The following is a 232,076-nucleotide window of genomic DNA, read 5'->3' on the forward strand; positions in this document are numbered from 1 at the left end:
AAAAATGATAATGTAGCAATATGAAGACTTGAGTATTTACATTACAACTGTTGTTACTTTATAACAAAACATTATAAAGCTGTACTGTTAGTTGTTAGTTGTTACTTGTTACTAAGAAATCACTACTCATGGCTGATATATTAAAAGGGTGATTACATAAAATAATGATTTTAGATTCCGACAGTTTACACTTTTATTTCATAATTTCATAATATACTCTCAATTCACTATTAATTCATCATAATTTCCTCGTTGAAGTCATTATAATTAATAAACAAATATTATATGAATAATACATTTTAAACCGTCTGTGTTGTTATATAATTATACTTTAATTTATAAACTATAATCAAGGTTATTACCAAAAGTAGTTTTATAACAACATGTGTGTTTATTTTAAACAAGTGAAAAGGTACCACGAATAATTGTTTATAAAAAAAAAAATGTAATATATTTTTATTTAAAGTAATAGCCCATAGGATAAAACTATATATAAAAAAATAGATAAATTAACCATTACTTGACCTGATATAATATACTCTCACTTACACATACTAAAATTTCATCAGAAAGGAAACAGTACCTGCATGCTATACTTGTAATGGGATCATAACACAGTCATCAACTGAAGCCCGCAAGATCCTCAATAACCCTCTCACACTTCCCGTCTTCACCAATCCCTCAATAAAGGGAATACCGTTGCAATCAGTACATATTTTTTCTATATATAAACCCAAGCCAAAAATTATAAATAACATGTCAATATTTGTTTTAAGACATAATGACTTATAATATTAAAATTTTTTTTTTAAAAATAAAATAAGTTAATGTAGGCTAAAAACTTCTATAGTTAAAGCCTAAAAAATAAATACCGATTTTATAAAAGTATCAAGTACCTAAATATGTTAATATAGTGGTAGACATTAATTGTCTAACAGTATAGAGCGATGTAGGTAAATCTTTATACTCGAAATGCCCCTCATAAATCTACATTGATAATCAATAAATCGATATATTTTATCTTACTATCAATTATTTTATTCCATCTTTTTTATCGTATTATAGATTATAATGAATGATTATCATATCAAAGTTTGAAAAATATTATTTTTAATTTTGTTTATCCTTCGATCACTGTCTAATAGCTTATAGGTAATCGTAATCTGGTAAATTTTTTTATTATTAGGAGAAACATGGGTCATTAGTGTACAGTAAGGGATCTTTTTTGTTTATATTTTTTTTTGTAGGTTATTTGTTGGTAGGGTTGTAACACGTAGTACTGTATATGTGAGTCATGTTTCGTCGCTAAAAACCCTGGTGGTCACCCATCCGGGAGCTAGAGACACGTTGCTCCTACAATCTTAGATGATTGCGGTCAGCCTCCGCGCTATACTATGGAACTCTGTTACCTTTGAATATTTGTTATAGACTAACGGTATCACATTTGTTCGTCATAAAATTATAAAATTAACATAATTAGCAAATGAGGTAAAAATAATTCTAATTTAATGCAGATTTAAATTTGGTTTTCAAAAATATTTTGCAAAAAAATATAAAACAAAGAATGTATTTCTTAATTGGCAAGGTTGATCAAAAACAGTCAAATTGATTTTTCAGTTTTTCACTAAACAATTGTATGGTTATTATATCCCGTAGGTACAACATAAAATATGTCTCAATGTCATACCTTCCAAAAAAAAAAATTAACTCAATATTAACAAATATTTTTAATAACTATATGAATAATAAGTATAATAAGTAATAACTAAGAACCTATTATAGTCAATATATCTTTATTACAACTTCCTAGGTAAACATAAAAATCAAAAACTATTTTAATTCGTTGTATTTATGTTTACTTGAAAAAGTAGTAAAATTATAATATTTCTAAGGTAACTGGGTAGGTACAACAATATTTAGAGAATTTATAATGTTTATAACTTGTTATACGTAATAAAATTATTTTAATTTAAAACCTATATGAATATTGCTGGAATAAAAATGAACAGTGGTTCCTATTTGTATTCTTCTTATATTTCAATTATTATATTGTACAACACAGGTACATTACCTATTTGGTATACACCAATCTCTTGTAAATATGTCCGTTTTTATTTTGACCTTGAACAACTTGCCAATATTGTAATGTCAGTATGATAGATGTGACAAGAATACTGATGATATTATGACAAATTCTGTAAAATGTATGTTGAAACATTATTTATTACTATAATATTTATATAGAAGATTATACATATACCTATTTATAATTTTGAAAAACACATATTATGTACATCATGAGGAACTGAGTATACTCACTTTCAAACAATGAATTTGAATCTTTAAAGTTAAGTCCCTTATATTATATCAATTATAAGTATCGTAATACTATTAATTTTTTTTTTATTATTTAAAAAAAAATATTCAATCTGTAGAAAAAATGTACGTACCATTTATAAGCATAATATTATTCTGTAATAAGGAAAAAGATGATTTCTAAATTTTTTACAATAAAGTTTGAATTAAATTATTGACACATCATGTTGGTTGAATTCAATAAATAAGTTTTAATTTAATATAAAGCAAAAGCATAAATAGTAATTAGTAAAATATATTAAGGTAAAAATAATTTATAATGCAAGAATACGTACCTAAGTACTTTAGGCTTAGGATTTATTTTAGTAAAATATGTAGTTAAAGGTATTAAGATTTGACATTTTAGTACAAAGTTATTAAATATATATATATAATATATTTTATTAATATTATTACTAAAGTCTATATTTCGTATTGTATCTAAAAAGGTACTTATTCAATATATTATGAAAATATTTACTCATAAACCATTTTTATGAGCACTTAACATTTTGAAAACGTCCTATAAACTATACTTAACAGAGCTCTGTTTATAATTGTTTTTCCAGTGTGGAGATTTATCGTTAATTTTAAATTGATTGTAATAAACAATAATTTAACACAGACTTACGTTGAGCTGAGTTAAGCGATACAAATACCGATGGCCAACATCTAGACTGAGTAATAAACCTTAATTTACCTTTTACAGTATTATATACATAAATAATATGAATAATTATTTTTTCAAATACTTAATAAACTAGAAAAATAACAAATAACAAATAAGTTAATAATTGTCCTTTTATTAATTCTATCGGAACTCACATTTTTTTATAAATTGTACGTATTATACTTAATCAAACAGAAATTAATTTTAAATGTCGAATTTCGGATTAAAATCAAATACATGTTATATCTACTTGATGATAATATATCATTGAAATATGTTTTGCTATAATCATCAAGACAATTTGTTAATTTTGGAATATATATGATATTTTGCAAAGGCGTGGAGTGAGTAGGTGTTGTGGTTTTGAAATCAGTGCTCTAAAAGCTAAGCCCTCAAGTAAGCGGTCCTTATTTTATCTATTGTACTTAAATAAAATATTTTTTTTCTAAAATATGAAGAAGGAGAGGGAAAGGAAATATACAATTTACCAGGGTTATTGAACAATGCAACGTACAGTTATAACTTATAAGTATTTTTACCATAACAGCATAACGTTTAGGTAGGTATTCTTCTACTTATTTACAGTTATGCAGGCTTAAAATATTGAATTAGATTTAGTGACACACTAATTCAATTATTTAAGCACTTAATATTTAGGCATCTATTTTTATATTTTACATTTATACTATTGTTATCATCCCATTATTATACGCATTGAATACAATTGAACAAAAATTAGATAACCTATATACCTATTCAATATTTGTACATGATCAAATAAATAAGGGGGCAAAAAAATATGATATGAGCACCTACATTCATGATTCATACATTACATAATCATACAATAATAATACATGAAGCAGAGAAAGTAAGAGTTTTTGAGGAGATTCAACTATAATATTATCGACATAGTTTAGTGATGGTCGTGATGTGTGAAAATGTTCTTGAACTTGAACTATCTAGCTCGTATTAAATTCAAACGAATACGAACTGTACCTTCGTATTTAATAACATTTTTTTTTTCACTAGGTACTAATAAAATAATGATAGAAGTCGACCAGTCGTTTGAGCAATAAAAGTTTTAGCTGAGCATTAGTAGTTAAAGTTATTAATTTAATTGCACACAGATTAAATAGATTTTATGATTTCGTAAGATTTTTAAGGATTTATATAGATACGAATCTGGTAGTCATAAATTCAAATCTAGCCTTCGCAGATTCCAGATTCAAATTTGGCATTCACATTTATTTGTATCTGGCATTCGTAGATACACATCTTAATCCTCGTAGATCTGAAGTGCATTTTCATTCTCAAATAATGACTGGTTGTAGTTCGTAAAAAAATGAAAAAAAAACTTGTATATGTCTTTATGAATAAAAAAACTGAACGGGATTCAAAATATTATATCATTATCTAGCACTAGCATATTATTTAGTAGTAGATTGTACTAAGATAGTAAATAGTAGATAGTAATATAATATTCTAAATCTCATTCAGTATTTTATTTTGAAAGGCATATATTCACTAATTCACAAATCAATATATTATATTTATTATAATTTTTTTTTTTTATTGAACTTAAGCCCGGCAACTAAGGCCATTAGCTGTTGTAGGGGTTATGAACTGTGGTGGGGGTAAGGTTGGTACTGTAGGTTGTTTTTACGATTGTTTTGGGTTGTTGCGGTAGGTAGCAAACACGTGTATGCGTGGCAAGGTTTTTAACTACTATGAACCCGGGTGGTCACCCATCCGGGAGCTATTAGCTGTGGCCGTTACTTACTCTCAGTCGCATTCCGCGACTGGCAGCAGCCAACGCGCCACGCCAAGCCACTTATTATAAATATTTTGATATATTTATAACATATTCTTCCAGATTGAACGTTTCATTATTTTTCATAGTATTATGGGCAAATTAAAAACATCAAAACCATTAGGTACATATTATAAATCTCAATTTTTTTTATTTTTAAAAATAGCGAATATTTGCAAATTATTTAAAAAAACCATACAATTTTTAGCTTTAGAACTTCAGGCTCAACAATTTTAAACGAAATTGCCCATAAGTTTTTCTGAATACTGCAATTAAAAAAAAAACACTTAGCACTAAGTCACATGTTATTTTTGATTATTTATTAATGTTCAAATATTGTATCAACATAGATAAATCAAAGAACAGCCAAAATATTTTGCGAGATTGATAATATTCAGAAAATTCAAATAAATTTATTATTTTGGTAAAAATATATCTGATTTAAATAAAAAAAAAAAAAACTCCAGGAAGTCACTTTGTAGTTGAATAGGTGTCTAGCGCACTTCGTCATTAGGTTAGGTACTGTCACTGTATTAGGGCACTGTATAATGGTTGTATTGCACGTTATTGAAAAACCAATACATTCATCACAACATGCCTTCAGAATCTAAAATGCATATTGTGCTGTATGGATAATTTCTCTTCCAGCTAACTATAAATTGTTAACTAACTTTAATAACTACAAATCGTAAAAATGATAAAAAAAAAAACCTAATTAAACAAAAATAATATTCATCACCGTGGTAGGTATTTAGGTAGGTACTTCATTTCTTAATTTTTGTTAATTTACACAAAACAATGTAGGGAACAATTGGACCCCGCTCAGTTTTATTTACACGAGACAAAAATAAAGTAATGTACTATTTTCAACTAGAACTTGAGTAGATATATAGTACACCAGTACTCGTGTTGACTACTGGAACACTATTACTCTATTTATAAACAGCCCGAGTGAAAGTGTAACTATCACGTCATTGATGGGAGAAGCAGTCCGCTATCGGGAATCATAATGTAAACAATATATTTCCGCTTTTATGTGTCAACGAACAGTTTGAATTGAATTTAATAAAAACAAAATTGTTTTTTTAATATCAACCTTAAAGTTTTTGTTTTTTGTTTTATTAACGACTAGCTGGAGGCGTGAGATGAGCAATGTGTCCCTATGTTTCAAAGCTATCAAAACGTAATAAAAATACAACGATATCAGTGCTGCCAAAAAATGTTTACAAAAATATACGGTTATGAAATAAAAATGATTTCATTATTTATTTAGTAACAATACCAGTTAAGTCAATGGTATTGTTAACTTACAATCTGCAGGACTTACACCATCCACCTATCACCCAATGATAGAGTATGAAATATTAATATACAGTGTAATATAAAAACGTTGATGAAATCGCTCAGCGCCAATAATTTGTCTTTACAGAAATTACCAAAATTGTTGTCATGTACGCCTAATTGATGTTTTTAAGTGGGTAAAGTTTAAAGGAAGCTTATAATATACGGTACATTAAAACTCCACAGTTTTGTCACAGTGTATTTGGTGTAACCAGCTTTTTGAATAGGATTAACTGAGATTAATTGCAATTAAATGGTGAAAGAATAGTTGAACAACAACCAAATATTTTCGCTTTAAAATGCGTTATACGGTTTTAGTTTTGTTTTAGAGCAGTGGTTTTCAAACTGGGTGCCACAGTTGTTCCATAAATTACCAATTGCATTGAGTTGTGAGATAAGAAAACACTTTTTTTTGTAAATAAATGTAATATCTAATGACTAATGCAATATAATGTTAATAATACATATTTCTTATATAAAATAACATTATATTATATTATATATTATAATATAAATACATCTAATTAAATGTATACATAATTATAATCAATTTAAAAAGTTTTGTTCACCTAAAAAAAACAGTGTGCAGTGAAATTTTTTTGAACTGTACGGTGTGCCGTGTATAATAAAAGTTTGAAAACCACTGTTTAAGAGCATCGAAGTAACATTTTACGCCTTACAAAATATAATATATATCTAATTGTTCAATAAATCATTAAGAAATGATTTTAATCACATAATTTTAACCTGACCACTTTAAAATAAAAACATGTTGCTGGAATCGAAGCAATTAATGTTTGGCGACGAATTATTAGCGTAACGAACGTCAGGTGCAGTTCACCGGTAGGCAAGTCCTAGGAAATATACTCACAATAATAATTACCTATATATACCTACAACAGTGGAGCGGCTTCACGACTCGTGACGTACAACAATAATGTCTTGGAAATACTTTAAGTTATCGGTTCATTATCCTGGTATTGACGTGCACCTAATTAACTAGCGAAATCGTAACGATGGGCGAGAGGAACCACAAGTCGCCAAAAACGTACCATATCCTGGGGCCGATGGCGTTCGGTAAACTTACAGCACATGTAGCTAAAGGCTCAGGCGAATAAATACGATTTACGTGTCTTGCAATCCGCTGCAGTGAGTGCTTAACCGAGTACAACACAAAGCGCCATCCGTATCAAAACGTATGTATTTACACTATTTTGAAATTTTATTTCCCCACCGACCGCATAATATTATCAACGTATTTCGTCTGGCTTGCGTAAATTTTGGAACAAAATAATAGGTGTATACTGTATAATAATAATAATAATAATAATAATAATAATAATAATATGCTGTTCAGCGTATGTAACATCCTCGAGGCTCATGTTGCCCTAATCAAACGCTACTCTCTCCCGTCGCCCGTCCGCCTACCGTCGCTATCGACTCTTCGCGTTTCGATGAATCACGAGTACACAATATGTATAATATAATGATAATGATGATGATGATGATAATAATAATAACAGGTGGTAGTTGGTATAGTGGATGGTATGCGGAACGGTAGCTGTGTAGTAGTTGCGGCGTAAAAGTCGTAACCGTCCAAGTCTTACGACCGTACTTGGCCATGAATAAGGGTAGGTGGTAGGGTAGGTATATAATATTATATTGTACCTACAAAACGGGAATTCATTCATCCTGGCATAACGCACGAGTCCGGTCCGACCGCACCCAAACTACAAAGGTTTTCGAGTATAATATAATAATATATTATATTATTATGTCGCTGCAAAACAACAATAATACGCACATCTCTCGTGATTATAATGTGCGTTTGTCAAAACCTATAGTGCCTTATAATATTATATAATCATACTCGCGGTGGGTCGTTTTATTATTGTGAACGGATCGGACGAACAATTCCCAAAAATGTGTACGGAAACGTTCAGATAACCGCAGGTATATCATTTAAAATAATTTTATGTTTTATATAGTTTTGCTTCCGTATTGAATATAATATAACAAACGAGGGATAAAAAAAAATAGACAGTTCAACTTGGCGATTCGAGGATGAAAAGACCAGAGAAGAAATTCGAGTTATCCAGGAAGTATAATATTGTTAGGTGCCTATAAACAAATTATTTTCATTTTCATTTTAATTAGTATGTATAAACTATGTAACAATTGAAAACATTACTATATAACATTATTTTTATCGGCGTTCACTGACATAAAATGTTCGCCCCAAGTAGTTTGAACATTTTCATTCGCGTACAGGTTTAGGGAACCCAGAACGGGATTCATACACCACTCATCTGTACAATATATTTTATATATTTATGACTGAATTTGAGTGCATCCAAATATCATTCATAATTCCATAATATGATTTATCTGTAGTGGTTGTAGGTGGCGCAAATTGCCATAGGCGGTAGTACACATACTCAGATGCAGTTGCTATACAACAGTAATTAGATAGATACTTTACAATATTACAATTCATTGTTGTTTTTATTATTACTTGTAAGTACTATTTAAATTGTACAGCCAACCATAAAACTATAAAAGGTAGGTACTTAGTTAAATCTCGATTATTAAAATTATAATCATATTAAGATTAGCATTTCGTAGGTATTATCAGCAGACGCCATTATCCGAACGAGAGATTATGAGAAATAAGGAATATCTTTCCTATGTGGGGTATTACTATGTATGACATTGAAAAAATTGCTTTTTTTACAAATATCACCACGGAAAACAAAAACCAATCAACGAATACAACGGTTGGTGTCCAGTTGATCAATTTTACTGAAGCTAACATAATATTATGTTATTATACTCCTCTATTAAACTCCTATAGTTCTGTTGCTATTTCCTATTACCTACAACAGTTTGATAATAATAAATAACAATATATTTATAATTTAAACATAATGTCATTTACGGACAGGCCGTGAATACGCAGACATGAAACCGGTTTATTATGAAAGTTAACTCCGAGCCTAGCCGACTCTGTACAATTTATACACAGAAATGCACGTAATAAAATTTAATAATAACCTTTGGAGGGCAAGAAAACATGCAATCCTTCCACAGAAAACTTGTTTTTTTAAATAATAATATATACATTTAGAAGGGCTAATAATAAGTGTATCGTGTTAATCCGCAGTACGGTGATATTTTGTTTATTTATTAAATTGTAGTGAAACGAAAAATTTGATTTTAGAAAAAGCAAAGCAAATATTTGTTTTTGGATGAAATGTATTTTTTTTTTTGTCAAATACACGTTTGTATAACATTCCAGTACCTCGATAAACTTTTTTAAAGGATAACAATTGCATTATATACCTTGTGTTTATTATGGGAATTTATTTGTATTTTGGTACACAAGTACACAATGAAATACATAAAAAAAGCACGAGTACAACGGCATTGTTATTGGAATACTGCAATTTTTTTTATCATAATAATTATTAAATACTTTTAAGATCAATATTTAAATAAAAACAATATTTTTCCCTGAACTAAAATTTGTGAAAAAATAAATTCAGGTATCAGGTAACATATTTTATTATTTTAAAAGAACAATATTAAAAAGCAAACAATTACATTGGCATTCCTATTTCCTATACATAACGTCACTATGCTTAACAAAAAAAAATATTTTTATTTATTTAGTTTAAAATATAATAATATTTCAATGATATATTAACAATTTACAAGGTTGTGTAGACAAAATATATCTGAGTTCGTTAAAACAAGTCTTTCTAATATAATTACCACTAAACAGACAAGTCACAACGTATCAAGGATTAATGATTTAATGATGATGCATTTATTTCACACTCTGCAAACCTCAATTTCATTTAAATATTTTCACTAAAATATGTATTACATATATATTTTAATAAGCAGGCATTAAGTATCACTGCTGTACAATAGCATAATATGTCGAGTGAATTGAGTAGGGCACTGTAATGGACGTAATAAATTTAAATTCAATAATAAATCATAACATACGAAAAACGGAAATGTTCCGTGAACCAATATTATTAAGTATATTTTGCTATCTGTTTATATAGGCATTATATAATATTAGTATAGTAACAAATATAGCTAAGATCGTTATTATTCGTTCAAATACACAATTTCGTCAACGTTTTAACTTTAAATGTCTATGAGAAAATTATAAAGTAAATAAATATCTAATTGAACAAAAAAATATCGAAGTACTGCAGCCCTGCAACCAAGCAGTAGCAACACAAAAAGTATTGCAATATTCTGGAATATATTGCGTTGAACAACTAATATGAAATTCATATATCTGCAAGACACGGATGGTTGTGTAAAACAAAGGAACGGTCAAAACACTCAAAACATAAAAAAAAATTATCCGTTTAAAAAACGGATAAAGAAAAGGCAAATATAATGATGCAAAAAAATGATTATTATACTAACCCACAAATTGCTAATAGCCTACAATTGTAGTCTGACGTAATAAAAATACCAAGTTTAATGAAATCAAAAGGACGTATCTTTATGATTGACAAAACCCAATTAATTTCCCGAAGAAAGATAAAAAAAATCATTAAGACTAAAAGTCTTGAAGAAAAGACCGCAATAGACAGATTCATGGCCACTTTATTGTAATTAAAGACTAAATACTATTATGTGTTAACTGTTGTGAAATATATATATACATGCCTACATTACACAGGTATGTACTATATGTGTCTATGGAAAACACTATCGTAATAAGATGTCGCCATAATAATGAAACAATGACATTCCTAAATAACACCTGAAAAGAAATCTTGGACCAAACGTGGATATTTAAAAATATAATATATATTAATTGAATAAACATGTTCATAGTTTATGATGGATTCAATGAATAAGGACATTCTAAAGTTGTGTGTTCTTATGCGTTGTAATTTATACGAACTAATTATTATATGATAATTATGATAAAAATAAAAATAATGTCGAATTATTGTTAATCTAATCATTCAATACGAAAAGCAATTTGAATACAAAATACATTATATTAGTACCTATCCCTACTTATTGTGCTATATTTTTTGTACATGTATACTTAATCGAAGTAAGTATTTTTATTTTAACTATTACCATTTTGCTCATATATTTGTTTGTCAGGTTTAGACATTTTCGAGAAGAATTTCTTCAAAAATAAAACCAAATTGTGTTTGAAGTTGTGTTACTTTGAACTTGAGTACTTAACTTAACCATTTATATTAATGCGTGTACTAATTCAGTGAATTCATTCAAATTCTGATTTTTGGAATTTTTAAATATAGATAGATACTCAAATTTTTAAAATGTCTTGTATTTTTTTGTTTTACTCAATGCGTGTTGTGCATTGATACAAATTTCTGCTTTTCAATTAGAACCCTCCTTCCCCAACCCTCCCTTTTTATTATACATTTTTAGTAGATACTTGTTTTGAAACAGTTGATGAACTTAATTAGAAATTCGGATTAGTTCCTTAGTTATTAAAATGTTTGTATTAAGTAGTCCTTAAAAATGGTTTAATAAAAATATAAAATAGACGCAATAAAAGAACTGCTATTTAATATACTTGGAACATTTTTACAAATTATTAATGTTTATGGATTAATATGATTGACTAAAATTTTCAAATCACCTTAGCCCCCATATCTTATAAACCCATTACCATGGGCATTTTATCGTTAGAACTCAAAGTTAAGTAACTCCAAAACTACTCCACAAATTTTGATTCTGATACTTCAAATTTTTCAATTAAGTTAATCACTGAATAATGTACAGTTGAAAAGAGTGGTTCTCATTTGAAATATACAAGTTTGTATCTCCACAGGACAATCTTAGTACAAAAAATGTACGAATATAGATTTGATTTCTACCTACTAGCCATAGGTACTTAAAGGGATCGTCGTTCCATACGCTTCATTACAAACAGCTCTGAAATGGGCTTAAGAAAGTGTAATTGTAGTTATTACCTGTCGATGAACTATTGTAGTTTGTTGGTCATTTATTAAATTGTATAAAATATGATCTTTTTGGATATTCTACATACAAATTATAAGACTATTATTATTTTGATATTGATAACTAATTTTAATTTTTCAATATAAATTTCTAGTATCATTCCAAACAATTTCAATTTTGATCGATAAATTGATTTCAAGCTCTGGGATTTATCAATTATTATCTTCTTCTTTCTCTGATACTACTCTCTAAAAGTTTTTCCTTTTTTAGTAACAGTATACATTTTTATTTCATATTTCTGTTAAAAATATTTTTTAGAGATTTTCGATTTAATGTATTAATCAAACTTTGAACAAGTAGACTAGGTACTTAGATGATTTAATAATATTTGTATGTTATGATGAGATGATAATGTGGATATGTCGGGATACGCTAGCTTGCAAGGCCACTTTACTAGGTACCCTTATTGAAATTGTAAAATATGCTTTACTTTAACTATAACTATTTAACTACTGATTCAAAATTAAATTTTTATTTATTGAAATTCTCATGAATATGATATTCAAACGTTAACTCTCTCAGTCAAAAAGTAATACAAGTAATAAAACAAACCGATAAAGCATAGAAGAAAAAGGAATTTTTTGAAATTATTATTTTGTTATGACAAAATTGAATAAAAAAAAATGTTATAAAACATTTAAACTAATGGAGATAACGATTATTTACTGTTAAAATAATCACTCTGTATTATACAATACCTAGATAATGTGTTCTTTAAACCCGTTTTAAGCATTACAATTTATTTCATCAATTTTAACCATTAGATTTGTTCAGTCATCTGAAACCAATAAGATATTATTTTATCAATTAATGCGGTCAGATATACTGCAGTGAAATAATAAGATTGTGTTATTAAGAAAACAATTTTAGTGTAATATCATATAAATGAAAAAACTTATATTTTTAATGATCGAAAAACCAATGAAGCGTCTTATACCTTTAAATGGCTTTTATAACACTCCCTATTTACCAATAACCTACGTGGTCAAGTGTATCTAGCTTAATATTAAACATTTCCTAAAAGTTTATAAATATACACTAAATATTTAAACTATGCATTTTATGCATCAATTCAATGATTAAATATAAACAAGTCCCCGTCGTAAGATAGATGATTTGATAGATACAGTTTTTTGATTCACTACTAAGTTCTTTTAATTGTAACATTTATTTTATCATGAGTTTTTTTTTTTTGTATCAAACAGTTATAAATGTGTTTCATAAACAGTTTTATACAGTTTTATTATACATGAGCAATAACTGACATTTTTTGGTTATTATGACTAATATTTTATGTTTTTCCTGCGTCTAACTAATAAGTGAATTGATCCAAAAGGAAGATGCTCAATCTATATTATTACTAAGTATATTATAATTCATGATATTTTTTTGATACTTATACGCACACACACACACACACACACACACACACACACACACACACACACACACACACACACACACATTTTTTCGATATCTGAATCTTCACTTTAAAAAAATGGTATTAAATTTGTAAATACATAATTGTTTCATGACCGCGTCCTACAAATCTATTTTTAATATCTCATATTAAATAATCCAAAAATGGTAAGTATAAGGTCAAACGAAAATAATCAATATATTTTCTCGATGAATTTGTCTTGAACACGTTAGGGGTTTTTTAACTTCCATCTCATGCTAATCGACTAATGTCAATGATTTGGTATAAATCAAATTAAAACTTTGAATATCGTTCTTTCTTTTATTTTCAAACTCTTCTACAATAGTTTTAATGATTGAAAATATTCCAAATTTTGGTTTTGCAGTGGCTTAGAAAGAGGCAAAGTAATTGAAAGTAATTCTGTCAAAACTTGAAGTGTGATTAAAAATTCAAATTTCAACATACTATTTAGTAAATTATTAGCTTTACTAATAATGAGAGTAGTTTCCTCATTTGAATTTACAAGTTCATCCAAGCAATTTATAATAATATCGTATAATTCAATAAATTGAAGAATTGCACCGTGTCGTTCGATCCAGCGTGTTTCACATACAGATTGAAGTCTACATGATTTGGAATTTGGTAACACTTTCATCAATTTAGTCTTTAGAAGTAACAATCGTTTTGGTGACGAGCGGAAAAAAGTTATAATCTCTTGTATGTTACCAACAACGTTCCGGATCAAAAATAAAGAACAAGCTTTTGATATACTTAAATTTAAACAATGAGTAGCAAAATGGGTACACAAAGCAAGATGTTGAATTTTTAGTATTTGAGGTAGTACGCCTTGATATTTTCCGGACATATTAGCCCCTCCGTCATAGCCTTGACTACACAAATATTTTATATTAAGACCTAACTCATCTAATTGGTGTAGTATTACTTTGGAAAGATTATAACCAGATGTATTTTCAACAACAACTAATTTTAAAAAATCATCTTGCACTTTATTATGAAAAACATAGCGAATGCACAAAATTAATTGTTCACTTGTACTTATATCGGTTGTTTCATCAACAGGTATTGAGAAATATTTTGATTCTTTAATGGCATTTAAAATTTTTCCGAGAATTACATTAGCACAACAATCTAGCAAATCGTTCTGTAAAGTTTTACTAATACAACTGGCATTTTTTGGACAATTTTGAAGATGGTTTTTCAAAATATCATCACCCGAATTTATAAGAAATTTCAAAAGCTCTCTAAAATTACCTTCGTTGTTTACTCTATTTTGAATCAAATCTCCATCTCCACGCTGATGACTGATGACGGGTTGACAGACACACAAAACCAAAAACACATCATTGAAAATTCATGATCGCTCTGGATCAAGCAGTCAGATATAATAATTTTAAAATGTAAGCCTAAAATTAATACAGGGGTAATAATAATTGAGCATACAATAAGACAATAAATAAATACAATTAAATATAATAAATTGTTTTAATATAACAAGCCATTATTTTAAGACTTATTAAGTATAATAAACAAATACTAAAATAACTATATATAAAAAATATATATAGAATATATAAATTAATATAAATTACCTGTAAGTATATTCAAACTAAAAAATCTTAAACGATCGCGGACTTGTTTTTAAGGAGTATTGTATAGGCAACTCATTATCAGGATTTTGCTAATACTGTACGAATGCTGCGTTAGTTTTGTAGATTACTACTAATCATTAATCACGAAACAATTAATTTATTACAATAAGACTTATTCATATATATAATTACTAACCTTCTTATACAAGCATGCCATCAACAGAATTGTTTAAAAAAGTTTTTTTAATGTATTTTTTTGAAAGTAAAGTGTTTTATATATTATATTTTCAAATAACTATTTAAATTCAAATATAAAACATTTTAAAAATGTTTAAGATAATTTTAAATACTTATATAAAGTCTATGAAAAAGATTTAGGATGTTTGGTCAAAAATATTTCATCAAAAGATAGCATATAAAAATTCAAAAACAATCTGTCAATAAATTTTCTTGTCAAGTACTTTTTAATTTTTATCATTAACAAAAAAATGTTATACACTAATTTAAAATAAGTATATTTTGTTTTTTTACACTATATCTATACATCTAATTAAGTTATATTAAGTTATGCCATAAAAAATAAATAGTTTTATCAATTTAAATATTCATAGATAATAATAATTTCTATATAAATGTATACATTTTATATTAATATAGTGTGATTAACAATCTATTATAATTAATTTATAACAAGCCTGTATTACTTTTCTTTTTTTTTTTGATACAAGACTTGTGATAAAAGAAGCCACACAATAGTGACACTTTATAAAGAAATTTGTTTAATTTTACTGAATTTTTAATAGCGGTTTAGATTACGGCGCTTGAAATCTTCACTTTAGCCTAAGAGGTGGATTGTCAGAATTTAGTGCTGATATTAAAGGATTGGGGTGGTTGCAGGTTTAAAAGTGAGCAGAAGCGTTTGTATAGAATTGTTTTAGTTTCAGTATTATTTCTTAAAAGTTGGTATGAAGTGTATGATTTGAAATATAGAATGGAGCGTGTGTAATTATGCGAAGAATCATGGATTGGAAGGTTTGAATTTTGTGTTTATTTGATTTTTTGGCTGCCCCCATAGTTGGATTCCACGTGTCCAAATAGTCATCAATAGAGTTTTGTGTAAGAGTAGCTTAGTTTTTATGTTGTGGTTGGAATGTTTACCGAGTAAGTACGAACTAAGAGAGGGATTTTCGTCTAGGCTTTAAAAGTATTCGTTTACTTTTTATGTAGTCTTCCCGGGTTAGACGATGGTCTAGTATTAAGTCTAAGTAGCTAGAGCTGGTCGATTTTGGGATGTTATGGTTTCCTAAGGTCGTAGGTGGTATTATTCCTCGTTGTAAAGGAGCAAACCACAATAAAACGGCTTTTCTTAAAGCCAACAAACGAGTAGGTACCAACAAACGAGTAAACCAAAATATTTCATTATGGCAATTGAAAACCACACCGTTTGATCCACACGCCCCAAAGAAGCATGCACAAATGCCGTGTCAAACGCGACATCGACCGGCCGATCAGAAGATAGATCATATCGTCAAACAGGTATACAGCTCAGAAGAAAACGAAGCCGAAGAAACCGACCAGCAGCGATCCGGCATTCAAGTTCCGACAAAACGAAGAACGCCATAACGAACCGCGAAGATGAACTTCAGAAGCGAGTCGAATCCAGTGCCGTCGTCGACCATGTCAGTACCGCAGACGAATAACCAGCCGTCGACACGCTGCCTTTACTGACAACATATTTTTTATACGGGTTGCCTACCTCACCGACTGGCGGCAACTAGCTCGACGAACACTTCTCAGGGTTAATCGGCTATCGGCTACGATCTATCCAGACGTCCGACGAACGCCCTCAACGTGTCCCCGATTGTGCCAGTCGTTTGGAGTCGAGGAGCCCGTGGTGCATCAGGCGTGTCGGCTGTGAAACATCTTAGTTGCGAACATCAAAGGTCACCACGACCTCAGCGACGCCGATCATATTCCCTCCGTACAGTGACAACGGGAAACCATAAAATAGCTCTTTTCGGGGCTTACAAAACTTAGTTCTTCCCTGCAGTGCTTGGGTCAAGCACCCGGTTGGACCCTGTTACCAAACGTCACTTGTTTAAGCGGACCTGACAGTGTTACGTGCCCCACCCCGAACTGTAAAAAATAACCATTCCCTAACTGTCAACGAGGACCTCGCCCGCCGACTGTGTCAGATTATCGGGCATGCAATTTCCGTTCCCTATATTTGTCATACATGATTTCGATAGAAATAAACTTAAGTTGCAGCTTATTCCATAATCTACACAAAAGACTAAATTTTTACGGGACGCCAACTCGCCAACGGTGAGCACCGTCTCATCGCCTTAGAGTAAAGGTCAAATGTGACGATTTCTCGTGATTCAAATAGTATGATAATTTCTGTAAATATTATGTATTACATTGTTTTCTGTAATCGTAGTTCATATAATTGTATGTCAAGCCAATTTTTTATTTTAAAAAAATATCAGGGGTTTGATATGGTGCATATATCAACAAAAATGACTTCATAGGAAATTTTGATAATTTTTTTTTATTATATAGTTAAAAACTTTTGCTGATCGGATAGAAGTTTGAATTTTCATTTTACTTTTGAGTACTTATTAGAAAAATATCAAATATTTTGCATTATTAAAATATGCATATTTTGCATTATTAAAATATGCATATTTTAGCTTTTATAATAATAATTTTGAAAATCTACCTTTAATCATACCTGCAAAATGTCGTTTCTATAAAAAAAATTAAAAAATAAGAAAATTCAACTAGGTATATATTTTATAGAATGTGAGTGATTTTTTTATTAAAAACGCTCCAGCTCAGACACCCTCGATTACAGTAGGCACTAAGTATATAAATAATTTAATGTTCAAATTTTAAACATACAATGTGATTGAACTTATATTATCTAATATTTTACTCGCTGTCATTAATTGAATCCATAAATTAGTTAATTTCATTTTTGGACTCTTGAATTTAATAGTACAGACACTATTGAGTATGACATGTTCATCACCTGAAAAATCATCAGTTTGTGATTTAATATCATTTTTAAATTGTAACAGAATGTTCATGATTATCTGTGGGTACAATAAAATAAACATAAATAATGAGAAAATGTTATTTTACTTTGTATAAAATACATATAAATGGCAATTTATTAAAATAATAGTAATCAGCTAATATAAATGCTTACATTTGAGAACATTTCTAGATTAATGATAGACTTTGGAGTCACTTTCATCACTCGTCTGTGAGCTGAATTATTGTTCATGGCAAACAACAATGTCTTTTTAAATTTTAAATCCATCGCAGTCCAATTACAACTATACATTCCAAAATTCATCTTACATTTCTGTCAATAGAAATTGTCAACATGTCAATCAGATATTTGAAACAAAATGAGTTGTGAGTATCTAGTTTCTATAATTTTTTTTTGTTTGTTTACCTCTGTTTCTATGTGGTTGAATACGTAACAATACATAAATAGTTCAAAAGTCACCGATAAAAAACCAAAAAATACTTTTAAAACTGGTATGGATATAATTGAAAAACCCATAAGATACGTCTTGATAAAGATAAAAATGAAAATTAGATTTTAAAATTTGTTAATGAAACATATAATTACGGTAAAAAATTAAATGCTTACCAGTAAAGTGAGAAATATTAATGTTATTACGGAATACGAACCACCGATTATTTGGAATAAAATTGCAGGTTTAATAATTTCAAAAAAATCATCACATTTCCTATATTATATATACGGTTGAAAAAAAAAAGATATTAGTCATAGTTCTTACTTCTTATGATAAGAATAATACATTCGCTAAATGTTAATTCAAAACCACCATTTAGTGCTCTATGTGCCATAGTAAAATGTATTTTAAAGCAATGTCTATTTTAGGTAAATGTACATTGTAACGGTGTCACACATATGTGATCCGCTACATTTTAAGCATAACATTTTTCATTAAATTATAATAAATCGTACTCGTGCTAAATTTGGATAATACATTATTTTACATTTGTACTCACTTTATTATACTTTGGTTATCCTTTATGTGGTTGATTAGTTCGTCATAACAGTTTAATATATTATTATCATCACGTATGATGTTATGAGTACCTAGAACAGTTATCAATAAATAATGTATAGAACACTGAACAATACTTTGTGGCTTGTTGCAAAACTTCGTTTTTATAGTAGGTACTGTGAAAATTTTAGTAAATTTATATAAATTTATAACCATCTTTAACGACATTTTTAATATTCTTAACTCCATCCTAACATTGTTTTGATCAATATTGATCAGCTCTCCTTTGTCCTTTCTCCCATCTCTATTAAATCACCTAGAACAACTTATTGTTGTCTGCATACATTTGGAAATACATTATTCGATGATACTGTAGCTCTGAACATTATAGAGATGATAGACACAAATTTAAAATTGCAAACAATAAAAATATATCAGCCAAGAAATAATTTTTACCGAATTCAAGGTATTTTATTAAATATTTAGTCAATTATAAATCTATTCACGAACCAATTTACAACATTATACGTCAGCAAATAGTTTTAACTTTTAAAATTCAAAGTTAATAAAACAGTTAATTTAATGATCCACCACAGTCCACAATTATAATTACGAGTATTATATGGTAATGTATTTTCAGTAAGAATGTATGACAGTGAATGTAACACTATCACTTCAATATTTAGTCATTTTTTTTTGTGAAGAAGAGCATTCCTTATTGTTTACAATAATTGGCCGTATTAATTATTATGCTCTTTAGATTTCCGATTTGCTAATGGTACATAACATACATATATAACTCCTCCAAAAATATAGATACGCAATTAAACCGCTCAAAATTATGTGTAATTTATTAATCATCATACATCTTTCGTACTTAACTGCACTTAACAAAATTTTTAGTTTTGTTATTTCAGCATTTACTAGTAATGGCCAATATTAAATTAGTGGTTTGCTCAATGTAAAAATATCATTTGGTTTGTTTTTACAGTGAACATTTCTTTTGAAATATAATGGGTCATCGCTAAAAACTAAAAAACTAAAAATTGCGACTCAAATGATAAAGAATTGAGCTCGATGAATTTAAAATTGTTTAACATTTAACTGGGAAAGTAATGATTAGTCAAAAATGGTGAGTACATAAATATTTAAAAAATGGTTACGAATAATATAGTAACAAATCAAAAAAGAATGTTACAACTTAAAAATACTTTAAAAGTAATCTTTTGTGGTGGTTAGGGCAACTTCCCACACTTATATTCAAAAGAGAATTTACTTCAAAAGTATTTACTTATTAAGTTCAACTAGATAAGGATACGTTTAAAATCCGGGAAATCCACTCTGCAGTATTAGTACCTTTCAAGTGTATCTAATAAGTCAAAAAATGTAATAAAAATGTAATAAAAATAAAATAAATTTAGCTACAACTTTTCAATTAATAAATAATAATGGACTTAAACTGACTTTGCCAGCCATTTAAAATTTAAAAAAAATAAATGTATAATAATAATATTGTAAACACAACATTGTCTATACAAGAATAATATAAAAAAAATAATCTGCCTCATCGTACGCTTTGAGTACCTAATCGAACTGTTGTAGATCTTTAAATAATTGTAATAACATTTTTCTCGATTTTCAAAAGTTTGTATTTCTTAAAGTGAGTAATCCATCCCTAAATGAATACAAACTATGATGATTCGATGTAAAACCAGATACGAACCCGTGGCGTGCGGTGACGGCGATCCGGAGCAATCGCCGTGGCCGATGGTCGCACAACTGGCCGACACAGTGCGAAACTGGGCGTTGAACGTGAAACACATTGTCACCACGTAGCTGTCAAACAGCAACCAACTAAACACGTTGACGAAACACACTATCACCTCGGCTGAGTAGACGAGCGCCCAGACGGCCGTCGCGTTGTACACGGTTGCCGGCACCGGTAACCACACGTTGTAGATGGTAACCCGGTAACGGGTGAAGGTACCGTCGGCATTAGTCACTTGAAGGTATTCGTCCATCCCGAACAGTGGCGTCAAAGCCCAGATGAAACACGTGACCCAACTGAGCACGATAAACGTGCGGAGAACCGTGGACAACACGTTCCGTGACCGGCGCACTATGCGCTGGTCTCGGGCGCCGCACGACGTGAAATCATAGCGAGCCGTCTCCAGGCTGGCCCTCAGCCTGTCCGCGTGCGTCATTATTATGTATCCTTTGGACAGGCACTGAAAGGCGTTAGTCACCGTCGTGGTAGTGAACGCGAACCGCTGCAGGTCGTTGACCGCAAAGTAAAGGCCGACCAACTGCGTTATCTGCATGCTCAACGACAACCACATGACCGCCAGGAGCGCTGACCTGTAATATCGGTTACGACCTTTGGTCGGATCAAGTATTTGATGTAAACATATAGCCTTAAACAGCTTATTATCTACGATGGTTAGGTCTTCTGATGCCGGTGCAAATGTAGTCGCCCCCGTCGTCGTCATTATGAAGACGATCAGTTTCGAAAACGGTTTCTGCAAAAGTATATAATATAACGATTTTATTTTGTCTTTCTTGCACTGCAGAGAGGTTAATTTTTGGACCTTTTCTCACCCATCGGACAGTAACGTTAGAATGCAAATGTTACTTTGCAAATCAGATTAATATACATAAAGTCATGAACATATATCGATACGTATTATCTATTATATAAAATACCAAATGGTAGGTTACACCCATGCTGTTGTATATGAAATATTTTGGTGCATTTAGATACCAAAAACAGCAAGAATAGTATCATTATGAATTACCATACAATCAAATCGATAAAGCCGTTTTTGTAGGGGGCAGATATAGAAAATAGTATGTGTAGGTAGTATTTCAGTCTTGGGCGAATTACAGCAGTCACCTGTGGTTCGTATGCTGTAAATTTTAATTTCTAGTCTGAAACAACTCAGGGGTGCCTCCAAAGGCCGTGCCCCCCTCTCAAGTCCATATTTGTAAAAATTGTATACTGTTAAAAACAAAAATTCTATAAAACCTTTACAATATCGAAAATTTTCTGAAAATTATGACTTAGCCTCCCCCAACCATTTCTCTGGAGCGACCCCTGAAATAACTCATTTCCTATCCTTGAACTCCCTACTGGTGGGATAGTAGAAATCCCGCTACGTAGCTAGTGGGTGATGGAATTATGGAAAAGTTACTGTACAAATTAGATTAATATACAAGAACATATAGATACGTTTTGTTTAATATAACAATAACAAATATTAGCTGCTAGGTGGGTTGTGCAATAAACTTTACCTGCAACTGTAACAGCTCACTTTCCAGAGGCCACCATTGTCACACAATTTATTACTATTTCGATAAATATTTGAAAACAAATATAAGTTCTGTGATAAAAGCACGAGTTACAATTTAATAAATAAAAATAGACACACGTGGATCAAAATTAATTAAGTATTATATAAATGCGATAATCCTTTTTAATACTATAATATTAATTTGAATTAACAATTTACACATACATTTTTTGGCTAATATCAAAAATACGACGGTATTGGAAATTTGGAAATTGAAATAGTAATACATAGTAAGCTAAACAATTGTATTTTACTGTATTATATGCATATTTTTTGAATTGGTTTGCCTAAAAATGTTATTTTATTTGTTATTAACTATATACTGGATCAGTGTCGCAGTGAGCAATATAAATTATAAATCATTCAGAATTGAAAAGGTTCTTCAAAAAATGTTGAGATTTAAGAATATTATTTTAATTATTAAGCAACTTTTACGATAACTTAATATAACTACTAGTGACGACTGACTAGAGAGTACTAACAAATGAGAAGTCCTTTTAAATCTGGATTTCTACTAAGTATTTTTTTTTTTAATAAAGCCAGACTATTGTGTAGTAATTCGTGTTTATAAAATGTATAGTTGTATTATAAATAATGTAGTAACTAAAAGAATTATTACTGTCACATAGTATAACCACATTTTGTGTTATGAAAAACTGATTTTTGAAATTTATAACAGTTATCACTGATAATTTAGGTATCATTATGTAAATAAGCAATATTATGTGAGTTAATTTAAATCTATTGTTTAAAACTTGAAAGACAGTGAAACAACTCCCTACTGTAGAACTGAGAACATTGTATTATCTTTAATTTTTTTTTGTGTCAATCGAAATGATCATAAAATAAATGAAAAATAAAATTGCAATTGTAAAAAATTGTTAAAAAAATTTAAGACATGTAGTTATATGTAAGCAACTTATAATAATATTATACATATTAGTATACAGGAAAATAACTCATATTAATTTTTATTTCCTAATATTCTTAATTATGTACTAATAGTGTAGTCTAAGTAATAATAAAATAATAATAGTAATTATAATCAGTCAAATAAACGTCAAAAGTCCATGTTTACTATTTTCTTCAAAATATTAACTATACTTCACAATTTTCTAGTATTTAAAATTTAAAAAAAAAACCCAACAATTTACATTTAAATACAACCATAAAACCATTAATAACTCTGTTGTGTGCAAAGTCTTAAATTTGAATTAAAATATATTCTAATTTATCATTTGACTAATTTAATATATACATTTTAATTTGATTTTACAACTTCTCAAAAATATTAGGTACTTACCGGTTATTATCTTCAATTCGAATTTCGTGTTTATAATATTAACTAATATTTCTATCATCCATTAAAAAAAAATATGATATATTTGTTACAAATGTAATTTTAAATGTTAAAATTCTACTTTGTATTATGTACCTAGTCTCTCTTGGTCTTTCCCTATAATTATTTGGTTAAAAAAAATATAATTTATACTTAAGTGATCACATAATTTAATACAACAGTGATATTAGAGGTCCATCAGCCTGGCATCCCGAATTCAAAATTCTGATATCGATGACTTGAGTAAAATATAAACGATATATAACCAAACACTACATATATAATTGTGCTGAGTAAACTTATGCTTATAACTAACAATTATGTATTATGAATTATTCAATATGCTTAGTAAATATAGAAAAAATTATTCGGTTTTAGTGGCAAGGAAAAAACTTACATTATATTAGCATGCACTTTGTCTCAGTCCAGTCCTCAACACACAACAATCTGCTCTCAAGACTCTGTGAGAAATGATAATAACGTATTTAGCCGTAGTCTCTGCTCCACATGGGTAACTATAATTTAAGTATATACTTGGAGTTCAAATTATTATTTTAAATGCTTATAATAGCAGTCAGAAAGTAAAGTTATTGGTTTTTCGATGGTGTGTTTACTTATTTATTGGCGCCGTGTTTAAGCTATAAGGAACATATTATAAACGATGGCTTCTGAACACAGTAAATGTTGTTTGAGGAGCTGGTCTTCATAATAGTTATGTGGCTAAAACTATCATCATAATTACTTATTATTAATTAACTATAGTCTATAGTTGACCATCAATATTGTCATGTTTAGTTAGTAAATAGTACCAGGCCCGGGTAGTTTTCAGGTCGAGACTCTATGTAATATCCATGCAATATATAATTTGGCATTCAGACGCTACGGTTTATTTACAATGAAATAATATTAATGTAGACATATTGTGCTTTTTAGTTAAACATGATAGAGCAGTGCACGTTTCTTAATACGGGTCGCTTGATACATTTTAATGGTCAGTAATTTCGCTCAACACGCGATAGGTCTTTGTTTGTTTGATATAAAATTATTACAATAGCTATATTCTAGTAGGTAATTACTAATAAATTAAATGTCCTTTTGTTAAAATCAAGAATTTCTACTGACCACTTTTTTAAATAATTTGTTCTTTCACGAAATTCAAGACGACAAAATACACTTTTTCGTTAAGGGGCCTAATTACTAGTGTATTCTAAGGAAAATGTTATAGGCAACTTCTTATTCATTCAGCAATTAGCATTGCCGTTATAATAGTCGTAAATGATCGTTAGTAGTAGAAACCTGCATAGTAGTAGCACGGAGAGATCTCGCACGCACTCACGCGCACATGCCAAAAACAATCTTGTGATCCAGAAAAAATATTTATTTTTCACTCGAACAGACAACTCAAATTCTAACAATATCGATTGCATCAATTTGCATTTTGAAAATATATTTTAATTTTCAACAATATGTTCGAGCGATCAATCGAGGCACATATGTATGATTTTAGTTAGTTGATCAAATATTTAAGTTTGAAATTTCGTCAGTTTTTAAAAATTATGTACAACATTCATTGCAATCTAAATTACAATAGTTAAAAATTTGGCGCGATCGTTCCCTTGTATATAATATTATAGGGAATCCGAATATTTTTTCTGAAAAAAAATCGGTAATAATCGATACTTATCGTTGAAATTATGAACAGTAGTTTTTGACAAAAGCATTCATTAAGCCTCTTAAGACTGTATACATTTTCAAATTAATAAATCAGCGTAATGGCACAATATTTTAACAATCGCCCGTCGACGTATCTCGCAAAAGTTGCCTTCGAGTTCATAAGACAACTAACTTACCACTCTCGATAGTCTAAGACATCCGTCGGCGTTCCTGTTTACAACATTAAGGTCAGACTATTACATTCTACTGGCCACTGGGTAATAGTATTTACTATTTATTATTGTTTGAATTTAATCACATTTATGTTATTTGTTATTGACACATGGCGATGACATAAACACATTTTTTTTTATAAAATACAATGCTGAATTCACAAATTTAGAACAATAATCACATCGTAAGTGATAATAAATAAACAATATGATGTGAATTACTTTTCATCTTGTATTAAAATTGCAAGTATTTATATTATTATATAAGACATGTAAGTAACACATGATAGTATACGAAGTACTTACATATTGCAACTCATATTATTTTTAGATTCTAAGCTGAGAGATGCATGCATTTGATTCAATGATGTATCATGTGTGTTTCTTTTATTTTACTTCTTACACCATTAGTAGATAGAACAATGCGTTAATTTTAAACTTTGAGGATGGCGTATAATATCAAATTGGATCTATTTCGTAGTTAGAAAGGTCAACATTGAAAATTCTCAGTCTATTTCAAACGCCCAGGGTAACTAAATCAAAAAATAAATTTTATAGCTGTGGATTGAAAGTTTAATACAAGGTTTCTCATAACTAGTCCATATTATAGCCAAAAGGTATAAAAATGATATGCGCACAGATACATATTTGAACAAAATTAGATATTAAACAAAGAATAACGATTTAAACCATTTTGTTGTAATCAGTATTCGTAAGTACTTGAAACATTTTAAAAGTAATATTATGTTTTAAGCACACAAGAAAAATTATTCAACGTACTGAATTACCTATTAATAGTAAATTAAATCATTCTTATAGCAATAATACCATAAAATATACTTACCTCGGTACAAAGGATGATAGACCATCATAGTTGAAAATCAATTTTCGCACTCAATGGTTTACATTGAATTCAAATTTAACACATCCATTACTGCGACATTCTGTACAACATAGTGGTGCCCATTTTCCCGCCCGTTTTTCTTACGATTTGTACTTATTTACTCTAATATTCTAGACTAAATAATAATAAAATAATAACGGTACTAATTGCAATCAATAAAATATACGTCACAACTAGATGTTAATGCTTTTCTGAACTATGTCCAAACAACTCAAATATATTATGTTAGTGATAATATTAACTTTAGCTTAATTTTCTGGACATTTTAGAAAAAAAATCAAAACTAAAAAATACAATCATTGAACCATTATTGACTCTGCTTGGCATAAAATCGGAAATTTGATTTTGTACAACTCAACATTTGTGCTATCTACATTTTTGGGTTTATAATATCAACTAATATTAAATATTATATTATTTTATACTTAAAAAAAAAAACAATTTTAAATTTATATAAAATGTAATTTCAAATGTTAAAATACCAATTTGTACCGATGTATTTACTGTACCTATGTACTTCTCCAATTTGGACTGGACTTCCCTACATATTTTATTTGATATTTCGGGTGTGAAACTAGGTGTAGTTTAGGAACATAAAAGGTAGTATAAATATATATACATATTTACTTATGAAGTGAGAGTTACGGTCGGTACGGTTTGAACTTCTATTTACATAAGGGGCAAGGATTTGTCGCAAAGAACCAGAGTGGTCACTCATCCGGGAGCCTGCGATATGATCGTAGTAATTGCAATAATAATATTCCTGAAGTAAATAAAGTTGCTTTATATAACCGAAGAAATTGGTTAGGTATTCATTTAATGTTTGCTCTGTTAATAAATTAGACATATTTACACTTTTAAACATTAAATAATAAATAAGTAAAACATTGATACTCTAAACCAGAGACGTATTCAAATGAATGTTCACCCCACAGTGTTAACTGTATTTTCTACTTAATAATGAGGGGAGTGGTTCATCCTAATATATGTTTATTTTTTCGATGAAAATGAATAAATAATTAAATAGGAAAAAAACCAACAAAGAAACATAAACATTTTATTCTTGAGGAATATAACAACAGTCCTCAGAACAGTGATTTGTGTCATTCGTTATATATTTTCACGGTTGGTGCATAACAACAGATTAGTAAAAAATTATTGTAATAAGATTACAATGCTTGTTGGGAAAAATTATAAACACAAATATGTGCCTTCATATAAAATAGTACTTACCTAAGTGTAATACTTAATAAGTATCGGATATATTTATAGATTATAATAAACAAAATAGTTTCGAATACAACCCTGGCTAATATTTTTCTGAACATTTTGTTTTATAGATATTTGAGAATTCAACCTTTTATGTTTTTAAATTTTACTAATGACTAAAGCATAGCAGTTAGTTTTTATCTGTATGTTTATTTGTTATTAGTTATTACTTATAAGTTATAATATTAGTCTGTATTTCAATTTCAATATACTATAACATAGTATATAATAGACAGATATAATATTTTTGAGTATATGCTGAATATTTAATACAGCTTGCTATAATATGTAGTATTTTAATTTTTTATTATTTAGGAATATAATATTATCTCATTTAATTTATATGAACAAAAATATCAATGCATGTCGAAAAAACATTTAAAAAAAACATAAATTACAAATTTATCACAATTCACTATTGTATGTACCAACAGGGAATTCGGATTCTTTAATATATGAAAATGAGAAAACCAATGGTGTTCATTTCAAGGCAGCAGTATTTTCCACAACAACTCTTACATATGTCATTGGGAAAAAATGAGCATGCATGGATTATACATACATTATACATGTATAACATAATTTACAAATAACAAAATTTAAATACCAATTTAATATATTAACAGCTAATTAAATAATATGAACCAAATATTATGTTCTCTTCAAACGCAATCTTCTCATGTATTTTACAGAAACTTATCTATACAAATTAATATAAAACGTAAAATACCATACATTTTTTAAATAATTGAACACGTATAATGTATTATATTATATTATATAACCTTTTAGTATTTCTCGGTAACTATTATCAGGCGTCAGCCAATCACTATGAACATCTCAATAACAAATACAATAAATATTTGTTTAAGTTCAAAGCTCTTATTTATGTATAACCCACATGTCCTTTTTTATTTTACTCAGGCCAATTAAAATTAATAATAATAATATAGCATGCCCAAACGTCGCTGTGGTACCCATTATAACGGATGGATGGTCCAATGTCCAACCTTTCAATGTTATGTCATTCATCGTCTTCCCCGCTAATCGCATAGGAAGTAACTCAGATACTGATCTTAATAACTTCGCCTGTCCATCAATTGGCCATACGCCACCTACACATGATAAGAATAATATTATTAACATATTTTTTTTATTAATTTACAATGACAACAAGATTTGCTTCATTACCCGATAATAACATCTGAGATAGAGCCCAGCCATTCATAATATGAACACCACCAGATTTAGTTGGTGTTATTCCAGCAGCAAGTAAACCTATTACCAATAAAAATCAAAAACAATAATTAAATATCTTGCATATAGATTGTTTAACATGAAATTATAAAAATATTAACTAATAGAATTAAAAAACTAGAACTGTAGGCGTGTACTGTGCGTATTGTATAATGTATGATACACTAATATGTAAATTATATTAAAAAAAATATGTGTTGGGTATTTTAATTTTAGTTGTTTGCTTATTGTATTCTAGTCTTAAGTAATCGAGTAAGATTACTGTAAAAAAAAAGGTAGCTCGCTTCTTTATATGTTCTCTGTTGCACGAAATCATAGACATGTTTTTGAAGTTATGATTGAAACAAGTTAGAAAACCCTACTCTGCGTGCTTGCTAAGTTTCTGATTTCAAAACGCATTTTAATACAAATCAAACAATTAAATTTCCATATACAATTTAAAAATAATTTAATACCTAGCCTTTTTATTTTGGTACCTATTGTTTGATAATTGCTAGCATAAATTTACTTTGAATAGAACCATGGTTATACAATCTAATACAGATAACAGTTAACAATCATAACTATGTGCTGTTAACTAATGGAAGGGTAGACACGACGGGGATTTAAGGTGTTCTAAATTTCAATTTTTATAAACCTAAAAATGTACTAATGAGGTCGCTATAGTAATTTACTCGTATTAAAGGAAAATGTATTTATAAAGGGAACCTAGCAACTGTAATACGAAATTATAAAGTTTTGACGTTATTTTGAAATACCTATCGATAACAAAAAAAAGTTGTATCCAGCCCAATAGCAATATAATATGTGTGTTAATATACTTTTAAACACATTTTAAAATTGTTTAGAAATTTAGAATAAAAGGTGTTATTTAGCCAAGAAATGTCATCTAAGAAACATTTATTTTATCTATCATTTGAATTTTTTGATTTGTACTGCTGTAAATGATTCTTCATAGTTTGTATGTTATGCTTTATGTTTATAATAAATATCTAAATAAAAAATTTTAGTTACGAATAGATATTTTTATTTCATTTTATTAAATAACAATCAATTTTAGATGGATGTTAATAGGTTCAAAAAATTGTTGTATTTAGTTTTAAATAGTTAAACTTTAACTAAAATTCAAAAAGAAAATTTCAAATGCTAAAATGTTTTAGAAATTGTGACTGAAGTTACCTAGGCTTTCTGTAACTGCAAATGCAGTACCTACTATCGTTTCTAAATATGTATTTCTCAGTGAAGTGAATAATAACGAATAGCTTTTAATTAAACTTATCAACATTCATCATAATATCATATATTAATACATATTTATTTTACTTAATACACACCAAAGAGAAATCCTATCCATGACATAATTATTATCAATATGACATATACGAATAGACCATTGGATATGACAATGGGGTTCGAAAATAATACATAGGTGATAATAATAGAAATAGATGAATGCCCGATAATTAAAGCATTTGAAATACAAAACATAGAAATGAGCAATTCCAATATCGTAACACCTGAAACAAAATTAATTTAAGATTTTAATAATTTCCGGTGCTCAAATATTATTGAATTACCTGCAAACATTGATCGACTTAGGATTCCATCCATTCTTTCTGATAGCATAATACTCACTGAATAAATACTACTAAAATAAAATGCTCCCCTAAAATAAAAAAAAAAAAATAGTAACTAGGATATAATTTGTTTTTTTAAGCTTTAAATGAATGAAAAATTATAATATACAAACAATACAAAAGTATACATATAATACAATAATATATTCATATATATATATACATCGATGACCATTTTTGAATTTTCAAATGGAACTTATGTGTGACAACTAACAAGTATGATGTACAATTGCAATTTTTAATTCACTTAAAAGCATTAATTTGTGTTAAGTTTTTACATCAGTACATGAAAATGCACTTCATTTCATTTGAAAACATAGATTTTGTTAATTCAATTAAGTAATTGTATGTTAAATAGGTACCAAAAAAATTAAATACAGAACTATTTAGCTCAATCATTCTTAACTGCCTATTTAGATATGCAGAAACAATAGTATTGAGTACCACTATCATACATTTTCAATCGTAATGCTTTTTGTATATTTCATCATCAGTGGTGCAATTTCAATGAAAAAACTGGGGATGCTAGAGCCCCTTATTTCTTTTAGTAAGTCTACGAATTGCATAAGTAGTGAGGGTACTAATTTATAAACTAGGCGGGGAGAATCACCCCCAAGCAAATCCACCAAATTCCAACTACGTGAATCATATAAAACGTTTCTGATTCATTCATAATCTATTTAAATGTCAATAATTGATAGTTTCAATAGCATTTCTAAAAAAACGCCCGGTTTTGAATTAATCACTGGTAAAATAACTAGGCACCTTCTTAAGAGAACTATCGTCCAACTCAGTGATCAGAATATGCTACTTCCCTATGTTTTGAAAAGATTCAAGCATCATATTCTTACTCTAAAACATAAGAAACCACTAACCTCCCCTTCCACATACAGATCAATAGGTCTTATATGAACCTTCTCCCAATTCTATCAAAAAGGTTTTAAACACTTCTTCTTCAACTTATATTCTACCCATAGTCAATGATGCGAATATTTTACCTAACTTCCAATTTGGAATTCGTAATAGTCATTCTACTATTCTTCAACAAGTACAGAGGCAAAATCTCATTCACCTTGGTAAAGAAATTTTACTGTACTGGTACCTTTATTTATATTTCTCAAGCGGTTGACAGAGTGTGGCATGCAGATTTACTTTGCAAGCTAAAATGTATACTACCCAGAAACAACAATTTAATTCTAAAAAACTTACTTAGAAGACCAAATTTTTCAATGCGGGTAGGCCTCGCTATTTTACTCCCGACAAAAATTAATACTGGTGTTCCACAAAGCACAGTGACCACCAACTACTTTTCAACATATTCATATCATCCAAACTAGAATCAAACTTTGTCGACAACAAATCTATCATAGCCACTAGTAAAGGATCCCTATCAAGAACCCTTCTACGTCCAAAATCATTTCAACTTTCTTGAAATCTGGTATAGAAAATGGGGAGTTAAAATGAACGAAAGTAAGTCCATCCATTGCACCTCACTCTATGCCATATATGTATGAATATGCCAGAAAAATGCTCTCAATAATCTTAAATAATAGTTCAATATGCACGTCAACTTGGTATTGACATAAACCGTCGTCTTACCTGGCTCTCTCACATTAAAACAAAGTTCAATCACTAAATAATCGCCTACGCCTAATTCGTTCATACTAACCTCCAAAAATATAAAACGACCAAACAAATGATTGATCAATAAACTATATATTACTTTATATTTACTACTTAGACCCATATTATACATAATGCACGTCTGCGGAGCAGTACAAATTTCCAATACAAACTGTATCTAAAAAATTCAGTCAAAAACCTCAGTATCGTTTTACGTCTCAAATAAATCCCATTACTTTGATTTCAAAATATCAACACGAAATTATCCAAAATACCTTACAAAAGCTTCATCTCAATCCACTTATTTCTCAACTAGCATTTATATCCATACCTAGTAATCTCCAAAAGAGATTAAAAATACAATTTTGTAGTGACCTGCTCACATGAGTATATAATTCATTAGCTATTATGTAAAATTATGTAATAAAAAAAAAAATGAAAATGGAAGTGCATGTAAGTTAGCTATTGACGAAGTACCTACACTGAGAGGTCTTTTCACTCTGTGTTTCCTGTGTATACTAATATTATTATCATTTAAACTTATTGTTCTACTTTTGTAGCATATTGATTAATGATAAAAAACAATATAATATAACTGACTTTTAATATAAACAATGTTTAAGTTAATTAAAAATAATAGTAATAGTCACATTGCTAGGAAAATGGCCGCTGTACTGTTACGGTGATATTTCACATCTTTTCCATATAATATATTTAACTCCTAAAAACAAAAACACAAGCATATTATGTATACATTTCAACAAATTTGAATCAAAATGAAATATAACTAGGTTATATCACACTTGATTTTCATAGAAACAAACCGTTTGAAATAAAAATATTAATGTAATTGTACTATAGTAGGTATCATTATTTTTTTATGAAATATATTAATGGAGTATATTATAATGATAAATCTTACCATGGGTAAACCAGCTATTTTTGGATTATTGGAGCAACTATTTAAAGTTGTCTTCATTAGATAACGTATTGCATTTGTTACATCCAATAATATTTGATTTTTAAACAACATATCTAAAATTACAAATTATTTTAACGTTGGTTACAGGCATAATTTGAAATACAATTGGATTTACATACTATGTTTGGAAAAATGCATGTAAGGCAGCGATTTCATATCATAATCATCGGGACTGTCAATAAATATGGTCAAGCCTTTAGTATAGTTCTTTGGAAAATGTATAAATGCTAAAAAATTGTTTTTGTCCACAAGCATTTCACCAGAATAACGATCTTTTACTTCAACCTAAATAATTAATTAGTAGGTAGATAAGTATGCAATGGGCACCTTAAGATACCTGCCCAATTATTTGAGACAAAGTTATGATCATACTTAATCGTCTGAAAAAGAACCTATTTATTCAAACACCAGAACCTTATTGGCTTATTATGGAAGTAACTGAAAATATTTATCTCATAAAACTCGTATTTTCTACTTACTAATTTATAATCATGTGATGTGAGATAGTTTATAGCAACGCAACTCATTGATTGACTTGTAATATTATCAAAAATGCATCCACTGGGGTTAAAATATTTGCAATTATTTAGATTAATTTCATCATTTTGTATTGCTACTTCCATTCGTTTAAAATCTGATCCGATACTAGTACAAAAATTACTAGTTTGTATGATGGGAAGAATAACCAAGGTAAACATTAACCTATAAAATATATATTAATATATAAGTGTACTACAGCATTTATATTAAAATACAATTGTACTTGAATTATGGTTACCAGTAATCACGACATAATATATGAAAATTCTTTTTAAGCAATGCTTTAATTCTTATAAAATCTACTTTTTTACCAACTTCCATTAATTTTTTTGATTTTATTTTATCCGTTTTTTGAACTGCTGTAGGAAGATTCTAAACAATACAAAAAGTTTTGAAACAGTTTGATTTTAATTAAATTTTAAAATCAAAATATGGAATTGGCAACCATGGACATTAGTATTTGTGGAGAAGGTGGAGGGTACTATTTTTTCTTGGTGAGGTTTTGTTGCTAAAAGCCTGAGTGGTCAACCATCCGGGAGCCAGCGACACCCGACGATATCTGATTGCATTTTTCCAAGAGTATATCAATACTAAATTAATGAATCTGTTCATTTATTTTACGTCAAAAGTTCCAATTTATAATATTAAATAATTTATAATTAATCTATCGTAGCAAGTTAGACATCTAAATATCTAATAGACTGATCAAAAATCAAAATTACAAACACATATTGGATTTGTGAACATATTTTCATCGACTTTATCCTTACTTTAAATTTCTCTCTACTTTTTTCTCAATAGCATTATTGGAAATTACAAAATAATAAATATATTTTTGCCAGATGTTGAGGTATTGAAGTAAAAACTTGAAAACGACGATGTAAAGTAAGGTTGCTAACAAATCAAAATCAGTTATTAGAAATATTTTCTGATAAATTGTTCAACCAATATGAATGTAGGTATTATTATAGATAAAAGTACATAAGTTATGCATAAAACTTATATTTCATGTGACTGAGCTGTTGTGACATAATATCCATAATACATGTGCATACGGAAATTACACGTTTGAAATGCTTGCACGCACATCACAACCACATTACAGCTCGCGCGCGGATACGCACAGTTCATATTAGCTCACATCCAAAAACAGACCATTATGGTAACCCCCTTTACACAATACCTCTTCACAGAAATATCAATTTCACCACGTACTTACAAAAAGTTGTTAAGTTTAAAAAAATGTATTAATTATATTTGTATCAAAATATACCGTTGGTAATTCATTTGTATCTTGATAAGCACAAAGGGTTAAAAAAGCTGATTCCAATGAATCTGCTTCATGTTTGGAAATAATATCTTGAGGCGCTCCTTCTTCTACCAGTATTCCATTTCTCATTAAACCAATCTACAACAGTAATTAAAAAATTAAATAACAGGCACGTTAAGTTTTTTTTCAAATAATTTTATACATTTCTATACTTAATATTTTGGGGTAGGGATTAATCAAATTATTATAAAGACGTTATTAAACAGCGTTGAATTTCCTACTTCTAAATGGTTTGCGGAAATGTATTTCGTAATTTTAAACAGTTCTGATCACGCTACGCTACATATAATAATAGACTGTTAATATTAAATGCCCAACACATTCATTATTTGTCAGTTATTGGTTTGGTGATAACATAATTTGGGATTCTTTTGTCATTATTAATTAATTATTCAATTCTATTTGAAATTGTGTATGATAGTATTATTTTTATTTAATGTTTGATAATTGTTATCTATTGTACGTAAAATTTTGACTGATAAAGTATAGTACACGATTGTATCTAGTTAAGAGAACGCCATACCTGCATTGTGTTGTCTCTGCTTAGATATGTACAAAATAGCAAAAACTGTTTTAGAAACACTTATTGAAACACTCAATCTGTAGTTCTAGTAAAGACACCAAAAGTTAACATATTATAAAAGATAATATGTGTTATGTCGTAGCGATTTTATTTGTTTGACATTAATAATTAATTAATTGATAAGAAAAAAGTTATAATACTTTTAAAAATCTGTTATTTTTAAGTTTTCCAAACTTAAATAACTTTTGATTATATTTGTTTTATCGAAATAATAAAGAACCTAAGACACAGTTAAAATTCTAATCTATTCGTTGTGGAAATTTGATTCCTTAGTTATAACTGTAGTATTTTAGGTTCTTTGCCACGTGAAACCGTTTTTGCTATCTGTTACATTTGTAAGGCAGACACAACGCATGCAAGTGTAGAGTCCTCTTAATAATTTTCTCAAATATATCTAAATAACTGAGTATCACCTAATAGCTGAGAGTTGTTTCGTTATTAAATAGGTACAATATAATTAAATATGATTATCTTTATAATAAGTTAAGTACGAATACAAACTGCAATTTTAAATTGCATTGTATAAATTCATAAATAAATAAGAGGCCCCACACGCACACGTTGTCGCAACTTTACAAGCATACAACATAACAATTTTTAGTTCAGAGTAAACAACTCTTGTGTTGTTAGCTCGAATATTATAGATGATATTGGAGTGAATTGATCTATAATCAATCTGAATAATTTGGACATTATATTCTGTATTTGTTGCTTTAATTTTCAAGCTATTTGTGAATAATAATATAATGTATTATGTAACATGAATTATAACAATACAAAAATGATCATAACTCGCTCAAAAATTAATTTACAATGAACAGTCAATGTACGAACACATGTAGGTTATATTCTTACTTTTAAATTTATAATAGCCAATAGGTGATTGTGCTAACTAACTCGTATTAAATAAAACAACGCATAGATAATTGGTTCTGCTGAACTCAAATTTGTTAAGTTGAAAGATTGTTAAACGAAGAAAACACACCATGAAGATACACGGGTGCATTCTCCTGAACAAATTAGATTATATAATTTAAATATTTTATGTTATTTAAAGTTGTGGAATGATTTGTCAGAGTAGTAAACAAAGCGTGTCAAATTATTAGGTGAAATCTAAGAATCTTAAAATGTTCATATTAGATTAATATGATGTTAAAACCCATGCTAACAGGAAACATAGCTACTTCAACCAAACGAACTTTTGTGATATTTTTGTATTGAAGTAAGATTGTATTGTTGTACACTGTACCTAGTCTGATTTAATAGGCTTTAATTTAAATTTTAAGTAAAATACGTGATATTAGTCTTATTTCTATATAAATATATAAATAAAAAAAAAACAATATAGAGACTTACACAGCTGGCTAGATTTGCTTCTTCGATATAATGAGTAGTTATTATGATTGTTTTTTGTTGTTCTTTAACCATTGTCATAAGACCATTCCAAATCCTAGAAAATATTTATAAAAATTAGTATTGAATTTAAATTATTTTTTATTCAATGAGTTACTCTTGTCTTAGTAAAGGATCAATTCCAACTGTAGGTTCGTCCAATATAATAAGTTTAGGATTATGCAATAAACAAACACCAAGTGATACCCTTCTACTTTGGCCACCACTAAAAGGAAATAATGTAAAAATAAAATAAATTACAGTAGTAGATCAACAATTATTAAAAAGTATATGATTCGTATAACTATACACCATATCTCATCTTACCAAATTTATTATGAGACAAGATGGGAAGATATAAAATGTTTAGAAAAATCAAACAACATTTTTAAAAATTTAAAAATTTAAATATTGTATATAAGTTTAAAAAGTAGTTGATGGATTTGTAAACACCCATATGCGCTCTCCGTAAAAAATATATGGCTGTAGTAATTTCGTGTAAATGAACGAAAACACGTCATCTTAAAGTTGCTAACTTCTAATATGAGATTTTAAGTGTCTTATACCTGTGGGTTCTAGTGGCTACAACTTCATGGCTAACTCAATTTTTCTATCACAAATCATTAAAAAATACTGAGACGCTACTGTAACTATAAGAATTTTCATAGCAATTCAAATAATGAGTTAATTAATAATGATCCAAATTCTAAATAATTATTTCTTAGATTGTACTTGATTCAATATGATATAATTTTTAAAATATTTTTATTTTCTATATTTTATCTGGAGTAGATTGTCATAAAATAATATAATTAATATTTAACATATTATTTAACATGAAAATTGGAAACACATTTTAAACAATTATGATTATTTTATATGCTGGTAAAGTATTTTTTGAACAATTTATAATGAATTATATGTGTCATGTATTACATTAAAAGATTACTAAATATAGAGTAATGTGTACCTTATATCTCGAATCAAACTATTTAAATTTGGTAACTGTAAGAATGCAACAAGCTCATCTATTTTTATGTCGATTTCTTTTTTGCTCATGTTGTAAAGTGATCCATAGTATTCAAAAGTTTCTTTTATGGTAAGTGTGCTTTCCAAACATAAACTCTTCAAAATAACTAAGTGTTAAAATCAATATAAAACAAACGTTCAAATTCTATATTTACTTGAGGCATATATCCCACGTCTTTTAAATTTATTGCTTTCAAGTCTATACATCCTGAATCCAATTCCATTGATCCCATTATGCATTGAAGAAGTGTCGATTTACCACAACCACTTGGTCCCAAAAGGCCATATCTGCAATAATCGTAATATAAACATTTAGTAAAAATGTCAAGTACCTACAGTTATTTGTTTTTGAATTAAAGCAAAATAAGAAAATCTTAGCACCTATTTTACCAATTTATTAGAATCCGAATGGTGGTTTACCCCAAAATATAATAAACATAGAGAAATGAAAAATATACCACAACTTCATTCATTCAATCGCAAATATAAGTAATTATAAACAGATTAAATATGTATAATATTATATGTTTTAAGGTCATATTATACCTAGAGAAGAACCAACATTGTTCCAAACCAACGAAGAACCTCTTACAGTCAATCACTTCATAGTGTATTGTCAAAACTACATGCCAACTAGAAAAAACCATCTCATTTATCAAACATATTTATATGTACAATTTAATCTAGAAAAACCAAATTATATTCAACCATATGTAGCATTAATATTTATTATTGTGTCAAACTAATAATCACCTAAGTTGTTGAAGGTGTACCAAGTATAAAAAAAAAATAATTATGTCAAAAACTTGTTTTGCGTAAAAATTCCAGTGTAACCTTAATTTTTTTTTTGTCACAATTCTGTCAAAATATAAATTATATATTAATTTTGACCTCTCAAAAGTAATAACGAGATTCACTTCCTTACGAGAAAAGATACTTAGATTGAAAATTAAAACATGAACTATAAAACATGCACACAAACAAACAAAATCCGCACACACGTAATTGTAAATTCAATATATTCATTGCTCAGCTCTGAGCTTAAAATTAGTTTGTATTATGATTATTTATTTACATCAACAAACCAACAAGACGTGTATAAATATCACAATTTTTAAACGTATAAATATATTTAACATTTAATGAATTCAAAATTAATCTACCACTTTTATACTCAGTTAATGACTTAATATTTGTAACACAACCAAGGCGCTTGAAATATATTTCAAAAGTTCAATTCAACATCAATGGTTGATGCATTAAACTATTAGTAGAATATTATATTTAAAAATAGTATATTTCCGTTGTTATTACAAAAAGATTACAAGCTATCTAATATAAACAATTCAATATTTCGAGGTTACCTCAAGTAGATAACCATAATTATTATAAAATTCCAAATGTAATAATGTTCAAGAACAACTGTGCCCCAAAGGAAATGGGTACGCTGAGACCCTCCTCCCGCTATTATCATCAATGAACATAATATTATTATATATTTATTAAAAAGAGAATACTTCATTCATAATACTATTAGTGCAGTACTTGGCTATGTGTAGATTCTAGCTATTATAATAGACCTTATACCAATAGATAGAAGATACAAATCCGAAACATGGTGGGGAACTTACTTTAATTTGTTTTGTTCCCCTCCTGTTTATATTTGTACACTTGGTCACATAACTCAATTTGATACTGTGGTCCTTTTCATAAAATCTTAATGTTCACGGACTTACCTCACTTCTAAAATACAATAAATTGAATAAAATTTGACTAAATTGTTTTCAAGAAACCTCTTACTTCGTTCTTCATTTAATTTTAATGTACTGTACACACGTGATATGTACGACCAGTTTCATCAATCGTAATTTCATAATTTCACACCAATACACAGTAAATAATTAAATGCAAATCATATTAATTAGACAACTATTTTAAAACTATTAATAAGTGCGAGGGAATAGATGTCAGTAAAGGTTTAACTAATTCAGGAGGATTATCCAAATTCTTATAATTCCTTCAGCAATACACCCTTGAAATGGATTATTGAGTATAGTCTTAACTCCTAATTGAGTATATTAGTATCACTATGAGGTCAAAATGTATTTAGGAAATCATGATTTGAAGCTCTGAGGTATAACGTTTTTCCAAATAATATAAAAAATTTAATTTAATTCTTATTTGTAGTTTTTAGTAAAGTCAAAATAAATTTTCACTTAAAACATTGATTAAAAAATTTAAAAAAAGTTACCTTTCTAGTAGAATTATTACTGAACTAAAATATCTTTAAGGGCAATGATGATTGATTAGTATGTATTTGTTGTTAGTTCGTAGTTCTATTTTTAGATTTAATGTAAGGTATTTATCTATTTAATGTATGGTCAATACAGTTGATATTTGTATCTAGGTGTTACGTTTATGTGGCAACGATTTAATTACAAGACAACTCCATCATTGCAAAATCGATTTTTCTAGACTTAAACTAAACGCATTAAATGTATAAATCGTGTCTTATTCTAACAACCTCATTCATTTAATTTGAATGAAATATTACTTGTTTTGTTATACTAAACGATGCATTCATTAGAACCGAATAATTACTATAGCTGTTTATCTGAGTTTACACTTCGTTAAAATATCATTCTAGTATACCGATCAAGCTAAGAGGCTTTAAATAAATCACTAGTCTAAAGTTGGCAAGGCGATTTTACTGACATTTATCGATTAGGTATTTTATTTTGTGCAATATTATGGACACGTAAATATTAAAGTATAAACATATAGTAATAACGACATAATGTTACTTTGCTACATTTATAAAAATACCAATTTTATTTTTAATGATTTATATTCATTAAATACAAATGTAAAGCTTAATTTCCTGACAATAGTTTTGTATACGACTTAATAACATATAATATATTATTGTTTACAAAATACGAAGATCATAATAATGTTATACATTTATCTGAGATATGCTAAGTCATTACCCGACTGCAAAAATTTAGAGATAACGTTAGACAGATCACAATAATTTACAAGAAACCATTATAACAATTACATAAACGAAGATTTTAAATTTTCATTAAGAAATGTGTAGGATGCGTTATTTTGGATGATTATATATTAAGGTATTACAAACCTAGACCTGAGACAGAATTACAGAATATGAACATTTTGTCATATTTAAATTAATTATCTTAAAATTCAAAATCATGGTATCAAAATAAATATAAAATAATGTAAGTATGTGATTTTTTTTAATACGTCTTATAAAACTTGTATTTTAAACTGATATATTTATTCAAGTCAAATTTTCCCCGGATTTTTCTGTAATAATAAAATATATTTTTTTTAAGTATACAACAATATCAATAAGATTTTAAATTAAAATATACTGTACTTTATTTGAAGTATACGAGAAACGCAACAAGTTATAATATCAAATATATTGCTATTCCATACTATAAATAAATTTGATTAAATGTATCCTTTCACTTCAGTATCTTAAGCATTCAATTCCTTATTATTTTATCCTTAGGTATTATATCATATTTCACTCAATATAGCTAAATGATTATTTTCATTCCAAATAAATTGTGTGCATTTATTCAATACTTAAAATTTTTAGTTCCATATACAGTATGTTCCAAAAGTCCCGTATCACCCTTAATATCTCCATATAAAATCACTATATTTAAACGCGGTATTTTTTACAGTACTAAGTATGACAATTCTGATTGAATGGCATAAAATTCATTTTTTTTTTTTTAAAATTCAAAAATTTTCAAAAAATTTTTTTACGCATTTAAGAATTTAAAATTTTTAAGATAGCCATTTTGTTGAACATATTTTTTAAAACAGTTCAAAAAAAAACAATACTAAAATTCAATAAAAATTGACCAAGTTAGAGCAAGTTATGTTTTTGAATAATTGTAGTAAAAAAATCAATTATTGTTTCACATTTCAATAATGAAATATCTAATTTCAACACACGACAATACTTTTGCATTCCTTATTAAAGTTTTGATTTGAATAGAAATAAAAATAGCCGTGTTATATCGTTTACTGAACAGTAAAACTAGTTACCTATTTTTAAGTATTTTAATTATCATGAAGTGAACCTAAAGTTACGGTATTGGACATAATCTTACAGTTATAATTAATGCGATTTATAATAAAGATAGAGCTAGTTGAGTAGAGTATGTTTATAAATAATATAATTGTAATAATAGTTATGTAGGTATGCTGTTTTTAATGGTAATCTGTAAACATCTAATTATTAGTGAAGCTTTTAGGAAAGATTAAAATTAAAATTCAGATAATATTTTTAAACTTGATTGCTAAAAGAAAAAAAAGATTTTATTACATAAAAATGAAAATAATTCATTACATTTATATTTTTATAAATGTTCGAAATGACCTCCATTATTTGCAACACAGAGTTGAAGTTTTTCGACCCAAGCGTTCTTAACATTTCCTAATGTCTCGGGTAAGATATTTTGAATATTTTGTTCAATTTTATGACGAAGATCAGGCAATGAACACGACGGATACACAAAATTTTTTAAATAACCCCATAAAAAAAAATCCATCGGTGTTAAATCGGGGGACCTAGGTGGCCAAAGCACTGGACCCCTTGTTCCCATCCATCTTCCCGGGAAGTGCTCATCCAGCCAACCTCTCACAATATTTGAATTATGTGCTGGTGCACCGTCTTGCTTAAAAATTGGCTCTATTCTGTTTGTATTAATTAACTGAGAAATTATTGGCCACACACTTTCTTCTAATAAATCTCGATACTTTTCTCCGTTTAAATTACCTTCTATAAAAAAGGGTCCAATGATCTGCTTATTTTTAGCACTTCCCGGGAAGATGGATGGGAACAAGGGGTCCAGTGCTTTGGCCACCTAGGTCCCCCGATTTAACACCGATGGATTTTTTTTTATGGGGTTATTTGAAAAATCTTGTGTATCCGTCGTGTTCATTGCCTGATCTTCGTCATAAAATTGAACAAAATATTCAAAATATCTTACCCGAGACATTAGGAAATGTTAAGAACGCTTGGGTCGAAAAACTTCAACTCTGTGTTGCAAATAATGGAGGTCATTTCGAACATTTATAAAAATAAAAATGTAATGTATTATTTTCGTTTTTATGTAATAAAATCTTTTTTTCTATTTTAGCCAATCAAGTTTAAAAATATTATCTGAATTTTAATTTTAATCTTTCCTAAAAGCTTCACTAATAATTAGATGTTTACAGATTACCATTAAAAACAGCATACCTACATAACTATTATTACAATTATTTATAAACATACTCTACTCAACTAGCTCTATCTTTATTATAAATCGCATTAATTGTAACTGTAAGATTATGTCCAATACCGTAACTTTAGGTTCACTTCATGATAATTAAAATACTTAAAAATAGGTAACAAGTTTAACTGTTCAGAAAACGATATAACACGGCTATTTTTATTTCTATTCAAATCAAAACTTTAAAAAGGAATACAAAAGTATTGTCGAGTGTTGAAATTAGATATTTCATTATTGAAATGTGAAACAATAATTGATTTTTTTACAGTGAAACTTCCTCTAACGGACACCTCCCAATAGCGGACGTTTTTTTTTGAAAACGAGGACATTTTCTCTACTTTTTAATAGGAAACCCTCAGAATAAGAATCCTATTTTTACCTTAATTAAAAAAAAAACCAAAATGTTGGTACCAAAACGCATTTGCATTAGTATGTAGGTACTCTCGTAATAATGTAATAATGTTATAACAAACTTGATAAGAAAAAGCTTTAAGTTAAACAATAAGTTAACTTGTCATTGAACGATAAGATAACAATCCGACGAGTAACGACGAAAATTAAACATTGACTGCCAATGTTTCGTTTGTTTTGTCGATCAGTGATTTTCTATTCGACAAGCGACTAAAGAATACGATTTTAAAATGAGTGGCCTAAAGCGAAAGAGGTTGTAGCTTCGAGAAAAAATTGAAATTATCGACTTCCGTCTAAGACAATTGCAGCGTAGGAATTTGTTTTCTGGGAGAAAAGTTTGAAAAAGAAAACACTTCAGTTTTCTCTTTTACTGTAACTATGCAAATGAACTTACTCCTGAGACTTTCCGGAGACGGCAAAATTTTAAACAGATCAAGGTTACTAAGTTTTTCTATCCTTGAATACAATTTATATAAAATATATTATTTAATTTATTACCCAATGCCTAGGTATATGGCTGTATATCATGTATATATTTTATTATTTTTTTTCAATTATAAAATCATTAAATCTACATAACTCGTAGGATGCTTTTATACATTTTATGAATTTCAAAAATGTACTCTGAATAACGGAAACCTCCAAATAACGGACAAATATTCAGTGATCGAGGGTATGCGCTAGTTAGGGGTTTCGTTGTATTGTAATGAATTTTAAAAATAAAATGTAGATTTTGGTAGTAACTGGTGCCTACAAACAAGAAGACGAGATCACAATTCAGTCCCACACTTTCAGACAATCCATGACCATTGAAATAATTGTCGAATATTATCTACAAACTATAACACAACTTTATATTATTTATTTATAATTTATATTTATACATGCTATGTATAAATGCTATGCTAAGCTCATTATAAAATCTAATAATCTCAGAAGCCGAATTATTGAATTTATTTCTTTAACTCTATTTTCTTATACATTATCATCATTTCATATTTACGTAGGTATTTAAAATTTAATACCTACCAAGTCAGTCTTAAATTTCAGTATTCCTGCCTATTTTAATTGTATATCCCATATTATATATTTTTAAGTGACTGCTACATCATTAATAATCAAAATCAATAATAACCGAACATTAATATTATTACACCTTTAATGAAAATTTAAATGAGTCAAAAATAAATAAATAACCATTATTCAAATATAATAACTTACATGGAACCCGACGCCACATTCATGTTCAATCCATTAAATACGTTATTTCCTCCATAACTCTTAAATGCATTTATCACTTTTACACCATATTGAATTTCGTCGTCAATCATATTGGGTTTTTTTATTATTGAGATGATATTTTATCATAAATAAATGCACACAAATAATTATGGTTGGCTAAATTACGTAGTCGTATATATTTACTAAAGAACAAAAAGATTAGAAAATTAAATCACGAAAGCGTGGATATTGATATCTTATACCGGTCACAGACTGTATATAAATAAACGAAATTTAAAACATGAGTGGTTCATTAAATCGTACGCATTATCGGGGTAAAATATGGAGAATGTAAAAAAAGTAGAATCTTTGCATCTGGAAGATACTGAATCTTGGTGTCCTTGAACAATGGTAGTTACTTTATAGACAGTCGGATTTTTTTATTCTGCTGTTGTGTTCAAGATCGAAAAAAATGGGTGAATAAAAAAAATGGCTCGAAAAAAAACTATAAACATCCTACTATAGTTTTTAAATTGGTTGTACAATATTATGGAGTAACCGAAAACAATTAAATTAAATAATAATATTGTTTTCTTATTCAACAATTTTGTCCAGTTATAAGTGAAATAAGTAAATATTTAAATTTTAAATCTGTGTTGGTACAATATTGTTAATCAGAGTAGTCAATACGATTATACCTGTGTTCGTAGAATTATTTTATAATTCGTTCTTTAATATTTCTGCAACATTATTAATAAAATTATTTTTTAAGAGTTTTACCTTCAACATTTTGATGTCTAAACACTAAATATTATTGAGCCCATAGTAAATGATTCATAATTTACAGAACATTGTGGCAGGGAATACAATACACAATGTTGGTAACCACTCCTGCGTACAATTCACTTCAATATTATTTTTTTTAAGAAAACAATGTTATATCTCGGATTTCAATTAACATAAAATCATTGGTCTAGACATAAAAAATAAACGTTGAGACAATGGATACCGATTAGCTGTACTTTAGGTGTCGTGTTGGTCATTGTAATAGGGATGATGTTCAATTTGAATTACAAGATGATTACAACAAAATAATAGCAATAAAGATTAAACATTTTATAAATATTTAATTTGTGTGGATTAACGATAAACTTTTTTTTTAATTTCGTCTAAAAACAACTTAGGTACAGGAAACCTTGTATTATTTTTTCAAGTATTTTTTGACCAAACAAGTTTTTTTTTATTGACATTTATTTTTAAAAAAACTAATAATAATCAAACATTTCATATACCTATAAATAGCTCAACATATGAGTTAAAATATTTTGAGAACCTCATGATGTATAGAAAATTCTAATATAAACATTGACCAAAAATTCCATGTATCTACATCTACGGTCATTTTTTTTAGAGTAACACCAAAAACCAAAATTAATTTTTCCCAAAACTTCCTGTTTGTCCTTAATTTGTTTTTTGTTTTTCCCGGTACGCTAAGAAATTATTCGGAATTTTAAACTTTGACCTCTTGAATACACAAACTAGATTCACATTCCTATTGAAAAAAATACAGAAGTTGAAAATCGAAGCATAATTATTAATTTTAACTACTTAGAGTAAAAAAAATTACACATCATTGCAAAATCAATACATTCTTGCTCAGCTCAGAATCTAAGTCAGCTAAGTCATGATTATATAATATTATATTATATTAAATTAACTAGGTGTTAATCAAACAATTTCCTCGAAGTATTAACTTTTGAAGAAAGTGAATTTTTTAATTAGCCTCAAATATATAACTTGTAAACAAATATTTAAGGTAATAATACTTAAAGTCTTAAAAAGAAGTAACTTTTACATTCACCTACATTTTCTAATATTTATATACCTACTATTTGCATCATAATATATAAATGATTCGACAGAGATATTTGCCTAACACATAATATTATGGTCAAAAACACTATTAGGTTTAAAATAGTAATTGTATTTATCATCTCATGCACAGGGTGATTTACCAAATATGAACACTTACCTTCCTTCTTTTCCTATTTATTTAAATTCTGATTTTTAAAATTCTTAAGTAATTACCTATAAAAAATCATATTTCAAAATAAACAAATTCTCAGATGTTGGCCATTTAAAGAGTAATCTGTAGTGGTACAAATTTTTTTCAAGTGAAAACCACCCTTTCTTCTCCTTAAATTATTAATCTGGTTTCTTTTTTTGAAAATTTTGATTCATTTTAATCAAAATTTGAATGTTTAGCGTTATTAAACCTAGGGTAATCCTGAATATTCGTAAAAAAAAAAATTAAAATATGTGTAATATTAACTAATTAATACCTATAATATGTATATTATGTTTAGAAAATGAGTAAAAATTATAAAAATGTTGTATACGTGTTCATACACGAATATTTTCAGTGGGACATATTATTATCTTCTCAAATAATAAATTAAAATTAAAATAAGAAATACAAACATTAAATATCATTTTCAGTTTATCATAACCATTAGGAATATTCTAAAACAATATTTTAGACAATAGTCCTTAATATTTACTTAAAGTTAATAACTCAGAAACTACTTATTTGAATCTCGACTTATACACATCAAAATGTTCAAATAAGGTATTTAATTTAAAATGTACAATAATAAAGGTTGATGTTGATCTGAAAATAATAAGTTTGTATTACTACAGAAAACTCCTTAAATGTCATAAAAATCACAGTATATGTTTCTAAAAATTAATTTTTAAAAGACAAAATAGGGAGAGCATGATTAGTGACGAATACCGTTTACATACTAAATTATTTTTTTTAACAAATGATGATGTTTTTACACTTTATCTTATGTTTGGTATCATAATATGTTTAATTATAACTAGGTAAGTCTAGAATTTATACGCATTGGTGTGACTTTATTTTTTGCAGCTTCATTCTTCAATTGGGTTAGTAATGTCAATGACTCGCCTGATACTAATGGTCTATTTTAGATTTTACGTATTATTAGCTACTAGTTATTACTTATTACACATGTCAAGTATAAACATTAATAACGCATGGTTTTTAAGTATATTAATAGAAGTAATATAACAAATATTGTAAAACAAAGTGTTTTTGAATGCTACTATAATTGTGTTTTGAACCTTCAAAACCTATATACTTATGAATTACGATACAATGGATGTGTAGTATGGTACTTATTACTTACTTACTAACCTACTAAATAGATGACGTGTAATATGATGTCAATAATTTAAATTCAATAATACAAGTAATTTTTTTGTTAAGAAAAACAAATTTTAAGATCTGTTAAAAATGCTATGTTCTTTTATTAGAGTTCAAATATCAAAAATAATTTGACCTAGGTACTAATAAGTAACCCTGGTTTTCTCACTCAACCTGTTTTAAATGTATTTGATAAATAAATAATTAAAAAAACAGTTTTCAAGTTTTGTACCAGACGTGATAAAAATTGTGTCCGGTAAGGAATTATTTTAATATATTTTTTTAGGTATAGATGCAATAGGTATATTGAGATATTGAGGTATATAGATCCTTGTCAATGTAAACAAAAAAAAAACAGTTTATTGCGTTATTATACGTGATCATATTATTACTAATGTACTAAAAAAAATAATCCCTCAAAAAAGTAAGACATTTCCAGTATAATCACAATTACATCCGAACCATAAATCGTGGCTACTAATTGACCGACTGTATAATGGGACTCATGCAATGTAATGATATATTTCAATGTAATTACGAGATAATTCGAACAACAAAACAATACACATTAGCTTAGAAAAAAATAAAAACTTGTTGAAATAGAATAATGTAATACAATTTAATATGCATACGCATTAATTTAATAAAAAAAAACAAAAGTTATCATATAAAAATTAATAAGTAAATGATTTTAATATTTTGTAGGTTTATGTTTAGATTAGCATTGTATTTGTAGAATGGCTATACAATTCAGCCTTGTACATGTTGGGAGCGTCTGAACATGTGAAAACAAGTATCTATTACCTGTTCGAATATTATTCGCAATATAAAAAACAATAATAAACCACGTTTGATTTGCTATAACTAATCTAATGCGTTATAATAAAACGATGATAAAAGTAACCTTGTAAATTGTAATATCCAAAACTATAAATTAAAAAAACTTTAGAATTATCCATTTGCAAAAAAAAAAAAACAATAATCTTTTAATCCAGTACCTACAGTGTATACGTACATTCCAAGATGAATATGGCATACGCAATATTATGATGAATTGATAAATATAATTGCAGTCGTAAAACAATTAGTATACAAATATTTTTTTGAGAATTTGTAATTGTAGCCGTAATGATGAAATTTGGCAATTTTCCATACTTGAAAATAACCTGTGAAATAAACGTCATCTTCATTGTTAATATATGGCGATACAGGATATATACGCACTTAAGCTCCCCAAAAACGGTAGGTAGTACTCAATGTCGAAAATCTGTTTATTAAAACTGCATTCTTAATATATTTTTAAATATATGCATGTATACACGGAACACATGTTTTTCAAAAAAATAAAGTTAACTTAATAGACATTTAATTCAATAGGTACGTTGAATGCGGAGTATACTACAACATCGGTATTAATCACAACCTGCCCGAATCACTAAAAGAAATACTCCACAACACCCTCAATCCATAGCCAACATCATTTAATACATCACAGCAGCCAATCTTCAAACCAAAATTAAAAATTAATATTTAGAATAAGTACACATAAATATGTTATTGATTTAAATTATTTGTAGACCCAATGGCACATGTTTCCCAGGGTATTAAATCAATAAGAAAAAAAAATAGTTACGTATGAAAATCGCCTTAAGACAAAACCAATTGATTATAAAATAGCTGATTTTTATGTAAGCAAAATAATTTAATACAATATTCATATTATTAGATGTTTGAACTTTATCAAAAAAGGCATAGAATTAAAAATAATTTTGTTTTGTCTTAATCATTAACTATAATAGTAATAGTTAACATCACCAGACATTAATTGCATAGGTTGTGAATTTGTGATTCCTCAAATATAAATTTAAGGTATTGAAGTTGACGCCGATATTAACTATTTGTTGAAGACTTGGAAAGCAATTTCCTTATTTTAATTTGAAATTCAAATAATTTAACTAAAATATAAACTTTTCCAAAATTAATTTTATCTTTACGTATTTACTATGCAAAGTCATATTATATAGAAACATTTAATTTGGTTTTAAAATATTGGTAATATGTTATATTTATTTTCCATTATTATTTTCTATTCATGCTGGTATAAAACAAAAAATAACATGACAGCAAAACTATCATAATATGTGGCTTGGCGTGACGCATCGGCTGCTGCCAGTCACGGAATGCGACTGGGAGTAAGTAACGGCCACAGCTACTAGCTCCCGGATGGGTGACCACCTGGGTTCATAGTAGTTAAAAACCTTGACACACATACACGTGTTTGCTACATACCGCAACAATTGTAAAAAACAACCTACCTCACCAACCTTACCCCTATCACAGTTCATAACCCCTACAACAGCTAACGGCCTTAGTCACCGGGCTTAAGTTCAATAAAAAAAAAACTATCATAAAACCTGTATTATATTTAATTATACAGACCGAAATCATGTAAATTAAAACAATTTATTGTGACATTTAACAACCGAATTGTATTATATAATCAGAATCATTATTTCGACTAAAAAATATATATATAATATATAAATTGCTGTTATCTAAGCAAAACTATGGTTGCTCGTACTCGATCCACAATTAAATTATATGCAAAAGTAACCAGACGCAACAAAATCAATACCTAACCTTCACATACCTATTACCAATATTTTATCTAGTTTCGTATTTAACATAAATTCTATTATTTGTGAAGATTCATGAATGGGTGGTTTTTTTACTTAAAATTCCTGACTAGGTACTCAAGTCTTAAGCTAATTCATCACTTGCGCTAAAATCCAGGAAACCAACTTGGAAACTGGCAAGGAAACTTATCACAGAAAAATTCGACCTTATGTCTAAATGGACTGAAGATTGGAGGTCTAACAATATCGACTCGAACCATCTCTTCGACCAACCTATGATGCAACCCCCTGGATCTAACCTCACAAGGAGGCAATGGGTAGTCCTAAACAGACTTAGAACTGGGCATGGACGCACTGGACTCATGTTGCATCGATGGGGATTAAAGCCCACTCCACAATGTGACTGTGGACACCATACCCAATCCGCAAGACACATAGTGGAGGAATGCCCAATCAGAGCATTCCCAGGGGGATTAGCAGAGCTGAACAAAGTTACCAGGGATGGTATTAATTGGCTTGAAAAATTAGATATCAATATTTAACCGCCTAGTCTAATATATGTTACCCACCTATAGTTATTTTAGTGTTTATGTTACTGTATTGTATTATTATTGCCTAATCTATTACTTTAATATCATCATTTATAATTTTCATGTTCATTGTTCATAGATTATTTTATTGTTAATGTGTGTTAATAGCGTCATACGAATATATATATCACTTGCGCTTATTCATAACAAAAAAAAATGTTTACATGTTGGGTGATACATCATGAAAAATAAAGAAAACAAATATTAAAAATTCTAATAACAGCCCATTATTTCACTCCTTACCTGCACCGGACTGTACAGTTCTAAATTAACTTCTTGTTAGGTTGTGTATAACATAATTCAGTCTTAAATACAAGTTATTATTTATTACTTTTATCAGGCATGTTTTTTTTTATTTTGAAATATTTATAGAATACATGTGATAAGTCAATGTAGTATTATAGCCATAATGGTTTCACAATTTATTTACTAATTTACAGATTGGGTATTTTTTTTCGTGGACCCTGACCACACTAGAATGAACGATAAATTTTTTCAAAGATAAAAATGTTTCAAAATATACTGTTTTGAGGTTACGCTGAGTTATAAACAAATCACGATTGAAAATGTATTAATCAATGTTATAACGTATAAGTAGGTACCCCGTAACTAACAAGTTATTTATCATTTAATGGCAATTTATTGATTATTTACACCTAACTTGAATCTGATTGAGGTGTAAATAACCACATGTTACGTATCACCGTTATAAATATTGGGAATTCAAGTAAACACTGGAGGTCAATATTATTAGACATAAGTACATTTCAAACGTAACATATCCTATATTATCTTTACATTTAGGTAGTCGTAGATCAGCAATAGTGGTCAAGGTCATAGACAATTATTTATCATAATCAGTACCATACGGACGTATTTAGTTTACAATACTATTATAATACCTACGTCCTGCACTATTTAATTGGGTCTAAACTAGTATGTAATTTATGTAGGAGAGTAACAGTTACTCAACTAGGTATGCTGAAAAACCATATTCATTTACTTCCATAATAAATAATACTTTTTTATGCTGGCCTCAAATGTCGTACAAAAGTAATTTGTTCATAAAAATAAACTCGAGGATTTGTACCTTGATTACTATGGTAAGAAGTGTATAATATCCTAGAAATAGATTAAAGACACCTATAATTATAATAACAACTTAAGAGTACAATATTCTAGAAAAAAACAAATGTACTGATATTATTTTTAGTTACTAGGTACATACCTATAAATATTATATAAATGCATACATAAAAACTTGAACATTTATGGAAAACGACATTTCTAAAAACTGTTGATTTATATAAACTAATATTTAACATATTATACATTATTAGTTATTTGTATGCACAACACTTTGAACTAAATACTTCGATTACTTATATTCATGGTATCGTGGTGAATATAATGTATTAACAAAAAAGAATTAATTAATTTAAACACACATTCCCACTGATTTATCGCCGTTTTAAACACCCACATTTCTATAGTATGTAGAATATTTTATTTTTATAAGAAATACTTATATACCATGTGGACCATTTAAATTTACAATTCAAATTGTAGGTACAGATAATTTATTTGACAACCCTAATTAATTGAATAAGAACTGAACATAATAATAAAGGTGTGAATTATATTAATGCTACCTAAGTGACAAACGAAGATAGGTCCGTAATGTGACTATGGTAGTCGTGTATAAACCATATATCGGATCTAACAATTTTCCTAATTAGAGGTTTCCATTAGGCACAAAAGGTGTTTTAAATTTGTAAAGTAGTTTAGATGGATTAGGTATAAATGGGTTAAAATAAATAAAAATATTTTGAAAATGTCATTGTGTATAGTAAAATGTATAATATATCTACGTAAAAGTTTTAAGTCTCCGTGATTAATGTTTTTGAATTACAACAAAATAACTTATGTCGTTTTTTTTTTAATATGTAATTTCATTCAAATATTATACCAAATATCTTAAAAAATTGTGCCTATATTTTTTTTTAAATCTGAGTTTCAGTATTATAACTACTTATAAGGAACCTTATATTACATTAAACATTACATATAAATATCAGATGAAATTGTCAAGTATTTACGGCTGTTCGTTTTTGAATTGAAATGAAATATTAAAAACCATTCGGTGGGAGGGGGGAAGTTACTCTACGATTGAATAGTTAATGTCGTGAAAATTTGAATTCAAAATGTTAACAAAATGATTGTGTGTATACTATATACCTACACTTAACTTTTTTTTATTCGCTAATAACCTAACAACAACTTATGATGAATATTGTATTAAAATTTTTAGTTTTTTTATAGAGCAAAAATTATTTGGTAGTGAGAGAAAGAAACCACTCATAATTTACTGATACAAAAAGATGAAAATAATAGATATGTATATTAATAAGAATATTTAATATTTTTCCTAAATTTTTTGGCAAGAAAATTAGTTTTGATATAAAATTTGGCAAAATAATACATGAACAAAAATGATTTGAATTATACAACATTTAGATTTGTTTGTTTAATTTTTAAATCAACTAAATTATTTTTATAATAGCAGTTGATTCTATTTCATTTTATGGAGAATTATTATATTAAGATACACGGATAATACCTAAATAACATTAATATTTTAAAATTATCTATGGCACTCAATTATTTAGTTTTGAATCCATAATTTGATTATAATCGTTCAAATTTATAATAGCAATATAAATCTTCATCGTTTTTTTTGCCTTAGAATATAATCACTTTCAAATGTAATTAAATAACGAATCTATTAGGTACTCACCCAAAATAGTTTCTTACATGGAGCCCGAAGTATAATTGTTTTTATTTATTTTAATTATAATTATGATATTTAACCATATTAATATTTAATGATTCATATTCGGGTATATTTCGAAACCAGTACAAAAAAAAAAAAAAACAAACAAACAACATTTTACAAAAAAGTTTTATACTTACACAATTAAAATTTAATGATAAACATTCATAATAAATATATTTTTTTATTTTACAATATAAACCCGTAATGTTCATGACCTGAGTTCAAAATAAGTTTATTGATGCATTACGAGAATAAGATGTTGAAATTTTTAATGTATCGTGTTTTTTTTGTATTTTAAAGAATATATACAATCTGTGATACAAGGCAAAATTAACAAATTTGAACGTATAATCAATAATTTTACAACATGAAACACGTGAGGAAGGAAGACATCCAATGATAGAGCCCAACGTTAATATTTTAAATTAAATTAAATAATTTGTTAGAATTTGTTGTTTAAATCGTATAGTAAATCACAACACCAATTTCTCTTAAGGTGGAGTGAAGGATTATTAGGAAGCAAGTTCAACGATTAGAGAGTCAAAATGAGACTTTTTGTCTCAAATATATGAGAGGTATCAAACGGTATGCATTTTATAACAATATACCAGCAATACATATGCAGTTATTACTTATTACGTTCGACCACAGGATGACCATATTTGATTTATGCAAGGATTTACAAATGTTATACACAATAATACTGTGTTCATTTTAATTTTAATGTTTTATTCAGAGATTTATTAGTAAAAAAGGTTATGATTTTATTTTATCACAAGACATACAACAAAACGAATTTGGGGGAGGGGAGAAATAGAATTCAAAAGTAACTAATCACACAAGCAATTAAAACAGAGACAAATGGGGCTTCGTCCAAAACAATTCCCCCGGCCCTCATCCATATATATAACACAAATCCTAAATTTATTATACAATTATAATAACATATAATAAAAAAAATTGTTTTGTGTCTGTGTACAGAATAAGGTGAAAATAATCCTTCAATTTCCAACTTCAGTATCTTTTATAGTGGAATTATGAATCGTATTGATACTTCAGGAAATCAAAATTGAAAATGCTTAGTAGTTTTTAAAAACGTTGGGAAAAACCAAAAAAAATCAATTTTGTCCAAAATTGATTTTGTTTTTTGGTGTAAATCTAAAAACATAACTGTGTATACATATATATTCCCCGAATGTTTATATTAGCATTTCCTTTTCATCGTAAATTTTCAAAATATTTAAACTCTTTTTGAGTTAGTTGGGCATAAGACATAATCATTTTTTTTTTTACTTTTTCTTCTGAATTATTGTCAAAACATAATTTTATGTTGAATAAAAAACTAAAAAAATGAATTCAACTTACTATATTACCGAACAGGCATCTTGCTTCTGTGAACTACTTACTGCATCTACAATAATTATTAAACTCAGCCGATGTGCCTAGACCACCAAACATACATAGCACATGGATTGTTTTCTTTGACTATTGCCTCTATCCCCTTTCAACACTGAGTGACTGACTCGATAATACTTGTGTATCTTTTCACGTTTGTGCTAGAAATATTTTCTACAAACATATACATATAGTATTCATATAATATTATAACGATTAAATAGAAAAATCTACATCCGTGTCTAGCGACTAGCGAGTTGAGAAATTATGCTCATGGACGGCCATAGATCTCTGGTAATTGGAAATGTACGATGACAATTTTATTTATTCATATTTTGTACACTACTACGCAAATGTCAGCTAAAATTATAGTGCTTTGAAATTTGAAAAGGAATATTTTGTGTTGCTGTTTACAATTTTTTGCAGCATATAACTAATATTTATAGTCTTATAGAATTACTGATGAACAATTTTATTGCTAAATCTCAATACTCAGATTTACCTACCATCCCAACACCCACCCACCCTTGATACATGAGTCCGGTACCAATGATTATGTATTTGAACTTATAGTTTTAAAATCAAGTGTAATACTTATATTCATATTATATAATTTCAATCACTAAAATTAATGAAAAATAATTATTGGCGTGAGAAATTCATTGTGTATTATTCAATTAGTATAGAAAAGCGTAAACTTTGTACTAAAACCGATTTTGTTAAAAACCAATAAACCGTAAATTACCCAATTTTTTCATACTTCTTCGTATTAAGGAAAAAATCTTATGTGAAAATCAAATAAAAAAATATTTTGAAATATTAACTAAGTAGTCAACATTTTCAATCGATGATTGTATAATGTATGTACAGCAATCAAATTAAACTAATTGTATCTATTAGGTAGGAAACAAATAACAATAAAAGCAAAAATTAAACAATATCCTACTTAGGACACTTACTTTAGACTCTACAATTTTGGGATCAACTTGTGGATAATATATATTATTTTTATACAGCAATTATAACTTTTCAAATTCGTCATAAAAATATACTAAATAGTACATATTTCATCGTGCGTTTAGGTATTTTCCGCATGTATTTAAACCACTATGATAAATATGTGCCTATATGGTTCAATATATCTGTCTACATATTATACTATATAGCGTTTGGAAATACAATTTACAATACAATATTATCTTCCATTCCAAGCCACAGTAAAAATATGCAATAAAGTGATAGAAAACTTGTATAAATAAATAAAAGTTTAAACAATATATTAAATCAAATTGAGTGACCAATTGGTATCTAAATAATATAGATAAAATAAAAAGAAATATATTAAATTAACCCAATAATACAAAATATATACATTCATTTTAATATTAAAAATATTGTTTATTTTTCAATATTATATATACATTTACAATATGTACAGTTATGTTTTGTTGTTCAAATAAATATTCAATCAAATAACATCATAGTTTATAATATACATTGTACCTAAATAAAAATGCCTAACTGCCTTTATTGAAAATTGAAATATTATACACCTAATTTTAATAAATTAGTTCTTCCAGTCATACAAAAACTTCAATGCAACTTCAATACATTTTAATACACAAATTTAATCTATAAATTGAAAGTTTATCAATTTGCATTCACATTCATATAATTTAGTTAAAAATAATCCGCATGGAAAATAGTTTTCATTACCACAATTTCAAACAGTCATTTGTTCACCAACGTTTATAAAATTAGACAAAATATAATATAGGTTATAGGTACTTATTAGTGCATAAAAACATATTACATTTAGTATGTCAGATAATTGAAATTACAATAATAATATTTAAAATTCATAATTATGTTTCATAAAACAAATAATGTGTTCACTTAGTCATTATTATATTTGAAATAATTTCATAACTCATGAGTATCACTTATACAATTATCTAGAAAATATAATTCATGATATAATAATGGCATAATAATTTTAAATTTTTAAGAATTTTTTTATATAATAATACTATAAATCGTAATACTTACTAATTTAATTAAACTATTTGAAAATAAAATGTAATTAAAAGTATAATGCAGATAGTTATACATCGTATTAAAAAATTACCTTTGTGATTAAAAAAGCTGTTAACTATATTACCATACAAAACATTGTTTTTTTATTACCGAAGTATTGTTTATGTATAGTGCCATAACTGTCTATTTTTGTATAACCCATAAGTCTTTTTTTATCTTTCCTAATAAGATTAATACAAGTATTAATAATATGTTATACAAAACCGTCAATGAAGTTCCTGTTAAGATTGATGGATGATCCAATGTCCACCCTTTTATTACTATGTCGTTCATCATATTTCCTACTAGCCTTATAGGAATTAGCTTGGATACTTGTCTTAATAATGGGGGCTGTCCTTCCAAAGGCCATATTCCACCTAAGTATAACATAACATAACATACTTTTTTCATATCACCATACAAATAATAAACGTCTTAAATAACTATAACTTATGAGTAGGTATGCACTAAGCGTTATTCATGAACTTAAGAACTTGCTTAGGTCCCTAAATTTCAAAAATAAAAATGTCTATATATTTTTATCCATGCAGTTTGTTTGATTTTACATGAGTAGTTTTTTTACCTGATAATATGAACTGAGTCAAAGATGATCCGGTTATAATGTACACACCGAATAATTTTGTAGTTGATATTACAGCAGTAAGTAAACCTAAAAAACAAAATATTATAATTATCATAACATTATTTGTGTTACAGTAAATTATAATAATTGGTTCGAATTGCATTATGAAAACACAACAATTAACTTCATTCATTTACTACAGTATATAACAGGGACGGCAAATCCATGGCACGCGAAAATTTTTACTATTATATATTGTATAGGTAATATATAATATTATAAATTATAGAATATAGGTATGGGTAAAAATATTTTGAGCATACGGCTTTTATCGGTCATTATTATGTACCTAAGCTAACCTTTTTATACATTAATTATATAATCGAATTAAAGGTATTATAACATAATATAATTTTTTTCGCGGCACGCTCTAAAAAAAAAAAGCTAATTTTGGGCACGCAGGTGTCAAAAGGTTTGCCATCCCTGGTATATAATATGAAAAAATAAGATATATCTATAATTAAATACTTACCATATAAAAATCCTATCCATCCCAATAGTAGTAATAATAACACATACACAAACAATCCATTGGTGATTTGTATTGGATTTGAAAATAAAACATGTGAAATAAAATAGGAGAAACTCGTTTGTAACAAAAGTAACACTGTTGTGATACAAAACATAGAAATTAACAATTCCAATATTTTGACACCTGAAACCAATATAACACTATTGCTTGTATTTAAAAAAATATAAAATTATAGGTGTACAATTATTTGTGTTCAGATACCTGCAAACATTGATCGGCTAAGGAGTCCGTCCATTTTTTCCGACATCATTATGCTTACAGCAAATACGCTTGGACAGTAAAATGCCACCCTAAAAATAAAATAACAATAATTATTTCAAACAAATTATTCATTATTCCACATTTTTTATGATATTTTTTTCATTACAAAGTATAAAGTAAATTACACGTCTATAAATAATAAGTTAATTCAATCTTTATTCAAATCTATGATCCAATTAATATACTCATGAAATTGCATAAATTGTATTAAACATAAAATTACGAGTATGTGACGTTATATTTACTAATGAGTAAACATGTTGTACAACAATGTATTATAGTTGAATTAAGTATGATATATTTTTAACGATAATAATGATTACCTTATGGCTTATAGTATAGGCCACAGTGGATTGGGAATTTAGTACCTACCTCTCATTGATTGAATCATATTTAAAGATTCAAAACATATCTTAATAATTCTTAATTTAATTATAAACTTTATATTTTGTAATTTAAAAAAATGAATATTGTTAGTTAAGTATAAAATAAAACAATTACATGGCTATAAAGAGAGAAACGGTACTATTGGCAAATGATTTAACTTCTTTTCCAAGCAAAATATTGAACTCCTACAACAAAAATAAATTCACCTTATTAAACACAAAACTAAAACTAAACAACACAATAGGTGCACACTCAACAATATAATTTTTGGAATAAAATATGTAGAAAAAATTGATTGGTCTAAAGAAACTACACTGTGTGTTAGATATTAAAATTTAAAACATTTAAACGACAATTATAAAACAAATCTTAACTATATTGTACGTATATATGTTTTTGTGAGTTAAAACTCATACTCTTAGTTTAATTAATAGTATTCTATACAACTTTTAACTTCCAAATAAATCAACATAAACATGAAAAACACGTAGGTATTAATCTATAAAGAAAAATTAAAAGCTAATCATTGGTAAATTATTGAGAAGCTGATCAAGAGCTACTTGACCGATTTTTCACATTTTTTTTTATGTTTGTAATATTCTAAATTATGTTTTTACGGGAAGAAAAATGGAAAAAGTCGTTTGGGAAATGGAACATTTTGGTAAAACAGAAAATTAATATATTTCCATGAGATTTTTTTATATAAATGGTTAAGATTAGTTGCATATTATAATATAGCAATACTGAAATAATATGTCCTCAGAAATATAATATAGATAGTATATCTAATAACTAATCGATATCCAGAATGTATGACTTAAGGATATTACCTCTAATGACTTAAGGATATTACCTCTAAGTTCTATTTAGCAAATAATATTTATTGCGTGCAATAAATAATAACCATATACATGCTGAAGTATGAATGTATGATAAGAATAGATTATTTCCATGAACATATAATATTTAAATTTTAAACTTATTTGTTAGGTATATCATACCAAGGGTACACTGATTGATATTGGATTGTTAGAGCAACTATTTAATGCTTCCATAACTAGATAATTGATTGACTCTAACACATCTCCCGTAATTTGATTTCTAAACAAAATATCTGAAATTATAAATTGTTTATACATTAAAGAAACGATAAAATGATATGTATTAATTTACCTACTGATAAGCATTTGAACTATACTTACTTTCATTTGATAAATGAGCAAAAACTCTAGATTCTAAATCAAAATATTGACGGTCATTAATATATTTTGTCAATCCACTTGTAAAGTTTTTAGGAAAATATAGAAAAGCAATATACTTTGTATGATTTATCCCAGCTTCGGCAACTTCCCGATCTTGTACTTCGACCTATAATTTAAATGGATAAATTAGATATAAAATCCCTTGAAGTTAAACCCACATTGAAAAATCTCTTCTTACTCAATGCTCTATAACCTCCTCAAATTATAATGATTTAAGTTAGATACATTAACGTAATTTTTATATTTTACTCACTAATTCATAATCATGTGATGAGAGGTAGTTCATAATAACACAACTCATTGTTTGATTGCTATTTTCGTCCAAAATACATCGATTAACATTTAAATATTGACAATCTAAATTATTAATCTCATCATTTTTAAAAGCTATTTTCATGTCTTTGAATGGTACTCCAATCGAAAAACAAAAATTGAATGATTGTATTATGGGAAGTAAGACCAAAGTAAATAACAACCTATATTATACCATACTAATTAGTATCATCTAGTAATCCATTGTATCAGAATAATATCTAAGTTAAACTTACATATAATCTCGTGAACATACACGATAATTTTTTTTTAACAATGCTTTAATTCTATACGGGTTGACATTTACCGATTCCAATATTTTTTTTTGTACAATTTGTTCTTTTACTTGGACAGTGTTGTTGACTTTCTAAATAGATAAAAGTATGGAAATAACTGGTAGGTACAACAACAAGGCAGTCTTATAATTAATAATAGTTTGAAACCAATTATAAATCATTGCACGAAAGACACGATCATTGAAAATAAATATAGCAAAGCATATGATAGTATTATATTATCGTCATACAGCTAAGTGTTGGAATTTGTATTAATTTGTTGAGCTTTATTTTATTTTGGGACATATTATAACCATGTTTCTTTGTTCAAAATATCTATGAACTGTGAAAGAATTTTGTGCATTAAATAAACTCGCAAGTACTAATGTATGGAATGTAACGTATTCCGCAGTTTCTTACACAATGTGTTAAATTAATAGTGAAAAAATGTCATTGTATTCGATCCTAGCCTAAGTGTACAAACATTTAATGTACAACTACATTTTATACAGACATCACTACATAGAAAGTTTGACCTTCGACTCAATGCTCTGGTCATTTACTACTACTATAGTAGTGAACTAGTGTAGCATATATTTTGTGGAGCAACGATATAACATGCGACATCGTAGCCATACCAATATAAATTATTTTGTTATCCTTGTTTACAGTGTTCCTATGGTAATAGTTGTATTTATATACATCATATGTATAGTATATAAAATAAGATATCTTAATGAGTCAGTTTACGTATAGCCAAAACTGTGATCGTTTGAAATGTGCATATGGTACTGTTTTACCACAATGTGGGAGTTTATCAGGAAACACACTAATTTCGGCACACAAAAATCAAAAATTGTTTTGTTTATATATACAAGGGTTGTCATTGGTTAAGTAAAAAAAATAGTTATTATGATTCGATATAGGTAATTTGTTTTGTTATTATTTCATGGAAACTTAATATAAGTATAGGTTATTTAGAAAAACATTGCTTTTCTCACGGTAAATTATTTCTCGCGTATTCTGAGGTAAGCATGCATATAAATGTATATGTGAATAGACTATTAACATGACAAAAAACATCGTTTACCGCACAGTTTTGAAAAATTGACTCTTGAATTATTTAAGATTTTATTTTTATTATTTATGTTTTATTAATTCATCTTATGTATCACAAATGCAAAGTATTCAAATTTCAAATTGTATACTCTATAATGTTTAAACGTACACAATTAATTGTAATATTGCACGAAACACACACAGATACATTAAACCGTATTTCCTAGGTATACTTCGAAAGGGATTCACCGAATTTTACTTTTTTTCGTAGGTATTGGAATATATAACGGAAACGAAATATGATAATAAAGAGATAAATTCATTTTCACAGAGACAGATAATACAGCTAGTTGCTATTTAATTATATAAATAGAGAAGAATTAAATATTGAATAATATTAAATATTATTAGGTTATAGTTATAATAAGGTTTCCACAACAAATATTTAAATTGTGCCAATAATTATTAAAAAACATAGGTGTTTATATAGGAATAATGTAGATTATTTTATAGAGGAAATAATATAAAAAAAAAGAAAAGAACGAAAAGCGATTGAGACAGAGCCAGGAGAAACTGGATCGACGTCTGAGGTGCCACAGACCACGACTCTTCACTATATATCCTAGGGCATCGAGGGGGGCAGGTAATCACGGTAGTCATGGCAACGGCTGAATTCCTCTATTTGTTGTATTATTGTTTTTTATGTTGAACTGTGTACTGTAATTTGAATTTTTTTTGTTCAATAAACGATGTTACATGAGGGTAAGTATTGTACAAACGATTCACCCCCATGTGCTGACCCACGAGAAAAAATAGCGATAGTGTTTCATCATCCTTTAAATCATTGATGTAAGTTTTCAAATTTTACATAGGTATGTGATGATAACACTAAACTACCTACCCTTACAAAATACAATATTAAGGTGCATGAATGTACCTATTGTATTGTAACTTCCTATGCAATATGAACACATAAATAATATATATTTATACTTAAATATGTCAAGGTACAGTACTTCAGTAATTGCTCTTTGATTACAGCAAAGCGTTAAAAAAGCTGATTCCAATGTATCTGTACCATATTTCACAAGAATATCTTGAGGTGGCCCTTCTTCAATTATTAATCCATTTCTCATAAAGCCGACCTAAAAACATATTTTATTAAAATTCGATAAAAAAATTCTAGAATATTATATTTATTCATTAATTGGTTTTATTATTTTCCCATTGATAGAAAAAATATTTCAGAAGTTCGTAGTATACTAGTATAGGATTTTAAATTACAAAAAGCTATAAATTATACACTTTTTCAAAATTAAAAAATAATGTAAAATTAGGTAAATGTATTTAATATGTGCCATATGAGTTATGTTAAATATCATAAATATTTGTTACATATTATGATTCGTTCAAATGTAATGAACTAATCACCAGATAATTGATAAATGCATAATTTAAAATCCATTTAACATAAATAAACGTTTGTGTATCCAACTTCATATAGATTTTATAATATGTATGTATGCATAGTATAATATACTATATATTATAAATCACTTTATAAGTATATTGACTTACGCAATCAGATTTATTTGCTTCTTCGATATAATGAGTAGTTATTATGATTGTTTTTTTTTGTTCTTTGACCATTTTTATAAACTCAGCCCAAATTCTAAATTATTTTTCATATTATTAAAAAATAAATTTAATTTAATCGTAATAATTTGTATTACCCTTCTCTCAGTAAAGGGTCAATTCCAACTGTAGGTTCATCCAAAACCATAACTTTGGGGTCATGTAATAAGCTAATGGCAAGAGATACTCTTCTACTCTGGCCACCACTAATGTAAATAAAAATAAATAATGATTATTAATTTATTACAAATTATTATTTACCTAGTAATTAATTTAATTAATACTATTAAGTTGATATTATTGATGATAATTCTTCCTACATACCCTAAACATCAATATTAAAATAGCTTCAGTAATTTAGTAGTCATTATTTAAATATATGAAAAAAAATGTAGTTATAATTTGATTTATTCAAATCCAAGACTTCCTGTAAACAGGGTCTTATCAAACTCTAAATCAATCCTATCCTTCAACTACCACTACCGATCCTTGATCTATATCCAATGAGTTTTGAATAGTACAACATTGAAGTAATTCAATTTATAAGTTATAGAAAGTAATTTTAATTTTAACTTTTCTATATAATTTTGCAATTTCAATATTCGAGGTATTTGACTATTAATTGAATTGGATAATCAGTTAAGCATTACCTATTTACATAATTTTGTATTTTATATTACTTAATATGAAATACCTACATTAAAATATGGTTAACATAACACATTTATTTGCAAAAGTAAATACTTCAAAAACATTGTATAATATTTCTAACATATTATTTAATACAAACACAAATAAATGTGAAAAGGCTTGATGTAAAATAATGAATTTATGAATTAATATTGCAGTATTAATTTAAAGTCTGAGGACTGATTTTTCCAATACATACTATATGATCTGTAGTTTTATTAATTTTTTATTCGAAAATATTTTACCTTATTTCATTAAGATGACTATTTAAACTTGGTAACTGCAGAAATTCATTAAGCTCATCGAATTTTTTTTTTATATTTCTCTTGCTCATTCTATAAAGTGATCCATAGTAGTCAAACGTTTCCTGTATGGTCAGCGTGACTTCCAGACATAAATCCTTTAAAAAATAAAAGTGTTGATAAATCAGTTAAATATGTAGAAAAGAGTTAAAATCTATACTTGAGGCATATATCCAACGTCTTTTACACTTTTTGCTTGAAAATCTATACAACCAGAGTCTAATGGCAATGCTCCTAAAATACATTGAAGAAGTGTCGATTTACCACAGCCACTTGGTCCTAAAAGACCATATCTATAAAAAAAATAAAACATTTCAATGCAAAACACCACAGTTTAAGTGTATAAAAAAAATCATATTGTCTGTTAAGAACCAGCTGCGACTATGACTAGTAGAATTAAAATATGATTGTAATTATATTTAATAAATAAAATAAATAAAATTAATGATGTTTGTCATTTGCAATTAGTACAAAAATACTACGCAATTGGTAAGTAAATACTATGCACTTGCATTTGCTTATTGATTATTATATTATTGATATAAATAATATATATATGTTATTTTTAGATTTATCTATTAATAGTATTCATAGTATCGGATACTAAAACACACCATTTTATGCAAGGTCAATCTTTTCATTTTCATTATTGTATTTCATGAATGGTATAAATCTTTAACATTATTAATTATTTATATGAATAACTTTAAATATTCAAAATTGTTGCACAACAAGCCTAATAGTAAACTTCAATATCTTGATTTAGAGTGGCCGTATGAAATTAGCCGATAGTCCAGAAAAATTATTTAGAGAAAGTTATTAAAAAAACAACATTGTAAATTCAATAAAGGTACGTTGTTCATTTCGTTCAGTACCTTTATAATAACTACCTACCTAATAGTTCATAATAAATTATTAGTAAATTATGCTCAAGTGTTAAGAATGCGATACGTGTGAGCTACAGTCCATAGTATACGTGAATCATCTTTACATTTTTAATTCGGCATTGTATGGGTATAACTGGTATATAGTTTGGTAAATTGTTTAGTTTTATTCAAGTTTTTAGTGTTATGAAATCGAGGATACGAGATTTTTTCATGTTTGTTGTTACTTATTATATTTTATCGAGTTGACATTAAAGACGAATATATTATTAACTAACCCTTGGAAAATTTTCTCTTTTAAACAAAAATTAAAATAATTTTTTATTTACAAATAACAATTATCATATTTTACTATACGTTTATAAATCCTATCATATGTATATTTCATATATTAATAACACTGAGCATGTTTTAGTAATAATATATTTCGTTTTAAATGTAATTATTTATTTTATATTTTTTTAAATATTGTTTAAAAAAGTATATTTTCAATTGTTATAATAATAAAAGTACTTACATAGAACCGGATTTCACAGTCATGTTCAAACCGTTAAATACATTATTTTTTCCATACTTCTTAAAGGCATTTGTCACTGTTATGTCGTACTTTGGGTTTTCTTCTTCCATATTTTGTTCCATTTTATTCATACTACTTATTGAGTATTAATAAAAGTATTGATTTTCGGCTAGATAATATTCATTAACATTTTCACTGAACAATAATTCTAAAACTAAATAAGTAACGAATTAGAATTTAAAAAACTTATATTAACTAGTAACTACGAACTATTAAAAAAATAAACAAAACCTATTTGAAATACCAACAGTTCAAATATTAACGAACCGCTAAGTAAAAGTAAACCCTTTTTTAAGAATACGTAGTACACATTAAAAAAAAAAGAAAGAGTATATTTGTTAAATCGTGATTTGAGTGACGGTGCCTGGAGTAGGTTTCTTGATGTCCTTGATGGCTTACCTAGAGAGCCACTGTGATGGGTAATGAGTGGGGGTCGGGTTAATGCATAATAAAGTTTTTTTTTTTAATTTTTACCGGGGCCCAAAATGTTTTTACTTTATCATCGTTCATGAACCCATCGAGTTCAATCAATTTTTACCTATAGTGGGATGGGCTTGCTTATCGACCTAGACCTTATAGACTTTACTTATTAGTACCTATTTATTAAATTTGGTAATTATAATATTATAATTGTATTATAAATCAAGGCTTCATTATTTTAATAAAATTAAGGAATATCAAATAAGAACGTAATTTTACTATACATAATTATGTTAAAAATTCTGAATTTAAATACAGTAAGATTAACTTTTAATTACTTTTGATTTAAACACGTAAGATATGATGATTTGTGCAGAAAAATTCTATTTTTAAATGAATTTATCTTTTTTTCAATGTATTAATGATATTCATGATGTATAACAAAAAAATCATAAGTATGACCAAAAAGCAATTTATGTACAAACGTATTTTAGGATAGCCACTAAAACATGAGGTCTTAGATCCAGAGCCTTAGCAAGGGAAGAGAGGGTTGAGAGGTGCCTACGCTCCTGGCACAATTCCTGGGAGGATCCAAAAATGAAAAATTTGCATTTTATGTTAAAAATGACAAAGGTCGATGTTGTTTATTTTGTTTATAAAAACTTCAACATCCTTTATTTAAATGGAAGAAATTAAATATAATAATTAAAATATCTTTACATAAAAGTAGAGACTAAACCAATAATAGTTAGGTAGTAAGTACGATGGATTTATGTACAGAAAGTCCTTAGTTCTTACACTTAAGAAATAATTATTTTATAGCCTTATATATTGTGTCCATTGTTCATATAGTCAATACGGCATTGCTATATTATGTTTAAACGTATTATTATAATACGATATACTGTCTCACAATCTTAGTGTTCTGCTGTGTACTTTAACGGAATAAAATAAAAATATAATCATATACATAATATATAATATATATTGAGGTTAATTAAAGATAAAGTTCATTACAATTATAAATTCTGTATTTTTACAACAAAATTATTAAAAATGAAAAATATAGATCATAATATATATCATGTTTACCGAGTATTATAAACGAGTAGTTGATCATTATCTACTGAAAATTGATTTTTACTCATCATTAGCAATTTGCAGCAACTCCATTTGGCGACACTTATCATTTAATTATATTTGAAATACCTACCTATATTATCTAATATTTGGTTTTTCGGTCGTATTTAATCATAGTACCATTAATTACAGTTATTTATACTACTTAAATCAGATTCAGTATAATTATCTTTAATACTAGTTATAATCAATGATAGTAATATAAACGCATACTTAATATTTAATATCCACCTGTATATATAAAAAACTTTAATAAATAATAATATAGTTAATGAACCCTATAATTTTAATAATTCTTTCTCGTCTCCTAGCGGCATTGTTTATTCATTTATTACTATTATTAATAACACAATATTTACATTTATGAATGACGAAAATCAAAATATAATGATTGTGTTATAATACAATAATATAAGATGAATTATAAATTCAAATAAAATGAAATTAATACAATTAAAATATAAACGTTGTATAATAAAAAAAGTATAACATTAACTATAAATTCAAATAATATGAAAATAAACAACGCAAAAAGTAATTTATTGTTCTGATCACTAGTAATGACATTATTTAAAAGTAATTGTGTTTGTTTCAAATATGTCTTGTACAGAGACTTTTAAATTTTAAGCACGCCACCTTAAAATTATGTTTCTAAGTAACTCTATGTCCTTCAATATCTACCGGTATCGTGGATTTGTGTATTTATTTTGTTTTGATGGTCTTATTTCAACCATGTACAATTGAATACAATGCTTTTCAGCATAGTTATTAATCAATTATAAATTACAATATTCATAATTACAAAAAAATCTAAAGTACCTTATGTATTATTATTTTATACAATATGAAGGTTTACCATGCTATTACCATGCATACCTAAGCTTTAAGGCAACATGTTAAATTATTGACTTCTGTTTACTATAAGCACATTTGTTTAAAATATATCCGACTAATTAATTGCTCTCAATAATTTGTAACATCAAAGATATACAGATAAGAATAGTTTAATCAAAATGAAATGGTTTAAACATTAAAATATGAATAAAAACTGGTTCAAGTGCAACACTTACATTTTTAGTTTGTAACTTTAGGCAAGACAAGTAGGTGGTGAGCTCGTAGTTTTGTTCACAAAGTATCAATAATATTAGTTGTATTTGAATTTGATACCTGATAAATATAATTAATTTGAATTGTACGTAGCTTATTCAAAAGCAAAGTACACAAAAACAATTTGAGAACTCCTAAGTTGACGCTGGGTATGGATTGATGTGACGAGTTTAATATGGTGTTCAGTCAACGCTAATAGGTTTATTCAAAATGTGTTTAAAAAATACGCATCACGTCTGTATATAATTAATTCTTCAAGTTAGTTATAGTTTATTTACGTAAGTTGAATAAAATCAATACACAACATTATTTATTAACCAACCAAGCATCTTTTTTGATGTGAGTTAGGGACAATAACATAATAACGTGTAAAAAAACATAACCAATTATGATTGCTATTCCGATTAAGACAGTCGGGTGTCCGAGTGTCCATCCTCTTAAAACGATATTATTCAATATTCGACTAATATAGCACAATGGGAGGTGTTCAGATATGATTTTCATGAATGGCATTTGAGCTTCAATCGGCCACATTATACCTATAGGAATGAACAAACAATTTAAAATTTAATACAAAAGATAAGTAAATTGGTAGATAATATATAATATTATGTTACGTGCAAATATTCGTATGGGCTTGAAAAATATCACAAGATAAACGTACCCGATAAATAAATCTGCATCATGTTCCAACCAATAACCATGTTCATGGCTTCGGAACTTGATTTGGATACCCCAACGATTAACAAACCTACAATAAAATAGCACAAAATAATTTCTTAGGAATTTTGAGGACAAGTAGTTTCAAATGTAATTTCTTTTGATTATGCAAAATTAAAATTAAAATTAAAAAATGTATTTTTGTCTGATACATAAAATATTTTCAACCTTGTCTAGAGTATATATGAAATCAATGTAATTAAATATATAAACAAGAACATTTTAAGATCAAAAATTTAGTCCTAAAATAGTAACTACAGGTAGGTATATAGTTCAACTGTTAGTTGAAACTTGAAACTGAAATAGATAACATTGGTGGTAATCATACTTAAGATACTATACGAAATGAAATATAAAATAATCAGAAATACTAAATAGTGAAACTAAATACAAAATAAAAGATACATACCGTAAAGTAGACCTAACCATCCAGTTAATAAAATTATGAATACGAATGCAAATAGTCCATTAGTGATTTCGATAGGGTTTAGGAAAACAAAGTACGTGACAAACATAACAGAAATAGTTTGAATTATGTGTATTACAGTTTGAATACACGTTATTGAAATTACAACTTCTAGTATTGTAATCCCTATAAGCAAACAATTCATCGACATTTATAATAACTATGTAGGTAGAGGTACCTATTATTAAAATAATATTGTTTCGTTGTTTACCAGCCGTCATGGACCGATCAAGAAATCCTTCCATTTTCTCTGTCAACATAAATCCTGTAGATATTACGCTTGAGAAATAAAATCCTATCCTGAAAATATAATATGCACAGGTTTAACAAATTAATCAATAATAAATTGAAATTTTTTTTTTCTTCTGTTTAGTTGTATATGTATAATAAATTTTAAATCTAGAAAAATTAAGACTATGCGTCTTAAAAAAGTCTAACATATTATTATCCATTATGTATTATATTATAATGTAAATCTTATATAAATTATAATGTAGTTTAAATAAAAAAATATTAACAACTACAAAGGTATATAATATATAGGTATACTATATATTTTTACTATTATTCACTAAAAGAAGTTACTAAATTTCAAAAACCAAAAATTGGAAAACCAAAAATTGTTAAATGTTTCTTATTCATTTCAATTGTTTTAATAAACAAATTAGAAGGGATCGCAAAGAACTTTTGTTTAGAAATAACACAAACGGTGACATTTTGGTAAAAATTAAGTTATAAATGTAGGTATAGCTGCTTAAGAATGTGTAACAAGTAAATTTATTATAATACGCTACCACCACTAATAAGATACATATCTTTAAACATGTAAGTCTAATAAAGTTACATAATAATATGTCATATATTGGTTAAGATCCATAATATTATTACTGAGACTTTTAAAACTTGTCAAACCAGTTTCAATGTTAAATGAGGTTAAAAGATGAATAATTTGGAGGCATAAGTACACATAGCGTGACCTACAGACTATAGCATAAACGCCTACATATAAATTACCAACAATCTGTTGTTTCGTGAACTAATATAGGTACATTTCATTAATAATATACTTAGAAACAAATAGTTATTATAATAACACTAAACGCAACTATGAACAAGGAGGTAAATAGTTAGAGTGACAGTATTGATCTAATAATTATGGTGATGAGTCGATGTAATATAACACTTTTAGAGAATACATAAATATTTAAATATAATGCTAAACAAATGTAAGTACCTTAGCGTTAATTTACACAAAATAATTCACAATTGTTTTTACCAGTAAATAAAACGTTAGTGGCGTGCCGTATGATGTGCAAGAAAAAAAGGACAATGAGTACCATGATTCAATTATATTCTATTAATAAATAAATCACAGAATTGTTTGAATCTAAATGTTTTTAATTAATTATTCACAATTGCATAAATATGATTAAATTACAAATATACTTACATCGAAACAAACATAGTAGCTATACTATGAATAAATGTTTCAACTTTGTTTCCCACTAAATATGTTGTTCTCTACAGTAAAATATAAAAATGACATAGTTTATTTTTCAATAGTAATCAATATATTTTTATACGTTTCAAATAATAATTGTCATTTTAATGTATACGTTATATAATTCTAATTTATAAATTGTATTACCACCTGTATGAATTAAACGATAAAGCTACAATTATTTTCAATGGGTCTTGACATAATTTTCAAAAGATATTTAATTATTTCTGATACAAGTAAACTCAAGATTAAAATAAACTATTAATCCTTTTTTTAAACATTATATAAGAATTTAAAATCTTAATGTTTTATAATATGCCAAGTTACTAATTCAAAAGGTAACAAGAGTTTTTGGATTTTTTTTCACTTATAAATTATAGTAATATTTTGTTTTTATAACTTGGATAAGAATACATTTTATATTTGATAAAATTCTCAGACTGTTAAGCTCGTACTACTCTATTGTTGAAAAAAATATATTGCTATACTTACAAAAGGCTGCTTAACAAGCTTCTCGCTGCACAAACGTGTACTATTTATAATAACATTTTCAATGACATTAAATAGATTTCGAATGACTTGACTTTTTACCAAAACATCTAAAAATTTAAAACTCTTAAAAACACCATTTCATATCATAAAGTCCTAAAAAATATTTTTTAATACAGATTACGTTATAAATAATATTATATTTTAATTTATAAAAAGAGTTTTTGTCGAACACAACTGAGCAACCATTTAAAAGTGAATTTTTGAAAAATATTAAATTACCTAAGATAAAAAGTACCTTTATTCGCATTTTCTATAAATATTATCAGTGTCAATACTAACTTCCAATATCAATATTTGCATAAGCTGCAGTATTTGGCGAATATTCACTGGTAGAAAACCATGAACCAAGAACATATTGTTGAAGTCCCGTACTAAAATTTTGAGGGAATTGAATGAATGCTACTGATTCAGCTTTTTTCACTAAAATGTCTCCTTCTTCCTGATTTTTAACTGAGATCTGAACAATAAAACTATGCATAATAGGTTGTACAATGTATTTAAACATAATACTACAGTAATATTTAATACAAATTTTACCAAATTGTAGTCTAGAGCTCGTAAACCGTTTAAAACAGAACAGCTAAGAGTGAAATTGTTAATATTATCATAAATACATTGATTAACCACAGTATTCTGACAGTCGGTGATTTCTTTATTTTGAATAGCTATGTTAACGTTTTTAATATTACCACCAATGGCTAAATTAAAAATAATAGCTGCCAACATTGGAAATAAGATCATGAAAAATATAAACCTGTTATGAAAAATATTGTTTTTATTTTAAATTATTATTATGGCTCAAGTAAAGCAATTACGTGAAATCCCTTAAACAAATGGCTACATTTTTCTTTATAAATGCACCAATTCTAATGAATGATATTCCGTTATCAGAGTGCAAAATGTTTGATGATACGTTAGAATTTTTGAAAATATTGGCTCCCTGAGTTGTCTATATGAAAAATAATTTACGTTATAAACAATTAACTCTTATACAATTATTACATTTATTTTACCTCATCAAATTGTTGACCAGAACATAATGATAAAAAGGCTTCTTCTAAAGAGTCGGCATTTTGTTTAATCAATAAGTCTTGAGGGGAAGATTCTGATATTAAAACACCATTTCTCATCAAACCTATCTGTAAAAAAAAAAAAATAATAATGATAAATGGAGAAGAAAAATACGATTAATTAGTAGGTGATACTTTTATTTAACCTATATTATAATTTATAATAATAATTAGTCTTAGAGATCCTCTCCGATGAATGTACCGATGTACCGATGATGTGTGTTTTATATTAAGTTTTAATTTTTACGTTTTTCATCATGTTTTAAAGTGATAAAAAGCTCAATCTTCAAAATTTATAATAGATTCTAGTAGAAAATTGGATTTAATTTTTACTTTGTGAATAAAAGTAAAAAAACTCACTATACTTTTCAAAATAATTTGAAAAAACTTTGAAAAAATGACGCACAACTAGCTTTTGTCTAAAAAGATTGTCACAATTTAAAATTAATAATCATAGGAACCTAAACTATGGTGGCGGTTGTAAGGAGGCAGGAGCGCGAGGCAACGCTGCGCGAATGGCAGGTAATCTGGGACGACACGGAGAAGGCGGCGTGGACGAGGAGGATGATCCCAGACATCAGGAGGTGGATGTATCAGTCAAATCAGGAAGCCATTACTTTTCACATGGCTCAGGCTTTGACGGGTCATGGATGCTTCCAGCATTACCTATGGAGGAGGAGAAGAGCAGGTGACCCCCACTGCATGCACTGTGGTGAGCCGGACGACACTGTGGAGCACACCTTGTTTAATTGCCCGTTCTGGGCAGAAGACAGACGGGAGATGGAGCAATGCATCGGCCGGCCACTACAACCTAATGATGTGCCGGATATCATCCTGGGACCGGAACAGGAGCTCCTCCCAGATGATGCACCCAGGAGGCGGCGTATCGAGGCGATGGCGGAGGGTCTGAGGTTGGCATTTGGCAGAATGGTGGAGGCGATTCTCGGGCGGAAGGAGGATGCAGAGCGGGTTAGGCAGGCGCGTTTTTTATTTGTGGGCCGAAGGCCGAATTCCTAGGGTGGTTAGAGGCCCCCATGTATGTATACTTCTTTTGCTTGTTTGTGATGTTGTTTAGTGAATAAACGATACGGGTTCGGGTGGCAGTATTGTGCTAAACAGTTCCCACCCGTTCCCGGTTTCAGAAGGAAAAAAAAAAAAAAAAAAAAAGGTATAGTCTTAATTAATTTAATCACAGTAAATATTTTTGTTAATAGCCAATAGTTAATACTGTCTAGAATAAATATGTGTGCAGTGTGCACCTTGCACCTACTTGAAAGAAACTGGCTGTAGATTGATCAGTTACACATCCATACTTGATGCTATCTGTGCCTCCCTTTTTGTCAAGATCTTCTACATTTTTTATAGTAGTTTCCATCCGATTCGATGTTAAAAATGCAGTCCAGTTAGCAGTGTAAGATTGAGTCATAATAAGAGCAAAGAACCACCACATAGCAGCACATAGTCTGGTTGGAAAAGCTCTGAAATTTTAGAAATGACACCAATTATTTTTTATAAATACCATTTTTAAATTGCAAGAAACATTTACCTAGGCAGAATATCGCTACCTTGACAAAGAATGGAACCCATAGAAAACCATAGGCAGTTAAGCAATGATAAGGAGTTTTCTAATTCTTGTGGATGAGGATTGCACGGGTGAGGGTTCTGCCATTCGTTGGGCGTAATTCTATAAACAGTAAAATATTTACCTGATATATTATACTTAAGTAATAACATAGAATTTAAATTTACATACCTAGCCAAGAAAAATAATACCAGAGACAGGCCTAAATAAGCGGTTGCTGTAAATATCCATACTTGAAAAGAAAGCGGCTGGGTAAATGAAAAAAGATTGGTTTGCGGTTCTTCTGGTTTACTGAACAATATGCTGATACCTGCATAAAATACATAAGCATTTCTACAGGATGGTATAAAGCGCCCAACTTACCCAAGTTCATAAAAGGCATGGTAAAATCCACAGCAGACCTTCTTTCGTGAGTAATTGTTAAATCGCAGATCCCCAAGTCGGCTCTCTGTGAATACGTCAAAGGTTAGTTCACTATCAAGCTTGGGGTCTAACTATCGTCTATCATTGCTGCTTAATAAAGTGGATTTTAAAATTAATTTCACCAAATATATTGATACTATTTTAATAAAGCAATGTAAAAGTAAGTTAGACTGCTACCTAACTAAGATTGGGTATTTCATACGGAATAAGGAAAGCCAGACAGACAGAATAACATTGTAAAATAATATATTTCTTGGTGCTAATATGTAATTGTATAATAATTATAGTAGGTTTAAATATTTCATGATGGATGAAGACAAGTAATGTATAATATCATTTAAAAAAAAAAAAATGCTTTACCATTTCTTGTACTTCACCGATAATTCCATTCCATTTGTTTGTTTTTTTGTCACGTTTCCCATTTCCATCACTTCTCAAACGAAATTCATAAGTCATGTTGTTTTCTTTAGCAATCATTTGTATAAGATCCACCACATATCCTTCATATTTGTCATTGCCTTCTAGTTTATTGTGGCCTTCTTTTAACATCAAATACGGCTCAGTCTATCAATGTAAATATATGAAAACTCTGTAATTTATTGTAATAAAACTAATTGTATGAACAAAAACATATTCATCTAAACATATTTAGTATGTCAACAATGTACACAAACATTCAATATGTGTAATCGTTTTACTTACAATTTTTGTTGAAACAATAAATGTTTTGTTCTTACTCCCGGCGTATAAATCACGAAGCATTTCAAGGCTGGTTCTCGTATAAGTCATGCCTCTCTCTGGATCCCACAAGCCAATTTTTTTGAAACCAGTATCAACCAGTTCTACCATTTCTAGTGTAAAATATGATCGATGACCAGTTTTGTTGTCAAAGCGTAACAGACCAGTCAAGCCTTCTGTTTCAATCTGAAAGAACATCAAAACGATATGCAATGACTACTTACTGGCTAATGAACATGAGAGAAACCATACTTACTACTCTCATAAAGTTTATAAGTTTAAATCCATTGGACCAGGGGATAAATGGCGAGTTCTTACATTGTAGTGGTTCAGTGATGATTTTATTTATCATACCTAGGCCTTTTAAAGCTTTAGCAAACACATTTACCGCGTCATATATGAGTATGGAGTTAACAGTAAGTTTGTCAGCTTTCAAAGGTTCCATATTTACGTTCATTCTTTGTTGAACAAAATTCAAATCTCTCACAATATTTTCCACAAATGGGCTTAGTGGATCAATCAACCTTACAGTTGTTATATTTGTACGCAAGTTCTGCACAATACCACTAAAATCTACTGTATGTGCATCCTACAACCAAAAAACTATCATATAGTTTTGACTAAACAAATTACACTAAAAAAATAGATAATAGAAGTTCTCACCAATGAGGTTATGATAAAACTATGATAGTCATCCAACAAGTTAACTTCTTTTGCTTGTTTGAATACAGTTAATATTAAATCTGCATCACAGTCGAGTACAATGTGACCTTCTAAAGACTTCTTAATGTCTTTTAAAATCGGTCTGTAATATTCAAGTAAATAACATTAGAAGATCTTAATAGTCTTAGTTTTTATGTTATACCTATCAAAACTTACCTAAAATTATTGCCTTCGGGCAATTGTAATATGGAGATGGCCGCTACCTGTTTGTCATTAGGTTTTGTTTTTCCCGAGTAATCTTGTATTAAGTCTTGTAATCTCTGAAGACACTCTGGTCGCTGATAGAGTAACGTGAATGACTTCCAGTCCATATCATGAACTATAGCCGTATAACCCTTAAATGATAAATATTTGTTAATTTTATTCAAAACTGTATTGCATATTATGTAATTTGAATTTGTTTATGTTGGGGCTTTACTTTTGCTAGCAATGTTGGTTCAGGATAAGGATTGAAATAAAAATTGAAATTTTCAACAGGTGTGTTTTCCCAACTGGTATCTATACGTGGAACTTCCATAGTTTCGCAAAGTGACTGCACTATGTTTGATGATTCAAGACTGGACGGTCCAAAAACAGCACCGATCCCAGATTCCATAGTTTCACATACTGAAAATTAAAATAATCACCTAGATTAGTTTAATAGCTATGTAAAACAAAAATAAAAATCAATTTACAAATATTTTTGAATTTTAAATGCTGATCGGAGTGGTGAAACGAGATATATAAGTTTCATGAAGATGTAGGGAGTTTTCCAGTATAGCAAATTAGGTTTAGGTTATACATTGTACTATGATTTTAAAATTTAATACAAGATTCCTCGTAAGTTTTTATTAGACACTGAAAATGTAATATAAAAGTTTAATGTCAATAAGCCACATACATGTTGTATGGGCGATTGAAGTGCAAATTTTTTCATTTTGATGACATTGGAAATTCAAGAAACAAGAAAAACATAGGTAGGTACTTATAATAGTACCAACTTAAGACGTTTCCTACCTATTTAACAAGATTAATGACATTAATCAGTATTTTTTTGTGCGGTGATACCTTTTGGCCAATTTGGATTGATACCTGTATATTATAAGCTAGGTAATAGTATTTTTTTTTTATTTTTTTTATTTTAAAAACAACAATATATTTACAATCTGTATACATTTGATACAATAAGTAAATTTTTTAACATTATTTACAAGGCATATGGGCGTGATAGAAGGGGGCATCCAATGACACTACTTCAATAATACATTTTGATTTTTGATTTTGATTAGTAAGTTTTTGTGCTGATTATAAAAGTAAATCNAAAAAAAAAAAAAAAAAAAGGAACCTAAACTATACACACTATTATTTTTATTAAATAGGTAGTAATTTCTAATTTCCATATAACATAATATAATTTTCAAAATATTTTGGTTAAATATGATAAATATGGAAATTTTTTTTGTAGTTTTAGATTTATAGATATGGTTCAATATCTGTTTACGAGTAATAAACCCTTGAAAATTTAATACAGGGTTTCTCATATATTTTTCTTTCGACTGATAAATAATACCGAAAATACAATGTCATACGCCCTGTTAGACGCTCTTTTTTAAAGTAAACAAAGTCCCCCTACTTTAATTTCTCCAAGTCAAGCACTGCATACACCTACTCTGTCCAAAGAGAATACACTCCACGGCCCGACGAAAATCGGCTCTTCTGCATATCACTATACGACACAGTGCTATAGTAGAACTTCCTGTCTCGATTGCAGGATGCTGTGTAATTTATATTTAAGTTAAAATATTTTCGGAAATTCATCAAAATCACGAAAATTTGCAAATTATTTCGTAGTAATTTCGATTAAAATTTTTTTTTTTTTTATCAATCAGCGTTTAAATATTTGATACGACATTTCTCATAAGATCACTTACTGGAAAATAAAACAAAATTTAGCGTAAAGTGACGATAATTTTTTATGAGCGTTTGAAGTTCAAATTTTTAGACATTATTGCATATTCAAAATGTAACGATACGATACCAACGATTCATGTCCTTAACCGGTTTTTATTATTCTGTTACTATTCAAAAAATGTCCATTGTAGAAACTTGAAACATTTTAACATTGCTTAAATTATCATTTTCTATACTCAATGAAATTTTCAAAATGTTTAGTCAAATTTTAAGTGACTTACAGACAACAGAATTGTATTTTAATGTTGGAACACAAAGATGTTTATATGCTCAGTCAAACACCTTGAAAAGTAATATAATTTATCTCATAAGCAATTTTGACCATAAAAAAATGTCAAACACATAATATCACATTTTTTTACAGACATTTGATGTTAAAATTTTGACAAAATTAGATATACAAGAAAAAATAATAAGGTTTTTAGTTATTTTGTTGTACTGTATTTTACTATATTTTGTTTTTTTATTTGAATGACAAAAAATAATATACTTGGGATCTCAAACTTTTAAGTATATTAGTGTATTTTATTATACACAATGTCATTTTTTTTAGATTAAATTCCTATTTTGGGTGTATCGTAAGCCTATATCTTGGTATTTTAAAGATTATGGATCGATGATATGGGATTTTGAAAAAACAAAAAAAAAACGTGTTTCTTTATTTTTTAAATGACATTTTTTTATAACAATTAAAATACCGTTAAAATGCATTAGATACACCCGCTATAATAAAATATATGTAGTAACATTATCGCCACAGCTCAGAATCGTTTTTCGTATACAATGACTATTCATTGAACCTAAATTTTATACTTAACATAAAACCTACTATGATAAGAATAGTTTTTTCCTCCTGTTTAACCGACATCAGAGGAGGCTCTGTTTGAACAATACTACTTTTCTGCTGTCATCGTTCATTGAAGAATACAATTTATAAATACATACAATGCTCGATCTTATAATATATTACAATATACCCAAATGGTAGTCTCGTTTACGAGTACTCGACGCCTACTCTGATGCAGTGCGGTTCCTGCTTAACTAGTTTTTTTTTATAAGCTTTCTAAGTTTTAAAATCTTACATAATTCGTTTGAATCTCAAAAATATACAAGATTGCATACAAGACGTCCTTACTAGTATTGATAAAAGTTAAGTATTATATAATACATTTTTATGACCGCTTCGGGGAGTATTGAAAATGTTGATGACATTGAATATTCACATGTACAAGGAAAAAAGTTGTGATAAAAATAACATTTTTTAATAGTTATAATATTTACTGTAATTTTCTCGGTCAGAAAGTACTTGATTTATTAAAATATTCGGCTAAGCAAAAATTGTCCATAGAAATTAGCAGTTTAGTCCAAAATTGTAGAAAATTTAATACAATAAATATAAATAGTTTCAAAATAATATTTTCATCATGCTTAAACAAAGAAATTTTTATTAATTTATTTTATGTTAGTAATATTTGTGTTTTCTTACAGTTTGTGCTTGGTGTGCTTCTTCGATATAATGCGTTGTAATTATAATAGTTTTGGCTTGCACCTTCACCATTTCCAATAGTTTCTGCCAAATTCTAATAGTAATAACTCATTGTTAGACAACCAAATTATGTCACCCTTCATTTTATGTATTATTTGTTACAGCTTACTCATATCTTAATACTGGATCAATCCCTACTGTAGGCTCATCTAGTATTATGATTTTTGGATCATGTAGTAATGTGACGGCCAATGAAACCCTTCTACACTCACCTCCACTATAAAAACCCATAAATAATTCTTGTAAAATGTACGCAAAAATTATATAGTATAATATTATATACACAATTCAATTATAATTTGAATATAAATGTCCAACCTTAGATCTTTTAACAGTGCGTTTTCCTGTGGTAATCTGAGCCAAGTAAGAAGTTCTTTACTTTTACTAGAAATATCACTTTTATTCATTTTATATAATGAACCATAGTATTCAAATGTTTCGCCTATGGTAAGCATCGAATCTAAGCACAAGTCCTGCAAGAATACTTTTTATTTAACCTTATTCATTTACTCTTACCTTAATTAATACAAAAATAATTCAATTTCTTACTTGAGGCATATATCCAATATCTGAAAAACTACTAGGATTTATTTTTATACTCCCAGAATCCAAAGGAAACTTTCCAAGAATAACATTTATTAATGTAGTTTTTCCACAGCCACTTGGTCCTAAAAGACCATATCTAAGAAAAATGTTTATTTCAGATATTTCTAAATTGCATTGCTAATATAATATTAAGAGTGATCCGTATTAAGAATTATCGTACTACTCAAATTTCTGAATATTTTGTTATAGTTTTGAAGATAATAATTTAATACTCTAAACTTCTAAAGTACGGTATGTCCTACCCAGATTTAGAAAAAACACTTAAAACTATTTATGACAAAACTAGTGAAAAGGTCTATATATTTTTCGCATACATAATATTAAGCCCTAACCATTGTGTGCCTACAATACTTTTGTATTTATAATATTGATTATTGCTGTAATGAGTGTAATGATTAAAATAATAAGAACGTCAATACTTACATTGATCCCAAAGGTACACTCATATTCAAGCCATTTAAAACACAAGTGTCAGAAGAAAAATTTTTAAAGGCGTTTGAAATACATATAGCTAACTCAGATTCCACCTGCATCTTTTTAGTTCCTATTTCAGCCATCTTCAATAGTTGTATTACGCTTAACTATTCAATCCTAGCTCAATAATAATTTAAACATTCAATCATATTTGTCAATAAATTTCATAAGATTTAAAATATAATTTATGAGTGATAATTGTTAAATGTTTAATTAATTTCAATACTAGACGTGTGAAAAGTTTCCTATGACAATGCATAATAATAAATTAATGATGTTTAACGTTAACCTTGATGGTCATCACAATTCACAAATACTATTCAAATTATATTTTCAAAGATAAACAATAATATTTTATTATAAAACACATCAGTAATTGTTATATAATTTGTACAAATTCATAACCACAATTCCAAAATGTATACACCCCCAAAATGGATATTTCCGGGTGGCTGTGTCATGTGACATATTCTTTACATACGTCTACACCAGCTATTTTCATGGCATTCTCTATTCTGCCTATTTATTTTTTTAATTTAGGCAATAAATTTAATTTGTTATTATCGTATAGGTAGTAAAATTTTACAATGAAAAAATACTGGAAGATAATAAATTGTGATATTTAATTTTTTTATAATGATTTATACTGATGCTGGCACCAGAAAATCGATTTTGGATTTCACGAGTGATGAGAGGTAGAGGTGTACATATTTTGGAATTGTGGTTAAAAATGTGTACAATTTGTATAACAATTACTGATGTGGTTATCTAATTATTTCAAACTTCCAGGTTCCAGCGTCAAGCACATTAATATTTATACATAAAAATCGAATCAACGAGACGATAAACCGGTTTTCATTAGAACTTTAACAGTGTTACATTTAGTAATGTGGTGGACCATGCCAAAAGACAGGAAGTTGTGTTATAAATTTTAAATACACCTAATTTTATTGTCGAATTGATAATTTTTTGCTTTACAACAAACAATTATGTTCAACAAGTACTAAATTTAAATAATTACTTATTGAAGGACTTTGTTTGTTATATAACCAATTATGTAACAACCCTAAAACAATTCTTGGGAGCATTAAATTTCCTTATATAAATGAATTGTGTGTATATATACATATATTAGATAAGTCATCTAAGAACGAAACCACAGAAAATCGACTAAAACGTAAGTTTTAGTAACTTACGTCTATCTGGGCGTTTTGTAGTACAATCCGACTAACAGTTTTCAAAACATATCATAAGCAACTCATACATGAGTAGTGAGTACATATTAGAGTTTCAGGATATATTATAATTTATGATATAAATACCTGGAAATGGTCACAGTACGATACGCAAATAAGACATTATGTGTACTATCCAACTGGTCTATACATTACCCACTATAAAAATAACCTCAGGTGAATTAAATTAAGAATAATTTAAGAATTATTGAAATATTTTAGAATTGTAACAACAATGAATTGTGAGGATGATTTATAAAATATACGTAATGGTAAGGAATTGGGAAGCAATTCAGGGTTACAATCATTAAAAATAACACTACTATACATTAGGGGTGCATTCTCTATTATTTATTTGGGAGACTTCACTTCTTATTTTTTCTGTATAAACAAACTATTTTACATTTTAATTGATTAGGTTGGTCATTACTGATGACTATTATAAATTATAATCCTCTTTACTTAATAAAATCTCATTTCAATTTATATGATTTTTAACTCTCGTTCTTATTGCCTAATGTACGTCCAAGGACATAAAACAGTATATGGCTATAACTCACTTGACCACACGACGTTACGTCAATGCAACTGAAATGATTAATTGTTTACACATCATATGTCACGAATAGTTAAATTGTTAGCTTTTATAATGTACACTCTACACAATACTGTTAAGATCCCACTACTAACAAGGCTATGTAAATTTATACATATGGGACCTTAAATAGTTATTTGAATTGCTTTCTCACGTGAACAATAGGTATTATATATATAATATATTGTGATGATTACATAATAGTTACAACTTTACAATAATTGTAATTTAAAAACCTCTTAGGTTACTAAGTTGAAATCTTTCGAACATTGTGCATTTAAATAATATAATACATTAATGCCCATATAGACGTCATACATAATTTTCAGAATAAATACATAGTATTATTATTTATAATAAGCATTGTTATTTTAGGCAAGCACTACAAGCTAATTGATGTTGTTTCCACATGTTTTATGGATACATCAACTAAATATTGTTCATAGCGTATAGATAAATTAAATTAATTAAACTCTTTGATATAGGTAATAAAGTAGCTTTAATTGTTATTTTAAAATTCACTATGATAAACTAAACTAATAAATTAAGTAAATGTATATATGATCAATAGTTATTATATAAAATATAATATGTATATTAAAAATGAAATATTTCCTCAAAACTATGTAGCTACATTTTCGAAAAACACAAGAAATTCTCATGTGAATTATTGATTATATTAAGTAACCATAATTTAACAAGCTATAAATTATTGTTTACTTTTATTTTATTTTATCATAGAAGTTTTTATTTTGGTTTTAGCCATGTATCTTTTTTAAATGAACCAAAGAAACACACTGGTACTGCAAAGACTATTAACCATACAATTGTTAACATTAATCCACGTAGAACTAAAGGATGATACAAAGGCCATTCTCTAAGTGTCAAATTTCCAATTGTTTCTGATGCAATAGATAAAGGTAAAAAACGATTAAAGGCTTTTAAAATAGGATGTGCGCTTTCCATTGGCCAAATAAGTCCTAGAAATTATAATTTAAAATATTAAATCATTTTCTGCACAATTCAATTAAAGTAAAAACAGACTAGAGAAGAACAAATAACTTACCACATAAACATGAAAATAAAACATTCGTACCCATATTAATATGGGTTGCCATTGTGTAGTTTTTTGATACAGCGGCTACTAATATTCCTAAACATAATGTATTATTCACCAGTATAATATACTTTAAACTTGTATGCTGAACCAATAGCTTACATAAAAGTTCCCAATCACACGTTTTTAGTTGATAACAAAACATATACGTACATACTCTTTATATAAAATCATTTATGTATATAAATACGTAAATTATTTGTAGTAAACTAACTTGTGTATATATAAATATATATATACATACAGATCCTTCAAAATTACCCACTACCCAATACCCACGTATAACAAGAATAGAGGGAGGTTATATTATATTATGATTCTTACTCGATCTCCACGATTTTTGTCATATAATGTTTGGAAGAAACTATTTATTTAAATGTACAATAATACGTAAAAAAATGATCGGTATAAAAATTATAAATTTCAATCATAGTCAGAAAGGCTCATACGCAGGGATTAAGGATGTGCTGATTCGCTAATCCGACCTTCCAAAAATCTATCACAGAACTATATAACAAATGCAATGATTCGTTAAGATATAAAAATATTCAATCCAGTAGTCCCCATGTAATAACATATTTAAATTAATCAACTTTAACAAATATGTAATAAAATAAATAATAAAAAAGTAAAAATATGAGTGCTTATTCAAATTTACCTGCAAACATTCCTTGGTATCCAATAATCATTATAGTTATGGCAAATGTCCAAAAGTTATCTGATGAAATTGGATTATTAAACACGAAATACATAATGAATATTTCGATTGATGATTGTATAATATGTACCATTGTTTGGAGAAATATTACAGATACAACAAATTCTAGGAATTTTACCCCTTAAAAATTCAAACATGTAACATATTAAAAAATGTAGCTGTTTTATTAATTGTTCTTATAACAATTTTACCTGCAACCATAATTCGACTCATTATTCCTTCGTCCTTCTCCGACAGCAATAATCCAGTTGATAAAATCATTGGGAAATAAAAAGCTAATCTAAACATAAATATTATGTTATACATTAAATAGTAAGTGTAGGTAAGGTAAGATAACTTATAGAATAGAATAGATAGAGACTGCAAGAAGTTGAAGGCACAATATTATCTCGACATTTAACTATCAAAAAATACCATACCATGGAATTATATGTTATATTATAGATTTAAAACAAATAACAAACGCTCCATGGAAAGTTATCGAATAAGTAAGTATCTACTTCTAAACTTCTTTACTCATTAATAAAGTATTAAATATTAAATTGTAAGAATAAAGTTTTAAACGAAAATCAATAATTTTTTATTGATAAAACTACTAAAAATATGTTACAATAGCATACATATGACTGCATGTTTATGACTTTAAGAAAAATTACAAAAAAACTGAATAATAATATGCAGAATATTAAATGAACAAGAAATACATGTTTATGAATTTATGAAAATTCAAAAAAAAATTTCAGAATTCAGAGTGCTTGAGAGGCAAGGTACAAGAGTCACCAAACCAAAATAGTCAACTATATTTATATTATTTAAAGAATATCTGATCAAGCAAAACCCGAATCATTACACTTACAAGACTAAAAAACCTGGAGAAGCTGAATGAATAAATTCAGTGACTTTAACGTTTCCAATATTTTGAATCTGTAAACCATAATGTCGTGAAAATAGTATGATGAAAAACGTTTTAGAATTATAATTTCATGTTAATTACTGAGATTGGATAAGAGTATGATTTTTCACTTATATTACAATACTTAGTTGCTTCTTTTAATGTTTTCACTAACGTTGACGTTATATCGTCCTTTAATTTTAATTTCATGATATAATCTAAAATAGTTAGTATGTATCCATTATTCTATGCAATCAATTATATTAATGTTTTAAAATTAATTTTGTATAATAATAAATTACTGGTTGAATCTAATGTGATCTGTACCGAGCTAAAGTTTATATCATAACTATTAACAAAGATATTGAGACGATTTTTCAACGTCAATGTATAGTTTGAAGTAAAATAAATTAAACCCCATATAAGACTGGCATTTAATGCTGCATTACCAGACTTGAGGTTTGGGTAGTCAATCTGAAAAATACAACATTTTTTAATAAATTAGATTCTTTTAATTAATAATACTATTTACCAAATAGCTATTGGATGCTCGTAGATGGTCTATAAACATACAACTTAATTTTGTATTATTTGGGTCATTTAAAAAACATTTTTGTTGATATAAATCAATGCTACAATTTTTTATTTCATCATTAACCACTCCCAACTTTGCATTTTCAATGTTATGTCCGACGCATAAATTATACACAATGGTTTGGACCAATGGTAAAACAAATGTAAAAAATAAAAATCTGAAAATAACCATACTAAAAAAATAATAATAAAAATGAATATTGAAACATTACGTATGATCTTTGTACAAGAGCGCTGCATTTTTATACGTTAGAGCTCGAAACCTTCTCCAAGAGAAACTGTTTTTTAATCGGTTCTTAGTAAATGGTAGAATCGCTGAATATTCCTGCTTAGATTTATTGAAAATCTATAAAATAATTTAAATACTATTACTAATTAGTAGTTATTGGTTAATAATTATCATAAGCTGTTTGTTATATATTTTGAAACATGTAGGTAGTGCTAAATTAATATATTTTTATTAATTACACCTATTACAATAGCTAACAGTAGTGTCGAGGTGTGGCGTGGTGTGACATGATGTCTACACTCAGTTGTGTAAGCGCTTTGCAATGTGTGCGTACCGGCCAGTGTTGCTGGCTCCCGGATGGATGACCATCCGGAATTCGTAGCGACAAATCCTTGCCACACATACACAAACAAGTGTTCAAACTAAATGTTCCTGCATGAAAACAGCTAATGGCCAAAGTGGCCAGGCTTAAGATAAAAAAAAACCAAAAACGTTAACAGTAATAATATTTATTGTTTATTTTTAAGGGAAAAAATATGTTAGATAATATACTATTAATTTGTATAAATAATAATTTAATTTATATTAAAATTTAATTTTTTTTTTAATACCTTCATTATTATAATTATTTAAGAAATAGCCACTCGAAAATGTTGCTTAGTTATCTTCAAGCATATATAAATTGAAATATCTGACCATTTTTATATAGTATCCATCGTGTAATATATCGTGTTATTTTACATATTTAAGGACATTAATTACTTGAAATTTATTTGGACGAGGCTCACAGTACTAATTTTATTGATTGTTAATAATTTTATTGAAGTGCTAAGTATAATAATATTGTAAAATTATACTTCACGAATATAATTGATGCAAACTTACTGCCACCGTTTTAACTTATATCTTACGTATATAATAGGTATAAAATATTACAAGTTTTACTTTGATAACAAAACAACTTTTAAACATTCAAACAGCAAGTAATTTTTTCTATTCAATTCTAAGTCGACTGATGGATCAAAGAACTTATCGGTTTAATAATGACATCTGCTTCAATTTATTTTAAAAAGTCAATTGTATATTGTTTTTAAAAAAAATTTTAAATAGTTTTCTCATTGTAGTTACAGCAACAAAATAATGGAATGTGAGAAGAACAAGATTTAATCTTAATTAGATCTTGATTTATTTTTATAAGTGGACACTGTGGTCGAGCAACTCAGAAATTATTATGAATGCAATGTTTTCAAATACCTATATAGAATATTTAAGATATCCAACAAGTTCAACTACACAGCACTTGCGTACAATTTTTAAATCTACTAAAAAGTAATAATATACCTAAGCATAGACCCATATACTTATAGACAAGCTATATACATTAATGTTGCAGTCAAGCATAGCCGCTAGGGAGTGCTTTTTATCAACCGAATTGTATAAGGTCCATGAATATGTATGGTATAAAATATAATATATCTAAATATAACTGTAGCGTGAGTGCACTCAGATATGATGTATCTAATCGGTTTTGTCACAAATTGTATAATGTTAATTTTTTTTGCCGCAGTCTACTAGTTGACATATCGACTTTTCGAAAAAGGATCATTTGTCCGTAAATTTATATACAGCCAATAAAATATATATTTAACTGCGTGCATGCATCGGTCGCTCAGTCACATAATTACGCCTTTCATGTCTGCCTACCACGCATAATAACACTAATATATAGTCAGTGCCGGTCTACCGGTCTCTGAATGTGAGACATAAATAATTTACTACAATATGACATTGAAAATAAATATTTTCATTAGAACGTACAAGCTATAGTTAAAATAAAATTATTGCATAGGTATTTTTAATCAATTTTTAGTCAATTTCAAAATAATTATTATTTTACAAACTCATTTGACGCTTTACACAAGCTTCGTACTATAAATTACTTACTTTTTCACTTTCTTGTGCACAACAAAGTGATAAAAATGCTTCTTCCAACGTTGATGAGTTTTGTTTCAATATTAAGGTATTAGGTGAGTCTTCGCCTAATAATACACCATTTCGCATAAATCCTACCTATTAAAAAATTTAAGACAATGTTTACATAAATTAATTTTAATGTATAATTTTAAAAGACATAGAAACTGAGTGAAGATTTTATGAATGTACTTCCTACTCCAATAAGAAAATAAGATAGCAATAAATGTACAGTTATTATTTTGTCAACGGTTCAAAAACTATTTGAACATTTTGAAAATAGGGAAAGATAATATAATACTATAGCAGGTAAATACAAAACACAACTTAAAATTAATTAAGAATAATTAATTTCTAAATATTTGATTTATACTTTAATATTCAATAAACCTATTGTAAATTTACTAATTACATACTCCAATTATTATTGTAATTAATTCATTTCCTTTAAATTTAAAATATAAAGTATGAGTAGTATTTTATAAGTAATAACCAAATCTATGTACTAAACGCTAGTATAAAGTCAGTATAACAAAACTATTATCAATAAAACATTAAAGAATTTTAAAGAAATACTGATGGTGTTATGATGGCAACTGAAAAGATGGGAAAAATAATAATTAAATTTTAAATTTTAAATTTTCTACTTTTATGAAATATTCAATGCCGAATTAGCTAATATAATATTATATAATACCACGTTTGCTCTAATGGCTTCCTCTACATAATGCGTAGTTATGACAATAGTTTTTCCTTCCAGAGAGAGCTCAACCAGATGATTCCAAATTCTGATAACATAGTTATTCAAAAACAAAAACAACTATAATTATGAATAAATTGCACATACAAATAAATAATTACCTTTGCCTTATAACAGGATCCAGACCAACCGTGGGCTCATCAAGTATCATAATTTTGGGATTATTGAATAATGCTACGCTAAACGATAGTCGTCTTTTTTCTCCTCCACTAAAATTACAGTAAATCATTATTATTTATTCGTACATCAGCCACGGTATTTGGGTGGTTTCCTGTAAGTCCCAATGAAAAAAATTATATTTTCGTTTCTTGCTTTATTATTCCATATTTGGCTTTCAGTATATTGTTTATAACTCATCTAGGTATACTTAAAACTTTAAAGCATAGTCTGAAGTTAAACTACAACTACATAATCTTCCAGAATATTTTTAACAGATGGTTGTGAAGTATGAAAGACACGACACGTTTCGATAAATACATACAAATACTGAAGAATTTTCTTAGATTATAATATCTACGTGGTACTTAATGTAAATAAAAAAAAAAATGCAACCACATTTCTGTTATGTATGTGTTGAGTCTATCTACCTACTTGAAAAAGTGTCACTGTAAAATTTGAATTCAATTTGAATTCAATGGTCAATCAATGCATAAGAAAGACGATTCTGAATAAAGATATTCTGTCAGCCTATATTATTAACTGTATTTTATATTTTTATGGTACACCTATGTATATTGACATGCATTTTTTCGACTTAAAATGGTGTACACAAATTTACACAAATAGGAGAAGAACAAACAAAATCAATATATTATTCATCACTGAACCAAAAGTGAACCCAGCAGGCAATAACAATGATTAGTAATACCTAGGCACGCGGTTTTTATACTTCAGATATATTAAAAAAGGAACTATTTTTAATATACAATTATGAATCCGTCGAATAAATGTAAAACAAACATTTAAAACTGAAATAACTGTATAACTTGACAAAACTGTGCAGAACGTCGATGTATTATTTTATTTAATACATAATCGAGGTATATCTAATATGAACTGTAAATTGTAATATAGATTGTAGAATTCAAGACACTTATGACTTATTCTCAAATACTATAAAATCCCATTCATAATTTTGATAAACCTATTACTTACCATTACCCTACATAATTTTATTACTTACCATCATCATGAATTTAAAAAAATCCTACTAAAATACCTCATTATTATTGTGCAAAATAAATTTTGTTCAAATATTAGTGCAGGAATGTAGGATTGTAACAATATTAACCTTAGGTTTTTAATTTGCATGCTTAACGGTGGTAATCTCAGTAGATGCACTAACTCGTTAATCCTCTTTTTCACATTTTCTTCGGTTATTCCGTATAACTTTCCATAAAATATGAAAGTTTGATGTGCAGTTAAATTATTATGCAACGTAATGTCCTATAAAATCAACAAATATAAAATAATTAAGCTATGCAAATTTGAAATATGAATACAATCCTATAATAGTCAGAATCATAATAGTATACTTGTGGCATGTAACTTATTTCCGAGTGACGTTGCGCTTTTAAATATATTTTACCAGAATCCAATGCAGTTAGACCAAGTATGCAGTTTAACAAAGTCGTTTTTCCACAACCACTCGGTCCAAGGAGTCCGTATCTAAAAATTTATATACTAAATAAATTATTTATTATTTTCGTATCTGAGATTTAAAGCTAGGTACTATTATCATTGTTCTATTAAAAATATTAATTACATAAAAATGTATTTTTGTTGAACCATTGTTCCACAATTGTTATGATTAATTCAATCGTGGGAAGAGGGAAGGGGAATCCGTCAAAATACTTGAAAATTTAGTAAAAAGTTTATCATAAGTTTTTGTTAGTAAAAATTTTAAAAAAAGTTGAGGGTTAATTCTCAATAATTTTTTATGAGCATCTGAATTTAGAATTTTGGCAAAATTCTTAAAAATAACATTTTTCAAATTATTTTGTTTTAGAAATTCACAAAAAAATTGATTTTATATCTAAGATTTTAAAAGTTAAAACAAGATTCCTTATAAGTTTGTCTAGCTTCATCAAAAAAAAAAATTCTACCGGAAAGTCAAATAAAATTTTTATGAACGTTTAAACTTGAAATTTTTACAACATTGGACATTCACTCCATTTCTTATTTTATTGTAATTCAAAAACGAATAACTGTAGATACTTTAAATATACTCCATATATTTATTTTATCAATTCATATACTCAATAACATTTTCAAAATGTTTTGAGTTGTTTACGAACATTTTCAATTTTATTTGTTGGATCAAAAAGCTTGAAAATGTAATACAAGGCTATACTGATATATTATATTTACGATATCAGTTGAAAAATATTAAAAATACATAGGCACGATTTTTTTTACAATCATTTAAGGTTCAAATTTTGAAGAAATTCATACAATTGAAAATTTAAGAATAATTTCGTACTTAAAAATTTTAAACTTTTATAATTAAGGTTTGGAAATTTAAAACAAAGTTCCATGCAAATAGGTTTTATGTAACCAAAAAATCTAAAAATAAATAAGCACAATTTTTTTTTTAAATTTTTTTTTTGTTCAAATGTGGAAGAAATTACATATTAAATAACCAATAATAATGATTTATGTAAGTTTGATGTAAATTAAAAATATTATTTCTTTGTACTTGAAACTGCTTACTAGTAAAATAAATTACTTTAATCACAATAATGTCATCAAATATACTAAAGTACTAAATAATATTATAGACTGACAGACCGTCTTCGTTTGAATCGTTTTTCGTATGCAATGATTTTATATCATTGGATTCGAATTTAACACCATCCATTACAGTGACCCACTTGTAACCTTATGTACAGCGAACGACATCCACTTAACCGCTTTTTTCAATTAATTTTTCAAAACCTGAGTTTTTTCTCGAACGTATTATTTTTATATTCTCCAATTTATCCATATATACAGACGCTTTGAAAAAGTGGTTTTTGCGACATTTTGATTCCGAAGTAAAAATAATCAATACCTACATATCAAACTTTCTCATTTATATATCAATGTATGTAGACTAAAATCAATATGACTAATAAATATGTAAGTTTTTCAAAAAGGGTTAAAACTGGAAAAAATTATATTAAAATGGTTACCAAGGACTGTTATCAACCCTTCATACACCGATCAAAAAAATCTAAAATTAATGAAAGCAATTTATACATTTTCTAAATACGTACATTGTTCCCGTGGATACAGACATATTCAAACCCTTCATACTTATGATGTCCGAATAACGTTTGTATGCATTTTGCACTATTATTGATTTATCTCCAACCATAATATTTCCTGGGAAATTTAAAACTTCAACAGACATTTTTAAAAGTAACTTATAAAATTAAATTTTAAGTAATAATTTAACAAATTGATAAAAACCTTATATGAATACAAGTAATTTTTAACTGAAAATTGAAATACCTACCATAAACTGCATACAAAAGTAGATTGGTATTTTTTTTCAAGGACCAAATTATTTGAATAGGTATATATTACAATGATACATTTTAGAGATGCTAATCGCGGAATCACAATAGAAATGATAAAGGCTTGTATGATATAATATAATTTCCAACAAATTACAATATTCAAAACAATTACATTTAATATCGTATAAATATGACCGAGGTTAGATTAATTTATGCAAAAAGTATATTTACTATATTTGATTGATTCCAACAATTATGTGGAAATGGCGCTGTTCTCTAAAGTTTATTATTTAAAACATATTTATCAAATGTAAATTCGTACTGCTATAGACTCATATAGCTATATGAAGTAAATAATTTCATATCAAATCTAAGGAGACGCCTACACAGTACTATAGAAAACATAATTAACCAACCACGATTATATAACAGAACCTTTTGTTATTAATTATTATAAACAATTATAATTATATACCTACATGATATAAAAAAATTAATATGATTGTTTTAATCAAATAGTCAATTCATATAAGTATTTATACACTATAAACTTCAATGGTTACATTCGTAATTATTCAAATTGAGCATTCGAACGTTTTTTTAAATCTATTAGCAGTCATTTGATATGTTAAAAAGTTATGGCTTATTGAAAGTTATAATTCATTTTTATACAATAAGAGGTTAGGTTAGATAAGCAACATGGGCCATTGAAAATGGGCCATGGCTATTACAATTTGTGGTAGATATTTTATACAAGAATTTTCAGATATTTAATATAAATATAAATGTATTGTTAAAAGAAAATTTTGAATTTAATCACAAATAATGGTTGAAAAGCGATTGCGCACTTTTACCTTTTTATCTGAAAAAATCACAACATGTTTGAGCACCAATCACACAATTTTTAAACAAAAGCAAATTATTCTTTTTTTTTCAAATGCTTATTTTTCATTGCAATTTTTTTTTACACACATAAATAACAATATAAAGTACGCAGTATAAGTATATACTTTATACAAGGTAGGTTTTATTTTTTGAATATAAATGAAACATATTACCTAACACGTATTATATGTTGGTATTTAAAGTTAATGAATTAAAATAACTTTTTTACTAAGGTACACACTTTTCAAAATAATAATATTATTTACTTAACATTTGAAAACTAGTTATATAAACATTAAACATAATCTATATATATATATAAATGGAGCCAAAATGTATAAAAATTCATCAATTGAGAAAGGCTGGGAAGATTTGGCTCAAATTTTTTTTTTCGTAATTGTCAGAAGGTTTTTACGAAAAAAAATTTTGGAAAAATCCTTTTTTTAATTGTTTTTTTTTTAAAATGTTTTGATGATTTATTTTTTGTATTCTGGAATAATATTATGTTTCACTACATAAAGTAAAGTTTAAATTTTGTAAAGTGATAACTTTCGTATCGTTTTTATTCCGTTCGATTTTATTTATAGCCGTAAATACCCTCTCTTTACATAGAACGCAATAGTCGATAGCAGAGATAAAATTTAGGTTTTATCCATATGAAATTTTCCGTTGTTGGCATTACCAGAAAAACTGCGTGTGTACAATTTTTAAATGCCAATATTTTTAAATTGTTTGTTGTCATAGTAAAAAAACAAATTAAAAATTATCCATCCATGTATCATAGCATTATTATGCTGACATAAAAATAAAAAATAATACTACTATAATTAAAATTTTAACTTGGGTTTACTACATAATATGCTTAACAATCTTATTACGCTTCCATTATTCCAACAGTAGTGATGGCCGAATGGGTTGAGGTGTTATTATTTAAGCAAATGATCAACAATTTAATTCAACAGCCAAAATCAAAGTCCAAGTTTAACATTAAGTGGGATTGAGAGCATCCTAATCGATGCCAAACGAACCACATACATTTTTACAAATTTACTTTATAGGCGGCGTGGAATAGGAAAAAAATGAATATTTGGTTATTTTATTATTTTTATAGGTCACAGTGCTCCATATGACCATATCTCTTTCAATCATATGCAAGTATACAAAATCCCCACACACTAACAATAATTTTGGATTTTTAAGTTATTTTACAAAAATATTCATTCGAAATAATTTATATGGAAAAAAACATTTACCGCAGGTAGATTGCCCATCTGATAATATACTGCTCTCATTATCACAATCAAGTCTCCTATGTGGAGATGGCATTTTTAACGGACAACGAAGTGCACGGGATCGGCTAGTTTTAATATAGTTTTCACAACTTTTTACCATAAAAACGTAGAATTCTACTGCCAATAAATAATTCAATGATATATCATTGATTATTATACCAAAATGTTTTCCAAGTGTATGTAATGATGATTTGAATTTATTTTTTAAGTTTAAACCACAATTGCGTTTTTCAAATAAAAGTGGTAAAAGTGAGCAATCGAACTGTACCGTATAAATAATCGTTTGATTTAATTTTTACAAAGTCTATATTTACTAATTCGATATTTATATAATAGGTTGCCATGCGATATTTTTCTCCGTTTATATTTGCTTAGTAATTTTTTCATTCTGCATTTTAAATCGATTTTGTAGTACCTACTTAATATTGAATTAGTTAAATATTAATCTATTTGCTCATAAAAAAATCATGAACAATTATCCAATACGAATGTATTTTGTCGTTATAATGGAGTTTTTGGAACGATTTTCTTTTGCAAGCCTCCGATGTAAGTAGTAGGTACACTGTACACAACATTAACACTAAAAATTACTAGCTGGATATTATGACTATAGTGTCAGGACCCTCGTTGTTTGAGCCTCTCATCTTTCTTCAGGGCTCTGCAATGTTGTATTCATTTTTAATTTAGAAGTTTAATAATACAATACTATATTGTATACGATAAGAAACTTAGTTCAATGTAGTGTTAAAGGAAAATTTTTTAATTCTTTTTAAACAAATTATACTAAATTATACTAAAATAAATAAAAAATCAAATTAAAATAAGATTGTTCTAGTCATGAGATAAAAATATATCATTTGAATTCAAATATAAATATGCACAAGATCATTCACTAAGCATTATCACCATATTTTCTTTAAATAAAAAATGTATTACATTTCTAATTTTTAAAAATGTTAAGTAAGTACCATATTTTTAAATGCTTCGAAATTTTATACCAAGGCATGTATAGCAGTAAAATACAACAATGTAAATTTTTTCCTTTAAGTACCTAGTTAATAAGATGGATTTTTTAACCTTTTTGAGTAAGTATCAAAATAGAAATTAGAACAAGTAGTTTCAGAGTTATTTAACTTTGTGAATCTACTTACGAAAATATGTCTAAGGTTATCTATGTTAATGGTTTTGGAGGATATGAATTTTGATTTAGATGCAAGTATACAACACAATGTTCAAAAAAAAATCATTTGGTTAACAATATTTATAGTGGAAAATTATGGTTTAAATTTGAAAAAAGTTTGTATCGCCACAGGATACTATTTATATGTTAAACAAATCTAAATAACTGAAAATATTTTAAGGTATACTTGAAATTCCAAAAACCATAATTTGAATATTTATTATTAACTCAAATATAAGGATAAACGTGCCGGTTGAATAGCTGTGTATATTATATCATAATAATAATTGTTAATATAATAAAATATTCTTTAAGTCATATTTAAGTTATTATAAATTTAAAATTGTCAAATTTCGTAATAAAAAAATTAAGGGAAATCCGCATCAAATTATGTGCCTAATATTAAAATTGAAAATCAACTCATCTGCATAATACATCATGAGTGTTAAAATAAATAATTGGTACACAATATTTTAACCTTTCTATGAATATAAAAAGGTAGGTGAATCAAGTTCTTGTAGATAAACAGCATGGTTTTCGTCCTCGTCGCTCTACTACATCATGTAACTACCAGCTATGCAGCATGCTCGAGGGTTGACGTAATTTACACTGACTTCGCCAAGGCTTTTGATCGGGTAAATCATAAAGTCTCATTGCAAGTCCTCAGTGCAACCGGTTTCGATGAACCATTACTATCATGGCTTGAGTCTTATGTAACAGGTAGGAAACAGTTCGTAAAATTCAATGGCGTGTGTTCGGGTGTAGTTAATATTACGTCTGGTATGCCACAAGGTTAGGTTATCTTTCCCCAGTATGGTTCGCCCTATCCGTTAACGGCATCAGTTCCGTATTGAAAAATTGCCAATTGTTCGTATTTGTTGATGATAAAAAATTATTCCTTAGCATTGATTCTCCTCGTGACTGTGAACTGCTCCAGAGAGCCCTGGTCTAGACAGCTTGGCTTGAAACTCTGTATTCCTAAGTGTTATTATGTATGTTATTCACTTGTTCTCATAGTACTATTCGGCGTAATTATTTTGTTGATGGTATCAGATTAAGTTTTTTTGGCAATAGTTTTAATGTCCATATTGAAAAATTCACGTACAATAAGCTTTGAAAATGCTTGGTTTCATCAAAAGAATTTCATCTGAGTTCAACATGTATAGTTCTTTGTTCATGAGCTTTTGTTCGTTACCACCTGGAATACGATGTAGCTATTTGGGACCCTCAAACTTAACTCAATTCTTATCAAATTGAGAGTGTTCAGCGTAAATTCTTGAAATATTCATCTTCTGTGCTTCAAGTTATTCATATAATGAACCCATTTTATGTATGATGCTATTAGAGTATTAGCAAATGGAACCCGTCACTTCTAAACAATTCTTTCCTGTATCAAAATGTTTCTTATTATATTACATCTTATTTATGTGCTAGGTATGTGTATTATTAAATTATCAATTATTAATGTTGTATTAAAATGTCAAGGGCCTGCCCTGTTTATTATTATAATAAATACAAAATTTGTATTATTATTAAATTAAAAACTTCATATACATTATACATATATTATAATATTAAACATAATTAATAATAGACCAGCACAATTTTTTTAAAAGTACCTACTTAAATAAATTTTTCTGAGTCATCGCGTCTTTTGATAATATTTGTTAACTATGTCCAAACTTTCAATAAAAATTCTATTAAAAACTTAAAATATGCGATTTATTACAGCAGTACTATCATTTTACATGCGAGATGTTTTGTTGTACGATGAAAGCCAAGCAGTTGACATTTATCATGTGTTTATGATGCTTTGTTATGTCTCAGCAATAATAGGAGGGATAGTGGGAAACAGTAATTACGGTAAGTATAAGTAAGTAAATTCTAATAATAAAACTTCATATACAAAGCTATTTATATTTTTTCAAGAGAGCGTCACACCCGCACTTGTTGTCTCTGTCTGGTAGTCATATTTTTCGTCTGAGTATAAGGACTAAATAAATAATTTATTGAATATCAAAAATAAACAGTTATGAGGACGCAATATTTTTTATAATAAACGTACAACACAGCAAATTTGAGCTCACAGTAGAGCCGATTTTGTGTACCTATCATAGACATATAAAACAACTAAATAGCGGACTGCATATTACATTCCCACAGAAACGTTTAAGTCATGCGACCATATGTCAACAGGGCAATGTTTACAAAATAACTCAGTAGATAAGATACCTATACATATTTAAATGGTGTATATATTATGAATATATGTATATTATCAATCATGCAATTTTGCCCTGTTGACATAATATGGCGGCCGACTTCAATATTATCCTGTAGTCGGCTATCTAGTTGTTTTATATGTCTGTGGTACCTACTTAGTCAGTTTTAATATTAACATTGATTTATTTAATCAATTATATTAATGTGAATTGACCTATATTATCAACCAAGGTAAGAACATTATCTGTGTTTTTACATTTTTAAACGAGATATGACAATGTAAATTATAACTGCCATTTAAAATGCTCATCATTAGTTTAAAAATTAAAATATCGTAAAAAATGTATGATCAAACCGATAATATTCTTACGTTTAAGATATTTGATTGATCACTCTAATATTACACATAACTAGAAGAAATTGGTTCTGCTGAACTCAAATTCTCTATGTTGTACGTTTCTTACAAATGATATAGCATCCTCATAATTGTTAATTTTCGAGACTTAATCAACTATTCATTTAGTCCTTATACTCAGGTCTCAGTTAGTCAGATGTCTTCATTATAATATATCAACTAATAGAAAGGTACAATGTGAATTGCTACCTAACTATGCTGTGGTATAAGAAAAAACTAAAATTTAATAGATAGCGATCTTGACATTTATACGTTTAATTTTACCTAATCTTATAGATAAAACTCAATTAATCACTATTAAACTGTAAAAACATTACAAAATATGACTATTCAGTTAAATTTACTCAAACATTTGGATATTTTTTCACGTTCAGTCCTTAAAAAAAAAACTCGTTCAAGTTCAATTTCATTGAAAAAATTAATGCGATCACTGGGTCGTTCATTTAATTTTTTTTAATTTTTTTATCATGTGAATTATAATAAGAAAATATTATTATAATATTATATTATATTATTAATCAATACTTATATCTTAAACATATATTTATTAAATGATAAATAAATTGAGTCTTAAAAATCGTTAAAATGCATTAAAATATAAACTTGTGTTAACGTTCAAGTTCAATTTGTAAAAAACGAGTGACGTTCATGAACAACGTTTTTTCCAAACACTGGACTATTTTCAATTAACATTTTTTTTAATTATACCAACTCCTCGGTATTATATTGCATATGTACAATAGTAATTATATGATTTATAATTATATAAATGTATAATACTTTACACTTTACGCTCTGCTTAAGCTCACAGTGGCCGCCTTGGACTTGCCGGAAGGTCACCAACCACGCCAACCTTGTTAGGCAGGAGCATCGTGGATTTGTTATTGAGGAGCGAGAAAAAAGGAAATAAATAATTATATGCATTGGTTGACGGGAGATAATTGTATTGTTTTAAGTTAGGGCCGAGAAAACCAAACGGGCATACAACTGGGACTGAAACAATAATAGGTGGGAAATTACATAACATACATATCATACACATAAGCCATAAAAACATGGGTTATATTATGAACAATTATATTAATTGATCACAATAATGGGGATAATAATAGTAATAACTGGGACAGCCTCGCGAGGGGATGCCGCTAGTAGACGCCGGGGTGCACATTACGTAATAATAATAATAACTAATAACTATGTGAGCATTACTCACATACCGACCGGATACATTTATTTCAATCGTGATGGAATATAAGGGAAAAATTAAAAAATATCACCATCGTCCACCGATCCTATCCACTCGACCGACGTGGTCACGGTTAATGGATGGTGCCTACTCCATGACCAGGGACATCACACACACTTAAATATAAAATACAATTTGGTGACTGGTCGTTCTGGACCACCGTCTGACCTGGAAAAAGTTCGAGAGTGAGTCCCAGTGGTGTTTTCTATATATAGTATTACCGTGAATCGTGGCGGGCAGCCTAGGTCTTTTTACTGATAACGGCGTCGGTGGTGAAATTAAGTGTATTTAAGCTTTACCCATATAATATCATTAATTTGTATCAGACGTCCCACATACTATTTATAATAATCATCCAATATTTTTGTATTTTAGAACCATCCTAACATTTTCAATCGTGTATTGGATTGGAATATTGATCTTATTTTGGTCGACTGTTCAAATCCAAAATACAATATTAATCAAGTAAGTATTAAAATTATTAGTATATAAACAACAATATTAGTATGCTTACAACACCATACCAGCGATTTCCATTATTTAGATTAAGTACCCTTTTTTCCCGTTTTTCCACTTTTACTGTAGAGGAGTCTCTGTTTGAACAATACTACTCCTCTGCTGCCATCGTTTATTGATAAGCGATTAAGTTTGGCATTGGGTGGTTGAAGAAAATATTTAAATTGTGTTTAGAATTTTAACCTGTCGGGTTGATGGCATGTCATAATATTTATTAATCGCTGTATATTTTTTTTTTTACATGATTACGTATTTTTCATTCAAATTTCTTCAAAACAATATAATATGATATTCAAATGATAAAATAAATAGGTACTCTAATAGTGTCATATTTAAAGTTAAGTGACTTGATACTTTCTAAATTGACTCTAATAATTACGTTGCTTCCGTACCATTAAAAACCTTAAAACCCTACGAATTGGGTCCAACGGGTTTTAATGGTTTTATTAACTAGGTATAATATTCATATTGTTAAGTCCAGTTTACAGTTTAATTGTTGAATTAAAAACTTTTTGTAATGTGTTAATCGATCAATTGCATTATTACAAACGCATTACAATCCTCTAGCTTTATGGCACTATACGGTCTGGTTTTTGTTTCAATTGGTGTGGGTGGTATAAAATGCTGCATTGCTGCATTTGGCGTGGATCAGCTCATCGGAAATGATCAGAACGTAACCTCAACACAGGTACAAATATTCTTCAGCACGTTCTACTTTTCCATACACTTAGGCGTGTTCTTCGGAATGATTACTTCGCCAATCATCAATAAAATTCTGATGCATAATGGCCACAATATCAACGAATATGTTATCAGATTTGGAATGGTTGTTATCACGATGGCAATCTCAATAAGTATACAAACATAGAATCTCATAATTTAAATAATAACCCTCTTAAATTAAGTTTAAAAAAATAAAAGTTAGTAGGTCAATATAATATTATATCTAAGGTCTATATGCTAATTATTTCTGAATAACTGATTAAAAACTGTTTATTTTCCATCCAATAACCCACAGTCAAAGATGACTAGCAAGATGACTATCTAGATGATCATCTAGAACAAACTATATATTATTGCTGAATTAAAGGTACAGAGTTATAGACAATAGATAAATTAAATAAAACTAATGTAGATTCATTTAATATTATAAATTAAAAGAATTTTCTCGTTTTCATAAGAAATATGTCAATCTTATAGTTTTACTATAACATTAATATACCTTTAGTTTAAAATATAAATATTTTTTTGCTTAGGTGTATTTGTTTGCGGAAATCCATTCTACTTATTCAGAAAATCGTTAACTAATATTTTACCAAAAATGATAAAATGTATATTGGCAAGTATACTTTTTCAGATATTTTCATTTAATTCAAAAATATTGAATTTTAATAAATAATTATAATTTAAAAAATACCAATTTTCAATATTCATATGCAAAGATAATAATTACTACACTATAATATAGTATATTAAGTGTCATTATTTAATTGTTCACAGTTTTCGTTGTGGAAACAATCAACATCATGCTGTAAGAAGACAAAAAATGAACATTGGTTAGAATTTTCAAAAAATTATTTTCCGAACAATATCATTATTGACACAAAAAAAACGTTACACATACTCTGTCTTTACATACCCTTGTCAATATTTTGGAGTTTATTCGACCAACAAGTTAATATTACAAAAAAACCGTGTAAGTCGTATTCATATTAATTGTGTAAGCTATGTATTGATTTAGCACACAACTTGGATTTTTCAAGCATCTCGAACAAGCGACCATTTGTTTGGCATACCATTTTCAGTGTACATGCTACAAGTGGTAAATCCCTTGCTCGTACTATTCACAATTCCGTTTATGGACCGTATAATTTACCCTTATTTGAAGAGTCATAAACTATTTAAGTATCCTCTAAAACGAATGTTGCTTGGTGGTAGTATAGCTGGTATCGCGTTTATTTTTGCAGGATGCCTCGAAATGTGTTTAGAGGTGTGTGAATTACGTACATAGGTGATAGTATGTTCTAAAAAACTGAATTGATAATTTTTTTTTTTATTTAACTCATAATTTTAATTGTGGAACAGGAAAATATTCAAGATAGAAATATACATAATGCAAATGCATACTATGAAGCATACACAAAACCACGTTTAACGAACATATGGACACCAAATTTAGGATTTCAAAAATGTAATGAAACTGGGTATTTTATAATAGATAGTATTAGAACACGAGAATGTATGAATGAAAAGTCTGTAAAAATTCGAATACCGAAAAGAAGAAGTCAACGATTTATAAAACACAGAGATATATTTAAAGTACGCTTGAAAAGATATAATGTGGTGTTAAAGTATATAGTAAATGTTGAATATTATTATTCAAATAGGGTAGCGTACAACATTATTGAAAAACACCTAACTATGTAAGTTATTATAATGTTGTGTGACTGCCTATATATTAGATTAAACAAGTCGATTTATTTTGGTACTTAATACTCGTTATATCGAATGTTTTGAATGTTTTTAGAAATATAAATTATCAGTTTTTAAGTTTTTACTTTTTTAGATGGCAGCATAAATTTTATTTTTCAAGTTTCTGTGAACGGAATGTTGTCATTCAAAAAAATAAAAACTAAGAAATTATGATGATAAAAATATAAAATGAATAAAACGTTTTTTTTCAAAAATGTTAACCTTTAAATGGGACCCTTTTTATAATAAAATATGTAATATACTCTTAAAAATTAAATTTATCATATTGAGTGTGTTTATTTTTAGAAATCAATTATATTATTAGTAATGGAAAATAGTTTATTCAAAGAGAATAACACTTTATTTAACCAACCTTCAATAGTCTTTGTGCCGGAAAATGTATACATGTTTTCAGAAAAAAATCTTCCATATAATATAATACAGTAAAGTTGTGAATAGTTATTAAAAAGAAATAATATTTTTCACATGAAAAATCTGTTTTGTATTAGTATAATTGTTCCATTAAATGAAGATTGCAGAATATGGTTACACATCAAAAATCTTACACTTGAGTCCATGTCTAATAATAGGATAACGATTTTCGAGGAAGCCCATCCCGTTTCTCAATTTCAAAATAATACAGTATTGAAAATTCCTTCTGGTTTGTATGTACAGATGATTTTACTAATTCATTTTATTACGCTAGATTATATTTTAAACGTCAACACTCATGTACACATGTGGTATGTGGAGTTATTTGTGATGGTAACTTGAAACAACACAATTTTAAGCAACAGCACTAATCAAAAACAGATTAGAACGGATAAAAGTTTTTGTTAATTTGATAAAATTATTTATTTCCTAAGCTGAATACTAAATCCTCAAATATTTTACGAAATATTTAATATACAAAGATCGTAAAATTTTGATAATACATTTTTACTTTTTATGTTTCAATGTTGCTACTTATTTGTTTTGTTAGTTGCTACCAAGTGACAATTTATTAGTATCCACCTATAACCATGAAGGTACTTAGGTGCTTACATTATTAACTATAATACCAATGTAGTTCTAAAAAAAAATGTTCAATAAATGAATGATTAATATAATTTACCTTTACTATTATTTGTAACTACAAATAATTTTCAAAACTATAAAAACATATTATAAATACAATTTTAAGGTATACACTGACGATCCATTACATGGATAAAAAACAGCAGTCGATATCAAGGAAAGTATTAAATCTTGAAACCAATCGTATTTACACATATAGAAGTGACTATGATAATATAATGAACTCTGTATGTCCTATTATCACTATTAACCTATTTTAATAATTTAATACCAAATATAATATTTTTAGAAATTACAATCAAATACAGTTGTGCAGACCCGTGTTTTAAGTAAAGAATGGTTATTACCTCAATTTATTTGCATGACATTCGGCGAAACACTGTTTACTATGACTGGATTATCATTTTCTTTCTCAGAAGTAAATAAAAATAAGTGAAAAAAAGAAAAATCAATTTCAATTTAATATGTAACTCAACTTTCCTACACATGATCAACAATTATTGTTAAATGCATAATCTCCATTCGACAGTCTTAAATAAAGACAAATTAAACGTGGTGCCTATTAAGAAGGAAAGGGAATAGTTAGGTCTATTTGTATTCATTTTTTTCTTTGGCTATTATAATAATATGTCTACAAGATAAACTCAGGAACAAAAAATTTGAACCGTCTATTTTAAATATAAAATGGACGTGGTCTGTTTACATTTGTCGTTTGTATTTTAATTTTTAAAATACTTGATCCTTTTAAAATATTGATCCGGCTGCGTATTGATTAATGGCAAGACTGGCACGGGGTGGATGGAAAAACGTCCACAAACGGTGCTGTTTTTTTGCATCTCCATTGGTCTTTTTTCATTAACTACACGAATAATTGTATTTGCTGAACTTTTTTTACAGACTCCTGAATCAATGAAAACTGTATCAATATCTATGTGGTATTTTTGCGTGGCTCTTGGAAATTTAATTGTCATTTTTATCAACAAATTTATAGCATTTGAAAAGAAAGTAGGTAATCAATTTTTATTTCCTATAATTTATACCCATAAGACCAAAATAATATGTCTAGTGTGTTTTGAAACCAGTCCAACATGTTTTTCATGTTCGCTTTCATTGCACTTATAACGATCATCGTCACATGCAAATGGAGTAACACGTACGAAAAATTGTATTACGAAAATAAAACAGACACGGAAAATGAGAGCGATAGAGGAAACGTCAATTTAGGTGATGTCCTGTCCTAAGCAATACAACGAAAAATAATCCACATATTACATATTAATTACTTTTTTTTGTATGTTCGTAGTGATGTTATTAAAAAAGGAAAGTTATCAACTGTCGTTTTGAAAACAAAGAGATTATATTTTAAGACATTTATCAGCAAATAATACATTGAACATAAAATGTTATAATAGTTTATAATATTGTTAAAAATCAGACTTCTCAAAAACAGCGATGATAATAAAAATATTTTAAATGCATTTAAGTATTTTTATTTAACCAATTATCTGTTGAAATTGTGCCAAATGTTGGTTTATTTATTATAATATAATATTTAAAATATTGTTCATTGTTAATATAACTTAAAAGCTTACAAGGTACAACAGAATATCAGATTGTTGTTTGTTGTTCAACCCAACTGGCTAGTAGTGACTAGTGGCTACACCTAAGTATTTACCTACCTATTCAATTATTAGTTGCATCGACAGTAAATTTAAAATAAAATGTACAACTACGCACGCGAGTTGTTTTAATGTACGACATCATGAATAATAGTATTAGGCAACATTCATGATACATAACATCAGTTATAGATACCTACTTCCGTAGGTAGTAACATCAATACAATTATTAAAACCATCAGTTGACCAAATAACCTGTGAGAGAAGAAAATTGAGACTTTGAGAGACCAAATTTTGGTTTTTTTCTGAAATAGAATTACACGAGGTAGGTCCTAGGTAATAGGTATGTACCTACCTATGTACAAAAGGAGTGTTACCATGATAGGCCCATGCCCCATAGAAAAAATAAATTTAGTTAGAATGTCATATACATACTACTATAGTAGCCTAATTAGTCAGGAAATTAAGCAGCCGCTAGGAATGTGAAATATTGATCGATCAAATCAAATTTTGTTTCTATAGTATAACAGACCCACGGCAATATGAATGACTAAATATGGATAAATAATAATTGTATTAGCTCCAGAGCTGTTATGTCTATGGTGATATAAAGAAATAAGTTTAGTAAAGTGACATTATAATCGAGGGGCTGTAAGTTTGTGCACTAAAAACTGTTAAATACACACGCATTGAATTAAATAAATTGGAAAATATACACTAAAAATTAAAAACCTAGATTATTAAAAATTATAATTGTGCGCAAACATTACTGCAGTAATAGATAGGTAAATAGTTTAAAAGAGTCTTAGAGAGTCAACATATATGGCACAAAAACATATTTCAATTATTACAATGACTACAATAAAAGTACCTAATAGTTATGTTTTTATGAACTATGATTCAACAATTTTGACTGGGCACTTTTTAAAAACATTAGGTACCTACCTATCAATTACCTACTTTAAGGCTTCGTTTTATTTAGCTCCCCACCTAAAAAATTTACATCTTTGTTGGTTCACTATATCTTAACAGAACACCCGAGAATTGTTCTCCAGTAAAATTTTTCAAATAAATTTCAAAGCTCAAAGGGTTAAATTTGATTTTGGTAAAAAAAATGTATACCTACCTAATACAATATTGAAGTTCAGTTGTGTAATACAAATTCCGCTCATTTATGAATATCTAAGTTAGTGATGCTTTTACTTCTTTTTTATTTATTGATCTTAGTCCCGGCAACTATGGCCATTTAAACATTTATAGTGGGTTACGGTTGGTTCGGAACACGTACATGTGTGGCTAGGATTTTTCACTAAAACCCGGGTAGTCACCCATTCAGAAACTAGTTACATCTTTAGTCACTTGCATTCATAACACGTTTTGTGACCGAGGACAACCACCACTCTACACCAAGCCACCTTATATAAGTTTGAGGCTTCAGGATTGGTGCAACTGCGTGAGAGTGTAAGAAGGGGTAATTTCAAAAAAGACCTACCCCACCCCCACTTATATACAATACAACAATGATGTATTTTTACATGATTACATAAACAAGAAACAATTTTAAATATTTTCGTATCATGATATTATGGTTTATGCATGGTTGCTACAGTTAATATCAACTAATAACACGATAGTTGCATTCATTATACTAGATAATAAAGACGAAAATGGGAAAAATGTAAATCGACATCCAGTCTGCAAAAAAAAAAAGGTGGCTACTCGATATTTGTCCTCTACCAGTTAAATCTATGAATCATAAATATTATGTTTTTGTTAACAAGTAACCATGACAACGAAAACATTAAGAAAATTCGGTCAGAAACAAAAACTCTGTATCCAGCCCAAAAACATATTTAAGTAAAAAAACTATTCAAAAAAATGTAGTAAAAATTATTGTTTTGGTAGGTAACAGAATACATTTTGCACAAAATATTATCCAAACATAATTTTGACGCTTTATATGTGTGATAATTTAAAAAAATTCTTTGTTATTAATATTTATTTCATTTAAATATAACTTTGATCAAAATTCGATGTTTTAGTTATATTTTATTTTGTAACGATTTCCTCCAATATTTACCAGTAATAGAAAATAGAGTAAGCTGTTGAGTGTTGGGTTGGTAACATTTTTTTTTATATATATAAAACCATACTTGAAATTTAGTTTTCTCTACATCTGATGATAATTTGAAATTTATTTCTTTACCCAATTTCGATATACCTAATCTTATCACTTTATTACATTCCTTGTTTATTTATTTGCGCTACATCGTCTTATTCAAATGTGCTTTGTTTCATATTATCAAAAATTATTTCCAGCTTATCTTTAATTTTTTTGTTATTTATTATACAGAGTGATTCATCAAGCACGCTTACCCCCTTATTTTTTTCTTTAATAATACAGTTATTCAAAATCTGATTTTTTTTTAATTTTTAAATATACCTACTAAAGACCATATTTTCAAATTCTTGAAATTTTTTGTACTGTAAAGAGAGGGGCCTATCCTAGGGGATACTAACTTCTGTTTTTCAAATGAGAACACCCCTACCCTATTAAACTATAAATTTTACAGTAGGTTATTTTTCTGAAATTTTTAACAAAATTCTTAACAGAAGTTTTTGAGTTTATTTAACTTTGTGTTCTAAGGATAAAATGTTTATAGTAATGAGTTTATATAAGATATGATGAATAACGACTGGAAAATTTTAGTCATTGAGATTAATCTGTTGGTATAAATAATTTGTAAAAATGGCCCAAGTATAATACATAGGTACTAGATCCAATTTTACTTCTATTTTATATTTATGTAAAATCAGTTTTAAGGACGATTAATTATTATCCTTAATACAAACATTTTAGTAACTAAGAAACTACTATTGTTTGAATTTCAAATGGGTATATCAAAATTTTCATACAATTATCCACTTATTAATTTACAGTAACAGAGGTTGGTTCTCATTTGAAAAAAAAAGTTTATATCACCACAGCAATCTCCTTAAGTAATACAAAAAAATTCGAAAGTTTGAAAATATGGTCTTTGAGTATATTTAAAAATACCAAAAATCAGAATTTAAATTAATTCATTATCAAAGGAAAAAATAGAGGTTAGCATTCTTGGTGAATCACTCTGTATATTCATTTTCGTCTATTTTTTCAGTATCAACACAAATATATTATCAATGGCATAGATCTATTATATCACTAATATAATATTATGAAAATAATGTTAATATAATTTCATCAATGTTAAGTACTATTTAATTTGTGTTTATATGAAAGAGAAGCAATTTTATACAACGTTCATTTAATACACATTTTTTCATAGAATTACCTCCATTTGCAAATTTTGTAAACATTTTACGATGCTTTTATAATAATTATTGTTGTGATCAGTTTATCAGAATTCAAATTTCAAATATCGGATGTAGGTAGGTATTTACTTATTGTGTAACCTTGACAACAATTAGTTTTAACGTAGATGTAACACATTTTTAAAAGAATACAACACTATTAGAATATTATCATACCTAGGTATTGATTCAAATTACAAAATGGAAGTTAACCCAGAAGAGGTAAAAAGGCACTTGGACATCTTGGGGTACACGAACATAGAACCCAGTCTGCTAAATGAGTTCATAAAAGGTAAATATTGGAAAATAATTTAAAGTTCAGAATTTTAATTTATCGCGCATTTGCGAGTTTAAACTATTTCGGTTCTTTGAAAAATTGATACCTACCTAATTACATTCCCCGTCTTAAATGCGCATATACGTATACATAAGGGTGGTAGGTACGTGCACAACAGGTACCTTTAAGTATATATTTTGATGCAAATGTTAATAAAATACAATATAGATAATCGTATTATTAAATAAATATTTTTCTATATTTTAATATTTATTATAGCCAGATCATTGAATCTGTTTTGGGTCATAGTCGACCTAATGTAGATACCTACATTTTGATTCTGCTCGTGTCTACATAAACTATTGTAAATCGTATGTAGGTAGTATCCGTTATTTCTTGCTTGAAAATAATACAATAATACATTATAATATTATATTAAACGTACCTAGGGTATTATACTTTTAATAGGTAATTCACATTCAAACTGTCATCGCATTAAACTTATTTGATCGAACCGTCGCTAAAACTATTATTATATAAAACCGCTGGGTAAAAAGAAGGCTGTCATTTCGCGCACCACTCAACCATTGGAGGCGCTTTAATATAACAACTTGCACACAGTGCCACCAACAATGAGCTATTGCACATTTGCACATACATTACAATATGGTACATCCGCAGTCCTAATGTATAAAATATTTATATTATATTATTATCATATCATGTTTAAGTAATTATTAATTATTTTACACATTGAACCCATGATATATTTTTTTATTTAAAGATTTTGGTTTCAACCCCCCACCCCGGTGTTAAAAAGTAAAAACGTACAGAGGCTAGTTACACTGATGGGTACATAAGTATTGCATAATATACCTAATAAGTAATAGTAAAATTACATTTTATTGGTATCCACAAATATTTACCATCGTCTTATGAAACATTTTCTCCGAGGTCATATATCATATTATACAACAAATGAATATAAAATAAAAATGTAAAATATGATGTGTTGTATAAAAGTAATATGAAATGTTAATACTGATCCAGTCTTACCAAAAAACGATAAAAGTAATTGCAAAAAAAATAACAAACCATGCATGACATTCATTAGTTACCTATAATTGTTCTCTATTGTTCACATCTGAAATTAATAATTATATGTAGGCACTGGTACTAGTGGTACCTACTACCTACTATCGTGATTCGTGGTACACTGGTACTCTAGTCATCGAGATTGATAAGAATTAAACTTTTAAATATTTTATATTACCTATATATTATTTGTAAATAATATATCTCGATGGCCAACTAAACTTAAAGAGAAATATACTTAATTTTTTTTTTTTTTTTTTTGGGGGGGGGGGATAAAATATACTAGATTCTGCATACAAACAATAATAATACCTAATTAAAAAGTATAAGACAACTTTTGGAGTCGCGGAGATTAACTACTGAGTAGGTGGTACAGAGGCAAGCCAGTATAAAGGATGGTTTTAGAGGTTTGACCCCCCCCCCCCCTACCTCGGGATTTTTTAAGTAGGTATAAATTTAGTAAGTTTATAATATATACGTATATTTAGTTCATGTATTAAAAATATTTTAACCCACCTAAAAATGTATCCTGAATACGTTTACAGAGGTAAAAGAAGGCAGGTACTTATATTATAGGTACTGGTTTATATTTTAACAATATATCATGCACAGTACATACGATGATATTTTAGATTTGAAAAAGATCATCGAATACGATCGAAAACACAACAACATCAGTGCACTATCTATGTCGCTTTACAAAGACTGGGAACAGAGTTACTCCGAGAGGATGAAAAGTAGTACCCCGATTAAAAACGCCGTCGAGCGTAATCGTACAGCGGACGGAGACGAACACGAAGATGAAGTCAACCTAATGAGTAAAAAAAAAACCTAATACACAATATTAAAATTGTATCTTTATTGGATCTGGGATTGTTGTTACTGGGCCGTGGAGGGGGGGGGCAAAAAGGAAGTGACCTATGGTTACGAATAGGTAATAACAACAGTACCTACCTATATAATATATAACTATATAAGACATCATCTAGGGGGAGGTCACTAAATTCGTCAATGATTTGTATGATTTAGCTTAGAATGTGATTCGTCGAAGTAGGTAAGTAGGTAATCATCGTTTTAATTAATATTTCTTTATTTCCAGCTATCAGCGGCGTTACAAATGCAACTCGTGTGACGTAGGTACCTAATAATATTATACTCGTACAAACAGTGGCATAAACATTAAACATAGTAAGGCTTAAATAGGCACTTGTTCTGAGATTTGAAAACAAATGTTCCTATATTACATGCTAAATCTATTATCATTCAGCAGTGGGCAGGTAGGTAGTTAGTAAGTAGAAAATTGGGAGCCTATGGGTATAGGTACTTAACTAGTTATTTATTATACATTAAATCATTCAATGCGTTATTATTCAATCAATTGTGCATATTTTTATTTGTTACTTTACTTTACCAAGAGGTTACATGCTACAGCATAAATATTTCGGTCATTAGATAAGACTAAAATGGTACTACCGTATGCCTGCCTTTAATCGTCACATACTCCTATAGTCCTATGTCCGTCATAATAACTTGGGAGGGGACAGGGTCTGGAATGATAAAAAACAAAACAAGTTTTTATACTTCGTACGTAAAATTGTTTTCAGTAACGGCTTTGCTTACTTCATTGAGAATCAAAATAAAATTGTACCTAGGAATAACTAGATAAGGGTTGCCGACGCAATGGGTTTCTTAGTTAAAGCAAAATAATCAGCATTTTTCTATACCTATAGGATATTTTTTATATAAGTAGCCATTAGGTACCATGCAAGATGTACCTACATCGTATATTCGCATATTAATAAAAAAAAATACATCTCATGCACTCAAATAATCAATTTTTAGTATCGATATTCAGAACGGAACAGGTAATAAAAAAAAACCTATATACCTACTGAGACGCAACTACGAAAGCAATAAACAATTTAGTTATTTCATTATACTACCTACATATTTTTTGTGTACAATTTAGGTGCCTACTATAAAATATTATAATATACGATGATATTTGAAATCGTGACATAAATATCTCGAAAGTTTAATGGCTGCCACTGCGAATACGAGTACATTATGATAGTCGCTGTAACTCGGTGTATCAAACATGCTATTTGTTTAAATTACATTTGTTCCAAGTAGATGGTACCTATTGAATATTGTTTGTTTTAAAGTGAGGAGAAAAATAAATGTTACAAAAAACCGACAAAGAATTTTCTATTAACTATACCTACGTAATAAAATGTTATTCAATCTATTTAAGTAATCCGAATCAACAGGTATACGTATAATATTATAAGATTTAATTGGAGTGAAGCTATAGATCTAACAAATAATAATATCTACGTCACATAAACTGACTAGTGTGGCCACTTTGTTTATTTTGTTTGTACTGAATATTTACTTAGTAAAATCAAAAAAAAATCAACAAATTAAGTAGCGTATAAGGTATGTTTAAGAGGTCATAGTTGTTATTGGTATATTCTTTTATATCTTTTTTTAAGAGTCAAAAATGTATCAAACTTAGGGTGGACACTTTACTATTCTTCAACAGTAAATTTAAGTATTTGTCTCTCTGAAATAATAGATTTGACTATTTTTTTTTTGTTTTTTAGCCAAACATAAAAGCCAAAATTGCGTCTCACAAACATCTTCAAAAATTATAGAAATGCATAATAAAACTCCCATGAATAAGAGCTCTAAATATGAATCAGAATCTATGGTAAACTTAAAAAAAATAAAATATTTTACAATTAAGTGATTAATTTTCAATAGCTTATAAAATTTAATTCAGAAAGTATTATTTGAATATTTGCAAAAATATAATAATATGTATAATAAACATCTGAACAACAATAAAATTATTGGTGTAAAAAATGTCATAATATTTAGATTATTTAATTAGATATTACATGCAAGTGAAACGCCCAAATTATTGTAAAATCAATACATATTTTACTTCACTCAACCTAGTAGTGTTTTTTATTTTACAAAAAGACTGTAATTTTAATAATATACAGCTTTCATTAGAAATAAAAATCATTTTATTATAAAAGTACATTTATCCGTACTTAAAAAAAAATTACTACTTAAATTTTTACATTTGACTATTAAAAATTAAATTATAGCAACCAAAATGTTATTTTTGTGGATGTACGGAAAATCAACCAAGATTGGAGGTGAAACACAGTTCGAATCCACTGCACACTTTACACCTCAGTCTAACATTTGGTATTCAACTTAAATAACAAAATGAGGCAATAAAGTAGTCAATTGTCATTAATGAGTCGATACAAGACTTGCTGTAGATAACACTAAAAACATGGAAATTATGTAAATTCAACACTTATGTTATGTACCAAATTTTGTATGATACATCAATTTATAAAATACAAATTAGAAGAGGTAATAGCATTAAAAGTAATACCTAATTACTAATTAGTAAATAGTTATAACTTAGAACCAGTATAGTAGTATGACCCCTAATAAGTGATGCAATACTTTTTAATGGTTAGGATGGAAAAAATAGTCAGATGTATAAGAAAGCTCAAAGATATATCATTTTGATGAACACAATACATAATATAATATATTATATTAATGAATACACAATTTGTCAAAAAGATGTCAGTTTAACTTTATTAAATGCGAATAAATCTAGAACCTAATCGGGAACAAATTACAGTGAACTTAACAGAATAATAGATAACAAAAAAAAATCTAATACTAATCTGCTAGATTAAGTTCTCCAACTCACTTCATATAAAAATAGTAAAGAAAAATTTGTACAATTATTTTTACAATTGGGTTTTTTTTTTAAATATAAAACTTGTTTAATTATTTAATTGTATAACTTTCTTTAACATACTACAAACTGTTTCCCAACCATACTTTGTAATAATTTAAACAAAAAAAAAAAAAAATGATTCACATGTTTTACTGAACTATTTACAATTACAAATATCAAACCATTAGATTTTTTTACGATTTTATTTTCCTGTTTATTAATCTTTGAACATAATATATAAATATATATATGTATAATATATACATATATATATAAATAAATATTTATGTTTAAATTATATAAAATACATATTAATAAATATATATAATTTTTTTTTTATTATTGTTTAGGTGTGTACAAAAAACTTACTAAGTAGTAGTTTCTCTAAATAAATAGAATAGGTGGGCTTAAAAATCCACGGCTGCAGCAGCTGTAGATACCAGAGTACGTCATAACTTAAACATATATTCTTAGCCAGTCAATTTTTCAGTTTTTAATATAAAACTTTCTTAACTTACAAAAACATTTTAGATTTTGTTTTTGAAATATACATAATATTATTCAATTATTAGCAAAAAAGACCGTTGATAAGGAATAAACGCCTAAGCATGCTATTAAAAAAAATGTATGTTCTGCTTTGATTGGATGGATTAAGAAGAATAAAATAATAACCCTATGTAACAAAACCAATGGATGTATATGTGATGCGATATTCATGTAATTTTAGTCCTGCATATCATCAGTGATTTCATGTGGGTTTAATATGCCAGGCACAGTCTTCTGTACTTCACGCTTTTCTTCTTGAGCTACCCTCAATGCTTGTTCTCTTTCTTCAAGGTATAAGTCAGATATATCTTCTCCGGTAAATTCCTAATAAAACATATTAAATTGTTTTGTCAATTATATTTATTAGAACTCTATGCTATATAGTTTAATTTATTATTAAATACAAATTTAGAAATATTAAATTATTGCACATTATTAAGCTTTAATGGTAATAAATTAAGTTATATTGTGCTTGAACAAGTAAATTCCCGTTAACTCAGTAATATACCTTGAGTTTACTCTACTCTAGTTAGTCTAGTTTGACTTTACTCTATCAATCTCTTGCTTATACTTAAACTTAATGTCACAATATGTACATCAACGAGAATTAATAATTTAACTTTTAAAATAGTATCTTAGATTGACTAATAAAAAAAACATAAGAATGAAATTTTAATTATTCGTTTAAGACTTAAGTTTTAGTATAGTAATTAATAAAATATGTAGCTTAATACAAAATTAACTTTCAAATATCACATTTCTAAAATAATCACAACAAAGATAAACAAAATAGATATTGGTATAAATCATTAATTAATTGAATACAAAATGTTGGTAAAACTTGATTATTAAACATAAAGATATAAAAATGTATTTAATGTAATATTAAAATGAGCAATAGTTATTATATTAGCTACAAAAGGCAACAGATAGTTTAATTTGGATAGTAATTAAAAACAGTGGCTTGGCGGGGTTTAGCTACTGCCAGTCGCGAAATGCGATTGGAAGTAACGGCCACAGCTACAGGCTCCTTATAGTAGTTAAAAACCTTGCCACACATACACGTGTTTGCTACCTACCGTAACAATCGTAAAAAAACAACCTACTGTACCAACCTTACCCCTACCATAGTTCATAACCTCTACAACAGTTAATAGCTCTAGTTGCCGGGCTAAGTTTAAGTTCAATTAAAAACAAAAATTATGATAAGAGGACACTACTCATAGATTTATATTTGCTGTTTTACAAACGTGCAAGACATAACAAATTTTCAAACACTAGTTTTGCTATTAATGTTAACCTATTATCAAATCTCCAGTTAAGTACAGGTAAGAACATTATCTGTGCTTAAGAGGACAAAATACTTGCATAACGTGTCATCTCTATCTTACCAACATATTATAATATCCCAAAATGTACATCCAAGATCCAAAAGTTCTAAATATTAGTGAAATGACTTATTATCAAACTTAAATGTATGAATATTATCAGTGTACTCTCGTAGGTTTTTAACTATATTTAAGCGAATTATGAACATTTATAATATTAATATTTTACATACTCATAAATAATAATTCACTTAAAAATAAAAATATCGTAAAACTAAAGAGAGAACACATGTTCTTACTTTTAAGTTTGACAATAGGTCAATTCAATCTAATATATTAGGAGCTAACAACACAAGACTGGAACTACTGGATGTATTTTATGGCATATTTTGGGTCAGTAAGACAAAGACATCATATGTCGTAACAATGATCTTTTAAGCATCGGCTTTTTATTCAATGTAAACTCTTAACAGCCTACAATTGAAACTTATGAATGAAAATTTGTTGTCATCCGTTTGTATTTCATAGACAACGAGCACACAGGTAGTATCAATAAACAAGCAAAAATTATGATTGTAATTCACTTGAACTAGAGTTATTAAAGATTAGTTACATAATATTATGTTATATAGGTTTTATAGAAAACTACTTAATATTGTTTTTAATCACTTACTCTGATCTGAACAAGGAAATCACGAAGATGGTCTTTAAAAGCTGTTAGGTCATGATTCAAATTAAACATGCCTTGTACAGTAAGAGCGATTTGTGGGTCAGCCAAATGAGGGAAAGCTGTCTTTAGCAATGACGCTACAAAATCACGAACATAGGCAACATTTTTATCTGTAACTTCGCCATCAGGAGGTGCACCTGGCGCACTTAATAAAACTTCAATTCTATCGCTCTCAACTAATTTGAACATGTATGATAAGATTTGTGCATGCATTAATAAACCTGTAAATTCAAATTTCAGATAAAATAAATGCATTTAGAAAATTTAACTCTTAGAAAAGTAATAATGAATAAATCTTACTTGCGGTATGAGATGTATCAGTGGCAACAGAAAAAACATGTTGTAAGATATCAGTAAAGTATGATACATAGAAACTCTGAGCTGCTTGTTTATGCTGTTGAACATTTTGCAATAATTTGTACAATATCTGAAAAAAATTAACATGTTATTCATTTATATATAATACACAATTTTCCTTTAAGTTTATACATCAACGATGCCTAAAAAGAATATAAAATATTCATCAATTTCTAGTAATATTTATCATTAATGTTATGTATATAATATTCATAACCTAATTAGAAAACTAATTGTTGTTAGAGTTTGGCTATTTGTTAAAGGGAAAATGTTACGTGACAACTCTGTTTATAAAGTTCTTACAAATGAAAAGAAAATTTTGAAATCTGACTACTCACAAGGCAAGTTTGTATACTGAAAATCAGAGAAGACACCTATAAAATATATGGGTTGATTTCACAGTTTATTCTGTTAAAAAATATCTAAAAATATACAAATATGAAATATTAATACATTTAGAAATACATTAATATTTAATGAGTTAGTGTCTTAGTTGACGGCAAATAGATTGACACAGCAGCGACGATTTTCAGAAGGTGCATTTCAAAACTAGCCACTGTGTGTTTCAACTTTTGGCTGAGCAAAGCGCCTCACCAAATTGTTTATCATAATTAAAATATAAAATATATGACCTCGGATGATAAATACAATATTAATAGATTAATGTGATATGGAAACTATGGAATATACTATTACAGTGTTGGATATTTACTAATTTAGGCCACTACTTGCTATAGTATCTGACAACAATTGTGCACTAATATTTAAATAAATTGAGAAATAAATATTTTAACAATCTTTGTGTATGTAAATCTACCCTAACTCCAAAACTTGGGTCAAAATAATTCCCAAACATCTTTAATTAAAACTTTTTAAATTATATTATACTAGTAGATTCTTCCTGGGCAACATACCAATAATCCAGTATCAGCAACATTACGCATGGTATGTTTAAAAGCCCAAAATATTGAATCCAAAACCAATTTAAATTGAGGGGCTGGTATGGACAGGAATGATACAAAGCAATGATTATTTATTGCCTGAAAAAGTTAAACAATCAATATGAAATTACAAAGTTAAAAAGTTATTACTGTGTAAATGTATTACTTACTTGTAAAAGGAGGTAGAAATTTGTTCTGTGTTCAGGGAATTGCTCAAAATCTTTATTTATCATTGTAAGTGTGGCCTCGAACACGGCATCTAAAATTTTAGATACTGCCGGTGTTATGTCAGATTGTAGTTTATCAATTATTGTTGCCATAGCACTAAGTACTTCTGGTTCTCTAGCAGATGGATGCATAGTCTTACTGTAATCGGCCAATACTGTTTCCAAAAGAGGAGGGATAAAATTTTCTAATACCTAAAAATAAAATATTGTAAAGTAACCGGCATAATCGACAGTTCACGAGCTGTTTTTTGTACAAGTAGTTAACATACCATTGCATTATCACTAGATCTAGAAATCCAATCTGATATCAAACGTAAAGTTTCTTTTTTAATAACTCTCATATTTTTAATCAATGGTTGTTTTGTAACACTATCTCCATTAGTAGCTATGGCGTCCGTGATATTTGCACTCATTACATTGTAAATATTCAACATATCCAAGTATATTCTTCCCAACTATAATATATATGTTAAAGTAAAAAAATTTTAAACATTCATATCAAAAAATAAATGCACTTACTTGGACAACATATTGATGTCCTAGAGATTTACATGCTCTAGCATTAGTTTTTAAAATATTACCCAATTGTTTGACAAACTCTGGTTCTTTTAATATCTCAACATCCTATAAAATATGACAACAAATAAATATAAGTTATTCATAAATTACAAATATTACAATTACTTTTGAAGCTTGACTGATACAATCATCCCAAATTAAATTTGGCAACATCATATATTTATCAATTAGTTGTTCTTGGATTTTAGAATTCACTTGAGCACTAATCATAATACCAACAGCTTCATAAAAGGTATGCACCTTGATATCAAATTATAAACATTAATAGGATAAGTCTGGTTAACAACAATTTATAATATTCAATTACTTGTTGTGGCTGTAAGTCACTTATTATTGTTGCCATTGAATTTAGAATTTCCTCAATAAATGGCATAGCTTCTCCAACCTGAACTTGAACAAAGTACCTTCTACATTTCATTGCTATTTTGATAAAAGTATCACATGCCATATCTTGAACACCATCATGAGTTTCTACAAAATAAAAATAATAAGTATAAGGCTCAATAGGAGAAGACAACTAAATAACATGTTAAATATGATTAAAATATATAATTAACTAATAATAGTCAGAATATGTAAAGGTTAACATTAATACACAGCATGATTTTTACTGTATTTTTATCTGGGAAGTATTGTTTACCAACTAGTTTTTATCACATTATCAATATAATTTTCTTTACCATATTACTATATTTTAAATAAATATTAAATAGACTAGTCATCAACGACACACTAGGTACTGATTCAGTGTTATATAATTTATATAAATCAAACCAGCTCAACTCCTACAACATTTAACTTAATATGATACATTTTAATCTCAAACTACTTAAATAACTATTGCAATAAATGCATCATTTAATTTAAAATGCTAAAATACTCAATCTAAAACATTTAAATCCCAAGTTCTCAGAAAGACTAATCAAAATCATTTTTTATAGTCAACAAATACACAATTTATCATCATAGAACATTTAAATTATAAGAAAAAATGTATCGCTCGTTTTCTAAGTTCAGGCTACAGATCATAGGTAAACAAGAACCTGATCAGCTGATCCACTGTTGCTTCTATATTGTTCTAAAATCTATCTTCACTGAATTAATAAAACTTAATTTTAAAACACTTTTAATTATTAATGTTCTCTGTACAATTTAGAGTAAATGCATCATTGGTTCCTTAGATTTATATCTTCACATATTTGTTCAGGTTATCATTCATAATCATATGCAAATAGTGTGTGAGAAAACATAAATTAATATGCACACAACAAAAAACAATAATTTAAACAAAATTACTCATATTCTCAGAAAGACTAATCAACATCATATTGTATAATCACATTAAGCTGTTTATCCTCATTGAAATTAAAAAAATTAAATTTAATAATGGTGTATTGATATATTATAATTATAAAATTACAGGTAAAATGCATCATTGGTTCCTTAGATTTATATCTTCACATAATTGTTCAGGTTATCATTCATAATCATGTGCAAATAGTGTGAGAGAAAACATAAATAAAATTCACACAACAAAAAACAATAATTTTCGAGTATTCTCAGAAAGACTAATCAACATTCATATTGTATAATCACGCAGTGATATTTTTCATCATTGAACTATCAATACTAAATTCAGTAACACTCAATTACAATAGTTTGCTGTAAAATGAAGAGGGCGCTTTCCATACATTCGTTATCTCTGTCTTACACACAAAATGTTGCGATTGTGTGTGTGTAAGGAGACAACAAATGTATGGATAGCATCCTCTTAAGGGTAAATGCATTAATGGTTCCTTAGATTCTTATCTTAATATATTTTACTCAGTTTATCATTTATAATCATCTGCATACAAGTTCAAGTTAGGTTTGAATGAACCATGAACAAATAAATATATATTATGACTATGATGTACTAGTATGTAGTAACATATGATCCCGTGATGAATTACATCAACTACCCACTATAGTAAGTCAGAAACATACCTCATTGATTTTAGTTAAAACTTAAAATGTTTAAAAATGAATTTTTCAGAAAAATAAAATTTTTATTTCATACTTATGAATCAAAATTAGCATGGCATTTTATCATCACAAATTCAATTATTTTAACAGTTTGCAGTACTTATAACAATATTTGTTATTAGTAGTAATTAACTTACAAATAAAAACACAAAATAGCAAATGAGCATAAGTACCAGTATTGGACATAATAATATTACTTCAGTAGTTTAAGTAAAATAACTATAATATATTATAAAAAACTATTATAGATTTCTTTATATTCATGCTTATTTGCTATATTATATTGTTAATTGTAACAGTGATTATATTTTTTAATTTAAAAAAATCTATGATACTATTATAAAATGTTTATAACATCACTTTTATTTAACCTTAATTACTGATCTTATATACAAAGGAATAATATTTTTCATTTACCACGTCTACAATTAGTACTCATTCAGGTTAGATTATTCCGAAATTAGAAAAATAAGAAAGAAACGATAAACTTTGGTAAAAAAAATCCCTGTATTTACTTAAATTCATTGAATGTTTTAAATAAATATAATCTCAGACAAATATAATATTTATTTCATACTTATAAATCAACATTAGCATGGCATTGTCATCACTGATTTAACATTTTCATTACGACTGCAGACATTTTATAACATTTTAAATAAATAATTACATCTATTACTTTATTATAAAGCTAACAAATAGATTATATGTTGTTTATATTTCCATACATGTCTAAGCCTGGAAAACATAGAGGCAACCATGTGCATAGTAACTTCAAATTATAAAAACACTATAAATAATTAAAAAGTGTGTCTACTCGCCAATGTATAACATAGCAAAAACTGTTTTTCACGGATTATAGAACTACTCAGTCGGTAGTCCTAATAGACTCCAAATGTTTACAAAATATAGAAGATAATATTTTCTGTATTGCAGCCTTTTTATTTGTTTGATATCATTGATAAGAAGTCATAATATTAAAAAATCTGATATTTTTAAATTTTCCAAACTTAAAGAACTTTGGAAATTTGAAAACTGATCTTAACAAAAAAAAAAAATAGAAATTCTCCTACATTTATGGTGAAATTTTGGTTTCTCAGTTATAACTGTAGTCTTCTCAGTTCTTTCCTGTGCCGAAACAGATTTTGCTGATTTATATTTATAAGACGGATACATCACATGATTTGGTGATGTAAGATAATCTCAGAAATATATTATTTTAATTTCATAATACAATTATTATTGTAAATCAAAATTAGCATGGCATTTGTCATCACTGATCCAACATCAACAATTAAAACGGAACTTTTAAATGAAAGTCCCATAAAATTAATTTACAAAAATGAATAGTAAAAATCATTTACATCTAAAAATATTTCTATTAATTAATTATTAAGTTTTAAAAATTATGAATTTAATTAAAAATTATTTTTTTATTATTATTATAAGGTCACCAACTATTTAAAAAGATTTAAATTATTTACTTACCATGCATGAATTCAAATAATTTGTTGACAACTGTTTTCAAAAATTTCCAATGGGCACGTAAAAATCTGGGATACTGTCCAACCACATACATAATGTTTGATGCAATAATTGCCTTATTATCTTTGCCTTTTTTTTGTTCACATAGTCCTAATAAATCTTTAATAGCTGTGACTAAAAATCTTTTTTCATCTTCTTCATGCATTGCTCCAGAAATACTACCAATCGCCCAACATAGCTAAATAAAGTAAGTAATAAAATAAATGTAACAGAAGAATGTGAATGTATAATGAATTAATATATTTACAGTGTTTAAATTTTTCCAAGACCACTCATTTCCATTGACTTGATTATGCAACTTTTCAGTCATAATTCGTTCGGTGTCTACACAGTCCAAATGAGTTAAATAAACTAGTGTTTCTCTCATACTTTTGTACAAACTAATGGCATCTGTATCTTTCATAAACTCCCTAACTACTTCTCCATTTTCATTTTCAACAACTAACACTTCTTCTGGTTTAGCCATACGACTTATCATTATATACCGCATCTATGAACCAATACAAAAATACGTACATTTATTATAATATATACCTAACTTATTAACTTTTTACCTAAAAAAAATATTTAAGTAATTTAGGTTAGCTTGAATAAAATAGTAAAAACTAACTTGAGATATAACTGGAGCATAAAATTGACGTCTAGGTGAAATGGTGTTACCATCCGGCCTGCTAGTTGGAGAAAGTGAGAAAAGACCAACTATTTGCAGTTGTCCAAATGGATTTTCCCTATACAAACTAGCAGCCAAACCATTCCAATATTCTAAACAAATCTTGAATATTTCGATTTCTTCAACTTCCGAAATCATAACCAAATAATGGAGTGCCTAAAATGCACAATTATTAGATTAAATAAAATTATTATATTAATTAATTAAGTTCATAAATTACTTTTAATAAATCTTCATTTGAACCATTTTTTTCTACTAAAAGAGCATGATCTTTAAGAAATGTACACAAAAATAATGCCAAATTCTGAATAAAATTTTGTTCCTGGTCTTGACCTGTAGCATACGCTTCTTTAATATTCGTATGAATGGGTAACATCTAAAAACAACAATAGATAAGGACACAGTAACACAAAACATAAATATAAATAATAGTTTACCTGAACAAGTTGTGCCATAGTTTTTGAGAAAAGACCTGCAAACGCAGCATCATAATTCGGTACAGTTACAGCAGCAACCTCAGTCAAACATTGCAATGTGATATTACGAAACATGGGCACATTGAAGAACTAAATAATTGTATGAAACAATTTAAATAAAAACATTAATTACAGAAAATATTTAATAGTATTTAATATAAAATTACTTTAAAAATCAATGTATCAATCAAATCAGTTTCAAATATATAACCAAGTGGTATCCAGTTAAGGAATCTAAGGAGTGTATCTAATGTTGCATTTACTAAAGCCACGTTTTGTGAAGAGCCCTGAAAAAAATAATATATTATATTAATTTGAATATCAAATTTAAACTATTATAATTTCACTTACAAGAACAAATTGACAAAGTTCAAAAATTTGTGCAAACTCGGAACACATAGTATCTTTTAAGTGTTTAGCTTTCATTTGAGTCATATTTCCAGCAGAAAAATCAAATACTTCTTCACTAAGCAATTTTAATATAACCATGTTGTTTTGACATAAACTTTCATTAGTCCTGCTAGCTCCTACAATTTCACCAACAAATGATTCCCAGTTTTTCGGCCACTCACGTTTCAATACCTTAAATATTTAAGTATAGTTAGATATTAACACAACATAAGTTTTAAAAATAAACCAACCTGCACAAGAATAATGTTTAGTTTGTTTAAATACGTTTTTTCTCTTTCCATTGTTGCAGGATCTGAAGATGTTTTTATGATAAGTGCAACAATATACTTCTTAATGCCTTCACATTGATTTCTAGGTAATACTTTCCATCTGGTCTTAATTAATTGTTCCAATATTTGTAAAGCAAAGTATTTTGTTTGCTGATTGTTTGAAAATTCAAGTATAGTATCTACTCTTGTCCATGCATCGGGATGCTCCTTCAATGTAGTTAATACTTCTTGGGCAGCTCGTTGCTAAAATAATGATATTTATTATAAATAACTAATAAGCTAAGCCACACTTAGTCTTATTTAGAATTTGGAACTTTTCAAAATGTCTGATGTGTAAACCGACATAATTAAATTTAAAAATATTTACTAAATAAAAACTTTTGATGTATAAGAAAATTATTATTATCTGTTAGTAGATTTAAGATTATAACAAAAGGAACTTACTTGATCACCAGTACCAGTATACATACATCCCACAATGTTTTCTAAAAGTGTAATATCAAGTTTTTGGGAAAAATCCAAAAGCTTGGACACTTGTTCTGTCATCGTAGCCATATTTTTTTTCTTTTTAAAGACTTAAGTATTCAGCTAAAAAAAAAATATATCACTTAGTTATTGAATAATTAATAATTGTTCATATTGTGATTATTATGCCCTTATACAAATTAAATAGAAAGAAGAGGTACTTATTGTGTGTTCTTTAAAAATATATGGATACATATAATAATCAATAATATTTATCATTCATTCGATAAAACTCACAGCCAAAAATCTACTTTTTAAATACTTCTAGTTATACCTATGAAACCATCAATCGTAAACACATATTTATAAATTTGTCCATGGGAGCAAATAAAAACTTACGAGTGGTGTTATTATGTTTATTTTGAGGAAAAGCAAAAGATAAACTTCCTAGTGTTACCAATTCATTAAATAAGAGCTTCCTAGTCTTAACTAATAATTGTATCTTAACACATAATCATATCATAATTTAATTAAATAAAACTTACTCAAAAACAGACAGACGACAAGTATACGCAACAGTAACCCTGGGCTAAGACCTAGTCACTGTTCCATTCACTCAGAAGACATTCACACACACAAACAAAACAAATCTTGTGTTACAACCTGAAACAAAAACAAAAAAACATTTATATTTATAGCAATTATCAGATAAGCCATTTTAATTAGAAATGCACTGTAAAACGCTGAAATAATGTAATACAGTGTTGTGATACCACACATTACATATCACTGTAATAATATTATACCAGAAAAATAAATAACTACACATTTAAAAAAGTACTCAAGTGAACTCCTATCTAATGAGTTACTTGCTTCAGGCTCAAATAAAATTACTTAATGTCACAAAAACGTCAAATATATTTACAGATGATAAGGTACCTAGTACCTACATACAACTAAAGTAAAATTTGTACTACCTACTCATGGCAAACTATATAAATGATTAATTTAAATATAAAATGTGTTAGGTAAATTGTAGATATTATCTAAATAAATTAAAATTAAATGTATCTATATTGGATCACATAATATCTTAGGATTTTAAAAACCCAAATATAGTACCTACCTAGATAAATTAATAAATAATAAATTAACTGACTTTTGTTTGATCATATTTAAAACATATTCAATTAGTTCATAAATATTGAATAATTAAACAATAGGTAGAGTCGTAGAGATCTTCCAATGCAAATACTAGTCACACATTTTTACTTATCACTATACATATAATAATAAAATGAGATAAAAATCAAATTAAAAAAAATTTTTTTTTAGGATTTTGTACATTGTTATAAAAAACATTTACTTTTACATCTATAAAAGTGAACAATAGACTCTGAAGAATTTAGTCCATCAAAAATAGAAAATACTAGATAAAGTATATTAAATAAAATATCTACCACCAAAACAATTGATCAAAATATACAATTTTTTACCATTCAGATATAAAATTAAAAACTATTTTGAACATAAGTTAAACCTAATATTTATTTAATGATTTATGATACAATATTAATACATTATTAATTATACAGATATATTATAGCCAATGTACCTAATGAAGTGTTTTGGCATATCTATATACTTATATAATGAAATTATATACAATTTAATTTTATTGTTTCATAACATAATATCCTCTAAAACGTGAACATACTGGAGACTCGAGAGGCAAAAACAAAATTATCATAATCTTTCACTAGGGACAACAATATGTCTAACATCACCATAATACTGATTTTTCCTTAGAATTAGTATTTGCAAAATCATGTTTTTAAAGGATATTGTCAAAATACAGGTCAATGGATCAACTACAAAGAAGCAATAGGTTTCACTTGATATTTTCCATTAATACAATTCCAATCTGAGATTAATTAATACTCAACACATTTTCAAAAAGAGTAAACAGGGCCAATGACTACAAAGATCAGGAAAACCTGAAGTTACCTAAATTAGGTAGGTATCTCTATGTACATCAAACAAAAATACAAATATAAACATAAATACTAAATGATGTACCTAGATATAGAAAATAATTAATAAGTTAAATGAAACAACAAATTTAATTAAGTTGATAATGCATAATAAACAAATTAAAGAAAAGCATCGTACATAGTGAAAAAACATTCATTATTATTCATATGGAATTTAATGTATAATAACTTAGGTACTAAATACACTGAAATAAACAGAACTAATTCAAAACCCGATGCATTTGCTGACTACACGGAACTTTTCAAACAACTCACCGCATTGTAATACAATTGAATTCAATAAATTTTATAATATTAATAAAACAGTTGGTCGAAATCACAAAAAATAGCATTTAGTTAGATACCAAAGATTATATTGGCAGATTATTCGTAAAAAAATGTGATCATGACACACAGACATGCTTACGATTTATAACAGAACCTGGCAGTTGGGCTACATGAACGATAAGTACAATGTCAATGTACTGCGAAGTGGAAAACGTTAAGAACCGCGAGGTTTTCAGAAACATAGATGTTGTTTACGTTCAAATGAGGAAAACACTTTCAGTTACTTTTATCAGCTTCCCGCGTCCGACCAAACCACACATTATGTGAAAAACAAACAATAGACGGACGAGTTCGAAGCAGCGCATTGGATTTCGGCAGAACGTTTGACGTGACCCAACATCAATACGTAAATTTACATTTAAATCTACTGCTATAGCACAAACATTAAATAGTAAAAATTATGCACTTACTACATGTATTGGCTCCTTACTGAAAAACTAAAGAAAAATAAAGTACGCAGATGATTTATGTATGATTACGGTTAAGGAATATTTTTATTAAGATGGCGTCGCCGAAACCAAAACACATATGTTCACTGGAAAAAGGTATACACCGCTACCACGGTCTAACCGGATCACGACCACCGTGGAAATATGGTATTGGGTTTCAGTGATAACGATTTTTTTTTTGTATGAATATTACACAGATAATAATATTTTGTTATACAATCATGTTCATGACATTGTTATTTGTTAGTTTGTTACGTCATACTCATATGCCGGGTTACCGGATATACTTGTCTATTATAAATTAAAATATTATATTATATTATATTTTACATGTTCATCGTCCATGGTTGTACATTTAATCTATTCTGTGATTGTACACTTGTACGCGTTGAACATAATATTATGATAATAATTATCGTATGGTAATTACTAATTATAATAAAAAAAAATTAGATATCAGCATCATTGCGTCAATATTTAATAACATATTATTATAAAGCAGGTTATTTTCATTTTGATATCACCTACATTATGTTTCACATAAGAAAAACATACATAATATGCTATTCTGCAAAAAATATATTGTATACTAATATTGAAAAAAACCCTTTACGTAGGTACTAACGAACTAACGAGTAACGAGCATATAGGTGAAACTAGACCATTTTCACTATATAGGTGTCTCTAACAGGCCAAGGCATATATAAAATATTATAAAATACTGTCCTCCATACAATAAAAAATCCTTTGTCCGTTTTGCGACGATTGAATTCCAAGAATACCAAGTTTGAATAATTTATTACTCAGTATAGCCGTATATATAACAATATAGTATATAAAAATCTCGTGTCACGGTGTTTGTGGTCGCACTCTTCCGAAACGGCTAGACCGATTTTAATGTAATTTTTTTTGTATATTTGGTAGGTTTGATACTAAGTCGTAAAATATTTTTAACCCTCCTACCCCCCCCCCCCCACCAGCACATCACCCATCATTTTTTAATCGCGATTTTAGTATTTTTGTATAAGTCACTCGGTCGGCGGGTACACTGTACCTCACTACACAAGACACAACTTATAAATAGGTATAGGACACACGACGCGAGTCCTGGCCCCACTGCGTTTCACAAGTTTCAATAGTTTCATTATCTACGGGGCTTTCCGTCAAAACAATCACTTTTACACGTGTGTCGTGTGTGTATAATATTATTATTCACTATTTCACTGTCCTATATGTTACGAACACGAACTGTGTGTACTTGAACGACTAACGAAAATAATAAATTAATAACATATGAACTATCCGAAAGGGCTCGACAGATTTCAATGTAATTTCTTGTGTATGTTTGAGCGGTAGGTCCAGCCCGAGCAGGTCCTCAAATGGGGATTTTGAGATTTACTGTGGACATTTTTGTGTATGAATGGTTTCTTTTATTAGTAGAAACTAGAAATTAGTATTTATTATTTGGTTGCAATTGGTTAATCGGTTAATCTGGCAGATCATCATACATCAAAAAAATTGTCTACACCCAAAAGTAGTTAAGCAATCACAATTTTTAATTAAGTTGTAATTTAAAATTTGCAACGGAGTTCGGTGGATCAACTAGTTTAATTATAATATTTTTATTAGAGCGAAGGGATGAATGTATAAATTTTTGAATAATATGCATCTGTGTTTTAATTTTTTTTTTTTTTTTGTTTTCTGGATTTAGATTAGACGTGGAGGCCCTTGTAGTTATATAATTATATTATTTAATATTTTTCCCAGTATTTTTCAAAATCATAGGAAAAATATTAAATATTCATTGAGTTATACTGCAATTGTATAGCTTAATATTTAGTACATTATTAGTTATTCTTCGCCGTTCGGTAACTCAAAAATATTGAAAATACTTAATATGCACAATTTAATTGTATAGATATTATTATTATTGTAACGAATTTATTTGGTAAACAAAATATGGATTTTTTTTATTTGTCCATCTCGACATTATAATACTGACAGCAGTTTGCTAATCATTTCAATTTCAAATGACCTTTGAACTACCTTTTATATTATTATTAGGTAGGTACTAATGTACTACAGTGGCGTACTCAGGTTTTTTCAATGGCTGATTAGGGCTAAACTAAGTAAATCAGAATTTTATATCTGTTACCTTTTACAGTTATACTATGTTGTTATTACTATAACTCGAAACCGTAATAAGCAAAATATTTATTCAATACCCTTTTCAGAAATATAATGATTTATACTTTGCCTTTTATTGTATAAGATTTATACCAATACAGGGTCAATTGGGGAGGGGGGATGAAGCACCCTAGCCCCCTGGATAGGCCAATGATGTTCTATACACAATAACATTTTCAAATATTACAAACTATCTTCGCTCCAGGAGCGACTTCCAAGGAGTGAAAGAGGCAGACACCCCCGCATGGTGCATACCTTGTAAATTCTTAAAAGATTTCTTAGATTGTATAGTTAATTTTTCGAGTAACTGAGCTCTGTCCGAACTGTTTTTAATTACATTAATATTCATAACATTTAAGGTGCCTCTATATGAATCCAGGGACGTGACTACGTGAAGCAGGGAGTACATTTGTACTTTTCTACAAACGCATTTTTCGAACTACCAAAAAAATATCTAGTTATTACACAAAATTGGGTTACTGAACACAAAATTGGTGTGATGTCGTACGTTTGTTATGCGAGTGTATCCGCATGCTTGTTGTCTCCGTTTATCATAGACCTACCCACCTAAATAATAATACACATATGGCAAATGATTCTTTCAGAATAATCCATTTTACTCAGTTATTTTTAATACTACAGTAATTTGACTATTGTTATTATATTCAAAATGAATAAGAATTATTTAGGGATCAACAAAGAATTTTTTATAGGTACTTAAATTTTAAAACAAATTATGAGCATTTTAAAATGTTTATGACTTGCTTTAAAATTAAAAACTAAAAAAAATGTTACAGGAAAAGAGAGGTTCCCTAAATAATATTCTTGCCTTCTATTTTCTAATTTGATAATAGCCAAATAGCTAATTGTTCATAACAGTATATAAAGGGCCTATACGAAAGATAACATTGATTGTCAATGTCGAAAAATCATTTTTAATGTATTTAAATCTTTGTCAGCCAATTATAAGTAGGAAGTTTAAAAGATAATAATTTAACTAAATATTTAATAATATAGTTAATAGATTTTAAATTCACCTAACTGTAAAATAATATAATGCAATTTTAAATGTATAGGTATTGGGCAACAATTTGAATACTTTTTTGAATTACTTATTTACTTATTTATTTTATTACAAAATATGAGCCCTATAAACTACAAATTTTCGTGAAAAATAAGCAAAGCAATACAACTTTTAATGTTATGTATAACTGAGTACTGAAGGATGAATGTTTTGATCCTGTTGCTGTCTCATCTATAGAATTACTATCAGTGAGTACAATCGTGGCACCGGGACTTAGATGCAACCACTCTGCAGTCAATATCAAGTTTCTGAAAATAATTTTAATAAAAATATCATAATATTAATATATTATATTACACACAGGAGTTACCGAGTGCTTCCCGAAATCACCCTTATTTAATGTCAAAAAAATTTCATATTTTTTATGTATAACCTGAATGCATCCCAGTTCATTTAAATTACTCTGGATGGACCACGAGAATAAAGTGAAACGTGAGTTAGGACTTTCACCCCAAAAGTATTTAGTTATTATTATTTATTTTATTATTTTGGCTTAGGTACAGTAGGTACACATTTTAATTTTGGTTCAACATCAGTTCACTACTTGACTATAAATGAGTCATTGTTATCGTAGTCACAGTTATTATCAGAAATAATTCGTGATTAGTATCACCCCACCATTTCCACAGTCGTTGTTGTAAAATGTACGTAGGGATGTAATTGTACATATTCTATACTATAGTTTATACATTAGTCGATCATCGGTACTGTTTTTTTAAAAATGGCGACTGAGATCGAGGACAAACCCAAAGAATTCAATATAATTTGCGGATAAGACTACGGATGCACTCGGGACATTCCCTCATATATTTAAAGATATATATGTTACCGGAAATGTTGACAATTTAGGAAATGATGACAATTCCTAGTAAATGTTGACAATTCCTAAAAGCGGAAGACAATGTTATCATTGCCTAGGAATTGTCATCATTTCCGTAGTTTATTAGGCAATGTTATCACTAGGCCCAGGAATTTGATGTTCTAAAAAAATATCTAAAAAAAATGCATAAAATGACATTTATTTATTATTTTTTTTTTAAATGATATTAAAAATGTATATTTTATTGTAAAAATTGATTAATATTGTTTCGATAAAAAATTATTATTATTAATTAATTAAATAAAACTATATATTACCTATATACCTACTCCAATTATTTTTTTTTTATATTAGATTAGGTTAGGTTTTTATAGTTAAAAATGTACGTTAAAAATTAATAGAAATGACAACAAAGATAAAATAAGCTTATAAAATTATTTTATATATCTGTGCGGAGACATGAAATTATATCAAACACGGGTTTATGTCGATTCTGATAGCCGTTAATAATCAACAAGCTTTCTTACACATAAGCATTGACTAACTCGTAATGGCACCCACTAAGTTTGGTGTCAACTGTCAATATTTTCCGAGATCTAAAAATATCAGGTGGGGAAATGACTGATATCGATAAAATGGTTGATTGAAAAATGTCATGGATATCGCATATCGCAGTATTTATCTGTTTAATATATAACCTGTACATTCAACACGATCCGTTTAGTAGTAATTTATTAGTAGTGCAGTACGTATTTACTTTGTTATTAATTTAAAAATGGATTTAAATAAAATGCAAAATGAATTTAATAAAGCAATTTCATTAATAATTGATGCTAAACGTGATGACAACAAATCGTTCATGAATAATGAAGAATACGATCGTCGCATAGAAGACGTAAAATTATCCAAGACTCAAACAAAATGCAAAAAAGATTATAGAAATATTCGTAAGTACGACGTTATTTTAATAAATGATAAAGAACGCTTAATTAAAGCCATGAACCATGATAATGACAGTATACGTTATTTCGTTAAAAATGAAGAGCTATTCAATATTCTTCACTCTACGCATATAGCTATCGGCCACGGTGGCCGCGATCGTATGATGGCTGAAATAAAGTTAAAATATTGTAATATAACAAAAGAAACAATAATGATTTTTTTGAGTCTTTGTACCGACTGTCATAAAAAATCATCTAATCCAAAAAGAGGTCTTGTTTCTAAACCAATTTTGCATTCAGCATACAACTCGCGTGCACAAATAGATCTAATTGATATGCAATCGCAGAGTATAAACAATTACAGATTTATAATGAATTATCAGGATCACTTGACAAAATTTGTTATACTTAAACCACTAAAGACTAAACGAGCAGAAGAAATAGCATATAACTTAATGGAAATTTATACAACTTTTGGAGCGCCAGCAATTCTACATTCCGATAATGGAAGAGAGTTTGTTAATAGTGTAATTAATGAATTACATACTATGTGGGGCGATGTTAAAATAGTGCACGGAAAACCAAGACATAGTCAGAGTCAGGGGTCTATAGAACGTGCGAACCGGGACGTGGAAGATATGNTACATAAATTAAAATGTTAAAAAAATACTTGTTTATTTATTGATTATTTATTAAGGTGATAGTAGATTAATTAATAATTATGTTTAATAAAAGAAATATTTAAATAAATAAGTCAGATTAAATTTAAAAAATGTGGCATCTTTGCCTACTATCGTTAGGAAATGATAACATATACTAGGCGATGATATCATTTCCTTCCGCTTTTAGGAATTGTCAACATTTACTAGGAATTGTCATCATTTCCTAAATGTCAACATTTCCGGTAACATATATATATATAAATATATTTTTTAAAATTAATATCGAAAGATTACTGGGCCTGTACTGATCAATATTAGATAGTTAATTCATTTTTGAATTCATCAACTAAGTACTAACTAGTTTTCAAAGAATTTAATTGAAATATATTGTATACTGTACCTTCTTGATAGATAAAATATATTTTTCTTAAACATTTTATACACATTACATATAGTGAGCGTGCATTTAAAAAAAGTGATATTGTGCAATATAAAATAATTAGTCTAGTAAAAGCAAAAAAAATTACTGAATATTTTGCGATATGACTTTCATAATATAGATTATAGAGGATTTCCTTTTAATTTTTGAATAATAATTATTAGGTACTAACCCAGGGTTAAAATTCGAGTTCTCTGATCCAACAACAACAGCTAAAGAATAATTCAAATATTGTATTTGATCTGATAAACGTACATGCTGTGTATAATTTGTATCCATGTTGATAATTAACGTGTAATTCTCATGTCCGGGTAAAAATCTGTAATAACGTTTTTAAAATATTTCAAACAACTCATATTTTAACTAGGGTAAAACTATAAGCCTTGGAGTTTATAAATGCACCTTTTAATTCAAATTAACTTGATTCGTATTGAATCAATTCAAATTAAGGTACAAGTTTACATGCACTTTTAAACCCGTATTAGTATAATACACTTCCACCCAACCAGTTAACGTTGCAACGTTTACATGAACTTTAAACCGATTTACTCTAATTCGAATAATTAATCTCATTCGGTTGTTGTAGTGCATTTTGTGTACACACATTTTGTACTCCCGTAGATTATTATTTCATTTCAAATGTGAATTAACTAAACCGTTTTAGATCAACCAAATTGATTTTAAACCGAATTAACAGCAGTTTACATGCATTTAACTACGGGAGTTAACTAAGTCGAATTTAGTTAACTCGATTTTAGCTGCGCATATAACCATAGTAAATATTTTTATACAGATATAAAAAAAAGTATCTTTCCGACAACTAGCATTAATGAGAAGAGCGCATCTTTTTTGTATTCTATCAAGTAAAAATCAATAAGACCTCCAGAATTTTACTGACACATTATATAATTTATATTATATAAGGTAATAAACAAGGTAATATATGCGATGACGGAAAGTTTGGAGATTAGACCACCTAAAAATATTAAATTCCCACTTGAAAACTGAAATGGTGCTCCCGTTAGTATAATTAATTAATATTAAGGTTGTTCGAAGTTTCCGCTCCAAATATAACATTTTAAATTACCTAATGTTATTGTTATTTTAAAAAGTACAAAATTAGAAAAATTATAACGATAAAAATAGTGTAAGGTAAGTATTTATTATTATTATTTTTTTTTTAATGCTGTTTTACGATGATGTCAAATTATTAATTAACATACAAAAATTCAAATTTGATCATACTGTATTTAAAACTACATTCCAAAAAATCAACTTTAAAATTATAATTTAATTTAAACGATATAATATCAAAAAAGGGCATTTTCATGCCGGTTCTACATTTACCTGTTCAAAACAAACACTGTATCGTTAAAAATATCCATCGCCAACCCTCCTTTTTTAAACGTTTCAGTCTGCCGTAATTTCGATATTGATTTGAAAAAGTTCAAATAACTTTTGGGATTGTAACTTTCCGACTGCACGTTTCTCGTGACGTAATCTGGATTTACAGCAACCCATGGTTCATGTGTGCTATTAGTGAACCCTATAAATAATTCAACGTACTATTTAATTTTCAACGCAAACATGATATTATAGGCACATATTACAACTTGAATGTACGGGCCGGGAGCATAAAATAATATTAAGCACGCCCGGATACCGAAATACTTCATGCAATCACGCACGTACAATAACACCGACCGGTTTGTGTGTGTGTTTATCGTGTACTCGTGTGTGGTGTATGCATATAAAATATAAACTAAAAAAATAATGATAACAAAGGTAATGATTTTAAAATACGATTATAATAAGAAACTAGAAAGTTAGTACTTATATAAATCACCAAACAAATATATATATATATAAATATAAGAACGAATGCTGAATGGCCCAACACAGTAGGTATAATATAATGAGAATTAATCGACCCTCTGGCCCAACAGTACACTCAGTACAGGTTATGATAGTAAAAAAAAATCGTAGATCTCACTCTGTATGTTGTATTTTTGTTTGTACAGTCGTTAGTACAACATAAACAATTTGAGTTCAGCAAAACCAATTTTGTGTTGTGAGCTGCTTGATATCAGTATATCTCAATACATTTATTAACCTATTATAAAATTCAAAGATATAAAACAATTATCAGTGTTTTTACTTTTTACCCACATTTTATGATGTTCAATTTTTAAACGAGTTAAGAATTCTTAGTAAAATATTGCTGTTTAAAAATGCTCGTCAGTTATAACTTGCATACAAATTAAAATGTCGCAAACATCTGAGATCTGACTTACAAACTCTGATAATGTTTAATCATTAAATAAAAAATGGTATATTGTTATCTAATATTAATGCCAACAACACAAAACTAGTTCTGCTGAACTTTCCATGTTGTATGTCTGAAGTTTGCACAGACCATAGCCCCTTAAATAAATTTACTGATAACAGGGGCTGACATTTTTAGAAAAAGATAGCATAGACGTTAGGATTACATTCCATCGGCCGTCACATGTGTAAATTGGTATTAACTATCATCCTTATGAGCTATGACCCTACCACACAATGTTAAACCTATAGTATGGACGCATGGTACCTATGGAGGATGTGCAGTCCATTATATATTAATTATCTGACTGTATGGTACAGACAGAGACAAACTATGTGGGCGACATCTTCTCATCATGGTAATAATCAATAAAAATAAATAAAAACAATAAAAACAATAAAAACAATAAGCAATAACCAATAACCAATAAACACTGGCACGTTGTATAAGTAAACATACCAGCGTTTTTCGTGTCGTCCCATTGCATGGGGGCTCTTGCATAATTTATTTTATCTGCTATGTCTTCCATGCCAATTTCTCCTCCATATAAAACTATGGCTACGCCGGGTAGAAATAATGATAAAGCATTCATGCCATCAATTAATTCTGTACCATACGAAGTAGGAAATCTTATTTTGTCATGGTTTTGGAGCTAAATTATACAAGCATTTATGATCAAATTATTGGTAACATTTAATTACCTATACAATCTTAGCTAAAGGCATTTTCTTGAACGGATTTATTTTTATTTTTTGGTATTATTTTTTATTACATAATAAAATTTGGGATAAATTTTTTTCTACTTCTGTTTTGATTAAAAAAAGTTTAACATGAATCGAATACAATTTTAAAAACAATTGAAATTTTAAAATGTTTATAAATTCTATTGAATAGCTCAAAAATAGCCAAAATATTTTGAAAATTATAAATCTAGAAAATGCTAATATTAATATTTATTATTTAGTACAAATTTCCAGTAACTACAATCGTTAGTATTTGGAATTTGAATTACATCAGGATAACAAATGTCGAAAACTGGTAAGTACTCCTGTGATTCATTTATATTTTTTTTATTTTTTCTGGATTATTTTAAAAAATGTTGGAAATGTTCTACTTTTATTGAGTCCCAACTAGACCGAACTTTTTACCAAAAACATGGCTCAATGTTCAACATAACAGCATTTTTACTGCTCCTTTAAAGGTGATGACAGACACACGTCCCTTTCGGATGGTATAATAATTAAGTATTTAGTATTTAAAGATAGATGAAGAGAGTGGAGCCTAATTATAAAAACGTTTAAGTGTAACAATGGTCTTATCATTGAAAATTTAAAATCAACCATAAAAAATATAAAATTATGTTTAAATATACATTTGCAAGCCACCTCAGGCATAACCCCCTTAAAAAAATGTTTAATAATTATCTATACTAAATTCTAACATACCTATTAATTATAATTTAAATTAATATTTTGTATAAATAATAATATTATAATTAGTATATATATATATACACATACCACTGAATTAAATGTTGCCCCAAGTGGCATTTTAGTTATCCAATTTTCTATTTCTCTCTCATAATCTTTCGGAGTATAGTGGTAGTCTCCTAATAAATTAAAGTTTGTTGGTATTTGGGCTCCACTGGTGTAATATTTAAATAAAACACTGTTACTGCTATATGATTCAGTGATTATTATCCTGAAAGAAGAACTTAATTCAAATTCAAATTATAATAACAAATAATTGATGAGATTAAAATTACATAATATTAAAAGGACGCTACACACCCGCATGCGTTATTGTCTCCGTCTCACAAACGCCTAACATGGAAAATTGTACTCGGGTATGTTCAATATTAGACTAAAGTGACCTACTTTATATGATTTAAAAGAAGTATATAATCTAATGAATCTGAGATTTTGTCAAAAACTGATTTTGTGTAAAAATGTCCGTCTTTTCTTAATTTTTTGTTTGTTTTTCCCGGTGCTATTAAAAACTACTGAGAATTTTAAATTATGACCTCCTGAAAGTCCCAACAAGATTCAGTATCCCATCGGAAAAGATACTGAAGTTGAAAATCGAAGCATTATTTCGACTACTTATTGTGACACAAATTTAAAAAAAAAACACACATCATTGTTAAATCACAAATACAATCATCGCTCCGCACAGAATATAAAATTAAATATACTTTTCTAAAAATCCCTCTTTCTATAGCCAGTTTCATAACATTAGATAAATTCGATTGTAGCATGATCCGCGGGGTGCGTATAATTCTAGTTAAAGTTCTCAAATATACCTAATTATAAATCATACTAACTTTAAAAATGTTGTCACTAGCTAACCATACCCATCAATGATCAACATATGTTTACTTCACCGAAGTGAAGTTACTTAGTCATGGCTGGCTACAAATAATATAACATTTTTCAAGTTAGCGCGATTTTATGTAAACAATGAACATGTTTGAGAACCCTACCGAAAATTGCACACAGGTCAGCCTGCAACTGAGTATTTAGTGTTACATTGAAACCGAATAAAATGGAAAACTATTTTTATATGAAAACTCTAAAATTATATCTAACAAATAATTAATTTCTGAAACCTTGTATTTTCGTTTTGTTTGAAGTCATCTAGTAGTAGACGCCATTCTTTAATCAAATCATAGACTTCGTCTTGGTCAGCTGTATAAATATGATTTAAATTATTGTAGTTGATCGCCATATTACTATCTATTATTGGTTCGTCTTTCATTTCTTCGCTTTCGTATACGTGTTTTAAAGCATCTATTCTAACACCATCAATTCCCAATTCTAACCAATAATTCAAAATATTTTTCATTTCTTCGTGTACTTTTTCGTTACGAAAGTTCAAATCAGGTAAATTTGGAACGAACTGAGTGAAATAAAACTGTTTGCGAGTGTTATGCCAAATCCAAGCACTAGCATCATCACAAATCCTTTGCTAAAATGATAATTAAACACAAGTTAATAAGTAATACATATAATACACATGTATTAATTAAGCGACTATAATCGTTTTTTAAATTCAAATTTAATGTTCAAATTTTAACGAAATTGGTTAGTAAACGATAAAACAACCATGATAATTTTTGTCAAAATTCAAAAAATATTAATCGGATATAGGTAGTAAATGTTTATAGTTTGTTTTTATTGTAAAAATATGTGTGAAAAAAAATTATTGTACTGTCACAATTTAACATTTATAAGGGTGGAGATGGTGCCCGAGGTGGCGAGGTGGAACAAATGAAAATTAGTACCGCAAAGTGAGTTTTCTGAATATATACCTCTCTAACATAATGCATAAATAGGTAATAATTATAATAAACTAGGTAAACAGTGTGATCACGGTAAGTGGAAACACTCAATAATTCAGCATAATATGTACATAATATAATATTTACAATATATGTAATATACTTGAATTCTGTTTTTTTTTTGCTAACTAATAAACATAATTATAGACATTTTCAAATAATCAAACTATTTTTGTGACACTCAAATTTGCAAGGTAAATCTGTATCTATCCTAAAAATTGTTCGAATTGTGCGCCAATAAAAATATCAATGTTTATTAATTTGTAAGAAAAAGTAATAATAAATAATAACTAACCATTAAATACTGTGATTGATATAACTAAACAATTTTTTAACTTAAAAAAGAAATTCCACTACTGAAATTTATTAAAAAATATAGAGAAAAATAATTAGTGGTCAAAAATGGGCAATGCTATTAAAAAAGTTGTTGTGTGCATAAACAAATTTGAGTGTTTCCACTTATCTTGATCACACTGTATAATTTAATGAGACACTAAAATAGTATATATAAATTAAATTTAAACAATTACCCAGTTATTTGGCACAATAGGAATTATACTGTTATTTTTTATCACTTCATCTTGATTTTTTGCATCTTTCCAAATATAATAGTTGGTGTAATCAGTTTCATTATTTACAGACTTTTCAAACCAAATGTGTTTATTACTAGTATGATTAGGAACAAAGTCCATAATAACTTTTAAATCTATAACATTAATATTTCTTATCTTTAAATGTGTTTAAGTTATAATGTTTGGATTTTAATTTAATATAATATATACACAAACTTTTTGAATGTGCATCATTTAAAAGATCTTTGAAATCATCAATTGTACCAAAAATATTTTGTACATCTAGATAATTAGTAATATCATAGCCAGCGGATTCTAAAGGTGATTCGAAAAATGGTGTTATCCAAATTGCGGTCACTCCAATGTCTACGAGGTAATCCAATTTTTGAGTAATACCTGATAGTAAAAACAATAGTATTTTTTAACAAATTTCAAATAAATAACTATGACAAACAGCCAATTCTATAATAGAGTAATAATATTAATAAATATATAAGGCTTGGAAGTTGTAGGGAACTTCGTCAATTATAAGGAAAAGGTGCATATTTCTTAATTTTCTAAAACAAAACTAAGCAGAGTATTTCAATAATACTATTGAATATAAAACTCAATATTATTTAATGTAGGGGTTTTTTGTTATTGTCGCAGTGACTATTAATTTAATGACAACGATGAATTTCCCTATTTCCGTTATACCTACTATCTTTTCGAATACATTTTTTAGACTATTTTTTTCAGTTCAATAAAATCTGAAAAAGCAGACTTTTTCGTCATTTAATAACAATATTAAATGGTTTTTTTTATGAAATTTTGAATAATTTTGCATTTTTATGAATATTTCTTAAATTTTTTTGAGTATTTGAAAATGTTCTCACGAATGTTTCAAAATATTTAACATTTAAGTGCATAATGTTCTTTTATCAACTCCTATAACTTCCAAGCACTTAGTCTAATATACCTTTAAAATCGCCTGATCCATCACCATCTGAATCTTTGAATGACAACGGGAATATTTCGTAAATTATAGAATTTTGCCACCAATCTAAAACTCCAGTTGGTGGAACAATAACTTTACAATATGTTAACTGTATGCAAGTTATTATCAAACAAGTCCAATACATTATTGACATGACTAACTAAAAATCAACACAGTAAAATTCAAATATCTTTATTGCAATAATGTCATAATTACAACGGATACTCCTCTTAAAATAGTATTGAAGGTACAAAATAATTGTTTGAGTTATTTGTTGTATTTATCTTTACCTAAATTATTTATAGCTTATAAATTTCTAGCTGTATTAACTTAAAATTGTATATAGAATTAGTTTAAAGTATAGTTGGTGTATAATTATTAGTCTGAATAATGTTTAAAAATAAATAAATGCTAGTAATAATTAATCAGAACAAAATGGTCATTGTTATATATTTTGCGAACTCCACTTGAAGGGGGGCGCGTATAAACCCTGAATGAATAGCCTGTATTATACAGTAGTGACTATAGTCAGTGATGAATTTTTTTTTTAATATTGAATATTTTATCGAATATTTGCAAGTTCCCAACTAAGAATTGTCTAGTCATATTACTTATTAGTTATTAGTAATACACAGCTAATACCCGATCAATACAAAATACAATAAATATTATAATTTACCCAATATACATTATACAAGTATTATTATTTATCAACATAAGACAAGCATGTACCTAAATTGCATACCTAAAGCGCCGTTTACGATATAATGTTTAATGCTCATATTTTTTGTATTATTGCTCTTTGAATTAACATATTATCATCTATGGTTAGAATCACAATTTCACTATACCAAAGAAAAATATTTAAGTAAAATTTAAATGAAACATAAATGGAAATACCCAGAAAGTATAATATAAATATATTTATAGTTATAAATTCATATTTAATTGCTTAAAATATATTTTATATTATATACATAATATATTTACATATTATATAATTTGATCTTCAAATGCAAAATTGCAACCATAAAAAATGTTTTGCTTTATTCGATAGTTTTAAATTTTTATTAGAACAGCTTATGAGGAAAATTGTGTAACATTTTCAAAAATTTTGACAAAATAAAAAATTTCCCTCTCTATAGTTCTAAAATAGGTTTACACTGTTGCTTATGTCCCATTAAAATAATTCCACAGCTCATAGGTTTTAGGAACACTGGGTTAAATAAGTAATAACTGGCATAACAATACATGTTATATAATTAATTTGTATAAACAAATCACCCCATAATTTACAATTCTCAATCCTCAAGATCATCAAATAGAAATCACACATAATTAGATACGGCTTTTAAAATATAAACGTTCTTCTCTTGTTCAGGCATACATCACTACAAAGGCTTGATAAACAGAAATATTATTTGTGGAGATGCAAGCTTGAATAGTTTCACTCGGCTAAAAAAAAAAAGTTTTACTTTTATATCGATAAGATTTTTGATATTCTAATATTTATTACTTTAGATTTTTATTTAAAGGAAGTGATCAAATAGAAATAGGTATAGAAATTAGAAACTAATAACTTAAATACTTTCAGTCTTTTTAGTAAAAAATAAAATTGGTAGCAAACATAAATCGAAAAAAAAACAAACAAAATTCATTTATCTATAAATAGCACATTAAGATCAACAATTTCATGAAAATTATAAATAATAACTATAATATTCCTAGTAAATCCTATCAAGAATATTTGGCGAAAATTCCCCCTCCCCAAATTACCGGCTAGTTACAATTTGTTATTCTAAAAACCACCATATAAGTTGATAATTATTGTCATTCGAAGCATTTCTCTCTGATTCAAAAGGTGAAAAATTATATAAGTGATGACAAACTAAGAAAATAAAATACATATCAGTGTAAAACAAATGTATTTTTCATCATAGCATCGTTCAGAATCTAAAACTGTAGTCTGTAGGTAACCCATATGTCTGTGTACTAATCGTGAACAATCGCGAATCGGGTTCAGTGTAATAGTTGATATATTTAGCGGAATCCCGTGGCTGGTGTTGCTGCTGCAAAAAAGCAAAAATAAATAAAAACCTGGTACCTACGCGTGTCCTTTCTGTTTTCGTTCTGTTTTCGAAACATGCGGCGATCTGTTTGACAACGATACACAGTTCAGGGGAACATACACGCTCGATAGCGGACAATACTGTTTACATATTATAATTTTATTTATATTTATAGATTTTCTATATTATATACATACGTGGGTACATGGCACCCCGCTGTGTCGATCCGGTTAATTGGTTTGGCCGTGTGTGCGTGAGTGTATTGTGTATACACACACAAACGCACACACACGACGATAATGATATATACTTACAGAGCGCGCGTGTGTCAGTCAAAAAATATAGGTGTATAATATTATATTGTTATTATTGTATACATACGCGGCTACAATCGAACGCGTATCTATGATATACGTATAATGCGTACACTGGTCGAAGCCTAAGTTTTGTTAGTGCAGCACGGGATTCGATGACAGTGACAACGTTAAAAAAAATATAAAAGTTTATAATTCTATTTCAATAATTATTGTAGGATTATGGTTGCCTGAAGTGCGTAGTACGGAATTCTGTAGATTTTCAGGAGCTAAGGTATGAAGCAGTGTTGGATACATTACTTTTAAAGAGTAATGGAGTTATTCGTCATTCAAATAAAATTGTAATGAAATTATATCCTTTGCAATCAAAAAAATTTACTTTCACGTTACAAAAAAAAATCCTCAACCGTCATTCAACAAAGAATGTAAGTAGAATTAGTATAAATAATATAGATTTAATTTGAAAATAGTGTAAAAAAAAACAGTTAATAAATATATTAACTTTTAATTTTAATTTATTAAAATATACTACTTAATAGTTAATACGTTTAAAAACATAAATTTAATACCGGTCCACGAGACATATTTATAGGAGGCTTTCTGAATATTTCGAGAAAACTTACTTGAATGTTCTCATAATTTACCATGCAAGTAGTAAAAAATAGACACATATTTATATTATTGTATAGGTACACAATACAGTCAATACTTGCGTTATACTATTATATATATTATGTAACGCGTTACTTTCGTTACGTTTCTATACCCAACACAGTGTAAAACCTTCCGTTAGTATAGGTAGTTTCTGTACCAGTGTACCAGTTATACGGCAGTATACATGTCACACACTCACACCACCCATATAATATATAAATAATATTATTAGGTACCTATATAATATTTCTACTCGCATTTCCTCCAGGGCAGTCATATACGTTCTATGAGTACCTAAGTACGCGTGGGCATAAGCCGCGCTCTGATGCTCAAGCAGACCAACTAGCCCTCCCAATGAGCTTTCAGTTAAACAATTTATTTTTAATATCAATGAACTGTCTTTAATATTATAAAACAAATTTCACTGCCCAATAAAAAAATATGTTCGTTCAATTAGTTAATGTTAGTATAGAATTATAAAGACCGGCAATAACTTTAAGTGACAAGAAGTCCCTTAGTTTTTTTTTTAAATTGTATTCTTAAATATTAAATATTTAACACATTTTGTATAGATAGTTTATTTATATTTCTTTTTAGAAATAATGTATTATGTTCAAATTTTAAAAATCATTTCATATTACCGATACTAATAAAATAAGCTAGTCGTAAGTATAAGTATATACTATATGTTTCAAATAAGATAGTAACCCGAGGCAGCGACCGATTTTCGTCAGGTTCTTTTCAAACACACACACACACACACACACACACACACACACACACACACACACACACACACACACACTGATTAAATAGGTTTTATCGAATTTTGTCGTCATTTTTTCGATTCTAACGATCATCATGGCCAGAAAATTGCTTTACCATATTACTCTCAGCAAAATGCTAGCTAACCGGTTGATAAAATTATAGACACCGAGCGCTGAAGCCCATTACCTGAGGTTACTCTTATTTGAGATAGAGATAGGTGATGAACTAAAATAAAATGTATAATATAAAATGAACATATTGTAGTATAAAATGTGTAATATAAGCTAATAAAAAAATATGTAAAATATATTTTTATTATTGTAAATATTCAGGAATCTTGAATCACGAATCAAGTTTTACTGGGGAAGTCAGTTTGTCGGAAAAATATAAAAATCGATCTTCCGAAATCAGTAAATGTATAAGGTTAAACAATAATATATTTAATTTTATTGAGGTCATTCAACGTTTTCAATGTGAAATTTTTATTAAAGTGAAAACATTGAAAACTTCTGAAACGTATAGCTACAAAAGATGACATGATAAAAACTATGACTAAATAGATTTATTTAGATCTATTTAGTCATGGGAAAAACATTATTCCTATCAGTGAATTATTAAATGCATATGCATCTGATAATTTTAATTTATAAATGTATATAAGTAGTACCTACCTATAAGTATTTATTATATATATTTGACAAATAACAATATACTTATTCCTATTTGTTATTTCTATAGACAAATTTTAATTTTTAATTATAAATGTAATATGTATGAAATGTATGATTGTATATTTTATACATCATTTATTATAACCTGTTTTAATTTTGAATGTTTGGGCATTTGCTAAAATTTAAAAATTTATATTTGACAAATTACCCATCCCTATTTGTATTATTTTGTATGTATCGTATGATCTGATTTTTTCCCTCCTGGAAACAACTCGTTGACTGCGGAAACTTACTAAAAGTGACAATAATATTATATTTATTCAAAATTAGTTTCAGAAATATATAATTAAAAGTAAAATTCAAGTGCGTATTATTAATTAATACTTCTAACACTATTTGGTCGGGAATGTGTTATAACGCTGTTATGATGTGTGAAAATCATATAGGGACCATGACACCCCTCCAAACAACGGGAGGACCGGAAACGTGTCTTAATAGTTTAATTCAAGTACGCAGATATTTTAATAACCATATATAGTGTTATGCGATAATTTATATTTAAATAATATATGTATACATAGGACAACAATATTCCGGACGTAGAATGTGCAGTTTTTCATACGGTCCCGCGCAATAATAATAATAACACGATGATGATGATAATAATATGAAATGAAACGAAAAACACCAGTTACGCATTAAGGTCCCTGCATTATGTTACAGATAGACACATATATGTATAATATATTAATATATAATAATATGGTGAGGCATCTACACTATTACAGTATAGTATATACAGTCATATTACTTTATTATTAGTATATTAGATTCCATAGATCTCTACGCGTCCGATTACAATATTTATTAGTGTATTACGTACGACTCGTCCGCGCCGCCCTTATCGATTTTCCCGAAAGGGGCCGCCTAACGGGCACAACGGCGCTCGGGTTGCGCTGGATTCAGTTCCGGCGTCTCGTCCGCCAGTGACGGTCTGCTACAAAAATAATATAACAACGGGTCGTGGTCGAGGTTAAGTGTTACGCCCGCGAAAATATTACTACAAATTGTATTATTCTCTACAAATATTCGTAGGCGCTCCGCAAGGCGGCGATACGAGATGTATGTTTTTTACCTAGGTATTATCAGCTAACAAAAATTATAATATACATACCGATGTATAAATGTCATATACTTATATAGGTACTTTCCGACGTGCCGGTCTCGGATGGCGCCACCGACTCGAATTCTGACAGTAGCTCAATCAGTCGTATGTATATAATAATAATAATAATTATTATAAATATAATATATTTTGTATAATATTGTTAGTATATCATGACCGAGTGCCTGAGTATTTCGTTGAATTATTTCAATGCCCTCGTGGCCTCCTCACTTTAATATACACACGTATGGGCAAAATTTTTTTCAGTTGTCGTAAAACTATTTATAAGGCAAAGGTTTGTTTTGATTACAAACCGATAGCCAATAGGGATTGACAGGTTTTAAAATATTAGCCACTAATGAGTGATGATTAACAGCCTATCAGCCCTGATAGTGACAATTGATGAGACCTTACCTATAAATTAAAATTACACTAATTTTACTATTTTTGTAAGCCGAGTTGAATTTAGTAATCGGTAATAATATTTTATAGCACCTCGATAAAATTTAATAAATTATCTAACCGGTGTAAAAAAACATAACGGTAGATCCTACCTGTATGCTATGATTATAATATTCATCTGTTATAGTGATATACAATTTATATTTATGTGTAGGTAGATTTTTAAATATTAACCATTAAATTCCGTCAATAAACAAATGCGTATAAAATGTTTTTATCGTAAATAATAACTAGTTAATAACAAAGGTAGGTAGTAACTATTAATTATTTTAATTGAACTGTATAGTGTACGATTAAAATCAATACCATCGATTATTGATATTATAGAAAATTCATCATGGTAAGTACCTAAGTTGAAGGTCTTATAAGTTTATCATAAATTTTATGAAAATCCACATTATGAAAAAAAAAAAATAATAAGTGTGATATAAATGTTATTATAATTTATAATTAATGTCTAATGGCCGTTGCTGCCAAGTTGTAATTCCAGATCAATAAAAAAAAAAAAAAATGTTATTAAAATATTTTTTATACAGTTCCATTAAATATTAAAATAAAAGTGATTATATAGTTTTGTCTTTAAAACCTCAATTAAAATCTTAAACCAATAAAAAGAAATGAATAATTACTATTTACAACATTAAATATCCCAAATTTAGACACGATTTAAAAATAATAACGTTAATTCATTAACACAATATTTAAAAACAAATATACATTTAAAAAAAGAATTAAGAGTTATTACATAACATAAAGTGTTTTATACAAATAAAATCAATACCTATAGGTACCTTTTTTAAAAGTATATACGGATCTCGTAATATAATCTCGTATAGACGTATATATGTAGTAATATATTATTATAGAGACCATACGGTGTTTTATTTTAGGAATACCTACTTTAATACTAACCAAAATTAACATAAATAATTTGCGTGTTTAGAAACAAAAGTTGTATATGTTAAAATAGTTTATTATAAAGTAAAAACATGTAGGGTACTCAAAATTCAAAAATGCTTAAAACTTCTTTTAAATTTAATCAATTCAAATGGACTTAAATATTTAGATACCTACCAATCGAACTAATATGATTTTAAAAATATCAACCATATTCATAATTGTATATCTAAGGTACTTAGCTATATTATGTATTGTACAGTCGGTTCTCGATGATTCGAAGTTGGTAGGACTTATGAAAAATTTCGAAGTATCGAGGATTGATGAGTGGTTCAAACTATCAAGAGGGTAAAAAAACAATTCAAATTATAATTCAGTATACTGAGTTATGAAAAAAATGTCGTACCTACAATAATAATTTGATATTTATCTGAAATAATAAGTTAAATTTATACTCAAATGTAAGATACATTATGAACGATAAGATTATAAGAAATACATTTAGATGAATACACTTCAAAATGCTGATCTTTGAACTTCGAATTGTCATGACGTGTTGACAGCTAGAGTGTTCCTGGTTCCCTAAAATTGTAGGTACTACTAATTATCGATGAGTATACTAAAATGTATTGTTTTTATTCAAATTACTGAGAGATTTATAAAGGAACGAGCAATTACTTCGAATTACCCATAGTTTCGAACTATCAAAAGTTTGAATTACCGAGAGTCGACTGAACCTATAATATAGGTAACAAAAGTAGTTAAAATAAAAATATTATTATAAAGTTTTTTCAGACTTACCACTTATTAGGGATCACTTGACTATTTTAACAAGGTTTTACTTGGATATTGCCTATAGAGTAGAGACACATATACATTACGTTCAACTATAATAAATTGTTTACAAATTCAAATAGCGGTCGACTCGCCGGTCGTAGAGGCATTCTACATACCCATAAATATTAGTGGCCACCCTTGGCTAGTAATCCTCAGAAAACATGCTACGTAATACGCGGAAGTGATAAGACTCAAATACATACATACCCACGGCTCGTTTCACCGGAATGTCGTTATACAGCAAAACACTTAACTTATTCGCAAACAGCAACAAGGTAACGGTTTAATCGAGAACCGTTGAGATTCAGGTGGTGGCGTGGTGGACACGAATAAAACTGTTTTGAACCACTGCTTTTCTTAAATACTGATCAACAATGAATCGCAAACGGAGTCCTTCTTAGAAATTTCGGGGCTTGGGGATAATTTTTTGGTGAGGCCTCTCAACCTAAATTATAAATTCAGTTTCTTTTACTGTATCGTTTTTTATTTTCAATTTAATTTTGCTTTATAAATAAATTATACCATAAGTCTAAGTAATTATTTAATATTTATTGGTATAAATAAAACGTATGATTTTATTACAGTAAAATATGGGGGTTCCTAATTATGTTGAGGCCTAGGTCTGCAGTCCCCCCCCCCGCATAAGTAGAGCTCTGACCGATACAATAGCGGTTCGCATATTATATCTATATACTGTTTATTTGAGAACAGGTAACCGAAATATTTTCTATCGTTGGTCAGTCAGTCAGTCTAAGGAAAAAGCGGTCGTCATCAGGCTTTATCCCCACGTCGTCCATTTGTTTTATATTAAACCGTTTTCGAGCCGTTACACACCAGTGCGTATGCAGATTGCAGATCAACAAAATCCGACTGAATGAGTCTTGTACATATGTGTTAGATTATTAGAAAGCCTAATAATTTCCGATCTGACGAAACGTTGCACTTGTTTCCCAAGGATTAAGGATAAATTGGATTTTAATAAAATATAAATAATTATAAATGTAATTTTTCAAAATGTGTGTGAAATGACACAATTCATATTTTCGTACAGTACTGACAGTATTGTAAATTACTAAAATAGTTATAACAATCATCCAGCAAGTTATCCGTAGATTTAATTTTAATATATGGTGTTAAACAACACTACAATAAATTTCAATTACAGTTTTCAACATCTATAATAATATACCTACAATATATTATATTGCACACTAACTCGGGAAATAAACTATCGCGGATCACTTAAGACATAATATTTCACTATAAACATTTATTTCAAAACAGTCAAAACTCTAATTATAAGCGATGATTGAGTGCAAGTATTGAACAGAAAACGAATATAATTAACCGCAGAGGAAAAAAGACCCACGCGTAAAAACTCAACGATATTTCGGTGCTATCTATGACATATTATATCATACATGGGAATATCTGAATATGGCTATTCACTATTGGCTACATGAGTATAAGACTATACATGTATATATTATATATATATATTATATACCCTACATGCTTATTGTGATACATATACAGTAAACCAAGTATATAGGTAGATAGATTCATGCAATATGGTAATCGGCTATCGTGGGATATACCTACATAATATATTATACTTAAATACTTTATTATTTATATACAAATATTATAACAATTATTGTGCCCATAAAAAAATGTCAACGGCAATAATGTATTAATATCCAATAATATTCAATGTCGAATATTTTATGAAGAAATCGCAATACAAATTAAAACAATTATGTGTAGATATACAGTTTGATAAGGAATGACAAATTAAAAAATTTCTAAAATGTACCTCTTACAACATGTTGTTACAAACAACCTAGTTCTAAAATATTGCTCACTGTATATTATTTGATTTAGTTTACTTGCATGGTACCTATAAAATATATTATTATATTTAAATGAATGTGTGATTACTAAAAATTAAAATACCTTTTTTTTAAAATCATATTCTTTGACACGCCCCGTGGATTTAATAAGTACCTACCAACAAATAAACATATAGTAATAAGTAATAACTTTAATATAACTTTAGTTTGTTTGAACATGGAATATGAATATGCAATTTTATATGGAGCGTTTCTGTTTGTTAAAATTGTCTGTATATTTTTAAATAGATTCATAAACATAAACACAGTGTTTTAATCCTATGGCAAAATATAGTATATCAATTTTGTTCGAATGCGATATCGAAGTAAGCTATTTATTACGGTATGTAGACAAAAAGTAAATATCAAAATAGTGTGTCCGGTGCAATGGTACAAACACACCTACACGTGCATACTATAATATACGCTATACTTAAAAAAAAACATTGTAGTTTTCCGGTACGCAAGTCAGCTCTACGCAACACGTGGGGACGATGTGCATCGTACCATGTGCAGTGTAATAATAATAATAATATGTATGTATAATAATGATGATATTATTAATATGTATTGTACACAAAAATGTTGCGTGTAGATTTTACGTGGACATGAAAAATGCCGTGTGGCGGGATGTACGTTTCCGGAGAGGATATCCGGTGGCGGTCAGCGGGACTTTGTCATCATCGTCGTCGACGCGGACTAAAGTCATATTTAGCGCAAGCCTTTGATCTCGTATCTGTGCAGCCAACCACGCCGGACGATGGGCAACCTGCAAAGTTCGACGCCGTCGTCGCGCGGCGGCACGAAAAGCCGGAACAAAAGGCCACCGACCACCGGGACCCGCGATTGGCTGTTGGGGGGCGCGACGAGGGTGCTACGGAAACCAGTTGCACCGGCGCCGGCGGCGGCAGAGGTGGAGGCGGCGGCGGCAACGGCGGATCACGTGACCGTGACCAGTCGTGACCTCCGCCGGCAGCGGGCTCCCCCGGCCCGCGACGACGATACCGATCATCATGCAGATGAGCAGCAACAACAACACCGGCAGGAGCACCACTGCAGCAACCGCCGCCGCCACCGCAACGACCGCGACGACGAGTCCGCCCGCAGTTCCTCGGAAGAGGAGGACTCCTCAGTATTCGCCGACACGCTGACCAGCCCGCAGAGTGTGTACTCGGACGCCAGAGACGAACCGGACGACATCATGGTGGTGAACGGCGGCGAAACGTTCGGCGGCAGTACCGGGCGCACGGCCGCCGGCGCCCACCAGGCTTTCACGATCGTCAAGCACCGGAAAGTCGAACTGAACCCGGCCAAATTACAATCGACGATCGCCAATGGTAAGTCCTTTAGCTGCTTACGATTTCCAATGAAATAGATACTATATTATATTATATCCCAGTCCCCACCCGCCACGACCAGCCCCCAACTATAGCTACTACCCACTATAAAAGTGACATAGGCCTCTTTATTAGTCAACAGGTATATGCCCATATCAGATGAATGGGTGCAGCTGTGCAGGTTTAAGCAGCGAAAAACGTTTGCACCAGTTTTAGAATACATTTTTGCAATATTTTTAACTGGTTGATTAATTTTCTGATTCAAGTGACAATACTGAATTAGTTTAATTGACTATTGAAATATTTTGACTTTTTTCAGTTGGTTTAAAAATAATCAATAAGTTACAACTAAAGAAATATTTGATTTTAATTGTTGTATATATTAATTATTGCACCTCTCATACTATAATAACAATAGGTAGTAATAACTAATAATACTATAATTCCTGTTATGTGTTTTGATAAAATAATATTATACACCGGATACCAATAATCTATATATAAATTAAAAGGGTATTTATTAACTTTTTAAAACTGAGTTAAGCTAAAATTCGTTTCAATATTAACTTTAAGATTAAAGAATTATATTTATTATTTGTTAACTATTAATTTTCTAACTTAGCAATCTTGAATTTACTTAACTTAACTTAAGTTAATTATTTTCATTAACTTACCTATCTTTGCTTTTATATTATTTAATATAATAGTTAGTCTTAGTAACATAGTTACATCAAATGTGGCAATACCTATTATAGGCAATGATAAACATTTATTTTTTGAATTAACGATATTGACATATAATCTAATGTAATAATTATTTTAATTAAACGTCTTTAACCAGTAAATAGTAATAATAGTAGTATAAATATTTTTTTATTAAACATAACACGTTTTGTATAAAAAAAAGTATTTAAATCACCATAATGATAGAAATAAAATTATACTGAAATGTCTAAAGCCTAAAATAATAATTTCTAAAACAAACGAGTTTTTTATTCGTTTGATCATAAATTATTTGAATTATTTAGAGCATAATAGATTAATAGTTTTTTCATAGATTTTTTTTTCAATATTTCTTATTGATAAATAATTTTTATAAATTTTAAAGTACAGTAGATATTTAATTTTTGGAGTATTTTTAATGCCTCAAATAGTATTTTTTAAATGGGTAGGTATTATGGAACAATCCAAAAAATAAAATGAAATCATCTTATAAGTAATCTAAAATATTTACCCTGTGTAACTCACAAGTACAATCTCTGTTAAATTTCTATTGATATTTGTATCATTTATTTTTAATTTCGTAAAAATCACAGTAAAACCACCGTCCTCTGAAACCACTAAACACCAAGCTCTAATCAGAATATATTTTGTGTAATTCGCAGTAAATTGTATTCCCATTTAATATTTAACCACTAAAAATAATAAATTAAATAATTTGATTGAAGTTATAATATTTAAACTATAATTGTTTCAATAAACTTATAATTAAACAACAATAAAATAATTTTGACTTCGATGTTAAAATATTTTGTATTAAGGTTATAGCTTATAAATTATTATGAATATAATCATATGAAATATGAAAGTATTCAAAGGATTTCATAATATTCATATGAATAATAATGAAATTACCCAAAGTAGAAATTTCAATTTGTATAGGTTTAACAAAAATTTAACATGACAAACATTGCGAAATCGTGAATTGAAATATTCATCATTATTTCGACAATACAATATGTAAGTGAAATTACAAAGTTATTTTAAACTTAAAAATCATAACTCGTTGAGAATAATTCAATAATATAATATTAAAATTAAATAGGATGTGAATTCAAAACTATCTGTCAATATATAGACCTATTTAGTTTACCTATTTAGTCAATATAACAAAACTATCTTACTCTAATTGTAAATTGTAATTCAATTTCAAAATAAAATTGACACACTCTTAGATGGAATTTTTATTTAAACAGTTGTTTGTAGTTATTTTAGTATTGTGTCCAACCACAGTAGACATTTGACAATAATTTACACCATAATACATCCATGTCTATCGATCACGATAGTTGATTAGGATATTATATATTAAATATTCGTAATAATGTATTTATGGAGTCACACGTCTTTGGAATAAGTCCAAACATACGACTCCGGGGATGTTAAAATTGTTCGTTGATTCTTGTTTTTTCCCATATACGTCTATCGAGAGACCACACAAAGGCACAATATTATAAAACATGGTATCCATTATACAATGCTATATTTTAGTATGTAATAATCATGCTACAAAATAATAAATAAGTATCACTTTTGTTAAAAACAACTAAAGTCTGTTCGTGTACCTACAATTTACGGTCTACACAGTCAACAACAGTATTTATACAGTAATAACTAAACTAATAACATGTATTTGCGCGTAGGAGGGTAAAACGATTCCGAGAAATTCTCCATATTCAAAAACAATTATGCGAGTCTAAATTACTGTTGTGCTTATTATTTTTAAAACCAAAATATAGGTACTAATGATTTTAATTCTCATATAAGAAGATTAATATTTTTGTACTAAGAACTTTAGTGATAATTGTTATAATTTAAATATCCATAAATATTACTCCTTATATGCATATATACTTACCAATCCCAAGATTAATTGCTTTCATTTGTTAATAAAATACAATGTCGAAAATACTATTTAATTTAACGACACTGTTAATGTTTATTAATTGGTAATAATACGACAATTTAACAAATACCTACCTAATGCACAAAATATTACATCTCCATTCATCACTAATGATTAATTTACAATATGTTATGAGTGTTATGACTTATGTAAGAGTAATGTAAGTATATTTGAACATTTTGAACAATCAACAAACATAATGGATAAACTAACGAGTAAATGTTTGGATGCAATTATTTTTATATATAGGGGAATTATAGGTATTCACCAATTTCCACTTTTAACTCATATAAATGGTATACACTTAAATGTATCATTTTTAATTATATAAATTTTATTTTTGGTTGCCACATAGATTTAAGTATAGAAAATAAAATTGATTATACTTTTTCTATAGGTAATTAATAAATTAATGACATAAAATATTTGCCACTTCCAACAATTCTAACATTAATTTTAGGCCACTGCGAGATGACATATTATTGATAAAACAAAATTAGTGTAATAATACACTATCAAGCAATTAATCTTAGTTACTTACATTATTTTATGTTATTAGCCGTAAATTCTTTATATCTTGAAATACAAATCCTGAGAAACAAAAATAAAATTGAGTTAATTTTATGCAAACATTTATATTAAAACTACAAGGTTTATAACATAGTAGTACGCTAGACTATGTTAAGCGTGTAATAGACGATTAGAGGGAAATATTCTTTTCATTTTTGACAATTTCGAGTTGTTAATACGTACAATATGTTATTAATTATTATTTTTATTATTTACTTATTCATACATGCAATTGAATAATGAATAGGTACAAACTATCAATTGTACCGCTTCCTTATTATTAACATATAACTTTGAATAGGATATCAAATGAACTATTATTTAAGTTATACTTATACGATGCATTGTTCATAAATCATAATACATATGTAAACGAATAAGTACTTAATTTGTTTCATTTTTCTTTATTTTCTGAAATATTGTTACATTTTGGTTTTTGAATTATCAAAATATGAAATTTGTTTTTATTTGTTTTTTAAATTATTGGAACCTACCTATATACTATATAGGATTTCTGATAACTTTCTTTATTTTATAACTATTATCAATAATTAGTGATTATATGTTTCTTAACAGTTTAAAATCATTACCTAATACGCTATGATGCAAGTATCTTTACAACTATTTTTGGAAGAAAATAAGTATAAAATATTATTACTTATTAAATTACAACAAGCGAGAGGATTGATACAATTTTTTTTTCTTTGTAACTAACAAGAAATTAGTTTATAATAATATGTACAGATGTACAGTGTGGGAGCAATTGAGAGACAACAAGTTTGCATAAAAACTGTCTAGACGCATGCATGTCGCCTGAAGACATACAATGCAGTAGTATGAATAATTTACTTGCTGTAGGATGCGAATATAGGGAAGTCATTTGGGTCCTTATAGTCTAAGCAGTATATTATTTATTGATTTATAATATTCTTATAATCCTACTAACTATTTATGCAAATAACTAAATTGTTTTTTACCGATAAAATTAAAAAAAAATGTATGTAGTAAATACTTATAACAAGTAATGTTTTTTTATCTTTTGAATAAATAATAAAAATAAATAACTTATAACTTATAAGTAGGCTATAGTAACTAGGTACTTCAGTAATATTTTGTAATACAATGACACACTGAACTTCCATTTGTCGACATCATCTATAAGTATCTAACTACATTTAAATAATGTATATTAACATATACTTACGATATTTTAGCTACCAGCAAAAAATACATGATATAATTATTAATTAATGAATATATTAATGATATAATAATTCGGATGTAGGGAATTATTACACACCAACCTATGCGGTATAGTCGTATAGATGAAGTATTATAGTACTATAGTACAATATCGTCTATATAATGCAAGATATTGTCACTTTACAATCTTACACTATTTTTTTTTCCTTGTTATCGAGAACCGAGGGAGGAACTGCTAATGGCATTGCTTCTCCCAACAATCTTACACTATTAGTATGCATCAATTAGTTCGGTGGATTAACAATTAGTTTAAAATAAAGTAAACTATGTCAAATTACATGCAGATAATTTATAAAATCATCCGATAAGAATGAACGAAAATCCGTTATAACTTATAAGTAAGTTCCAAATGATAAATACCTGCAGTTCAAATTATTAATTAACCTTTAAAAAGTTCTATAAATCACCTCATAAAGGATACGTGGAAAAATAATAAGTTTTTTCCGTTTTGCTTAAAATCCCTCCCCCCTCCCAAAAAAAACACCTCAGATTACAATATTTGTATACAGTATGTGTCAGGTACAAGGAGCTCGAGGGGAGTGTTACTTCGATTTTTAATGTTGTATATAATTGTATTTATATTGTATCAGTATAACTGTAAGCAAGATATGTTATCCTGCAATAGAATTACACATAAGACATAGGTAATAAACAAATCTCTCATAAAAATAATTTATTAGATAAATAGCCAATGTCGGATAAATTATATACATTTTTTTAAAAATTCATTACTCCCCCTTGAACAACCTTCGGATCCGCTTTTGTATGTATGTATAGCCGTGTAGGTTATTCTTTATTGTAACATCAATTTTTCATTCAAACTACCACTCGTAAGAAGAAAATATACAGTACAAAATAGTAACTATCAACAATTCCCATGTACCTACTCTAAAAAAAAAATAACTATTAATTAAAAAAATATAAATGCCAATACAATAGTAGTAATACGTAAATCCGTAAATCTGATTATAATAAACAAATTAACTGATTACAATAATGTGAAAGTATTCATTTTTAAGTAATTCTCAATAACGGACAACTTTCGACTGTGGACTTATATTTTGTTCTATTGGGAGGTTTCCATGTAGTAGGTACCAAATAAACAGATCATATTTGGGGACAGTCATAAAAAAAGTGTGCATAAGTTATATAATTAACGTTGTAAATTCATAATCATATATTATTCTCATAATCTCATTTCTCACATATTAGTTCAAAGAAAAGTACCGTTTATTTTGGTTTTTTCGTGTAATAACTACTTTGGGATTGGTTAAAGAAGTTTCTTGTTGAGAGTAGTATTTAGACGTAGGTACAATAATATATATTATGCTATGAGAAATCTCATTACTGTTTTTGATATTTTGATCATCACGTACGATCTGAAATAAGAATATAAGATAAAATGTATTTTCACCGTAAAATTAACTAGCTACATTCATGACTCATGATGAAAACCTCTGAAAAATGATAAGCATATATTTATATAATTTTCAGAAAATCAAATAATTTAGAAAGAAAATGCATTTATATTATAAAAAATAATAACTATCTAAGCAATACTACATTATACTATTATAGTATTCATTTAATGGTGTTAATAATTATACAACATTTTATGTATAGTATATACCACCTATATATGACTAATAACCATTAACTACATAAAATATTATAATTTAATATAATATTTTAAATTAATTCCTATTGGTTTCATGTAAAATTTATTATACTCGTATATTGATATAGTTCAATGAATAATTAGTTATTGTCTAGTTATTAAAATTCTTCACATAATTTTGATAATGAATAATTTATTAATTTGTAATATTATTTTACTATCCTAAGATTGCAGTAAAATTTGATTCAACACAAGGAAGTAGGTACGATAAATAAATTAGCTTTGTTGAAATTACAAACGGTATTCTCTATAATGCGTGAGAAAGCCAGTATAGGTAATAATTTATTATTAAGTTAAAACATTAAAAAGGTTAAATGTAAACATGTAATCGTAGAAGTTGAGGTACCTATTATTGTTATTATGTATTTTACAAAATTATATCATACTAGCCACTAAGTACTTATAAATCATAAAAAAGATTGGTAAATTATAAAAATATATTGTGTACTCATTGAAACTCAATGATTTCGAGTATTCGTGGAATCAATTAAAATAATTAATTGAGGTTTAAGCAAATAAAAAAGTGATAGGTAATATCAACATGAGCGATAAATTTGAAATATTATTATTTATTTAGGCAGGTAGGTTACCTATGAAATTTTTTTTATGTTTAAGAATTATTTAATGACTAATACGTATATAATCAATTTGATAATATAACATTGCATAAGAAATAAAATCACGAAAAAAATATCCTAGAATGTGATGAAAATATTAAATAACTCAAAAACAAATAGAAACAAAACATAAATCATGAAACTGGCTGATTCATTAATTGAAATAATTCAGCATATTTAACAATAATAAATATAAGACAGCAATTTTTTGTGAATATTAAATTGTGTTTTTTTTTTTTTTACTTGTGTCTCCGATTTAATTGAATAAAGTAAATTGTGTCCAGATAAAAACATTTCATTTAAACAATTGATTTAAAATTCTATTATTATGAACAATATTATATTAATGCATAAAATATGTAATAATTGGTTGAAAGTACCTATACATTTTATATTTTACAAATCCCCACTGTCTCAATAATTTATAATCTCTTTAATTATTTCAAAGAATAACGATACATTCTAATCAACACTTAACTGTCATATGTTTATATAAGTACATAATATACGCGGTATACGATAATAACAATTGAAAAAAAAACACTTATTTTGTAAATTAGTCAATATATTTTTACTTGGTTTTTTAATTTTTTTAATTTCTGATTTTTAAATAATAATGTACAATATTTAATGTGTATGTATAACGTACATAGTATATTTTACTAATAAATATACTATAATATAATAATGTAGGTAAGGATATTGAAAACCTCTTTTAATTCATTAGTATCATTTTAATTATTTTACTTGAAAACAACTTATGAAAATTAATTTAATTAAATAATTTTGAACACTATAAGTATCTACATTACAACTAATATTAAAAACGTCATTATACATTTAAATTCGAATTGCATCAATTAAAAATAGTAAAAATAAAAATCGTGACAGTATGAATTTGATAATTTTAATTTTGGAGTACAGAAGATGGAACTCCATGTGAGGACCCTTTATTAAACTACCAATTAGCTTCTTGACTACTAAGTAAACATGTTATTAACATAAAATATTATTGAATCGAAAAAATCTGTGAGTCAAAAATTTAAAATCTCTAAAATGTCTTCAAAAAGATCCATAATATTTTGAAAATTGTATGATGACTAGAAAATGATAATATTATTAAGTCTCAAAATACCAAATATATAAAATTTTCTGCCAGAAACAACCTTCAATGTGACAATGTTGAAAATTAAAGAAAATTTAAGAAAAATTAAACCCTATCCACCTCGTGAAGAGATAGAAAATAAAATCCTATCTCCACTCATAACCTGTTTGGGGAAGTTAAGCTTGAAGTTAAAAGTTGCTTAACTTTACTTTGTTATAAATCAATTATGTACTTTTATTATTGGCATCACCAAGAACAAAATATTAATTTTGTGTCATATTTTTATTTATTTTAATTTGTGTATTAACTATTGATACTTATATAACTTACAAGTTATAGTTAACATAATAAATAATCAAATAAAATCAATCAAATAATTCAATAAAAATAATATATTATTTTATTTTGTATTTGTGACTAAATTGTTTTTATCTATAATTTTATAGTTTCATTTTACTCTGAAGTTAAACATCGTATCAGGTACGGATTCAAAGCAAAGATCTGGTGGGGGTGAGGGTAGGGAGGGGAGCCCACAATTTTTTATAACACAAATACAACTACAGTATACACTTTATTCTTAATTTAAAATGCATTCCTAATATTAGTATAATCTTAAAGCAATAAATAAATTAAACACAATTAACACGTAATTACGAAATTACATTATTGGAATCACAGTTCACAGATATGTCATATGTATAACATATTATATTATCAATTATCATACATATCTTTGATTAAAATTTAGTAATATCAGAATCTATAGAATTATAAAAAAAAATCGAAGAAATAATATGACAGGGGGAGGCTGGGTCCCTAGGCTCCACCCCGCTGGATCAATCAGTGTATCTTTTTAAGCTTTTAGAAGTTAAAATTAGTTACCTATTTATGTAATTATAATTACAAGTATTTCTGACTTATTATTTTATTGAAACCACTATAGAAAAAAAATATCGAAGATTTACTTTTTTAAAAGTAATATTTTATTTATTTTTAGACTACCTGTGCAGCTTATATCTAATATCTATACATAAATAAAAATAATTTAACTTGACTAAAGAATTAAATATTGAATAATTTAAAATTAACTGCATATTTTAGAATGAAATGTTACTCATAACTCATCAGATAAGACAGTAACAAGCGCATAATAGAGATCATTTATCTACTGTGAAATAAAGTTGTTAATTCGTTGTGTTTACTTGGCATTTTAAATTGTTAAATCTTTCCAGTCTTTCATATTTCCAATAGAACCAAGTTTGTCGTTTGGACACCAAAAGCATACTTAAAAGTTAAAACAATGGTTAAAACACGAAGTAGATACCCTAGATGTACTAGATGTATCCATGAATGAAAAATTATGACATTAAAAATTATGAATGACGATTTATGAAACATGGTATATTATTCTTGTTTATTCAGATGTCTCGGCCCAGACAAAAGTATTGCCGAGATAAATAATACACTCACTTAATGAATACACGTATGTGGTTACCTATCATTGAATATAACTACGCTCAAGAATATTTTAAACTTGTTTAAACCTCTCGTTTAGATTTTAAATTTTAAATTCATCATTTTTTTACTACGCACTTACTTATGTAGGTAGGTAGGTAGGTAGGCCTATACTAGTATACTGCACGGCACACACTACACACACTGTACGTAAACACAATAGGCAATGGACAGTGGTATAACACAGTGACACACACACAACACATAAACGTCAACGGGCGCAACAAGTGTGATCGAACCACTGAGCCCGAACTTCACGTCTCTCCGGCTATATACGCATTTCGATGTACAAAATAATAACAATAATAATATCAATGATATCTACCTATATCTTTCCACCACAGCACAAAAATATATAATATTTATTAATAAATAATAATTGTCTAGATAGATGTTGTACTATAGTGTGGGTACCGGTGCAGGACGCACGGCGCACTGTGCGTCTGCACAGCTGCACAACAAAGCCTTTTGCGATAAGATAAGCACACGCGTTATCGGAGACCGACCGAAGAACGACGTTTCTACAATTATTATTATAGCTTTATTTTTCCCCTCATCCATCTATAATCATATTTCCTGCTCAACGTTATCACTGTACACACACGTCAGTTGTACGTCACACACATACTACACAGTACGCACTACGCGCTCGATGCCCATCATAACACCTATGTACCTATATAATATTATACTTTGATATTATTGTTGTGTACATGTACCACGAACCGCGCGACGTCGCCGGTCAATGGCGTGTCGGATAGAGTCGTGATAACGCCGCTCACACTATCCCGGTCTCGCGTAAACACGCGGACAAGCGTGTGTTGTCGTCGGAATCGGAAAGCACACACAGTCGTTGATCGACCGAATGATCGATAGTGACTGTTATAATTGTCTAAATTATAATTTTCAAACTGTAATTTTGTAATTACAATTTTTCGATACTTGCGCGTACGTAACGGTCGTAACGTAACAATCCGGAACATCATAATATTATTGTTATTATTATTATTATTATTATTGTTATTATTTTTGAATACTGCAAACGGTAAACAATGAGATACGGACGAACCGAATAGTATTAATTGTTGTCATTTTTTTTGTACTTAAACGTGTTGAAGATGTTCAAAATTATAAATCGTTTAATTCCGGAATCGAGTGCGCGTTCGTTATAATACTCGTGTTGTTTGAAGTAGTCACCTGTAGTCCGCGACGGCACCCCATATCCGGGTCTGATAAAGTCGGTAAAGTAATATATTTTATTTCATACTACCTATTTTAAAAATTTTTTTTTTGCTTTGAGCATTTCATTTTCGTGTTATACGTGGACCAAACAACTTAAGTATGATTTATTTATTATTTATTGTTGTTCTATACTCGGTCTATACTAGGCGTAGTGTGTTCCGGTGTTCCTCGAAGATACCTAATCTAACTTCGAACACAGTTTATGTAAACTATTACTTTAATCTAAAGTTAATGTATAAGACTGGCAATAATAATAGAATGTGTAGTGTGTACACTTCCATGGGTGACAACAATGTGTGATTTTTTCCAAAACCCAGATTTTTGTTTAAAAAATAAAATAAATATGTAGATAGTACTTTAAAAAAATGTATATAATATTTCGTTCCAAAAAATAAAAATCTTAATACACACATATTATTATACATTTTTGCCGAGTATATTATGTACACTATGTAATTCTAAACACTAGGTGTAGGTATTTAAATAGATAAATCAAAATAAAAAAAATAATTTCTATTTTTCTTAAAGTAGGGAATGCCATGATGAGTTTAAAATAAATAAAACTTTTCAAGTCATACAAAATACAATTATTATGGAAGTCATATTAAAAAAAATCGCACAGAGAAGATAGTAATGTTATACAATTTGAAATTAATGGGTGAATCAACGTTTTTTCCAAATACTTTTCTGAGAAGAATTTTTTTGGAAACATTATAAAGCATGTGTTTTATTATTATTTTTCGATAAATGTGTTGGTAGTTTTTCTTTATTCTCGGTAAAATTACAGAGAAAATGAAAATGGTATTTTCAAAGTATATAGGACGTAGTCTCATATACAATCTATCACCGAAATGTGATTTTAGATTTATAAAGATGTTCCAGGAAACTTTTCGAACATTTTCTTCTGGTTTCTACACAAAAAAATGTTCATCGAAAAAGTTTTTTTTTCCAAACCAACATATTTCTCTCTTCTCTCAAAATCTAAAAATATTTTTAGCAACATAAGTTTAATGTATATATTATATTTTATATTTTATTGTTCTCTCTTGTTAAAAAATAACGTCAAAACAATGAGGTACCTATACGGTACTCGGTCGTTAATTATTATTATAACTAATGACTTACTTACTAAGTACTAATTATAACTTCCTGTAGTATTGACTTGTATTAAAAATTTTAATTTAAACAAATATAGACTTAAGATAATTGACTTATTTACTGTATTACTATATTACTGCAGTATTATAAATAAACATTTTTAAATTCTAAATAGTATGAAATAGAATAGACGAGGCCAATAGTCAAGTACTCAAGGTACAATGCTAAATAAAAAATAAATTGTGTAACAGTGAGACTTCGCGTAGTATGGTTTAATTCTTCTTTGTAAGTAGTAAGTAGTAAGTACATTTAATCACTCTTTTTGATTAATAAAAAAAATATATTACATTTAGGTAAATCACATATGATATTATATTTATATGTAGGTATATAAGTTGTAAGCCTATAACAATGTTATTACCTACATATTATTATATATACGTACCTACTAATATCATAACATTCATTAGGAAAATAAAAAATTACAATGCATTATGCGTTTACAGTATAAAAACTATATTGATACTAACCAAAGCATATTTTTCTTCGTCTTATGTACAAAATGGATCGTTAACGTTTTCAGATTTTTGCGGTTTATTATCGATCGTGTGTTGGAGAAACCGCAACGAAATTATTACATTATAGACCTCTATGGTTAGATCAATTTTTTTTTTAAAATACACATGCACACACATAGTTATTAAGTATATTAGGTAGGTAGGTACTATATGGAGGAAAAAACTGAACATAGATTTTTCTCATGTATTAAAATGTTGACTGAAACGGCCTGTCGATCAAACACAATGAATAAATAAAGACCAATAATGTAACATCTTTAAACCAATGAAATCAACTGTGTGGAACGGATTCGAGGCTTTTATGGGTATTGGCGTTTAGGCCATGAAACAAACACTAAAAACGATGTACAAACGAGTTTCGTAGTTAATCTTATTATACGGTGGTTTAAAAACGATTTAATTCTCACAATTACTGACATATGCATATTATATATATATATAGTATATACTATATACATATATGATACTGAACAAAAGCTAGGAATTAAAAAAATTGTATGTTAAATTTGCATGTAAAAAAATATGTTTTCCACACTTGGGATACACTTGGGAACTCCGATATCCGCTTTCTTGAGAAAAGAAATATGAATATTTTATTAAACATGCATGTTTTATGTACGGTCAACGGTCAAGAAATAACATCGATGTCATTCGCACAATGCTAGTATTTCAAGTCGTATAAACTATTACGCAACCTTACGGCTTATAAAGTTATGTATACAGCACTTATAGCAAACGGCAAACACCATAAACGTGATTATCAAAAACTCCGATTTATTACGAACTTAAGGATTTAAACTACTTAGTATGGGTACTTCTTTAAAGAATGTGGTAACTAGCAAAACTATTAAAACTTTTCATCTGTAAACGAATTTTTTTCATGTCTATTACTGCAATATTTTGTACAGTATGGTTTATGTTTATTAAATTGTGTAGATTTATATTTAGAGTGGTCTTCAGCGTTGTGACAGGTATGTAAGAAGCCATAATATTATAGAAATACAATACTATTGGTTGTTCTGTAATGTCATCCTACACACGTGTCAAATTGTAATTAGGTATCTATACTAATTTATTTACTACTGAAATAACTTTATTATATTTAAAAATTAAAGCATTATATAGAATATTATTAGTGAATAATATTAACACAATATGTGTATTTGATTAAATAGGCACACAAGTACTGGATAATTGTATAATTGTACCTTTGGGTGAAGTTTAGTTCTACCCTGCTTTTAATTATTGGTTACTGACAGTTTTGATTATGAGAAAGAGAGTATTTATTATACTATAACGTGTATGGCTTTACCTTTATACTGTTTTATATTTCCAATAAATTTAATTATTTTTCATGTATTGATAAATTTCATTTTTATCATTTTCCTACATTCATATATTCATTTATTTTGTGTTAAATGCTAATACAAAGTTCGACGTAATGTTCCAACTATTAGAAATACTAAAGGTTCTGAATATAGTATGACATCTTATAAAAAGAAAAAACACAGGCATACATAATATGATAATATACCTACGCTATTAAAAATAATTACGGTTTTTTTTCATGAAATCTGTATTCTTCAAAGATACGCTTGCCAGGAGACTAATACTTTACCCGTATAAGGTCATGGTCCATTGAACGACGCTAATGAAGCAATCAACCGGTGCACAGCGGAGAAAACAAGTGTTCCACAATATTACTATTATAGAACAAAAGAGTGACTGTGGATTGATTTGATTTTTCGTTGTTTTTTGATTCACTTCATGATTTACTGAAATGTCAGTGCATCACAATAATTTTGTTGGTACCGTTTGATTATTCGCAGCATTACCTATTACTATTTTATCACTTTACGAAGTTAATATTAATTCATACCTATGGCCTATTATTATGGTAAATGGTAAATTGCAAATTATTTATTATTATTTATTTGGTACATAATTGCATTAAAAAAATTAAAAAACGTATTACACACAATAAACACTTCTTTTCTAAATAAATAATTAAAACAACTATTATAAACAATGAAGAATATACTCTTAAACGAAAAAGTTAACATAAGATTAAACGGAGAGTGTACATCAGTTGTGCAAAATGTTATCTAGATATAGTTATTCGAATAGGAAATTATAACGCATGATTTTTTTACAATTATTCGTATAAAAATATATTCTAATAATTTGAAAATATTATTCAAATAATTTTCAACTGTGATTATTCGAATAACTATGTTTGAAATTTAGTCGTATAATTAACGTATTATGAATTGTGATTAAAAAAATTAGTATATGTATTGGTAACATGGTTTACATTTAATTTATTCAACATTATATAGGTACGGAAATAATGTGAAATAATGTGTAGGTTATTAAAACAAGCATATAGTTAGGAAATGTGTAGAACACGAGGTAAAACATCTTGTTTTTGTATGAAGAACCCATTGAACATGACTTAAGTATTATTGTAATGTAAACTAGATTTCTACTAAGATTTAAATCTGGTCAAATAATGTTCTCGGCTTTTCCTCTTACAATGATATGAAGAGAAAACATCATTATTCGCTGTACAACCTCAACAACAACTTTTGTTAAAATTTTGATTTTTTATGCATGTACAAATGAGTTTAAACGCTCTAGATCCTTAAGATAATTAAAAAATGTATCAATATTATTTAAAATAAGTAAAATTTCAATTAAAAATTGAATTTAACCAATTATTTTCATATGCATAATGCATAGGTATATACATGAACACACATTACACACAGTTGAATAATAGAGATGCATGATATGAATACACAAGTAAAAACGTTGAATATTTCAAAGTGTTGACTATTGTCTTGTAAAATACGGTTCATTGATTAAATTTAAAATTCTTTATTTGAACTGAAAAAATTTAATGATCGTTTATACTATTTAAATATGAACCGAATTAAATTTAATTAAAATAAAAAAGATTTATTAATCTAAATCTTCATTTTTATTTATCATTATATTATACACGAATCTCAACTATTTTAATTTTAAGTCAAGGTGAAAGACAAGAGTAGGTTACCTAGGTTAAAACGTAATAAGGTTAAATACTAATCAAACAAATAATGTTTATTTATAGGTTTATTTTAGAAAGGAAATATGTAAAGTTTCTTATTGTCATTTTAATATTATGTTATAGCTTATACCTAATTTTCAATTTTATTCTTCACAAGTGACATTATCAATAAAATTAATGAAACATGATTATGTAATATGCTAATCTCGGCATTAAATAAAATAGAAACAAATAAAATGTAGTTATATGTAATAATTGTAGTAAAGTATTAAATACCTAATGAATCCATCTAAATTTTTTCATAAAATAGTAAGGAAAGTATTAGATCGCGATCTGAGCCTTGAGTTTTTGTTCATTCGATTATGTTTCAAACTCTCACGCTCAACTGGTGTAACGCATCTTAGATAATACAACGTGCAAGGACGAGAGATTTGTACCTACCGTGTTTTAATTTTTTCCAACCCACCCCGATAATTCTCACTGGAGTTGAACACATTAAATAAAAAAAATAAACATAAGAGTACAGGAACTACGCCACCGAACACGGACACTTCTATAGAACCTAAAAAATTCACCGTTTGAACAATAGATGGACGGATAGTGAACTAGGTAGGGCATGTCAGCTATTATGATCATAACACCTGTTTCAGTTATTTCCAGTGTATTAATTAGATGGTGTAGCAAAATAATATTTAAACTGCGCTAAATAAGTTTTAAGTACCTTAGAATCGTGGGAAAATAATTTCAAAACCAAGACGTAATCACCTTTACGTATGAATGAAATAAAAATATTAATCTGTATACATTTTAATAACCTCTCCCTAAACATTAAATTACGATTATAGACATCAAAGTATTATAAAAATTGTTTGTTTTAATCTGTTTATTCAATGTTGATTTTTGAGTATACCAATTATAGTAGGTTATAATAATAAAATATATTCTTTTCAATTGAATATGCTAGTCTTATATTCTAAATGTATACTAGGTATATATGATATATTTAATTGTTTATGTAACTTATATTTTATCATTTACAGTATACAGTTTATATTATATTAAAGGCATTAAGTCATGACTTGTACTACTTATTAGTTTTTTTTTCATACAGAAGCATGGGTCTAATGTCAATAAAATTATAGAATGTAAAATTACGAATTAAATATCTTTAAATGTCTTTACAACTTATGAAAAAAATATTTATAAACAATATGCATCGTCAAATCATCCAAAAGCGGGATATTATTACAAGCTGTTTGAAAATTAAGAACCGATCACCACTTCAATACTTTTTCTTATCTAATATTAAACAGTTACCTAGTTCTCACTTAGCTCTTTCCACTTGACATTAATTGTTTAATTATAGGTATATAATATTATGATTTGCATTAAATAACTGCACTTTATTTTAACACGCTGTGTTTAGAATAATAAAAACGAACTCAAAGTATAACTCTTTAATTTAATTAGATTAGCAATATTTTTTATATGTATACTGTGAAGTTATCAGAAATGAGGCCGAAGTTGCTCAAATAATCTGCGAATGAGGTAATTCATGGTACCTAATACATTAATACGTTTTCTGTTTTCTATATAAATTAAAGCACATCATTAATATTCATAAACAGTTGTTTGAATCACATATTCACATGATGTTTAAAAAAACAACTATATTCCTTGAATCACTGTTTTCTCAACATTTGCATATCCAAGTACAACAGTGGCGTACACAAAGGGTTGATGGGGAGCGTTCTAAACCCCTCTTCAGCCCCTAATTGTATTATTTTTTTCACCGTTATATAAAAACGTGATAATGTAGGGTGAGTTGTATCCCTCCACATTGGAAATGTCTGTGTACGCCACCGGTGTACAGTATATACGAATCAAATGCAGCGATAACGTACATAGGTACTTGTATTTACCGTAATCATGTCGTGTGCCACTATATCACGGTTCACATCGTGTGACACGAACTATATATACCTATTACCATATACCTATATTATACACCTATACAGTCATATAGTCATATAGCCATATTACATACGCTAGATATCTGTACCAAATTGATGTACGATTGATTTGTGTTCGTAGGTCAGGTGCAGGCGGTGGACCCGGCGGTCAGACGCAGCAACACCTCTCAACTGAGCGACGGTCCCAAGGACGGGAGCGTTCTCAGGAGGGTCGCCAAGGTCACGCTGGACCAGGCCACCAAAGAGCAAAAGCCAGTGAGACCGAAACACGTACCGGAAAAGTTGGACTTCAGGAACCGTGAAAAGTTCGAAGGTAAGTGATTATAGTCGTCTGATACGCGCGGGTATATAATATAGAGGTACCTATATGGCAAGCGATAGCACCCGCACGTTCCTCCGCTGCAGTGAGTCGAATTGCATTTTACTCAAAACCGGTTTTCGATTATTTTTTGGCTACGACCAGAGACCGAAAGGTAGAAAAAAAGATACCGGCTAGCCTTGGAAAAAACCGACTAATAGGAAAAGAAAAAAGATCAACAGTAATCACCGCCTCGTGTACTGATATTGAATGACTGTGGGAAAACAATAACCTCCGCAGCTTGGTATGACTGTCGGAGATTTCATTATTATATTATTTTTTGGTAAAATATCAGTATTGGGTACTTTTTTCTCTGTCGATCATGAAAAATCCGTTCTCATTGTCTGCTCTGTGAATCAATGTCTAATTTTCTATACTCCGTCTGTCTACCGCAAGTGGGCGTATATATATATATAATATACAGGGTGATTTTTTTAACAGTAAACACTCATTATCTTGTTTATTGTTTTTAGCATATACTTTTAGGTAATAACATATTACTTATTCAAGTTAGTAATATGTTATAAGAGTATGCTAAAAGCTGTAAACATTTTATTGTTATTACAACTTTTGAACTATTTTAAAGTTTTGATGACTGGAGTAGTGGACCAAAATTTTGCGGGGTATCTATTCTTATACCGCTCCATCCACTCACCTAAACTTTCAATATCTATAAGTTATAACTAATTGACTACTCGTTCGAATTTCAAAGTTACTTTTCGAAAAAAATTAATTTCACTTTTTTTATAGAATCGCATCGAATAAACTATTGCAGATATTATGCGTATAATATAGGCAAATATCAAAATAATGCTTATGAATATAGCCTAATTACTTTTTATGTGTAAAAATGCATAGGTAGCTGCGTTAACAATCGTGTCTCGTAATTCCACATATAAACAATATAATATTATATATATTGGCAATTTTTTTCTGATAAAATGTTGAATATGTAATGTGTTGTGATAATATATATATACACACATGAATAAATATAATAAAATATACAGTTTATCTATGTTCTCTTGCAAAAATTTGACGAATTGTGTTTGTGTACACAAGGATGGTTATCTGGTAATCTATCTAGTATGTGTTATTCCTTTACTTTATTTTTGTGATGGAGCCCAGAGAAAGACGTCTCGACGATGCTTAAACAATCGTTTATTTGTATAAGCAGGGGCGTCGATTCTGTTAGATATACAACATGAACCATGATTCATCCGACGTTATTATTTTACAGTTTATCATTTATCAGGACAGTAGCAGTTGCATGTACATTGTATATTCATAACGTTTATCAACTCATGTGGTATGTGGTTTGAGTGACTAAACAATAAACATATGTATGATGTGTATGTATACATATATTTTAAGAGGAGTAAACCATGTTAAGTCATTATGTCACAGTAGTTAATTTAGAAATGCAATTTAGTGCTAACTTTTTTAACTTGAAGTTCTTAGGTACCTAGTTAAAAAAATTAAAACGTTCCTATATTAACATGTAAGTGTGTATAACATTGTAACGAACAACACAATATTAATGGCAGCCAACTGTGATTTTACGTAACATATGTTATGTGCATCGGATGTTATAGTTTATTTTTGCGATGTACCTGTCTGTTCTATCTATAAAAACTAATATACCTATGTCTACAAAATATTTACGTAACTCTGAAATTTCGTAACCTACGCCAATATAGGAACAATATATATTATAATATTTGTTTATAATAAACTAAAAATAACCACTAAGCAATATAATGTTTATTAAAATCATCTTCTTAAAAAATAATAATAATGTTTAATATTGGTTCCAGTTTTAGTTGTGAATCATACACATTTCCAAGTTGCGTAGACATTAAACAAAAATCGAACGACAAAGCAAAAAAAAAAATAATAGGTTATCTATATATTAGTTATTATTATATATTATTAAGAGGACAAACTTACAACAAAGACAATTCTATTCAAATAATCAACTCAACTCTGTAATTAAAAAAAAAAATTGGAGTAAATTGACCGATTATAAAACTATTTTACTATACCATACTTTTATTGATATTTTAATTACAAACAATTTATGTGTATCTAAAAACTGTACATTTTTTGAAAAATTTTAAAATGATCATATTTTGATTGAAAATTAAAATATTAATAAAAGCCTCCAAGACGCCCTTGATAATAATCTTACAATAAAATTGTGTGATAAACTGATAAGTAAATTCACTCTTATTTTAAAAATCACTGTATAAAATGGATTATTGTGATCCTGTAATTTGCAATGTTGTACGCTTGTAAGTTGGAGACAACACGTTATGCTTTTGTGGCATCCTCTTAAGATATTAAACGATTTAAAATCGTTAATTTTTTTTCCACTATCCGTGATCCAAATGAAACACAATAGTTACTTATTACATTGTAAACTTACACAATTTATTAACATATGATGAATATCGGGTACAGATAAATTATTAATCTAATAATACTTCTGCAGTTTTACATACATTATAAGACAAATATTAGACTTTTGTTATGATTATGTATAATCATCGGTTTGTACAAAATGTATGCTGGTGCCAGGCACCTACATTATAATTGGCGGGGCAATCATCCGACCCCAACCTTGTGTTTTTAGTTGATAAGTTTGTTAAATATTTTCAAGATATAATTAATAGTCACTATCACTTATGTATACTTATCAAAAATGAAAGAAAGCATTACCATAAATGTCGTCGAACTGTTCTCTTATTCTCTTGTTCTGGTACCACTGTTGAAAAATAATTCTTCATAAAAAAAATACTACCCCCCCCCCCTTAGATAAGGGTTCAATTACATACCTGACGATATATACATAGTCATATACTTATTTTCTTTGCTCTAGTGTTTTCTACGGAGAACAATTAGTATAATATAATGTATTGTAACTATGTTTGCGTTTAAAGCGTGGTTGGCGGGATATCGTTGTCGTTTAATCGTGTGTTATAAATTTATTTATTATTACAGTCGGTCGTCAAACGACGTACTTTATCGGAAAAAACCGAGTGACGAAAAAACACATGCTCGTTATGTGCCGACGTCTAAAGAAGACGCCTCACCAGTATGTATTCTGTCTGTTGTCTCCGTCTTACAAACGTACAAATCAGCAATTTTGCGTTCAGCATAACCAATTTTGTGTTTATAGCTTTTTAGCTTAATATTAGTGTATTTGACCAATTAGTAAACTTAAAGGTAAGAGTATTACATAGGTATCTTGCAAGTTTTTATTGATATTTAAATTTTTAAGTGAGTTATGAGCATTTTTAAATATTGTAATTTTTCACAATTTAACCTAACCAAGAAAAAAAAGTAATCGTTTTCATTTGTATAATTAATATTGTAAGAACAAGAAAAGGGTAAAGTATCTAAGTAATATCGTAATATTGAGGAGTGTATAATGTATTATATATAACTGTCTTTCTATGAATTAAAATATCAATAAAAGCCTACTAATGCCCTAAATAATATTCTTATCTTTAAGTTAAATAATGTAGGTCAAATTCATTATAATACTAAAAGTAGTAACACCAAATTCCAACTCACCCCTCGATCAACCAAACATCCTAGCAATAAATCTAACCAAACCAATGTCCGGTAACCCACTCAAAATACCCAACGAAAATGGTTATACTCCCCTAACCTAAACCTAAACCTATAACCACAACCCAGGAGTGTCGTCAGTGTGAGGCTTATTTTAGATTATTATACAAAATTGTATGGATTATTAAATCCAAAATTACAAAAAATTGTATTTAATTGTATAAAATTGGTTCTGCTGTATGAAAATTTGTCGTACCTATTGTACGTTTTTAAGATGGAAACAAATAACAGTACATATGTGTGTATCTTAAATTCATTTGAAACGTGGTTTAAACGGTTTAAATTCATGGCCGTAACTACACCTTTGAGTTAGGGAGGGATGCTAGTGTCCGGACATCGCCTTGGTAGAAAAATAAGGTATGAGGACAAATTCACCCTCACACTTATTACATACAATTATAAAAAGACGACGAGACCAATATGAATATTTAGTTAATCGAAATACTTAGTTATGAGTAGGTTATCCATAGTTTTGTATACTTGCATCAAAATAGTAATGATTCATATTTAAAACGGTACGAGCTCCTAATCTTGCAATCAATGTTATTTTAATTTAGTACCTACCTATCAGAAAACACTACAGTAGTATACGAAGTACGTACCTTTACCGTCGTATTGTCGTATGAGTGATAAGTTTATCGAATAATATTTGGTTTTCAGTTAATAGTTTGTACAAACATATGACTATTATCGCGTCTATAATCTATTATATGTAATATAATATGTATAATACGTCTCTTTACACGATAATAATAAATTTAAATAAGATCCAAATAATAATATTATGTATAAAACAAATCATAAATACGCTCACACATAATATAATTATATCTACAATCGGCTTCGACTTACAGTGACTTTCGAATGTACCAGATAAATACAATTCATTTTGATGTTTTTATTAGAAATATAATTTATTGTTTCCGAATATTTAAATTGGGATTTGATACTGAGTCGTCATTGGCTAAATAGTTTTGTATTAGTTTATATTAAATAACATAATAGATTATATTTTAAAACGTAAGTATAGCAAAAAATTAGAGTGTTCTTTAGTAACCCCTAAGTCCCCCACTCATATGAGCGTGATGTATATCATCGGTAACCCTAGCTATCGCTCTTGAAATTCTCCCACGGGCTCGTTTTTGGAGCTGTTGCGCAGGCGAGGCGTGTGCATAGGGAAGGTGATTCCTGCGATGAGATACGATAACGTTGGGCCCGCGACAGCTGTTGCTGCTGTAGCTCTCGCGAAGGGTGTTGACCAGTTGTCCTCAACGACTGTTTTCGACATTAAAAAATGTACCAGTTGCCCTCACATACACGATTACATTATCAACCCATCAAATAGGGGAGGGGTAAATATGTACATGATAAATAATATAATACATAAAAAAATGCATAAAATAAAAGATTAAATATAATAAAATGTATAGTAAGAAACGGGATATTATGTAATTTGTCAAAAAATAGTATAAAATGATTGTTAACATTTTTAACAAATTTAGTATTTGGTTACAAAATACAAATATTTATTTGTTCGATAAATTTCATTGTATGCCGCTTATAATTTTATATTGCATATTTTATCCTTGTATGCATTTTTTATTTTCATTTACTTACATATTTCCTCTCTTATTTGACGGGTTAGTACCTATAGTAATCGTGTTTATATAATAAGTGAGGACAATTGGTACTTTTGGTTGAGGGCAATTGGTACTCTTGGTTGAGGGCAACTGTTGCATATTTCTCTAGGTAGTGGGGCGGGGGGTATAAAAAGGTACTTCTTAGGGCAACTGGTACACGCCCCTCCCGATCGTCCGCGGAATCTTTGGACGCGCAGCAGCAGCTACGGAGGAGATTGTTTTTCGATATCGGATCGCGGTCACCCGTCAGTCCATCAAACCGATTTTTATCTTTTGTAGATTACCGACGCAGACATGCGCGTGATACGTCCGTCATCGCGGCTTATTTTTACTATTATTATTATTGCGCCGCGATCACGATCGAATTTTCCTATCTATCTATTCCTCTCACCGACAGTGTACCGCGCCGCAAAATCGTGTGTTCCTTTTTCCGGTTGTTTATTCGTGATGTCGGACAGCACGCGCGCCTCCCCAAAAACGGACGACCGTCGTGACTCTGCGCCGTGGAGGTGACGCGCGTGCGCGAAAACCGGCAGGTGGCGGTTTTGTGTTTAGGTCGTATTATTATAGGTACCTATATCGTATATATTATACTACAACTGCAGTATGTCGAATAATAATATCATGTAATATAATATACACAATATAGGTAACTGCATACAGTACCCACCGACACGCTTGTCCCTATATTATACATTAGTAGAAAGGAAGAGAGAGAAAGAGAGAGATTTACAGATAGCTCGTTGGTCCAAAAGATACATAAATTATAATAATATGATAAAATGTTCGTGTACGCACTGTAGCTATATACCTTGTACAGCCGTTTTCAACCGGTGGTCGACCTTCTTGGCCGTCATCATCGTCGCCGCCGCAATGTCCCACACCACATGGTAATATTATCGGTACTAATCAGTGTGCGTTTGGACGTTCGATCGGTCGCAATAATCTCGCGCGTCTTTTCGTTAAAACACGGTGTGTTGCCGTTCCCGCGAACGTGGTTACATATTACAGCGGTTACCCATCCGTCGTCCGTAAAAAATTATATTGTTAAACACTGTGATCGAACATCTTTACTACGAATCTGTTTCGTGTGGAAATAATTCAGCTGCTGCACGACGAAATACGACGCGTATGATCATCATCTATAAAACGTATGTGTATAATGACAATTTTACAATATCATAATATCGTATTATAATATGCGGGATACCTTTAAGGCTTGGTCATTGCAGTAACATTATGTTGCACACACGTTCGGCTAGTATAATCTATATAGATATGCATACCTAATATTATAGTTGAAACATACTTTATTAAAATTTAAAACAGAATGGAATATTGTATTATTATATGTACACAAATACGCATGTTAAAGTGGCTGAATTTATATTTGTTATAAGCTTATAATTTATTAATTTGGCGGGTTATGTGAGAACACAAAATATTTTAATGTGATCACTTGTTTTTCTTTTTAGTAAGTAGAATTAGATATTTTAAAACATGTTGCAAGCATATGTTTTTAAAAACCAAATACATTCAAGTGTTATGTCTATAACCTTCACGTTTTGGCATCACGCTAAATTCAACATCAAAAATTATACTATACCTACCCGGTGACTTTCATTTTTTATATTTTTTTATAGCCAACGATTTGAAAAATACCTTGTCACAGTTATAACTTATAATAAATACAAATAGATACGTTTATAGTAAAATTTGATAAAGTGTAGATAATAAATTCTAAATTACCTACGTTATTATAATATGTGCATGAATTAAAATTATTAGAAATACAATATATTGTATATGTAGTATCTGATAAAATGAGATAATAAGATAAAGTCTACAAATTGTAAATAACTGTATTAAATGTAAATATAACACTGTAATAAGACTGTATTTGAACTTTTTTCTGACCATACTTGTTGCGTCTGAATAAAAAAGGTTTTAAAAAGGTCATAGATAATTGCTTCCCAGAATGCCTTTTTTTTAACCCAGTTGCGTCGTTGATGATAATTAATTGGTCTAAAATAATATATTTTAAAAATTCCAAATATCATTGTTTGAATTTAACAAACAATATAATATTAATCATAATTTATTTGTATTTAATATTAATATAATTTCGCAAAAATCATCATTTAAACTATACCTAATGAAATTATTCTAAAAGTATGTTTGGAAAAGTTCATATTTCAATTTGTGGTACATGGATAATTAGTGGTTACTTGATGAACAGATTAAATTTAAAATTTAAAATATATTAGGTAACTAAAACTTAGGCATGGTAATTAGAATAAATACTAATCATTATATTTATAATTACATTTTCATAAAAATTTGTTTTACCTACAGGTTGAAATAATGAAATTTAAGATGTATTGTAATAAAAGCTAAGGTTGTGCCTGTAATATTATTTTTTTTCAAATGTTCTATTTGTATCTTAGAAATGCTAGTATTTATAGATTTTATTTTTCTATAGAGTCTATATCATATGAATATATGAATATAAGATTATATACCTTGAATACATAATCGATTTTGATATGTTGCGTTTATATGTATTTATTTTGTATAAGCCGTGCCAATTTTATTCAATTTACCTTTTTATGCTTATTCTATACTATATAATATACCTTTACACCTACCTTATCTGACTATGCCTTTTGGATTCGATTTACTCCCCAATTAACTTTTTTTTCTAAGTATACATGTGGATTAACTTACCAGTGTAATGTTCCATTGTCTAACATGGTCATATATGCGTATATTATCTTTAATTCATCCCAAAGGTGTTGATACTAATTAAAAAGCTAAATTGAGATGGAAAAATCATAACCTTCCTCAAAAACTCGTTTTTCTATACTGTTGACATAATAACATACTTTAATCGTAAATCGACCGGTTGGTTTCTGTCAAGTATTTAAGTTATAAATGAATAAAAGTCATAATAAGAATAATCTATCGTCATTTTTTACCATAGTATAAATTATTATTCGTTTGCATGTGAAAAAAGACTTGCTCGTTTTCAGATTACGTCAGTTTATTGATAAAAATCATGCGTGGGTATTTATACAATTTTAGATTATTATTCACTTGTTTGAATGCATTATTACTGCATTTATCTACAAAACACAATGCATTATATTACTTTGGGAATTGGAAGTTGTGATTTTCTATCTTTGTCTAACACACATGGAATATAGGAATTTATACATACTTTCATTCCAGATTGATTGATCTAATGAAACGATAACTTCTTGAAACGACTTCTAAAAACAGATTTGAATTTGTATTTTGTCGTTAGGTCTACTTGAGATCGACCTACCCAGATTTTTTTAATTTCTCTAAAAATGTAAGCTTTGCATTTCCTTTTTAGTGCTAATTTTTTTAGGATTTAGGGGGATAAAATCAAACATGTGAAAAAGTCGATCTCAAGTAGACATAACAAAAAATTAAGATCTGTTTTTAAAAATCTTGTCGTTTCACTAGATCAATCGGTACTTCGGAATATAAAGCACTTCTAAATTCATATGTTCGAGTGTTAGACTTCCAATCCCTATAACACACAACTATATATCACTATTAAAAAAATATTTCAGCCTTTATAAAATACATTTAGCTATGAAAATTATTTTTTTAAATATTAATCACATAATAATTAATATTATAATAAATGTTTATATTAAAATTAATATATTGATATGAATATATGTATAGCTATAATATTATATACTCTTTATATTCTCATGACATTTACAGCAAAAACATACTCTAATTAATTGTATAAATTAAGTAATAAAGAACAATTAAGGAGTTAGGAGGAAGCTATGATTTCCGTGTGGGCAGATCCATCAAAATATTTTTAAGATGTAATTATTGTATAAAATTACATGTAATAATTATTTTTATAAACAGGTATGGTCACTTTTATCTTTGCAGACCAATAATTTTAATAATAGTATAACATGATATCCATTATTTTTATTTTTTGTTTATGCTGGATTCTGTCAACACATCTCCAAATCATTTTTTATAGCAATAAAGGTAAATCTTACCTTTTAGTTTTCACAATGGAGAGGTATATCAAATATATATTCAAAGTGAATTGTGAAACAAAACCCTCACTTCAAATATTGTTATGCCTAATAATAAAAAATTCTATATTATATAAACAAATTATTGCCTGGTGGATGGAGGGTTATTCTCTAATCCCTTAATTAATTTGTGTATGTGTTAAATTTTTTAGTTTGAGATTTTTATGTTGCAAACATTTTAACTAAAAAATGTTATGATTTCATTATTAAAAATTACTTATAAAATGGCACACTTTTTTTATAAAAAATCTGTTACTTATTTCGTTAATTTTTTTTTAAATTCATAGTCATAATTGTAATAACAGGGAGGTACTGTTAAAATATAAATTTTACAACAATTATTAACCTGTTCGAATCAGAATCATTTATTTTATCGGTATAAAATGGCTTTACATTAATTACTGTACACATTAAGTTCTAAAATATAAATGATACTATAATTATTATTTTTAAAAATTCCGAAATTTGAAAATTGTTGAGCTTCACATCATTATTATTTTTAAATGTGATAAAATATCAATAAACAAAGGTAAATGATAATATTATTGAAGCGACATAATTTTACCGACTATACTGTAGGATCAAACAGAATATTTATAATACCATACAAATACGAATCCGTATACTCGCTTTAACGGTTTGAGATTTCTGTCGGACGGTTCAATTGGATAACATTTTGTATTGATTACCGTTTTATTATTTTGTGTTTCGGTGTACCTATAATTGACTGACGGACGGACGAACTTGACAGGTGTGAAAAGTGCACGAGCGAGTGCATCAAGGTACTCGTTATACAGCTATTATATTTTGTTCTTTATACTCTAGTGGCTATATTTTTTTACGCGTGTACATGACGATTGACAGGACATTGATTTAAAAAAATAGGTACCAGCTGCGGTATATTTTTTTATCAAAAAGACAACAATACCTGGATATTCTATTCTTAAAATGAAAAAGTACATAATATATTTAATGCTTTTATCATATTGATCTTGTTTGCAATTTTTTTCTTAATATTTGGTGTACATATATAGAAACATAATTGTTTTTTTAATGTTATATTTGGTGTAGTGAATGTTAGGAATTACTCATTACTTATATAGTTGTATAGTTGCATTATGTGATTTCGTATTTATTTTATAAAAATTTTATAATATGCGTATACATTATACCTATTACCTATATAGGCGTATATAACAAAAATGCACTAAACATTTAAAATATCAAAATGTTCTTTTCATTTAGTAATTTCTCCATAAAAATTCGAAACATCCGTAAAGGATAAGTTTAGATAAAAATTAATGCAGATTGTAGTATTGTACTTCTATTTATTATTAATCATCAACAACGAATAATGATTAAATCTATACAGCGATCTTGTTGTCAGCAACCTTAAATGTAGGTACATATTTTAATATAAATCGTTATGAAACTGATAATTCGATTATGTACCTATATATGTGATAACTACAGGCTAGCTTTTACTATTCACGGCCTACATATAGGTAGTACATATTGTTAAGATAAAAAAAATGTAATCAGAAATAAAACAAAACCGAATAATGAATTGTTAACAAACTCAGACCACTTCATTGTTATTCGGCCACGCAAATAATTTACTCGAGATTGCGTGAGAAATTATTGTAATTTATTATTAAGTCTTATAAATACGTGTATGTGCTCTGTATGTAGGTATGTGTATACATTATATATAGATACAGCTAAAATGAAATAAAAACAATTTTATTTCCACAACACCATTCAGTGCACCTATCAATACTATATATATTGACGGGTTTAATTACAATGTATAGTGTGTGTGTGTGTGTGTGTGTTGTAATGTTCTAAACCCTACCCTACAGTCATATAATATATACATTATATACATCGTGTATAGTGTATACAAGGCGTAGTTTGTTGACCGCATTTACAATAGCCATGCATAATATAACATTAACTAAAGAACTTATCATAAGTTGCAATCATCACGGATCATCGGTTTTGTCGATCACGAATAGTTTTAACCAGATAACACAATACATATAGGTATTAAATTCCAAATACAATTTTCTATAAATAACAAATTTAATTAAAAAAAATCTAAAACAACTGACTACTACCTTCTGTATATTATTTTATTGAATGACCTAATACATTTTTAAATTAAGTAAATGTTTTACAAAAGATTGTATAAAACGCACAGTTATTGAGTGAAATTGTTTTCATTAATTTACATCGTGATTCTGTGTGGTTGAAAGTCGACCAGGAATTTTGGTATCTATTACTCCAAATAGAACTTTCCATTTTACATAATATAGTAAATAGTAATAGGTTATAGGTATACTAATATATCATGTGCTATATATAAATAAGTGTAAGGGTATTAAAACCCGGTCGAAGGCTCCACAAATTATAGTATTGTATATAGTTCAACATTATTGATTTAAAAAAATTTAAGCAGGTAAATATAAGAGCTTAATATATATACTATATAAAATTACAGAACCTAATAAAAATCATTAAAGTATTAGTTTTTTAATGATTATATTTCAGATCAATAAAAATAAGATCTTTTATCCACGGGCATTAAATGAAAAATGAATAATTGAGATTTTACGTTTGTATGATTTTATTTTCAAAGTATTTAATATCCATCTAACTATAGTATACCTATATACAGGGTGTAACAGAAAGAACTGACTAATGCAATAACTTTTGTTTTAATCAATATTTTGATTTTTTTTCATTTATTATTAATTATAGTCACTTGCGCTACATGTATAATATAAAGAAAATTATTTTTATTATTTAATACTGAGTATAAAAATTTTTTAATTTAACTGCATTTTTTGGATAAGTTCAAAGTAGCCAATTTGTGAATCTTGTTATAAGAACAATTTTGATGGTAAAAGCAATTATCTAAGTCGAGTAGTTTATTTTTTAGAATTTTTTAAAATATCAAAATTAGTAAATTATTTACTACTCATATGTTTAAAAAAAATTTCCTACTTGAAGGTAGCATCACTTTTTTTTCGTCAGGTCTAACCGTTACACCTTGTATACCTGGTTGTACAACTTCCTTAATAAACCCAGTCAGACCCAGAATAAATTATACAAATAAAACAGCGTATATATGGTTTATATAATTTAATATCCTATTTTTATATTATTTTTATTAGGAAATACAAAGTGTAAAATAAGTAATTTAAGTTTGTAGATTATTTAAAAGTGAAAGATGGCATACAGTTTGATTTTTATAGGAAGGTCGTTCGTATAATGTTTGTATACAATGATTTTAAATTGGATATATAATGAATACTTATATAAATGCCAAAAGGTATAAATTTATTTTTGAAGGGAGTTAGGTAAATTCAAAAATCAACCGCTTAGACGCTCAGTATATTTGTAGTAAGATATATTTTTAAAAAAAAATGCTGTAAATAAACGAAATTTGACAAATGACATAAAATACAATTATACCAACTTTATGTGAATATTGTATATTGGATACACCCTCTTATACTTGTGATTACCACCCTTCTATATTTATAAGAATGGATGTATTTTTATATCTGTTACTTTAATGTTTTTTTTTTTTAGTTTTGAAAGTGATTTACAATCTGTGTTAGCCGAGGTGAGGTATCAGCTGACATAATAAGAATATAGGCTATAAGAGTAGAAAAACGTAAATAAAAATATACAATTTTCATGAAAGAAGTCAACTAGCGATGACACTTTCAACTTGAAGGCCTTAAAATATATGCATGTTATTTACGTAAGAGATCTCGACACCACTTGCGCTTAAGTCGTCTTCACTATATCGGGCATAGTAGCTGAGACTACGTTTTTAATAAGAAGATTTGTATGGGAATTTATTCTGTCGTGAAATCGTGTTATAAAAATACTTTACTTCTTAATTTAATGTTTTAGGATTTAGATCTGCGTGGAGTGTGTAATCTGATACATAAGGTGGAGCACTTGTTGGTTTCCTTTGTTTCTAATATTTTTGAAGTTTTGGATTTTATTTAAATTCGACTTTTTGCGTTTCCCCAGAGTTGAATTCCATGAAGCCAGATATAGGTCAGAGTAGGGATATGTTTATAAGTTATTTGACATTTAGTGATGTGTATTTACTATCATTATTATCACATAAAGGAATGCTGATTCGGAGTCGATTATTTAAAGACAGCTTTTTAGTTTTGATATGTTGGTCCCAGGTTAGTCTTTGATCTAAAATGAGACCGAACTACTCGATTACTAGGCAGTAGAGAATTGGGATTTCTTTTAAGGTAACGTTGAAGTAAGGGGAAAGTCTGAGATTTGACAGTAAAGGTTGTATTCTTGAATTTATCGATTTGTTTTGATTAACTTTGAATCGCTATTTTGAAAACCAACTTTTCATTGAGTGTATGATGTAATTTTAAATTTGATGAAGCAATGAGTGTTAGCAACTTAGCAATGATAGTATTTGCATCTTGTCATCGGCATAATGAATAACAGATGTATGGGTAACGTTGGGTTGATCTATAAGGCATAAACGTTATAAAGAATAGACGAAAATAGTTTTTTCTCCAAAATCGGCATACTATATAGCATTATAATTAATAATATTATTTAAAATAACAAAATTCATATTTCAGTTCTCGTTATAATAATATGGTGTTTATTGTATACTGTTGGTATGAATTCATTACAGCTATTCGAATGTCTTCCTTCCACCGCAAACAAAAAAAATCCCGCTGATAATATTTTCGCATGTATAATATTCGGAAAAACGATACCCTCCAGGTGGTACAGGTAGTAGCGGATGTCAGTTTATTTAGCATAAATATGATATACAAAATTTTAAAATATAAATGTACGCTCATGTATAAACTTGATATTATTACGTTTACGGCTTTACGCATATACGTATTAAATTTTTAATCACATTTTGCACAGCAATTATTTGCGACCGAGTATATACTTTCCATTGTAATATTGGCTCGTGCAGAAAATAAATATATAGGTACTATATATCATATATATTTTATTTTTACGTTAAAAATGTGACCAACAGCGTCTGCGCCGGGCGTCCTTGAATTTATTAAAATTATGATTGTACAATTACAACTAGATATGTTTTTCTCGACAATTTACTCGACTACTTCAAAACGAATAGATTATATTTAAATAAACGTATTATAATATATATTATACATATTATGGAGATGCGATATAGGCGAGAATGACGGGTCCAGTTATTTGCTCTTTCCGTGCTTACCCGTGGTATGCGCGTAATGTAATAATGTATAGTTAGGAAGGTACCTACTTTACATTACCATTATTATGTCTAATACCATCATACAAAAAACGTGCCAAAAACGCGTCCAACCGCCGCTATCGTACCTCTGCAATAATACTATAATCACTCGCGGCGCATTATTATAAGATATATGTAAGTACGAAATATGGTATACCTACAATCTACATATTAAAGCGCGTCGCACGCCATAAAATAAAAATACTTAAAAAATACGTTTCTCTCGTCTTCTCTCACGCTCGGCAGCCTGGACATTATACTATAAACTGTACTTAATAATATATTACAACAATAATACAGTTTTACAATATGTGCTCTTTTTTATTTTTACTTACTTCTTATACGTCTTGTGAACTGTCGAAGTGTCGAACCGACCTCTCCCTCAAATTAAGTCGTTATATGTCCAGTATAATTATTATAATGCGTCGATTGTGTAACACCACGGATATCCGTTTTTTTTTGTATGTTCGCAGGACAAGTGCTGGTCAACTGGCTCGTTTCGTCGTTCGATACGGAGGAACGCCGAAGGCATGCCCGGCTGCTGTTGCCTCAAATCTGTACGGATTTGGTGACTGCAGGTGTCATCAAACAGATACGAGACAAAGATGCTACGGTAGCCGGCGACCTGTTTAGAGTGAGTGCAACCTTATGTAATATAATAAATTATGGGTATGTACGTGATTGTCTATAATACTATGACTATGCTTTGTATAAACTTATTTTAAAATACATAGATATTGTCTACCATTAAAGGAGTGTCCTGTGCCGATATCACCTTAATTACTTCAAATGAGAATCACTCTTATTTTCTGTAAATTGTTAAGTAGATGATTTTTTTGAAAATGTTGACAAACCTTTCTATTTTGGAAATTGTACGAGTTGTTTTTAAATTATTTAATTTTGTGTACAGAGGATAATAGATTTAGAAGATATGGAAGCTACATAATAGTGATTTTAAAATAATAGTTATTATCAATCTATTAACATTTTATACTATAGGAAACATTGTCTGTGTATAATAGGTACCCATTAGATTAAATATTACTTTTATTTTATAGCTTTTTTAAACCTTTTTTAAAGATAAGTATCTATACTATACACTTTCATAACTTAAGAATTACTGGTTTGAATTTTGATTCAGATACACGAACATCATAGTTCGAAGTAAAAAAAGGAGTCTCCGTAAAATGGTTTATACGAATGGTTTACATGAATATTTGAAAATATAGTCCTTAGAATTTAAATATAATTAAAATTCCAAAAATAAAAATAAATTCATTATTAAAGGAAAAATAGGGTGAGCATGCTTGGTGAATCGCAATGTGTATTTCAATTATATATTGAGTTGTTGGATTTCTTTTTCATTTGGTGAAGAAAATTCCTAAATACTTTAGGTAGGTACTGCAATAATATAGGTATAAGGGCCATATTATATATTATTATGATAAAAGTTAATAAACGGAAACATTACTCAATCGCGACACACCTGTAGCTGCATTTATTATATTTATACGAATGCTCACAACACATTTACATTAAGAATGGGCGGACGAAAAAAAACTGCCCGCCCAACACAAATGTCACATATTTGGCGTAGAATTACATTAAAAAAACACTAGTTGTTAATAATTATAATATCACACATCACAAGACATTTAATATTCTAAGAAATGTGTGGACGTAGAGTTTAGATTGGGTACCTTATGGTTAGGTATAAGACGATTTTAGATTATAAAAACCATTATTATTAATTTCACACAAATTATCACTTAATATTATTTTGAAAACCGAGTCATACATTACACATGTATAATGAAAAAAATTCTTACATTTTAATTTTAGATCAAATATAATATTATAACATATTAAAATTAAAACAATTTTTTTTACTGAATAATATTTCTTTAAGTATAGGTACCCATGTATATTTGTTTTAAAGCTAAAAATGTATAGAAGAGTAATTTTTAATTAATAATTTGTTAAATGTAGATACAGACAAACATAATTCTGCAATGGTGTTTCAGTGTTTACCTGTGAGACTAGCAATTTCAACTTGTACTAAGTACACAGTTTAAGTCGACGTAAAAACCATTATTAAAACCGAGATCCCTTAATATTTTTTAATGTCTAAAAACATACATAAATTAAATGCATGAAATATTAAGAAATTATTCAAAAGTATAGGTAATCTCTGCGGAAGTCTAATTTTTTTAGTAAGAAAACAATTAACGTGTTGAATTGATTAAAACATAAACACGTATGTACTATGCATGAAATACCAATAAAAATATTGATACTAAAAGATACGTTAGAAACGCAGATACGTAATTATGACTAACCTATATGTTCGTGTTTTAAAGAAAATGTTAATAATGATTTATCCTCGGGTCTTCCATTTTATTTTATTATATTTATCAAGGACCTTTGGGTAGTGTACATGCTCTATTTATGACAAACACTGAATCATTTTAAACGATAACTATATAGACGAGACTATAGATCAACTTTCGTCTTCGGTATTCTCGGTCCTCTTACTTAAGCAATAAAATCAATAACAACTAAATTATTACCGGTTTAGAATACCTACACAGGTCTCGTAATAACAGCCTTGAAAAATTATCATTTATACACAATAACTCCATAAAACTACCTTCCTTACGAAATGCATAGTTCATCTTTACAGCGTTAAAAGATTATTGTAATTTTAACTGTTTCTGAAAGCATATATAAGTGTAATATACGATAGTCATACTATATTATTTAGTTACCTCGCACATGACACAATTGATGTTCATTCAGAATAATGATTATTGTTTGATCATTTTAATGACTCGTTGCGTTTAATGTTACTAATTTCAACAACAAACATTAAATAATCCTTACCTATATTTTCGAAATTTGATAACTTTTAAAAAGCAAAAATATGTCTTAATCGATAGGCATAATGTGGGAAGTCTGTGGGCGTTTTTCATAAAATAGTATTAGGTTTTTCAAATGACATCCCACAAGACTATATTATATTTCTGTATCAATAGAATATGCACTAACTTTTCATACTTAAACAATGGTATTATTTTAATTGTAATATAATATTGTGACTATAATATGATCCCACCAACGAGTGATCTTTATATAATATATTATACGCAACTAACTCATGCGAAACTTATATTACAGCTAATTAAATATACATTTGTGTTTTATACTTAGTTGGACCACATGTACTACTGGGCTCGTTCTGAACTGATTAGCTCTCCATCATCGTCTCCGGGACGTATTGGACAACCGACATGGTTAACGGACAAAAGTTTGGGTATTATTCATTTATATTGAACATAATATATGCGTATGTATTGTTTCTATTTAAATATTAATATATTTTGTTTAATAATTTTTCAAAGGTGGTACTGAAAACGGTAAAGATGGACCAACGTCTCAAACGCATTCGAATTCAGAAGAACTACAAGAAATACAAAACAAAACTGTTTCAAAACAGGTATTAATATATCATATACTTATATAATACAACATATCCGTATTTATTGTACCTACTCACTTTGTTTAATGTTCTGTTATCGAAACATTTACTAAGTAACTATTTATTATGTATAATGTAATTCATAAACCATAACTTTCGTTTGATAAGTCATTATTATAGTAAAATTATTTTTATAAATATTTTAGTCACCGTTTAAAAACGGCATAGAAGCAATACACAAGGAAAACATGCAAGATTTGGAAAATATATCTGATTATCCACAAACTAAAAGTCCTAAACCCACTAGTTTACCAATAAGACGAAAAAAGTCATTATCTTCGTTATCTGATAAATTTTCGACTCTATCAATAGACCAGTCAAATATCCCTGTCAAACAAATTAATGGAAATACACCTACACCTGATGAAACGTTCATAAAAAAAGTGAATGGTATCCAATCACCAACCAAAAGGACATCAATTTCATCAACACCTAAACAAAATTCCAAAGATACTCCATCTTCACTGCCTAGTTCTAATGGTGGCGATTCCACTGTGTTTTATACTCCCGTCGGTGTGAATGATCCAACGTACAACGGGTTGTCCCCAATAACAACACCAAAAAGTTCCTCTCTTAATAAGATCGTTTTCGGTGGCTTAACACCAATTTTTGATTCAAATGATAATAGTACGATTGATAATAGTACGATTATTCAAAGTGCCGATTCACTAAGTTCACCCGAAGTCGCCATAGAAGCTATTAAATGTGATTTTTCGGCAAATGCATTAGTTTTTAAAGAAGAAACCGATGCAATAACCGAGAAACAAATACCTCCAGATTCCACTTTATCACTCATCGATAACGACAATCAACTTTCCGAAACAACAGATACAACATCGTTATCGGCTAAAAATTACAATAACCCTTCAACGCTTTCAGAAAGTACTGTCCCCCCAGTAACATTTCATCCTATAACAGAAATCAGTATTTCGCTTCCTATTCCTTCTCCACCACAACTTCCTACAGAAAGTATAATTCCACCTCCACCACCACCACCGCCACCACCACCACCACCCACATCATCATCACCACCACCTCTTCTTCTTTCTCAAACCCAAATTACTGGGAGTATAATTCCACCTCCGCCTCCTCTACCAGAACTTTCTGGAATAATAATTCCACCGCCCCCTCCGTTACCACAACCCGCTAGGAGTACTATTCCGCCACCACCGCCACCACCACTACCACCTCTTTTTCAACCTTCTGTAAATTATACGCCCCCTCCGCCTTCACCTATATCATATAGCACGCCAAGTGGTATTCCACCACCACCACCGCCATTATTAAATAAATCAGTTTCTGGATTCAATGGGCCTCCACCACCTCCGCCTCCGATGACTGGTCCAACGCCATTTCCTGCTCCACCTATTGGTGGATGGAACGCTCAACGCGATCGTGAGTACTTCACTGAATATATTTTGTTAATTAAATAAATGTATAAGTTAAATGTTCATATTAAAATAGTACTACGTAAAAAGCCAATAACTCCACCGGTACCTATGAGACCTTTATATTGGACAAGAGTTATTTTGAAAGATCCTATTATAGAAACATACACACCAACTACTCCAGATTCACCGGATTGGTAAATATAAAAATATAGACACTGTAAAATGTTCAAAAAACTGAATGTGGACTTGTATGGTGTATAGTTTAAAACCACTGTGGAGTGATTTAGAAGAAGCCCCAATACCGAATATAAACGAGTTTTCGCAGCTTTTCTCTCGACAAGCAGTAGAACCAAAATTAGCAAAAAAAAAAGTTCAACTGAAAAAAAAGATAGAGGTGAGTTGCACCGAGTGCAGAGTCTCGTTAATAAAAATGTATGAAAAAAAATATATTCTCTCTAAATATTTGCTGAATTGTATAGGAATTTAAACAGTTGTTGGACACTAAGAGATCGCGAAATGTAGGCATATTAGCCCAGAGTTTACATTTGGATTTTTCTGAAATCGAAAATGGTAAATAATAATTATATTTTACCAACATTTATATGGCTTTAAACATTATTGATATCTGTTTTTCAGCTCTTTACAATTTCGATACGTCTGTAGTGAGCGTTGAAGTACTTCAACAGATTTATGAAGTGGTAAGTATCGAGTATGTAATCACGTATGATAACGTACCTACCATTATTGGAATTTTTCGAGTTAAATATATTTTGAGTACCTATGTTGTTGTTAAACAGTCAGCGACAGAAGAAGAATTGAGATTGATTAAAGGTCATGTGGCATCACATCCAGATCAGCCACTCGACAAACCAGAACAGTTTCTGTTAGAGCTTAGTGAAATACCACATTTTGGTGAGAGAGTTGCGTGTTTGATATTCCAATCTGATTTCAATGACGCCTTGAACAACATAGCAAACAAATTGAATAACATGAAAGTAACTTCTGGGGTAAATTGTATACAAAATAAAACTATTTTACATACCTACTTACTATAAATTATATAAAAATATATTGATACATTCTTGTGATTTTTATTATTACATAGTTCTTGATGACATCCGAGAATTTAAAAAAAGTCTTGGCCATCATATTAGCGTTGGGGAATTACATGAATGGAGGTAATCGGCAACGTGGTCAAGCAGACGGATTCGGTTTGGAAATCTTACCCAAACTTCGAGATGTTAAAAGCAAAGGTAAAGAAAATTTATTTACGTTTTGTTGTGTAGAATGTTCCGAGTGTCATAATTGAGTATATTTCTGTAGTTAATAATATGTTAAATTCGAATTTATGCATGTTATGATAAATTATTGAATACAAAAAATAATTCTGAACCAAGGCATAGAATGTGTCAGCAATGTTACTGAGTACCAATATTTTAACATTTTATTATTTATTGCTAGGAACCTATTATAGTTATAACTTCGAATGCTATAAAATAATTTTGATTATGGAGTATTTTTGAAATATTTTTTTAAGAACAATTAATGAACCATCATCGATATGAAGTTAAAAAAGTCTAAAATTTCAAATGTCCATTAATAACTCAAAATATTTTGAGATTACCTACATCATGTCTAGAAATTACTAATATAAATATAAAATATAAAAAATATAAATATAAATATTTGATGAACATTACAAGTAGCCTAGGTACCTGAAAGGTAGGTACTATATATTATAATTTAGGCATCTACTGCTATTTATTTTTGAATTACTTACAACAAAATCGATTTTGTCAAAAACTGGTTTACATAAATATTTTCATTTTCCCATTTTTTTTTTGTTTGTTTTTCTTAATTTTTTTAAAAATTAGGTACTTTAAACCTCCTAAAGTACCTACCATTTATCTAGATTAAATTTGCTACCGGGAATTATTCTTCATTGTTGAAAATGGCATTTTTACTAGGTACTTCAAATTTTGGCGTTACACAAAAAAAATATAAAATAAATATAAAATTCATCATTGTAAAACCAATATACATTATTCATTTATTCATTACTATACTCTAAATCTAACTAAAACATTATTCAAGGTTAGGTTAATAAAACTATTTTTTATCAATTTTCACATAAAAAAAACTAAACAATTCTAGCTCTTTGATACCTACCTATAGATAGTTTCTTACCTTACAAAAATTATTGTACATTTCATAATGGAACCTAATAAGCAGGTAAATGATTAAACGATAAGTCTACATTCTCATAGATAGGTAATCATCTGTACACTTCACTCCAAAATATATTATTTATTCCCATAATGGTGAAGCACGCTGGTGCTGTGCACAAACAATGAATGTACAATGCACAAATGCCTAGATTTATGCCAGTACTTACTGACTACTGACTGTTTTATAGATAACTCGATGACTCTGTTACATTTTATTGTACAAACATACATTAATGAATGTAAAGAGCCAATGAAAGAAACATTACCTGTGCCGGAGCCCAGTGATGTAGATCGAGCAGCACACGTAACATTTGACGACCTACAACAAGGTCTTAAAGAATTAAAAATTAAACTGGCTGGTTAGTATTATAATATATTTATTCACAAAAATTATTTTAAGTGATCATTTAATGTTTATTTTTTTTGTAGGTTGCAAGAAAAAAGCTGACAAAGTAATATTGTCATCAGCTTATGATAGTTTGGAACCATTCAAAACAAAAATGGAATCGTTTATTTCTATGGGTATATCTGAACTAATTATTCTAAGTATTTTTATTGCTTAGCTTGGAGTATTTTTCAAACATAAACTAACAATTACTTTTATTTAAGAAATAATAATATAATATAAAATAATGATGTAAATTCAAAAAAAAATTCAAATACTTTACAAATTTAAATTGCCAAGTTGGTATTTTAAAAATTCCAAGTTATACAATGAACCCAAACTTAAATTAGAAACGTATTAATATAAGTTGTATATTTTCAACAGCGCACAGACAACTAGAAAATGAACATGAGAATTTAGAAGAAAGTAAAAAACTGTAAGAGTACAATTTTATGAAATGTTTTACATTGTGTTATAATATACTCCAATGCATTGTTTGAAAACAATGGTTTGGTAATATAAAAGTTTTGTTTTTTTCTAGGTTTATTAAGCTAATGCGATTTTATCAGTTCCAACCAAAAACCAGTAAAAGTCTCTTAGATGTTGCACCAAAAGATTTTTTCCCATTGTGGTTACCATTCTGTACTGACTTCAAAGACTTTTGGAATATGGAACAACAACGAATAGTTAAAGAAAAGTAATAGTTATCATTTATAGTCAATTATATTTTAGTTAAGGTGCATTTATGTATAATGCTTAATAATTTATGTACACAATTTCAGGCTCTTAGAAAGTAAAAGAAGAACGAAAGAAAGACAACAACTAGTTAGGACAAACAAAAAATCACTAGAAGGACTGGTAATAATAATGATTGTTTAGTTCTTATTACTTTTCTAAATTGAAAAAAAATTCTAAGAAATGTATCTTTAATTACTATGTTAAATACCTGTTTGTTTTTATTTTTAGAAAAATCAAATTCAATCAAAATTTAAATGATTTTCTAAATGTCAATTTCAAAAACGAAAAACAATTTTTAATCAAATTCAAGACTGAATGAACATATGTTGTTAATTATCTACTACTCTGCATAGTCCAATGCATGTTGAGATAAAAATGTTGTGAAAATATGTATGCACGATCGCTTAAAAGCATGAGCTTATGTTTTTCTTTTTTTTTCCACATGTCTTATAATGTTTACTATAAGTCTATTGTTATAAGTTGAGAGTATAAATGTTATTCATACTAACCACTAAAAAATTATATTCACATATATATATATATATATTTTAATTTTAATCTTTAAAAACATTATTTTTTTAACTGTTGGATTTATTGTAAAGACTGACTAGAATGTTAAGTAAAATCTATACACTAGACATTATTTAGTTGGATATATTAAATATATAAAATATATTAATTATTATATTATGTTTTTGTACATTTCATTATACACTATGTCACTATAACACTTCTGCTTGAATTTATGATTATAACCAGTGGAGCCAGAATCATACAACTGGGAGGGCCAAACTGAGGCCACTGATTTATAAGGAGGACCAGTCGCAGACAGAAAAAGTTATTGTTAAGCGTAATGCGAGAAAATGTTTAAACCCCAACAATCATCTCTCCAGTAGGGCCAATAGTGTCTAAAAGAAAGTATGAGATCTATGCTCCATACTCGTTAACAAAATTTGTATCCTGTGAAAATTAAGCCATACAATATTTTTGCAATGCACATTTATATATTTAAAGATCAATACATTACCCCACCCATTCGCACTTAAGGTCTAAAAGAGCCCCTAGGTACAATAAAATCCTGACTACATCACCTACCCTACATAATTATGTTTCATTGAATATAACATAAGTTATTATACAATAACTTTTTATGTTTCTTTACTATGCATTTACATTTTCTGTTATAAATAAACTAACAAAAGATTATGAAGAATATTTTAATATTATGCTATGGTAATGGCCCACCTTGATTTTAACGAACATGATTAAATTTGCATAGCATCGATGTCATACTATTCATTTTTCTAAAATTCCTGATTAATCTAACAGGAAAAATGAACTGTGTTGTTATAACAGCACAGTGATTTATGATCATAAATCATAATGCATTTTACGGTATTGTGTTATAAAAACTTGTCATTCAATATTATTATTTTGCAATGAATACCTGAAACAGTACTTTTTTATTCGATATGGTTGTGCACGTTAGTAATAGTTAGCTCAAAATTCATACTGAAAATACAAATTACATCATGCAAATAACATTTATCAGTGCTTCCATATCTCATTAAAAAATAATAAATTTCTGATGTACAGGAGACTAGTTAAAGAATTAAGGTAATAGCGGTTACATTGTTTCCACATTCTGTCTCAACAATTTTACTGTTCACAACTCACCGTGTCGTACACGAATCTATAACTTAAGTTACTTATGTATTAAATATATGGAACACGATGAGTTATAAACACTCCTATATTCACCAGATTAAATGTTGTTTAGATAAAACCATTTCATTTATCATTAATAACCACCTAACACACGGTGGAATAGTTCAGTATGTTAAGATATTCAGTTTATTGTGGTAAGCCGTGTGGTTAACACAGAATATGAAGACAGTATACTAGAAGTCAAGGATAGTATTACCATATTATGGATACTCAATTTAAGTCCATGGTAGATATTACATGATGTGCACTATACCACACAATGTTGCATTCAGTTTTTCAAATATTTTAGAATTACAAAATCTTACCCATATGCAATATCATAAAATGGTGAAATGATATCCTTTAAATCTAATTTACATATATTTAGATTTAAATAATAAGTCTTTTTCACACATGTATAATTGGATACATACTATTTTGTAGAGAAGCAAAATGTAAAAAAAAATATGATATATTATGATTAAATAACTATCACATATTAACTAAAAAAATAAATAAATAGTAATTTTACAAATTCTTCATCGGAAGTAAAATTATTAAAATGTTCAATACTATTAGACATACTTTACGTTAAGATGAATTATAAGACTTAAAAATATTTGTTTTGAATAAAATATAATTGTACTTAAAAACACATTCTTTTTTTTTAAATTTAAAATTTTTAAGTAATTATAATGTCAACTATCATTTTTACTTTTACTAATATTATTAAGCTTAACAAAATTCAATAAGTTGTATAACCTAAAATAATTGGATTTAGTATATAATATTCATCTTTTTAAATGATTAACTTCATAGTTCATAATTTTTTATTTAAGGCAATTGTGTAAATCTATAGCATATTGTTTTTATCAACATCAATCGACACTAAGTTCACAATTACACTTTTAGAACATCATATAAAAGTTGAAAAATATTTTTAAACAGTATTAAAATAACCCTAATATTATAATTTAAGACATGTAAGTCACATATTTCATATATTGTAATTTAATTATCATCATACCTAACTGTATATTATATTATTGGAAATAAACTTCAAAAAATATAATATAAATTTATAAAAAAGCATTTAAAGTAGTGTAAGATGAACAGACATGACCATTATTTCTAAATTTAACGAATGGCGATTAATCCAGACTCGATCAATTTTTGGATCTTACTAGCAATATCTGGATTTTTCAAATGACTAAAAAATATTTAAAAAAAAAAAAATATTAATTAAGTACAAAACTCATAATTAAGTAATATTTACTATTAATTAACTTACTCGCTTAAAGCTTTAGGGTCATTTTGCATTTGTTCAAGTATAAGACGCATTGCAGGGTCTCTAATAATATCTTGAACTTCAGGATCAGACATCGCACGCTTGCGCATTTCTTCAGGATCCGAGTTTGCAGCTATAGAACATGACCGGTAACCTTCCAAGGCTTCCTACAATATTCATATATAATATAATATATATACATGAATTGATCAAATAAAATCCATTAACTTACAGTATTAGATGAATCTATTTCCAACGCTTTTTGATATGCTGTTAATGCTTTTGAAGATTGTTGCATACCTTGTAAAATTTTACCTTTCCTTATCCATCCTTTTACTGTAATATGAAAATAAAATACAATCATAACCATAAAATTATTTTTTTATTAATTTAAATAAAATATGCTTACAAAATTTAGGATCCAATTCAACACATTTTTCGCAGTCTTTTAAGCCAAGATCAAAAGCAGCTAATTTGGTATAGCAAGCAGCTCGATTACTATAATATTTAGGTTCATCAGGGTTACGCATAATTGCTTCACTATAAAATTTAACAGCATCGGCAAATTGACCTTAAAAAATAATTGAATTAGGTTATTTCTTTCGACAGATGATAATGTTAAAATAAAACTATTGAAGTATTTTATATTATATTCAATTTTACATCATTACCCATACAAATATTCTATACTATTATTTAAGTAATAAGGGAGTTAGAAGAGCAATTTTTTAAAGAATATTCTTTAGGCAATTGTAATAACACGTGTTACTGCATAATGCTATTGAGTATAAAAATAAAATAATACATTTGTAAAATTTTTTCTTAATATTAATGTTATTATAAGACAAATATTAGCTATAAATTATTAATTTATATACTAAATTTATCATTTAAAGGTAAGTTATCGGCACAGTATCACATCACGTTTAAATAAAAACATTAAACAGTGTGACCATAAGAAAAACTAGAAAGAACCGTATGATAAATAATCCTGCCAGAACAATTAATTATCGGTTACTCCAATTCTCTAAGAACCAAGAACTGGTACTGGCTAATCCTACTTAATATATGTTTTATTCAAGGCAATTTTAAATATTCCAGAAATTAATTATTTTATACCTAATACAATAATTAAAGTATAAAATGTATTGAAATGCCATGTTTTTATTCATCAATCAACCAATTTCTTTCTAAAAATTGAATTTAATATTTTAAAATTAGGTGTTGTATAGAGCTGTCTTGCAGCAGGCTGTCACCAGCAATGTTATGAATATAGTATGTGGTCTACCTTTAAAATGACTATTAAAAAAAAAATACCTAGTGAGTTTTAAATTTTGACCTAACAAAACTACCAACTACAGCCGATTTGCTACCAGAAATCTCCCTTAGAGTTAAAAATCAGAACATTTTTCTACTAAAAAAAAGTGCTCCAGACACAAAAATAAAAAAACACACATTGTCAAATTAATATCTAAAAATATTTAAATCATGATATGATCTTTTAATATATATTAATTAAAAGGAATTTGAACATGACTAGCTATAAAACGATAATCATTGCATACCTTATATTTTTATATAATAAGCAACATCAATAAAACACAAATTTCATAATTTTTTATCCAGGTACTTATCATACTTAAATTAATTCCATACATTTACATGACTTCATTATACAAATCACTGTGAATCACGGTCAAAACTATAAACACTCAACGGGTTGGGGGCAATCAAGGACAATATATAAAATCGTGTGAATGAATTTACTGTCCATAAATTATTTCCTACTTTCTTGTAAAAACCATTAAATATTTATTCAACTACTTAAATTTAATTATACTATTATACAATTAATATAATTAATCATTTTATAAATTGAACAAAAATATAAAAGGTCGAACGATAATAAGGAAGATCTGTTTCTTTATTAAACGGGTTTCAATAAAATATCCAAGATCATACATTTATCACTAAGATATCTTAAAATATTATTTATATTTATGGATACATTTTGCCATGTTTTTATTCATTAATATTTCAGTTGAAAAAACAAGAAATAATAAAAATTGCACCAATTAAAACGGAGTTCGTTAATGAATCAAAATCCATTTTTAAAATTTTTGTCAGGCAATCACACAGAAAAATTATATATTTTTTTAACATATTAAATAATAATTACCTTTATTGAAAAATTCATTTCCTTTTTCTTTAGCTTCTTCAGCTTTTACTGGGTCCACATATGCTTTGCGATCTTCTTCTTTTATTTTTTTCTCTAGTTGAGAAATAATAGTCTTTACTTCTGGAGTTCTGTGTTCTGACATTGATTTTTGAAAATATGTTTTTGCACTTTTGTAGTCCTAAATAAAAAGTAATACTTAGTATTGAAAAGTATATATAAATGCATATTATGAAAGAACTCACCTCAAGTTTTTTATAAGCATTTCCAATTCTAGAAAAAGCTTTGGCAATTAATTTGAAATCTGCTCTATTTTCTCGCCCTACTTCAACTGCTTTTTCACACTGCTCAATGCATTTTTTATATTCTTTTTGTTCAAAGTAAACAGCTATATAAATTCAAAAGATTAAAATAAAGTTAGTACTAATGGATATATTTTACAGTGTGTGACATATACATATAACTGTCGATTTAACATTTTAAATTGTAACCCAGTTACATCGCACCATGGTCAAAATTATTGGATATATACATTTTATAAAAAGGTTATTAAAGTTATATTATGGTTACAAGTTTAATTATAAAACTATTAAAAGGAAAATATATTAGGTATAAATTGTGGTCATAATGACCTGCACCTAAGCCAGCTATCACGTTTGTACATTACTGTCAAGGTAACAACATACAGTAACCGAGTACCATAAAATTGCAATGAAAACACAAACACATTGTTTAGAACAGGGATCTCCAAATTACAGCCCATGAATAATTTTCAACGGCCCCCCAAAGGACATGTAAGTCGATTACTCTTGGAATTTTTAACAAGTTATTCATCATTATTTGCATTTGTAACTTGCAAGAAGTTACAAATTTTCTTAACTTTTTTACAAGTCACAATTAAAAATTATATAGTGCTTTGATAATTCACAAGTGGGATTGCAAATGCAATAAAAGAGTAAAAACATTTGATTCAATCATTTTGGTTTTCACAATTATCAGCGGATAATCAGCGATTGTATGATTGTGATTGGTACATTTTTTTCCTTAACAAAACAACCATAACTTAATTGTACATAGCCCAAGACTTGAAAATAATTCTTTAAACATTTACCAATATGACTTTTAAATTTAAATGTAACTTGCACCTAGTAACACAAAATAAAAGCATCTAGTAACCTGTAACTAGTTACATGGTTTTAGAGTAACCTGTAACTAAACAACTAGTTACATAGTTTTAGAGTAACTTGTAACCAGTTGCAATAAATTAAGTAAGTTTACCAACCCTGTAATTCTTACATGTAGATAAATCTAATATGTGATCTATTTATGGACAAAAGATAAATGTTCTTATAATATTTGAAACCGTATTTTATTAAATTACCATGTAAGTAGGTATGTTGTTGGCTTGTTGCTATCATTTCAATAATTTAATCTTAGTTGCATGAAATATTAATTGGCGTAACATTAATAAAAATGTATGAAATAATGTCTTTCATACTTTGAAACTATAAAGGAGTTGAAAGATCACGTTGCTACTAACAACGTAGTATAAACTATCACAGTTTAGATTAAATAAATATATTGTGGTGTAAAATGTACAGTGTAAATCATGCCTATGTGATTTTATAAATATATTTTTAATAATTGTAGCGTCTTACCAGCAACATTATTGTAAAATGTCATGTTTGTAGGTTCCAACTCAATAGCTTTATTGTAATGTACAAGGGCTGCTTCAAAGTTTTTTTGTTTGTATTCTTCATTACCCAAATCTTTTTCTTTTTTAGCCTACACAAAAAAAACATAAAAATGGCTGATGATAGTTATACCCCATACACAATTATTTGTCTACATTATGAAAAAACAATACAAGTGTTGGAACAAAATAAAGGATTATAAAAACATTCAAAAATAAATTAAGTTGATATATAAGACAGCATGTTTGCTTTACAAGTAATAACTATGGTTGTTTTCAGAAAAATAGCCTGGTGAACGTTTTGAACCAGAGGCTCTAGAACATGTGCAATCAAAACGCTGCAAAATTTAAATAACTTTACACTAACAGTACAATACTACAAATCACTAATTCAAAATTCACTTATGTCTGGAGATAGAATCTATACTCTATTCAGAATAAGAAAGGTACCTTGTGGCCGACTTGTGCTTAAGGGTGTGGCTTTGTTCTAAATGCCGAACTAGGTTGTTGACTTGGTGGAAGAATCATCTGACCGCTGTCCAGCGTTAACAGGTTGCCACCCGGATTACCTTTCTTATTTTGAATAGACTATACACTATACAATAGTTTTAACCTTAGGAGATGATGCTTAATTTATATCTTAATTACCTCTTTTTGTTCTTCTGTTAAACTTTCATCTTCGGATTTTTCAGGTGGTGGCGGTGTTGGTTCTCTTTTTTGTTTTGGAGGAGGTGGAGGTGATGGATCAGTATCCATTTTATCATCTTCTCCCATTAAATTAATACCCATCATTACACTTAATGCAGCTGATATTCTAGGATCCTGCATATTCATGCTATAATTGGAAAATTGTAATTTAATAAAAAATACTAATCATGTTATACAATGACTTAAATAATTAAATTCCCTAAACCACAAGTATGATTGATACAAACGATAACAATTGCTCAGGTACAAAAAATGATTTTTGGACAAATAACAAATGAGGCACTAATTTAAGAATTATTTATTGTTATTATTATAAAATTATTTGCTAGTTTACTGAAGGTGTATTTAAAGTACTAATGAAATATTCAGTACCATTGAGATTAAAAGTTGAATTAACATTATGAGTAAGCTTCTATATATACCTGAATATTACCTACATATTTATACAAAATACACTGTTAACTTTCAATTATTATTAAATGGATTTATTTAATGTTGTTAATCATATCAACTGTTTATAGCATACTTAAATGTATGCCCAAATATAATGTTTGATTTACAATATATATGCATTGCATGCTGGTCTTGTTTACTTGTGGTTTGGTGTTAGTAAACAGAAGATGATAACTAGAGGTCGGATTTATATTCTTTTAAAATCCTTAAAATATGATGTTTGTATGTCACATAAAATAAGCAATATATTCTCTAAATATTCCTTTAAAATACCAGATATATGATGTTTTATGTCCTTAAATATGCAAAATATTCTTTTGATATAAAAAAAAAAAAAACAGTTTAAATTAATTTTTTATTAATTTGGTTTTAAAAATATTTAATTAAATTAATTTTACAATAACAATTAATTACTTTATATTGTTCGATGTATAGTCGTGACAGCTAACGAAATAACCGTTGTGCTTTCGCAATCGATAAGGAATACCTGGAGATTAATTTTTATTAAAATCCGGAAATAAATCATTTAGTGAACATTGTATTTATCAAATGCTGATATGCGTGAAATATGTTCATTATATGCCGGGTATCACAAAAATATTCCCAAATATTCTCTAACGTGTTAAATATTCTCTAACCTCTAAAATATGCTTTTTTATGCAAAATAAATTTTTTCCTGTGAATTCTGTGTTTCATGATTCGTAAAGATTTCTCACTCCCATTTAACTGCATAAACTAGAAACAAATATGTAAAATCATAAAAATCCGACCTCTAATGATAACTATGATATATATTATAAATTTCAACAAAAGTCTGAAATTCTTGGAACAACACATATTGTAAACTTATAATATACTCGGCGCATTTTAATAACATGACCATTCGCGCATCTACAGCAACTTCCTCCACTGCACCGCTCACCATAGTGGCAGTTACCAGTTTTGTATACGGAACGCTTCATTTGTCAACAGACGTGCCCGTAATTACAAAGAAATAGAACTCACTCCACCACAGTGTATGGAGCTGTATAACTGTGACCAGATGTCTGGGGAACCAATGAAAAATTGGCTGAGCATAACGGACGCTAAACGGTCCGCCACCCAGTCATGATCTTAACATGTGCCGAGTAGTTTCACCTGTTGTAGGTAATGCTATCATGTGTAAGATTAATGTTATTGTCATTGATTATGTATAATCAATGGCATTATGTTTTCTACACACTTACAGTTGTTTTGTTATTCCAGTAAATTATTGAATCAAGTGGGGAAACTTACTAAAAATCATTTTTTTTAATGTTTCAATGTTACACCTACCAACCAATTATTAGTAACTATTGAAAAGAGCTAATGATTGTTAACTAGTACTGTGTACATGTATGCTGTTATGCGTAATATACCAAATATTATTATGAGTGAATCTAATTATAATTAAGTTAGGTAATTGATTATAAGCCAAATACTAATTGTGTACTCAGGGCCAGATTTCGACTTTCAGATCCCTATAGGAGTAATAAAATACCCAGTATCTAAGTAATTAAGGAAAATAAATTTAAATGTTCTAACTTATACGTTATAACTAGGTATCTCCCTTATACATGTTTATTTCAAGTTAGAAATACCGCTGTTCATGTATCACAAATTTCAAAATTCATTTAAAGACAACAATAATATTAATACAATTTTATTACGCAAAAATAAGCACATTAATTTCTTAATATTTTATTTTTATCGTAATTTTTAAATATCAACACATTTTTGTTCAAATTTCAATTTCGAACAGAATGCATTAAAAAAATATTTTAAAATCTAAAGGCAATATTTGAAGAAAAAAAAGTGCTCTAGTAGGTACTGCTCTGCTGACAGTAAGTACTTAAATGGGGGTGATGAGTCGCTGTAACAAATGAGTTACATTTGAATTCAATGATATAAAAATCATAGAATACAAAAAAAAATTTTGAACTAAGAAAGTCTAAAATATGACTAAGAAATTGTATGATATTTTTATAAAAGTAATTTAATTAGTGCAGAGGAGGAAGTTATTTTGGCTGAGCGTGGAGTATAATAATAATATAATACGGTGATACATAGATCCATGTTCCATATTATCAAACTTGGGTTTTCAGGTATTAGAACGGCGCTGTTAGCTGGATGCCCCAATGTCATGTGACATATCGAATTGTTAATTTTTCAGCCCAAATCAAATAAATTGTAAATACAAATCAATGTATTTTTTTTTAGTATTTTGTATTCCATTTGCCCCCCCTCCCCCAACCATCCGTTGCCTGGGGCAAGTTCCCTTAAAACTGTCCATCAAATCTGGCCCTGTGAGTATTCTACAAAAAGTTGGAATGACTGTTACTTTTAGTATATTTGAAATAAATCATTTTCTGGGGATGCCTGATTAGGAGATTGAAATCCCAAAACTATTATCAGGAAGGTATCATACAGTCATTATATCAACTCACATTAATTTTTGAGGGTCTTTCTGACATTCCATAAGTAGACTCATGAACTGCTGGTCATTAATCAAATCCTTAGTTCTGGGATCCTGTGCAAGTTTCAAAAAACTTTCTGTAGGAAACATGTTATTGCCTCCAAAAGCAGGTTGTGATTGTTTCACTTCTCTCAAGCCATCAAGCAACTGCTGATTAGAAGGGTCAAACTTTAAACCATCTCCATATGCTTTGGCAGCGTCGTCTTTACGACCCAAAAATGACAAGGCTGTTCCTTTTCTTGAATATCCCTACAAGAAATTAATAAGTATAAGACAATAGAAATTAGGCATTACGAACAATAAACATATTTATATCAACATACTTTAGGCCAATCTGGTTTAATGGACACGGTCTTTTCAGCATCTTCCAACGCATTTTGGTAATTGCCTTGCTTAGCATATGCGGCAGATCTGTTACTAAAAAGTACATGGTTGTTGGGGTCTAGCGCAATAGCTTGAGTGTAATGTTCAATAGCTTGTTCATAATCTCCGATTGCCAAGGCAGCATTACCTTTATCTTTCAAATCCAACGCCTTAAACGATAAAAATGGTTTAACCACATGTATGAGCCAAAGTGAATATATTTTTTTTCGATAATGTGTTCAAACTCATTATAAATATCTAATTATTGTCTATTTGTTAGTAAATAAAGTGTCGTTTCAAATACGAGTTCTTATATGTGGGTAAGTTTAATTAAATTTACGACTATGCTTACCATAATTCAAAAGATTCAGTTGATTCGATTTAAAAACGAAGGTTATAATGAATTTTGAATATGAAACTCTAAAGAAACTATAATTTTTGAATAGCTCGGTGAATACTAGTTTATTATACTGCAGTACTGAATCACAGTACACGAGGAAGTGTCGCAACTTCAAACGATTTGAAAAACCAAAATGAATCGGTAGTCGGAATTGTGTCCTAAACAATCGAAGTCGAAGAATATTCTAGAAGTGTCGAGACTCGATACTAAAGAAGAAAAACAATCACCGGGCAGTGGTACCAACGTTTTCCAGTGCAATATTGAATTTATTGTAAATATTATGTAGTCGTGATCCACTGCATAAAATAATAATAATAATAAACAACCCACGATATTATCACAGGTTAGGTTACCACTATCTTAAATTGTGAACCAACCGAAAGTAATCTGAATACACTGGAGCACGGACGTCTTCTAAGACTGTGTACTGGAATATATTGTGATATACCCATGGACTAAGATATCATACAAGATATATAAATATAAGGTATATCTTAGTCCGTGATGAAGACTAGAAGACCTTAGTCTGTATCTTAAATCGCGATCTTCATAGTTCATGGACATACCATAGAGTAATATTACTCTATGGGACATACTTGTTATCATCGTAGAACAATATTGTATATTTGTATGTTCAAAAGGGGTCATACGACTACTGCTACATTCAACTACTACTACCATGATATTATGCTACTCCGAAATTTTGTTATTACAACTTACAACACGCAACACGTCGTGAAGTAGACACTAGAGGTGTGGTCACCTCAAATCTTCCGCTCAAAAATATAAAATATTAAGACATTTTTGTGTCTTCATTTTATGACACTTTATGGCAGGAGTGCTAAGAAGGCCAATTTTTTAAAAATACCATGTAACGATAAACGTATTCCCAAGTAATTTTTTCTTGGAAAAGTTAGTATTTTTATGTTCAACTGTAACTCAGTGTCTTAAGGATAACATGTCAATGGTAATTAGTTAAGTACATAGGGAAGGGGGCCTAGACGATTTGAAAAAGTGAGCAATTCCTATTGATTTATCAATGTAAATAATTTGTAAAAATGATCCAAGTACAATAAATAGTAAATACTATATCTAAGGTTACATATAGTTTTTTATTTTTATAAAATCATTTTAAGAATTATTATCATTAGTATAAACATTTATACAGCTATTGCAATTTTACAAGCTTTATTGCTATAGCTCAGAAATTACTTATTGGAATTTTGATTAAGATACCTACATTAGCATTTTCACAAAAATCATCAGCTAAATAATTTTTAGTAAAAAAAGGGGGGGGTTCTCATTTGGAAAATAGAAGTTTGTATCAACACAGGCTACAAAAAATATCAGAAGTTTGAAAATATAGTCTTTAGGTCTACTTAAAAATTCCAAGAATAAGAATTTGAATAAAAGAACTATTAAAGGGAAAAATGGACATGGTAATAGCAGATTAATTAATAATTACCTATTGTAGTTACTATTATCTGTATTATCTATAATAATTAAATAATATTTTTACAATTTATACATCTGACTGCTGAATTAGTTATTACACAATAATATCGGGATTTGAATTGAAAAGTACAATTTTAAGTTTGGCATGAAGGAAGTTTAGCAGCTCACAAGCGATTTTTAAGGATTTTATTTTACATTGTTTTTGCATGCTTAATTTTATATGGTAGGTTTATAAGGGTGTTACCACTTAGTGAATTTACATTGTGCCCCCCCCCCCCTATAAATATGCCACTAGGCATAGTTATGTTATAGACAGACTATAGACGTCTATAGTAGGTTGTAGGTACCTATGTTGGTATGTCAATTGTCAATGACAGCGTATAACAACACATAAAAAATTTGATATTATTTAAAACAAATGCATATGTAACTTTTATATAACAGCTACGGCCTGTGGGTAGGAAATGGGAATATAGAATTTTGGATGCACTTCGCATTGTTTTCCAAAGTCAAAGTTACACGATGCTAATTTTATAACATAATATACATTTCATGAATTTTTGAAAAAAACAAGAAGTTTTTATTTTGCGTTTTTAGACAATTTTTAATTATATGGTAATTTTAAAGTGCATTTTAGGGTTTTCAGGGACTTCAACATTAAAATAGTTTCCTACAAAACTTTTTCTAAATTGAATAAAAAAATTTTTTTTGTTCAAAACTTGTTTAAATTAAAAAAATTAGTACTTATTTTAAATGCCTAGGGCATTACATTAACAGCCCCCATTTGACATTTACTGACATCAATAATTATAATTCTTTTCAATTTTTGCAACTGATATTACATTTTAACAAAAAGGAATGAGCATCAATATAGTTTATGTCTAGTTTAAAAACCTAAACGCAATTACTATTAGCCATTTTTTAAATTATTTTTAAGCTTCGGCAACTGAGGCCATTAGCTGTAAGTTGTGGTACTGTAGGGTTATGGAACATGTGTTTTTGTTTGGCAAAATTTCTAGTGGGCACCCGTAGGTTTCTGCCATGCCCAGTTGGGGGATGGCAGCCTCTCTCCAGACACCGTGACTGCCCAGAGAGAAGTGCCGCCCGTGACCGAAGTTCAAACTGACAACGGTGCGCATTGCAACCGACGCGTTATCCACTCAGCCACTTCATCCCCCTGAATAATATTATTATAATGTATATTTAACATATAGACACATTTATTAAAAAATCACCAGTCACTTACAAAAATATTCCATTCACATAACATTCATTGGACTTTTCCAACAATATAAAAAAAAGTTAACTTGCATATCAAATACATTCCAATAATATTATTACATAAAAACGGGGAGGGGGGAAATCAATAATAATTTAATAATTACAAAATAAACATTTTTCAAACACATTTAACTATTAATGTACTAATTTAAATAAATCTTAATTTAAAAAATAATAATGAAATTATTATCAGGTGGTTTTAGGCTGAATGCTAATATAGGAAAAAATAAAACATTATTGGTATGTAAATTCTTCAACACTTGATTGAACTGTTATTAGGTAACTGAAGTGCATTCATCGATTTCATAAGATCATCAGACTGAAATAAACATTTTTAAATTAGCTTTACATAAGGAAATAATAAAATGTATAAATATAACATACAATTTCATCATCTTCTTCGTCTTCGTCATATTCATCTTCAATTTCAAATGCTAATTTTCCAGCATAACTCTCAATGGTTGGATCGACTTTGTCTAGTAAACATTCAATTAGATTAGCTCTATTTAGAGCTACAGCAAAGTGTAATGCCGTGTATCCACTTTTATAATCCTAAAAATTAATAATTAATTTGTTAGTTATTTTGAAATTTATTTTATAAGTACTGTTTGACTATTTGTAATGCTTATGATAATTAATTTCTATCAAATATAGTATGATAAATAACATTTTCACATTCAACATGAAATAATTCAAAATTTTAAAATATTATAATGTATGAAAATAATTTATTGAAGATAAAAAAATATTATTTTACAGTCGGCCTATGAATAGCTGAAAGGTTCACAAGTGATTTTGTGTATTTAAATGGTTGCAAATTGCAATTGGTGACATATTATGATTAAAAGAAATAGGGCATTTACATTTTGTACAAATATATTTATTAAAAATACAAATCTTTGGCCTGGACAATGTAATTCATTTATATGTAATTTATGATAGTTTTGAATTGTATTATAGATCAAATAACATTGTGTGTGAGTAGTGGGTGGAAGACAAGTTTTCTACTCTTAGTTCTTGAAACCTTTTAGGCTCAAGCCCTATGCATTTCAGGACCCTATTTATGTCCATGTTTATTATAGATTTCATTTTTATAAACAATACAAGTTATGAATATTAATAAAACGTTAATGGTGTTGACGCTATGAACTAAAAATTACTAATGAATTTCAAACCCAAATAATTTATAATATTTATTAAATTCTATTAGGAAAAAAATTATTGAAAACAAAATGTTTTTAAACTTACTGTGATATTCACATTTTTTGAACTATTAACAATAAATCTAAGTAGATTTAGATGGTTGGCAATTGTTGCAATATGGATACACGCCAAACCTGAAACAAAAAATATAAAATTAATTTTCATTATATTTTAAAAGATTCAAAAATATGGTAAATATAATAAGTGAATAATCATATATTTATTATGCAGAAACCAGTGTTTCATTGTAAATCATAAGACTAGAAAATTTAATTTAATTGTTTTATTATTGTAAATCAAAGCTTCGCATTAGTCATTAACTATCTATAATCCACCTATAAATTTGATTGGCTGATTATAATTTAATGAGCATATATCAAACACTATGTGTATGTATAATACTATTAGTGTGCCCAGAAATTTAAGCGGGAAGGGGGTATGTTTTCAAAAAAAAAGTTCCCCCTTGGGTGCTGCTGCTACCATGTAATCTACTGGTAGTTAATCCCATGTTAGGAGGGGATGTGCCTCTACAATACTAATTTAACTATGCTAACAATAAATTTTAATGAAAATAAAATACAATCACACAAATAACTAAACATTCAATTCTAAAATCAACCAATTTCTTTCTAAAAATTGAATTTAATATTTTAAAATTAGGTGTTGTATAGAGCTGTCTTGCAGCAGGCTGTCACCAGCAATGTTATGAATATAGTATGTGGTCTACCTTTAAAATGACTATTAAAAAAAAAATACCTAGTGAGTTTTAAATTTTGACCTAACAAAACTACCAACTACAGCCGATTTGCTACCAGAAATCTCCCTTAGAGTTAAAAATCAGAACATTTTTCTACTAAAAAAAGTGCTCCAGACACAAAAATAAAAAAACACACATTGTCAAATTAATATCTAAAAATATTTAAATCATGATATGATCTTTTAATATATATTAATTAAAAGGAATTTGAACATGACTAGCTATAAAACGATAATCATTGCATACCTTATATTTTTATATAATAAGCAACATCAATAAAACACAAATTTCATAATTTTTTATCCAGGTACTTATCATACTTAAATTAATTCCATACATTTACATGACTTCATTATACAAATCACTGTGAATCACGGTCAAAACTATAAACACTCAACGGGTTGGGGGCAATCAAGGACAATATATAAAATCGTGTGAATGAATTTACTGTCCATAAATTATTTCCTACTTTCTTGTAAAAACCATTAAATATTTATTCAACTACTTAAATTTAATTATACTATTATACAATTAATATAATTAATCATTTTATAAATTGAACAAAAATATAAAAGGTCGAACGATAATAAGGAAGATCTGTTTCTTTATTAAACGGGTTTCAATAAAATATCCAAGATCATACATTTATCACTAAGATATCTTAAAATATTATTTATATTTATGGATACATTTTGTGAAAAAATAAAAACATATTATATTATACAAAATAATTTTATTAGTATTCAAACCTTAATAATACACTAGTATTAAATGTCATCAGAAGCTAGTACATTGGACTTAAGCCAGTAACTATTTTAAACATAACAAACTACATTTTAGACCATAATAATTTAAAAATAAAATTATGTATTTAGTAAACAAGTATTTATTCAATTCACAAAATGTTAATGTAAATGCAAGATTTTATTTTTAAAAGGTTATTAAATAGTATTCAAAAAATAATTGCCATAACAAAATGTTTTTGATACTATATGTAATAGACTAATAGAGTGTAAACCACTAGTCCCTATTTTGTACACCATCGTATATTATATTTCTAAAGATCACTAGGGACTCTCTAATTTTTGTATACTGATTACCAATAGTGATTTATCTGATTTGTATGACTAAGGGTTCCAAAAATACCAATATTATAGGTCTGAATAAAAATAATAAATATTACTAATATATATAATTTTTCTTTAAATGTAAATTATCATTCAGATACCTACATTTATCAAATTCGAAATAATTATTTATACATATTTAATATAAATTAGATACATACCATCATAATTGATAGTGTCAAATATTTTCGGCAGTAATACGTAACTAGCTAATATTCTCAGGCAATCTAGTTTTCCATCATAACATGCCAAATGAACAGCTGTATTTCCGTTACAATCTAATATTTCTGCATTGGCATTAGCCATCATCAGGTATTTCACAATTTCACATTGATTTGTCATAACAGCCAAATGAAGAGCACTCTAAATACCAAAATTAAGTTACAAATAAATGAGTCTATCAAAAAATATTGATGTATTACAATAGGTACCATATAGTGTAAATATAAAAATTAAATTAAAATATTTACTCACAAATAATAGTTACACAGATTTAATAATTAAAATATTTTTTTTTCTGTTAAAAGCAAATTAATTAGTATAAGAATATCTAATATAAACAATTTGTACTGGGTTATAATTCAAGTTCAAAAATATAGGGGTGTGACATACGTAGATTAGTAGCTGGTCATGGTTTAGAATATTAAAGTCACCATTAAAATCAAAGGTATGTTATTTCGCTGTAGTTTGATATTGAGAAGATGAAAATAAAATTATTTTGTGTAATAGGTACCTTCAACTGATAAGAGTATATACATTGGCCTTCAATTTTAATAGTTTATCCATACTCCATAGAACATCATTATAGTAGTTTATAAGTATATTTATTTATTATTTATAAGCTATAGTTGGTATACAAATCAACATGTAATAATAACATATAGTAACAAATTTAGCCAATAAAATTTTTGTGACTAGTTAACAGTAAATATACAAAATATTTCTAATATAAGTCGAAATATAACAAACAAATGGAATAATGTACCTATTTGCAATGGAAAAAAACTTTTTTGAGAAAACGAGAAGATATGTTTGGGACTAAATTGTGGATAATTATCTTAAAGCTAGTATTTATGGAAGTGTAAATTCAGTAGTATCTAAGAGTATTTTCAGTTAATTTAAGTTTATGATTTTTCAATTTAAAGAATCTAATGAGCAAAAAAATATACAGGTACCTAGGCAATATATTTTTAATTATTTACAATCATTGTCCTTAAATTTGACATAAATATATGATAGTATTTAAAAACACTTACTTGGCCATCATCATTCCGTATATCTAAAAGTTTGGAATCTGGACAAATATCAATTAATCGTTTTGATACTTGAATATATCCATGGAGAATAGCAAGATGAAGTTGTCTAAAAAAGTAATTAAACAAAATATGTAGAGTTGCACGTATGAATATTAATATAAACAGACAATAGTAAGTACTTAAAAAAGTAACAATCCAACAAATCATTAATTAAGCATATGTTAGGTATACTATGGCGGTATTTTAAGGTATTACTCATTACTCATTATATTAAATTCAGAGTCCTGGAAGCATGCAGTAGACACAAATTCGATCACTTAGGCTACCAAATGATGAGAGTTCTATTGGGATATGGTTGCTTTGATTCCAACCTTTCTAAGATAGGAAATTAACAGTCAGCTAGATGCAAGCAACAGTGTAACTAGATGGACCAATGTAAATTTCATAAAGGAAATACTAAAAGATCCAGAAGCATGGTTGGCAGTAGCTGCCACTTATAGAAATATGTTTAAGACGTAGGAGAGAGCAGTATGAAGAAAGCGATGGTGGCATTTCTAAACAGTTTAAGGTAGTTAAGTGTGTTTGAGTGTAGATCAAAGGTGACAATTTATTAGGGAGGTTAGAAACCACATTTATAATTTGAACGGATTATTTTTAAGAACAATTATAAATTATTTTGATGTTCACAATAAACAATGAGTAGGACCAAATGAATTGCCATAACAGGTATCACCTGGTCTTCCAAGGTACCATCAAATACCTACTAATTACCTTTCTTATAAACCTTCCGTAATAAAGAAAATGGTATACTATTATTATAAAATAGTAATAACAAAAAGTTAAACTATATACAAATATATAAGGCTTGTAAACAAGTATTTAATTGGATTCCAATTTTAATTTAGATTTGTACAGATTTTTAGGTAACTTTCATGATTCATACACATAATTAGTAGTGGTGCAGAAATCCTAAAAATATGGTAGGTATATAGGATAAAGTATACAAAATAAAAAAGGTCCCAATGACCCAATTTATCATAAGTAGAAATTTTTTAAGTGGATGTCAAGGTGGATATTCAAAAAAAATAAATTAGCTCACCTATATACCTAATATAATATGATATGAAGATGCCATCTTACATTTTTAAACATATTCTAAAATTTGGCATCACTGCAATAGGTAATGTATCTTGATATGAATATTTAATTATGTTAAATCACTAGGTAATTATACCTATAGAAAATCTTTGAAATGATTGCATACCTAGAAGGTAATTAAATAATTAATAATATTTAAAATTGATTTTATAAGTTTAGAGGCCCTTAAAATTATGTAGGTAATCTCATATACATCCAAATATCTAATTTTCAAGATACTCAACTTAATAAATACATCACTTAGGTTTTAAAAGAAAGCGGGAAACATAAAAAATAATACTAATATTAACTACTCAAGTACTTATTATAAGACTCTGGGATTCGAATTACCTACTGTCAATACTTGATAGTATATTATAATCAATAGGATATTACTATTGGTTGAGAAATAATGAATAAATTTAGGTTTAAGCATGTTAATATCAAAATGGTTTTAGTTAAAAAGATTAAGCAGGTATATAAATATAAAATATTGAGGTACATACGTGTCACCATCTTCATTTTGTTGAAAATAAAATTGCCATTCATTTTTGGAACAGGGCTTGCAGGTTTCTTTCTGATCAATATCCAATTCACTCAAACAGCCCGATTCACAGATATCCAAGCCACTGTCCAAGGCAATTTTGGTTGTTTCCTTCTGTTGCTTAAAGTCGAAAGACTCTTCGTTCTTGATGTCGTATTCAATATTTTCTTTGGATAACATATTATCACAAGACAAATTGGCACCAGACAAGAATCCAGAATCCATTTTTACGTTGGCATTGTCTTCGGAAACCTTCTCACTTTTAATGGACTGCTGTTGTTTCTCCCGTTTGCCTGAAAGTTCCATTTTTAGTTTGTCTGCGTTGCTCTTGGACCACATACTTTATGTCAATAAAAAGTGCGTTATGAAAGAAAAAAATCTATTCACGACGACGACGACGTATATTCCTATGTACGGTAGGTAAGTGGTAGGTAAAAGTGAGTATAAGTTGTACTTTTGAGTAGTACTGGTTAAACAGAGCCTCTGTTGTCGTCGGTTCAATAATAAAACAAAATCGGAATCAAACGGAAACGAAATTTAAAAAATAAAAGAAAGAAATTAAAACAGATTTTTCAACAATAATACAGAACACAAATAAACACAAATGGACTAGAACGATGATAATAATTTTTGTTTGTAACTGATCGGAAGACTATTATACGATCATGTCGCGCACACGGAGTACATTTGAGTGAAAAAAAATATAGATCGATAATAACAATTTAGGACGTAGGGAATTCGTAGACGCGATTGCTACAGCCTACAATGCTATGAAAAAAAATTCATGCCAGTATGCCACTTAATCACTCTCACTGCGACCGACGACGGACACGAGCGGCGCACAACTGCAGTGATCGGAACAATAGTCTATAGCAGTACGTCCACCAAAGTGAGTATGTTGAGCTAAAAACAGCGCCAAACACGCCAGCTGCCGAGCCCGTCGTCGTGTGAAGTCGAGACTGACCAGACTGGCCGCGGAACACCGAACACGGCGAACAGCAAACGACAACGGAATACCTATCTATTTTAATATTATGGTTATGGTAATGGTAAATAATAATAATATTTTTAAGTATCTATGTGGGTACGATAATATTATTATCACAGCGCGGCGAAAATACGGGAATCAACCACTGACTGTTAATACGGTCGTGGTCGTGTTGATACCAACCACAGCATATGTATATACATTTATACACTAATATTCAAATCTGAGATACCAACATCGTATAACAAGTATCGACCTACAATGCTGCTACTTCGCGCAATGCCTATTTATGACTTATGTCGGCACACGGCCGTCAGAATGTCAGAATATCAGATACTCTGGAGAGGCGCACTGGCCACTTGTGGGTCTGTGGGCAACTGAAATACGAAAGTGAAGGGAGCTGGCACGCACTTCAGAGTTTCATGCATTACTTCATAGGGCATAGTACGTATATACCGAGCCACCACGGTTGCAACTTGTTGACTGTTTACAGCAGTCAGAAGACAACAAACCTACAATAACATGTATAATAGTATTTTACTCTACGTTAAGTTTGATGCAGTGGGACCGCATTAAAAATATAACCGTTCTCTTTTTCTTTACATGCAGAATGTAATATCGTAAACGGTCTTTTGAAAACTGCATACTGCAGTAACAATAATCATTATTATTATAAATTATACATATACCTCCGTTACAAAGTTCCTTATCCCTTTGAATCAAACTGCAGAATTCGACTGTTTGTAAAATTGAATACCTATCGGCTATTAGTAAACCATAAGAGTCCCTCGCATTGCAGTATTAAAAATTAAAATGACAATCCAGATCAAAAATTTGGTTAATGGTTATTAATTGTTATATTAATGTGTTGGGATAGGAGACTTGGGGGGGGGGGGCGAATATGATTTTGTGGATGGGCTCACAAATTTGAGTCCGCGATAAAACTTTTAATACCTACGATGATAGTTATTTTCTTCTAAGGGATTTATTATTCTTTGAGGTCAAAATGAGTTAATTTGTTTTTTTAGATTTAGGTACCTATGTAGGTAATCTATATTATATAACAACGTAATAATTTATGTTTTCATTATATTATACTCTAAATTCAAATTCTAGTTTAACATAACCACATAGTTACGTACAAAATAAGAAACGTTTACTAAAAAGTTCTCTAACTGCTTACCAAATAATAAATATAGCCATATAGTTTAAATGTTAGTATTAAATTAAATATTAATTGATTTATTTTAATCACTTATACAACAGTCGTTGGTCGTTTTAACAAGTATATAATTAGTACACGAGTACATACTACATACCTATAAATTATATTATATATTTGTATAATATATACAATAAATATAATAAAATTTAACATAACTATCTGAGTCTTTAATAGTACTTTTTAAATTTTAGAAGTGATGGAGTGCCACATAACTTTTTTGTTTTTATAGTAATAAATATAAACTGTACCTACATAATATGTATATTTTAGGTACTACCATTACGTTTACTTATGTAGATTATGTTAGGTATTATACTATTATGTTAAGTACTAACATAGGTAAAAGATTAAAGTATTAGATGTGTATTCAGTATTCAGTACCTACTTATACTTTTTTAATAGTGTGAAAACCCAATGATTACACGTTATTATATATAGTACCCATTACCCACGTTCTAACACTATTTATTATAAAATATGTATTTTTGTTTTGTGTTTAAAACATTATCTACGTAAATGCAAAATGACATTGTGTCATATACACATATGAACGTCTAAACTATAAAAATGCCTTTTTATGTTGTGGAAAACCTACAGCAGTAATGCATAATAAGCTATTTAGAAAGTGTCGTAAAAACAAGTTTATATTTTCACTGTAGTTTTTTTTGTTATATAAAAACACAACAGTTTAAATATAAAAATCTAACCGGAAGACTAACTGGTGCATTATCGCATAAATAAATATCTAGAATCTTCATTTATTGTTATTTCCAAAAATGTGAAAAAAACTATTTTAATATAAAGCATACTATTATAGAGATATCCAATACAAAATAAATTTTTTTTTAAATGATGAGTATTGATTATAAATTATAAGAATGGAATTTAATTACATTCTATCATAATTTATAATTTTGTATGCACATTGGCCGTTGTCAGTATGAGTAACTGCATTCATCTCAACAAAAAATAAAAAATTACGAACTCTTCAAAATAAATTCCTAACAAAAACCTTGTTTTTGATTCATACAAAATAATCTTCACAACGACATGGATCTCACCCTACCTACAAACATTGCTCGTGGATAACAAATCTTTTTTTAATATTATTTTGGGAAAAGCTTACCATTGGAAATTTGGCATAGACTTTAGACTACTAGACAAGCAATGAGTGTACATGGAAAGCGTAACAACATAAAAAGCGCTTTTTGATTACTCGAGTACTCGCATACGTACGGTAGCGCGGGGTAGCAGGATAAGATCAGTGGCGATGAACGCGTACTTTTATGGGGCGGTTCGCCCCAGTATTTTATTAGGTGGGTGGTGGGTGTCGGGTGGATGGGTCTTCTGTGGACGGGTGTCAGGGTGTATACATTGACAGTATTGACACTCTAGTTTGTAAATCTTAGAGGTATACCAATTACGCGACAGCCGATCAGTAGACAATAGGAAAATAATATAAATGTGATAATAATTATTTCTGTCTTATTCTTTATTAGTTGTTTTCTTTTTAGATACTACTAATGACAGGTTGCCTTCCTGAATACCTACTCTGAACTTTAGATGAGAAACAGTTACTGACAAAAATAGAGAAAAAAAAACAAAAATGAAATGTTAAAAATATTTAAAATGTAGGTGTAACGATACTATTTGTAGGCTGTAAAGTTGATATTTAAATGGTTGCTTGAGATTTTATAATATGTACCAGTGACAAGGGTTGAGGTATGATAAAATGATAAGTACTTTGGAATGGCTACAAAAATTAATAATATACTGATAGCTATAATGTGTCTATTAGTAACTAGTTGTTTTATGTAAGTATTAATAATTAATCAAAACGTAACAGGTTAAATAGCGAGCGAAGCGAGCGGCTTTGTGATAGTTGAATCATGTAGGTGGTGGTGGTAATTAATTTTTAAACTTTGCCCCACCAAATGAAATACAAGTCGGCATCACTGGATAAGATATATAGATTTATAGATTCTTGTATATTTTCGTAAAGATAGCCAAAAACAGTGAGAGATGTTGTTTGTTGTTTTGCAGCCCCTCGCGCTGTTTCTATGCACTGTGTAACACAGTTCTTGTCTAGTAGTATAAAGTAGCTCATAGTATATGGCTATTAGAGACTTGGAGACACTCCTAGACCCTACATAGTATAACAGATCAATTAATAAACTTCCATGACATAGACTAAATAATATCAAAGGCGCTTCTTCAAAATCGTCGAAAAACCCTCCAAATCTATACATATACCTATCAAATACGTCTGCAACCTCAAGATATCTTCCAAGAAGACCATGAACTATGAAGACCAACAAATCAAGATAATATTTCGCGTCCATAACTACTATGTAATTTTTGTATTTGCAATTTATAATATTGAAATTATTGTAATAATATAAAAAATAAAGTAAGTACCTGTGTAAGTATGTTGACAGTATGTTGACTAATTAAATCATAAAGAAAAAGTAATTTGTATGAATAGGTACAACTGGTACAAGTGTACAACTTGACAAAGATGACTACTAATAATTTGAAAAATTTGAATACAATTATTAGCCAAAATCTTTTTTAAAGTAGAGGCAGACTAAAAATTAATGTTTACCTATAATGCTAACATTTAATTCCGTTTACCTACAATATATTTATAAACTCTGCCTTCACGGCTATATTCGTCAACATTATGTAACAATAGTGGAAACCTGCAGCAAGTTTTTCCGGTAGAGTAAGTTGTTCAGGTTGTTCTCTACCGTACGAATTCTAATAAAATAAAATACTAAAACATTTAAAAAACCACTTTATAACTTATAATGAGTTTGTAATGTGTAAACGAGTATATTATTATATTATAACTACGTAATATATAATACAAATGGTGGAATGGAAAGCTGTATTAAAATTTAAAACGTACACCTATGGTATATTATTATCGATACCCTAAAAGCCTCTAAAATAATTATTAATTACCCACGAAAAATCCGTCGAGACATAATTTAAATTAAAACACGCACATGACACATGACATAACATTATTATTTTAATACTAATATATTAAAATCAACTAATCAAGACTGTGAATTTAATGCATTTACGTGATTTTTTGATTGTGAGTCAGTAAAAATTAACTTTAAGTTCAAACAAAATTTGTTATACATATTAAATAGGTACCTAACTACTGGTGCAATTAATGTAAAATTGTATTATGCATATTTGAGGGTTTGAGCAAAATACAAAGATATTTAAGTTGCTTTAAACATTAAAATTTAATTAATTAAGCCTAATTGTATAGTAAATATCAGGCACCGTTCCGCACTAGCCATATGGACAAGACTACATTTTTATTTCATTATAAAAGTTGTTTTAGATTCGGATCGGAACAATAAAATGTATTGATTTTACAACGATGTTTAAATTTAATTTTTAATTTTTTTGTTTTTTGTCATCACTTTTTGGGGCATTCTTTAATTTTCTACTTCAGCAACTTTTCTGGTAGAAAATTGAATATCTAGTTGGTACTTTAGGGAATCAAACATGCAGTATGCAGAAGCACTGGGAAACACATTAAAAAATATGGAAAAACCGTGATTTTACGTGAAACAAGTTTTTGACAAAATTGATTTATTTTTTTGGTAAAAACTAATAACCGTATTGATGTTCGCCAACTGTTTACATATAACAACTTTCCATACATTAATTTTCACAAATTTTCACAGTTTGACTCTATGAGATGTTTATTGCTATGACCAAGGCTGGGCAAATTAGAGATAATTTTTAATTGAGTTAATTTGATGGAAAAACATTTTAAAAAGTTTAAAGTTCATAGTATCCTAATTTTTTTTTTAACTCAGTTAAGTTATTTTATAAATAAATAGCCAATAATATGATTAAAAATAATAAAAAGTAAATGTTTATGCAATATGCATCATAAATAATAATTTTATTATATTTATTATTGAACTGTAAATTAATAAATAACGTAACTTGAACTTGATTAAAAGTAACTCGTTATTTATTAAATTTATATCAATAATAATCAGTTAAGTTAAAATTTAAAATAATGAAAATTAAATTTAAAAAAGTTAAGTTGAAAAGTTCAAATTAACTTAACTTTAACTTATCAATTCGTTTTTGCTAGGACAAAATTTCGATTTTTTTTCAATTATTGTAGATGAATAATTTTTTGATGGGTAAGAAAAACTTAAAAATTGAATATAAGATAATATATTATGAAACCAATGCTATTAGTTAATACTTTAATAGTAGTATGGACTGACCCTTCTTCGCTCAAAATCGATTTTTGTAGGTATACCGACAATGATATTGTATCATTGATTTCAAATTTAAGATATCCATTATAGCGACTCACACGGTATCGACTTGGACTTGGCACTTGCCTACCTTTTTATTCAATATTATTTTACTTAAATGAAAGTTATCTACCTATTTTAACATTTTACTTGTAAGTTATAAGCACTTATAACTATAGCCTACTTTTAAATTGTTTTTATTTTTAGAGCATATTTTGTCCATTATAGACCAGTACATTAATTTCACATCTCTGATTGAATTATTGATGTATAATATTATGATTATAATATAAAATATAAATACCTAAAAACAGTTTGCGAGCAACCATCGTTGACATCATCTTGTTTGTCGACACCTCGTCGACCACAACGCGTGGATCTGCAGCGATCAGTGCGAATCCGTGATCGCGTAAACGCATCCTTTATGCCGTGGATGCTCAACCGGACCGACCGATTTCCGTTAGTAGATAACAATATTAAAAGTTATTATTATATCCGGATTCCGTGTATATAGCAGGCTGCTGTAACCCGTAGGTCGCTGAAGTGCTGGTCAAGTACTCAGGTGCACACAATGGGTGTAACAATGTACGCGATAATGTCAAAAGCATACGCACTGGCACAACGGTCGTAAACGACGTGAACTATCGCAACGATCGGTAGGTAATAATAGTATTACTCTCCGTATACGGTGGAAAAATACAATAATGAATAAACTATTGTTGTTTGTAATGTTTTGTCTTATTTAGCAGAAGCCGGAAAGTGGTGTACAGTAATAATTTACGTGCGAATAAATTGTGTAACGGGCGGCATTGCACAGGACGCAGAACTGCCTTTTTGATTTTCGACGATCGCGTCCTGGATTCAAATAATTGTTTAATAATAATCGTGAGATAGGTAAATCGACGAGGAGGGCGTACAATAGCCAACAGCGTTCCGTATTAAATAACTATCATTATAATGCACCGACGTACGAGTGACGCGCGCGCGAAAAGCCGATACTACGGTAAAAGTTTTGGCGCGGCGTCCTGAAAATAAAAAAATCGCTTATAATCTATGCATGAGAGGCGTAAAATAGGTATGCCATCGTTTTCGTCGTCGTATTGTTGACTGTCGTTTGATTATGGTTTTTTACACGATAACGATAATATACAATACGTCAATTTATACGACTGATGGTCGTCCGGCCGGTGTGTACAACGTTTACGTCGGCGCAGCACTCGGGCAGCCACTGCACAGCGATGTGTGCCGTTTGAACATCGCCGGCGCAACACAATTTACCTCGTACCCAACGTACACCTATTTGGCGATCGGAACGCGGCCGAGGAATTTAATGGACGGGGAAAACCGTAGCGTGTGCCGGATTGCCGGGGCAGTGGTGGCGGCGGCGGCGGCGGCGGCCGTCGTCTGGCAAATCGCAATCGCCATTAAATTATTGTATGTTATTATATCGGCATCGACGCCGCCGATGATGACGGTAGGTCGTATTAAAAAACCAGCGGCGGCGGCGGTTGTTTTGCGTCGGGTATTTCCCGGCGCTGAGGTCACACACCCGCCGCCGCAGCTGCTACATAATAATACGCACACACGCGGCTGACGATGACGGCGGCGGCTCGCGGATCGTAGCGTGCCGAGAGCGAGTACGACGACGCACATCACGGCCGTTCGGTTTTTTAATTCTCACGCCGTTTTTTTTCTCTCCCCGGAAATGTATTTTAATGATTTTAAAATTTCCCGTAAAACTGTAAAACCATAAATAATGCACGCATAGGCACTGCATCACTACGAGAGAGTACCGATTAATACTGCAGTCACATGCTATATGCACATTTTATCACATCGTTTGTTTTACCTCGACTTAATGTGGCATGCGTAAAAAACTACACACATTATGTTGCCGGAACACGTGCTTTTGTATTGTGTACGGCACAATAACGCATTATGTGCCTACCTCTACATAAATAATTATTATGTCGCAGTTTATCCGCGGTTGTGGGAAACCGAATTCTTTCATTGTGCGCCGTACGCGCGATATCGTACCTATCGTTTGATTCCGGGAGCGAATGTCAAAAATACCAACTAAACGAGCGTAGATACCTAAATCGCAGTGTATCACTCAAAATTCCCGGAGGTAGTATTGAAGCCGGTTTGTCCAGAAAAATAAATTGTTGGATTATGTATCCGCTCAATGTACGTCTTAATGTTCGATAATACCACAGAACAATGAGATTTTCGTCTGATGTTACCGTTTAAATATAATAAACATTAAACAGCGTGTACTGTGTACATAAAGGTACCTTAGAACTTAGATCATGTACCTACTGTACACATTATGCCAGTGCCACAATTTAAAAATAGTTAATCATCGTGGACCATTGGACACCATCTGCATATTATTATACGTGAAATTCCGAATTCGTAAACACGAAAGTTATAATATTCGAAAAATATTGTTATACCCAAACGCCGCGAGCCGGTTTGTTTTGTTCAAATCTATATTGCTACCGCGGTTGCTTATACACATATAGTCGTTGCAGTGGCGTGCTCAGCTTTTTCGTATGGGGGGGGGGGATGAACTAACTACCTACACACTACTATTTTTTCTGAGTAAACCGAAACTATCGAAGATCTATAAATTACGCACAAAAAAAAGTTCATGGGGGGGATATGACATCCTCATCCTCCCCGTGAGCACGCCCCTGAGTCGTTGTGTATAGTTGTAATGTTGTATGATAGGTGGTTTATTTACGTATACCTAGCTATAATATTAATTTATCATGTATTCATGTAATTGTATATGTATTGTATATTTGTATCCATGTATTAATTTTCCTTGAAGGTGACTCTATTTACATAAATGTGTTAATTATTAATGAATAATGCATAAAAAGTTATACACGCGCATGGGCTATGCTTTTATGTACATAATTAAAGTAAATTAATATTGGGTTTTGATTATAATTTAAAGCGTGTCTGTATATTTTTTGAACAATGTACTATGTTAGTACTTTTGTAGTTTTATGTATGTCGTTTAATTGCACATATAGGGTATAGGGTAGGTACTAGGTACTAAGTATAGGGTATAGGGTAAGTTTAATGATGACAATATTAAAAATTATAATAGGTATACAAATACACAATTTATAGCCTTATAATAAGTAAAGTAACAGGTAAGTGCGTAATAATAGTAAAATAGTTTGATTAAAATAAATTGAATACTATGTGTGGCTAACTGTAGGTTTAACTATTTTTTAATTCCTTTAAGAACCGAAGAGAAACTTTATATTACTTTTCAAGCCTAAGAAATTAAAAACGAACATTTTAAGGATTTTGATACTGAAAACACATTTAAACACCTTATAATAAATGAATGTCTTTATTTGAAAATATAGTTATAGTTCATAATATTTTCACATTTTTTAAGTCAAACTTTATGAGTGAATGTCAAAGTTCTAAATATTGTTGTATGCTGTAATCTATATAAGACTAGAAAATAAGGAATCCAAACTTGTTTTCAAAATCTAAAAATCGTTTTTAGATCAATCAGTATTTTTCCTACAAATATTTATTTTTAGTATGAAAACCACTTTTTCCATTTCGAATAATTTTAAGTGTTATTTAAAAATAAAGTCATTCAAACTGGTGGCAATAATTGATCCAATAAATGTACACAATTATTATAATTAAATATTTCTTAATGTCGACAGTGACAAACTGAAATGTACCTACTTTTTATAAAATAAATGATAACATTTAAAAAAATAATCATTAATCATAAATAGATTTCATTGAGTTAAAAATGATATATATATATAATATTATAATATAGAGTGATAAGTGATAACATAGGTTATGTTATATAACAACTCATACACTATACAACTTCTATACTTGATGTTTCCGTGTAGGTGTTTACAATTTATTCGAATCAGTGTATGACGAAACTGTTGTTTTTTATGAATCATAAATTATGATACAATAGTGAATAGAGCGTAAATAAGTGAACAACAGTCAACAACCAATGTTTACATTATCTTTTTCATTAATTATGTATTTTTAAACTTAAATCTATAATTTATAATAATTATTTAATACTAACTAAATAATTCATTTTTTTTCCAAGTAATATATACTCACCACGTCCGCTAATCCCTCGGGTCTTTTACCTAAAATACATTTTATATTTTAATATTCATTGCTCTCTTTTTTTTTTTTTTGATTCCATGGCAGTTTAATTTGTAAGACACCGAAAAATAAGACTATTTTTATTAATTTATGAATCTCACTAATTATTTTAACACTTAAGAGCCGGGCAGGCGGCCAGCAACCAGGGATGCAGAATGGGACACCACATCTATGAGACAATACATATATGTATATATTACGTTATAACTTAGATCAAATATTAAATAAAAAAATTAATAGCAAAGTTATAGTCAGGAGACACCGTGTATATTGTATAGGTACAAAACAATAAATAAAAGTTATTTTGGAATAAGTAGATGTGTTATGCTTGAGTGAAGTGAGTGACTGCACTACTTCAAAGTTTAGAACTTATCATTTATAAGTATGATACCTATTTTTTTTCAACTATTTATTTAGAATGTCATTGAGCCAGTTAGATTTTAGCCGAAGTTACTGTGTGAGGGGCTTATTGGATTAGAAAGCGAGTGGAGGTTGGAGATCAATGGATTTAGATAGTTACAACTTACACTTAACTCGAAATTTGCTTTGAAAATGTAATTGACACTCGTGTGTCTTTATTAAGGGACAATATTTGTGCAATATGCAATTTTCTTTGCTGCCACCCATGGCATTTGTTTTAGTCGTCATTGATGATTAGTGTGAGCGTGATTGTATCCAGGTACCGGGCCATCTACGCACGCGATGTACACGCCAACATATCAACAGACAACAGCTCCGCCGACCAAAAATGAAATTCGTGATTTTTGACTCAAATCACCCTTACAGGAAAAGCTCTCACGCATTATAGAGTGCGCTGATTTAAAATACTTTTTTTAGTTAGAAGATAATTTTTTACAGAGCTCACTTAACTTCGATTATTAATTTTGTTGCTTATTAAAACAACATCATAAAAATAACAAAAGCTCGTAAAAATTGGTCATATTCAAAATCGTGGTTTATGAGGAAGCTAAATCGTTTTACAAACGTTTCCACCTTCGCTTAGCATCTCATCCCAACGCGCTTGCTAGAAATCTTTTAACTCCAACAATCCCCGGTAACCCTCCAAGAAGGTTAAAACGGAAATGGTGTCGTGACTTGCTTGACAGATAAACTATCAGTCAAAAAAAATAAAATAAAATAAAATAAATCTAAATATTCCCAAATGAAAGTGTCTCTAATGGGTGGCTGCTTTCCACAAATGATTCNTTTTAACTCCAACAATCCCCGGTAACCCTCCAAGAAGGTTAAAACGGAAATGGTGTCGTGACTTGCTTGACAGATGAACTATCAGTCAAAAAAAAAAAAATAAAATAAAATAAATCTAGATATTCCCAAATGAAAGTGTCTCTAATGGGTGGCTGCTTTCCACAAATGATTCATGTATATTTTAACTTATTGTACTATTTTTTTTTTCTTCGTTAATAGATTAGATTAGATATGTTCAATACTTTATTATGTTATTCCTTTATCGCATTTACTTATTGTGCCAAGGTACAGATTGTAAATTTATTTTAAAAATAAAAAAAAATAAAAATATTCAAAATCGTACTATATGGTTTAGAAATAGAATTTTTTAAATCCAAGTCCAATGCCTCGCGGAAGAAGTGTTTATCTTTTCACAGAAAAAAAAAATTGGATAACTACGATGCTAGTAGTTTTCCTATAAGGCATGTTTTTTAGCATAAAAACTGGCCACGTGCAGGCGGCTCCTTGAAATGGCTTCTGGGCTATGTCTCGTGGATCTAAATATTAATTGTAATGTTATATTATTGTAAACAAAAGTAGAATTGAAGACATTTATTATTGTTAATTGTTATTATTATTATTGCTAATTTTCATACAGAACTGATTTTTAGATAATGAAATATTAGATGATTAAAATTTCGGTCCCCGGTATTTAACCCAAAGGCATCCTCCTAATAATTGTGGTAACAATCAAAATGTTACCAGTTAAATGCTGAGATTTCTAGAAACTCATTATGCTTTGATGCTTTGTACTAGTTTGTAGCTATAATAATATTAGTCACAGTATATTATCTGAAGCTATTATATTGTGCGTTGTGTACCTATATATAGTTGATTATATTAGAATGCATTCATAATAAAATTATTATTTATTAGTTTATTACCTATGATTCGAAATCAAGTTATACGATGAAGTAAATATTATTATGTAGGTATTAGTAATATTTAGTATTGAAATAGCAAGTTGATGAATGTCGAATATTTAATAAACAGAAATAATTATTAATAATTATGTAAAACGCGTCGTTCGTCAAGGATGCTGAACAACACTGATTACAACTATCGATTATTAGCTGTTACCATCATACAAACGTGAAACGAACAAACTTATCTCGTAACGTTACAACTCATATCATATTTGTAATATTTATTATTCCGAATTTACAGATGGGGAACGTTATTGTTAACCTCGTTGGGTGCGATCGTAATAATATTGTTAAATCTATAATTTTTTATTTTTTTTTATCGCATAACACACGTAACCTCAACGCATAATAACGCCATTGTTCTCTACTGTCAAGCACAGTCAATGTAAAAACCCTTTAAGACCGACATACATTAAATATTGACGCATACTTAAGCAATTATTATAGGCATATAACCTTCTTGCGAGTAGGTACGAACAATGAATACAAACAAACGTATCGTACGCCTTTAATGCAATGAAACTGTCACATAAGCAACGCAGAGAAAGAGACAGAAAGAGAGAGAGAGAGAGAGAGAGAGTAGGTACATAAATATTATGTATAATGTGGTATTGGGTATTCCCTATAGGTCCAGGAGAAAGCGAAAGAAAGGTGAAATTCATGTTCCGCGCCACGCGGACAAACTACGAAAACGTATAGCTGTATAATATGGTAATAACTATGAATGTATACCTAATATATAATCCATATATACCTCATACCCAGTGATGTAATATAGTAGTACATATAAAATATCTATTAATCTGTAAAATACTGTCAAGTACTCAACTAGGTTGCGGTCGCGGTCTATAGTTATTTGGTGATGTACCATGCGGCATACACTGTACGATACAGTGTTTTGTGGAGGTGAACAACACTTTAGACACTCGCAGCAGTTGGACTTTATTTTCCGTTACTTATCTAAAAAAAAACCCAATGTCCATATTAATTACATAACCACAAATTATACATTGTACGGTGTTCACTGTGCGCGTGATGTGGGTAAATGTGGGTTTTACGATAGTCACGGTGGGCGCATTTTCAGATGTAGGCGAAAAAAAAACATTAATTTATTGATCTTTCTGAATACCTGTTAAAATACGCTATATGGTTGATCCACAGGATTTATTATTAATATTATTCTATAATCGTATTTAGTATTGAAGTCCACCTGCACAAATTAATAATTATATTGAAGTTTATCTATTCGAAGATGTAAGAAATGTTATGTTATGTTATGTAACAAACAATTTGTTTTTAGTCTTACTATAAAATATTAATTTATAAATAAACAAAGAAGGTATTTTTTATGTATTCATTCAATAGTTATATATTATTATGTACCATGCCCACGTTGTGATAACAAATTACGTTGTTAAAAATAATAATAATTAATATGGTACCTTAATTTTTCAGTAGTTGAATACTAGTAGTGTACTGCACACGTCATTTAGAACGATTAATAGCGACGGGAATTACAATCATATTAATCGTGTTATAAATTTCTTATTAATTAATAAAATTAAGAAATAAGTATAAATTAGCATATAAGTTATTATAGTTTTGCAGTTTAAGTATATATGTTTGTAAATATTGTGAATATACTTGTATCTTATATATGATTTAAATTTAGTTGTGTGTATGTATAAATAATTTGTATAGGCACACGAATCTATAACATCTGCAGCAATAATTGGTTATTGTCACTCAAAACTTACGTCTATAAAATTATTAGATGGACGAGGTGAGGTAAAAAAATTTCAGAGTCAACTGTTTTTAGTTACATGATTCATCTGACGTGGGTCGAAAACAGGCGGAAATCGCGATGTAGAAATTGTTAGAATACATCATGCAATTAACTATAGTAGGTACTATAAGCCGCGTATAATACATATTTCAATGATTAATTATTGTCCAAATAAATATTTGTATACATGACGATGACACTAATCATTGCAGTCACTCATATACTCAGTTACTAACTACTAAGGCTGACTTAACCAAAAGAAGTTACTAACCAAAATCTATATAGGTATTTCTGAGAATTATTTCCAAATATAAAATTACCGGATTACATTATGTTCCCGAGAACCACAATAAAACCCAACCGTATTAAGTGTTTTCGAGCTGTATACGCGATTAAAGTTAAACGCAGACGAACACTTTATTTTCCTTGACCAACAATCGTTGTAAGTATGATATAATAAAGGCAATATTATATGTAGTAAATTGTAATTTTATGGATCTACTTCTTTATAATATGTATGTGTAATTACTGAGTATGTTGGATGATTTGGATCCAAACAAAAAATAATTATTAATAGGCACAACATATGTATGATAGAAAAAGATATCACATAAGATTTACAAAAAAAGAAACCAAACCAAGTGTGTGATATGTGATTAAAATTCATATGGCTATCTGCTTACTGATTATACAATACTAATACTAAAGTAGTAGATACACATTACATATACTATCTGCCTGACTGTCTATCTATACCATTGATGTAATACGTCATAGAAACGAATAATGACAAGGAAATGTATGGAATCAAAATTTAAAATTTATATTGTATATTTGTATCATTATAATAGTCACTACTGACACTACTTGTAGTGTGTATTAGCGTACTATACATATACCTATGTGAGTACTGTACACACTGTACAGCTTATGTAAAAAAACATATTCATATTTATAAATATTATATGTACTCGTATACTAAGTTTAAGGTTCCTTTATTTGAAAAATTTTAATTTGGAAAGTCTTCATTTTTTATAACAATGGATCCTGTGGGGCATATATTGTATATAGGTACTAGCGCGTTTGATATTATATTATTATATTGTATTAATAATAAAAACCTTATGATTTAAATTATTAATTATTATTATATTAATTTATTAACTGCTGTGAACTTCAACACAAGTCACAAATACGTATAATATAAGTATATTATTTATTGTCGAAACAAGGTAATCGTTCAGTACATAAAAGTTGAATATTGAGTAAGATCCGCGTATTGGGTTTTTTTCTGCAAAATTGTTTTCTTCTGTGTCGACTCTATGATCATCATAACAGTTGTGCACGCTGCAGCATATTATACGGAAAGCAATGGGAAAAAAATCATGAGGCGGTTGTAGAAATAACGACATTTAATTATTTAAATAATAGTAGATTATATTGTATACCATTTAAAATACAAAAATCATTATTTTGAGACCATCAAAATAAATCAGTATTTCGTGTAAATATTATAATTTATATTTTTATAACAAATCCCAAACAGCCATCACGCGTAATAGGTATATTATATTATAATAGCGGCTAATATGTATATATATATATACTTGACATGTAAAAATATTATATATTATATTTTTCACTACGCGTTTTTGCTTAGCAGTTAGCGGGTCTACTGATGATTTTAGTTGGTGTGGTCGGGTGACGTGCTTTTACGCAAAATGTCGAGGTCACAGTACTAGTAGTACCAGCTATTATTTTTCCGTGTTGTATATACATGGACTTAGTACGTCACTGACGATGTACAACGTACCTACAGTGATGTATAATGTATTTTATATATATAGTGATTAGTGACGTCAGACTTGACGTATACTTTTTTCCATAGGATAGTACTTTTTTGTTGCAATGTTCTAGTGCCCTTAACTATATAACAATAGTGTTTAGTACGTGAAGGCCGTGAAGCTGTGATATTTTTTCTTCTTTTTTTTTTTTAAATATCAACTGGTCAATATAAATTTGTTTATAATTTAGTCATTCATATATTTTATGTTTAGACTTAATGCAGTAATGTCTAGTAAAACGTATTATAATGTATTTCCACAAACTACCATAATATAAATAAATTACTACAACAATATTCTACATGATACATTTATACATAATATAAATCATTTATTTATGATAAAAGAGTTAAAATTGTAAATAGGTATATTTAATGAGTAAGCACACAAACCGTTCCTCGTGGAAAAGTTGAAAGCTATTGACGAGGGATATTATGACTGGGCCCTTCTAATAATATGTAGAACTACAGCTATGTAGTAGGTACACCAGTGGCGCAACTAAACCTCTAAAACTCAGGGTGATAAATATGTAAATGCATCACAGAGTTGTGGGGGGCAGAGCCACCTAAACCCCCTGCACCTAGACCTACAATACTCGATAAATCAAAATTTTAAAATACATATTAACACATAAATTAATTTATTAATTCTTTTTACTCTATATTTGTAGGAACATAACATGGGTTATTGAATATTATAAGCTCGTGGCCGTCAAATAAGAGCTCACATTAATTAATAACAATTTTTATTTAGTTTTGCTAATAAATAGAATATGTATTTCAGATCTTCACATTTTATTCATTTTAAATTTACTTTATGAGTTATTAAAGTTAAAAATCGTGGTTCATGGTACTCGTCATTTATTATAAAACGCCAGGTTGATACATCAAAAACATTTTTCGCAACCAGACTGTTTCAATCCTTTGCGGACTTTTTCTCATTTTGGTGTCGAATCCTGGAGTCATGTCACTATAATAGAATTATTGGTAAAAGGAAAATTGAAAAAAATGAAACTGATTTAATAAAATATTGATTCTTATTACTTTTATAGTAATATAATTTATAGTTGACTTTTGTACCAATGTGCATGTCTTTTTTTTTTACTCTTTCACATATAAAATTACATGTGGTTTTATTTTTGCTGAACTAGGGGTACTTTTAATTATTTTTGCCAAATCTTTGTGCACTTCCCATCTATTTACACAGCGTACATACGCTATATAATGATCATGTTCATAGAAAACTGCTCCGGATAATATATATCTAAAAATTATTTAAAACAATTAATTAAATAATATATTATTTTGAAATAATTTTATACAATACCTGTTATTGACAATTGCCAGACTACACTGCAAGTCAGACAATGAGTACTCTTGATATTCAGTAATTTAATCTGTTTCAATAAATAAATGATTAACTAGAATTCTCGTTACATTTAAAAATCCCAAACAGTTTAGTTATGTGCATTTAGTTTTTTTACTTGACTGTATTCTTTCCAACTATAAACTCCAAATTATTGAGATTGCTGAATGATGATTTTAAAATTATTGTTGGACTTGGTATAGTTCTCGACGTATTTACTACACTAAAGTGTAGTAGTATAATATAATCACACAATTTTTTAGCAAATACTGCACACTATTATAGAATAATATTGTTTGATAATATATTAATGCCGAGCACAGAGAGAATATTATATTCACGATTAAAGTAGGTATCCACTTTTTTATTACTTCTGTAAATTTCAAAGCTTAATTTTGAATTTTTTTCATGTCTCGACACTTCTAGAGTTTTATATTAAGTTATAGTTTAACCGTTAAGACTAAAAACAATATTGTGAGATGCCGGACAAAAAAATTGACTCGCGACAGTAGTGTATCTAAATGGTTTACACGCAGAGTTCCGCGTTCTGAATTGTGTAGATTTAAACACTCCGAATAATATTATGTTTCGGAATCTGAAATAAAAAATGTATCGTGTCATCCAAAGAATTCAAAAACTCGAAAACTG

General features: G+C 28.3%; 12 protein-coding genes and 1 pseudogene across 18 annotated transcripts; 3 read left to right on the forward strand and 10 right to left on the reverse strand.

The window, feature by feature from the left end:
- Positions 1 to 18,068: 18,068 nt before the first annotated feature.
- LOC111037152 (odorant receptor 2a-like) lies at positions 18,069 to 21,792 on the reverse strand. Its single transcript, XM_022319534.1, has 6 exons — positions 21,027 to 21,792; positions 19,305 to 19,395; positions 18,919 to 19,018; positions 18,718 to 18,837; positions 18,466 to 18,624; positions 18,069 to 18,285 (listed from the first exon to the last, which is right to left on the reverse strand). Exons 1-6 carry the CDS (start codon positions 21,790 to 21,792, stop codon positions 18,226 to 18,228), a joined length of 1,296 nt encoding a protein of 431 aa, XP_022175226.1. The 3' UTR covers positions 18,069 to 18,225.
- Positions 21,793 to 28,646: 6,854 nt separating this feature from the next.
- Positions 28,647 to 45,487, reverse strand: LOC111037140 (ABC transporter G family member 23-like). The gene is made up of 15 exons (XM_022319521.1): positions 45,378 to 45,487; positions 38,580 to 38,712; positions 38,366 to 38,520; positions 37,514 to 37,621; positions 37,360 to 37,453; positions 35,364 to 35,498; positions 34,329 to 34,462; positions 34,030 to 34,252; positions 33,670 to 33,835; positions 33,491 to 33,603; positions 33,219 to 33,289; positions 30,886 to 30,974; positions 30,643 to 30,825; positions 29,243 to 29,329; positions 28,647 to 29,166 (listed from the first exon to the last, which is right to left on the reverse strand). Exons 1-15 carry the CDS (start codon positions 45,485 to 45,487, stop codon positions 28,934 to 28,936), a joined length of 2,034 nt encoding a protein of 677 aa, XP_022175213.1. The 3' UTR covers positions 28,647 to 28,933.
- A 12,731-nt stretch (positions 45,488 to 58,218) lies between these two features.
- On the reverse strand, positions 58,219 to 69,711 carry LOC111037135 (ABC transporter G family member 23-like). 2 transcript variants are annotated; one of them, XM_022319516.1, is made up of 16 exons: positions 69,589 to 69,711; positions 66,899 to 67,112; positions 65,658 to 65,790; positions 65,441 to 65,595; positions 64,604 to 64,711; positions 64,449 to 64,542; positions 63,887 to 64,015; positions 61,773 to 61,903; positions 61,478 to 61,700; positions 61,165 to 61,330; positions 60,964 to 61,076; positions 60,077 to 60,147; positions 59,516 to 59,604; positions 59,255 to 59,437; positions 58,723 to 58,809; positions 58,219 to 58,516 (listed from the first exon to the last, which is right to left on the reverse strand). In XM_022319516.1, the coding sequence occupies exons 2-16, from the start codon at positions 67,027 to 67,029 to the stop codon at positions 58,284 to 58,286; spliced, it is 2,046 nt and encodes a 681-aa protein (XP_022175208.1). In that variant the 5' UTR covers positions 67,030 to 67,112; positions 69,589 to 69,711; the 3' UTR covers positions 58,219 to 58,283. The 2 variants fall into 2 exon arrangements, with proteins under 2 accessions (XP_022175208.1, XP_022175207.1); XM_022319515.1 differs by lacking the exon at positions 69,589 to 69,711 and having other exon boundaries at positions 66,899 to 67,281.
- Positions 69,712 to 69,843: 132 nt separating this feature from the next.
- On the reverse strand, positions 69,844 to 82,099 carry LOC111037134 (ABC transporter G family member 23-like). Its single transcript, XM_022319514.1, has 15 exons — positions 81,926 to 82,099; positions 81,446 to 81,578; positions 81,215 to 81,369; positions 81,006 to 81,113; positions 80,837 to 80,930; positions 73,878 to 74,003; positions 73,680 to 73,813; positions 73,402 to 73,618; positions 73,144 to 73,321; positions 72,805 to 72,911; positions 72,262 to 72,332; positions 71,023 to 71,111; positions 70,755 to 70,937; positions 70,290 to 70,376; positions 69,844 to 70,164 (listed from the first exon to the last, which is right to left on the reverse strand). Exons 1-15 carry the CDS (start codon positions 82,057 to 82,059, stop codon positions 69,932 to 69,934), a joined length of 2,049 nt encoding a protein of 682 aa, XP_022175206.1. The 5' UTR covers positions 82,060 to 82,099; the 3' UTR covers positions 69,844 to 69,931.
- LOC111037136 (glutamate receptor ionotropic, kainate 2-like) lies at positions 75,151 to 78,027 on the reverse strand. The gene is made up of 10 exons (XM_022319517.1): positions 77,819 to 78,027; positions 77,557 to 77,735; positions 77,341 to 77,482; positions 76,934 to 77,266; positions 76,642 to 76,863; positions 76,300 to 76,503; positions 75,880 to 75,964; positions 75,688 to 75,826; positions 75,481 to 75,618; positions 75,151 to 75,412 (listed from the first exon to the last, which is right to left on the reverse strand). The coding sequence occupies exons 1-10, from the start codon at positions 77,993 to 77,995 to the stop codon at positions 75,166 to 75,168; spliced, it is 1,866 nt and encodes a 621-aa protein (XP_022175209.1). The 5' UTR covers positions 77,996 to 78,027; the 3' UTR covers positions 75,151 to 75,165.
- Positions 82,100 to 84,424: 2,325 nt separating the features above from the next.
- On the reverse strand, positions 84,425 to 93,599 carry LOC111037141 (ABC transporter G family member 23-like). The gene is made up of 15 exons (XM_022319522.1): positions 93,345 to 93,599; positions 91,623 to 91,755; positions 91,379 to 91,533; positions 90,189 to 90,296; positions 90,025 to 90,115; positions 89,301 to 89,426; positions 87,340 to 87,473; positions 87,066 to 87,285; positions 86,836 to 87,007; positions 86,636 to 86,751; positions 86,498 to 86,565; positions 85,833 to 85,921; positions 85,582 to 85,761; positions 84,873 to 84,959; positions 84,425 to 84,786 (listed from the first exon to the last, which is right to left on the reverse strand). The coding sequence occupies exons 1-15, from the start codon at positions 93,479 to 93,481 to the stop codon at positions 84,554 to 84,556; spliced, it is 2,049 nt and encodes a 682-aa protein (XP_022175214.1). The 5' UTR covers positions 93,482 to 93,599; the 3' UTR covers positions 84,425 to 84,553.
- Positions 93,600 to 96,234: 2,635 nt separating this feature from the next.
- LOC111037157 lies at positions 96,235 to 106,313 on the forward strand (annotated as a pseudogene).
- Positions 106,314 to 110,050: 3,737 nt separating this feature from the next.
- LOC111037156 lies at positions 110,051 to 115,185 on the forward strand. Its single transcript, XM_022319537.1, has 4 exons — positions 110,051 to 110,158; positions 111,871 to 112,056; positions 113,845 to 113,951; positions 114,358 to 115,185. Exons 1-4 carry the CDS (start codon positions 110,068 to 110,070, stop codon positions 114,475 to 114,477), a joined length of 504 nt encoding a protein of 167 aa, XP_022175229.1. The 5' UTR covers positions 110,051 to 110,067; the 3' UTR covers positions 114,478 to 115,185.
- Positions 115,186 to 115,327: 142 nt separating this feature from the next.
- Positions 115,328 to 128,501, reverse strand: LOC111037132 (exportin-1). Of its 4 annotated transcripts, none has more exons than XM_022319510.1 (20): positions 128,377 to 128,501; positions 126,131 to 126,248; positions 125,565 to 125,708; positions 125,082 to 125,363; positions 124,792 to 125,022; positions 124,608 to 124,727; positions 124,402 to 124,530; positions 124,185 to 124,340; positions 123,905 to 124,120; positions 123,542 to 123,784; positions 123,238 to 123,472; positions 120,032 to 120,195; positions 119,830 to 119,964; positions 119,665 to 119,769; positions 119,415 to 119,600; positions 119,089 to 119,337; positions 118,892 to 119,017; positions 117,921 to 118,047; positions 117,564 to 117,841; positions 115,328 to 115,886 (listed from the first exon to the last, which is right to left on the reverse strand). In XM_022319510.1, exons 3-20 carry the CDS (start codon positions 125,673 to 125,675, stop codon positions 115,740 to 115,742), a joined length of 3,240 nt encoding a protein of 1,079 aa, XP_022175202.1. In that variant the 5' UTR covers positions 125,676 to 125,708; positions 126,131 to 126,248; positions 128,377 to 128,501; the 3' UTR covers positions 115,328 to 115,739. The 4 variants fall into 4 exon arrangements, with proteins under 4 accessions (XP_022175202.1, XP_022175204.1, XP_022175203.1 ...); XM_022319512.1 differs by lacking the exon at positions 128,377 to 128,501 and adding an exon at positions 128,191 to 128,353 and having other exon boundaries at positions 115,740 to 115,886; XM_022319511.1 differs by lacking the exon at positions 128,377 to 128,501 and adding an exon at positions 128,046 to 128,174 and having other exon boundaries at positions 115,740 to 115,886.
- Positions 128,502 to 131,701: 3,200 nt separating this feature from the next.
- On the reverse strand, positions 131,702 to 162,724 carry LOC111037143 (maltase 2-like). Of its 3 annotated transcripts, none has more exons than XM_022319525.1 (11): positions 162,341 to 162,724; positions 156,056 to 156,105; positions 141,745 to 141,922; positions 141,003 to 141,182; positions 140,745 to 140,920; positions 139,483 to 139,841; positions 138,395 to 138,575; positions 137,334 to 137,526; positions 135,896 to 136,094; positions 134,721 to 134,867; positions 131,702 to 131,934 (listed from the first exon to the last, which is right to left on the reverse strand). In XM_022319525.1, the coding sequence occupies exons 3-11, from the start codon at positions 141,914 to 141,916 to the stop codon at positions 131,751 to 131,753; spliced, it is 1,791 nt and encodes a 596-aa protein (XP_022175217.1). In that variant the 5' UTR covers positions 141,917 to 141,922; positions 156,056 to 156,105; positions 162,341 to 162,724; the 3' UTR covers positions 131,702 to 131,750. The 3 variants fall into 3 exon arrangements, with proteins under 3 accessions (XP_022175217.1, XP_022175216.1, XP_022175218.1); XM_022319524.1 differs by having other exon boundaries at positions 162,345 to 162,723; XM_022319526.1 differs by lacking the exons at positions 156,056 to 156,105; positions 162,341 to 162,724 and adding an exon at positions 142,053 to 142,057 and having other exon boundaries at positions 141,745 to 141,918.
- LOC111037142 (formin-2) lies at positions 147,459 to 193,913 on the forward strand. The gene is made up of 19 exons (XM_022319523.1): positions 147,459 to 147,508; positions 152,087 to 152,828; positions 170,327 to 170,518; positions 185,712 to 185,872; positions 188,449 to 188,551; positions 188,640 to 188,734; positions 188,923 to 190,171; positions 190,241 to 190,361; positions 190,429 to 190,561; positions 190,647 to 190,737; positions 190,804 to 190,865; positions 190,965 to 191,174; positions 191,273 to 191,420; positions 192,584 to 192,754; positions 192,825 to 192,917; positions 193,165 to 193,216; positions 193,322 to 193,477; positions 193,563 to 193,638; positions 193,747 to 193,913. Exons 2-19 carry the CDS (start codon positions 152,252 to 152,254, stop codon positions 193,774 to 193,776), a joined length of 3,720 nt encoding a protein of 1,239 aa, XP_022175215.1. The 5' UTR covers positions 147,459 to 147,508; positions 152,087 to 152,251; the 3' UTR covers positions 193,777 to 193,913.
- Positions 193,914 to 196,021: 2,108 nt separating this feature from the next.
- On the reverse strand, positions 196,022 to 204,993 carry LOC111037153 (stress-induced-phosphoprotein 1). The gene is made up of 11 exons (XM_022319535.1): positions 204,753 to 204,993; positions 204,361 to 204,570; positions 204,009 to 204,286; positions 201,031 to 201,217; positions 200,348 to 200,474; positions 198,935 to 199,077; positions 198,693 to 198,870; positions 196,923 to 197,084; positions 196,746 to 196,849; positions 196,517 to 196,680; positions 196,022 to 196,435 (listed from the first exon to the last, which is right to left on the reverse strand). The coding sequence occupies exons 1-11, from the start codon at positions 204,753 to 204,755 to the stop codon at positions 196,363 to 196,365; spliced, it is 1,629 nt and encodes a 542-aa protein (XP_022175227.1). The 5' UTR covers positions 204,756 to 204,993; the 3' UTR covers positions 196,022 to 196,362.
- A 2,460-nt stretch (positions 204,994 to 207,453) lies between these two features.
- LOC111037155 (NF-kappa-B inhibitor cactus-like) lies at positions 207,454 to 221,310 on the reverse strand. Its single transcript, XM_022319536.1, has 7 exons — positions 220,385 to 221,310; positions 213,523 to 213,853; positions 211,880 to 211,985; positions 210,785 to 210,986; positions 208,785 to 208,873; positions 207,921 to 208,088; positions 207,454 to 207,855 (listed from the first exon to the last, which is right to left on the reverse strand). The coding sequence occupies exons 1-7, from the start codon at positions 220,497 to 220,499 to the stop codon at positions 207,790 to 207,792; spliced, it is 1,077 nt and encodes a 358-aa protein (XP_022175228.1). The 5' UTR covers positions 220,500 to 221,310; the 3' UTR covers positions 207,454 to 207,789.
- Positions 221,311 to 232,076: the final 10,766 nt, after the last annotated feature.

Source organism: Myzus persicae, unplaced genomic scaffold, assembly GCF_001856785.1.
Source record: "Myzus persicae strain clone G006 unplaced genomic scaffold, MPER_G0061.0, whole genome shotgun sequence".
NCBI classification, from domain to species: domain Eukaryota; kingdom Metazoa; phylum Arthropoda; class Insecta; order Hemiptera; family Aphididae; genus Myzus; species Myzus persicae.

Excerpts from the sequence above, each read along its gene's own strand:
- LOC111037136 (XM_022319517.1), bottom strand. The coding sequence starts at position 77,995 with ATGGAATCTGGGATCGGTGCTGTTTTTGGACCGTCCAGTCTTGAATCA. Across the intron at positions 77,267-77,340 it reads GTTTTATCATAACCTCATTG|GATGCACATACAGTAGATTT; the intron begins GTGAGAACTTCT and ends TTTTGGTTGTAG. Across the intron at positions 76,504-76,641 it reads TTATTGTTTCAACAAAAATT|ACTGAGCCGTATTTGATGTT; the intron begins GTAAGTAAAACG and ends TTACATTGATAG.
- LOC111037153 (XM_022319535.1), bottom strand. Across the intron at positions 200,475-201,030 it reads TAACAGAAGAACAAAAAGAG|GCTAAAAAAGAAAAAGATTT; the intron begins GTAATTAAGATA and ends TTTTTTGTGTAG. Across the intron at positions 196,850-196,922 it reads TGAATTGGATCCTAAATTTT|TAAAAGGATGGATAAGGAAA; the intron begins GTAAGCATATTT and ends TTCATATTACAG.
- LOC111037135 (XM_022319516.1), bottom strand. The coding sequence starts at position 67,029 with ATGAATAAAATGGAACAAAATATGGAAGAAGAAAACCCAAAGTACGAC. Across the intron at positions 64,543-64,603 it reads GACCCTTTACTGAGAGAAGG|AATTTGGGCTGAGTTTATAA; the intron begins GTAATACAAATT and ends AAAATAATTTAG. Across the intron at positions 61,331-61,477 it reads CATCACATGATTATGAATTA|GTCGAAGTACAAGATCGGGA; the intron begins GTGAGTAAAATA and ends TTTAAATTATAG.
- LOC111037132 (XM_022319510.1), bottom strand. The coding sequence starts at position 125,675 with ATGGCTACGATGACAGAACAAGTGTCCAAGCTTTTGGATTTTTCCCAA. Across the intron at positions 124,121-124,184 it reads CAAATGAAGATTTATTAAAA|GCACTCCATTATTTGGTTAT; the intron begins GTAATTTATGAA and ends TGTGCATTTTAG. Across the intron at positions 119,770-119,829 it reads GTATCAGTCAAGCTTCAAAA|GATGTTGAGATATTAAAAGA; the intron begins GTAATTGTAATA and ends CATATTTTATAG.
- LOC111037134 (XM_022319514.1), bottom strand. The coding sequence starts at position 82,059 with ATGGCTGAAATAGGAACTAAAAAGATGCAGGTGGAATCTGAGTTAGCT. Across the intron at positions 73,619-73,679 it reads ATTTGTTTAAGGGATTTCAC|GTTTATATTTTTCATGATCT; the intron begins GTAATTGCTTTA and ends TTTTCATAACAG. Across the intron at positions 73,322-73,401 it reads GAGCTCTAGACTACAATTTG|ATCTCAGTTAAAAATCAGGA; the intron begins GTAAAATTTGTA and ends TTTATTGTTCAG.
- LOC111037143 (XM_022319525.1), bottom strand. The coding sequence starts at position 141,916 with ATGTCAATAATGTATTGGACTTGTTTGATAATAACTTGCATACAGTTA. Across the intron at positions 137,527-138,394 it reads GGGCAACATTTAATTCAGTG|CTCCAAAACCATGACAAAAT; the intron begins GTATGTGTATAT and ends TGTATAATTTAG. Across the intron at positions 134,868-135,895 it reads ACAGTGTTTGTTTTGAACAG|ATTTTTACCCGGACATGAGA; the intron begins GTAAATGTAGAA and ends ACGTTATTACAG.
- LOC111037140 (XM_022319521.1), bottom strand. The coding sequence starts at position 45,487 with ATGATTGACGACGAAATTCAATATGGTGTAAAAGTGATAAATGCATTT. Across the intron at positions 33,836-34,029 it reads CATCACATGATTATAAATTA|GTTGAAGTAAAAGATCGTTA; the intron begins GTAAGTAGAAAA and ends TTAATTATTTAG. Across the intron at positions 30,826-30,885 it reads AAGTCGATCAATGTTTGCAG|GTGTTACGATATTGGAATTG; the intron begins GTAATTCAATAA and ends ATTTTGTTTCAG.
- LOC111037152 (XM_022319534.1), bottom strand. The coding sequence starts at position 21,792 with ATGACGACGACGGGGGCGACTACATTTGCACCGGCATCAGAAGACCTA. Across the intron at positions 19,396-21,026 it reads GCCGTCACCGCACGCCACGG|GTACTCATAACATCATACGT; the intron begins GTTCGTATCTGG and ends TAACTGTTCTAG. Across the intron at positions 18,625-18,717 it reads TCAACCACATAGAAACAGAG|AAATGTAAGATGAATTTTGG; the intron begins GTAAACAAACAA and ends TTCTATTGACAG.
- LOC111037155 (XM_022319536.1), bottom strand. The coding sequence starts at position 220,499 with ATGCGTTTACGCGATCACGGATTCGCACTGATCGCTGCAGATCCACGC. Across the intron at positions 211,986-213,522 it reads CAAAATGAAGATGGTGACAC|ACAACTTCATCTTGCTATTC; the intron begins GTATGTACCTCA and ends TTACTTTTTTAG. Across the intron at positions 207,856-207,920 it reads ACGAAGAAGATGATGAAATT|TCTGATGATCTTATGAAATC; the intron begins GTATGTTATATT and ends TGTTTATTTCAG.
- LOC111037156 (XM_022319537.1), top strand. The coding sequence starts at position 110,068 with ATGGAAGTTAACCCAGAAGAGGTAAAAAGGCACTTGGACATCTTGGGG. Across the intron at positions 110,159-111,870 it reads GCTAAATGAGTTCATAAAAG|ATTTGAAAAAGATCATCGAA; the intron begins GTAAATATTGGA and ends ATGATATTTTAG. Across the intron at positions 113,952-114,357 it reads AATATGAATCAGAATCTATG|CAACCAAAATGTTATTTTTG; the intron begins GTAAACTTAAAA and ends ATTAAATTATAG.
- LOC111037142 (XM_022319523.1), top strand. The coding sequence starts at position 152,252 with ATGGGCAACCTGCAAAGTTCGACGCCGTCGTCGCGCGGCGGCACGAAA. Across the intron at positions 190,738-190,803 it reads TTTTTCTGAAATCGAAAATG|CTCTTTACAATTTCGATACG; the intron begins GTAAATAATAAT and ends TCTGTTTTTCAG. Across the intron at positions 191,175-191,272 it reads ACATGAAAGTAACTTCTGGG|TTCTTGATGACATCCGAGAA; the intron begins GTAAATTGTATA and ends ATTATTACATAG.
- LOC111037141 (XM_022319522.1), bottom strand. The coding sequence starts at position 93,481 with ATGTCTGTTGAAGTTTTAAATTTCCCAGGAAATATTATGGTTGGAGAT. Across the intron at positions 90,116-90,188 it reads GATCCTGTTATAAGGCAAAG|AATTTGGAATCATCTGGTTG; the intron begins GTAATTATTTAT and ends CTATGTTATCAG. Across the intron at positions 89,427-90,024 it reads AAGCCATTAGAGCAAACGTG|GTAGGATTTATGCGAAATGG; the intron begins GTATTATATAAT and ends ATTTTTTAATAG.